Here is a 282336-nt window from a genome sequence, read left to right on the forward strand (position 1 = left end):
GTTAAATTTATTTATAGGTGGTTTATTTTCGCTTGTTCCGGGATTTCGGAGTAGGGTAAGAAGAGTAAGGCTATGACGTCATTTTACTCCGTTTCTGTGGTGGTCGGAGTAAAAACGTTTTTCCAAAATGGCTGCCTGTGACATTTTTAGCAGATAAATTCTGGCTAGCAGACAACAAAATCCGATTTACCCTTTTACACTTCCTTTCAGAAGGAGTAAAAAGAATAGCCCTAATACTCCGGAACAAGAGAATAGTTTATGGGCCGGGGTAATCCTCTTCCCCGGAACAGACGAATAAAACGTTTTAGGGTAAAAAGAGTACACTTTTAATCCGAGAACAGGTGAAAAGAAACCACATTATATAAATCATTTTTAACCACTCTGCCTTACTAACACGAGTCAACATTTTTTAAAAACCTAATTGGTAAACACGGCTTGCAAACCGAGTTGCTCCGTGTGAACCGAGTGGGGTGGATGTGTGGTTACCACTTTCGCCTCGCAGCAACAGTAGCCGGGTTCGATAAGAATTATTAACTTAGGCACTGGCGAAAACCTGGAACAACTCATTCCACGTTCAGTTTGCAAATTTTCTCCCCACTGGTTAAACAGGTTTCCTCGGTCTTGTGAGGTTAACGGAAATAGTAAGTGTACGGAGCTGTTGGCTCGCGTGGCATGAAGTGCTTTCCACCCCCCACCTACGAATTTTAACCCGGCCACCGGAATTAATGGCCTTAAAAGTCAGTCGATGACTTCTGCCTGAGGTGATACCTAGCTCAGCGGTTTCCAAATTTGTTTTTGCTATGAAACCCTAAATTATCCACCTAATTCTGACGGAACCCCAACTATTTTTTTTACTTATCTTAAAAGACTCTTGACACAAACAAAGATGGCCGCGCTGTGAATTCTTGGAACCCCTGTGACCCTTCCGCGGAACCCTGGGTGGAAGACCTTTTGGGAACCGCTGCCCTAGCTAATTATTATTAGAAATTTTTTCCACAATGTGTTGAACACAAACGCTTATGTTGGCCAACATTTATTACCGATGTTATTATTGTAAAAACTATTTGGCTGAAGAAGGACCGCGGTCTGAAAGCTACCGAGTTTTAAATAAACAAGTATTGCAAATCCATGCAGTAGCAGATCTTTTAATATTTTAAATTAATTATATTGATTACCGAGGTTTAGCTCCAAATATTTTTTTTTAAATAGAGCTAATACCCAAGGCACCACCTTCGACCACATAAGCAATGTTGCTTGTGCGTGATCAAGTAACAGGTGGCCGGGTTACAATGCGTAGGAGGGTGGTGGCAAGCCCTTCATGCCACGCGAGCCAACAGCTCCCTACACTAACTATTACCGTTAACCTCAGCAAGTTTTTATGGGAAGGGGAAACCGAAGGTCTCGGTGGAAAACCCCTTTAACCAGTGGGGAGAGAACTTACAAACTCTACGCAGAAGGAGTGGTTCCGGATTTTCACCCAGTGCCACTAGCTGGGATCGAACCCGGCTCCTCTTGCTGCGAGGCTAAAGTGCTGATAATTTTCGTTCACTTTTTTGATTGAACAAAACTAAATGATAATATGAATATAAAATATTTTTATTTATGTGAATTAGCACATTTTGTAGTAAACGTAGTTTTTTTTAATTACAAGTCGTCCCGCGAAATATCGGCAACTTTTCGTGGAATATGTGAACGAAAATGCAAACGGGTTTTTGGGAACTCAAGTCTAAAACTGTGCACACCAACAAAGTTGGCAAAAATGTTGGCTAGTGTGGATTTGACCTTTACCGTGACACTTTCAGATTTGGATCATATTCGCTCTGCTTCTGGGAGTTTACGCTGTGACTTTGTCAGTTCTCTACCTTCGTCCAAATTGGTTTTCTTGCTCTTTCAAATATTTCTCCCGTAAGAAAAATTATATTTATAATTTACAAGGGAGGGAAATAAGGGAATTTAAAAGTTGAGATTATGAAACAGCAGTCCATGGGTTGGTTCTTATGAACTATAAAACAGTAGTTCATGGGTGGTTCTTATGAACTATAAAACAGTAGTTCATGGGTGGTTCTTATGAACTATAAAACAGTAGTTCATGGGTGGTTCTTATTATCTATAAAACAGTAGTCAATGGGTGGTTCTTATGAACTATAAAATCGTAGTACATGGGTGTTTCTAATGAACTATAAAACAGTAGTCTATGGGTGGTTATTATGATGTATGAAACAGTAGTATATGGGTGGTTCTTATGAGCAATGAAACAGTAGACCATGGGTTGTTCTTATTAACTATAAAAGAGTAGTCCATGTGTGGTTCTTATGAGCTATAAGACAGTGGTTCATGGGTGGTTGGACTGAACTATAAAACAGTGGTTCATGGGTGTTTCTTATTAACTTTAAACCAGGGCCGCCGAAAGCGGGCCCGGTCCCCGGAAAGCCATTTTTAGCAGTTTTTTTTCCATTTGGGGGAAAAGCATGAGTGACGTCAAGTGACGTGAAGTGAGTAATTTAAAACAAGGAATTATTTTTTTATTATTAGTTTGAAACAATGGTGATGGTGTCGCTACAGGTGCTATTTCCTAGAATTAATACTTAAATGACTAGTACTATGCCTAGAATTATATTAGTGCTATATTATTTAGTGATATAACGCCTTTGGCCGGGATAGTTAGAAAGTTATTATCAAAACAAGAAACGATAATATCGATTAATGTGGCCATATTCGCTGAATAGCCCAAAAAGCCAACTACAATCCATAGCACGCGTCATAATGCATTTTTATAGTGGAAACCAAAGCTAATATTATTTTCGCGTCACGTCGATGAAAACAATCTCCATTAGGCCTAACGCCATTTTTTCGCGTCGACACCCTCACCATCGCGGCGTTTTTGCCAGTCCTTACAAGGACCATATAAAGAGTTGTTTTCACGAACACGATCTATGTATTAATACTTTCTAGCGAATCGTTGTAGGTTTTATTGAACCGTCTATAGAAGCTAGGAGCAACAAACACAAGGAGAACGCAGCTACCCTTTAAATACACTAACGCAGTGTTGTGTACAAATTTCATTGGACGAGCCTTTTCGCTGAACGTTTTACGGAAAGGGGGTAGACAACTTCCGAATTTTTCCCTTCCGACGGGAGAAGGCGCTAAAGCGTCTAGCCAATGAAAAATGTACGCAAGAAAATCCACGACTTTTGACGGTTGCGTTCTCCTTGTGTGGGGTGCCGTATTTGTTGTTCCTAGATAGAAGGGTAGAGTCATGTTATTTATCCCATAAGCTTTTAAATAATATTATTGGGGTTTGTTGAAAGTCAAAATTAAAACTTATAATGTTTGAATTGAATATTTTCAAGGATCGCCCTACGCTAGTAAAATGAGAAGGACTGACATCTTAATTCTGCTGTGTCTTTTGCCGACGCAAGGATATTTAGGGAAGGTGTACGGCGGTTTCATGACGAGCTCGGCCACTTGGAAGCCCAAGAGTCGCTTGATCGATACAGTCAGCGACATAGCTGACGCGGTTCTCAATAGAAAATATTCCATTGATTTTATCGCTGGGAGCTCCTCTCAAGAAGTACTTTTGGTGAGTATCTTTATATGATACATTGGGTCAGAAATTTATATTCAAACCTTTTATTTCACGTTTTTAATAAAGGTATAAAGTGTTTTTTAATTACTTACCGCTTGTTAAATCACCAATAGACTTGTTTTAAATACACGTGGAGATTCGGTGGTCACGTGACGTTTTGTTTGCCCCTGAAGTCGAAGCCAGCGCGCCCTTATGAGAGAATTGCGAATTAACCCATCTCTACGGAACGTAAGCGGGAAATGAAAAGCGGCCAGAGAAGTAATTCGTCCTTGATCAGATAATATCTAGTTTCGGGATCAGTGTTTCCACTCGGGCTACTTAATTTTCCCCCTTTTGGGTAACTAAAAAATTGATTTTACCCGTTTTTAAAAGCCATTTTCCCCGCTATTTTCCCCCTTTTCAAAAGCCGTTTTCTCCGCAATTTCACTCACAAGTCATTCGGGAAACTAAATTTAAACGCATTAATTACCCAATTAATTGATAACAAATATAATAAAATTATATAATTTTTCTAAAAGACTAGACTTATTTTTTAAACATTACAGAGTTAACACTTTTAACTCGCGTTTAATATCACATTATCATATCAATTAAAAAGTTATAATAGCACTTTAATTAATAAAATGTGTTAAGTACTTAAATTAACCAAAGCGGAAGCAGTGAAGTTCGCTTGCAATAATTTCAACTTACTACAATAACAAAATTGTTATAACGAAAAACTGCCACAACAAAATTCCAGTTACGTCATTAAGTTCGGACACGTCCTAGCCTTGTGTAACAAAATGTATCTAAAAATTATTTAGTCCATGGTCCATCTTTGCTTTCTAAAATGTATATGAGAGAATTGAATTAGTAGCAGACGAAAAAGCCACTGAAGAGGGCTCGAAGCGAAAGTTTAAAGTTTCTCCGGTTATAAATTAAAGGGGCTTCAAAGAAAATTGAGCATGCTTTTCATTCCCCCAAGCCCTCACTCGGCCTTGGCAGAGGCGGGCAGAGTCACCCTTAAATTTCGCACTTTGCTGATTTTACACACATTTTGCCAAAGAACTTTGGAGCCCCTTTAAGTTGCCGATATGCGAAATATTTACTACATTACATATTTTATAATTTCCCCTAAAAAATATCCCCGTTGAATCTATTTTCCCCCTTTTTCCCTTTATCCCTCCCTAAAAACATTTTGAGCTCTATCTGTCCATTTTCCCCCAAAAAGGGATTTGTTCCCTACATGTTCGGGATAGCCGGGACCGTGACAATATTCATAGCAAGAACTAATTTACACAAGGAACAACGACGCCCATTTCAGGTTCCATCTTGATTTTAGGTCTTGAGCGCCATCTCTGGAAAGGATTAGGAAACATTATTCACAAGTATTATTTTAACTAATTATTAAAATAAAAATATTATTTTTATATTATTTTGTTAAATTTAATTCATATTAGTTTGTTGTGTTATATTTTTATATATAACGTAATTTTCATAATTTTTAGTATAAATAAGCACTAATTTTAAATTTAACATTAACGTGTCAGTATTTTTGAAAACTATATCATGAAGTAGTTAGAAATTAGGAAAAAAATTATATTTGCGAAAATTGCCATTTAAAGTACTTTCGTTTTTGATCAAAAGATGGCGACATCTGAGTCTTACATAAATTTAAGTGACATAGTAACAATTAGTATGTCAATTCGGAAAAATTATCACCGAATTGATTTTCAGAGCTATTGCGCAATCAAGGTTTAGTTCTCAGTACAGAGCCCCCTAGTGTTTGAATAAGGCCAAGGTGAAATATACTACTAACAAAGAGTCAAAGACGATATCATGCTACTCACAATTAAGGAATAATAATAATAATAAATAATGACAACAAAAAATAGAAATTTTCCCATTGAAAATAACATGTGATTCTGAACGATTCCTAGGGGCCCCCCATGTGAAAATTTTGAACAAATTCCAAAATTTTAAAAATTTCAAAAATAGAAAAAAAGATAAAAAAAAGTGATCAAAATTGATCAAAAGTTGATCAATTTTAACTTTTGATCAATTTTGATTTTTTTCGTCACTTTTTTTTATCTTTTTTTTCTATTTTTGAAATTTTTAAAATTTTGGAATTTGTTCAAAATGATTGAAAATTAAGCCAAAAGGCTAAAATCGGTAATATGCGAGAGAAAATTTAAAGAAGTACAAACATAGAAAAAATATTTCGAAATTGTTTGAAATAAATTATTTTTTAAAAATTGAAAAAAATTAATCAATTTAAAAATAAATGATCAAAAGCAGTAAATTTGATCAAACACTATTGTAATTGTAAGGAATTGATTGAAATAGATTATTTATGAAACATCTGAATATTATATAGATAAATTGGTTTATTTGAAAAATAATTATTTTGGTCAATTTGGTCAAGAATGATCAAAATTCGAATTACTAGATCAATATAGGCAAAATTTTAAATTAAAAAAAATTTATAAAAAAATTCCTAAATCTCAAAATACTTTGAAATAAAATATTTTTTTTCAAAATTTATAAAATTGAACAAATTTGTACCAGTTTGATCAAAAGCAGTAGCTTCTATTATAATTGAAAAATCAATTGAATTTTATAAGTTGTGTAAAATTAGATTAATATACAGATAAATTGTGTTTTTTTGAAAAAATTGATTTATTTGGATCAATTTGGTCAAACTTCATCAAAATTGGAAAAAATAAATCAAAATTAGCAAAATTTTAAAAAATATTAAAATTTTGCCCATTTTGATCTATTAATCCGAATTTTGATCATTGTTAGTACAAAATTATTTTATTTTTCAAATACACCAATTTATCGATATATTATATATATATTATATTTCACAAATAATCTTGTTCAATCAATTATAATCGTTTTTGATCAACTTTAAAGCTTTTGATCAAATATTTTTGAAATTTTTATTTTTATTAAATTTAAAAAAAAAATAATTTAAACAATTTCGAAATATTTTTTCAATGTTTGTACTATTTTAAATTTTAAATATTGAACTTAATTTATATTAATAGGCTTAAACAAGTGGATTGATAAAGGGCCACGGCTCGAAAAGTCTCCAAATAATAAATTTATACCGTGTGATCTTCTCCAGTTTCATTGTTTTTTTAGTATTTTAAATTTTCTCTCACATTTTTCCAATATTGGCCATTTTGGTTCATTTTCACCCATTTTGTTCAAATTGATCAAAAGTTGATCAATTTTGATTTTTTTCGTCAATTTTTTTATATTTTCTCTATTTTTGGCATTTTTAAAGTTGTTAATTTTTTCACATGGGGGGGCCCTAGGAATCGGTTAGAATCCCATGTTATTTTCAATGGGAAAATTTCAATTTTTGGTTGGCAAAAAAAAATTTCGTTGCCATGGCAAAACGGTTGCCCATTGAATAAATTCCCTTTAGAATTTTTCGAGTTACATGAAGGTCTACCAATATCCCGAGTTTGAACACAATTGGTGGGTGTCGAAAAAGGTTTGTTCAGAAAATTAGCATTAAAAACATAATAAGTTTCATACTTATATTTATTATGTTGCTTATGCAAGGAAATGAAAACTCAGCCGGTTTCAATTTGTTGATAGCGATAAAATTAGTTTTCGTTCTTATAAATGATTGGGTTGATTTCAGAAATCGACCACGGCAGAAATAGACGTGCTGGTGCGGCACATGAAGAGCAACGGCTTCAAAGGCATCGATTCCTATCGCACTGGCCTCGAGAATGTGCTTCAGCAAGATTTCGCTCTGGTAGCGGGCAGACCCTATTTAATATCAAACATCTACAAGAACAGTTTCGACTTGCGCAAGTTCCACATCGCCAGCGAAGGCCTCTATCCGGACAACAGCGTCATCGCCTACACGAGGAATTTACCTTGCAGAGAAGCCTTCGATCTGGGGTAGGTATAGTTTCAACCCCGATTTCAACTCCTTTAAATAGAGAAGTTAAGCAGGAATTTCTTTAAAATCTGTTATGTGTGCTTTCACTTTGATTTCTAAAGAAAACATTTACAGGTACAATATAATTTTAACATATTCTATAAATATTTGCTTAACCCGGGTAAATGACAAAAATAAAAAAAAGTTTAAAAAACGCGTATTATGTATGGCTGTGAGCATTGTCTAAAGACAAACATTTGTTTTCGTGTACCCTGCTTTACTTTAAATGCGTCTTCGTAGTCCAATTTCGCCTATCATATACGAGGCTTAGGAACATTTCAATTTAAACCAGTATTAAGTATTTATTATTGCCATAGAGTAACGGAAAAAGGGAGAAATCGAAAGCTTTCAAACTTTTATGCGCTATGCCTCGCGAGAGGGGGAAAGACAAAAAGTGGGACAGAAACCGGCAGTATTTTCAGCACGATATTGCGCGCGGTACGAAAATGTTGTTGCTGGCGCCATCTCTCCACGGCTGTCAGAGGACCAAAAGTTTAATCTTTTTATCTTAAAAAGTATTATTCGCCTGTTCTCTGGGTAAGATTAACCCTGTCCCGAATTTTGTTCACTTGTTCCAGAGCTCTAAGGTTACACTTTTTACTCCTCCTCGAAAGGAGGTGTAGAGGGAGTAATCTAGCTTTGTCGTCTGCTTATATAGAAAATTCGTCCGCTTAAATTTTTTTTCACGAAAACATGGCGGGTTTTGAACCTCTTCACATGTGGCAAGCTTTTAAAAACGAAAATACAATTGTTAAATGTTATTTAATAGCTTTAAAAATTGCTTGATGACTTAGGCCTAAGGTGGTGCCTTGAGTATTAGCCTAGCTGAGTATTATAATTATTAAATAGATGAGAAAAATGAGCCACATATTGATGACCTCACCACCGGCCGCCATCTTAAAACCAATCTACGGCTTCTGCGGCTAATAAATAACCTTTAATCTTTAACTACTCCCTTCTTACTCCAACTCGTTTTTTTCGTCAAGACAGAATTGTAGTAAAATGACTTCATATGGCTACACTTTTCAACCTGCTCAAAAAACCCAGAACAGGCGGGGAAAAAACCACATAATAATTCGTATCTTTTAATAGGAAATCGATCTTTGTCCAAAAGACCAATATTGTTATTTGCAAATATAGAAAGGTAATCCAAACCTGCCGCAGTCAATGTTTGAATTTTTCTTTGTACAAATATAAATTAATTTCTTATTTCAGTTAATAAGCAATATTACAATGAAAGGAGTTATCCTTCCATTGTAAGTCTTTCACGTTATCCAAGAAGACGCATTTAATTGAATGGATTTTATGTTTTGGCTAAGAAACTCCTTATTCCTGAAAAAATATTGACATCGTAAAATCTAATTTGAAAGTTTCAATGTTCACAAACATGTTCCTGTATGCTGTATCAGTTTTCTTCCTTTGTGCCTTCGTTTGCTTTTTAGTATTGTTTGTTTTACAATAAAGGCTAGTTCCCACTTGGCGAATTTTCGAGACGAATAAAATTTTCGCACAACGAAAAAAGAAACGTTTTTTCGGTCGCTGGGGAAGCGGTTGTCACTTTAGCGCAAAAATTTAAAAACACCTTGTGCTGGTTTTTAGTAATGTTTTATGCCTAACATAAAACATCAGTTCAAAATGAACCAAATGGATGTTCCGGTTGATAATTTTAATAAATAAACGATTCTATTCGTGAGATAATTACCTTTACTTCAGTATCTTGGTCAAGTTGGCTGAGCTGCTTTTCTAAAGACCTAGGCTTAATAAGTGACGGACGGGAGCGGAATAGATCGAGGGAACGCGTTTTCTGATTGGTTGAAGCTTTTTATCGCCAAGGTGTGGACGTAAAAAAATAGAACATTCCCTAGATACCGCGGAGACGCGACTTTAGCGGCGAATTTGAAAAAAATCGTAAATTTTATTCGCGAGCGTCAATTTTCAGCGCGAAATTTTTTTTTTCGCTAAATGGGAACTTGGTTTAAGTGTGGTCTATCGTGTAACGCAAAAAAAACGACGCAAAACGCTTTTTGAATTACCTCGAAAAATATTGTGGTGATAATCCGAAAGATGGCGCCAAAAACAATATTTTCGTACCACACGCATGCTCGCGCTGAAAATACTCCCGGTTTCCGTCCCCCATTTCTGTCTTCCCCTCGCTTACGCGGCATAGCGCGTAAAAGTTTGAGGGCTTTCGTTTCCCACTCTTTTTCCGTTACTCTATGCAGGAATCCATAACTCTACTTGGAATGCTTATCCTGCCGTATCGCGTATGGTAAGATCACTCCGACGGCTTTGGCCACGCCTACTCATAGGTATTCGCTCGCGCTTGTAACCCGCCGCGTCTAGGATAATTTAAATGAATAGTTTATACATATCTATAGAAATTATTGGTTCACAACAGAAACCAATATTTAGACATTCAGTTTACGTAGAGCCACATAGCGACTAACACGAGAAGCTGATAAAATTACAATTTGCTATTTTTAAGAACAAATCGATAAGTTTGTCGTGCAGACCACTTTGTGGCTGGATTTAAACTGAAATGGCTAATTCCGTGTACAAAGCATGTGCCTATGCACAGTGTTCCAAAAGCCCGTTGATTTGGGCCAAAAATTCCAGAGAGTGCATATAATAAATATTTTGACATATTTCGTTTATTCAGAATACCTGAATTTGTCAAATCTAAATATATTTTCATGCGACCCCTAGCGGCCAAGTTAGCTTCCTATTGCGTTTTAGACAATTTTGACTTTTGCATTGTATAGATTAAGCTATTCATATCACGAAGTACTTTTTGGATGACGATGTCTCTGCCTAATGGTTAATACGCCCCTGGGCCTTATGCCCAATTCAAACTTAGGGGGCCTTGATTGATAGTCTAATGCTAATACCCAAGGCACCACCTTTGGCCCAAGTCATCTAGAGATGAGATCAGATGGTCGGATACACTCACTATTACCATTAACCTCAACACGTTTTTATGGAAATGGGAAAACCCCTTCAACCAGTGGAGAGAGCACTTGCAAACTCAATGCAATAGGCGCCTAAATAAATCATCCTCCCAGGAAATCGCCAAGAAATAACATTTAAGCCAGGAAAACTCGGAACAACTCCTTCTGCGTTGAGTTTGCAAGTTCTCTCCCTACTGGTTAAAGGGGTTTCCCCCCGAGTTCTTCGGTTTCCCCTTCCCCATAAAACTTGTCGAGGTTAACGGTAGTAGTTAGTGTAGGGAGCTGTTGGCTCGCGTGGCATGAAGGGCTTGTCACCACCATCCTACGCGTTGTAACCCAGCCACCTGTTTAAAGGCATAATAAGTCGCTAGATGACTTGGGCCTAAGGTGGTGCTTTGGGTATTAGCCTAGCTGATTATTATTTTTAGCCTAGCTGACCCCAGTGCCGTATTTCCGCCTAGGCATAAATCTATAATATCAATTGTAATTTATGTTGGAGAAATTCCTAGGTAGAAGATTTTGTTTTAAAATTACCAAAACTTCGGCATGGCCGTTTACGGACGCAGCCTTAAATCGCAATGTTGCATTATTATCGCATATTTAGTCGACGATTGTTAAGAGCTTTTATTTAGTAATATAACCGTAGAGCTCAGACTTCTAAGCTGAATCGGGGGAATTCAGGCACAGCCTAGTTCCAGGGATAAGAGTAAATGCAGCGCGTGAAAAGCAGTAGCGGCGCTAAGGGTGGGCTGAAGTGGGCTTTAGCCCCCCTACATTTCTGAGAGGGGCCACATATATATTAAAAGGGCCACATATTTATAATTAAGAGGCCACATATTTTAATTTATGAATTTTCTTTATCTCTAGAAATTTGTTTTATTGCCAAGAAACGTTTTTCTGGTAAAAAATCTTTCAAAATCAATTCGTTTACTGAAAAGGGTAGTAGACCATACAGATTCGGGAGGAAGGTAGCGGAAATTGAGAGAAAGTTGAAAAGAAAGGGGCTTATGGGAATTTAGGGAAATATCCCAGGCATGCACTTGTCCCCTCCAGGTCAGATACAATGTCAGTAGGGGTCCAGTAAACGCGACGAGAGCCGGAACAATAAAACGACCTTGCTCCTCTCGCTTCCTGGAAAAATTTCGGGTATTTTCGATTTCACCACTTAATGGTCAATCCAAGGTTCCCGCTAAGAGCCACAAAATAATTAGCCCACCTATGAAAATACCTTAGCGCCGCTACTGGTGAAAAGGGGGCCCAGACTCCTTATCTGCCTATGGGCACAGGATCTGTAAGTCCGGCCCTGGCTGACCCGCGAGGTATTGTTAATATAGGGCTTGTAGAAATAATGGAAACTTTTCACCTGTAAACAGAACGTCGTGTTTTTTCCAAGCCTTAATATGTCAAAAAAGCTACCTGTTTAAAAGGGAACGCCATGGGGAACGCTTGTTGCTGCCGTCTACGAGCAACGAACACAAGGAAAACGCAGCTACCCTTCAAACACGCTAACGCAGTGTTGTGTACCAATTTCATTGGACAAGCCTTTACGCTGAACGTTTTACGGAAAGGGGGAAGACAATTTCCGAATTTTCCCCTTCCGACGACAGCAGGCGCTAAAGCGTCTAACCAATGACTAATGTACACAAGAAAATACACGACTATTGACGGGTTGCGTTCTCCTTGTATGGGGTACTGTGTTTGTTGCTCCTAGCTGCCGTAAAGGTGAAAAAATTCCATTATTTCAACAAGCACTATATAAACAGTGACTTGCAGGTCCTGGCTCTCTGAAATATTACTTCTTGGCGGTTTCCTGGGAAGATGATTTATTGAAGAGAGTTACTCCGGCATGTTTCTCTATACGATTTATGTGCGTGCTTCATTTTTGATTTTCGGAAGAACTACGAATAAATTTTAGTGGGGATTTCGTGTCAAAGACGCGACAAAATAGCAAGTATCTTTATGGATTCCTGGAGTTACTTATCCGTAATCCACACCACACGCATTCCTGGATTAATAATTTACCTTCGTAATCAGTAAATGAAACACCTATTTGTTTCATCTCGAAAAGCTAAAGCTGAAGTGGTAACGCCCCATGTATCAAAAGTAATTTAAAACCAAATCAATAGTACAAGTACGGTAAGGACTAGTTGGCTGGCTGGTCCAATCGATTTCGATTTTTTTTCAGCGAAAGTAGCGAAGCTGAAAAGTTCTGAAGTTCTGAAGTTATTATTTTTGTTAGTCACTCTATTTAATTCAAAAAGAGCAACTTCATAATAAATTTATTTGTAAGTTATATATTACTTTTTGTCCTTAAAGTATTAATTTTCGTTACCAATAGAAGCTTCAATAAAACTTTCAGTCATTTACTAGGAAGAATTAATACAGAGCCTGGACATTCAAGTTACTCTTTATACTGTCCGCCTAATAGGCTGATTTTCAAAAGTGCAAAGATACCGCGATGGTGAGAGCGTTGACGCGAAAAAATTGTGTTAGCCTTGGTCTCCTATAGCACGCGTGACTGAGTGTCACTCAACCTTTGGACGTACAACCGTTTTGACGCGCGGAATGCATTATGACGCACGCCAGTGGAAACCAAGCATTAGGCATAAACAGTGGCGTAGACAAGGGGGGTTTCCGGTTCCAGACACCCCCTTGGGCATACATTTGACTGTACTAAATTTCCACCCCCTTCTCGACCCCCTTTCTTAACATTCACATAGTTCAAACCCCCCACCCCCCTTGACGAATTTCTGGCTACGGCACTGCATGAATGTCCATGGCCACTGGGCATAAAGGAGATTTTTGGCGTCGACAAGAAAAAATTTAAGTCTAGGGAGATTTTTTGCGGCCAACAAGAAAGAATGGTTTTTGGGCCTAACAAAGATTTTTGGCGGCTGACAAGAAAAGATTGTGTTACATGTAGCTAGGAAGCAGACGATATTTTAACAGGATTTCCAAGCACTTATCTTTCATTTACATGGAAAAATGCTCACAAAAACTGTACTTCAGTGATTGGAAAACAGGGTTGCCGAAAATATTTTGGTATTAAATAAATAAATTAGATCAAAAATGCACGGAAAACCTGTTAAAATACCGTCTTCTTCTCTAATTCTATTCATCATTGGAATGACGAGTCTGGTAACCGACCAACCGGATATACAGCGATCCCCTTTTCGACACTAGGGCGGAAATAAAAGAGAGGGTCTTACATATCGAAGCACCTACCAATGAGGTAGAATATGAACTAGAGATACAAACAAATCTGAGATTCGCGGGACACGTTTTATTTGAGTAGGAGAATTAGGCTTAAGTTTCAACTTATCCAATCGTGTTGGCGCCATCTGTTTCTACAAGCAGACACTTATACAAAGTAAATTAAGGTTTAGTTTTCCAATAACACGATAGATGGCGCCAACACAATTTGATTAAGTTCATTTACTAGGAATAGCTCTCCAACTCAGCAAATACTGTCCCGCGAAACGGTAGGTCCTGGAAGGCGGATTTGGATCTCTATTTATTCTACCTCATTGGCGCCTACTGAATATAAGCACGGACTGTCCATGATATAAGCATCCATTTTTCTGTTCATAGGTTATTACGAATACTAGCATCTGGAATATTTTTGAAATGGAAAATTAACGAAGACCGTGAACACGAAAAGGAAAACAGAATCGTCGGTGAGATTATGAAACCAGAAAAGACGAACGCCATGATAATTTTGGAGGACATCAAAAGTTTAGTCGTTATAGTGTTTATTATCAATTTCGTTTCGACCATCATCTGTCTGGGAGAAATTTTCGCCTTCTGGTACCAAACGGAAGACAAAAGAAAGCCAGGCACGCGAATAAGAATGCTTGGGGATGAAATTCCTCCAAAACACTTCTGGTTCAACTTAAAGTTATTTAAATTTGACAAATAAAACTAGAAGGATTGATGTACAAATTTGTTGCTTTGATTGGAAAAGATCTAGTCGCTACCTGAGAGCGAAAGTCGAGCAAGTGACTTTTGAAAGAAATTCGAAATCATAATCCCTGAAATAAGGCTAATTTCGTATTTCATTTATTTTTTAGTATATTTAAATTAATAGATTGCCAATGTTATAATCCTAGATTTAAAACAAAAACACTTTTTTTATAATAAGGGTTTTTAGACTTACTTTACGTTTGCTCTCAGGTATCGTAATATTGTGCTTATAGAAATTATGGGAACAAAAGTGCCATAACCAGTTAACCACCAAAAGTGGGTTAATGGTAGAATTTTTTTAACTCCCGAAGTAAAAGTCGGAAGGGGGACGTACATGGGGGAGGGAATTGAGTTCAAGAGAAGTGTCATCTGGTGAGAGCTTCGAGAACTAAGGAAGCTTGGGGATAAGGCTAGCGGGGTTAATCATTTTTTTGCCACTCGACGAAACGCTACCGCCATCTATCTTCGTTTTAAAGCAAGTGTCTGCTCTATCATTGCCACCTGAATTATGATTGTACAAAAACCAGTTCTGCGAACTGAAAAAACCGTGTTTATTCTTGTTAATGTTATTTCTAAAAAGGGTCAGATATTAAAATAAAATATTATTATATTATTAAATATTTGGGTCTTTACGAAACACCATGAAAGATAATCGTTGGCAAAATACACTAAGAAAAAGCTCTAATCGTGAAGCGATTGTGTGAAAACTGAAAAGGGAAACTTGATTTTCGACCCGGGAACTCATCTTGTCTACGTCACTCTCAGCCGAGGTCGACAACCGGTCATAAAGAATGGTCAGAAAATAAATTAAGGTAAGTCGTTTTTTCTAAGAATTGGATAGATTCATTGCCATCTCTAATAACAAGGGCCTTATCATAATGATAGAGCCGCCGACTGTTTTAAGAGAACTAATAGTCTCTATAATTTTTTGCCGTGATTTGAAGGGAAATTCGCTCCCAAAGGAAACTTCTGCTGTAACCTATTGTTCATATTTTATCCGTACTATCATAAGTAACAAAATACACCTAAGTATGACACTGAAGCCCTTGCTCGTGCATGATTTCTTACTAAATCCTTTCTTCAACAAAGATAAATCAGTAAAACGACTAGCAACTCTGTAACCCTGAAGTTTAACTATCTTTGTGATTTGAATTTTTCTATTGGTCATCCAAAAGGAGTCAGAGTTCAAATTGAGCCAATCATATAGAACCATAGTGCGGCTAAATACGCAATAAGCCTAAAAATGGTGGTATTCAAAATCGCGCCAAATTCCCGTAATACCACGTTAAAGGAAGGTGGGTTAGATTAGTTCATGGCGCCGCTACCGAGGATGTAGTAAAAAAAAGTCCTTATGTCCTACTTAGAGGTATTAGGTTACTTGTGGTACTATGCGTCGTCCACCCACGTTTTATTGTATGAGCTAAATCTCTCTATACCCAAAACTCGCTTAAATGGAGAGGTTAATGCACCCCTCGTAAAACGTGAACGGGGAAACTTGTTGGTGAGTGTAGGTAGAAGCACAATCTAGACTCTACAAGTTCCCCCATTCACGTTTTCGTGGGGTGGCTTATCTTCATGGCTACATCGACAGTCTAGGAGGACCCGGGTCTGATTTGGAAATATCTCCCAAGTTTATCTCCATAACCGTATATTTATCTGGAATAATAATAATTAAGGCCCTGAATTTGGCATATTAACTACCACCTGATCCCCAAGACTTGAGCATTATTAGGGACCCTTTGACCTCGCTCCCTTTAGCATAGTCTCCGGCTGCCATATCTTTTGGAAGGTTCCGGACCCCTAGGCTAAAAGCTACTTAATCCACCACGGGTACTCTTGAATTATTGTTTTACCAGGGCCCAGGCATCTACCGAGAGTCTCGGTGGCCCTTGGTGAGAGAGCGATTTCAATTATACGTTTACCCTTTTCCCAATGACAAAATGCGATTTTGTCCTTAACAATTTCCGAGACCTCGACGGTATTGAGATGAGGAAAGCAACGTTTACATTTCATCAAAGATAACGCAGGTGAGGCGCGATTGTAAGAGTTCGGGTAACATGTATTTCCCATTGATAAGATAGCGTTGTACGATAAAGTAACAAAATGCATAAGTCGTAGCGCAAGGTATTATTTAAACCAGTTAATTTGGAAAATGGAAGCTCCACCACCCTACTCGGAAATCGATCCCCAAACGGCCAGATCGTCGACCCACGAAAATGTGGGCTTCGTGTGGTCGGTGCCTGTCGTCAGACCCTCGACTATGACCCCGGTTTATGAGGTTCCCCACGAGGATCTGTTCAGAGTGGACGAAGATAAGAGTATTTTGCCTGGTGTTCCTACTTGCTCTTGCAGGACTTTTGTTGATTTCGTGCCTCTAGTGTCAAATACCGGGAACCACAGAGAGACATTTGCGTAAGTGCATTGTTCTAACAGTAATAATAATAATAACAATAATAATAATCAGCTAAACAAGGGTGGATTAACCCATTTTTGCTGTCCTAAGCACTTTAAACATTTTGATGAAAACCATGATAAACCATAAAATTATATTTTAATTTTGGAAATGACTAAATCACACTCGGAACTTTAGAAAACCGTAATACGCATTGATTGCAATGCAGCTATCTGAACAAAGGGAATGGATCCTGACTGAGATCCCAACTCAGTTGAAACCGCCATAAATAGAAGACAAAAATGAGAAAAACTGACGTTGAGGTGCGTGATTCACGCTGGCGCCGGCTCTAATGAGACTATGGTTCCAATCGTGAGCCCGGGGCACCCAGCGAAAACGAGCGACGGGATATGAAGGTAGAAAACATCAAAACACCGTGATTACTCTACTGCTCGAACTTCAACCTCGAAGACAGTGTTGCCAATGTTTGAGAGTAGAAATTCCGTTTATTTTCTTAAATTTAGACTATGTTAGTTTGTGAATTGTGTTCATTAGAAACTTTTGTTGCCCCCAATTCTCTTCTTGCCCTAAGCAATTGCTTATCTCGTTTAATGGTTAATCCAGCCCTGCAGCTAGACTAATACCCAAGGCAACACCTTAATCATCGAGCTACTCTTAATGCCTTTATCCCAAGTAGCCGGGCTACAATGAGTAAGAGGCTGGTGGCATGCCTTTTATGTCACGGGAGCCAACAGCTCTCTACACTCACTATTACCGTTAACCCCCTTTAAGCAGTGGGGAGATAACATGCAAACTCAACGCAAGAGTAAAGTTATCTTCTTATTATCAGTAGCGGCCAGTCACGGATTAACTACCATCTAGGCCTCTAGGCTTGACCTTAAGTATGCTCACCTTGACTTTGCTGCGTCCTGGTCTCTTCTCCTGGGTGAAGCCTACTCAGCCTATTGGGCAAACCACCACTCTACTAACGGCGCCAAGCAAGGGCGTATTTAAGGGGGGGTTGGGGGTTCAACCCCCCCCCCCCGAAATGCTGATGACTGGGGGAGGGGTGCTTAATAAAAATCAGTGAAACTTCCGTCAGCACCCCCCCCCCTTGAAATTTTCCCCAAACCCCCCCTGAAATAAAATCCTGGATACGCCCTTGGCGCCAAGCCTATTTCGTATTTGCCTGACCACAGATTTTACGAAATGGTCGACAATTTCTTCAAATTTACATAGACGCACCGATTGAAATTCAAAAAATAGCAAACCCTCAATGAAATAACATTGATAAAATTAACATATTAACGGTTATCTCCAGATCTTAATTTGAATCAAAATTAGTCTTGATGTATAAAAGATTATAAAGGTTTACAGGGATCACACTATTTTTAGCCTACTTTTAAGAAAACCTAGCTATATTTCTAGATTTATTATTTAATTAACTTTAATTTCATTTAATCTTATTACATTTTTTCAATTAATTTCATTTAATTTCTTTTAATTTCATTTCATTTAATTACATTTTTTTTCATTTAGTTTCATTTAATTTAATTTAATTTAATTTCATCTCATTACATTTTTTCAATTAATTTAATTTAATTTCAATTAATTTCTTTTAATTTCAATTAATTCCTTTTATTTTCAATTAATTTAATTTAATTTCAATTAATTTCTTTAATTTCAATTAATTTCTTTTAATTTCAATTAATTTCTTTTAATTTTAATTAATTTCAATTAATTTCAATTTCTTTTAATTTCAATTAATTTCATTTAATTACAATTAATTTCTTTTAATTTCAATTAATGTCTTAATTTCAATTAATTTCTTTTAGTTTCAATTAATGTCTTAATTTCAATTAATTTCTTTTAATTTCAATTAATGTCTTAATTTCAATTAATTTCTTTTAATTTCAATTATTGTCTTTTAATTTAAATTAATATCTTTTAATTTCAATTAATTTCTTTTAATTTCAATTATTGTCTTTTAATTTAAATTAATATCTTTTAATTTCAATTAATGTCTTTTAATTTCAATTAATTTCAATAAATTTCATATTTCATTTCATTTAAAGATGTCAATGAGGTTTGTAGAATTTACCGTAGTGCATAGAACAATTGTTTTGTTGTCATTTGAAGATTATAGTGTGCTATATCTCAACGCAGATTGGAGAAAAGTAGATGTAAGCCATAAGTAAGACTTGTGATTAAAGATAAGCTATTTTTGTTTCCATCTTGAAAGCTTTAAAAATGACAACGCAACATAAATCTAATATCAAACCTTTTGACGAAACCCGGAAGTTCCATGGACTCGTATGCATTTTATTGTGGCTTTGAAGATAATTACCAAGTTCTATGACGAGAAGTAAAACATTTCAGAGAGTCAGTTTTAAGAAAATTAAAACCGAGAATGTATTTATTTATAATTAGGGATAATTATTATGTAGAAGTTAACGGTAATAGTTAGTGTAGGGAACTGTTGGCTCGCGTGGCATGAAGGGCTTGCCACCACCCTCCTACGCATTGTAACCCGGCCACCTGTTTAACCGCATTGGGTCTTAGGTGGTGCCTTGGGTATTAGCCTAGTTGATTATTATTATTATTATTATCTACGGTCTCAAAACATTGTCAATCTACTTAAAGCAAGTGTCAGCTCGACGTGAAGTGGCTCTTTTATCTACAGATGTCGCTAGCGTTGAAATCCAAACAAGATGCTTCAGCTGCATTTTGCCCCAAAAGGCGGGGCATAAAAGTACACGTCGCTTGTAAATTTGACAATAACTTAAATTATAGTAATTTTTAATAATATATTTTATATGGGATATATAATTTAGGTTAAAGTACACTAACTTGTAAGTAGAGTATAAGTTGTCTAATTATAATACTCTACAATGGTTCTATGACGACGTGATTGTTTCGCTATTTTGTTATTAATAGATGGCACCACGCTCTCCAGTAAAGTCGTTTTTTCGAAGAATCTGATAGATTCATCTCTAATAAACAAGGGCCTTATCATAATACAGGTGGCAATGGTAGAGCCGACTGTTGCTTTAAAACTAAGCGGTGATGGGGATACCGTGGGGGCTAGCCCCGGAGCCCCCACTGGAAAAAACATACGGGGCTAGAGCCCCGACAGAAATACAATTGAGAATCAATAGACACCAGGGAAAGATTTCTCATCTCACTGTTCAAATTCATTTTTTTGCAGAAGTTATTTTAATATTGAAGATGCAAGTTACATTACGATGAAATAAACATCAAATTCGCTCAAACATAAAATCGCGTCGTCATGCACCCTGTTTTACCCAATAGGCCTTTCTATAAAGTAACATTGGCCTTCTTGTTAAGATGTATCGAGGGCGTCACTCGTGACGTAGAAGTGACGTTTCACTATGATAGCCAATTAAAATTCGACGAGTCGCCCTTTTTATAAAGATTTCGTGACGAAAGCGATACATATGAACAAAGTTCCTCAAGCGTAATGACTTTATAGAAAGGCTTATTATATGGACAGCCTTAAATACCTTCGTAATGCATGCGGCGAAGAAAGGCTTGATCCATGTACACTCTGTTAAATAAGTTGGGATTTTGGCACTTATTTGCGATTATCTCAAAAACTATGAATGATAGCAAGTTGAAACCAATTTTATTTTTAATATTTTACTAATATCTTTCATACCTATGTCTTGATTCACGTGTAGCATATCCATATCCGCCGGAAACGCCAAATATCGTTTTTGAAAACTTTTTAAATAATGAATTACGCCCCTGAAACCTGCATTTTTGGATTCAGAAGGGTCAATTCATGTTTAGAAAGTTCCATTGTTATCCGGCTACGTCGAACGGCTGCTAAGATATGGCCTAATGAAAATTCGGGTCTCATTCGGAAAATTCTAAAATGCCTAATTAATCAATATTATTAATCCGGCATATAACCACAGCGTTCCAACAACTCATTAAATCAAAATATATTTGCTTATTGTGTTACCCTCAATGAAACGATGAAAGTTGTTTTTTCCTCAACAATAAGATATTATTTCTCGCTTGTAAGAACCTTGGGTCGTATCGAGCATTTTAGAATTTTCGGAATGAGACCCGAATTTTCATTAGGCCATATCTTAGCAGCCGTTCGACGTAGCCGGATAACAATGGCACTTTCTAAACATGAATCGACCCTTCTGAATCCAAAAATGCAGGTTTCAGGGGCGTAACATCATTATTTAAAAAGTTTTCAAAAACGATATTTGGCGTTTCCGGCGGATATGGATATGCTACACGTGAATCAAGACATAGGTATGAAAGATATTAGTAAAATATTAAAAATAAAATTGGTTTCAACTTGCTATCATTCATAGTTTTTGAGATAATCGCAAATAAGTGCCAAAATCCCAACGGCTGAAGACTTATTTAACAGAGTGTACACAGAGATTTTTCTGAAATTTATTTATTAGTTAATTCATTGACGGATGAGGTATTATAAAGACCACTTTTTAAAATAAATATAGTAATAAAGATTTAGAGCTGTACATTTCATTAGTTAAGTTTTCGGTATATATAATTTTGAATAAAAAAAATGGCCGCCGCTGAAACTAAGGCCTAAATTCATCTACCATCCTAAAATTAATTTACTCCATAGAGCTTAGATAGAAACCATGTTTCCTTATAAGCTTCGAGCGTAGTTTAAATTTTGGTCACAAGTATCGCCGCCTACCGAGCGAGTTTTAAATTGATTCATTGAATATATGAAAGCTGTCTGCTCGTTAAAAATTGTCTCTACGCAACAGACTTGCAAATAGTACTATTTTCGTAGGGGATTGAAAATTAAATAAATATATACAGAAATTACAGTTAAAGCAAATAGTGTATGATATGTTGTGATTCACTTTCATTTAAATTGGGGGTCCTGGTGACTCTCGACCCCTCTTTGAATGATTTATCTCGAGGATCCCAGCATTTTGTTTTGAGAGCCAATGACCCTCAGATTGCCCGTAATAGACGCTTCAATAAAACATCTTCAAGCAAATTGACATGAAGTAATATTTCCGAGAGTCAGGACCTGCAATCCTGCATGTTACTGTTTATATTGCTTGTTGAAAAAATGGAAACTTTTAACCTCTACGGTATGTAACAAGTCTTTCCTTTTAATCACATAGATTTTTGTCGATATATTAAGGCTTAGGAAAAACATTACGTTCTATTTACAGGTGAAAAGTGTCCATTATTTGAACAAGCACTATATTAACAGTAACTTGCAGCTCCTGGCTCTCGGAAATATTACTTCTCGGTGATTTAGGAAATATGTTTTATTTAAGGGCCTATTGCAAGTCTGCTGCGCAACAGCTGAAAGTTCAACCGAAAAAAATAGAATTTCAAAAGTTGTCTGCTATTTCTTAACAGATTTAGTTGACGGATATTAAGCCAGATGGCGCTATATTTCCTAAGCTTGAAGAACATATATGAAAAATATGACAATTCATGCAATTTGTTTTGTTTAGCGATTTGCTCGAAAGAGCCAACCGTTGGTTACTGACGGCTCCGAACTGGCGGGTGGCATCCTGCGAAACCTTTAAGCAGTGGATTGACGTAAAAGCGCAAACGACCAGAAGAGATGCGGCCATTTACTACGAAGCATCCAAGAAAAAGAAAACATTCTACTACGGACTAAGGTATAGACAAAAGTGACGCAATTGACAAACGTGTGCCAGTTCCTTTACTTTCTGAATAATAATAATAATAATAATACTAATCAGCTAGGCTAATAGCCAAGGCACCACTTTAGGCCCAAGTCATCAAGCCCCACCTGCCCCCTCAATTTAATCCATTCCCCCTCAAAAAATATTCGCTGCCCCTTCATCTTTATTAGTTTTTTCCTTAGTTCTCGAAGCTCAGTCTCTCTCTACTTCTGAGTGTCATTCATGGGCGTGCAAACCACGGGGGCAGCGGTTGCAACTTGCATCCGCTTCAATTTCACGGCGATAGTGCTGCCCCCACTACTTTTTCCCAGGGCAGGGTTTCCGTAGAGTTATATTTCTCACAGTATACTTATTTGCCACGGACGGACTCTTACAAAACACAAGGGTGTCGCATGTTTAGTCAACCTGTTAAGTTGACTATACATGCGACACCCTTGTGGTTTGTTTTCTATCTCTCGTCATTTTTTCGGACGCAGCCTATTTAACAAGGTATATGCTTATAATATGGTTTTTGCCCCCACTCTCGTAAAAACGTTGGTACGCCCCTGGAAACTGTCATTCACTCCCCCAAATTTTACTTTGATACACTCTTGGTAATTATGGCACAGATAAGTGTTGATATGCAACTCGATATATTTCCTCAGGCTGTGGCTACTACCCGGGCAATCGCACAGTGATCCACAAACAATTGGATTCATCAACTTGAAGCCGCGACAGGTTCGAAGGCGCAAAAGAGGAAATGTCGAGCGAGTACGAATGCAAAACCTCAAAGAGATCCTCTTGGGCTTCAGAACAATGCAAGAAGAAGAACCTCTTCCAGGTGAAACTACGCGTTCAAATTGGAAATTAAATAGTAGACAGGTTAATTAATTCACCCCTCACAGGGGGTAGAGTTGTTTGCGAATGCCATTTTTAGCCATCGAATCGAATATCAAATATTTGTTTTATAACCACGTCAAATATCAAATCGAATATTTAAAATCTGATTAAACACCAAATAGTGTTTTGAGTACCAAATAGTATTTCGAATACCAAATAGTATTTCGAATACCAAATAGTATTTCGAATACCAAATAGTATTTCGAATTCCAAATATTATTTTGAATACCCCATAGTATTTCGAATACCAAATAGTATTTCGAGTACCATTTTTTTTCGAATACCCAATAGTATTCCGAATGCCAAATAGTATTTATAGTATAACAAGACCCCCGAAGTTAATCAATCAGTTTTGCAAACTATTGAAATATCAAATATTTTCCTTTGCCCTTTTGGAATAATATTCGAATATTTTATCAGGAAAATCAAATATTCGCGAATATTTTGAAGAACTATTCGATTTGTTATTTAATCGAAAAATTTGGTGTATACTAATGTTTTACACACTTGGTAGAGTCAACACAAGTTTATCCCACACTTTTTCCAGCGTTGGCTTTACCCGTCTATTAGTTCATTTTCATTTTTGATACAAAGTATTTGCGTTAGATTCCCGATAACATAACTTTTAATAAATTTTGAAATGTGAAATATCGGAGCTCTTTCGTAAGATTTAGATATTACCATAATATGCAACATCCTCATTGATAAGTATTCCATAAAGGTATTTCCGGTAATGACGCGTCATGAACGTTTCAGAGGAGTAACGGAAGCTACGAATGTGCACGCGAAATGTATCGTGCTGATGACTTTGACAAGAAAATTTATCTTGCGTCGAACTATCGCGTCATTCCGTTAACCTTTAACCTTTTTAATTTAAAGCAAGTGTCGGCTCTTTTTTCAACAGATGTCGTTACCGTCGAAATCAAAACAAGATGCCTAAGCTACATTTTGCCCCAAAAGGCGGGGCATAAAAGTACCCCTCGCGTTGATTAGGTCGTTTGTAAATTTGACAATAACTTAAATTATAGTAATTTTTAATAATATTTTTATATAGGATATATAATTTAGGTTAAAGTCCACTAACAAGGAGAGTAGGAGACGACCCGAGGTGATAATCACAGATTTTGTTCAAACTCGGGTATAGTGTACACCTCCATGTACCTTAAAAAACCTGCAAGGTAAAAATTGCGACGGGCTTTCGTTTTGCCATGGCAACCGAAAACGTTTTTGACAACATTATTTGGAATTATTTTAATTGAAAATAACATGGGAGTCTGAAGGATTTTAAGGGTCCCCAATTGACTAAATTGCATTTAAACTTGATTAAATTAAATTTTTAAAATCAATTTAAATGTATTTTTAAGGGTTTTGAAATTTTATTTTTTTTTTAATTTTTTAAAGGTTGAACAAAATCGGTGATTATCACCTCGGGTCGTCTCCTAGTAAGTAAGTTGTCTAGTTAATAATACTCTACAATGGTTCTGTGACGACGTAATTGTTTCGCTATTTTGAATTTTAGATTCCTTTTCCATTAATAGATGGCACCAGCTAGCCGTTTTTCCGAAGAATAAGATAGATTCATTCATTTCATTGCCATCTTTAATAACAATAGCGGCAAGAGCCTTATAATAATGTGGCAATGATACAGCCGACTGTTCCTTTAATTTTTGATTGGTTTAGAATACGAATATACCTTTGCAATAGCAACAGGAATTATTATTATAAAAGTGTTTTAAACCGTTGCCTTCGTTATCATGCAGTCCCGTGCACGGTAAATGTCTTCAATTAATTTCTGGTATTTTAGTTCGATAATTCCGGCCACTAGGTTCCCTCGTATCTGAACTCCGTTACCTAGGCAACGGCATGGTTTTAACTTTCAAGAGTCAAGACCCACAATAAATATGGTGTTTGAAAAGTGTTAACTCTGCTAATGTAACAAATTTTGGATGCGCAGTAAGACTAAAAAGCAGATGAAGATGGTCCTTTGACGTCATACCTCGCCGACCTATGACGTCAGTTGGCTTCACTGTTATGAAAAATTACTACTATAATAGTTACGTTTAACGCCAATAGATGGCGGTAGGGTTATTGAAACGCTCTCATCGTTTTTGAGAGTTTTGTCTCATTGGAAAAAGTTAAGCGTACGTTTTGAAAAACCCCTTATTAGTTTTATATCAGACACAAAGAAACAAGTCGTCACGTCATTAAAATTACTTGTCAGCAGGCGTGCAAGGATCTTTATTATAATGTAGCCAACGCTTAAACATATCAGTGCACTTATTTAACTTTTCAATGAAATGTTTCCCCGGTTTGAGTCTATTTGATCGATTCCCAAATGATCGAACGGGTCCCATTTGATCGAATGGAATTTGATCGAATGGCATTTGATCGAACGAAATTTGAAAGCTACTGTAGGGTAAAACTACTAGTTTTTGGGAGTAAATCGAAAAGGCAACATCTAGTCAGAATGAGATACAGTAGACTCTATGAATAATAATTATTATTTAAACTGTACTAAAGAAAAATAACCATAGTACTTCTCCATAATAAGAAACTAAAACAAACAACAGAAATATGCGAACGTGGTCAGACCCCTCGTATACAACGGTGCATACGCGCCTACGGCGCGCGTACATCAACCCAACCTAACCTAACCTAACCTAACCTGACCCTATTTATATATATCAAAAACAACGGGCCGTTATCGTCGATGTCATAAAAAATTCCATCATATAGTGTATAAAGTAAAAATCTCTTCATCTTTGTGGCTTAATACAGTTAAAGCAATGAATTATTCCATCATTATTCCTTCTGCACTTAAGCGATGAATTATTCCTTCTGCACTTAAGCAATGAATTATTCCATCATTATTCCTTCTGCACTTAAGCAATGAATTATTCCATCATTATTCCTTCTGCACTTCATATTGACATTCGGTAAAATAAAAACATACCAACTGGTACTATAAATACTTTTGAATTCGATCAAATAGTATTCGATCATTTGAAGGTTCGATCTTATGAAACAATTTATGACAAATGGGATTCGATCAAATGGAATTTCGATCAATTGCAACGTATAATGATCGACTGTCGATCACATATTTTTCGATCAAATGGACCAACACCGTTTCCCCCGTAGATTTTATACATATGTTTTTTCTTTTGTTTATTCCAGGAAAAATACTTTCTGTGGAAGCTTTAAAGATGAGCGTCTCGAACATAAATACCTTTGATTGCGACAGTCTCTTGTGGCAAGAAGAACCAGCCTACGACTACCAATTCATGAATGTTATCAGAATTTTCTATGAAAAAGGCGATCCAACACACGAAATAATCGGTAAACTCATATTTTTCGTATAAAATTTGCATAGAAGCGTATTTGGTATCATCAAATGGTTTGGTATCATTTATGATAAGAAATATTTAATTCTGAGTGGATTCTTGGTCAGGGCCAGATTCACACTATTGGGGGCCCTGTGCAAAGTAGACTTTGAGGCCCTAAAAAAATTCAGACGTTACTCTTTGACTCAATTAACGCCAATGGATAAAACATTTATTTCGAAGATGGGGACCTCCTAACCTCGGGGGCCTCGGTACCATGGCACATGCCTTAATACGGCCCTGTTTTTCGTTACGAAATGTTAATTTGGCGTGCGTCGTTAATAAATAAAATAGGGGAAAGCCCCCTATAGTGTTGTGTAGCGCCATCTTCTATTAGCCTATTAAATTGAATTTTTAACATAACTAAATCTACTGAGGTATTACCTCATGACGGAGCCCGAATTTCGAAATTCATTCTGTAACATATGATATGTCATACTTATTGGTCTTATTGTTAAATGTCATACTTGTTGTACTTTTTGTTAAATGTCGTAATTATTGTACTTTTTGTTAAATGTCGTAATTATTGTACTTATTGTTAAATGTCATACTTATTGTACTTATTGTTAAATGTCATACTTCTTGTACTTTTTGTTAAATGTTATACTTATTATTCTTACTGTTAAATGTCATACTTATTGGTCTTACTGTTAAATGTCATACTTATTGGTCTTACTGTTAAATGTCATACTTATTGGTCTTACTGTTAAATGTAATACTTATTGGTCTTACTGTTAAATTCCATACTTATTGGTCTTACTGTTAAATGTCATACTTATTGATCTTACTGTTAAATGCCATACTTATTGGTGTTATTGCTAAATGTCATACTTATTGTACTTATTGTTAAATGTCTAACTTATTGTACTTTTTGTTAAATATCATACTAATTGGTCTTACTGTTAAATGCCATACTTATTGGTCTCATGTTATAATATCTTTTCGCGCGTCAAAAACCAATTCAAAGCACCTGAAAATATGTTGAATTTCTCCTGTTTCAGGTGCGATGGACTTTCTTCCATTGCGGGATATTAAACTTTTGGGAAAAGACAAAGTCGAAACAGTGACGCAGTTAACAGCGAGAGCTTTTAAGACTTTGAAGGAAGAATCAGAAAAGGAAGAAAACATGCGTCTACTCAACATACAAACTCTTGAGGTTGAAATCATTAAAGGTAATCGTTATAGTTATACTATCGCTCAAAACGGGTTTATGAAGAGTTTCCAAACTGAATTAAACTGGCTTTTAAGTTCTAGTGTGAACAAGATATTGAAATAAATATTTTAATACAAGTATATTAGCACATCAAAACCAAATCCAGTACTAAATCAATAAAAACTAGTTGAGGTTAACGGTAATAGTTAGTGTAGGGAGCTGTTTTTTCGAGTGGCATGAAGGGCTTGCTACTAACCTCTTACGCAGTGTAACCCAGCCACCTGATTTAAAGGCCTTAAATGGTGGTGCCTTGGGTATTAGCCTAGCTGATTAGCTGATCTATAAAAGAAATGCAACATAAGTTAATGCTATCAAAACTGACGTAATATTGTTACTGTTGATATTATCTAAATTTACTATAATTTTACGCTTGTCATTTTGATAGGGAAGAAACTGGACACTTCAGTTCTAGCCAACAAAGAAAATCCGAAGAAACTAGAGCACTCACAGTTTTTGAGAGCGTTTTTCGTCAGAACAGAAACGAAAGGTCCACTATTCTCCCAGAGGTCTATTATTTCCTGCAAAACGTTTCTTCCGGTTGTGCTGCCAGATTCCGTCAGTTCTATCGCGTTAAAAGCAGAATCAAACGAAAAAACTAAAGAGCGCTTGGAAGCCTGGTTGAATGCCACTGGTGCGTATTCATGAGGGCATCCTTTTGAGCATCTGACCTTATAGGAACACAGAATCGGAAATAAAGCTTGAAAAATGCCACAATTTTATAATCTATTAGGAAACTACATATGTATACTTTAAATATCTAAGGAAGGCTATTGTGGTCCTAATAGACACTTCAATAAATCATCCTTCCAAGAAATCACCAAGAAGTAATATTTCCGAGAGCCAGGACCTGCAAGATAGGAGCAACAAACGCAAGGAGAACGCAGCTAGCCTTTAAACACGCTAACGTTGTGTTGTGTACAAATTTCATTGGACGAGCCTTTACGCTGAACGTTTTACGGGCGGGGAAAGACAATTTCCGAATTTTCCCCTTCCGACGGCAATAGGCGCTAAAGCCTCTAACCAATGAAAAATGTACACAAGAAAATCCACGACGTTTGACGGGTTGCGTTCTCCTTGTGTGGGGTGCTGTGTTTGTTGCTCCTAGCTGCAAGTCACTGTTTATGTAGTTCTTGTTAAAATAATAGAAATTTTTCAACTTTACGGCAGAAACAAGCGTTCCCTATGGCTTTCCCTTTTAACCAGGTAGCTTTTTTTGACATATAAGGCTTCGCAAAAACACGAAGTTCTGTTTAAATGTGAAAAGTTTCCATTATTTCCACAATCATTATATTAACAATACCTTGCGGGTCCTGGTCATCTGAAAAATTACTTCTTGGCGATTTCCTAGGAGGATGATTTATTTAAGCGCCTATTATTCTAATAGAAAAGGGCTTGGTTTACAACAGAGATTTATTTCGCGACGTGCTAAGTTACATTCGGCTCCTAGTCGACTTTAAGCCTAGTCTTGAATAGAGGTTCACTTACCTCCTTTGCTCTTTTATAACCAGCTAAAGATTTTCAGTGTGAGAATTAATCGAGGGTTTTTTTAAATTAATTTTCTGTTCAGTCCATTTTTTGAATGAGTGTTCTTCATTTTTTCTTAACAAGATATATTTATTATCAGGAATCCATACCTCTACTTGGAATGCTTATCGCGGCAGATTTTCGTCTCGATGTGGCTGACGGTTTTTTTTGAAGTCACTATGTTAACTTAACAAACAACTACCTGAGAGGGGAGCGTGTGCAGAGGGGATTTTTTATCTCGTAGGCGGGGCCAAAGCCGTCAGAGTGATCTTAGTTCTTACCATACGCGATATGGCAGGATAAGCATTCCAAGTGGAGGTTTGGATTCCTGTTGTTATATTTAGTTTTGGATAATACTATAGATCGCGCAAAATAGCAGAAAGATATTTTTTCCCTCCGTAAACTGACGAACAAAAATCCCAAAGTAGCGTAAGGACTTTTATGATGGATGAAAAAGAATTGATAAAAGGTGCATTTAATTATACTTTTTTTTATTTTCATCATGGTAACGCAGCATTTACGATGCCCAAATTTAGGCATTTTTCTCTAATTTTACAATGTCATAAGTGCTACCTTAGAAGAGCGTGGCTTCAAGTTCAAAGCACCATCTAAACCAGGGCTGGACATAAGGCACTAGTCACGGCATTTGACTACTAAAATAAATGCTCTGACCACTAAAATTAATCGAAACTTGGGGGCTTACTAGTCAATTTGAGTAGTGAAAAATTTACCAAAATATTCAGAAATAGTGGCGAATTTAATCATAAATTAATCATTCGTCAATCCCATTTTATTTTAAAAAAATAACATCATGTATCTCAAGTGATAATAAACTCCTATTTCAATTCTGACGGGCAAACCAAAATGTTGGCTGACCTTCTTGTTTTTTACCCCCTTTTGACCCCCAGTAGTCAGTAACTATTTAAATAAATTAAGGTAGGAGGCTCGCTAGTCAGGCTGAATACTAAAAAAAAATATCCTTATGTGCAACCCTGATCTAGACTCGTTTCATTCGCGAATGGTACATATTAATCTCAAGTGGATAAATCTAAGTGGTAGAATATGCTCAAATTGCACAGTGACACTGGCGAAAGAGGGAAAATATGGCATGATCTAGTTCAAAGAAAGTCCGCCTGTGGAGCTTCGGTACAACGGCAAAGGTAGATTTGGCTTCAGTGTCACGGTGTAGTTTGAGCAGTTTCTGCCGCGTAACTTTTGTTGCCCTTAATAATAAGATGATATTAATTACAGGATGTAAAGTAATATGTTCTGAAACGGTCAACATTCGAAGCAGTATTTATGACGGATATCTAACTCTCATTGAAAAGACTAAATGCCTGCCATGTGATGGATATCGATGGGTATCAGCCTTTAAATTGTACATTGATGGCGAGTACGAAGAACCACACGAAACCCTGCTTCCGGCACTACCGAAATATGAAAAATCTAAGTGCATTATATCGTGAGACTTTTAGTTCTTAGCCGTATCGTCAGTGGTGGCGCGCAACGGTGGACCATGAAATTAAAAAGCCCCCTTCAAGTTCTAATTTGGGGACCGAAAAAATCACTCATTGAATTTGCTTTTAACTTCCTGAAAATTATATTAAATGTTTTTAGACCTCGAATTGAATTAAAATTTTGAGGATGTATCATTACAATTCTTTAGGGTACTAAGATAGTTCTAAGGTGCCCAAAAATAAAATAAGTGGGTCCAACTTATTAAACCACAGTTTTTGGGTTTGTTATAGATGCATAGATATATTAAACAGATAATTTAACCTTAAGAATTTTCGTATGTTTAAATCATTTAAAATGGTACTATTTCTTTGAAAATAAAAATTTATTTGAAATAAAAAATGGTTGACTGAATGATCCTTTCCAAAAAAAAGTTCCAAGGGTTTTCAAAACTAGTTCTTTGGTGATTTTGATGGCTACGATCAAAAGCGACATTATGCCAAAAAGTGTATCAGCCCTAGTTGCACTTACCTTTGTGCCTTTCGAAGCCATAGAATTTTTATAAGGTAGAATGATTCCGTATAACTTAAAAATATGTAAAGGCCGATCGTCAAGTTTGAACCAATCAAGAGTCAACGAGTGGTTCCGGAAATAACAATTTGTTTTTATTTTTCATTTTTGTTCGCGTTTATAAAGATGGAAAAGATGAATTATGTGATAATGTAAAGTACGGGACAAACAAGAATTGATCTATGAACTTAATAAAGATAAAGACAAACACATTGCCCACTGATAAATTTATCGTATTTAAAGCGTTTTATTAAAAAAGGTAAATACATGTATATAAGATCGATTAGAAAAAAACCAAAAGATAGCTTAAATAATGAAAGGTAATAAATGAAACGAAAATATTTTAAAATTGATTTAGTTAGATTAAAAATATAGACTATATGGGTATCGTCAAGAATTCATTTAAGTTGTTAAAATATATTATCACGTTTTTGTTTTATAAGGTCTCAAATAAATACTGTAGACATTTTAAATAATTAAGCTTTACCTTTACTATAATACTAAACGTAAAATCAATTTAATATTATATGATATAAGAGTTAAGTAGACAAAGAACTTAAAAAGAATAAAGCCCTAAAAGATTATGATTATACATAATCAACATTCTGTAGATGGAAATAAGAACTTATTACAAACCGAGGCTTAGTGATTTTTAAGCACATCGTCAAATGAAACATGGATAGCTTCTTTCAAACCAATTCAAATTCTCTTTATAATTATAACATTAAAAAAAACTTAATTTTTTGATTATAATTAATTAAATAACTCAAAACGTTTGAAATCTCAAAATCGAAAAGTCCCAGCCAAACCGTACGGCAATTTCCCGAGCTAGGCTGTCGAAGGTTTAGTTTGCAATTTGCCTATTAGCTCTCCGCAAAATGACTAATTGAGTGAAGCGAAACCACTCTATTGTCTCTTATTGGCTGAAAGGTCCTACACAAACTTGCATCAGGCCCAGCCGTAGACGCAAGCTTTCTTTGATAGCGATACTGCAATGAGATTGGCTCAGGGCAATAATGACCTGATATTACGATGGCATATTAACAATATCGGCGAACCATATTGCAATGGAAACTATGTTCAGCAATCTAGAATCTCTAAAGTTCTAAAGTATTTTATTCCGGCAAAAGGCGATGCCCATCACGCCAGAGGGCTGTACAGTAGTTTGCAAGGTAAATTTATAAAACAATGAGATCAAAGAGTATATACAGGAAAATTTACACAGGATAATGAGATCAGGTTAAATAAGCGTTTAGTTCGCGGGCGAACTTTGAGCGGTCCACAATGCATTTGAGGTGGTCCGGAAGGGTATTCCATTCCTTCAGTGACGAAAGAACGAAAGAGTGCCGTCGAGTTTAAGTCCTCATGAAAGGGAGAACGTAGTGCGGTCCACGCCGACCGCCACGAGGGGATCGAGCCCAGCCCGAAATGGAGTGGGAGAGAGGAGATAGAGCGCCGTGAGTTTTATGGACGATAGTGTGGACCGTCACGAGGCACTTTACTCGCCGACGCGACCGGAGGGAGGGCCAGTGGACGTTCTGGAGGACCCGAGTTAGCCAATAGACATAGCGAAACGAACTGTCTTCCGCTGAACCATTTCAATCTTGTGGATTGATGCTGCCGTGTGAGGACACCACACGGACGAACAGTAGTCCAGGATTGGGGTCACATGAGTCTTGACGGCGGAGGCTTTCGTGGGGAAGGAGCAACCGTGCAGGTGACGCCGGAGATAACCAAGGGCACGATGCGCTTGGGAAACGATCCTCGAGATAGTCAACTACCCTAGAACAGAGAGTGATGGGGTTTGAGTCTAACCTTTTAAGGGAGCTATACTCGGAACTATGGCCCACGTTCAAGTTCCGCAACTTTGTGATAACATTAAACAGCTCCAAGAGGAACAAGAAGAGGCTACAAGTCCAAAATGTTCAAAACTCACTACAGAGTATTTCTTCATTATATAACCCGGAGGCTATACATTTACCCAGAATAGAGTTGGAGACGATCCGTGAATCTACACAGTTACTCTATGGAAAAGTAGTCACTCACCCTGGTCCCTGAAACTAATGGAACCAACAGAAACATTTGAAATATCAGAGACGACTCTTAACTCTATATGGAGAGTAATGCTGTACAGGCCGGCCCTCGATGCCCGAGGCCCATTAGCTAAAAAATACCAGACCTCGTTTGAGGGTACTCCCAGAACTCACGTTAGGGGTGCACTCAGCGGATAGTTAACCACTGGAACTCTCTCCCTACTTTGGTTAAAACGCATTCCTCCGTCGGTGCTTTCAAAACCAAATTAGACAAACATATGGGTTGGGTTTGAACTTAAACGGTGTACTTCTTTCATTGTACCTCATTGTAACCATTGCTTTAAATGTATTTCTTTGTCGCTGATGCTGTCCCAATAAGCGTCCACGCTTGTATATATTCCAGTTCAATAAATTCTATTCTATTCTACCTCGCTTCTGCACAAAAATAGCTAGAAGCCGCTCTGACCATTAGGGAAAAAAAAACTAAATTTTCTGTCTGTCAGAAACAAACTTGAGAGAGGATGATCTCTAGGGTCGTCTTTACCTTTCAGGCGCCCCTGGGCTAGTAATATCAGGTGCCCTTTTTCATATGGCTGAGTCTTTATTGAATACTTAACAATTAAATTTAAAAATATATAAAGGGCCAGACGGCACCAGTCTGGAGCGCGGCACCCTAGGGCTTAGATGGACCTGGTGATCCCCCACTTCAGGCCTTTCTTCGATTGGATTAAATCATACCGTAGCGCTAAGGTTAACAGAGGTGGGAGACTACGAGTGCTGTTCCGAACGGATGGCAATTCATCAAGAGATGCTTTGAGCATTTAGGGTTTTACCACGCTAGCTACCCATAGCTAGACATTACCTTAATGTATTGCACCACAGTAAGCTTTGGTATGGGAACATTGATGAATGTTTGGACAAGGATATTCAGGAGATGCGTGCTAATGGCTTTCATAGTATATGCATTGGTGGAGACATGAATGGCCATCTGTTGGAATTTGGCGACAAGGAATGTACATGGGAGACTATTAAAGGGACGTTCAAGGGAGAGAGTCCATTTAAAATACGTCATTCGGTCGCCGTTCGTCACATTTACAAAGTTACACTCTGATGACGTTTTATTGACGTTTTTTCAATCGACTTTCGTTCCCTCACACCTCCCATCTAGAACTGAAAATTAAGCGGCCAACCGAAAGAGCTTGTAGGAAATCCCACCAGGGTGTTTAGCATCGCGAAACACTATTTTACAAATTTCTGACCAATATATTCAAATACTTTAGAGGCCCTAAGGGTGGGAAACATTGGGGGTTTGCACCTTAGATTTCAAGGAAATTTTTGCTAGAACTAAAAGGAATCCTTAATATGACTTTCGACCCGGTCGGAGAATAGAAGATAACGTATCTGTATTAGCCCAACTTATTGAAGTGTACAAACTAAAGAAAAAATCATAGTGGGTTCTTGGACTTACAAAAGGCGTATTACAGTATCCGCCTCCATGGGAAGTCTTACGCAACATGGGCATCGGTTCGGAAATGACCACCAATCTGGAGGGACTTTATATCGACAGCATCTGTATTTATGGGATTACTACTCTGCCTATTAAGGTGTCAATTGGCTTTCGTCAGGGTTTCTCACTTTCTCCAGTACTCGTATACGTCAATGTAATGGCGGACGAATTGCAGACTTCTAGCCGCGGCGCATTTATCGACGGTTACTCTGGCCCTCACATCTCTCGCTTGCTTTTTCCAGACGATGTGTTCCTAATGGTGGACTCTGTATACCTCCTTCGCTGAAGACCATGGGCTTCGCTTTGGTAGTGCCAAATCCAACGTATTAATTTTTGGTCCTAATGAGTCAACGAGTGTTTTTAATAACAATTTACGTGGTCAACACAAAGAATTTCGGGCTGGTGACCGTTATATGTCTGTTCAAGAACAGACGCTAACTTCAAAGGCTACTAGTCTTAGGTGGGGTGTAAAGCATTTATCTGAGAACTCTTATAATATATACTCTGTCAGTCGTACTAATGAGCTCCTGTCCCTTTCGAAACAAACGATTACGGCTCTGGACTATGCCCAGAGGCAAGCTGGTCGTAATGTACGGCAAACGTTGCCATCAAAGGTGATCTTGGGTGGAGTACCGTGCAGGAGCATGAGGCGGCGAACAAATTGAAGTATTTGGGCCGTCTCCGGCTGATGCTAAATCACATGTTCCTCAACGTAATTTTCAGATCTATACGTCAGGCTGGAATCCAAACATTAACCTTCCTTAAACGCTAGATAAGATCTTTGTAAGAGGAACTAGAGGGGGACGTCAACAAATGAACATCAATCGTTTGATTACGGAACGTGGCAGAATGGTCTCCTATTCGATGCACTATCTGGAGTACTCTTGACTGGTCAACGCCTGGCTAAGCTGCTGGGGTACTCACCGGCTTGTAATTTTTGTGGCAATGCTCTAGAGGATATCCACCTGGTAAGTCCAGCACTTGCGTCTCGTTATAGAATTCATGAATGACGGGAGAAACACTTTGATATACCCACTGAAAAGTTGTTAGGTTTTAAAGGTCATGATGTTGAGTTAAAAATGGTAAAAGTTATTCTGGGGCTGTGGAAGAGTGCTGCTAAAGACTAATGGCGACGAGCCAATGCCTAGGAAGTTGGCTTTGAGAGCTACACCCCTTAACCACAATTTTTAATTGTTACGTATAAATTTTCGTAAAAAGTATTTTATATTATATTGTATATATTTTAAATTTTAAATGCAATATTTTGTTGCTTAATGTAATGTTTATTGCATATTATACCTTAGTTAAATTTTTTTGTTCTGTATATATTTGCTGTGTCTTTCAATGGTATTTTTTTCTTGTTTAATTTTTTTTATTTTATTATATTTTTTTACCTAGGAGTAAATTAATTTTTGTTTTGTTAGAGCAGTTTTAGTTTTTACCGTGCTCACCTGTGACAAAAGGGCTGTTACAGGTCATTAAATAAATCTTGAATCTTGCCGAAATAACTTTTCTAGTTAGTAGTTACCTTATTTATGCATGATATTTCTATGTTCGAAGCATCTACCATAGACTAGAAAGCTAACTAGACCCCAGTGTACTGTTAGAGTTTTCTTTGGTCTATGGGCCAAATGGGTTTGGGACAATATTCCTTCTACTCTTCACTCGCATGTAGAGATACTTTCTAAAACGTCGCACTTGGACTTGGTGACGCTGGTCTTATGGTGCATTTGCAGAAAACTCACCTTTTTAGAAGGCACCAGAATTATACCCTAATAAAAGGTCAAATTTAATAAATTTTGTTTTAATTTGACACCATTGCCAAAGGCAGAGCAGTTGTGTCGCTGTCCGTTCTAGGAATATAGAGCCCTCTATCAAAGTGTAATTTTAGGATTAAATGAAATTAACACTATTAACATTATTACTGTGTTTTTTTGTTTTACGGAGGTAGATGGCGGCACTCTCTTTCTTGTGTTAAGCGAACAGGTCGTAGGAACCTATTTATAAGACGACGATATGCGGTACATTATGAATGCATTCGTTTCAACCTTGAATATCAAACTGCATTAGGTAGTCTAGCCTCAGTCGCTAAGATGGGATCATGGGAGGGGCTTAGTTATGACGTTTGGTCATGCTCAAAAACTATTATGAAGCCTATCAACTTTCAAGAGCAATTTTTGAAACTTCACTATCTTTCAGTGCCAAGGCTTAATTGAAATTTAGTTTCTAAAATTTTAATACACATCATTTTGATTGAACGACAATAGTTAAGAATATTAATAAAAAAATTCCTTTATTTATGATTATCAAGTAATGTTGTTAAGGCACAGTTATTTTTCTAAGAGTCACGAGTCATTTCCTTCGCCGGTTAAATCACGCAATCCCGAAAATGTTTAGAGGATCGCCAGCACCGTAGCAACCAAGGGGACAAGGGAACAATGTCTCCTCCTAAATTTTATACTAGGGGACAACATCCTTGTTTGCCCCCCCCCCCCCCGGAAATATTGTGAATTTGTTTTTACAACCATTATGAAAACGATTTGTCATTTAAAACTTTTAACAACAAAGTAGGAGCGAATTCAAATTTAACTTTCGATTTTTGGTCAAATTGAAGTAAAATTTCCAAATATTTGTCCACTTTTATAATTTCATAAATATGTAATGCTCGCAATGTACCCCTCAAACTCAAAAACGTTCCTACGCCCCTGCGAGGAGCAATCGAATATTCAGTGCGAATTTTTCAATTGATTCTGTGACCCTAGAAGTGCTGGACTATATTTAATTACCCGAGAGCCAAATGTCTCGAAAGTCAAAAAGCATTTTGAGAAAAACAAGTTTTTAGTTTTATCTCGTTGTTTTATATCTATAATAATTGAAATTATAATCGAATATTTGAAATAGACTAAAAAGAAGACTAAAAATTAAGTAATTAATTTATCTAATGTAAAAACCCTCGACAATTCTTATTTCGATCTCCTTTCAAAAGTCAGGTATTTCAACTTGCTAGACCTTTGCAGCTTGTTATCTTTAGCAGCACACCGTTACACTAAATGATAAACTGTTATGATAAGTTTCTGAGCAGACTTTCTTGGGTATTATGGAAATACAATTCCGACCCCAAAACAATAGGCGATAGCATAAATTGTTTTAGTCTTAGCTAACTTGTTCCCGGAAATTCGTCATAGCACTGCTAACTTCTATAACGCACTTCCGCGATCGAGGTTGGCCGTGGTCAAAACCTAGGGGCTACTTCACTAAGCTTAGGTTAAAAATGTGTTCTAGTCTATAAGTCTTTCGTACAATTTTTCGTTAGATACTTAACATCACGGTCACAATAATAATACTAATGAGGTCGTTAAATTAAGTTTAATAATTTAATATTTTTTTCTATTAAAAAAGTATACAAATTTAATAATAATAATCAGCTAGGCTAATACCCAAGGCACCACCTTAGGCCCAAGTCATCTAGCGACTCATAATGCCTTTAAACAGGTGGCCGGGTTACAATGCGTAGGAGGGTGGTGGCAAGCCCTTCAATCCACGCGAGCCAACAGCTCCCTATACTAACTATTACCGTTAACCTCCACAAAGTTTTATGGGAAGGGGAAACTGAAGAACTCGTGGGAAAACCCCTTTAACCCATGGGGAGATAAATTGTAAACTCCACGCAGAAGGAGTAGTTCCAAGCTAGGATCGAACCCGGCTCCTCTTGCTGCAAGGCGAAAGCATTAACCACTCCGCCACCCCACCTTAAAAAGATAACTTAGGAGGGGTTTTTACCATCACAGTGTCTGTTTGTCTGTGTGTCTGTGTGCTGCGAACGCGTTACCGGGGCAAAGTCAACAAGTTGACAAGCCAAAATATCCCTCTCCTCGGAGGAGTTTTTAATTTTCAATGAAGCGTAACTGTATCCGTGTTTCTGCGGTAGAACTCTCACCTGTCGTACAGGAGGGCTCGGGCTCGAATCTCAGCCTAAGAAAATATTATACTACACCCAATGGCAAAAAGAGGGCGTTTTTTGGAAAAACCTTTTCCCTGATACTAAGAAACTGCGTACGCAGCGATTACACTTTGCTCCGAAAATGCGAACGCGTTCGCAGCTCAGACAGACAAACCCACAGACAGACCCACAGACAGACCCACAGACAGACAGACACGGTGGTTGTATAACCCCTCCTAGGGTACGAAGTCCCCTCGGAGAGGTAAAAATAATTAATTAATTTTAAATTTAATATAATTCACAAAAGCGTAAAATGTTGTAGGAAAAACAAGTTGGCAAGCCAAAATATACCTCTCCTCGGAAGCATTGTCCCTAGTGGTATTAATTTCTCGAGATGACCCTCTAAGTTATATCTCCCCAATTCAGAGTTATTTACTAATAACGTAATCCTGATTCGATCCCGCCCGCTATAAAATTTTAATTTGAATTATAATAATTGAAACGAAACAACCGAGATTAATTTGTTCAGAATATTATAAATTAAGTAGTTACAACAGTGAGTTAGACGAATTAGAACAACGCACAATTGAATTTAACCCTATTTACAGAAATTTTTTATCAGTTAAATGTAATACGAAGCAAACTTTAATAAAAGAAATATCTACAGAGGGTATTTGTATTTTTATCGCTTACGATATAACAACACAGAAAACCTTCTTTAAACCACTTCACACGAAAAAATGATAATTAAAGCCAACAATACCGCCCAAAAGCTCAACACAATCAAAATTAAAATACAACTAGCGGTATTAATTTCTCGAGATGACCCTCAAAGTTATATCTCCCCAATTCAGAGTTATTTACTAATAACGTAATCCCGGTTCAATCCCGCCCGGTATAAAATTTTAATTTGAATTTAAATAATTGAGACGAAACAACCGAGATTAATTTATTCAGAATATTATAAATTAAGTAGTTACAACAGTGAGTTAGACGTACTAAAACAATGCACAATTGACTTTAACCCTATTTACGGTACAAGTTTAGCAGTTAAATATAATACGAAGCCAATTTTAATGAAAGAAATATCTACAGAGGGTATTTGTATTTTTGTCGCTTACGAAATACTTGCCGCATAGTTAACGCTCATTTTATTTCAACGTTCGCCCGATCAAGATACCGTAGATATCTGGTAGTGGACGACTCGTAGACTGTCGGAACCATCCTGTTGACGTTGTGACACATACCGCATGAAAAAGACCAAAACCGACCAATTTCCAATATCATATAATGACTCGCACACCCAGGATATCAATGACTGCATTAGGAATCGTAGATATCCAAATATCCACACCACCAAAAAACTTATTAACAAGAAGCGAAAAACTTACCATTCACAAAGCACAGAAAGCCACTTGACTAAACGTATATCAATAAATGACCGTAGAGGGAATAGTTAGGGTTCTTTATAAATAACCACAAACGAACCCAATTGATGAACTGCATTAAACATCTTAATCAGCCGAGAAAACGTTTAAAATAAATTACGACCGAGATGAAAACCAGACCAACTAGATTAATAAATGAATTATTAAGCTTGAAAACCAATACGCTAAACCTAATAGATAAGAATATACGACTGAAAAAACTAAATAAATTACAAAAAACTAACGGGTTCTACCCTTTATCTTATCTGCTGACTGCGCTAAAACAAGATTTGACCATTAAATATTTTGAAAATGCGACGTATACACTTTGAAGGTTCCGTCAAAAATTATCCTTTCCCAAACGTAAAGGTTCTCAAAACATTAATACACAAAAAATAAGTAAAAAGGTTCCTCCAAAAAATGAACCATTTTGCGGAAGAAGTAAATAATTTTAAAAGAATAAAAGATAAAACAAATATACAACCGCAAAAATAAAACGTCAAATAATAGAAGAAAAAAATCTTTAACTCCATTCATTAAAAAAACCCTAAACAAAAGTACCAAATTGAAATAAAGCAACTTATTATATTAAACAAGATTAAGTCTTTATAATTTTTTCGTAAAAAAACCACATTAGGCCTTCACAATTTCATTCGTAAAAAAATTCAAGACTTTGTTAACTATTATGCTTAAAATGAGTGTCTTATTTGCAGTATAGCTTGAAGTTATCGTTGGTTCTGTGGTAGAGCGCTCGACTGCCTAACTGAACGGCCCGGGTTCGAAACCTGGGTGACGCATTTGTTTTTAATCAAATGAGAAATCGCTAAATTAGAATTTCTTCGATGCAATAATTTAAATCTTCCACGAAATCTTGCTCTATTTCAATTAAACCAAAATTTCGTACTCTATTAAATACGCTTTCGATAAAGCTGAAGGTCTAATTTTCAATGAAACGTAATAAGTGTCGGTGGTTCTGTGGTAGAACGTCCGCCTGTCAAACAGGCGGTCTCGGGTTCGAAACCCGCCCGATGCGATCGCGAATTGATACTAAGACGAATACCGTGAGCAATTGGTGGAAACCCTGCCATTGGATGTTGAGAGGTAGCATTACACTCAGCACTCGGTCCGGCCCAAAAGTCAATAAGAAAGAGTTGGAGAGATACCACCCGTACATACACACCACAAACTCAACACCCACAAACGGCATAACAATAACACAACATTACCACCCTACACATAAACATTACAATAGCGAAATATCCAAACCACTGAATTAAACCTGTCGTGACGGCGCGCGTTGACGAAAAAAAACCACCAAACCAACCCCGACTGCAAATTAATCCGTTAACGCTCACCGTCCCACGGTGGTTTTGCAAACACGGTTTTTCGACTTTGTTCCCTAATTACTAGCAACTGCGAACGCAGAGATCTCGAGAAACTGCGTACGCAGTGATTACACTTTGCACCGAAAATGCGAACGCGTTCGCAGGCCTGACAGACACACAGACCCACCCAGAGGTAAAAAGTTGGAGAGATAATGCACGTACACACAACCAACACTAACACAACCAACACTATCATAACACATTTAACACCCACAACCGTCATAACACAAACTAAACATTCACACCCTACACATAAACATTAAAATAACGTAATATCCAATCAAACTGCATCCACACTGTCGCGACGGTGAGCGTAAGACCATCAAAACCAAACCCAACCGCATTGTAATCCGTTAACGCTCACCGGCAAACGGTGGTTTTGCCATCCGTTAGACTTCGCTTCCTAATTCCTAGCAACTGCGAACGCAAAGAGCCCTAGCAACTGCGAACGCGGTGATTTCAACACAAAGCGTACGCAGTGATTATTACACTTTGCCCCGAAAATGCGTACGCGTTCGCAGAATACACACACCTACCCACAGACACGGTGATTGTATAACCTCTCCGAGGGTACAAAGTACCCTCGGAGAGGTAAAAACCGTGTTTGCAGTTTAAAGGGAGGCAAAACCACCGTGTGACGATGAGCGTTGATGATGATTTTGCGGTTGTTTTTTTTCGTTAACGTGACGGTTTCAACTCAGTTTTATTGGAAAGTTTGCTTTTTGTAATTTTTATGTGTAGTGTGGGAATGTTGAGTTTGTGTTATGGCGGTTGTGGGTGATGAGTTTGTTGTGTATGCGTTTAGTATGTATGGGTATTTCTCTCCAACTTCTCCTTATTGACTTTTGGGACGGACCGAGTGCCGAGGGTTACGATAAACGTCTCAACGTCCAAATGGCAGGGTTTACACCTATTGTTTACGGTATTCGTCTTAGTATCAATTTGCGATCGCATCGGGCGGGATTCGAACCCGCATGTTACGGTTCAAAGAAAATTATAAGTTCAGCTTAAGCGGAAGAGTATATTATTAGTTTTTAAAGTCAAAATCGTTTACGTATGAAAATTTAAAGGTCAAATATTGTTTTAGCGCAGTCAGCAGATAAGATGGTTAAAGGGTAGAACCCGTTAGTTTTTACCTCTGATCCGAGGAGACAAAGTGAATGTGACAAAGTCCCCTAGGAGGGGTTATATAATCACCGTGTCTGTGTGTCTGTCTGTCTGTGTGTCTGTCTGTCCTGCGAACGCGTTCGTATTTTCCGTGCAAAGCTTAATCATTGCGTACGCAGTTACTCGAAATCTCTGCGTTCGCAGTTGCTAGGACTGCCGAATGGTTGGCAAAACCACCTTGTGACGGTGAGCGTTAACGGATTTATTTGCGGTTGGGTTTGGTTTGATGGTTTTTTTCGTTCACGCTCACCGTTGCGACAGTTTTAACTCAGTTTGATTGGATATTTCGTTATTGTTATGTTTATGTGTAGGGTGTGAATGTTGAATTAGTGTTATGACAGTCGTGTGTGTTGAGTTTGTTGTGTTTGTGTTATGACGGTTGTGGGTGTTGAGTCTGTTGTGTTGTGTTTGTTGAGTCTGTTGTGTTTGTGTTTGTTGTGTTTGTACGGGTGTTTTCTCTCCAACTTCTCCTTATTGACTTTTGGGACGGACCGAGTGCTGAGTGTTATGGCAACCTCTCAACGTCCAATGGCAGGGTTTCCACCAATTGTTCACGGTATTCGTCTAAAGCCCGTCGCACACTGGACGGTTGCTGGCACCGCCAACGTTGCTCGTATCGGCGACAATACATCGCACATTACAATAGCCTAAACTCGCGCTGACGCTGGCGACCTGCTGTTCGGACGACCGTACGTTTCGTACCGACTTCAACTTGCCTGAACATTTTGACGCTTCTCTCAGCTTCGGTCTCTGACGTCACTACATTTCTACTCTTTTTATCCATTAAGCATACGGGGAAAGGGGTACACTAGATTTTCCCGCCAAAAAGATAGATTGCACCACGCCACGAAACACGTAGATATGTTTTCTTTTTTTTAATTTAATTATTATCAGCCGGCTTATATTGTGGCAGATGACAATTATTTTTGAAAATAATGAGGGGCGTGAAAATGCGATGAACGATGAAAATGAATGTGATAGTTTAAATTGGGATGAAAAAAGGCCAAAACATTTTCGTAAAATATATTTAACCCTTTAATAACCCGGGTTTTTTTTTCATATTTATAATATAATAAACTCACACCAACTTTAAAATTCTAAAATATCACAAAATTATTATAATATTTAAAGAGAATAATGACAAATGAAATCAAAATAGCTAAACGAGACGATATTTATGCCCGCGCGACAGACACGACGGATATCAAAACAAACGACTGCGCGCATCCGATGGTGTTCCTGTTTTCTTTAGCAGCGACCTGGGGGGCTATTCTGTAAACATTCGAACGGGAATTCGATTTCGATACCCTATACCATGTCGAGATCGACTTCGACAATTTGCATTGATTTATGCTTATTCGAAATCCTTACCGAATACCATTCGTCGAGATCTCGAAGTTCGAAATCTAGTTTTCGATCGAAAATTGGATTTCGAATATTTACTGAATAGGCCCCCTGCTAGTGTGTGATTCGCCGAAAATGAAGCCAACGTCAGCGCCGGCGTTCTTTTGCACTGACGACAAAAACGTGATTTGAAAAAAATTGATATCAGGCGTCAGCGTCAACTTGAAGAATTTTTTCCCAGTGTGCGGCGGGCTTTAGTATCAATTTGCGACTTACTGGTGCCGGCCGATAATCGAACGCGGCTCTAACCACTAAGCCACCGACGCTTGTTAAGTTATGGTGTTTTTTAAGCTATGGTGTTTTCTAAAACAGCTTTGGCGAAAGTGTTTTAAGCAGTTTTAAAGTTATTAACGTCGATTTTTCCTGTACCATTTCATTTTTTTTTATATGTATAAAATTTTCAAATGTGGAAATTGATCAACTTGTAGTTAAATACGAGCGTCGTCAGGAATCGAACCCGAGGCACATTGTTATGCCGCGGACGTTTTACCGATTAGCCACTGGGGTAAATCAGAGCTCAAAGAGTGGTTCTGCCAAGAATTTTATGTCACCAGAGAGAATGACGTCACTTATCTCCCGCGATAGTAGCGGAACCAAGGAGGATTATTATTATTCTATTTTCACAATCAACAGATGACATTCTCTTCCTATAGAGAGCCTGCAAGTGCAAAGAGAGCCGTGTGGCTTGCCCTGTGGCTTAGAAAAGATAAGTCATTATTTTTCTTCCAATAACAATAAATTCTAATTCTTGAAAGAAACATGGCGTTTTAATGTAACTCTTAAGTCTCTTTTTTTACTACCAGCACTTACTCGACTTGTGTGGAGCTTCAGATTTTCATTAGGCATGCCAAAACTGTATAAAGCTCCGTGTTGTTATGTGTAATTCTACCATGGATTAATGAGGTTAATTATTAGAGTAGTATCGCTCTGTAGCTTTGGGCTATGGCCACCATTTTGAGGACAGTTTTTTATCTATAGGAAAAAGCATGGGTGACGTCGACATACGTCACGCCGATATTAATCTACTCATGATTCTACTTTAAACGAAAAGTTTAAAAATGCAGACTATGATAGATAGAAATAAGTATATGACATATATAACATCAATTTAATTCATCAAGATAACTAGCTAACATAAAACGTTGCCAACTCCTTTAACCGTTTAATTTCTTTTATATTCATACAACATTTTTAATTTAACATAAAAAGTAAATTAATTAGGTTATAACTCATTACGAGTACTAATTTGCAAAATAAATCTGCACGAGCTAGTTACAACAACGTAGCAGACGTCTATCGGATTGAAAATTAACGCCAGAAGCAAAGAAATAAGCTTTTCATTTGAAAAATATGGTGCCGTATCAACTATCAAGCAATGTAGCCTACCTCGTATTTTTGTCTTTTTCTTTCTAGATTTTGGTCATACAGCCCTATTAATTTATCCATGGCTAAATGCGTGTGATTTTAAAATTGGTTTAAATATTTCGATTAGAATAGAAATTTTTTTCTCAGTTTACTGTTACAGTTTCAAGGCTCAAATTTAAGGGAAGGGTTTTAAAATATATAAAAGGTGAGGAAAATCGATGGAAATTATTTTAGAAATATATTTCGCTTTTGAAAATTCCAAAAACAAAACTCTTTAAACCTAAAACATTTTCAATATCTGCGCCTTCATAGATCTCAACTACTCCCCCTTAATTCAACCTTTCAACTGCTTTGATAAAAGCATTTTTTATTTAATTTATATTATTCTGAATAAATTAAACTCGGTTGTTTCGTCTCAATTATTTTAAATATAATGAAAATTTTATACCGGGCGGGATTGAACCGGGATTAAGTTTTTAGTAAATAACTCTGAATTGCGGAAATATCTTTAAGGGTCGTCTCGAGAAATTAATACCACTAGGGACAATTCTTCCGAGGAGAGGTATATTTTGGCTTGTCAACTTGTTAAAGGTTTATACCGTTTGATCTCACTCAAATGTTTCCCGAAATAAATTTTACCCAGTATACCTTGCAATTTATGCTATCGCCTATTGTTCTCAAAATGCCCCAAGTTCATTCTTCACCATAGCAATTAGGCTTTTGAGTTTACATAAGGACACGTAGCGACCAACGTAAGAAGTTGGTTAACTAAGCAGGTGATAAATCACAAAGCATCTGCTTAGCAGACGGAAATTCAACAGCTTATCAGCTTCTTACGTTGGCCGCTACGTGGCCCTGTGCAAACTGAAAAGGCATATTTTGGTCCCACAATTTCAACAATTTTTAAATGAATATTCAATTTCAAAATACCAAACGGAAACTGGGTTTCACATCCAGTTTTGTTAAGGACATTTTCAGCTTAGACCACAAAACATGCCATAACAAAATAGAGCAACTGAAAGCATAGAAATCGGAAAAATAACTAGAACGCTCATTTGAATGGCGGGATGCGCGCCGATTAGAAGCTGTAGATTTGGTCTGGTCCCGTTTCGCCGTTTTTCATTAAGCCGCCCAGAGAGTTGCAATTTGCCGCTGGAGCAATTCGCCGCCTTTCAATGTGAATTAAATATTTAATTTAGCAATAAAAAGTTTTATAAAAAAAATATATACATTTTACAATTTATTATTCTCAGTGTTTCGACCAGACGTTTATCTAGTTCGACGTAAGTTGAGTCCCGTCTACGGATTTTTCCTTCTTTTCGAAGGAGTTTTAAATCGTCCACTACTTTCACTTCTTCTTCCTTTAAAACTTGAATGTTAGGATGTGTGCGACCGACTTTATTATTAAGTGCATGGTGCCACCCTTCGATATTGTTGGTAGTTCTCCTACCTAGGATCGGAACTCATTTCTTAAACTGCGATGTCGCAAACATCTCATCAGTTCGTATATAACAATAATAAAAAATAGTTTTTTTTTAAATTATATTTTATTGAATTATAATTATTTATCGTCCGGAATTTCAAACCCACCCGAAAAAATGCGTTATTCATTTTTTACTCTTTTAAAAACTAATTAATATTACACGCGGCGAAATGGAAAGGCGGCGAAATAAAAAGCGGTGAATCGAACAAATTTTTTTCGGCGGATTGATGAGACCTTGGTAGATCATTGTTTTAAATGTTCAGGCCTTCTTTATATATAATGTAGGCTCTTGTATAAATAATTAGGCAAAAGCGTTATTGATTAGGGGTGTGCAAAATATTTGGTCAGACCAAATAATTCGATCGAATACCAAATCGAATAGCGCTTGGAAAAGTTCGCGAATAATCGAATTTTTTGATCAAACAGTCGAATATTCGAAAAGATAGGGAAAAAGTATTTGTTATTTTCAAATAGTTTGCGAACTGGTCGAATAACCGCGGGTCTTTTTCTAATTTGTTGAAGCTCAAGGCCATCCCAGGAGAGCGTATTGAAATTTCCGAACTAGTCCTTATTTCTGGCACCTCTCTTTAGGCCGCAGCGCCAAGGACCATATAAATAGTAGCTTGCACGTCCGTTATCCATACCGTTTGTATTAAAACTTCTTAGAAGCTGTGTATTCAAGCCTATTGGCTAGATTACTCGCGTGTTCTCTTTTGTTATGGAATTTTCTAGAATAGGGAATCGGCACTTGACTTTTGTGACGTCACGAAAAAAAGCGCGGATGTGTATTTTGAATTTTCCCCTTCCATAAAAACTTGTCGAGGTTAACGGTAATAGTTAGTGTAGGGAGCTGTTGGCTCGATCTCGTGGCATGCAGGGCTTGCCACCACCCTCCTACGCATTGTAACCCGGCCACCTGAATTAATGGCTTCAAAAGTCGCTTGATGACTTAGGCCTAAGGTGGTTCCTTGGGTATTAGCCTAGCTGATTATTATTATATTATTATTATTATTACAAAAATCATAGCAATACTTTGTCTGTATAGGTTTGTTTTCTTTAGATTGTTTTTCACTTTGTGAATTTGAAGGTTTTGGAATTATTGGTTTGACTGACATAGGTAAAGGGCTTAAACTTAAAGGCATATGATTGTGAGGACTTAATGGAATAAATTTTTGGGTCTTTTGAGGACTGGCTGACTGTGGAGTTTGCGGGTAATTGTAAATCAGTGTTGGTGGGATTAAAAGAACCATTTTTTGGGGACTAAGCACAATAGAATTTTGAGTATTTGTCTTTTCAGGAGTTAACTGCAACTTAGATTTGGCTTTCAAATTTGTTTTCACGGATTGAGTTGGTTTATTTTTTTGAGGAGCTGGTGGCAATAATATAGTCTTTTTAGGAGTAGGCAAGAAATTTGGAGAAGCAGAGTTAACATCTTGCAAACAATTAGTGGCTTTTTCCACCTTTTCATTGTTGTATTTGCGTTCGAAATGTTTCGCTACAAGCTCAGGAAGTACAACTGTTTGGAAAAAAGTAACGCTTTTTGGGATACCTCACTCCAAAATTCTTCATCAGGCAAGATTCTCTCCTGAAAAAAGTCTTCTTTGGTCCATAAACAAAAATCAGCGTATTTTCTCTTAGTCAAGAAAATTTGAGTCTGCGTTTGATAATAATAAGCATGTTTTTTCATTAGCTTACTAGTTCCATTCTTAAACTCAAGGCAAACATTACTACCAGTATAATCTTCATTAATTTTTCCATCTCTTATACAAAATGGGCATTTCACTTCGAGAACTCCTTCACCGCAGCAGTCACACTGAACCAAACCATCTGGAGTAGCACCTAGGTGAGGGTATTCCACGCTCAAAAATAGACCAGACTTGCTAAATTTGAAATTAGAGTGGATTTTTTCCATTCTTTTTCGATATAAATCTTGGGCGTCCTTTTCGTGAGTCCCCAATCTGTCGCGGCTGAAGTGAATTTAACCAAATTAGAATAACAAATCGCTTTGATTAGGGAAAGAGATGGGTAATGAGGATCTGTACGACAAGCTGATTTTAACTTTGACGCAGTAATTCTACCTGCACGCAGCCTGTTCCACAATTTAGATTCGAACTGATCTTTAGTTTCACTTTCTACTAGTTCAACTTGTTCTTTTGTGATGGTAATATTAATTTCTTGACAAAACTCCAGAAGCTCTTCAAACGTGAGTTCTTTCTTCGCTTCATCAAATAACTCTGTTAAAACTTCCGGATATATCTGTTTATTGACACAGGTTGGAATGAAACCATCATGATATTTCGAGAAAGTTGAAAAAACAATTGATTTGGGATAAGCTTGAAAAAGTCTTTCCAAATATTCCGCCTTTTGTTCAGCAGTTGGCTTAGGTATTGGTTTTTGATTTAAAATACTTGACGTTGGTTTCGTAGTTTCTACAGATGTATTCGCAGCACAGCTTTCAAGAGATTGATCCAAAGATTTTTTTATTCCTTTTGATGAAGTCCAGTCAATTTTCTTGATTGTAGAATAGGGTACTTTCTTTAAAGTTGGTACGGTCCACTCAGCAGGGATACTTGTGCAAGATTTCTTCTCACGGAAACGAACAGCATACTCTACATAGAAAAGTAGAGCTGATATATGCGTACAAGTCTCCCCCAATCCTGCCATACAATTGCAATGAGCAGAAATAATTTTTCCACTATCAAAGACAATAACCCAAGGTTCTAGGGGCTTCTCATTCAACCGTTGAGAATGAATAACCTAAAGTACAAGAAAATATATTAATTTCATAATTTATTATGTTTAAATGTCATTTCAACTTACTTTAGCTTTCAATAGGTGGTACTTTTCATTTTCCTGGGGTTGGTTTTGAGCAGAGTTTAAACCCAAGTCTACAGAGTTGCATTTTTGATTATAAATTCTAATCATAACATCTCTAACACATCCTTTTGCCATCAACTTTTGCGCGTCTAATCCTTTGTAGGCATTAAAATAATCCTCTGTATAGGAACTTTTGTTCAAAATCAAATAATTAACTACATCAAAGGCATCAACTGAAGGGAAAATATCAATGTTTTCTTAGCCTGGTAGCCAGACTGAGTTTGGAAGAGTGTACGGATCTTCATTGTTAATTAAAGTTATTTTGTTAAAGTACCTTTTTTTGGCTACTTTATCAAGAGCCTGAACATATTCGGATAAATTATCACTATTTTCCATTATTTAAATATGCTAAAATTAGAGAAACAAACGCTATTCACACATTTACCGTATAAACTCCCTGTACGTTCTCATACAACATGGCTGCCGCGATTTTTCCAGAAATAAACAAATAGCGTTGCCATGACGACCAATTCGCTATAGCAAAGTAAAACTAAAATTGAGTCTAAAGCGTAAACCAAGTGTCCAAGTCCAAAACAAAACTAAAAACCGGGAGGAAAGTTGAAGTAAGTAACTTTATGGATTTTTCTGTTTAGAATTTTTGATTTAACTAAATTAATAATTATTGATTTAAAATTAATTTAAATGAAATTTTTAATTTGTAACAAAAGATCTGCTCCCTCGCGTTTTACATATGTTTAAAAACTTGAAATTTTAATTAAGTGTTTACAAACTATGAAGTATGTAGCATGTCCTTTGATTTTAATTGTAGTTTGTAGTTACTAAAGGTTAAAAGTCGCTATAAGACTTGGTCCTGGAGTGGTACCTAAATTATTATTATTATTTTACCATGGTACCCAATTAAAATATGTATGATAATTGAAAAGTTTATATGCACTATATTTTTGTAGGTTACGATTAACTCATTTTGATCAAATCGAAAAAATTGTTCGGAGGAAGGTTGAAAATAATGACATTTGTACAACAATTAGAATTAATTTGAATGGTAAGTTAGAGTTTACCACAGTGGCGTAATATAAAATTCTGCAGCCTGAGACAATGGACCCCCTACAGTGTTTTTTATTAAGAGCCTTAGAGAAGGCTAAGTAAAATTAAAAATTTAAAAGACCATCTTTTAGGACGGGCCCATCATTATACCACTGATTTACCAAGTTCGCCCAGGGAACTTTGTTCTAGGCTATACTGTATTGGGTTTAATATTTTACTATTTTCAAGTAAAACGAACAGTGATTTCAATTACGTTTTTTGACAAATATGCAAACTATTTGGCTATTTGAAAACCAAATACGTCGAATAATTTGATATTCGAAATACTATTTGGTATTTGATCGGTTAACTGGTCTAAATTTTTGTCCTAAAAATATTCGACCAAATTATTTGACGTTATAAATATTCGATTTGGTATTTACCGTGCTTTGAAAAAAATATTTGATATTCGATTCGTTCCCCAAAAAATGGTATTTGCACACCTCTATTATTGATTCATCAGAGTCCAACGAATAGCTTGCATTACATAACACGTAACTACTTATTAGAGCAGGCTGTCAATTTAAAGATCGACGTTTCAAAAGGTATATAAACCATTTATTTATAACGTTCTTATTACTTAATAGGGTCTTGTCAACTGAGATAAGCTTACGTCACAGACAAAAAAAAACGGGACGAGTTCGCCATCTCTCTGGAAAATTTAAAAATAAAATTTTTCATAACAAACCGTCGGCCATCTTTGCTGGAGTATTTAGTCGAGCTTCCTGAGAAAATGGTTATTAATTGTTCAGTAAAATGTTGTAGAAGCGCTTTTACATCAAAGAGTAAGGAAAAGATAGGTTTTCATAGAATACCTCGAGTTATCAAACACCTGGGTGAGCAAACATAAACGCTTTCAAAGGAAAGAAATCGAAAATGGCTGAGTTGTTTAAAACTAGGTCTGGAATTAGACTGGGAACACAAGAGAATTTGTTCGAAACATTTCTTCTCTGGAGGTTAGTATGACAATGTTAACTAGCTAACTACATATTTATATTAATGCATAATCATTTATAGCACCATCGGCATTGTTCGATACAACAAATCCAGATTGGCTGCCCTCAAGGTATTTAAATGCAGATAATTCAGCTGAGATGCAAATTGACAAAGTTGGATATTCAAATGTACAACGGTACGAGAGAAAGCGAAAACGTTCATCTCTTCCTATAGACCACCCCCGAAGTATTAAACAGCGAAAGAAAGGAGATACGACTGAAAATGAGGCTTTGGAAATTGAAGTTTCGGTTTCAAGTAACAGCTTTGAAGATAGTGCACTTGGTTCTATCATTGAGAAATCAGTTGTGTTGGATGAAACCCCTTTGATTATGAATAACATTTGTAATGAAATTGAAAGCAATCATTTGTCACCTGTCAAACAAATTGCCAATTTAGTACAAAAGTCAGATTTTGGTACTCAAACAGAAACCAGCATTGTTCAAACCAAAACTAGCATCGTTCAAACATCAGAAATAGGGGTACAAACTTTTATTAGAAAGAAAGACTTCAGTATTCCAATATTGGTCAAAACTCACGTGCACGACTTAAGTTGTCAAACTGAAAGTTACTCAGAAGAAGCAAAAGTTACAACTCAAACTGAGATAATTGAAGTCGCTGAAGTACAGACGAAATCCGAAGAATTATTGAACGAGACGAAAAAGCTACAAGACATGCTTAAAAAGGCTGGCAATCAAATTAAAAAGCTTCAAAATGATGCTAGTCTCTTTAATTCGAAAATAGAAGTTCTTCAAAATGAACTTAATTTGAGAAGCTGTGTTCAGTCAACATTTGTAAATGATGACTGTCGAACAAAGTTCTTCTCGGGACTGGAAACTTACGTAACTCTGATGAATTTGTTCAAGGGAATTCAGACCTACATGTTTCTGCATTCAAAACTAAGCCCGTTTCAACAATTAATTTTGACAGTGATGAAGCTCCGGCTTGCATTGAGCAACAGAGACCTAGCTTACAGATTCAACATATCAGAAATCACGGTTTCTAGAATTTTTTACAACTGTCTCAACGCTTTATACCAACGACTACTAAAAATGATCTACTGGCCAGACAGGGATGAACTGCAAAAGACCATGCCCATGTGCTTTAGGGATAAGTTTGGCCAAAAAGTTGTTTCGAAGTCTTTATGGAAAAGCCATCGAATTTGTTAACAAAAGCCGAAACCTGGTCCAGTTATAAACACCAAACCACAGTTAAATTCCTCATTGGAATAACGCCACAAGGCACCGTGAGTTTCATTTCAAAAGGTTGGGTTGGTCGGGTTAGCGATACACGTTTGACAGAAGACTGTGGATTCTTAGATAAACTCTTACCTGGCGATGTTATTCTTGCGGACCGTGGTTTTAAAATAGAAGAATCTGTTGGACTGTACTATGCCTCTGTGAAAATTCCAGCATTTCGTGATAAGGGCAAAATGCAATTAGACCCCCATAAAGTAGAGGCGACAAGAAAAATAGCGAACGTTCACATTCATGTTGAACGTGTAATAGGTACGAATAGACAAAAATACACTATTTTATACTCTAAACTTCCAATAGAGATGTTGCATACTGCTGAGGGTGAAGAAGTAGCAACAGTTGACAAAATAGCGGTAGTAGTGTGTGCTTTGACTAACCTTTGTAGGTCTGTGGTACCGTTTGAATGAAACCAAACCATAATTTTGTAAGTAAATTTTTAATAAATGTAAAAGAATAAATTGCTTAATATTACAAATATATTACTATGTCTATTTCACTTATAGTTCATTTGCCCTTTCTCTCAACCCCCCTTTTCTTTTTATTTACACGGTTTGATTTGGCACAATCGGGACAAAACCATTTTCCTTTAGGAACCATGTTTTCATTAATTTTCAAGCAATCAAAGTGAAACCAATGAAACAAGCAATTCTCTCCGTCACAACCAATCATTGGGCCTTCGGAATTTTTCCCGCAGTAGCAATAACAGTGTTTTTCCTTTCTTTTCATCGTAATGTTATTGGTTGAGATAGGTGAAAGAGTGTTAAATTGCAACTGAGAGTTCATACTTGAGGTTTCCGCATTCGGCGTTGATGGAACTGCCAAAACATCGTTAATTGTATCAACATTAGAATTATCACCCGTTTCGCTTTGTTTGCTATTATCACCCATAGCATTTATCACTTGTTCTGGCGGATCAATTAGACTAGAGCTAAAAAACTTTACAAGAAGTTCATGCAAAATAACCCTGTAAAAGAATCTTTTTGCTTTATTTAAAGATTCGTCGAAGAAAGAATTATCTGGCAGTATTCTTTCTACATGAAAATCTTTAGTTTGTCCACACACAAAAATCTGAATAACTAGATTTGGTCACAAATATTTGAAACTGAACTTGATAAAAATAAGCGTGAGAATGGTCTAAAATATACCCATCTTTATTCTTTTTTAAACAAGAATTTTTGTGTTGTGAATATACCGAATCATTTCTATAAGAGAAAGGGCATTTTAATTCGAGGGTCCCTTTACCGCAACAAGAACAATTTATTAGTCCATCCGGTGAAGCACCAATAAACGGATAGTCCTTGTTGAGGTATAAACCTGCAGCGGTGATTGAAAAATCTGCGTGTTGTTCGGATTGACGATTACAATAAACATTCTTCGCAACATCTTCGTGATTTTGCCCCCATTTTGTCGCTTTTGTTTGAAAGTTGAAGGAATTTGGGTAGCAAATGGTGTTCAGTAAAGAGACAGATGGCATCGCAGGATCTGAACTGCAGCATATCTTCGCATTTGATGCGGTTATTCTTCCTGCTCTAAAACGGTTCCAAAGTTTGGATTCACTCTGTAGTCTGGTTTCTTTTTCGAGGGTTATCGCCTGTTCATCACTAAACCCTATATCCACAGTCTCGGAAAAATTAAGAAGTTCAGGGTAAGACAAAGTTTTAACGTTCTCATCAAGGAGGTCTGGTAATACGGGTGGGTACTTTATATCAAGGCACTTTGGAACAAATCCTTCTTGAAATTTTGAAAGGACGCTAAATATAGCCAGTTTATTGTCTCCGTTATAAAAATCTTCACACCATGTCATGAACTCATTATCGGTTATTTTTGGTACTTCTATTTGTTTCCTAACGTAACTTTTTGGTTTCGATGGTCTCTCTTCTTTAGGGTTAAATAAGCTATCAAGCTTAGCTTTCTTCTTTTGAGGAGTTGTAAGATCGGCTTTGAAGATGGGGTATGCTTCTACAGCTTTGATAGTTGGTACATTCAATTTATTTTTCTCTCCCGTACAGCTTTTGAGCTCACGATACCTCACTCCATACTCGATGTAAAATAAGAGTGATGCTACATGAGGGCATGTCTCTCCTAATCCTGCGACACAAGTGCAGTGTGCACCCAGGATGTGGCCCTTTTCATTAGCAATAATCCAGCATTGTAGTGGCTTGTCATTTAACGATTGTGAATGCAGGACCTATAATATTAACAGTAACATAAATACCAGACCTAATTTCTTATAATAATTTTTAAAGAGCTTACCGAACATTTTACAACGAAGTTTTTACCAATCTTTTTGGTAAGTACATTCCGAACATACCCATTCTGGAAATTCTTATACGCTGAAAGAGACTTATAATTGTTTTGTAGGTCATCAGTGTATGGACTGATGGCGATTATCAAATAAACATAAACGTGACCAAACTCTATAGGTGGCAAGCTTTCTAGTCCAGCTCCTACCCCCTTGTGTTCTTCGCCATGAACTTCTTCCATGTCATTTTTATCGAGCGTATATGGATCTACATTATTAATGTTTTCTATCTTTTCGAGGTATCTTTTTTTACATGACTAGATAATTGATTAAAATACTCATTTGGAAATTCTATCTTATATTTCTTAGTTTGACGCGAGGTATTCATGACTAGATACTAGCAAGGTGGAGAGGTCCAAGCTTCCAACCAAGATGGCCGACTCCCCTTATGACTTAGTAATAACAATAACATTGAGTAGATGGCGCCACCGTCGACCCAACAATTTAAAAAGAAGCACGTCATCGCTTTCCTCCAACCACCTCAGATGTTAACTCCCTATAGGGTGATATATTTTTTTATAAATACTTTTTATTGTTACTTTATTCGAGGGGCTGATCACTCCGCGTAATCGGTGTACAGAGCCGTACCTTTGACTGTACTAATGGGACTACCGACTACGCGTAATCTTTGAAGTCCCTGTCTTTGGCAGTGCTAATCTAAGTGTAATCCGGTGTACTGACTTTCTAAGAGTGGCTAGCCCCTCGACTTTATTGTTTAAATAAGCTAGTTTGTGGTATTTTTGGCTGTCAACCTGTCAGTATCAATAAAGTTAAGAAGATTTAGGCTTATATATCGGTTTCTAAAATTATTTTAGTGGCCTTTGGCTTACCCCCTTTGTAATCTCTGCCCTACGTTTCAGAAACGCATTATATCCAAAGATGGCATTTCGAGATATATCGATTTTTTCAAATTACAATGAAAAATAACAATACTACAGTATTTAGGTAACTGAAAACTAGTTGTTAGGGGTTTCTTTTAGTCCGCAATCTAAATACGACAACGAATATCGCCAATATTAAGTAAATCTCAGAATAATTTGACATAATGCGTTTTGTACGTTTATACTTGGCTAAAACTCTTACCTGAAATGCATCATGTGGTATAATAAAACTGAGTAACGGCCATTGTGACTTTTACCTTGAGAAAGCGGCTGAATAAATTAGAGCAGACGAAATTTTACGAAATGAAGACTCTTATTGGTTAATAACGACGTAATGCATTTCTGCAAATTTTCGACGGTCGTTAATGCGTTTCTGCGGAGTATTTTCGAAACTTTTCTATTTTAATTCGATTTTGCATTTTCACATCTCGTAAACGAGACCAGATAGAAAAAACGGACTTCAAATTTAGAATCAGTGTTCTAAAATTAGTATGAGGAGCATTCAAAATCAAAAAGTGAAAAATGGTCGATAATGCGTTTCTGAAACGTAGGGCAGATCTCTTATGTTATGCAAGTTACCTAGCTAGTGCATTTCATAAAATAAGTTGTTTATACCACGTAATATATGAAAATTGGAAAGACAAATTTTTCCAACATAAAAATGAAGAGGGGCTTAAACTATCTACCCATATTCTTAGGTACCCAAATGCATTCTTGAAGTCAAACAAATGTAGAATGCATCAAATGATTTGAAAGTTGTAGGAAGTAAACTAGCTAGAGTGGCATACGGCCACTCCGAACGTATTTTACCAAACCTTGAATAAGGAAAGTTATTTTTAGGCCCATGGAAATATTCTTTAGACACATTATCCCAACGTTTCAGCTTTCCAAGTCTTTCAAATTTTAAATGAACTCAATTTCGCCAAACGCTGTTGTTGGATTAACCATTAAACGAAATAAGCAATTACTTAGGGCATCAAAAAAGTTTTTATTAAACACAATTCCCAAAATTAAATAGTCAAAATTTAAAAAAATAGTGGGAATTTCTACTCTCAAACACTGGCAACACTGTCTTCGAGGTTGAAGTTCGAGTAGTAGAGACTAGAGAGTAATCACGGTGTTTTCTACCTTCGTATCCCGTCGTTCGATTGCAACCGTCTCCATAGAGCCGGCGCAAGCGTGTATCGCGGCAACCTCAGTTTTTCTCAGTTTGTTCTTCTATTTATGGCGGTTTCAGCTGAGTTGTGATCCATTCCCTTTGTTCGGACACGGCCAACTTTGATTTCTCCCGCATCTCTCGCGCTTCAGCGGCCATCTCATTCGTTGACGTTCCTGTGTTAACCTATGAGCAAAAGATGTGTATGACGTCAGCGCCCCTAGCGGATTATTATTTTTAGTATAGTTTTTACATTGGGGACAATATAACCACCGAGCGTGGCGCTGAACTCCTACACATTATAGTACAGTTTATAGGGGGAAAATCCTTGCTCGCGGAATTTCGACGAATGTGTTGGCCGTAGTAGCGCGAACAGCGCGTGATCAAAGTTGGCCGTGGTTCGGACGGCTGCATTCTCAATTTGTCATGAATGCGTATTACCCTGTTTCTTTTAGTCGTTATTTGTGGTTATAACATACTTTGCTAATTTGTAAGTACTTTTTATTTCCTTCGTTTAAATGAATTAGCTATCAACTTTTGTGAGTGACTGACAAAAATTCAATACAGGGACAGTATTTATTTATTCACATATATTGTAATTTAGACAATGAGGGACTATAATTTAGTAATTTTATCAACTTCATCATAGTCGAGGCCTGGCCGTTGTTGAGGCTATAACAGAAGTCATATATATCTTTTTTGTTTAGAAAATACTAAAGCAATGCACTTAAAAACATAGTTTTTGATAATTAAACCGGTACGGGGTATATCAAATGCAGGATTTCGATTTATTTTATTTATTTATTTTCTAAAGTTCCGAACTCGTGTGATTTAGTCATTATCAAAAAACAATTACTGTTTATTATGGTTTTCATTATTCCATAGGGGTCCAGGGGCATCAAAATGTTTATAGTGCTTAGGGCAGCAAAAGGGGTTAATCCGCCCCTGTGTGCACTGTAACCCCGTACAAATTAAGGTAACTCCAAACCCCTCTCTCTAACTCCGAACCAATGTTGCCACTCCTTGGCATTTCTCCCAAGATCTTGGCATCTGGGTATTTTCTTTCAACACCTTGGCATTTGACCTTGGGTGTTTTTCGGTTCTAGGATCTTTTATTCTCCCTAGGATTTTTTTTTGCGAAAACGTATTCTTTTTTTAAATTTGATACAAAATAAAAAAAATAAGGGGAGATACCTTATTTTCAAAACTACGTATCTTCTTAAGATTTGTGTACAAAGTTACGTGGTTTTGGAAATAAGGCCATAGATATATGATCTATGAATAAGGCAGCGTGATGTAGTTGTAAGGAACGTTTATAGGTGGCGTTGACCGCTGTCCAGTGGCGCAGCTAGCCTGGGTGACACCCGGGGCGGATATCATAGCATGGGGTGCTACTTCAAATCTCTAGTTTTTATTTTTTTCACGGTCGGGTGTAACCCCCAAATCCCACCGAAAACTAGGGCTAGGACGTCTTTCGACGAAATCCGTAAGACGTAGTGCATTAGCAGACAGTCATGTAGATAGCACCCCCACATAGCGGAAGAGCCCCAGGTCTTCCGGGGGCCCTAAATTCCCATCAATAGAGGTCGGGGATGGTTAACTTTTATTCAATTGATAAAGCTCTCAAAATTATTCGTAATTTATATTTCAGTATTATCCGATTAATGTTTGGATAAATTTGTAAAATTAATCGGAAAAACGACGTTTTTTTCGATAAAAAGCTCAAATTTTACGAATAATTCATGTTTTTTAATCATTTTCCGAAATATTAACCGGTAAATTTCGTTGTTTACATTTTTTCCCGAAAAAAATCAATTAAATCATGGATAATAATTAACCGTCCCCGACCTCTACCCATCAAATAGTATGCTAAATGCCGGCTAAAATCCCGAAAAGACTTTTTCGGGGGAACGGGGGTCTTAGCATCGCCACTGTTAGCAGACGTTACTGACAAATAAAGTTTTAAAACCGACGCATACATTTATGAAAAGGTATTTTTTTCCTTTGGATTACCCGCTTTATTATTTCAATGTACAACAGAACGGAAACGACTCCAAAATTAACCCATCTTTCGCACTGGTTGATGCTACTGTTTGCTACATTATACAATAAGTGGCTAAAAAATGGTCGGCACCGCAACGCCACCTAGAACCGTTTCGGTCGCGATTATAAATATATTTTTTTTAAAGATTTTTAGTCAATTTGAGCACACTCCTTTTTATTATAAAACACAGTGACCTGTATAAAACAGAATTTTCACGCTAAATTTTCGTTTCTGCTTTCAAATTTCGCGCTTGGCATTTCTTGGCATTTTTTCGAGCTCGATCTTGGCATTTCTTGGCATTTTTTCGAGCTCGATCTTGGCATTTTGTAAATCATAGAGTGGCAACACTGCTCCGAACACGCAAGAATGGGTATGTATCTTAGGTAAACATTTAACCTATCTTATAACCTATATGGCATACTATGTGAACAGTTAAAATGATTAAGAAGCCGGATTTTACGACGTCCATCGTAAATCCGCCCTCTCCAGCTGCAATGATCGCAAAAACTTTCCGTTAAGCCAAGGCCTGCCACACTAATACAGTTTTAGTTCATTTAGAATTTCTAACACTAACCTGTGAATAGATATATTTTGATTTGAGTAATTACTCTTACAAGATTTAGTAACACAATTTTTAATCATATTGCTCAACTTATAATAAAAAAAACCTCGCGTTTCAAAAAAAAAAACAAAAAAACACGCGTGCCCAGGTTTCAATAAAACGCGTCTAGCGACGAGCTTGAGACCGCCATTTTATTTTGGAATTTTGGTAGAGATAGTTTTTAGTTAGAGATGGCGTTACAGTCGTACGCCAGCCAACGAAAAGCACAAGCTAAAGGTACGTTTCTAATCGGCGCGCACCGAAATAGTATAAAAATCGTTCTAGTTATTTCTCCCATTTCTATGATTGAAAGTCCAAGTTTAGTAAATGCAGTGTACAGTGAAAACAGTGATGGGCATTTTGTCAAAATCCACATTCGACTCCAAGCAGCTCATTTTAAACTGATATATTTGTCTGTCAGGCTCTTCTCAAGAGGAGCTCATATCAAACGTTTTAACTAATTACTCACCTCTTATCTCGTTCAACATCGATCAGCTAAAGTTCACTAACGCTCTGCTCAATAAAATATATTAGATTTCGATTTGTCATAAAACAGCTCACTGAACATGGAAAACTACTTACCACTCTTTAAAAATACTGAAAACCAAAAAATAAATAAATTGTAGAACCACCAAAATAATATCTAATTCAGCAAACTCACTGAACAAGTGTAGAATTTTAGCCCCAGAAAACCACTTTTTAGCATAATTCTCATTTGCTCTTCTGAGTTAGTTTGAAGAGAGTTAAAACATGGAACCAACTAACGCTAGGGACGGGTCACAAATAAGAAAACCTGAAAATTGTATTTTGACAACGCGCCTAGCGAGAATTACGCGCAACTCCGGATAGGTGATTCATTTTGTGTTGAAAGGGAGGGACGACAATCGGAGGGGAAAAAAATCTTTTGCGGAAAATTGTGGTCTGCTACGCGGGTTATAAACAAGGCTTAAAATTTGTAGATTCCTAATGCGTTAAAGCTGTGATAATGACGAAGGTAGTTAATTAACGTTTAAGCTATGATAATTACGACGGTAGTTAATTAACCGTGTAATCTGTAATAACAAGGAGGATAGCAGGGTAATAATGTTTAGGTCAAATGCATATGAAATGATAGGAATTCCTATAAACGAGAAATCGAAAAAAAGGCCACCCTTTCAAGACAATAATAGTTTATCAGGTGCGTTTGTTTTGGAAATACACGCATATCTTAGGTCTTACCATATTTTCTCATTTAGTTAACGATAATTAGGTACAGGTAACTTCTACTAAAAAAGCGCATTAGCAGACGAACTTTTGGCGCGCATATTCACGAAAATCGGTATTTTAGTTTCTAAAACTACCGATGGGTGGCGTGAAGATCCTAATGGTTTCCGGATTGAATCACCAAATCTTGTTCGGGGGGGGGGGGGTAAAAAAGCGGGCGGGGTTGTTAAAGAACGCTCTTCACGAGCGCCGCCGTAAATGTATTTTTGTGAACCGTCCCTAGCGTTAGTTAGTTCCATGGTTAAAACGACCGCTCCGCTCTTCTCACGCAAAATTTATTATTAGGTGAAGCGCTCATCTGTAACTTGTAAGGTACGCTAACTTCCAGACCGAAGATGATGGGATTATCGATCATAATAATAATTAGCTTAGCTACTACCCAAGGCCCCTCCATGGAACTAAGTCATTAATAGATTAAAAATATTTAAATTTTCAGCTCATTTGGACTCCAAATTCTCCGATCTGCTCTAATTTGAGCGCAACGCACCCATCACTACAGGAAATTAAATTCGGGCATTTAAGGACCAATTTGTTTTGGTCGTTATTGACCATAGATATAGGAAACGTATATAAAGGTCTAGATAAAATACTTCAGAGGGAGTGAATACGGAGGTGACAGCTAGCAGAAACGCGTAATTTCTGCAGGCTATCCTTTTAAGGCACTATCTATCGGTAAGAAAGCTCGTGCTATCGTCGCGAGAGCCATTGTCTCCTGCTTAAAAATTATACTAAAAGTCACAAACAGTTGGTGTCTAAAGACTACGGCCTGCGGAAAGGTCAAGCACTTAGTACTAAAATGCTAAGAGAGCTCGCGCTCTTGGTCACGTGCCTTCCTCGGTGTCTGCTAGGTGTCAATTCCGTATTTTATGTTAGGCTTAGACGCCCCGAAATTTATCTAGACCTTTATATACATTTCTTATATCTATGTTATTGACCCACATAGTCTGTCAGAGGCTTATCATTAACGTATGGCGAAGTTTATAGAATTTAAAAATGCCGCCACATTCTTCGTTATTTTGTAACTAATTTCGTTAGATGGCGTAACTTGCTCGGCAACTTAAATATTCCTGATATTGGCGGGAAACAAACTGTTAGGGGCCTGTTGATCTGAAAATTTTGTTTACAACTTTACATTTAAAAATTTGTCATAAAGCAATGCTCGGAAATTAAGGTACGTGGTAATATTTTATGTATAAGTTATAGATTTTGCGATATTAATTTGTTTTCCTGATCTGTAATAATATTTAATTTTAAACTAATAAATAAGGTACTTTTCTGTTAATTAAAAATTTACAACAACAAAACGATGTAGTAATTTCTACTTTAGGCCTCGCCCTTTAAATTGAGTCACTTGAGTGAAACCAGAAGAAGGAGACTATTTAAATACATCTGTTTATACACACATTGAAGATTGATTACCTAGATGATTCACCGAGAACACCATTATTTTTATTGCCATAGAGCATGAGGTAGGTAACAGACCTTCGGTATTTCTATTACTCGTAAACATTTATTGGGAATTCAAAATTTCGTTCCATGACCTTTTTATAAAACTAAGGGTAAATGCAGAATACCCTACTTTTTTCATCTTCTGGATATTAAAGTATTTTAAGAACTAGGGCTAAGTAGCCTTGACAGCTGTGAAAATCACCTGTTGATGATCCTAGTCGAAATCAAGTTTTGATTTAAAAAACCAATGAGAATAACAGTGATATTAGCAGTAGTAGTATGCCTAAAAAAACAATTTTTATGATCCTAAATGTGTATTTACTTGGTATTTAAAGAAATATAAGGCTTAAAGGGAGACTAACCTCTCAGGAAGAGCATTCAAAAGTGGAATGACCTTTCTGAAAAAGGGTTAACCTGAAATATTCTTCTTGAATAGCTTTATAATTAACTAGTTACCACAGGCTTGCTTGTCTTTATCAGAGATTGAAAATAATATTAGTACGGGTTATATATATTGATATATTGTTGAATAAGCTCATCAAATCACAGAATGTGTGCCAAGTCAAAAGAGGGCCCAATTAATGAGTAAGATGATTAACTATGTCACCTTTGACATCAAGCATTTTAATATCTTGAGCATTACAAGGGTTCCAGATTTGACGAACAATTCCAAAAGAGGTCGATTGAAACATTCAAGGAGTTTTATGATCATAAGTGGGTTGATTACTGAAAAATTAGTTTAGATCGTGACTATTAGACCATTATCTCTACGCTCAATTAAATATTAGGAAATTCTGAATAGACAAAGTTTCGAGATCACTCTATGTAACATTTAATCGTTATTTTATGATTTCGTATAACCATAACATTTTAAGGTCATACGCAAAAAGTCTGGCTAGTAAGTGTTTCTAAAGTACTTCTTTATTTAACTTAATAATTCGTGATGGTAAACTAACACTATGTCCTCTTTTGGGTGCTAACTTCAATTGAAAGTTGGGGCTTCAGAGCCACATAAGTTCCTTTTGATCACTAAAATCGTATCTGTACATGTATATAAATTTTTTATTTCTTAATTTCTTCTAAGCATTGTATTTTTTAACCCAAAATTTTCATATATTTGAGAAATTTTAGTTCATTATTATACTATATTTTATAAATTTTAGTTCGATATTGACCTATATTTAAGAAATTTTAGTCCATTATTACCCTATATTTTATAAATTTTAGTTTGTTATTAACCTATATTGGAGAAATTTTAGTCCGATATCTTATATTTGAGAAATTTGTTTGACATTATCATATTTGGGAAATTTTTCTACTAAATAAGAAATTAGTACTATATTGTCCTATATATAAGAAATTTAGTACTTTATCCTATATATAAGAAATTTAGTACTTTATCTTATGTATAAGAAATTTAGTACTTTATTATTCTATATATAAGAAATTTAGTACTTCAATTATCCTTTTTATAAGAAATTTAGTACTTTACTATCCCATGTATAAGAAATTTTGTACTTTTTTATCCTATATATAAGAAATTTAGCACTATATCCTATATATAAGAAATTTAGCACTATATCCTATGTATAAGAAATTTAGTACTTTATCCTATATATTTATGTATGTTTATTTTAAATGAAGTGGTAATTATTTATAAGAAAACTGTGAAGAAGTGGTCCAATTCGCAGTTAATACAGGGAATTAGGAAATAAATTACAAGTAACTCTCAATGAGAAAGCAATTCATAACTCGTTAAGATTGGCAATCATAACATAGATGTTTAAGTTTTTAGTAAATGAAAATAAAGGGGGTGGTATACCAAATTTTTTGTAAACTCTCTATATTTACGTGACGGATCCAGAGCAAGAGTTACTCCCTTCAAAATTATTGGATGTTCCTAAACAAATTGATGAGTGAAAGATGTAAAAAATTACTTCAAGAAGAGATTAAGTGAAAATTTCCTTGATATTGACACTTCGCCTTTAGTTTAAACAAATATTGCTTTTCTATAAAAATTTACTGAAATCTGGTGTAAATTGACCCTTTAACTGAGTCTTGAAATATCTAACCATTAAAAAAATTAATTTCAATAAGAAAGGTGGGTTTGGATTACCTTTCCCCCTATAGCTTTTCTAATATTCGCAAATGGAAAAAATTCGGGTGGAAAATACCAGTCTAGACAGTCAGCCAATTCAGTAAATAGTGAACAATAAACTATTTTTACTCAATATCTGTTATAAAATATCATATTGGGTCAGCAAAAATACATTATTTCTTGTGTTGTACTTTTGCTAAATGTAGGCAAATTTTTATGTTAAAATTAATGGCTTAGGAAAACTAATTGAAATCTATTGATTAAATATATAAAATGCAATGTTCAATTAACCATTACTGTTCACTATTTTCCTTTATTTGCCATTGCCATTGGCTGGGAGTTTCCTCAAAAAGGTGGTCTTCAGGGAACGCTACAGAATATTTTAGGGATAGCTAAACTTGGACATACCTTTCCCAGAGTCAATTTAAGTACCACTAATTGGGGTGTCGGAGTGTTTGGCACTTTCACCTTGCAGCAAAAGGAGCTGGGTTTGATCTCAGCTTGTGCCACTTGGTGAAAACTGCGAACAATGCCTTCTGCGCTGAGTTAGCAAGTTCTCTCCTTGATTTTTTTAAGTTTCCCCTTGCCATAAAATTTTGTGGAGTTTACCACCACCCTCCCACGTAACTTAACCCAACCACTTATTTAAAGGCATTAAAATTCACTACATGACTTGGGCACAAGGTGGTAAATTGAGTATTAGCCTAGCTGATTATTGTTTATTATTATATTATAGGTAAAGCTTAATTGTTCATCTATAATATTTTGGAATGCCTTAAGGGCCAGGTTACATGTATATTAAATTACCCTCGGATTATTTAAGATTATTTTTGAGGAAAAAATATCTTAATGTACTTCGAATTTATTATTAATGTAAGTAGTTTTGAGACAAACAAGGAGCTAAATTTAATTTAATTGACATTAGTTTAAATCTGTTTATGCTATTGATACCAACAAAATATTAATGCATTTTACAATGCTATATCAAGTCTTCAATTTTTTATAAAAACATTTCCAAGAATGTATTTATTTATCAACTCTTCATTGAGCAGTGAATTTTTCGAGAATATTTACCTTAATAGCTGGTTAATGTTTGGGAAATTTAATTAGTTTATTTGATTTAATGTGAACCCAGATTTTCTCTTTCATTTTCCTGACTCATTATATATTTGGCTCTTACTTAGGTTGTAAATCATAGTATTGGTATATTATGAACTAAAATCTCATTATTTAATTACTACTTTCTTACAATTTGCTATTCGATTTGCTTCAAATTTAATGGGTTACTAAAACTATTTTGACCGTTTTCAGGAATATTACTATAATTAATATCATGTGTAAAATAAACTTATAAGTATGCCATAAAAGTACTTCTTCATCTATTTTTAGAACTAAAATGAAGTTACTCTGTTCAGACGTGGTTAATAAAACCGGGTGTAGTAAATTATAGTTTATTTTTCATACAATTCAGTATCAAAGCTAACTGTTGCTTACTAAACGCATAAAAATTTGGTTTAGACTCCATCTGAAATAGTATTAGGGAAGCATGAGAAATTTCTTGTGCCAGTAGCTCAGACAAAAGTTCATTTGAAAAACTAAATTGGCGGTCCTTTTTGACACTTTTTGTGAAAAAATCGGTGCTGCTCTCTTTTGACGAAATTAGCGCTCCACCCTTTTATCGCTCGTTTGAGATACGAAATTTACATTTCCCGGTTTTGACACTCATGTGACAAAAGAAAATGGAGTTTCCCCCATTTGGCGCTCATTTGAGAAACTCAATTGGCAAATCCCCCTTTTGACTCATTTGAGAAACGAAAACCGTGCTCCTCCCTTTTGATACTCATTTGAGATACGAAATTTTACGCTCCTCCCTGTTGACGCTCATTTGAGAAACTAAATTGGCGCTCCTCCCTGTTGACGCTCATTTGAGAAACTAATTTGGCGCTCCTCCTTATTGACGCTCATTTGAGAAACTAATTTGGCGCTCCTCCTTATTGACGCTCATTTGAGAAACTAAATTGACGCTCCTCCCTGTTGACCCTCATTTGAGAAACTCAATTGGCACTCCCCCCTGTTGACGCTCATTTGAGAAACTAAATTGGCGCTCCTTGGAAACTTTTCATTTGTAAACAGAACATTGTGTTTTTGCTGAGCCTTAATATGTCGACCAAAAAGCTACCTGTTTAAAAGGAAACACTTGTTGCATACCGTATACCGGTGAAAAGTTTCTTTTATTTCAACAAAACACTAAATAAATAGTAACTTGCAGGTCCTGGCTCTCGGAAATATTACTTGAAGAGGTTTTATTGAAGCGTCTATTAAGCTATGGAACTCTAAATTATCCACCTAATTCTGGCGGAACCACAACTAAGTTTTTATACTTAGCTTAAATTAAGTGTCGGCTCGAAGTGAAGTAGCTCTTTTTTCAACAGATGTCGCTAGCGCCGACATCAAAACAAGACAGTTAAGCTACATTGGGACCCAAAGGCGTATATTTATAGGTACCCCTCGCGTTGATTGGATCGTTTGTAAATTGGTCAATAACATAAATTAAAGTTATTTTAAACAATATTTTTACATGGGATGTGATATATAATTTGGTTAATGTCCACTAAATAGAGTATAAGTCGAAATATAGAACTCTACAACGGCTCTGACAACGTTACCATTTCGCTATTTTGAATTTTAGCTTCCTTTGCCATAAATAGATGGTACCACGCTCTCCAGTAAAGTCGCGTTTTTCTAAGAATTGGATAGTCATGGCCATCTCTAATAACCCGAGGGTTCCGTGAAACACCTTTTGGGAACCGCTGTATTAAGACTATGTATAAGTCTATCAAGCATGGGAGGATCAGTGAGGGGGCAAGCCATTGAATGGATTTCGAAAATAATGGTTTAATATCGTGCAAAGATCAGAATCGCGGAGCTTCGTACTTTGAATCTCAGCAATAAAATTAAAGAATAAAGACCATCTTTTTTACGGCGCTTTACAAGCAGGGCACAAGTACACCTACTAGTATCGCAAACCTAGTGATTTATGCGCCATCTATTATCAAGAAAGATAAATGTTTAGTATGTAATTAACCTCTTAACACGTTTCTAGTAACATTGAGGCGCCATCTACGGCAGTTTTAATAGATATTTTTACCGGAAAGGTGTCGTAGATGGCGCCTCATTCGGTTTTCCGCGAATATAGGGCTGCGTTCAGTAAGACTCAACAAAAAAGAAAGTTTTCTGAAAACCCATATGGTCGTTGAGACCGTTGCGTTGAAACTTGTTGAACATGTTTTTGGCCATTGCCAATTTTGTGAAATATCGCCTGCCTAGGCCTGCAAAGGCTTAACTAAAAGTGCCGTGTATAGATTCTTTTACGCGCGTATTTCATGGGTGTCGCCATTACCGTGCTACACGCCAGAGAACGGGTTTTAGGGGGAAATAACTTTCCACGGTAGAGCTACGTGCAGTACGACTATGGCAGCTGCCTGTGGAGCAAATCGTGGGAGGGTCCTTGATGGGGGGGGGGGAAACGCGCGTAAAAGAGTGTATACGAATAATTTAGATAAATATGAAAATTTTTCTTAATGAGGGAAATTTTTAAGAGCAGCCGCCTATTAGATGGCGCCACTAAGTACGGAGGGGGGGGGGGCTTAAACTATTTCGACCAATTGGAAAGCGGGTGAAAGATCACGGTTTTTCTTTGCCCAATAGAAAAGTAGGTGAAAGGGCCATCCGTTTTCTTATTGGTGGATAAAGCTTAACCCCCCTAGTACTTGGTGGCACCATCTAATCGATAGCTGCTCTTTAAAAATTCCCCCTCTTTTACTTGCAATTTTATAAAAGAAACAGCAGAATTGCTTTTAAAGAGTTAAATTAAAGTGTACGGAATTCGCTTGTGGTTAAAACCCTGCTCTTAGCCGCTGACTTCGTTGAGCAACAGATGACAGGGTTGCCAACCATCTGGTAAAAGTCGGGGAATTTAAAAATGGCCTAAAAAGTCAGGGAATTTTAAGAATTTTTAAATATTCAGGGACTTAAATTTTATCTTGACACTTTTTGAAGGTAATTTTACTAGAGGTATATGACAAATTCTATGATTAATTTATTTCCTTGAAAGTTGGCTAATTTTTTCAACATGGTAATAATAACCTTTTTACTGAAATATAAGTATATTTAAATTTATCAACTTCTGATTTAAGTAAAGTATGAAATAAAATTTTTGGCCTTAAAACGTCAGGGAATACAGGGAATAGTTTGACACTTCCGTCCATTAGGTTCTCTCGTATCTAGACCCCGTTGTCTAGACCGCGACAAAGTTTCAACCCACTAAAAAATATGGCATTGCTCAGTACAAATTGTAACTTGCATTATAACAAATTTGGGGTGTAATTTACTTTTCTTTAGCTTGTTTAACAAAGTTTAAGGTCCCGAATATAAGAAAAAGACAAATGGTTTTAATGTAAATTGTTGGTTTCTCCAGGGTCCACAGAGCTCCTATATTTCCAAAAAGTCCTATAAAATCCTATATTTCCAAAAAGTCCTACCAAATCCTATATTTCCAAAAAGTCCTACAAAATCCTATATTTCCAAAAAGTCCTACAAAATCCTATATTTCCAAAAAGTCCTACAAAATCCTATATTTCCAAAAAGTCCTACAAAATCCTATATTTCCAAAAAGTCCTATAAAATCCTATATTTCCAAAAAGTCCTATAAAATCTTATATTTCCAAAAAGTCCTATAAAATCTTATATTTCCAAAATGTTCTATAAAATCCTATATTCTCAAAAATTCTATATTCTCAAAAATTCTATATTCTCAAAATTCGATATTCTCAAAAATTTGATATTCTCAAAAATTCGATATTCTCAAAAATTCGATATTCTCAAAAATTCGATATTCTCAAAAATTCTATATTCTCAAAAATTCTATATTCTCAAAAATTCTATATTCTCAAAAATTCTATATTCTCAAAAATTCTATATTCTCAAAAATTCTATATTCTCAAAAATTCTATATTCTCAAAAATTCTATATTCTCAAAAATTCTATATTCTCAAAAATTCTATATTCTCAAAAATTCTATATTCTCAAAAATTCTATATTCTCAAAAATTCTATATTCTCAAAAATTCTATATTCTCAAAAATTCTATATTCTCAAAAATTCTATATTCTCAAAAATTCTATATTCTCAAAAATTCTATAAAATCCGATATTTTCAAAAATCCGATATTTTCAAAAATCCGATATTTTCAAAAATCCGATATTTTCAAAAATCCGATATAATCCTATATTTCAGTCTTAAAAATCCTATAATTTTGATATTTTAATAATTTTACCCATTTTAAATACCGCCACTAACAAGGAGACGATTTTCGCAGATTTGGTTTAAATTCGGTGGATAAGTAGGCCTATATGGAAAAGTTTCGAGGGGGCTTTAGTTTTTGCCATGGAAACCAAAAATGTTTTTAATTACTTAAAATCTTTTTTACCCTATCGAAATTAACATGGATAAATCGCATGTACATTTCGGTAAATATTAGTAAAATGTGTAAATTAGGTAAATGCAAATGTAAAATTGACTAAATTTTGGTTCTGGAAGTAAAATTGCTAAATGCCATGAAATTGGATAAATTTTAAATAATATAACCCAATTTTACTTGTATTTACTAGGGCTGTGTAAGTAGTGGTTTTAGGAAATCGAGTATCATTTTTTTTTCATCGAGTATTCGAGTCGAGTAATATTGAAGTCGAATCGAGTACTTGATTAAGGGGAAACTTTCTCTTATTCGAGTTGAGTAACTAAAAAAACTAGTAATATTTTTTAACGAGTATTTGATTAGGATCTGGTTTTATTCAAGAAATTTTGAAATTAAATTTAAAAGGAGTATAAAGTAACTTTCAATGCTGAAAAATATTTCTTTAATTTAAATGAACCACAGTTTCCACAACTTTAAGGTACCGTTTATTGCCCCCCAAAAAGTGGTAAAAACCCCTCTTTGAACTTCGAAGCAACAAGGATAGAAAAAAAAACAAATACTCAAACGAGTTTAGAGAGCAGTTTATTCGAGTAATCGGGTACCCGAATATGCAATTTTTAGGTACTCCATAATCGACGAGTATTCATTCCCCAATTACTTATTAGAGGGCGAGTTCGATTTTTTTTAATATTTTAAAATTTCTCCGTGTTATAAATTAGTTGACGTAAAATGCTACGGCACCGTCAACAACGGGTTAAATGTATCCCGTCAATAATGTGAACCAGATCGAGTCATTCTTAAAATTGATGTCCGATTCCAGTATATTCGTGGCCTCGGTAGTCCAATGGTAGTGGCGTTGGGACGGTAACCCAAAGGTCGTAGGTTCGATTCCTGCCTGAGGTGATATGATTTTTCTCAGTCTTTCTGGTATGGAACAATACTCGGAGGTATTCCTTGGTTTAAATGAAATTTTAATTTCTATAGTGAAAAGTAGATTTTAAGTTATCAAAAATATTTTTGGTTGCGATGACAAAACTAAAGCCCATCGAATCTAGTGCTCGGATTTCGATTAATTTTTATCCATGAATAAAATAAGCTCGGCGATATTTAAATAATATTTATTTAAATAACCAATAGTTGAATAAGCCTGTTATTTAAATAAAACAAACAATTATTTAAATAAATTTCACTTTTATTCAAATAAATGCTTGGTTGCGTAAAAAACATAATTAAATAAGTTAAAATGATATTCTTTTTACCAACGTTTTTTAAATAAATCGGAAAATTAGTGGATAATAAATAAACAATTCCGAGCACTAGTCGAATCTTTTCCTTTTGAGAAATTTCAAGTAACAAAGGTCTACTTATCCCCCGAATTATAATAACGTAAGCGTTACTGAACGCAGCCCCCGTGGAATATTATTCAATAGCAGGCCTAGCCGTCCATATTCTGTCGTTCAACTTGTTTCGTTCCTTTTGGCTTAATAACAGTTAGCATTACTAATGTTAGTCGCGAAACAAAGCCCGACGATAGTGTTAAGCCTTTTCTTAATTTCGTGAAGGCGGGGGTTTTTTGTGGGCCGTCGAAACGATCCGCGAGTGACTGAAATAGTATTTTAAGTGCGTTTGTCTGTTATTATTGAGCCATTACACCTCCGCCGTGGGTGGATCACGAGCTTTATGGCCAATTACTGTTCAAATCTACGAGTTATGCGAGGGAATTCATCAGTTTCCTCTCCTAAGCACCCCACCCGCCGGCGAACGAACCCGGGCGACGGGGCTGCCAACATTCCCAAACCGTTTCCCGCGAACAATAGATGGAAAACCCGCGGAATCAGTGCTTCCATAAAATACTCATCAAAGTCAAATAAAGAGTTTGCGTTACCGCGACTGGACTTACAACGTTTGTTTCGTTCTACTACCAAAGCTGTCATCAAATTTCTGGCAGCAATGTTCGGCAGGGGGCAAGACAATTGGAGATGATTTTATTTAAAGATCTATTCATTATGGATTTCAACTATTTCGTCATCCGAGATAGAGGTCGGCGTTTGGATAAAAATTAACCGTTTATATGGATAATATCCAGAAACAAAAGTTATCAAAAAAAAATCAGTTATTTTTGGCTTTTTCCCATAAATCGTTTCTATCCATGGATAAACGGCGAGGGGCTGATCACTCCGCGTAATCGGTGTACAGAGCCGTACCTTTGACTGTACTAATGGGATTACGCGTAATCTTTTAAGTCCCTGCCTTTGTCAGTGCTAATCTAAGCGTAATCCGGTGTACAGACTTTCTAAGAGTGGTTAGCCCCTCGATAAACGGTTAACCGTAATTTTTATGATTAATCGAAATTTTGCCAGTTAATTTATCTGCTCTGCCGTTCTCTAATCCAAGAGCAAAGTCACAGGGTTGCCAAGAACCAGTCAGACTGGTTAAACCGGTTTTAACCACCGGAAAAAAATTCATGGTTAAAAAAATGTTGGGAAATGAATTAGGAACATTGGAAATTTTGAAATACTATTTATTTCAAATAAAAAATGCAGAATATAATACTCTGTGCAATGTTAATTTCAAAACGAAACTAAAACTTAACCTTCACTTTTTGTCGTCTGATACGTCGTCTTACGAAGTAATTGGGGCTAGATATAAGCAATTGGGGGATCTTAAAATTCATTTTGCACGTGAAAATACGCCGCCATGTTAGGGTATAAAAGCAAGTATTAGTGTTTTTACAACCGGATTTTTAAATAAAAAAAAAACCGTCAAGCTAGTCCTATATTCGAAATAATGTAAAAGCATTGACTCATTGCCTGTGTTGCTTTAACCATTTTTTAGTATATTTAAATTATTAAATGACAATTATGATAGATATAACTAAACTGCTTTTTTTCTTGCTGGACTTTGGCTCTTAGGTAGCGAATTTCTGCTGGTCAACAGGGTGGTGTGATTTAAAAATAAACCTTAAATTCCCAATGTATTTGCACCCAAATTTAAATCAATAGAAATCGAATAATTCGAATTTTTCGATTACAATAATCAAAAAGGTTGCCACCGTATCTGGAAGGCTTTCCTGAAAAAAATCGGTTCTAAATGTCGGGAATTTTTAAAATTACCATAAAAATCAGGGAATTTAATTTTGGTTACAAATAAGCTAGCTTTACTAAATTGATGGCCAAATTTGGGCATAAAATATGTAAAGGAAAATATCTGGAAATATCATAATTTGAATATGAAAAAACTATGGCAACCCTGCTAGTTCAGAGGTCTAATTGTTATGGGCATGAAATTACGGTACTTAATAAAGAAGATAACCCGCGAATTAAAATAAATACCGCGATAACAGGGTTGCCATAATTCTTAAAATTTCCATTTTTTTGTATTAAAGGGAAATATTTTACGATTTGGGAAATTTAAATTTTCCTATTGCAGAATAAAAACCGTATAACGAGAAGAAAAATGACTTGAAGCTCTCCAGCAGATTAGATTTTCAATAATTGTCAAATTTTTACTTATAAGACGCAAATGTTTTAGGTTACCAAAATACAGACAATCCCTATTTTAATTTAAAAGTGAAACAATTCTGCGAAAAATAAACCCAAGCGCCATCTATTGAAATTGGTAGGTATTATAAATATGAATAAATAGGTAGCGCCTTGTCAGTTCAGCATTAAAGGGCCCCCAGAGGTCCTTTAAAATCCTATATTTTGGAAAATGTCCTATAACATCCTATATTTTAAGCAAAATCCCCCAAAAGTCCTATAAAATCCTATAATTTTCATATTTTGACCGGTTCATATCCAGCCGCTCAGTTAAATTGCTAGATTTAGCTATATGGTAAATTCCTATACAGAGTCATTCTAGTCTATACTTTTGTTATTGTTAACATGGTTAGCTACTAGTATATTTTTGTGATAAAATGGTTAAATAGTTTCTATTTTTTATATTTCTCTAAATATAGATTTTGTTTTTAAATGCATAAAGATAATACATTAAATAGCATATATAATCCTATAAAATCCTATAATTTTCTAAAAATAGTCCTATAAAGTCCTATATTTTTAGAAAAATAATCCTATTTTCCTATAAGAAAATTGAAGATTTGAGTGGGGGCCCTGGCATTATCCAGCGGTACAACTAGGAAATATCTAGCGGCAGCACTGTGCGATAAACCGCGGAGCTGGTAGCTCGGGCGGGCTCGTCGATTCTAAGTTGTGCGCCTTATATAGTCGTTTAGTTTCGCTTCTTTCCCCGCGTGAGTCAACTTTGATTTGGACGCTTTCAACCTAGATATTGGCGCGCTTCCCGGCGGGATGCCCGTTATTGAGGCCTGCGTGTTCCTCTCCCCCTAAAAGGGAACAAAAAGAGAACGTTTGACGACATTTTGCCTTTTTTGCACTCCACGCAGCGTTGCCAGGTACTCGAATTATAGTACCAAGGGCTGGAAACTATCGATTTAAGAAAATAAATTATCGTGCTCTTGAATATTGAGTGACAGTCCCAGCGTTGCCAGACGTACGATAATTATCGTACACGTCGATAATTTTGAGCTCATTTTTGGGAATTCTTTAGTACGCATTTTCGATAATTCAGCTTCCACGTACGATAATGTACTGTAATTTTTAAATTGACAGAAAAAATGAGGAACTTTTAAGTGTTATTAATAAAATTATTTCACAAGCTTAAAGTCAGTATTTCACAGAAAATTCAAATTTACCGCCAGTGTAGAGGCGTTCGATAATGTTTTTTTTTAAGTCGATAATTTTTTGACTGGTACGATAATTTGAGTTTCAGGAACTGGCAACGCTGATATTATTGACGATTATTTTTATTTTGGTCAGAATAGGATTCGCGCTTAGGAAAGATAGCGCCATCTACCTTATAATCCGTCAACTAAATATGTGAAGAAATAGCAGACGACTTTTGAATTTCTACAGTTTTCGGTTGAAACTTTCAGCTGCTGTGCAGAGAACTTTGACGAGCAGACAGCTTTCATATATTCAATTTAAAACTCAGTTGGTAGGCCACTTCAAATTTTAACTACGTACGAAGCCTTTAACATTTTAAAGCTAATAAATATCAGGGTGATCACACTTCCCTATAAATTCACCTGAGCGTTCCTATAATTTCCCGTAAATTCACCTGAACGTTCCTATAATTTCCTATAAATTCACCTGAACGTTCCTATAATTTCCTATAAATTCACCTGGACGTTCCTATAATTTCCTATAAATTCACCTGAACGTTCCTATAATTTCCTATAATTTCCTATAAATTCACCTGAACGTTCCTATAATTTCCTATAAATTCACCTGAACGTTCCTATAATTTCCTATAAATTCACCTGAACGTTCCTATAATTTCCTATAAATTCACCTGAACGTTCCTATAAATTCACCTGAACGTTCCTATAATTAATTTTCATATCAGGGTGACCCTGATATATGAAAATTTCAATTTTTTTATATAACGGCGAAACCTAATATTAATTTTTACAATTTTAAATTGTTTCCGTTAAACTTGAAAAAATTGTACTTTATTATCGATATTACGCTCCGGTCAAATTATCGATGTTAAATTAAAATATTTTATGTAGAAAGACTACATGACTGAATTTTTTTTTATATGTAACGTTTAAAATTGTCTTAACTGTTAAAATATCGTAAATTAGCTTGAAATTATCGACGTCTACCGTAGGACAGTTATCGTAAACGTCGTTAATTTTGAGCAATTTTTTGAACCGTAGGAATTAGCTCGAAATTATCGACGTGTACTATAATTATCGTAGGGCTCAAAAATTAATTCGTTCTGCGCAATAAATTTGCTCGATAAGTATCGTAGGGCCTAAAAAATTATCTACGTGTACGATAATTATAGTAGGGCCTAAACATTATCGCCGTGTACGATAATTATAGTAGGGCCTAAAAATTATGGGCGTGTACGATAATTATAGTAGGGCCTAAAAATTATGGGCGTGTACGATAATTATAGTAGGGCCTAAAAATTATCGGCGTGTACGATAATTACAGTAGGGCCTAAAAATTATGGGCGTGTACGATAATTATAGTAGGGCCTAAAAATTATGGGCGTGTACGATAATTATAGTAGGGCCTAAAAATGATCGCCGCGTACGATAATTATAGTAGGGCCTAAAAATGATCGCCGCGTACGATAATTATAGTAGGGCCTAAAAATGATCGCCGCGTACGATAATTATAGTAGGACCTAAAAATGATCGCAGTGTACGATAATGATAGTAGGGCCTAAAAATTATCGGCGCGTACGATAATGATAGTAGGGCCTAAAAATTATCGGCGCGTACGATAATGATAGTAGGGCCTAAAAATTATCGGCGCGTACGATAATGATAGTAGGGCCTAAAAATTATCGGCGCGTACGATAATTATAGTAGGGAATAAAAATTATCGCCGCGTACGATAATTATAGTAGGGCCTAAAAATGATCGCCGCGTACGATAATTATAGTAGGGCCTAAAAATGATCGCCGCGTACGATAATTATAGTAGGGCCTAAAAATGATCGCCGCGTACGATAATTATAGTAGGGCCTAAAAATGATCGCCGCGTACGATAATTATAGTAGGACCTAAAAATGATCGCCGCGTACGATAATTATAGTAGGGCCTAAAATTATCGGCGTGTACGATAATGATAGTAGGGCCTAAAATTATCGGCGTGTACGATAATGATAGTAGGGCCTAAAAATTATCGGCGTGTACGATAATGATAGTAGGGCCTAAAAATTATCGGCGCGTACGATAATGATAGTAGGGCCTAAAAATTATCGGCGCGTACGATAATGATAGTAGGGCCTAAAAATTATCGGCGCGTACGATAATGATAGTAGGGCCTAAAAATTATCGGCGTGTACGATAATGATAGTAGGGCCTAAAAATTATCGGCGTGTACGATAATGATAGTAGGGCCTAAAAATTATCGGCGCGTACGATAATTATAGTAGGGAATAAAAATTATCGCCGCGTACGATAATGATAGTAGGGCCTAAAAATTATCGCCGCGTACGATAATGATAGTAGGGCCTAAAAATTATCGCCGTGTACGATAATGATAGTAGGGCCTAAAAATTATCGCCGTGTACGATAATGATAGTATGGCCTAAAAATTATCGCCGTGTACGATAATTATCGTACGTCTGGCAACGCTGGATGCCCGTTATTAAGACCTACCCTCCCCCTCTTCTTAAAAGGGGGTGAAAAGGGAACGTTTGACGAAATATCGTTTCATTCTTCTCTCTTTTTTTGTTGTTTTTGGTTTGAGCGCGCGTCGGCTTTGAGTCGCATTTGAATAGCGTGGCTGCTTATTTACGAGCGCCGTTGACGCGCGCTTCTCGCGCCTCCGGTATTAAAATTAGGGCTGTTACAATTCGTCGCGGCTTTCCGGAGTTCGCGGTTTGGGTTGTTTTTGTTGTTATGAAAAATGGCTTTTCATTCGTGATTGCTGGGTAGTCGTTGACGTTCCATTCGGATACGCCGCTGATCGAACGTCACCGGCGTTTACCTACGAGTTGCCGGCTTTTCGGTAAACGGTTCAACCGTCTTTGGTTAATTATTAAAGAGTGAAAGAAGTTATTTATACTAGTCCTGACTCTTGGTGTAAGTATATTGAGTTCAATTTTTTGACTGGAAAGTGTCACAAATTCGAGTTACATTTTTTAGCTGGGGTATGTTTAAGTGGACTATCATTTTTATTCCAAAACCTTGTTCCATTTAAATCTTTAGACGTAAGATTCTCGTGACGTCATTCTCGCTATAGGGGAAGGTTATTGTTACCTCCCGCCTTTAAATGCCACGGTCGTCACTTTGTCTAAAATGCCGCCTTATTTTATCTGAATCAGGGATTTAAATTAGTTCTTTATTAAAATTTTTAAATCATTGATTTTTGAACATGTATAAACGTGGGCTTTCTAGCCATGACAATTCAGAGCAAACTCAATTACGTAAAATTTTTAATTAAAAATTAATTAACATTTTTAATTAAAAATAAATCTCATTTTTATTTAAAAAATAAATTATAATTTTAATTAAAAAATAAATTACATTTTTAATTTATTTTTTAATTAAAAATGTAATTTATTTTTTAATTAAAAATGTAATTTATTTTTTAATTAAAAATGTAATTTATTTTTTAATTAAAAATGTAATTTATTTTTTAATTAAAAATGTAATTTATTTTTTAATTAAAAATGTAATTTATTTTTTAATTAAAAATGTAATTTATTTTTTAATTAAAAATGTAATTTATTTTTTAATTACATTTTTAATTAAAAAATAAATTACATTTTTAATTAAAAAATAAATTACATTTTTAATTAAAAAATAAATTACATTTTTAATTAAAAAATAAATTACATTTTTAATTAAAAAATAAATTACATTTTTAATTAAAAAATAAATTACATTATTAATTAAAAAATAAATTACATTATTAATTAAAAAATAAATTACATTATTAATTAAAAAATAAATTACATTATTAATTAAAAAATAAATTACATTATTAATTAAAAAATAAATTACATTATTAATTAAAAAATAAATTACATTATTAATTAAAAAATAAATTACATTATTAATTAAAAAATAAATTACATTATTAATTAAAAAATAAATTACATTATTAATTAAAAAATAAATTACATTATTAATTAAAAAATAAATTACATTATTAATTAAAAAATAAATTACATTTTTAATTAAAAATTTTACGTAATTGAGTAAAATAATAATAATAATAATAATCAAGAAAAACAAGCAAAGTAAAATCGTTAAAAAATCTTTAAAGTTTTTTTATTATCAAGAAATCAGTGACCCTGATCTGAATTAAGCTTAGATTATTTAGTTTTACTCTATTGTACACCACAACACGTGTTGAAATTTGGAAAAGAAAATTGCAATATTTTATTGGTCAGTACCTGAAACTTAATGAAACGTGTTATAAAATAATCGCTTAATCATTCCATGAACTGAAGAGAATTTTAAACTTTTCGAGTATGAAAAAATACTTTTACGTAAAATAAAAAATGTTATAATGCCAAAGTATTTTAAATTAATAGGAACTTTAATTCATTATAATAATAGTTATATGGATTCTTATCAACAAGTTAAAGCACGCCTACAGCTACACATTGTTTCGTATACATGTAATTGTTGAAAACTTGATATCGTGTAACCTTTATTTTATTTTTCGAGTTTTTGTCTGAGAGCAAAACCCAGGTAACATAAATTACGTGGCTTTTTGCTTTATACAGTTTTTTAAAATTTGAGGAAGCCAAAACCACGTAATACGAATTGCGCGTTTTATGCTTTATAGTTATTTAATTTCTATGCGGCAAAAATCATTTAACATGAATTACGTGTTACGTGGGTTTTGCTTTACAAAGCAGTGATGGGCACTGTCCTCTCACCGTGAGATCAGTGAGAGCAATTGAGAGGTGAGATGCTTTAAGCTTCCAATGGAGAGGAGCGTGAGATGAGTTTCCAAGCTATGAATTTAAGTGAGAGGAGAGTGAGAGGAAATAATATTTTTCAAAGAATGTATTTGGAGTGTGAGCGAGGTCAATTTAATTAGTGAAATGCGATGAGAGGAGATCAGATAAAAAGTTAGTTTGCGGTGGTGAGGTGAGGTGAGTTTGAGTTTAGATGTAAGAAAACCAAAAAAAAGGAAAAATAAAAATATGACCTTCTTGGAAAGAATTATGTAACTTTGGCCAATAACAAAGCCCAAACGTACAATAACATAATATGTTGATGTTATAAGGTTATAAAGAAGTTAAAGACGGTAAATATAACGTGGCCACTGGCCAATGATAGTCGTTGTTCTACCCCTGTGAGAACAGTGTGAGAATCTGAGAGGAGGTGAGATGCGTAAAACTTCAAAAGGAGATGAGCGTGAGATGAGATTCACAAAGTACGCATTTCAGAGAGAGGATATTGAAAGGATATTGAAAGGATATTGAAAGGATATTGAAAGGATATTGAAAGGATATTGAAAGGATATTGAAAGGATATTGAAAGGATATTGAAAGGATATTGAAAGGATATATTATATTACTTCCATAAACGGAAAAGAGCGTGAGATGAGATCAGATTTTCAACAAAACTAGCGGGAGTGTGTGCGAGGTTAAATTAATTAGCGAAATTCGATGAGAGGAGATGAGAATAAAAGTTAGTTTACTGTGGTTAGAGGAGATGAGTTTGAGTTTAAAATTTTAGAAACGGGAATGAGGTGGAGTGAGAGTTATCTCAAAATTTTCAAAAATGCCCACCACTGTTACAAAGTCATTTCAATTCTATGCGGCAAAAACCATAACGTGGTGTTTGATTTATTCGCGACTGAAACGAGTCTAGAGCCACGTTCACACGTACCCTCTTAAACGTTTTGCCTCATTTCGATCTCGCTGCGGTTCGTAGCGTTTGGAAATCTGTTGGTTCACACGTTTGATTTCCAGTAAGTTTTGAAGAAAATTGGGCATGCGTAGTATAGAAATATAATTAGAAGTTCGTCTGCTCACGCATTTGAATGACGTTTTGAAACCATCTAATTAATAACGAATTTAAATATGCAAAAAGCTGGAAGATAATTTTCTTGTAAAATATTAATAAAAATTTTATTAGGTGCAAAAAATCAACGATTGTCGATTTTCTGAAAAATTAAAGAACATAGTTAACAGAAAACCGACTCGATGACGTCACGAATCGCTGGAAGCGATCTGAAACGCTGCAGGGTTGCCACACGTCAGGGAAATCAGGGAAAAGTCAGGGAATTTATAAATGGGCCTAAAAAGTCAGGGAAATGTCAGGGAATTTTAAGAATTGGTAAAAATTCAGGGAAAAGTCAGGGAATTATATTTTATCTGGGCACTTTTTGAAGGTAATTTAACTCTAGATGTATGACAAATTCCACGATTATCATTTATTTCCTTGAATGTTTGGCTAATTTGTTCAACATTGCAATAACATTTTTACTGAAATATAAGGCCATCTAAATTTATTAACTTCTGATAAAAGAATAATTTTGGCCTTAATAAGTCATGGAAAACAGGGAATAGTCAGGGAATTTGAATCTGAAAATTTTGTGGCAACCCTTCGCTGGAACGAGCAACGGTCACTGTTCACACGACGGCATCCAAACGTTGCGGAATGCGGGAGCGCTCGGCGCGTTTCAGAGGCTATAGTGGCGTAACGGCGCTGGGTTTTTCGAGGTGGCGCCTATGATCTAGCGTCTGCTAGATAAATTAAGAATTCGTAAGAACGTTTATTCGTAAATAAACTTATTAAAATATAACCAAACGATGCAAATATTATATTAAAATGCAAGTATCATTGTTTATTAAGTCAAATTTACGAATAACGATGAAGAAAAACTAATAGCGTCTGCTTTAGCCGCTAACTATCTAGGTTTCAATGGCGAACCAAAGAGGGCGTAGCGATAGTTATTTAAATACTATTTATATGCAGCAAAATATATTAGTCTTCATGGAAAGATTGTTTTAGTTTCCGACATGACCTCATAACAAATTAAGGTTTTATCTTATGTTTCAATGAATGTATTAATAATAATACACCTGGAAATCAGTATGTCAATTGTTGTATGCAGGGGCGTAGGAACCGGGAGGGGCATTGCCCCCCTGCCCCTCCCGGTTCCTACGCCCCTGCCGGGAGGGGCAGGGGGGCAATGCCCCTTCCTAGAATTTGGCTGGGAGGGGCAACTAATGTTATTGCCCCCTCCAACATTTTGATAAGTTGAAATCTTCAAAAGGCACAAATTATCATTTTTAAAGCATATACAGTTTATAGAATCTCAACTGTGTTTAAATTTCAGTCTTTTCCCGCCAATTGACATAGTACTAAAAAGTACACATGCATATTTGGAGAAGCTACACTCCATTAAAAATTCGAAACCAATCTCTAGACCCATTTTCGTTTCTCTTTGCCCCCTCCAACGTCCAGAACGTTCCTACGCCCCTTGTTGTATGAACCTTAATACTAAAATGTGAGCTTATGTAAATTCATTAACTTCTGATAAAAGTAAAATAGAAAACTAAATTGCCTAATTTTGGCTATAAAAAATTAGAGAATTTGAATCTGACCATATTGTGGCAACCTTGAAGTGTGTATAATCAGAAGGGATAATTATAATCGTACATAATATCAGAAGCATATAATATAATTTCCTGGTCTTTTGAAAATGAAAGAACTTCTTGGTACGTTTCATGAAACATCTAGTGTAATGTACGGGCTTTGTAAATCCGATAATAAAGGAGAGTACCCGAGGTGTTAATGGTCCGATTTTGTTCAAAGTCGGGCGTTATGTAGACCTATGGGTCATTCCATGACAAAACGACCTAGTTTTTTTTAATTTTAACACCCGACCCCTTTCGATTTCGCCAAAATTTTGTATACAAGGTTTTTTGGGCCTAGGAAAACGATTTTGGCAGTTTCATAACGATCGGTTCAGCCGTTTACGAGATACAGCATACGCGTTTTTTCAAAAGTTCGCCTTGACCCCCTAAATGTTTTCTAGTATATCTTATGACATAATTATCGCAAAATCACATGTAATACCTCATTTTAAAGACAATGCGCACCCTAATATGAATATTTAATCAGAGTTGTCATTTGACGTAAATGTCATTAAAATCTGGGCCTTTAAATAATTTGACCTTTGACCTTGCCCAGACACCTCAGTCGTAGGTCAACGATTTTAGCATTTTTAAAATTCCCACTATCGAATACATAATAATCACTCAAAATCTCAAAGTAATATTTGTAGTTTTCGAGATATTAATTTTTGAAATTTACCCCACCACACACAAAATGAAATACCAAAACCATTTATTTTTATAGTTTACACACCAATTAATTTTTTATTTACACAAAACAGCTTAAACTTCTTTATACATGGAAAAGGCTTTGGTAATTTTATTTTTATCGTGTTCTTTGATTTGATAGCCTTTCGAATTTGGTAAACCTACAAGAATTTCAATTGCACATAGAACATTTTCACTTGACACCCAACTGCTATCGATCCTTCTGGGCCATGTGTATTTGTCCGAAATACCAGGGGGACGCAAAAAGTTTACAAAGAAGTCTCCAAACTCTTCTGATACTTCCTCAATTAATCCAACGTAAAGTTGGCCTTTGTAGACGCTGGCTACCAAATTTCCCACTTTAAAGTTTTCAGCCTCTTGATTTCGAGTATCTGACAATTCTAAAGTCGAAACCTTAACTGTGGTTAGCGAATCGTCATTAGATAACGGAGAAACCATGATTTCATTTAACGATTTCGGAACGAATTTATGAAACCCTCGAGTTCCTTTTACTGTTATGGCTTTAGAAAACCTTTCTTTTAAAAGTTCCTTTTGTCGCTCAATTTCTTCGTTTTTAACATAGATGAACTTGATATTTTCGAAGTTTGATAGGCAGAAATTAAACATATCTGTTGGAGTCAAAATCTGTCCAGTCACTGGTCGCTGAAGACTGACTCTTGCTGTTTTACGCTTCACTGTTCCGCCAATTCCGTCACAAGGTCCCTTGCCATGAGATGTGGCAAAAAAATGCCATTCAGCGTCCAAACCAAAATCTTGTTTGTGGCAACAGAGATTAGAAAAGTTGTATTTGTTTTTATACTGTCCAGCACATCCATCCGTAAAATAAATTAGCTTTCTAACATTAGGAACATGTGTTTTTATATTTGGAATTAGATAAGTTAAAAAACTGTGAACAGTATTGGTTGTATGTGTTCTGGTATCACTGATAATACAAAAATTTAAGTGGTTAAGTTCTCCGTTTTCGACTACCCTGAAGTAGATTACGAAGGGATGCACTGTCGCTTGAGAATTGTCCCAATGGAACCCTTGTGCTTCGTCTTGAATTACGAAGGAATAGTTCTCCGCAAAATCACCGAGAACAATTACGTCACCAGGTTTTAGAGTTTTTTTGAGGTTTTTAAGATAATTAGATTGCGACTTAGATGTGTAATGATGACGCGTTAGTTCAAGTAGTTTAATGGCCAAAGAGTCGAAAAAGTTTTCAACACTCTCGCTCAAGGTCATGAGCTTTGTGCTGTCAGTTGTCACCCATTGCATGAACTTTATATTTTCAAAATCTTCTAAAAGGTTCGTTAAATATTCATTTTCAAGTAGACCATTTTTCCCAGGACAGTCCTTGCACACCCTCATCATACAATTCCTGTTTTGAGTGTCACACACGGTGAGCGCCATGAAATCGATATCACATTAGCTTGACATTTTGGTGATAGGTGCAGACACACACTGAATGTGTACCTGACGAACCTGCTAATACACACCAAGGTGGTCGTAGATAACAAAATGACGAAAATCCTAACGTCAAATCATGCTCTTCCTTGAATTTGTTATGGAGCTCTCTCAGGTTCAGCAGTACAAGCCTCTTTTGATGATGTTCTTTTTGACCTGTCTCGTGGTTTCTAACTGACACAAACTCCTTTTGTCCAGGTGTCATACGACTGTTATCGTCATTTTCGTAAAATTCAACGACCTTTGATTTAACGTCTTCGGTCAATATTAATCCCTTCGATTGTTTCTCTGGTAGCGAAAGAATTCCTTGACTAGATTTAAGATTCCTGCTTCGTTTGACCATGTATTCTGGTGCTCCAAATTCCTCCATTGTGCGTTGTATTCCAAATGGTGACAAGGTCAGGATCTGAAGCTTTTCGCCGTATGATGTCTTGGAGTTATTGAATTTCTCTCTCGGTTCGTTCAAAATATTCTCATATAATCGATGTTCTTCGAGCTTTCTAAAAACATCGTCCGTAACCATATTATCGTCTGTTTCATCAAGAGAAATTTCCATTGACTCTTCTAATTTGCGTTTCAATGAATTGTTCACAGCGTTTAACTTAGTCCTGCTTAGAATTGTTTTTTGGCGAGATGACAAACCTTCTGTACAAAAGTTAAAAAATATATGTATTTATATATGTATACATATATAAATTCTTTCAAATTGAATATATTTCTTACTTCTTTTAACAGGAGATTCTCCCAAGTTTATTAGAGTTTCGTTAACTGCCACTAAAGCTATAGCTTTGTCGTCTTGCGTCGCATCTCCCGATGAACAAGGTTGACTAAATGAAAAAGAATCGCTTTCTTGTGATTCTTGTGCAGTGTGAACTTCTGAAACGTCCAACTGTATTTGGAGTTCATCCTTTACTTTTTTTCCAGCAGACATAAAACACTGGATGCACAACTTATTTCCAGCGATAACTTCAATTCCTCGTAACTTTAATTTTTTGAACAAATCCAATGAAATAGTTTTTAGTCCACTCTTTCTTTCAGCGTCGTGAGTCCCAAAAGGATTCATACACTTCTTTTGACTCGTTGAATACCTTTTCATAAAAAGTTATTCATGGTGACGACATATGTTTCTTATTTTGGACATAGGTATAGCTGTTCGGCTGCTAAGAACTAATTTGTCATCCTCGGACAGATGGTTGTTGATACCAACTGTTTCGAAAGTGTTTGCAAATGACATTTACTACTGTCTCTCCAAAACGAACAATTTCGATCCATTTCAGGGCTTTGTTCGAGAATATACAGTTAAATAAATTCTATTTCGCTACTCAATTATCGCTGTTAATATATTTAACTACTCAATTATAACTATTATATATTAAAAAGATATTAAAACATTTTTACGTTATTAAAAACGTAATCGATATGACTAAGAGCATGGATTAAACACTAATGTTTAATCCATGCTAAGAGCAATATTGGGTTTTCTTGAGATATCTAGCACATTTCCATTTTAGGGTGTAGTAAGATACGCTACAATAATATTGAACGCCAGACTATACTAAGGACAAGCAATTTAGTGATGTCTTCTGTCTACAGATAACATGCAAAACTAAAAATAATATGTAAATAACTCAACTTAATTTAAGAATTAGTGTATTTGATATTCTAAACTCAAAATTACCAAAATAATAATATTTTTAATTTATTTAGTAGGTCAACTAGTTTCGTGTATAAAATAGCATTTTCATTAATTTGAGGGGTAAATTTCAAAAATTAATATCTCGAAAACTACAAATATTACTTTGAGATTTTGAGTGATTATTATGTATTCGATAGTGGGAATTTTAAAAATGCTAAAATCGTTGACCTACGACTGAGGTGTCTGGGCAAGGTCAAAGGTCAAATTATTTAAAGGCCCAGATTTTAATGACATTTACGTCAAATGACAACTCTGATTAAATATTCATATTAGGGTGCGCATTGTCTTTAAAATGAGGTATTACATGTGATTTTGCGATAATTATGTCTTAAGATATAATAGAAAACATTTAGGGGGTCAAGGCGTACTTTTGAAAAAACGCGTAAGCTGTATCTCGTAAACGGCTGAACCGATCGTTATGAAACTGTCAAAATCGTTTTCCTAGGCCCAAAAAACCCTGTATACAAAATTTGGGCAAAATCGAAAGGGGTCGGGTGTTCTGTGGCAGGCGTTTTGTCATGGAATGACCCCTATATGAGAAGAAATTTCGCAAAAGGAGACTACCCATTCGATTTGCCATGGCATCCGAAAATGTTTTTCACCATTTAATATAAAAAAACCTCCATTTAAAAAACCATGGGATTTTCTTGGTTTCGCAAAATTTTTAAAATTGAGAATCACGAAATGGGTAATTTGGACCACATTTAGGTAAATTTCATCAAGTTGGGGTAAATTGGATCATTTTTGGAGTAAAATTGTAACAATTTTTTGGTAAATTTAGGAAGAAATCTTGTTTTTGTTTGAAGTGGTCAAAAACATATAGGTCTACATTACCGCCGACTTTGAACAAAATCGGCAATAAGCACCTCGGAAATTCCCCTTGTAAGTGATCCAATAACGCAAGAAAGCAGTGTACAAAATATTATCGAGTCAAAGTATACCGATATGCAATAATTACCTCATTATTTTCCTATTTAGTGTCCTATATTTTCCTATGATTCGCCTATTTTATTTCCTATATTTTCCTACGATTCGCCTATTTTATTTCCTATATTTTCTTATGATTCGCCTATTTTATTTCCTATATTTTCCTTTAATTCGATTATTTTATTTCCTATATTTTCCTTTAATTCGCCTATTTAGTTTCCTATATCTTATTATTTGCCTATTTTGTTATATTTTCCTATAATTCGCCTATTTAGTTTCTTATATTTTCCTATTTAGTGTCCTATATTTTCCTATGAATCGCCTATTTTATTTCCTATATTTTCCTTCAATTCGCCTATTTAGTTTCTTATATTTTCCTATTTAGTTTCTTATATTTTCCTATTTAGTTTCTTATATTTTCCTATGATTCGCCTATTTAGTTTCCTATATTCTCTTATAATTCGCCTATTTAGTTATATTTTCCTATAATTCGCCTATTTAGTTACCTATGATTCGCCTATTTTATTTCCTATTTAGTTCCCTATGATTCGCCTATTTTATTTCCTATATTGTCTTATAATTCGCCTATTTTATTTATATTTTCCTACAATTCGCCTCTAAAATTCCTATTTTTATTATAAAATTTTCAAAGCCTTTCCCTGGCCACCCTGATATGGTTTATCAGTAAGTAAATATCCCTACGCGGTGTAATTTTTAGATTTCACTTCGGTAAGCGAAGTAATCGTAAATTTAGAGCCGTAGTGCGGTTTTGGCGCCTAAATTGTACGCGCCGTTAAACGCAACACACGTTCGCCAAAATAATTTCGAATTGAAACGAAGGTAAAACTTGGAAGCGTTTACGCGAAATTTCGTTCCCTTTGATCGAACTAGTTGCGCAGGCAGCCCTCGTCCCAGACTCGCTAATTGCCCACGGAATAATTAGTGGCTGATTTGAACAATTCATTGCCAGTTTGCCACACATTCAGCGCGTTGGGTGTAGGCCGCTCCGCGATGATTTATAAGTGTAAATCTCGACTTTCGCTCCTCATTTTCCAAAAGAATGAACGAAATTCCAAGGCCAGGGTTTCTTTTCTTCGTATTGTTGGAAAGTTGCCCAAAATCCGCAGTCATGTTATCGAAGCCGCGCTCGCGAAATCGACGACTGGGCATTTTCGCGAAAACCGAGCTCGACTCGCGAGTCGTTCTCACCAGCCAACTTAAATTAAACTAAGATCTTTTCACCGACTATGCTAAAGATGGCGCTATGCAATTTAAGGGGGGGGTGGAGCTTTCCCTCAAGCTTCTATTTTATAACGGCGCGCGACGCACGCTTGGTGTCCCGAATTATTTCGAACGTTTCACCGAGCGTATTTATCATTGACACTCTCGCTCTTTTCATAGCTGTTTAATTATTATTTTTTGCCTCGTGTCTGTACAGCAATATGATAGCCCATTTCTTATCGAAGTTCTCAGTTTAATTCGTAAAGTGTCATTAGCTCATTTTCGCCTTGTTACCAGGGTTGACCTTGTACCAAAACCTGGTAAAATCAGCGACTTTTAAGAAAAAGTTTAAAAGTCCGGACATCTAGGTTTTTTTTAGTTGTTTTATAGTTGGTATTAAACTTTTATTTAATTTTTTGAGGATTTCTGACTTTTCTCGCGTAAAATGGTATCGGTGCTATTATTAGAAATGCAACGGCTTAATCGTAGACTAATAATTATCCAGGACAGATATCCCGTATCTTTCCCCGTACTAAAATAGTCATCTCCTCAACATAACCATCCTCCGGGTCTTGGGGGCGACGAAGTGACGAACCGGAATTTGGCTGTTTTCTAAAAAGGCCTTAAAAGGACCATGACGTAAGCAGCACGTAAAGTGACGTCATTCTGCGTTTCCAACATTTTTCAAAAAGGGGCGCTAATAGTCGAGAGTTTCCTTGACAAGACGCGTTTTGGATACGATAGCTGTTCTGGAGAATCCTTTCTCTACTAACGGAGAGTTTTTGCGTCGACGACCAAAACCTATTAGGCCTAACGGAGAGTTTTTGCGTCGACGACCAAAACCTATTAGGCCTAACGGAGAGTTTTTGCGTCGACGACCAAAACCTATTAGGCCTAACGGAGAGTTTTTGCGTCGACGACCAAAACCTATTAGGCCTAACGGAGAGTTTTTGCGTCGACGACCAAAACCTATTAGGCCTAACGGAGAGTTTTTGCGTCGATGACTTCGTTATTGTATTGGAAGATGAACTTGAAATGGTCGAAGATGGTGTTAGAGATTACCTTTAGACAGGTTTGGAGCCGTTTGATGAGACGAGTGAAATTTATTATATTTTCTTTGAGCTGAGCGAGGGAGATGAGCTATCAGTAAACGCTCGAAATAAGGAAAAACACGTTTGATATGAGCGGTTATGAGAGAGATACATTATCTAAACCTCTCTTGAGAAGAGCGTGAGATACAAATATGTCAGATTAGCATGAGCGGCTTTTGAGCTGAGAATGAATATTCAGAAAATGCCCATCACTGGTTTTTTGAGGAGGCTATCTATAAAATTGTTTTAAAGCAACAGTCGACTCTATCGTTGCCACCTGTATTATGATAAGGCCCTTGTTATTAGAGATGGCAATTAATCTATCGGATTCTTCGAAAAAACGACTTAACTGGTGAGCGTGGTGCCATCTATTAATGGAAAATGAAGCTTCAAAAATTAAAAATAGCGAAACAATAACGTCGTCAGAGAACCATTGTAGAGTATTATAACTAGACAACTTATGCTTTACTTACAAGGAGATGACCCAAGGTGTTACACACCGATTTCGTTCAAACTCGAGGGATTGGTAGACCTTCATTTAACTTGAAAAATCATAAAGGGAATTTATTCAATTGGTAACAGTTTTGCCATGGCAACGAAAAATGTTTTTGACAACATTAAATGGAAATTTTTCCTATTTTAGCCATATCGGTTCATTTCAACCCATTTGGTTCAAATTGATCAAAATGTGATCAATTTTGATTTTCTTCGTCAATTTTTATCAATTTTTTATATTTTTAGTATTTTAATTTTATTTCAATTTTGTAAAATTTTTCACAGGGGGGCACACTTGGAATCGGTCCAAATCCCATGTTATTTTCAATGGGAAAATTTCCATTTTATGTTGTCAAAAACATTTTTCGTTGCCATGGCAAAACCGTTGCCCATTGAATAAATTCCCTTTAGGATTTTTCAAGTTACATGAAGGTCTACCAATCCCTCGAGTTTGAACAAAATCGTTGTGTAACACCTCGGGTCGTCTCCTTGTTAGTGGACTTAAACCTAAATTATATATATCATATAAATATATTGTTAAAAATGAAAAGTTAGGTAATGGGCATATTTACATTAAGCCAATCAACGCGAGGAATATTTTTATGTCCCGTCTTTTTAGTCAAAATGTAGCAAGTATCTTGTTTTGATTTTGACGCTAGCGACATCTGTCGAAAAAAGAGCTACTTCACGTCGAACCGACACTTGCTTTAAAAAAACCATAATCAGCTAAGCTAATACCCAATTAACTACACAGGCCTAAGTCAACAGGTGATTTGTGAAGCCAATTTTCGGTGGTGGCCAGCAAGCCTTTCAAGCCAACAGCTCCCTACTCTCTCTTTTACCATTAACCTCAGTAAATTTTTAAAAATCTCGTTAGAGGTTATTCGCGACTGAAACGAGTCTTCTCCGAAGAAGCGCCTATGATTTAGCGTCTGCTACAGACAAATAAACTTATCCAAATATTAGCAAACGATACAAAAATTATATTGAAATGCAAATATCATTATTTATAAATAGAAATTTACGAATAAGGATGAGGAAAAACCTTAGCGTCTGCTTTACAAATATGGGCACTTGTTTTTCCTATCTATCTTTTTATCTCTCAAAATCATTAAGATGGCGCCACTATCACTATTACGATCAATTTTTCTATCAATATCCCAAAAAGTGTAAATATCAAATGAAAATCAAAAATGAGTACTTTCTATCCAATGGATTTTTTCCTTTAAAATTTTTGAGTAAACACCACTATCGAATTCCTATAAATCTAATGGTTAAGTCTATATATCAAATCAAAATCAAATGAGTACTTTCTACCAGATCAATTATGTTCCTTTAAAAAATCTCTACAAGGTACCTCTATTAAATTCCAATCAATTTTTCACTAAAGTCACTTAAGTTTATATATCAAATCAAAATCAGATGGGCACTTTTTTCTCCGAATACCTTGAATAGAAATTTACAACCCTAATCCCTAATCCACCGGAATAATTTGAACTACGGTTTTGGTTTTAGTTTTAGTTTTACTTTGCCCACGGCCAACTTCGAACAGCGCATCATCAAAGTTGGCCGTGCTTTACCCATGTCGAAAATAATTCATTGCACGCGAAATCACGTGACTCTCGTCAAAAGACATGTTTTAGAGGAAGCATGGACGAACTGCCGTATAAAAAAAACAACGGTATAGTGCCGCTTGTAAGAACCTTGGGTTTACCCCTCCCCCCTTATGCGTAAGCAGGAAAATTAAAAAGACTGTTAGCAATCAACTTTTTGACCGAGAGCCGAAGATTATATTAAATTCAAATCAATATTTTAACTTAGTTTTTCGAAACTTTCAAAAATTAAGTTTCACCTAACCTACAAAAATCAATCTAGTTTCAATGTTTTTCGGTAGATGGCGACCGCTATCATTTTCAAATCAAATTTCACTTGACCTGTAAAAATAATATCATTTCAATTTTTTTTTTCAATAGATGTCAACTCGTGTCCTCATTAAAATTTTCGTAACGATAAGTATGCGAAATCACAAATCAATCAATTTTTTTACGGTATTCTGAAACCTTTTAAAATCAATTTTTCTTTGTATAGAATTTTTGTGTTAAAAATCATCATCAAAATTGATAGAATTTTAAAGAAAATTTCTTAAATTGATTAAAAAAGTATCAGATTAACCACCAAATAAAATCCATGGTTAAAACCACTTTTTTTTTTATAAAAAAAAATTGATAAATTAATTAGAAACATTGACAAAACTTAACCTTCACTTTTTGTCGCAAGTAATGAGAGCTAACATATAAGTAATTAGAGTATCTTAAAATTAATTTTGCACCTGAAAATACGCCGCCATGTTAGGGTATAAAAGCGTTTAAATAAGTCTGCTATACCTCACAATGTAAAGGTACTGTCACTCGCAAAAACGTAATTTTTAAATCGGGAAATTTGAGCAATGAGGGCTTGATATAAGGAATTTGATCATTTTTTATTAATAGCTTTAACCGGTTTAAACCACCGGTTACAGCCACGTTTAACCATACTGGATTTTTCAATTTTTTAAAAAGCCGGTTTTTTGCCAACCCTGAATAGGCGAAACTATAAAGTCTAGGGGGGCTGAAAAGATGGTAGTCACGTGACTTTGTGGAGAACTGCAGCGAACTGCAGCGCCATCTATCCTAAAAAATTCGAACTATTATTCATTTTATTTAGCTAATAATGGTTTAAATTTGGATCAATTCATCTAAATTAGATAATTATTATTATTATTTAAAACATTTTGTAATTGAAGGGTGTAAGTTAATTAGCTGTCTGCAGTATTTGGAAGGAAGAATTTTTTACTTTACCGTCGCACGGCCAACTATGAACACGAGTTACCAAATCAAAGTTGGCTGTGATATGGTGGTCACGTGATTTTGTTTTCCCATTTTAGCAAGTTGGTTAAGACCAAATTTACTTTATAGTTTCGCCTATTGATCTCACTCTAGCCCGCTCTAAAAAGAGTGTGTCGTGCCCATTCGCGAGTAAAATAGCGTCGGAGAGGGAGACCGGCAGTTGAGAGGGAGAGGAAGCGGTGTTTTCGGAGAGCGAAGTTCGCGTCTCGAGGGTCTGACGGAAGGGGGGGGGGGCACGGGGGGGAGGAGGAGTTATTACCGGTACTAATAGAAGAATTAGGAGAGTGGCTCAGTATCAGATGGAGAGCGAAACAATTCGGAAGGGCGAGATCGCGTTTGTCTGAAGCGAAAATATTCTCCGCAATGATCTGAGGAATTTTGCGCCGCGGTTTTCCTCTCATACTCTCACGAACTGTTTTTGTTGGCTCCTTTTTATTTGGAAATTCGAAAATAGTTATCAGAAGTGTAGCTACGTTCGCATCGAAATGGTAATTATTTGTTTACTTATTTAGTTTTGCTTACTATTTGGGTGCTTTTTACGCGGTTACCGTGTAGATATAATTCAGCCCGTGCAAAGGTATGCCACTTTTACTATTTATTTATTTACTCTTAGTAGGGTGGTTTTACTTTTAGTAATTACCTTGTAGACATAATTAAGCCATTAAAATGGTATGCCACTTTTACTATTTATTTACTCTTTAGTTATCACTAGGGTGGTTTTACTTTTAGTAATTACCGTGTAGATATTTTAAGCCCTGACAATGGTATGGCACTTTTACTATTTATTTATTTACTTTTGGATATAAATATGGTGCTTTTACTATTAGTAATTACCGTGTAGATATAATTAAGTCCTTACAATAGTATGGCACTTTTAGTAATTATTTACTTTTAGATATCAATAGGGTGCTTTTTACTATTAGTAATTACCGTGTAGATATTTTAAGTCCTTACAATGGTATGCCACTTTTACTATTTATTTATTTACTCTTGGTTATCACTATAGGGTGCTTTTACTTGAAAGGGTAATTATCGTGTATATATTTTAAGCCATTACAATGGTATGGCACTTTTACTGTTTATTTATTTACGTAATTTTGGTTACTACTTGGGCTATTTCACCTTTGGTAGTTACCGTGTAGATATTTTAAGCACTTAAAATGGTATGTCACTCAACTATTTGGTTTACCTTTTGGTTAACACTAGGGTTATTTTAAAGGCGGTTACCGTGTAGATATGGTAGGGCACTCTACAATTTATTTACCTTTGGTAACAATAAAACGTGTATAAAAAAACTACTTATTTCGAGTAATTTTAATTAGGTCACGATGATTATACTGAATAACTAAAATAATTATAATAAAATTCCTGTAATATTATGACATTTTTTTTACAATTCTATATTTGGTTATTTTATAATGTTTTTTTTCGAACTGTAAAGTAAATTTATTTCCAATGTTTCTTTGAAAGCTTTTTGAACGCGTTTGCATGGGCGTTTTTCCCCCGGTGTCATAAAGTATTCACACCAACGCTCGCACTATTAATAGACAAACAGCGACGTACGTTTCTAAATGGCGCTAAACTTGGGTTTTCTTTGGAATCCGTTCGAACGCGCCTCCAGTTGAATGAAGTGTATAAAAATGCGGAGTTATTCGCTGACTCGGATCCGATGGAATGCGCGATATGTCGCTCAGCGCGTGACTCGGCGCGAAAAATAACGAGTTGCCACTTAACACAGGTGGACCAAAATACGCGCTTGCCCTAATAGGGAGGACAAACTATTCACTCATCTCGTTTCCGCGTTAAAGGGAGTTGAAAGTTCGTGCTCCGTAAACGAAATTCGCGGTTTTCAGGGTTGCCACACGTCGGGGAAAAGTCGGGCAATTTAAAAAAGGGGATCTAGAAAGTCGGGGAATTTTAGGAATTTTTAAAAAAGTTGGAATTTAAAATTACCCTAAAAAGTCAGGGAATTTAAATTTAAAAAGGGGCCTAAAAGGTCAGGGAATTTAAATTTAAAAAGGGGCCTAAAAGGTCGGGGAATTTTAGGAATTTGTAAAAGTCAGGGAATTTTAAAAGGGGCCTAAAAAGTCGGAATTTAAAAAGGGGCGTATGAAGTCGGGGAATTTTAGGAATTTGTAATAAATCAGGTAATTTAAAAAAGGGCCTAAAAAGTCGAGGGAATTTTAAGAATTTGTGAAAAGTCAGGGAATTTAATTTTATCTTGACACTTTTTGAAGGTATTTTTACTCTAGATCTTTGACAGGTTCTATGATTATCATTTATTTCCTTAAAAGTTTGGCTAATTTTTTCAACATGGCAATAAATTTTAATTAAAATATAAGTCCATTTAAATTTATTAATTTCTGATAAAAGTAAAAAGTAAAATAAAACTTTTAGCCTTAAAAAGTCAGGAAAAATCTCTTCAAATGGTCAGGAAAACAGGGAATTTGAATCTGAAAATTGGCAACCCCGTTTTGGCCGTTAGGAACGCTGTTTTTGTTTTTTAACGGTGAACAACGGAGGTAGTCTGATTTAATTAAAATTTAAGGGAGTAGAAAGTAAGAATTAGTGTTTTTGTTGTTAGGATCGCTGTTTTTTTGAAGGTTGGACGTTCGATTTAAATTTTAAAGAGAGTTTAGAAAGTAAGAAATTTGTGTTTTTTTTTGTCGTTAGGGGCACTGTAGTTTTCTAAGGGTTGAACAACGCGGGTTGTTGAATATATTTATATTCAAAGGGAGTAGAAAGTGAAACTAGTTTGTGCCGTTTGGGGCGCTGTTGATTGTTGTTTTTTAAGGGTGAACAACGAATTTCCGACTTTCATGTAGTTACACTACTCTCCCAATGGAATTCAAAAAAAGTTATTTTAGCTTGCCCAACTTGTCACTTTTTCAAGTCGTATTTTGTCAGTGAAAAAGACGTCTATTTTTTCGCGCCAACGCTATTTGTACGTTTTCGGTGACGCTCTACAATTTTCTCATTGACAATTTTCTTATAGCACCTAGCGGTTAAAATTTAAATTTTCAAAAAAACTTGAAAATATTTTTCAATTTAGATGCAATTTTGGTAGAAAGTGTCGCCCGGCGCGTATAATGTACAGTACAAATTTCAACTTTCTAGAAAAAATAGTTTTTGAAAACAAAATCACTTTTTCGAGCAAAAAAAACACCCTGTACTGTGTAATATAGTACTTATTATTATTATTTATTTTTGGACTGATTCATTTTACATTTGTATTACATGGGCCAAGTCTTGGATGACTTACAGGCCCTCTCGAATAACACCATTTATATTAAATTTTTCATCAAAATTACAAAATTCAATCAACAAACTATCCCGAGTTAATAAAATTGCAATACTAGAAATATTAAAATAAAAGTTGATAATTAAAATTTAGTATACATGTATTCATTTCAAATCTCGCCACTCATAATTTTCAGTTAAATTGGTAAATTTAGCTATAGGATAAATTCCTATACGAAGTCATTCTTGTCTATACGTTTGTTATTGTTAACATGGTTAGCTACTAGTATATTTTTGTGATAAATCAGTTAAATAGTTACTATTTCTTAAGTGAAAATCCAAGATTTATTTCACTAAATATAGATTTGGTTTTTAAATACGTAAAGTTAGTAAATGAAATAGCAAATATAGTTCTATAAAATCGTCTAATTTTGAAAAATTTCTCCTATAAAGTCCTATATTTTTAGAAATATAATCCTATTTTTCCATAAAATAAAATTTAAGATTTGAGTGGGGACCCTGGTGTCACCAAATATTGATTTTTGATGTAGTCTTGAATTGCAATAGGGAACTTTAAGATTTTATCAATTGTTAAAATATTTCGTTCACGCTGATTTTTCCAAAACACGTTTGGTAAGAAAAAATAGTCATGTATTGATTTTCTAATACTTTAACATTTTTCTAATATCCCTACGCTGTGTAGTTTTTACGTTTTACATATTTACGCGCGAAGTAATATTTGAAAAATTTGAAACCGTGATTTGGTGTCCACATCCGCCTCTAAATAGCTCTCAACGAAATCCACGCCCAACCTGCGAAGGCGCACGCATGGATATAGTTATCTCGTATTTGCTGTAACTGCTTTACCCCGTTCTCCCTGTCACACACTGAAATCCTTCTAAGACAACTAATGACCTCTTGTAACTAATTAATTTTTAACCTTGAACGAATTAGATCAAGTTTTAACCAGATTTTATAATTTGACACAGATTTTGTTTTTAAATTAGAACAATTGATACTATCTCCTTTAAATAATTTAAATTACTTGGAAACCAAAACCGTCTTTAAGGTCTTGTTCAAAACCGAATCTTTTGCTCATCTTGAAGGGCAAGCTTCCACTTTTACTTACTGGTGGCGCGACAGTCTACAACGTAGTAAAATATTGCAGTAGTCGCTTCAATGTATTCTAGGAGTATAATACTGCGTACCTGGACCAGAAATTTGTATTCCCCCATCACGGACTCGCCGTTTTAGCTTCGGCAACGCGAGAGCTATACAATTTCAGACATACGAGCGTAGCGCCATCGTAAAAATAGGCGGATTTTTTTGTCTCTATAAATTTTGCCTACTTTTTATTCTATTCACAAGGATTTTTTGTAGTAAGTTAAAACACGAATATAGAGTAATGGCAATGCTACGTCACACGACGTCACCCATGTTTTTTCCTATTCATAAAAAATTCGCGCCCACAATGGCGGCCATGGCCAAAGCTACAGAGTGCTACTACTCTATTCTACCTGGATTCTACGAAACTATTTTCGTAGATGTTTATTTAATTTGAAGACAAAATTAATAAATCTTTAACACGATTTTAAAACCGGCACGCATTTCTAACCAAGTCCCAACGAACACGCGGACGAAATTTTGACTACGGTGTCCGCTAGGTGTCTCTAGTACCTTATGTCCGAATTCCCCATATTTCCAGGCCTATGAATCCCATATTTCCCCTCCAGACACGCCTGGCTAGCCAAAGAATCCGTACTCGAGTCAAAACAAATCAACTAGGTTCGACATAAACATTATAAAAACAATTTTTCGTTATAGCTGGTTCAAATTTTTGAAAACGAAAAAAAAATCGTATTGGTGAGCTTTGACGCAAAAAATCTCCGTTAGGCCTAACGCCAGTTTTTGAATGCGACGCAAAAAATCTCCGTTAGGCCTAACGCCAGTTTTTGAATGCGACGCAAAAAATCTCCGTTAGGCCAAAGATGATATAAACCTCGTACCCTAGATTCGAAATAACCGGCTTGCGTGCGCGTAGTCAATAGCTTTCACCATAAGTCTATAATATTGTTCGATACGTTTGTCACTTTAGGGAATATTATACTGAGAGCTAGTAACGAAGAACATCACCCCCTAGCGAAGCGCTGTCAAAGGCTACGTGTGACGCGGGAGCAAGTGGAAGCAAAACGCAAATAAGACCGTAATGCAATCTATCTTGTGAATAGCTCTCAGAAAAACTTTTGCATGTGAAGAATAGAAAGTGTCACAATTATGATACAATATTATACCCTTATGTGTTTACCCACTTCCTGACGGAACTCAGAAAAATGAGATGCATAGTTACCATGGTAACCAATTAAAGATAAGACCACGGCCAACGTTGATGGCGTGCTGTTCGCGCAATAGCGCGTCATCAAAGTTGGCCGTGATATGACAATACAGCGACCGATGGAGCCTGATTTTTCGGAGGTCACTTGTCAAAAGTGGGTAAACGCTTCGTTCTAAAACTGTCAATCAGTAAGCTTTAAAAATTCGAATCTAGGGTACGGAATTGTATATTATACTCGGTAAGCCTAAAGCAAGTTTTTTTGCCCGTTTGAAAACTAGCCCTTACAAAAGAGTAACTTGCACGTCCAGGCGCTATGTATTAATACTTTCTAGCGAATCTCTGAGTGCATTTTATTGAAGCTTCAATTTCCTATGGCGGGTGAATAGAAGTATCGTTGGGAAATTTCGCTCTACTACAGGTGCTTTCTTTTCGCCTGTTCTCGGACTAAAAGTGTACTCTTTTTACCCTAAAACGTGTTATTCGTTTGTTCCGGGGATGAGAATTACTCCGCCCCATAAACTATTCGCTTGTTCCGGAGTATTAGGGCTACTCTTTTTACTCCTTCTGAAAAGGAAGTGTAAAAGGGTAAATAAGATTTTGTTGTCTGCTAGCCAGAATTTATCTGCTAAAAAAACCACAGGCAGCCATTTTGGAAAAACGTTTTTACTTCGATTCAAACTATTCGCCACCACAGAATCTGAGTAAAACAGGGTTGCCACACGTCAGGGAGAAGTCGGGGATTTTAAAAATGGACCTGAAGGTCAGGAATTTTAAGAATTTGTCAAAAGTCGGGGAATTCCATTTTGTCTTGACACTTCAAAAGTAAATTTAGTTTAGTTATCTGACAAATTCTATGATTATGATTTAGTTCCTTTAACGTTTTGCTAATTTTTCTAACGTTGCAATAATTAATTTGTATTGAAATGTAGGTTGATTTCAATTTATAAACTTCTGATAAAAGCAAAATATAAAAACTAAAAATTATCTAATTTCGGTTTTATAAAGTCAGGTAAAACGGGGAATTAGAATATGAAAATATTGTGGCAACCCTGTAAAATGACGTCATATCCTTACTCTTCTTACCCTACTCCGAAATCCCGGAACAAGCGAAAAGAAATCACCTTACGTTGTAGACTGTTGCGCCACCAGTGAGTAATAACGAAAGCTTCACTTTCCCTGCTAGGACTATACTCTCTTTAAATCCCTTATTTTTAGCGGCCTAGTTCGTACAAACTGACACTTCTAGGCGCAGTTCCTACCGCGCCTAATTATGCTAATAAAATATCCCGCCTAGTGACGCTTTTAAAATATTTTCCGACTTTTCAACGTGACTAGTGACCTTGACAGTCCTTCAAACGATCTTTGCAAAGTGACTTGGACATTCCTCGCCAGAACCATTCTAAACAATTTTAATCGTTGGATATTTGTCACCCTGACAAAGTTTAATCAATGTATAAACGAGAACCATTTGTGTGACGTTATACGCTATTTTAGTACGGGAGGTGAAAGTAATTAGGTGTATATTCCAGCGCTTTTGTAATTAAGGCGAGCCCAGTTCCGTAATGAAAGCGGCGAGTAACTCTCCCGTCGTTTCGCTGAAGGTTAAAATCGCGCGGAGGTCTTCGCTAGATTTCCAGTTAATTATCTCGTTAGAGAAAAGAGCGAAATTTTGACCGCGCTCGTCTTAAAATTAGAACTTTCGGAAAAAGCACTTGTTGAAAAGAGGCCAACAGTTCCTGGAAGTCTCCAAGGTTTAGTTTTATTTTCCCTCAGTTTAGGCCTTTGTTGACAGACCCGCCAGTTGTTTCCGCACACGCTATTTACATAATCGGAACGAGGACAGTCAAAGGCGGGAGGTGGCGAGCTTGTCACCGGCTCTCTCCCGCCTTTGACCGAATTAGCTTTGAAAGGGGAAACAGTTTCGCGTCGTTACGGCATCCGACCCTCGCAAAAACGCGCCAATGTTTTTAAACCACTTGTTTTCGAAACCTTAATCGGGCGGTAATATTTGGAGGCGAAAGTAAATGTTGAAGTGGTTGCTCGTTGAGTAAAGCGACCGAAATACGCTCTTGGAGGTTGGAAGGACTCGGATGTTAATGACGCGCTCTTCGGGCGATCGCTCGTATCTGCGTTTTCATTTTGTTTAAAAGGAGCCAAAATGTGAGATTACGGGTTTGTTTAGCTTTTGATTCGGAGAGAGCTATTTCGGGAGCCCGAATATGACGGGATTGTTTCCAAAAATAAATCTATTTCTCGCTTGTTAAACATTCCATTCGCGGTTCCATTTTAAATATCGGAACAATTTATACAGGGTGCTACGGATAAGGATGTCTTAACTTTTAGGGCGTGTTATTTGGGTCCTAAAGGGTCGAAAAGGTCCTATTAACACGGGTCCTAAAGGGTCGAAAAGGTCCTATTAACACGGGTCCTAAAGGGTCGAAAAGGTCCTATTAACACGGGTCCTAAAGGGTCGAAAAGGTCCTATTAACACGGGTCCTAAAGGGTCGAAAAGGTCCTATTAACACGGGTCCTAAAGGGTCGAAAAGGTCCTATTAACACGGGTCCTAAAGGGTCGAAAAGGTCCTATTAACACGGGTCCTAAAGGGTCGAAAAGGTCCTATTAACACGGGTCCTAAAGGGTCGAAAAGGTCCTATTTCGTTGTTTTGGAGCCCGGTTTGTGTGGGCCTAAAACTCTGAAACAAAGCACCCATGTTCATTGGACATTTTTAACTCATTAGGAACCAAAGAACACGTCACAAAATGTATTTATTTATCCGTAACACCCGAATTGGTCCGATATTCAAAATGAAATAGCGAATGGAATGTTTGGCAAGCGAGCATTTAAAATTTAATAAACACCTGATCAATAGAAGGATTTAAGCATGGAACACACGTACGTGAAAATGTAACGGAAAAGTATTCAGAAACTGTAAAGCAAAAATAAAATTATTTTACTTCGTTGTTTACGTTTCTTGTTTTGACACTTCAAAACGTCAATGTGTTCTTCCTTTTGAAATACTACCGCAGCGCTATCTCAAAGTCAGACTTCAAACGAAGAAATATTCATAGAGAAAATTAAAAAAAGTGGCATCTAAAAACATTTGTGGAATGTCACTTTCAATGTGGACTGCCTATTGGCTGATGGTGAACGTAGGGTATTTTACCAGAGAAAGAATTAAACAAATTTTACTTTTCCGTCGTGTTTACGCTGTAGTTGTATGGAAACATTTTTACAGATGTTTTTAAAGGGGAATTTTAAGAATTTGTCAAAAGTGGGGGAATTTTAAGAATTTGTCAAAAGTGGGGGAATTTTAAGAATTTGTCAAAAGTGGGGGAATTTTAAGAATTTGTCAAAAGTGGGGGAATTTTAAGAATTTGTCAAAAGTGGGGGAATTTTAAGAATTGGTCAAAAGTGGGGGAATTTTAAGAATTTGTCAAAAGTGGGGGAATTTTAAGAATTTGTCAAAAGTGGGGGAATTTTAAGAATTTGTCAAAAGTGGGGGAATTTTAAGAATTTGTCAAAAGTGGGGGAATTTTAAGAATTTGTCAAAAGTGGGGGAATTTTAAGAATTTGTCAAAAGTGAGGGAATTTTAAGAATTTGTCAAAAGTGGGGGAATTTTAAGAATTTGTCAAAAGTGGGGGAATTTTAAGAATTTGTCAAAAGTGGGGGAATTTTAAGAATTTGTCAAAAGTGGGGGAATTTTAAGAATTTGTCAAAAGTGGGGGAATTTTAAGAATTTGTCAAAAGTGGGGGAATTTTAAGAATTTGTCAAAAGTGGGGGAATTTTAAGAATTTGTCAAAAGTGGGGGAATTTTAAGAATTTGTCAAAAGTGGGGGAATTTTAAGAATTTGTCAAAAGTGGGGGAATTTTAAGAATTTGTCAAAAGTGGGGGAATTTTAAGAATTTGTCAAAAGTGGGGGAATTTTAAGAATTTGTCAAAAGTGGGGGAATTTTAAGAATTTGTCAAAAGTGGGGGAATTTTAAGAATTTGTCAAAAGTGGGGGAATTTTAAGAATTTGTCAAAAGTGGGGGAATTTTAAGAATTTGTCAAAAGTGGGGGAATTTTAAGAATTTGTCAAAAGTGGGGGAATTTTAAGAATTTGTCAAAAGTGGGGGAATTTTAAGAATTTGTCAAAAGTGGGGGAATTTTAAGAATTTGTCAAAAGTGGGGGAATTTTAAGAATTTGTCAAAAGTGGGGGAATTTTAAGAATTTGTCAAAAGTGGGGGAATTTTAAGAATTTGTCAAAAGTGGGGGAATTTTAAGAATTTGTCAAAAGTGGGGGAATTTTAAGAATTTGTCAAAAGTGGGGGAATTTTAAGAATTTGTCAAAAGTGGGGGAATTTTAAGAATTTGTCAAAAGTGGGGGAATTTTAAGAATTTGTCAAAAGTGGGGGAATTTTAAGAATTTGTCAAAAGTGGGGGAATTTTAAGAATTTGTCAAAAGTGGGGGAATTTTAAGAATTTGTCAAAAGTGGGGGAATTTTAAGAATTTGTCAAAAGTGGGGGAATTTTAAGAATTTGTCAAAAGTGGGGGAATTTTAAGAATTTGTCAAAAGTGGGGGAATTTTAAGAATTTGTCAAAAGTGGGGGAATTTTAAGAATTTGTCAAAAGTGGGGGAATTTTAAGAATTTGTCAAAAGTGGGGGAATTTTAAGAATTTGTCAAAAGTGGGGGAATTTTAAGAATTTGTCAAAAGTGGGGGAATTTTAAGAATTTGTCAAAAGTGGGGGAATTTTAAGAATTTGTCAAAAGTGGGGGAATTTTAAGAATTTGTCAAAAGTGGGGGAATTTTAAGAATTTGTCAAAAGTGGGGGAATTTTAAGAATTTGTCAAAAGTGGGGGAATTTTAAGAATTTGTCAAAAGTGGGGGAATTTTAAGAATTTGTCAAAAGTGGGGGAATTTTAAGAATTTGTCAAAAGTGGGGGAATTTTAAGAATTTGTCAAAAGTGGGGGAATTTTAAGAATTTGTCAAAAGTGGGGGAATTTTAAGAATTTGTCAAAAGTGGGGGAATTTTAAGAATTTGTCAAAAGTGGGGGAATTTTAAGAATTTGTCAAAAGTGGGGGAATTTTAAGAATTTGTCAAAAGTGGGGGAATTTTAAGAATTTGTCAAAAGTGGGGGAATTTTAAGAATTTGTCAAAAGTGGGGGAATTTTAAGAATTTGTCAAAAGTGGGGGAATTTTAAGAATTTGTCAAAAGTGGGGGAATTTTAAGAATTTGTCAAAAGTGGGGGAATTTTAAGAATTTGTCAAAAGTGGGGGAATTTTAAGAATTTGTCAAAAGTGGGGGAATTTTAAGAATTTGTCAAAAGTGGGGGAATTTTAAGAATTTGTCAAAAGTGGGGGAATTTTAAGAATTTGTCAAAAGTGGGGGAATTTTAAGAATTTGTCAAAAGTGGGGGAATTTTAAGAATTTGTCAAAAGTGGGGGAATTTTAAGAATTTGTCAAAAGTGGGGGAATTTTAAGAATTTGTCAAAAGTGGGGGAATTTTAAGAATTTGTCAAAAGTGGGGGAATTTTAAGAATTTGTCAAAAGTGGGGGAATTTTAAGAATTTGTCAAAAGTGGGGGAATTTTAAGAATTTGTCAAAAGTGAGAGAATTTTAAGAATTTGTCAAAAGTCAGGGAAATCCATTTTATCTTAACACTTTTTGAAGGTAATTTTAGTTTAGTTATCTGCCAAATTCTATGATTATTTAGTTCCTTTAAAGTTTCGCTATTTTTTAACGTTGCAATAATACTTTTGTACTGAAATGTAGGTTGATTTCAATTTATAATCTTCTGATAAAAGCAAAATATAAAATTAAAAATTGTCTAATTTCGGTTTTATAAAGTCAGGGAAAGTCTCTGAAAATGGTCAGGGAAAACAGGGTATAATCAAGGAATTTGAATTTGAAAATATTGTGGCAACCCTGTAAGAGAACCGACAGATAAAAAATTATCACAATTAACGGACTTGGTACTCAAGCTCGCGGGGGAAAAGCTTTGCGTTAATTTACATAGAAAAATTATTAGTTTTCTATCCAGTCGTTAGTCCTTATTTGTAAAATCTTTTAAAACAGGGTTGCCATGATCCTTTTATTGTAGAGGCGGATGTTATTATGACGGTGGTTGAGGTACTGACGTCAGGGGTTACTTTAAAGCGACAGTCGGCTCTATCATTGCCACCTGTATTGGAGATGGCCATGAATCTGTCTCATTCTTCGAAGAAAGAGACTTTAGTGGAAAGCCTGCTGCCATCTATTTATAGCAAAGGAAGGTATAATGGAAAATAGCGAAACAATAACGTCGTACAGAAGCATTGTAGATAATTATAATTAGACAACTTATACTCTACTTACAAGGAGACGACCCGAGGTGATTATAACCGATTTTGTTCAAACTCCGGTATAGTGTAAACCTCCATGTACCTTAAAAAACCAGCAAGGGAAAAGTTGCGACGGGCTTTCGTTTTGCCATGGCAACCGAAAACATTTTTGACAACATGATTTCGAAATTTCCACATAGAAAATAACATGGGAATCTGAAGGATTTTAAGGGCCTGTGTGAAACCATTTGAAAATTTCAAAAACGTTTTTAATTGATTTTAAAAATTAAATTTAATCAAGTTTAAATGCAATTTGGTCAATTGGGGGACCCTTGAAATCCTTCAGATTCCCATGTTATTTTCAATGGAAATAATTCCCAAATCATGTTGTAATCTCAATTATATGCATATCCGATATAAAATATATTTTATTAAAAATTACTATAATTTTAATTATTGCCAAATTTACAAGTGAGCCAATCAATGCGAGAAGTACTTAATGTCCCGCCTTATCAGTCAAAATGTAGCTTAACCATCTTGTTTTGATTACGACGCTAGCGACATCTGTCGATGAAAGAGCCACTTCACGTCGAGCCGACACTTGCTTTAAATTCAATGTTTAAGTTGGAAAATATATTTATAAAAATAATACTAATTTTTTTACAAGCTTCATATTAGTGGCAGACAATTTATTTAACCTAACGCTATGCTTGCTAATAATATTTCACATAAATAACTTTATTTAGCGAACTATATTTCCGGCGGAGCCTTTAAAAATCCCCGCCTCTGGTAGTGGTCGAAGCTAACAGTGATTTCGAGTATGAAGGGTCGTTCAGACTTCACTTCTAAAAACCAATTGGTTTGGCCACCAAACTTGTCCAATTACTAATTGCCTGTTGCAGTGGCGTAGACAAGGGCGGGTTTCCGGGTCCACACTCCCCACCTTGGGCCTACCGTTGACTGTACTAAATTTCCACCCCTTCTCGACCCCCTCTTAACATGCAAATACTTCGACTCCCCCCCCCCCCCGTTGACGAATTCCTGGCTACGCCACTGGCCAGTTGGTACGCTTTTTGGTGGACCAACAAGCTACATTTTTTGGTTAGGTGACCGATTTTGGGTTGTACGATTTGTTGGACATATGTCAACCAAAGCTACCTGGTTAAAATTAAACACTTGTTGCATATCGTACAGGTGAAAAGTTTCCATAAACTTGCAGGTCCGGGCTCTCGGAAATATTTATAATTGGCAATTTCCTTGAAGATGTTTTATTGAAGCATCTATGGCGTCGCGCAAAAGTTGAATGTTAACGCATTGGTATACAGCGAGATTTTAGTGCGTTACCATTCTAAGAAGTATAAAATGATCATGGTAGCAGGGGATTAATGTGATCGTAAAATTATTTGTCCTTAGAGACATTGACTGCTATCTTGGGAAATAGTAAATTATAAATTAAAAAAAAAACACTTTATTAAATTCTAAAAATTATTTTTTAAGGGGAAACTTCGTGGGTGAAATCAAGGATGATAAAATTAGCGAATAAGTAGATTAGTCCATTATGAAAAGGGATACTAAAGCTAAACCCTGAACAAATTTGAAGAAATTTAAAAACTTACTAATAGCTCGTACCGATAGGTCTTCGAGCGAACTAAAAGACGCGAAACTCGGACCAAATAGATCTTCGAGTGAAAAATTAAATTAAATAAATTAGGCAGAAATTCCAACGGTAGACCGGTTTCGTCCTATTTGGGACTCGTCAGTACCGTGCGGGAAATCTGGCTGGTGACTATAACACCGAATAGAGAAACTAAGCCTAAATATTAAAAATTCCAAAACGAGTTGCGTAGCAACGGGGAAATCACGCAATCAAAATCACGAAATATTAAGGAATCATGGCCGAAACACGGAATCTGGCTAGAATCTAGAATCTTAGCAGAATCTTGATTCCAGATTCCTTGATTGGGAATCTCGTACACGATTCCTCGAAGTGACGGACCCCTCTGGAAACTTCTACTAGGAAACGAAAATGCGTGAAAAAGCGGTGTTACGAGGCAGAACGTGTACCTTGGCCAAGACCTTTGGGTGGCTGGTATTGGATTTCCACCACCCACTTCCTCCGTCGTTTGCTCCGGTTTCCCCCCGAGATTATTGTTCTCTGAATTCCGATCCTCGTGGCTCGCGCAATCCTGTCGCTGCTGCCTCCGCGCTGGAATTCCGACCGAGATAGCGCCTAAAGATTAATTTCAGAATTTTGCGCCTCGCCGAAACAATGAAGCCGGGAAAGAATAGCTCGCTTTTATCTCGTTGCTTGTTTCGAGCCCACCATCGTCTTGCCTCCGACGTTCTCGTTAGCGAATTCCTGCCGTTAATTAACTCGCGTTTCGCCAATTATCTACACTCAAAGGTTATTGTCACGGATAATTATTTTCACGGGAGAGTTTCAAACCGTTTTATTTGGCTGGCCACATTTCGCTCGAAATGGCAAAAGGCGCTTCAATAAAACCCATTCAGCGATTCGCTAGGAAGTGTTAATACATAAAACATGGATTTTCAAGCTACTCTTCATATTGCCCTTTGTGAGAATGTCGTAGGTAGGGTGTCGGCTGGAGTTGCTATAGCATCCACTCTTAATCCCACTGCCGTGTGCGAAGTGGGGATTGGTCCACCCATTGCTGCACCTTTTGTCGGGTTGAGTGGCTCGCGTCTAAGGAGCGACCATCAGTAGTTGGGTACTACTACCCATGCTGGTTTTGTCACCTGTCCTGGCTTGTGGACGCTGACGGTGGTATGGTTCTGTTACTAGGTACACCGGGCTAAAAATTCTGACACTGTGAAAATGTCGACGGGAAAAACTCATGTTTTATTTGGCTGGCGACATTCCGCTCAAAAAAGCAATTTTTAGGCGATGCTAGTGATGGCTTCGTTTTGTCAAAATATTATCCTCGAGTGTCCCACAAATGAAAATTTTAGAAGCTGAAAGGCGAAAATTTACCTCGTAACCCGGAACGAAGATACATTTTCTATTAAAAGGATTGGTCGTATCTGCGACCACGTGCTAACTTAGGGCCGAATTTTTCAAACGCCCTTTAAATCAAAAAGGCGGATTGGATCGTTTGTAAAATCTTCAATAACATAAATTACAACAACTATAAACAATATTTTTACATGGGATATATAATTTAAGTTAAAGCCCACTAAATAGAGTATAAGTTTTCTAACTATAATACTCTACAATGGCTCTCTGACGACGTTATCATTTGACTATTTTGAATTAATAGATGGCTTGTTAAGTCGCGTTGTTTGAAGAATCAGAAATATTCATGGCCATCTCTAATAACAGGGACCTTTTCATAATACAGGTGGCAATGATAGAACCGCCACTTGCTTTAAATCAAGTGTTTTTTAAAATTAAATAAAGCAATGTATTTCTATACAGGAATAGAAAATGGCAAAAAATAGCTTGTTAAAAAATCAAATACATAAAAAATCTGAGCAAACTAATATATTAAATAGTAATTAAATTTAATATTTTATTTAATTCAATATTAGCTAACTGAGAAATGTAAAATATCCGTGAATTATACAGGCCATTATTGGCTAGGTGCTGTGTTTGTTGCTCCTGGCTTCAATGTACATGATTGAGCTGATTTAATTAAGATTTTAAAGGATGTCTTAAAAGTCTCTATAATGACGTTCCAGAAGTGTGTCAGTAACTTAGAATTTACGCGAGTGCAAAAGAAATTAAAACGTCGAGGCAAAGGTCGTCTATTGGGCTTATGACTGAAGTCTCAAGTCCACCAAACATTTGGTTATTCTTGAAATTACTCTCAGTAAAAATCTAATCTGACACATTTACGTGAAACGTGATTAACATAATACCATAAGTCTATAAGATTGTTCCCTAGGTTTGTAACTTTGGGGAATATTTTACTGAGAGCTAGTAACGGAACGACGTCATCACAAGAAGAAAATCTCCCCCTAGCGAGGCGCTGTCAAAGGCTACGTGTGACGCGTTAACAAGCGGACGCAAAACTGCGACGAAGCCCGTAATGTAGTCTGTCTTGCGAATAGCTCTCAGTAAAACCTTTGCGTGTGAAGAATAAGAAGTGTTACACTTATGAGTATTATCAGAAGTTTATAATATTATTACATACGTGTGCCTCTGTGTAACATTTCCATAGAAAACAAATTCCAATGAGATCTTGTTTCATTTACGGAAAATTCGTATGCTACTTGTGCTATTGAGAAGGTTACCACGGAACAAAATCATTTGGATTTTTTCTTAATTTTTAAAAGGGAGATAAATCAGGGTTGGCTGGTTTTAACCATGGTTTAAATCGTTGTTTAAACCAAGTTATTAAAAAAAACAATGGTTTTTTTAATTATTTTTTTATTTAACTAAAAATTATTGCAATATTTTTGTACATTTTCTTACCGAAATGATTACATTTCTAAAACATTTACAAGGTGACCACATGTCTTATATTTTCCATACCTTCCTATAAATTCCGTACGTTTTCTCATGTAGTATAACCCGAAAACATTTCATCGTCGTGTACCCTTCCTCATTGTATTTCACTTTATTTTAACTGCTGTTTTTTTGATAAGAATCCTTATTTTTGTTTATGGTTTTTCCTATATTTTCCATTAATTCGCTTAAAAATTTCCTATTTGTTTTATAAAAAAACAAAAACAAAACTGAAACTAAAACTTTGTTCCGGTCACGTGAGACTTGTAATAATACTCTTTTACTAAAACTTTAAGTAAAATAAAGCATTGTTTAAATAAAACTGATTTTAAACAAAAACAAATGGTTTTCGACCATGATGTAAATAAATTCCGTATACGAAGCTTATGGAGAGGATGTTTAATTGCTCAGTTTTTCCCAAACGCAAGATTGTTTCCCTGTATGAAACAATGAAAATCGTAATGCATTTCGTGCCTTTGAAACTAAAAACGGGATAATGAATTGAGCTCAATACAGAGAGTTCAAGCGCCCCGAGCCGAAAAGATTTTCGAGTCGTTATTTAAATCCATTGTTTTGGCCGTAAACTACTCAACAAGAGGTGTTTTTAAAGGTGCGCAATAGCGTTTTCATTTTCTCTTCTCTCGATCAAAGATGAGCACTATCATATCTTTTTTGAATCTGATACTTTTTTGATCGATTTCAGAAATATACCTTATAGTTCTATCAATTTTGATTCAATTTTTAACCCAAAACATTTTGTACAAAAAAATTGAGTTTGAAATGTTTCAAAATACCGTAAAAAATTTGATTGTTTTGATTCCAACGGATTTTTATTGAATAGTGATAGTGGCGCCATATTCAAAAATTTGAGAGGAAAAGAAATGGATCGATAAAAGTTATTCATCTTTGATTTTAAAATGATATTTAAACGTTGCAGGGTGTTAAAAAAAATTGATCGTGATAGTGATATTGACGCCATCTTGATGGTTTTGAGAGGTAAAAAGATAGATAGGCAAAAAGTGCCCATCTCTGCTCTCGGGTCCTGAGAAAAAGTAGTCTAATTGTAGGACGTTGTACGAGGACGTTGTTGCGGTCACCCCGCATCCGGTATGTGCGTATCCAGACTATTCTTTGCTAGAGTCGGCGGACAATGTCTTTCCGGGGCTTCGTAGCGGACAATCAATCTTCCGTTGTACTCTGTAATCACGAAATTAAGTCCGTCGGATGCGTTGACAGTCCTTTTAGCCGCCCACCGACCGATAGAGGCCGCTCTCGTTTGTCATCGTGACGTTTCAATTAAACGCTTTTGTTAGGATCGCGTTCTTCGCCTGGCCCTCTTAGACCTGAAACCGATTAGTGGACGAACTCACAAAACGACTTGCACCATACACCAATGATTAGGTTATACCGTTATGGTTAATTTGTTGTTTAACAAATTAACCTTATAATAATAATAATAATAATAATCAGCTAGGATAATACCCAAGGCACCACCTTAGGCCTAAGTCATCAAGCGACTTTTGAAGCCATTAATTCAGGTGGCCGGGTCACGATGCGTAGGAGGGTGGTGTCAAGCCCTTCATGCCACGCGAGCCAACAGCTCCCTACACTAACTATTACCGTTAACCTCAACAGGGTTTTTTTTTATAAATGTATTATGTTCTATGGTTTTATTATGAATTATTTTGATAAGCTGCTAAAATAAATTGTAATTATGTTGTGGACACCACACAAACGAACAATTTTGGTTACGGCGACGGTTTGTGGTTGATACGCGATACAAATGATCATTTCAAAAAATATTTTTTTTATGGAACCGATTTAAAAATTATCAAAATTCGGTTTTATTAAGAAACACTCTCATCTCCAAAAATATCATAGACAAGTTTTGGAAAAAATGGTCAGGGAAAACGGGGAAATCACGGAATGGTATTCTGAAAATATGATCAGGGAAAATCACGAATTTCAATCTGAACATATGGCCAGGAGAAAGGTTAGGGAATTTCAATCTGAAAATATGGCCAGGAGAAAAGTTAGGCAATTTCAATCTGAAAATATGGCCAGGAGAAAAGTTAGGCAATTTCAATCTGAAAATATCGTGGCCATTAACCCTGTATAAATTGAAAAATCTAATTCATTTTAGTTCCTTGTAGGATTAATATAATGTTGCTCTTATCGGGGCGGTGTATGCGAAGCGCTACTCGAAACCCGTCAAATTGTATCGCGTTTTAATTGAACAAGCCGCGTCAAGTCGAGTAATTGAAGGAGTACACACCGGTACTCGCGGAAACGTGTAATTCGCGTGGTTGGGGTCCTATCTAAGCTGCGCCTCTTCAGCCTCGAAACGAAGATCCCTTATCGCGCGGAGACGAATTGCGAAAGTTACCAGCCATTCTCCTTCTGTCGCCGAGAATTTCTTCCGAGTTATTCTCAGTCTTACGACCGTAAGAGTGGCAATCTCAAAAGACGGCGATTGGAAGTTGTTTCTCTACCTTTGCACCTTTTCGTAATCATCTCTCGCAGCCGCGTCTTGATAAGCGCGGAACGTTTATTATTGTCTTCTGATCCTCGCGTTCAAAACGTTTGTCGCCACTGAACTTTCTACAGCGGAATCTTCCATATTTGGCTAGCGACGTAAATTGATTTGTCGCTTCGGATTTCTCGTGGGTGGTTTACGTCGTCTGGGGTACGTTCTGTGACGATCATCAGAAACATCGGTGAGTAATTGACGTCCTCATTGTCTGGTTTTGACGTCATCCTAATGTCCATCTGGGCTGTGTTCAGTAATCATCAAAGGATAGAATACGGTTTTCAAGAATAAATTAATGACGTATGAAGCTACTGTATGCAGAGGTTAACGGTAATAGTTACTAGTTAGTGTAAGGAGCTGTTGGCTCGCGTGGCATGAAGGGCTTGTAACCTGTTTAAAAGGTGCTAGATGACTTGGGCCTAGGCGGGTGCCTTGGGTGTTAGCCTAGCTGATTGGTTGCGAAGTTTGAAAGGCTTTCCACCACCCTCCTACGCATTGTAACCCGGCCACCTGTTTATAAAAGGCATTATAAGTCTCTAGATGACTTGGGCCTAGGGTGTTGCCTTGGGTATTAGCCTAGCTGATTTGTTGCGAAGTTTGTTTTCATAACGTAGTGTTGTTTGTTATACGTTGAGACTAAACACCCAGATAAGTGTTTGATTATTAATTACTGAACTAGCTCTTGGTAATTGCACGGTATTAATTGGAAAAAATCCTCCAAATAAAGTTAAAACGTTACTACGGATATAGTAATTAGTGCTATACGGTATACGTGTATGGGGAAATAATGCTAGGCTTAGGCCAGTCCATTCAAAAAAAGTTTTAATACGTCACTTTTCGCTAAAATGTCGATGAGTTCGATAAGCAGAGTGACGTCAAACCGGCAACACGAAAATCGTTCAGTAAGAAATCTGTGTCAGCAATCACTCATCGGTGTTACTGAACGCACCCATATTTTGGTTTTGATGGTGTCGTCAAACACGTTGTTGGTAGATATCACCGCCATGTTTCAAAACACCGGAGACTGAATTGTACCCTTAATACTGACAAGCTAGTAATTGTCCGCGGACCAGCTATAAAAATGAAACAAACCTTCCTAGGTTCAACGTGGATTACGTTTTTTGCGAATTTCCCGCCAAATCACGGCCAACAATTTATCTAGTCTGTTCAAAATGTAATTATCAATAACGGGTACATTTTTAAACACACTTTAACCAATCGAATTCTGCAATCCGTAAGCTAAAATTAATATATTTTGTAAATTGCACTAGAATTCGTGTTGTTTCTAAGTTCGTTATTGAGTATAGTTACTTTTTTTTCTAGTTTTTGATGTAGAATAGGCACTTAAATAAAACACCTTCGAGGAAATTGCCAAGAAGTAATATTTTCGATAGCCAGGATCTGCAAGTCACTGTTCATATGGTGCTTGGTAAAATAATGGAAGGTTTTCCCCTGTAAATAGAACGTCGTGCTTTTGCCAAGCCTTAATATGTCAACAAAAGCTACCTGGTTAAAAGGAAACACTTGTTGCATACCGTGAAAAGTTTCATTATTTCAACAAACACTACATAAACAGTAATATTCAGGTCCTGGCTCTCAGAAATATTACTTCTTGGCAATTTCCTTGGAGATGTTTTATTGAAGCGTTTATTCTTACCTTAAATTATGGATCATATTCATTCAGTTTCTCAGATTCGATGAACTACTTGGTCAGTCAAATCATAACTTAAATTACAATAGCTTAATAGCGTTTTGAGTGTGCTTCTTAAATCACTAGATCGAAAACGCCACGAAGGAGAACGCCGACGCAAAATATTTTATTAGGCCTAACGCTGATTTTTTGCGTCCTTGCTCACCGTCAAGGTGTTTTTGCTCTAGTGAAAGCCAGCGCGCGACACTACAGGTACTGGAACATGTCTTGGGCACACAGCCTTCTTTACGTGTTTTTTTACCATAACATGTAGAGGTATTTTCACGCGCAAAATGAATTTTAAAGCCGTCAATTATCGTACGACCTAAAAAATAACTCTTGAAATTATCAGTGTACGATAATTATCTTACGTCTGGCAACTTTGCGTTGTGGCCTTTTCGCTCTAGATGATGAAAACAAAACCTTTTATTCCTTTAGGCATAACTGATATTTTGGTGACTAGTGTGTTCTTATTTATTTATTTATTTGTGGCGTTGTTTTGATTTGCAGGAAGAGGAGGACTTATGGTGACTTGGGCGTGTGTGAAAAATGACTTTCCAGTCGTGGGCTGCATCCTTCGGGAAACTGGTTCGAACGGACAATGGCGGCGCGGTGACTCTCGTTTACCTGTTCTTCGTCTTTTGCTCGCTGAACTCGCAGTCGGTCGAGTGTTTCGGCTGCACCCGCCCACAATGTGATCCGGCCGCCTGCAAAGAGCGCGCGGCCCTCCGCTGCGCCGCCGAGAGCCAGTTGCTCGACTCGTGCGGCTGCTGCCTCGTCTGCCAGCGGGACGTCAACGAGACGTGCGGCGGCATCAACGACTCCCTGGGGATCTGCGCCGATGGACTCCGCTGTCTGCCCAAGGAAGAGGGAAATCTCACCTTCCAAGCTAACATCAGCGGAATCTGTAAAGGTAAGCGTACTTGTTATTACATTCGGGCGATGGGCAAGGTGATGAGCCCCTACGTACTGGGCCCTAAAAAGCATGCTTATAGGCCCTGGTTATTACCCAGCGTTGCCAGTTCCTGAAACTATAATAATCGTACCAGAGCCAAAAAATTATCGATTTCTAAGAAACATCATCGTACGCCTAAAAACTGGTGGTAAATTTGAATTTTGTGTGAAATATTGACGTTAAACTTGTGAAATCAAAATTACACTTGAAGTTCGACCGATTGAAAACTTATGTTTAAAAATGTGTTTTAACTGGCTTTCAGTCAATTTCAAAAATTATCGTACATTAAAGTACGCGCCATAAGCTCGAAATTATCGACATGTACAATAATTATCGTACGCTGTGGCGAAGTAAAAGTTTGTAGGGGAGGAGGGATGGTATCATGTCCATGATGGTATACATTGGGAAAGGGAATGAACTTCGAAACTAAACATTGTCTCCTGGTGAAAGCTTCGAGAACTAAGGAAGCGCTGGAGAAGGCGGGTTTCAAGTTCATTAATTCAGGATTCGTACATTACCTGGAAAACCTGAAAAAGTAAGGGAATTTGAAAAGGTCAGGGAAAAGTCAGTGAATTTGAAAATGATTCGAAAAGTAGGGGAATTTTAAAATGACGCCAAAAAAAGGCAAATAAATTTTTTTCAACATTTTGACCTCAATCCATTCATTTATTCTATAAAAATGGTCAGGGAAAACCTGGAAATGTCAGGGAATTTAATTCCTGTAATTTGTTTGCCACTCGACGGAAACGCTACCGCCATCTATCTAAGTTTTAATATACAAAACACGAACGAACTAACCAGAAAGTGGGTTATAGTAGCAGTGCGACGTCGCAATACGTCATTCATATTTTTCATGTGTAGGGAAATATTTGAGATCAGGGTTAAAGGGTTGTGGCTTTACAAGATTGCGCGCGGAAATAAAGAATCTAAGTTTCAGAAAATCTATTAATGTGTTGTAATAGCAAAAACTTCTTGTTATTTTCAAGGCGTATAATTGGAAATAGTAGTATACGGTAATCTTTAAAGAACGCTCAAGTGGTTTTTATCTTCAAACGCTTTTTTCCATTTAAGTCGCTGGCATTCTCGAATTCTGACTCATAGCTATTACTACAACAAGGAATTTCTCCTTTCATTGAATCATATTCCCGGCTCTTAAAAACAATCTCAGAAAATCGGCTCCATTATTATGAATGCTTTCATTTCAACTATGACTATCGAACTACATTTAGGTAATTTGGCCGCAGTCGCGAGGATGGGAGGAACTTCGTTATTATGACGTTGAATTCGCGACGACACTCATAAATGATGGGCAACGTTTTTAAACTTTGTTAGTTTCATTACCAAGGCTTAAAAAAGTTACAGAAATTTAATTTGTATAATTTTAATACATCTTTTTGATTGAATGAAAATAGATAAAAATATTATTAGAAAATACATTTATTTATGATTATCAACTAATTTTTAGTAGTAGAGATATTTTTTTGTAAAAATTACAAATAATTTTCTTAGTTGGTTCATGGGCCAATAAAAGATTTCATCTAGGACATGACTCTCCTAAGCTTGTGCCTACAAAATATTCATCTACCTAGAAAAACGATCTTCCTATGTGAGAGGGGTAGGAAATGGGGCGTGAACAGGAATTTAGATCAAGTTTCCGGCAATCTTTTCCGGTTAACTGTAGCGCCATCTGTGGATGGTTGTTTGAAATGTTTTTTCCAGTAATGGCGCTAACTTGACCGTTGAAAGTGTTCATTGTTTAGGTGATTTTCACTAGTATTTAAAATGGTTACTTGTAAGCATTGCGCATTTCCAAATTGCAATAGCGATAGTAGGTATTCTCATAAACCCCATATGAAAGGTGTCACGTTCATAGCGTTCCCAAAGTTTAAATCTAAGCCTACGTTATGTAAACAATGGGCGGAGTGGCTATCCAAATTTAAGCCTGGTTTTATGTGACATTGTGGCTATAATAATATTCAAGTAGCTTTCATTTGATTTAATGCTTTCTGTAACAGCAACGTATTTTTCTTCAGGTGTCTTTGTTAAAGCTTCTTTTAAGATATTTTTTAAACATGCAATAGTTTTGTTATTGTTTAATAGCAATGCCCAATTCATCACCATTGCATTAGATTCGGGGAGATCCATTTCATTTAAAGCTGTTGTTATTGCACCAATAGCGAAATTAAAAACGCAAGAAAACATTCTATCATAGTTCTCTACATCCACAATTTTATCTCGTTTAGCTTTTTTTCCTATCCGTTCTTTCTTTGTCTTTTTCTTGGGTGGAGTATTTTCACTAAGAAAAGTGAAATATTAAGAAACGTGGATCACCAGATTAATAGTCCATGTTAACATACGTACCACTTTACAATTGGCTCACGTGCATCCAAAATATGATCAGAATCTGAATCTAAAACAAAATAAATTTGTTTGTTTAGCAAGTCAATTGGAATAAAAGGAACAATTTTATTAGTACTCACCAGATAAAATAACAAGAGGGGGAGGTTCAATTCCTAGAGTCATATAAGTGTTGAGTCTAAACATTTTGATTTCCCACAGCTACATTCCACCAAAGGCTAAGGCTTGGGATTCCACGTGTTTTCAAATATCAAAAAATCCTCCCCCCCCTTTCCGAAAGTAGTCACGTGATTTGATCTAAAAGGAGACGTACTTCCGTTTTGGTTTAATGGAACCGATAGATGACGCCACGAGTCCTCGTTTTTCTAATTGAACGCTTCTTCGCGAGAAGTCATGTCCTAGATGAAATCTTTTATTGGCCCATGGTTGGTTCATAGCTGGTTGCAGGGCTGCTACAATACCGGTAAAAGTCAGGGAATATCATGGGTCTAAAAGTCGGGGAATTTTTAAAATGAATCTAAAAATCAGGGAAATGTCAGGGAATTTGATTTTGGTTGCCAATATAGGAAACCTTTACTAGAATAAAGGTTAAAAATTCAAATAAGTCAGAGAAAAAAAGGGTCAGTGAGAAGCCTTAAAATCCAGGCAATTTAATTTTTGAAAAAACTGGCAACCCTGGGCTGTCTCTTGATTGGCTTTAATGATTTACGCGCATCCTAGCCCCAGATGGCAGAAAGGGTAATGATATGATCATTCGATATTCGTGGTTGAAAAATGGAAATTAGTAAATTCATGGTTTTATGTTTAAAAAAATTGAGACTTTTTGGACACCGCGACCCACATTTTTATATTTCGAAGACGAAGAGCGTTTTTAGGGCATTGTGGCGGTAGAATCGTTCCGGGTCAAGATCAGGTTCCCATTAAACAGCGAAAAGACTAATTACTAGGTTTGAACGTCGTCGCGACAGTCTGGTGTCTCGGCACCAAAATACGAGAGACACTTTTAAGTGTCCACTTACGGCTCTAATAAAACACAAAGCGGCCTTTTCAGCAGCCTGATATTCGCGTCGTTAATTGCCGTGAAGATCTGGGACACTGAGAAGACTGAGCGACTAACCCGTTCCCCAATAGCGGACACGATTGTTTCGAGTTTAATTGTTAAACGGGCGCGCGTTGAGCCGCTGTCGATTAGTACTCCGTATAATTTTCCAGCTCTCAGTTTTGTTTATCACGCCAAATGACGGAATTTCAATGATCTTGAATGTACTAAACACTCGCGAGCTCTCTCGATTTCGTCCTTGACCCGCGCTCCTCATCGCCGACGACTGTTTGTGTAAAGTCCATTAGGCCAATTCTGGTACTCACCAAATTCTTACCAGATACCGCCAACAATCTGAAATTATTGGCCAAGTTCCAAGGTGCTGTGGAAAATGCCGCAACTGTCTTAGATCAATCTGAAATAATTTTTGTAATCTGAGGACCGAACTGGTCATATTGACAAGTTTCTTTTTCATTTAAAAGTTAATATTCAATAGATTAAATTAAACTTTACAATGCTAACAGCAATCGACTCTCCTGGCATGTAAATTGAGTGGTCATAACTACTTTATTTTAGCAAAGATAATAGAATTCCGTACCATAGATTAGAGTTCACTTTCTGTGAGCTTTCCAATCGACGGTTTTGTAACGAAGCTATCTATTGTTGGTTACTATGGTCAGTGGTGTAGTCGGGCCAGGGCGTCACCCCGGTGCTTTTTTCAAAGGCAGGGCGCCGCCCCGCCTTGGTTTTTCCATTTTGCCAGGGCGCGCCCTGCCTCTTTTTTTCCACTTTCCAGGGCGCGCCTTGCTTCATTTTTCTCGAATAAAGGGTGTGTGAATTTATTATAAATTTTGTTTTAAGATTTAAGATTTATTGGTAAACCCATACAAAGTACAACCCCTTGAAGTCGGGGCGGCGTCACCAAATTTAAGGCGGCACTGTTTACAAACCATTATCTTGATACGGCCAGCTTCGATCACGCTAAAAATCGAAGTTGACCGTACATTTATAGCGGCCGGTACAGCCAACTTCGATTACGCGTGAAATCGAAGTTGGACCTACTTTTACAGCGACCGGTACAGCCAACTTCGATTACGCGTGAAATGGAAGTTCGACGTACATTTATAGCGGCCGGTACAGCCAGATTCGATTACGCGCGAAATCGAATTCATAAGGAAAACGCCTCCAACATGGGGAGTGTAGCAGTCTGATAACTTTGGTTAATATGTTAAAAAGGCGGGCGGTCGCCCAGGGCCTCTAAAATTTTACCATAGGGATGTATATACCGGAGGGCCGCTACACTCAGTTTCGCCCATGCATTTCGCCCGGGGCCGCGAGACCTCTAAGCACGGCCTTGGGGGTACGTTGACTAGAGGCTTTTTCGCTCTTGGAGAAAGACACGCCCTCAGGTCAAAAGCCGCGTCAAGCTGGTCGGTACCGACATCGAAGAAGCACGTCTGGAAGGTTTCCCGGTTGAGGGTACGAAGACGTAACCCGAAAGGAGTAATGCCTTGGCTCTCAAGGACCGCAGGGGGACAGCTCCGAGTGTAGCCTGGATACGTAGATGCCGGTGGTAGCTTCACCAGCCTGGAGACCCGGACCCTTGTATAGAAACGAAACCACCGGGCATCAATTACTCACCGATGTTTTTGATGAGCGTTATTGAACGTACCCATTATCTGCGTTTTTTAGTGTCTGCAGTGAAATAAGATCTGAAATTTAGTTAATTTTTCTCATTTGTTTCATAATTTTCCCAATTTTAAAGTTCTTAATAAAAACAATTATTGGTCACTTCAAAAAACTCAAAAATCAAGTTATAATAAAATCTGTGCTTGGATAAATATAGCTACTATTTTAATTTTAATGGAATTATTTCAAACAAATTAATATTGTAGCTAATTTAAAATTAAGGAATTAATAATAATTGTTACTTTGATAATTAAGTAATTTATAAATAGTTAACTTACTAATATTTCATAAAAACCATTTAAAATTAGGCATATTAATAAAATTCGTATTTTAGAAATTAAGAATTTACTAATTAATCAAATTGTTATTTTAAAATTATATGATTTTCTAAATAATAAAATTATGAAAATGACTTTTGATAAAGTACTAACAATGTTCTCTGCTGGTGGGTAGCTTAAAATATTCGTTGTCAGCTGAAAGTCCTAGCTACTGGACACTTGCAATTTTTTGGTTGTCTACAGTTAACTTATTATAAAATTAATCTTGAAATTCTTTCGTCCATTTCAGAATCAAAGGATGGTAAATGCCAAAATGTTACCTGCAGTTCAAAGCCAAAAAGTTGTCCATTTGACAGCTATTTACTAACCAACTTTTCTGACTCTGAAAGTTGTTGTCCGGAATATCAGTGAGTAATTAAATTTTGTATATTACTGCATGAAATTAAATGAAATGATACAATCAATTACCAAAAATTTCATGCTAAAATAGTTTTATTTTAGTTTTGTAAGTTTATTTCAGTGTGTTGGTTTTTCATTTATCTCTGGTGATGTAGCAGCACTTTATAGCTGGAAGCATCTGCCTAAATTGTCTTTATTTTACACAATAAAACATTATCATTTTAAAATTTTTGTATTGGATGTGTTTTTCAACCAAATAACAGCTTTATCACGTTAATATTGTAAAATATAAAATTTTCAATTTCAGGTGCATGTGTCTTCCTTCAGCTTGTCGAAATATGAAGTGTATTAATAATCCTCATCCGAAAGTTGTGCAAATTGGAACGGGGATTCCTGGGTCTTGTTGTGATACTTTTGAATGTAGTGATGGTATATATATTTACATAATTCTTCCAACTCTTAATTCTATAGGAATGTAAAAATAATTCACAATGGTTACTGAAACCATTGAAAGTTATTTTATTCTTATAACGTTTGTTTTGAATAATCATTTTCTTTACACCATAACCACATTAAATGTAATATTGTGAAGAAACCTCAAATTATTATATTTTTGTGATTACAACTACGGTTTAATTCTGTTACCTTTAGAGACTTTGTCAAGCTGCAAGTACAAAGATAAAATTTATGAATCGGGTACCAAATGGATGGCAGACAATTGTTCAGTTTGTTACTGTGAAAATGGAATGGTGCATTGCAAAGCGAAAACCTGTGATGAAACAAATGTGTGTGCCTATATGTACTACCCTGAAGGAGAATGCTGCCCAGTGTGTTTTGGTATGTAGTTATTCTGTTAAAATTATACCAAGGAGGTTCAAACACTCATGTTATCATGGGTCAATTAATCATAATAAAATTTTACATGTATTAGAGCCAAATTTTAGAACACAAATTCTGAAGTTTACCATGCAGTGAATAATACAATATGTATAGCTATAATTCATTACCCTTAAAGCAAGTGTCGTCTCGACATGAAGTGGCTCTTTTTTTCAACAGATGTTGCTAGCGTTGAAATCAAAATTATAGTAATTTTTAATAATATATTTTATATCAGATATATAATTTAGGTTCAAGTCCACTAAGTAGAGTATAAGTTGTCTTAATTATAATATTGTATAATGGTTCTATGACGACGTAACTCTCCAGTAAAGTCGTGGCAATGATAGAGCCGACTGTTGCCTTAAATTTCACAAAGTGCCAAACCCTTTACTAATCTTAGCATAACAGCAACTTACACATGCATGAAAGTTCAATGAAAGGGTCACAAAGAGCAACCATGTATAAAAACAAATCACTATTGCTCCTTGTAGATGTACAACAGTGTTTCTTTTGGCTTAAACCAGGTTTTTTTAAAACTAATAATCAGCTAAGGCTAATACCCAAGGCACCACCCTAGGCCTAAGTCATCATGCGACTTTAAAGCCATTAATTCAGGTGGCCGGGTTATATTACTTTTAAACTGTTTTTCGCTCGTGTTAATTCTTTTTAACTGTACATACTGTTCTTAATTTACCAAAATTATATGCACAGATAAAAAAAATTATTTCCTGGGACTATACTTAAAGCGATTACACTTCTTTGACTCTCTTTAACATCTTTGTTAAAGACTTAAAACAATCATACAAGTTTAGATACTCTTTCTTTGCGCCTAGTCGATTATTATTATCCAATAATCAATTATTGAGCAGCAGTACGTATCACTTTAAAATCTGTTGTTGTAGATTTAGTTTCTGATTTCAATATTTAAGTTTTGCCAGAAATGACGTTTTAGCTTTAGTTTTGTAGTATTTTGATAAGAAAATGTTTGGGAATAATTAAGAGTTAATAGTAGCAAATTTAAAAAAAACCGCTTGGATTAAACCATGGGTTAAATTTTGGTTTAATGCAGCCAACCCTAATGTACAAAGATTGAGTCCTTGAGATTAGATCTAGCAATAATTAGAGATGGTAAGGGTAACATTTTATCCAGGGATAGTTTGAAATATATGATAAATATGATGTAAAACTGGGTGGTATGGCACCTTTTCATAATCTAGAATGTTAAAGTTAATGATTCATTCAAAGAAAAAAGCTCCATGAAGATAAAAACTAACCCAAAAATTGATTACCTGATCCACTTGATATATGAGATGAAAACTTGGGAATCTCCAAATTATTTGAGGTCAAAGTCCTGTAATGTGCTGATCAGTTCAAAAGCCCCCATATTTGTCCTTCGATAACTTTGCCCAATGTTCCATTACAGTAATATGCTTAGCTTTCTTACATAATATAAGAAGAGATTCAGATGCAACATCTTTAGTTACACAACTGATGTTGAAGTTATTAATTTGTGGTAAACTTCAGTGTTTTATAAACTTTCATACTTTATTATGTAGTTTATTTTAATATGATTCATCAGTATAAATTGAACAGGTTGTGTTTCTCCATCCGGAAATGTTTATAACAACAGTGCTGTGTGGTTAGAAGATGACTGTACAACTTGCCATTGCATAGATGGTAAAATGAACTGTCATTCAGAGATGTGCCAACCAAAATGCAAGACTCCAAGAGTAGTTCCTGGAGTGTGTTGTCCAATTTGTGATGGTTAGTGCCTCATTCGTAAATTTTATTAAGACTTATAAAGGTCCATTTTTAAAAAACTCAGCCCAAATTTTATTTAACTTTCCACCTTAATACTTAATGATAATATACCCAACTAATAATAATTTTGCATTTTTACAACCATATTTCCGGTGACTAGTGAGTGGAAACTAGTAACATTTGAACGATTCTGTAGCCTTTATCATCATTGTGTTACCATATTTAGAGACACTCCATTATTTAAGTGTCTGCTAGTCCTATACAGTTTTATCATAATAGTACTTAAGCGTATGACGCTTGTAGTCTAAAATCTTTCTATGCCACTGATAAATTAGTAGTAAGATTAGCAAATTTTCTGGTTGTCATTTCAGATGGTTTATACAACACCTTAAACCAACACACTAAGAAACAACTTACTTTAAAGCATAGCACATTAAATCAAGAAAAGTGTCGTGTTGATAGTAACAAGGAGTACAATCCCGAAGATATGTGGAATGATGGGTGTCGTCAATGTTACTGTCATAATGGAAGAGAAATGTGCGCTGTTTTAACATGTCCAATATTAAGCTGTGATCATCCTCAAATCCTTCCAAATCAATGCTGTCCTGTATGTGCAAGTGAGTTTAATCCAATTTAAATTTGTGGAGGATTTATATTCTAGGATACATAAACTGTTTTTCCTTGATCTAGAATACCCTCTTATATATATTTTACATATTAATTATTTAGTAAAATCAGAAACCAGTATCGTATGATTTTTAAAAACTTCACTTAACATTCGTGGTGTAGTTCAAATATTCGTCTCTACGCAGAATGGAGTATGGGTTAAAAATAAACAAATTTGTGGTAAATGTCAAATAAAATCTGTCAGTTTTGAAGTTGCAAAGCAAATACCACTTTGGATTAAGCAGACAGATTAGTACTGCAGTTAAATTAAATGGTGAAAGTAGTGCAAGAAGACTTTTCCGCCAACCAAAAGAGAATCAATGGTCAGGAGCACCCCTATTTTTTAATATTGTATGTATTGATCCTGGGTAGCTTAGGTCATTATCTAGACTGAGTGTCCCAAGGTCAGGGACTGGCCATAGGGCAGATCGGGCAAATGTCCGATGGGCTGGTGTGGTCAAAGGGCCATGAGGCCGTCTAGCCAGCATGACAATGTAGTGTTTTTGTGGGATGTAGGGGCCGACGTTTCTAAAATGCCCGGGCCGGTTTTAGGTCCCAGTCTAGACCTGAGTGTCCCAGACTAGTTTTTTCCCTACCTCCAAGTTTTAGCTTCAAGATGTGGTGAGTAATAAACATGTTTTCATATGAACTATCGTATTTCTCTTACTCGTTTGTTACAGAAGTTTTATTTACAGCCTAATTAACCAAGTATTTTGAATTATTTCAGAGGATCACACATCCCGACTGATGTATAAGCCAACAGTATGCCAAGCAGTGGATGGCCGCTATCATGTAGAGAGAGAAACATGGTCTCTTGATCCATGCACTTGGTGCATTTGTATAAAAGGTGAAGTTTTGTGCCAAGCAACGCAATGTCCACCAACTGCATGCTCTCATCCCGTCCATCATATAGGAAGTTGCTGCAACACATGCCCTGGTATTTGTAACAACTAGTTTTTTATTAACGAAATTACATAATTGTATTATATTTTCGTAGGCGAAAAGAATGCAGTCAGTGTTCCTATGTCCTACTGCTATTCAGATGATGACTATTCTGTGTATGTAGAAGGACAGCACTGGTTTGAATCACCATGCAAAAGCTGCATTTGTCAACAAGGGAAAATTCATTGTTATCAAGAAACATGCCCAGCTGTAGATTGTCTCCACCCATTAATGGTGAAACATCGTTGTTGCCCAGTTTGCCTAGGTATATTTATCATTTGCAACTACTTTAATAATGTTCTTGAAATGCGTTTAGATAAAAGGGAGCGCTACACACATTAAGGGACCAAATCTGCCTTTGGGTTTGTGTAAGCCGCACGAGACATTGTGTGCCAATTTTTTAATTTATTACATGCTCTGTCTCGTGCGTGCGAGTAGTGTTTAGAAGCCAAAGCTGAGTTAGTCCCCTAATGTTGTGCAGCAATTCAAGAACCTCATTAAGCACTGATATACTTAAAAGGCCGGTGCGAGGCTTTTATGAAAATGTGTTGTATATAGAAATGTCTAAAAACAAATTTTATTAAAACTAATATTTAAATATCTATATTTTATAATAAACTATATAAATACTAATTGATTAATGAATTGTTTTACTACCAAAAATTGAAATGGAATTTACAAACAGCATTATAAAATTGCAAAACAATGCTATTATGAAACTAATGATATCTACTGAGTGAGGTTTTTTTTTTAATGTTCCTAAATCAGTAATCTTGGTAATCAAATATTATTTATATATTTTTCGAAATAAATTTTAAAACTAAAAACGTTAAAAAGGGAAACTTGGTTTTAACTCAGTTTTTTAAAATACTTATTTTTTTGCCTTGACATTTCCAAGCATCTGTTATAAAAAAAATTGACTTGCTGCCAATTGAAACCAACTTGAGCAAAATAAACCAAATGCAAACAAAATAATCTATCTCATTGTGACACAAGACTTCCAATTTCAAAATCAGAATTTAGAAAGCAAACTCCCCAACTTTAGTTTGTAGAAAGCTAAAATGCCCGAAAAAAGTATGCACCAGCATTTATGAAAGTTCGGTGGCACCACTTTTTTATTCATTGAAATTTTCAATAGATAAATGAAATAATTCAATATTTTTTAACATTTTATTTTAGGTGTTAAGAATTCTCGCACCTTGGTTTGCTTACAAAATGGCAGAAACTACAGAGACGGTGAACACTGGTCTGCCAATCCATGCACAACGTGCACTTGTGTCAAAGGAATGCAAATGTGTACTGAAAAAGTGTGCCCTTTATGGTGTTCAAGACCAGTACATGTTCCTGGACAGTGCTGCCCAATTTGTGAAGGTAAATTACCAAATCAAATGGTTTTCTTTTGCTTAAATAAAGGCTAATCCATTTTCATTCGTATTAGGTGAAACATCTGGATATAATCCGACTCAACTTCCTCTGGCTAGTGTCGTTATTTGTGCCACAATTATCGTTCTGTTGGTACTTGCTATAGTTTTTCTTGTGATGGCAATTCTCCGACAACGTAAATATCCAGAGGCAACTACTTCATGTCAGAGTGGTTTAGGGCAAAGTTTTTGCCGAGGTCAGCGGCCAAAATCAACGAATCTTGAATTGCAAGGAATGTCTCCATGTTCAAAGCCATTGCTTGATTCAAACGAATTGAAAAAGTTACATGACCAAGGCAATGCTGTGATGAAAAACATGATGTGAAGTTTCTTGTAACCTGAATAGAATGGACGAGAAACTTCATGAACATTAAAGTGATTTTAAAGTTTTAAATTTTATTTAAACAAGAATGAGAGGTATTTGTTACCATGGTTTTATATAGTTAAAATACCTCCAAGTTCTGTTATTTTAAGTAACATACACAGACTTATTTAAAAAATGTGTATTGTTCACAGGGTACTGATGCATCGAATGAACTACTTCTTAATAGAGAAAAGTTACTAGCTCAGGTCACAAAGGTCGCGGTTTCTTCAACTTTTCCCTACTTGCGTATTTTTACCAATATTTGCTATGTTGCATTAGGGACTTGTTTCCTTCCTGTGCTAGTAGTTAGTGAGATGTCTTAGCACAAAATTGACAAATTCCAGATTTATTTTGTAAACCATATGACTGTGATTACATGTATTCTTTGAAAATTTCCTATTACTTGAATGGAAGATTGTACAATATTTATACTATCTTGTTATACAGTAAGCTACTTTTGTACCTAAAGTCTGCTGCTTTGTTGTTGTTTCCCCTTTTTTAATGAATAAGCATGGTATTCTTCTTACCCTGGAAACTCTTGTTCTAATATTATATTGTTAAAAGTATATTTGTCTACTGCTTTGTAGTTTTTGTATGTAAATTTGTATTTCAATAAATGTAGTTTGCAGCAGACCTGGGCAGAAGGAAATTCATTGTTGTTGTGTTCTTTCCATTTACATAGTCGCTAGATATAAAGTAAGCAAAGCATTTTATTCAAATAGTTTAATGGCAACTTAAAATTGTTTTCAGCTAATATTTGGATAAAATAAGAAACACGGTAATAGACAAAGAAATAACGAATGTACTAATTTAAGTCTGTAGATATGTTTTGCCTTTAATTTTATTGAAACCTGTTATCGTCAATGAAATTGTATGAAGCAGAATTTTTCAGAATTGTGATGTGTCAATAAACTACAACGTAAAAATCTAGAACCACATTTCTAGTATAAGTTTGTTTGAGACCGGGATCTGACACATCCCATCAAACTTGAAATGGAAAGGCCTGTACCGATAACAAAGTATATATCATTCATATGAAAATTAACATAAAAAGTATGTAAATCAACTATGAACACATAGCTCACCTCCTCTTATTTAGAATTTCCATACTGATGCATAAATCATGGAGCACCTAACATCATCAAATGTTATGAAAATAAATTTTTATGGTAGTTGTGGTGGAGTGGTTTGCACTTTCGCCTCGCAGCACGAGGAGCTGGGTTCGATGTAATAAATGTTGAGTTAGCAAGTTCTCTCCCCATTGGTTAAAGGAGTTTTCCCCCAAGCTCTTCGGTTTCGCCTTCCATAAAAACTTGTCGAGGTTAACGGTAATAGTTAGTGTAGGGAGCTGTTGGCTCGCGTGGTATGAAGGGCTTGCTACCACCCTCCTACGCATTATTACCCGGCCACCTGAATTAATGACTTTAAAAGTCACTTGATGACTTAGGCCTAAGGTGGTGCCTTGGGTATTAGCCTAGCTGATTATTATTTATTTATTTATTTATCTATCATCACAAGTTGTGCCCACAAAGCCGTAAAAGGCTTATATGCAGGCTTCCAATCTTTTACAGGTGAAATGGTACAAAACACAATGTAATACAATACAAAATGGGGCAAGGACAGTAACAATTACAAAATCAGAACAAGACGTAAAATAAGATAAGGGAGATAAAGATTTAATATCCGAATTAAAAAAAAATTCTACTAGAGTCTTAAACTTAGAATAGTGTTTTTCAGTAACGATTTGCGTTGGGAGAGAGTTCCAATGATTAATTACACTGTGGGAAAAATAATTATGTCTAAATGCAGTTTTTGCTCTTGGTTTAATTAATTTAAGGGGATTACCACGCGTCGTGGACCCCACATTTAAGGAAAAGAAATCATTAAAGGTACTATTGAGGCCGTTATAGAAAAATTTGTGGAGTAGACCTAAATTATTAATTTTGTTGCGAATATGGATGGGCTGATTATTATTATTATTATTAACCCAATTATATACGAACCTTGCATCATAAGAGAAGAATCTTACGCCGTGGCAAGTCAAAAGCTTACATGATTAGTAGGCCTTTCTATAAGTAACATTGTCCTTCTTGTTTAGATGAATCAGGCGCTTTCATTGTGATAGCCATAATAAAATTTGACGAGTCGCCCTTTTTATGAAGATCTAACCTTCAAAACTGAACTGAACTCCTACGTATCTCGTGACGAAAGCGATATATTTAAACAAGTTCGGCAAGCGTAATGACTTTATAGAAAGGCCTATTATTATGAATCTAAATATGTTAATGAATAATCAACTAGATGAGAAGACAAATTTGGGATTTCTTGAAGACATTTATTGGTGTTTATTTTAGAAGCATTTTTTTCGCAGTTAGAGGAAATCGATGTTCTTTTAACAGCCAATCAAAAATTAGAGATGATCACTCCAAGTAGTGCTCTTGTATCTAGTCCCTCGAGAATTTAGACTTTTTGTACATGCTAAAAATTCCAAATCGCCCAGATACATCCAAATCGTTATAGCAGACTTTTTGGGTTGTAGATTTTGCCACTGGCAAGCAATGAAATTATACAACTTGTTTGAGATAACATAAGTTTGGAATAGTTTCAGAATATAGTCCTAGCATTTGTCACTGCCCCCAAAAATAGCAACCAGATTTTTGCCGGTGTTTAACACTTTCCATTGGTTTACAGAATCAAGTACCAGTAAAGCTATTTTTGATTATACTGCACATTATAATAAACAAAGTCAAGGTCCCATGAAAGTTAAAACCTACTAATTAATTGGTTCCTAACAGAATTCCATAACATATTTTGAGTTAGATGTTTTGATTAAATATAGTACCCCTACAAGAATTTTTTCAACAACTGAGATTCTGTAACTGCAATGAAAAAAAGTTGCAAACTTTCTGTATCATATTGTTAGCCTATATAAGGGGCATCTTGGGAACGAAAGGGCCGACGCCTTGGCCAAGGAAGGTGCGAGGGCTGGGTTCATTGGTCCAGAACCTGCTCTCCCCATCTCCCGAGGACTTGTACGCGGCTTAATCTCCAAGTTTATGTCGGATCGTCAACTCAGACAATGGTCTGAAATTGAGGGTCAAAGGCAGGCCAAAGAGTTCACTCTTGGCCCTTCTAGGGAGAGAGCTAGAGAATTACTCTTGCTCTCTAGGTCCAGTATTAGGATTGTTACTGGCCTACTAACAGGTCACTGCCATCTTAACAGACATTAACGCTTATTGGGGTCAGTGATGACCCGATTTGCAGATCTTGTCTAGCTGAGGAGGAAACTGCCTCACATGTACTCTGTAGCTGCGATTACTATGCAGCCCAGAGGTTTGAGCATTTGGGTATGCATCGGTTGGAGACGTATGACGTCTCTAATATCACGGCCGGGCAGATTTTAAGCTTTATGTTGGCAATAGGACTTATTTAAGTCAACCAGTTTGGGGATGCACAATGGACCTTAGGTCGAAGTGTTTGGCTTGCCACCCCACTCAATAATAATAATAATAATAGCCTATATTATATAATTGACCAATTTACTTTGTATTCACATACAATGGCGGATACAGAAAAAACTCAAGGGGGCGCTAAAAGACATTTATTTATTTATTCAAGAAAAAACACTTGGAAAGCCTCAAGGGCTTATGTCCAAGCTTTAGAATACAGGGAGTAGGAACATACAGGGCCAGCATTGGGGGGGGGGGGGGGGGTAAGCGGGGCAAAAGTACCCTGGGCCCAGGCCTCCGAAAGGCGCCCGCCGGCCGGGTGCCTAACTTAAACTTTCTGACTATTTCCAAAAAACCAAGTTTTGGGGGGGGGAGGGGGGCAGAGGCCTGAGAACATAACCAAAAATAATATTAGTACACTACAAAAGAGAGATACAGCTAGGTAGGTCAGTAACATATTTTTAAAAACTGTATTATTTTTGTGTGACCATATCATCCGGCAGGCTATTCCACTCATTAATGATTCTGTGGGAAAAATGGTTTTGCCGGGTTGTTACACAGGCCCTAGGTTAGGACAGCTTTAGGGTATAGTGGATTCAGAATTGAGGGTGAAAAAGTCAGAGAAATTTAGATCGAGGCCGTTATAGAAAAACTTATGGAGTAGGCACAAATTCAATAATTTGGGCCTTGTGGAGATGGGCTCAAATCCTAGGGTTTTCAACCTGGAAGGGGCAGGTTTTTTTTTCTAAACAAGTGACTAACTTTGAAAATGTATTTTGAGCTTTTTGCAAAGAAGAGAGATCAGTAACTAGGTGTGGAGTCCAAATTGGGGATCAAATCATCAAGTCACATGCAAAGCTTAAGCGTCAAGGGGGGTGGGCCCCCCATATGTATCTGCCCCCACCCCCCATATATATCTGCCACTGTTCACAGAGAAAATAAGGTGTTACGAAAGTAAGCTTCACGAAAGTAAGCTTCATGGAGTATGATTTTCTGGGGTGCAATAAATTTGGTTTTAAAAAAATCAACTGCTTTATGTTTGAGAAATTACTTTATATTCAGTAGGTGCCAATTTCCAACAAAATTCACTGACCCATGGTTAACCGGTAATGCCATTTTCTTCATGGAATTAACATGTTGTCTAACCCAGCCTTTTTGACTAAAAACCTTAAAGCTCATGTCAGCTAAATGACAATTAATTTTTTTGAGCTACAGATAATATTTAAATTATGTGTCTAAGGCAGAAAATTTTAAGTCAAAGCATAGTAATAACAAAATAGTAGCTGAAAATTTTAACACAAATATACAAATTCAGGATTTACACGTAATGATGGGTGGTCGTTACCAAATTTTATCTGAGAAAAAAAGGTGCACAAAGTATATTTACATCTACAAGAAAAACATTCTTACAATTGAAACTATAGTAATCACAACCATGAGCTTTTGGTAATGAATCTTTAACAGAATCACAAGGCTACATTTGAATAAATACAATACTTCAATGGTTGTTGGAAAATTATACAGTTTTTCAAGTTTTTGGTCCCTTGTCTCAATCAATTAAAACTTTTTTACAAAAGATATCCAAAATTTAAGCAGTTTATCTTAACAGGCAGTGCTAGTATATTATTAACAATAAGGCACATGATTGCTTTAAGGAAAACACGATTCACAAAATGGAATGAGGAATTTAGAACATTATTTCTTCTTGAGGCCTAAGCGTATTAGAATATTTCAAACCCAGGAGATCACCAACTTCACTGATAACATCTAAAGCCTAAAAATATTTTGAAAATCAGCAAAACCTTTATTAACAATCATTTGTCCCGGAATCAAAGTTGATTTAAATTATTTCAAATTTTAATATCAAAGGGAAACCTAAAATTTGTAAAGTATCACATAGCTTTATATTACTTTTAAGAACAATCTATCTGAAAGAGCAACAAGTGTCGTGATTAAAACAACATGGCAGAATCTAATCAAACTGAACTTTTACACTGGAGAAAGTTAAAAACTGTGGCATATGATCTACTTCAAAGAAAGTCAGCCACTAAGGTACTAGCTTCAGTGTCGAGTTGCAGTTTGGGTATGCTCTGTCACATAATTTCCCCCCACACGTAGTAGTTTTTGGGCTTTTTATTAACTAATACTACAAACCAAATGGAGAGAGCTAGATGGTTTATAGACCATTAGGTGCTTTATCTACCATTGTTGCACAAAGCCACAGTATATTAAATAGATTAAACTACAAATTAAAATATAAAATTTTTATTTTCCTTAATTATTTGTTAACTCTTATTCTTTCCTTTGCACTAGTAATTTTTATTTACATTACCTTATCTAACATTTCTTTAGTGTGGGCAGCTGAAACACAGAAACGGCTTCTTGATTCTTTTAAGGTTGTTGCAGGGAACCCTACCACAACAGTTGCCACTCCTCTTTTTAAAAGTTCTCTAGAAAATGCCCTGCAAGTTTGCAATACATTATGCTAAGATAATAACTTTCAATAAAGGGAAAATAATTAAAACAAAATACCCAATTTTGGCTGGCATAAACAATAGCAGAGGTACAACCGGGGAATTGTTATTGCCATAAATTATGAACCCCATTTGTTTCAGCCTCTGACGGAAATAACGCGTATTTCTTTCCAGCATCTGAATTCGTGATTTACCTAAAAATTTGGTATAGTTTTTATAGTGAATGCTTCTGTATGTTCAAAGTACATTTCAAAATTGCTGCTTTTTAAAGTAACTCTTAGTTGTGGGTGTCTTGGAGATTGTTTTAATGATCTAAAATTTAAATTCAATTTTCATCGTAATTGCCATTTAGCCATTCGTGAATTATAATTTTTTTTTACAACCTATTATATTTATCATGTGTTGGTTAAAGCACCATGAAATAAGCAGTATTTGGTTTAAAGGGAATATAACCTCTTGTATTTTTGTCAAAGAATTCCAATATTGACCACTTCCTCCTATGGTTTTTGACATTTTTGGCACAGCTTAGTGGTTTATTGTTGATGTAATACCAAAAATGGTTTCAGTCTTCCATAACAAACTTACAAAAAATAATAAAATTTCATTGAAAGAATTATAAATATAATAGAAATGCTGTGAATTTTAATCTGAAGAAGAGGCACTGAATATTTATTTCAACATTACTCTCAGTATTTCTTTAGTACCACAATGGAGGTGTCAAAGAAATATCTTGAGTCTAATAAAGGGTGACATTAGCATCTGGGTAAAAAGGGTGATAATTGAGTAGCTCGTCACTTTCTGCCACTCATTAAAGTAGTTGAACAAATCATATACTATAATTTTTCCAGCCCTAATTTCAAAGACATGAAACATCATTGTGCAGTAGCCTCTTGAATCCAGCCCCCCCCCCCTCCCCTTCCCCCACTGCATTGCCTGTGGTGTAGGGAGCATTATTTATGCTCGTGTATCCTTTTAATTTAAACATAATGTCTAGGGCAGTTTTATGTTTACTTTTATGCATTTTTACTATCATGACAGTGCTTAGCTCGGAAATGTCAGAATGGGTTCAAAACTGGTATTGACCAAAACGTAGAGAACCATCTATGATCAATGGCTTGAGAATGTTAAAAGACAAGTTTTTTAAAAAACATTTTCAGTTTTCTCCAATAAATGCCATTTTAAGTTACTTTTTGCCAATTTTAACGTCTTGTTATTGGCCAACATAGGAAATATTTCAAATTATAATAATTTCATACATACAAAATCAAAGAATATTTAAAAATGATGTTGACACTTCTAGGCTAATGACATGTAAAGAATTTAATTAATACTGAAACACGTTGGTAAATAATACAATACCTTCTGATGTTCCATCCTCTCCCATAATAATATGTAGAGATGATATAATTTGTTGAGCTATAGATGGTGAAAGACCAAAAGAGTAACTGAAGCTATAGGAATGCCTTTTTACGTGGCTTATCATTGTCTGTAAAGTTAAATTTAATATTTGTTTAGCATAAATACTGATACTATGAAAATGAGGTCCTAATGATTTCTGAAATAGTAAATTGAACATATGTGGAATGCGGCAATGGTTAGAGTTTACTACTCAGTTATAGTGGTGTGCAAAACAATTTGGTAAACTAAATAACTGGATTGAATACCAAATTAAACATAGTTTTTTTCTGATCCAACAGTCGAACATTTCAAATAGTTTGCAAAACTGCTAAAAAAATAACGGGTTTTCTTGATTGTTAACTTTCAAGGCCATAAAATGCAATGGAATTTCCAAAAACGTTTCTTTTAAAAAATATCTACTTCGCTATAGTCATGCATGGTATGGCACTGCAATTGCCAAAATACTTGTAGGAGCCTGTAGGTCAGCTGTTGAATCTCTCACTGGCTAGATTATTGATTATTTTAACAGCCAACTAAAACTGAAATAATTCTAAAAAAAATGTCAAATTATTTAGTATTTGAAGTACTGTTTATTCACACCATAATATTTATCCAAACTATATATGATGTTTAAAAATTCGATTTGGTATTTGATGTGGCTAGGAAACAAATATTTGATATTCAATGTGATACCCAAAAAATTGTATTTATTTGCACACCTCTACTCAGTTATCACTTTGACCTACTTTTACAGCGTATGATCTATTAGGAAGAACAACTCTCACTTTGCTTCCAGCCATATATCCACCTGCAGCACCAAAACTTTTAGTAAACGTTCCCATTGTGACATCAACATCCTTGGGATTGCATCCAAAATATTCAACTACTCCTCTTCCCCCAGCACCCATAGCACCAACACTATGAGCTTCGTCTAAATACAAATATGCTCCATACTTGTTTTTCAATTTTATCAGTTCAGGCAAGTTTGCCACCGAACCTTCCATACTAAATTAACATAAAGAAAAATAATTGTAAATTTATAATAGCAGTAGAAAATTATATGTATACATTTCGAATTAGTTATTAATTATTTTTTAAGTTATATGGATAATATTATATAACAGAGTATGAACTTCCATGATTATGGTAGATCAACGAATTTCATACTTCTGCGTTATCAGATGATTTTTGGATTTAGTTCATACTCCCTAAAAGAAGCAAACTTAATTTAAAAATATATACAGAGCCACCAAAAAAGCTTCATAATCAGCTACATCACTCCTTGTTCTATCCTTCAACTAAATAAGTAGAAATTATTTGAATCTAAACATAATATAATTTTATTATGATTGTATTACTCAGACTAGTGTAAAATTTACGTTAAATAATTAAAACTTTCAACGATTTACTGTACACTATAGGTTTATACTTATAAACCTATAGTGTACAGTAAATCGTTGAAAGTTTTAATTATTTAATGATTATATAATTTTTGTCAAAAAAATAGCTTTTTGAAACACCATTGTGTTTATCTCAACAACTGCCCTGAACGCGTTTGCTATTTTGGACGTTATTATTCAATAGAGAGCGCCACCAACGTAAGACACACTCCTATTTACTGGAAAGTTAATTTGGTAATTATATTCCATGATAATTCTAATTATTTATAATATTAAATTAGATGTAGCCAATTGCTAGCATAGTCTCGTCTTAAGACAAGCCACAATAGGCCAGATATATGTGCAGCTCTCTGTTCAGTGGTGAAAACAAGAAAACCTATTCCAGGCCTGATGTAAATTTATGGGTTGATGGTAATATAAGGTCCTGGCTTTTGACTGTATTGTGTTCAATGGGAACATAACATCAGGTGATAAAACAAATTACTGGATTTTGTTAATAAACCAAGAACTAACAGAGAATGCAAGCGTTTCTCAAATATTGGTTATTTGAAATTTCATTTAGTAGATTGGGTAATTGTTCGGAAAATAAGCTTAAAGGGAGTGTTAACTTCCATATTTATGATGGAACAACGAATTTCACATTTCTGCCACCAGGTTTAACAGACGCTATGGATTATTGGTGTTATAGTTAAGTTAAAACAAGTCATAGTGCATGTTAGCAGACATTTTTCCATTTAGTTGATGCTCCCTTTAACATTTTTCAATAATTCATTTGAGCCTATTTTTGCCAGCCATCTCAAATTTTTATTTATTTTTTTAAATATGGATGTTTTTTTTGACCAGTCTAAGCTTCATAGTAATCTGTGGTATCCATTATAGAGTGTTGTCGTCTGAAACCCTGCGACGTCACCATTGTAATTTGCCTATTGATAAAAAATGGTAACTGTCATGGCGGCCACTATTAACACTACAGCTGTGACGTTACAAGTTTTCAAAATCGTATCAAACGACAACACTGTATACAGAAATTAACTCTTAGGATGGTAAGAAATCTTCATAGAAAAAGATGTTACATCTTTTCTCATGATTTCTAATACTTTCTAAGAGTACAATTTGAACACTACGTATTTAATATATACCTATAAACACCTTCAACAGCAATGATAATCTTTTTCCAAGGTCTCCGTGTTCTAGGATGACCATAAATAATGGCTTCACGCAAGCATTGTTCAAGGCTTTCCATATCTATAAGAAAATATGTTAACTATAGGGAATAACAAGTATCCAAAGAATCAGTTTTTATGTATTATAACGAATAATAACAAGTTATTAAATGTTTACGGTAACAAATCCCAAACTGCGTCTTTCGAAGTTCCCGCCGAAAACTTTTAGAAAGGAATGCGACCACCCTAAGCAGCGCCACCTAGAAGTATTTCGAACCTGGTCTAAGCCCCAAAATTGGCGTCACCCAGAACCCAATTACTGTCCCCTTAAAAACCCCTCTATAGAACGTCAAGAGCCGGGAGTAGTGGCTCACTCCTGTAATCCCAGGCGTCCGGGAGGCAGAGTTTGTGGAAGGCCGTGTGAGGACGACTACCAATCCCCCAACGGGTGGTCGGGATGCTTCCGCCACGGGTGTCCCCACCCCTGTCCCCAAGTATCCCCCCGTTGGCGTGGCCGTTACACATATCTCACCCTGATTAATCAGTTCTTGTGTGTGTGCTGGTGTCTAAGGCCTCGGGTCGACACCGATGTTTGTGTATCTCAAAAAAAAAAAAAAAAAAAATAGAACGTCAAGATACTGCTACTTTATATTATTTTTGTGTGTTCATTATTTAAGTAGAATCTAAATAAATTACGATCATTTTTTGCATTAAGTCATGTTTTCCTACCTTGGTAAATCCGAATTAAAATAAATGTGCTCTACACGGCGCAAAAGAAAGCATCACTTTTATGAGACCAAGTCTGATTTAAAGTGTTTATTCAATTCACGCTCTACCTTGTGTACGCATGTGGCATATAGTATCAAATGCATATTATAAGTCTCCATTATCTTGATTTTTGAATTTACGTGACATTCATAAAGCATTCTAATCGAAATTAAAGATAAATTATACTACTGTAAAAGGGTAAAAAATGGGCGTTGGTCTTACATAAGTACCATACGGATTGAAACGTTCAACACAGTTTCAGCAACTCATGAAAATGACGTTAAAGGGATCCCTCACTCACAACAGGGGAAGGCATAGGGGTCACAAAAAAACTGGTTTTGAAGCACACTGCAAGTCTGGATTTTAAGTTACCCCTATGCCTCCCCCTGTTGTGAGTGATGGATCCCATTAACAAGAACCAAAAATACATGAACATGAATTAATGTATTTCTGACGAACACCTATGAATTTACAAACGAGCCAATCAACGCGAGGGGTACTTTTAGCTATGGACTAATTAACATTAATAAATGTTAATTAATAAATAACATTAATTAGACCATGGCTCATGCATCTTGTTTTGATCTGTTGAAAAACAGAGCCATTTCGCGTCGAGCCGACACTTGCTTTAAATTATAGTAATTTTTAATAATATATTTTACGCGCGAGGAATTCTCACTAACTTCCGTTTCCCATCAGTAAAGTTGATGACGCGTATTTCGTCACGGAATTGTAAGTGACGTAATTTACGTCATATCCCGTGAACAAGGTTTCATTAACTAAAATGCTTTTATGGCATACTTATGAGTGATTATGTTACATATGATAATAGTAATAGAATACTTCATCTTTATTTAAAAGTAGCAAAAACCGTTTTTAACGTTTGTTAACCTTAGGACAATTTATACTAAAATTACGTGACTATCTGAAGCTTTAAATTGAAGTTGTTGTTAATAATGGGGAATTATTTAACTCGTGACCCTTCGCCCATTTAAAAAAAGGACAAAGAAATAAAGTATAATTTTACAGTGAAACCATCATTTCATTAGGCCTTGTATCGAAAATTAAATTTGGTAATGGTCCGTTAGATGGCGTAAGATACTCCACGTTTTACAAAGCTCTAAATCAGTATGGATATCCTAATCGGTAGAATAAATTATAATCAGGTATGATTATCACGGACGATTACCGTTTGGGTTTTTTTGTTTTTTAAACTCGTTATGAGCGATTGTGAGGGGTGGGACAATTCTGTCCGCTCGTCCATCTGATTAATACGGTGTGAGATGTGTTACGGCCACGCCAACGGGGGGATACTTGGGGATAGGGACGGGACACCCGTGGCGGAAGTATGACAACCACCCGTTGGGGGATTAGTGATTATCCTCACACGGCCATCCATAAACGCTTGGGATTACAGGAGTACGCCACTACTCCCGGCTACCGATTGGGTTAGAAAGGAAAATGATCCATCATGAATGGCTCTATTGAATTTTTTGAAATCGGATTAAAAAACGTTGGTCATGTGCATATTTATTTACTTAAGTTCGATTTGGTTGGAAATTATATTTATAGTTAGCCCTTGTCAATTCCGCTTTACGATTATGTTTGCACAAATAAATTTTAATTTAAAGCCAGATTTTTAGCCACATAACTCGCGTACACACCATAGAGTAATTTCACTTCGTATCGAGATGGCTATGGCCCTCATGTTATGCGGGGTCTTTTTATCTATTTCACGTGGGACTGAAATCACTGAATAGGTGATATTCACGTAAAATTTAGACAATGGTGGCCATGGCTCTAAGATAGGGCGTTATGGGGGGAAAGGGGTACACTCGCGTTCCACTACGATGATGACGTCACGGGAACACTCCCTACGGTGATATTTGAATTAAGTACCAACAGACGATTAAGAAACAAGCGCCATCTATCTACAAATATTTGACCCTCGACCTTAAAATAGTCAACTAAAAAAAGGGCACTAAGCAATAAAAACCCAAGAGAAGATCTATACCTCTATCACCCTATCCTAAAAAAAGAGCACTAAGCAATAAAAACCCAAGAGAAGATCTATATCTCTATCACCCTGTCCTAAAAAAGGGCACTAAGCAATAAAAACCCAAGAGAAGATCTATACCTCTATCACCCTGTCCTAAAAAATAGCGCCCTAACTTAAAGAAAATATAACCTGCAAAGCAATCTTTATGGAAGACCCCTTCAATTTTTCCAACTACCCTGCACAGTGGCGCCAAAATTTTTTAAAGCCAAAGGCAAGAGCGGCCGGAGCTGCAACCGTTGGTGTTCCACACTGAGGTTATATTCCCTTTAAGAATAGTTTTACCATAACGAGAAACGTATTACAGCACTTTATCAAACACCTTGTCCATTAATTAGGAACCATATTTCAATTACCCTTTACATTTAATATAAGTAAGCTGTTCTCACTGTTAATCCTTTAAATGGTTATTGTTGGTGTTTTATTATATTTAAAATAATAATAATAATAATTAAGAGGCTATTTAAGGCCGATAAATTCTTTTATGCAACCGCGGCGACGATTACTTAAAGTAATAAAGATTTTAAACTTTATTTTTATATCGCAAACAGCTTACTTATATCATAGACGAAGAACGGGTAATATTTTTTTTGTAATTTAGACTGTGATGGCTTTAGGCATTGACCGCATTGTAAAGATGTTAGGTGACAAAGGCCTATTAAAGCAATTGTCGGCTCGACGTGAAGTGGCTCTTTTTCAACAGATGTCGCTAGCATCGAAATCAAAACAAGATGCTTAAGCTACATTTTGCCCCAAAAGGTGGGATATAAAAGTACCCTTCATGCTGATTGGCTCGTTTGTAAATTTCACAATAACTTAAATTATAGTAATTTTTAATAATATAATTTATATGGGATATATAATTGAGGTTAAAGTCCACTAATTAGAGTATAAGTTGTTTAATTATAATATTCTACAATGGTTCTATGACGACGTGATTGTTTCGCTATTTTACATTTTAGCTTCCTTTTTCATTAATAGATGGCACCACGCACTCCAGTAAAGTCGTTTTTTCGAAGAATCGGATAGATTCATTGCCATCTCTAATAAACAAAGGCCTTATCATAATACAGGTAGTGCTGACTGTTAGAAAATCATGCGATTACACTTTCTACAATCTACACAACGGCGCGACCCCGAGACCGGAAATTAGAGATAAACAAAAGTTAACGCTTGCGCAGTAGCCGTTATTGACGCCCGCTAGAGGCGCTAGCGTCGCGCACCAGTAAATTCCTATCAATTTTCAAAACATTTTTTTATTGTGGAACGCGTTTACCTGTTCTTCGTCTATGCTTATATGAATTCTACATTTACCGTGACATTATAGTATATGAATTTATTTATCCTGTACATCCATTGATAAGCGCAAAATAACAACCTCAGATGAATTTTTACTAGAATGAGCGATTCCATTTCTTTAAGAACAATATCCCATTCAACGTGTTATTAAAGTTCTGGGGTTCCGGTCCTAAAAATTAATATTGGGCTACTGAGAATTTGCTACTGCCTATCGATTGACGTATCATTTACCATTTTACAACAAACCTGTCGAGAGTTATGCCCCAAACGACGGGGGATATGTACCAAGTGAAATAAGTACACACAAATCCCTTACGGATTGTGTGTAAAAATTACATACCACTTGATATTGCGATATCGTGCTGTCGCTGAATCAGTTTAGGTGCTCGTTGGCCTCAGAAATTGGGCATTGACTGTCCGTCGTACCGATTAGAATATAAAAGAAAATGGTCCATCAATCTAAAAGTGATATTGCGCCCTCAATGTGACTATTTCAATTTTGGGCACTTGGGGCCCCAGCCAAGAAGTAATAATTTCCGAAAGAGGGTTAAATCCCGTTGAACTACACTAGAAAAACAGTATGTCGACTACACTTTCCGTTACACTGAATAGCACGAGTGTAGAAAATATTATGTTATTGTAGTGTTTTCTCAACTACTAAAATTAAATTTAATGACGGGTTTAACACGATAAAATATAATAATAAAACCTTTCAAATGATAACGAGTTAACATTGTAAAGATATAAAAAAGCTTAGTCAGGCTGTATAAGAAATTATTTCTTAAGTGATAATAATTAAAAGTTTAAATATTCACTTTAATTTAGTCATTTTAAATACCATTCCAAAGTGCCAGTCATTTAGGTGTGCACCAAATGTTTCACTAATATTTATGTTCCATTGATTTTACGACTTACGACCATTTCAAAGTTAAAATAACAGTCAATTATCAAACTTTGTGCTCATAGACGTTATACCTAAAGTTTAATTTATCAAAACTGCAAATACTGCGCGATGCCGAGCATTGACGCAAAAAACATCGATTAGGCCTAACATTTTTTTTCGCGTCGACACAACAAAAAACTCCATTAGGCGTGTCTATACGTGCTTTTGAAAACTAGCCCTTACAAGGACCATATAAAGAGTAGCTTGCACGTCCATGCTTTATGTATTAAAAGTTTTAAAACTTTCCAGTGAATCGCTGAATGGGTTTTATCATGAATATATCTAGCTATAAATATACAATAGCAATAGCCTCTCTAACCTCCCGCTAAAATTTGGGTTGAGCTTATCTAGTCACGTGATCAATCACATCTGCTCCGACTGAGTGAGGAGCATGCCGTCATTTCCTTCAGTCTCCTGATTGGCTGAAAACGCTTCACTGGTCTCGAAAGTTTCCACCCAAATCAAATCGACATGATAGAAGGGCTATATCGTAGGGCTGGATATTCATAGCTAGATATATTCATGGTTTTATTGAAGCGTGTAATTAGAAACATAATCAACTCCCTAGGTTCGCTTGCTTTAAAGGAGTTCATGTTCCGAACACTAATAGCACAAAGGTCGACATTTGGGGCTGGAAACAGATTGCAGGAGACTATTATACTACCGTAATTTTCAACATTTACTTCTACCAAAAGTGACAAAATAACAATAAGTATGACAGTTCCTATAGAGTAGTAGCACTCCGTAGCTTTGGCCATGGCCGCCATTGTGGGCGCGAATTTTTTATGAATAGGAAAAAGCATGGGTGACGTCGTGTGACGTAGAACTGCCATTACTCTATTGTTTTAATGTTAATTTCACGACCGAACTTTTTTCCAGTCAAACTCCTTCTTGGACTTACCAACTTTTGATTCAATACAAAAATTATGCTCAGATGAAATTTTTCTGATGTAACAGGATCTTTATGGAAGCAGGAAACTACACACTTTAAATGTCAAATCACGTATTTTCTTTGGAAGGTAGGTGAACTTCTATTCAAGAGTTAATGTTGACTAGGAGCCGAGTTCACGACTGTAAGCGTTCCTTAGACATTCCAAGTGTATACATACGCATAAATAAATACATCTTTGAATGTATTAAAATCGTTGTATATGCGAAAGTTATTTCATAATGCTATTTGTACTTAACGGTTTGGACATTTTCCGAAGACATGATCATTCCATTCAAATAAAATTATGGAATATAAAATAAATAAGAATGCCAACTTACTGTTATGTTTGAATGTTCTGATAGATGCTCCAGAAAGTCTGCAACCTAAAACTATCGAGGCATGATTGAGTTCATCACTAAGTATAAGGCTTCCTTTTCCGGCCAATGACGGGATGTTCGTCGAATTCGTGGCGAATCCCATTCCAAACAACGCGCAATCTTCGACGCCCAAGAACCTCGCCACTAGTTGCTCTAAATCGTTATGAATCTTCAACTGCCCTATTAAAACATTGTCATGTACACTTAGATTCTTCTTAATCCTTAATCGCCAATTTTACGAAAACCAACCAAACATTTAAATTAAGATAAATAAAATCATTGTGAGTTTCACGTCAAATAGCGGATGTGTACTTACAAGGAGACTACCCGAGGTGGTTATCACGAATTTGTTGAAACTCGGGGGTTAGGTAGACGTTATGGTAGTATGAAAATTCCCAAAGAGAAAAATTGCAAGGGGCTTTAGTTTTCCCATGGCAACCGAAAATGGTTTTGATCTCTGCATTTAAAAATCATGGGATTTTCTCGGTTACACAAACTTACCCAAAATCCTTGATCAATTTTAACCAAATTCCTTGATCAATTTTACCCAAACTCCTTGATCAATTTTACCCAAAATAAGTCAAATTCATCTTTTTGGGTAAGTTTTAAAAATTTAATTTTTTCAAATTTTTTAAGTAAGTGAAACCGAGAAAATCCCATGCTTTTTTAAATGGAGATTTTTGTTTTGAGAGATCAAAAACATTTTCGGTTGCCATGGGAAGACTAAATCCCATTGCAACTTTTCCCTTTGGCAATTTACCTAACCCCCGAGTTTTAACAAAATCGGTGATAACCACCTCCGGTAGTCTCCTTGTGAGTATATTACTTCTCTTAAAATGTAAATTGTAAAAATTAACACTGCATAAGGATATTTAGCTATTGATAAACGAAGCTTTTTAATTACGGCATTCGTAACAACAATGCGCTGAATTGCTTCGTACCTTAAAGACCGTAGTGGGATTCCTCCGGGTAGCGTGCTACCTAGTGGGGTTCAGCAGGGTAGAGCGCTGCTCAGGGGCGGATTAACCCTTTCGGCGCCTTTAGGCACAGAAAATTTTGGCGCCCCTTGGCATTGGTCAGCTAGGAGGGGCGTATCGGTTTTTAATAACTAAATAAATATATTTTAGTTTCCCCAAACCTTTTCGGCGTTATTTTGAGTAGGGGCAAGCCAAGTACATGGACCGTGGGGCTTTTTCAGCCGGGTAGCATGCTGCCTAGTGCCTAGTGGGGTTCCTCGGGGTAGATCGCTGCCTAGTGGGGTTCCTCGGGGTAGCGTGTTGGCTAGTGGGGTTCAGCCGGGTAGCATGCTGCCTAGTGGGGCTCCTCGGTGTAGATCGCTGCCTAATGGGGTTCCTCAGGATAGCGTGCTGGCTAGTGGGGTTCAGCCGGGTAGCATGCTGCCTAGTGCCTAGTGGGGTTCCTCGGGGTAGATCGCTGCCTAGTGGGGTTCCTCGGGATAGCGTGCTGGCTAGTGGGGTTCAGCCGGGTAGCATGCTGCCTAGTGCCTAGTGGGGTTCCTCGGGGTAGATCGCTGCCTAGTGGGGTTCCTCAGGATAGCGTGCTGGCTAGTGGGGTTCAGCCGGGTAGCATGCTGCCTAGTGCCTAGTGGGGTTCCTCGGGGTAGATCGCTGCCTAGTGGGGTTCCTCAGGATAGCGTGCTGGCTAGTGGGGTTCAGCCGAGTAGCATGCTGCCTAGTGCCTAGTGGGGTTCCTCGGGGTAGATCGCTGCCTAGTGGGGTTCCTCAGGATAGCGTGCTGGCTAGTGGGGTTCAGCCGGGTAGCATGCTGCCTAGTGCCTAGTGGGGTTCCTCGGGGTAGATCGCTGCCTAGTGGGGTTCCTCGGGATAGCGTGCTGGCTAGTGGGGTTCAGCCGGGTAGCATGCTGCCTAGTGCCTAGTGGGGTTCCTCGGGGTAGATCGCTGCCTAATGGGGTTCCTGGGGGTAGATCGCTGCCTAGTGGGGTTCCTCAGGGCAGAGTGCTAGCTAATGGGGTTCCTCGGTTTAGAGTACTGGCTAGTGGGATTCCTCTGGGTAGCGTGCTGCCTAGTGCTTAGTGGGGTTCCTCAGGGTAGAGTGCTGGCTAGTGGGATTTCTCTGGGTAGCGTGCTGCCTAGTGCTTAGTGGGGTTCCTCAGGGTAGCGTGCTGGATAGTGGGGTTCCTCAGGGTAGCGTGCTGAACAGTGTGGTTCCCCAGGGTAGCGTGCTGAACAGTGTGGTTCCCCAGGGTAGCGTGCTGAACAGTGTGGTTCCCCAGGGTAGCGTGCTGAACAGTGTGGTTCCCCAGGGTAGCGTGCTGGCTAGTAGGGTTCCTCAGGGTAGCATGCTGGGCCTCCTTTTATTTCTGATAACCATGAATGATATTCTCACCAACGTACACACTGACCTCCGTCTTTACGCGGACAACCTTAAGCTCTCCCGCGTCATGAATCATATAATATATGAATGCAAATATAGGAAAAAATATATGAATGTATTAAAAATATAGGAATGAATTGAAAATATTGTACAAAAATTTAAATATAGGAAATGTGGTCACCCTTTGCAAACGTCCTTGCTTACAAGATAAAGTTACTAAATGTCAATCGATTTGGAAAATTTTTCGAACATAGAAACAACTGCTAGATTGAAGGCTAAATTGTAAAATTTGAATCAAATTAATCGCGTTAAGAATATTTTAACTTTTCAACCGTCCAATATTATGGTACAGAATGTATTTATTTATACTTAGGGAGAATGACTATGTTGAAGCAAGTGTCAACTCGATGTGAAGTGGCTCTTTTTCAACAGATGTCGCTAGCGTCGAAATCCAAACAAGATGCTTAAGCTACATTTTGCCCAAAAGGCGGGACTTAAAAGTATCCCTCGCGTTGATTGACTCGTTTGTAAATTTTACAATAACTTAAATTATAGTAATTTTTAATAATATATTTTAAAAGGGATATATAATTTAGGTTCAATTCCATTAAGTAGAGTATAAGTTGTTTAAATTTTAATACTCTACTATGGTTCCATGACGACCTAATGGTTTCGCTATTTTGAATAGTTGATTTTATAAATTAAAAAGTGGCCCAACTCGTTAAAATGTTGCTCTTCACGTCACAAGACCCAGCTTTATTGTGTTTTCGAAGAATCGGATAGATTCATTGGCATCTCTAATAACAAGGGCCTTATCATAATACAGGTGACAACGATAGAGCCGACTGTTGCTTTAACACGATCTGCTACCATTACTGTCGGATTATCCGCAGGCACGAGAGAGGGGGAAGGAAAAATGCCACTGGTATGCGTTTCATTCGCGTCTTAAGACGTAAGTCTTAGGGAACAATTAGATGCCGAGTTAATTGGTTTTTCATTTACATTGAAGGCTTTAAAAGGCATGACTAAAATTGTTAAATATAAGGTTTTTCAGGCTAATTCACAATTCACGACCGAAACAATCTCGTGTATAATCTAGCGTCTGCTACAGGCAAATTTAAAAGTCACAAGGGCGTTTTGAATAATCAGCTAGGCTAACACCCAACGCACCACCTTAGGCCTAATTCATCGAGCGGCTTTTTAAACCTTTAATTCAGGTGGCCGGGTTACAATGCGTAGGAGGGTGGTGGCAAGCCCTGCAAGCCACGCGAGCCAACAGCTCCCTACACTAACTATTACCGTTAATCCTATCAAAATATAAGCAAACGACGCAAAAATTGTATTAAAATGCAAGTATCATTATTTATAAAGTCAAATTTAAGAATAACGATGACGAAAAAATAATAGCGTCTGCTTTAGCCGCTAACTATCTAGGTTTCAATGGCGAACAAAAGGGGGCGTAGCGATAGTTTTTGGATCGAAAGCTCGCAAAAATTTTAAATTACCCAATTATAAGATTTAATTAAACAATTTTAGTCGATGAAGTATCTTGTCTCTTGCAAAGAATTATATATATAATAATTGGTAGTTATTCTTCCTAAGTTGAAATAAATATTCTTGTAGGTACCATTTCATGATAGCTAGTTTTTCATTCTAGAAAATGAACGTTCGTGCATATTTATTGTCAATTAAATTTTTTTCCAGGTCACCAAATGTTTTCAAGTTTTTGGCGCTAGGCATTTCTTGGGCCATAAAAAGAAATTCAAATCTTACCCACCAAGTTCGTGACGAGTGCTTGAAATTCCAATTCCGAAATTTTTTATAGAATTTTCAACACTGTCGACGCACTGGCCTTCGTTCTCGGCGAAGCCCAAGTAGTTGTACGAACCCAAATTCAAAGCTTCAAATCGATCGTTGCTCAATCTGTATACATGTATAAACAACAAATAAATAATAAATATAAAATATAATGAATAGTATGGACATTCTATTATAAATAGAACATGGAATTGTTAACCGTCGCTGCTACTTCAAAACTGGACGTTAGTTAGGGAGGGAGCACCGGATTGGCTGATATTTGAGCATGCGCTGATTCCTTTTTTGACTGTGTTAATCGTAAATCTCGATACTTCACGGAGCACGTGGCGCCATCTAAGTACGCTAACTGTTACATTTCGCAAATAAAAGCTTGGCAAAATGTTCGTTTAATTATAAGTTAAGCTCTAACTTTGAGTTCGTTGAATTAAAATGCAAATTATTAATTGAATAATTATCATAGACGCAGTGACGTAACTTGGAACTCCGGGGCCCCCCGCGAAAAACAACTCGGGGCCCTTTTAAATAGCACCGATTTTAATCATAAACGTTTGGGGGCCCCTAGATATTCGGGGGCCCCCCCGCGCCGTGGGGTCTGCGGGGCGCTATTTACGCCACTGCATAGACGCGAAAACGACAGAAATGACCTCAGTAACTATTCGTGATCGAAATTACAGCACGTGGCTAGAAAACCAACTTACGACTTGTAGAAGAAAACATAGTTCCAAACCAAGCGCCCCTCTACATGGCCACTTGCGTTGCCCTTTAAGCCAGCCTCTTAAAACGTGAACGGTGAACTTGTAGGAGATTAGATTGTTCCGAATAAAGCTACATCTACCCAAGTTTTTCCTTAACGTTTTTGAGGGGTTGATTAATCTGTATATTAGCAAAAGTGTGCCAGTTCGTTTGTTTCAGAATTAAGATTTCCGGAATGATGCTATCGAGATAGACCACGTAGAAGCGTATGTACAGTACTTTTAAGTGGGGTGGCGGAGTGTTTAGCACTTTCGCCTCGCAGAAAGAGGAGCTGGGTTCGATCCCATCTTGTGGCACTGGGTGAACACTCGTAACAACTCCTTTTGCGTTGAGTTTGCAAGTTCTCTCCCCACTGTTTTAAGGGGGTTCCCCGAGCTCTTCAGTTTAACCTTCCATAAAAACTAGTTGAGGTTAACGGTAAAAATTAGTGTAGGGCGCTGTTAGCTCGCGTGGTCTTGGGTATTAGCCTAGCTGGTGATAATTATTATTATGCAACTAGCTCCATTTCTTCACTAACGGTTTGTTTCACAGATATTGTGTCATCCGTACCCAACGTCATATTTGAGGTTATCGAATCTCAAATACCGATTATGCCGTCGCACCATTAGCTCTACGTCTGATAAACCGTCGGACATTATTTTAGTAAACAAACCGGTTTGAACAACCAAGGCTTAGGAGTTAAAATGAACTGCAATATACTGTCAAGTGTTGTTAATGCAATTAATATGCAAATTAATAAAGTTTTCGGAGACTCAGGTTCTAAAATAAATTTGCATTGTCAAAAAAGCAGGTTTATTGTGAAAAATAGTTGAAATTCAGGTTGAGCTTTTCTGGGGCATCTACAAGGTTGGAGTCTTTGCAGATTCTTTTGAGCCTAGGCCTAATTCTTCTAAGCTTGGTATGGGTTTTAATAACGCTGATAGAATATCCCACTTCGACGACTTGTTCCGTTTTCGGAAAGCGATCACTGAACCCAACCGCATAGAGTAGTGTCATTGAATTGGGAATAATACTGCTAGAATTACAATTACGATTTCGGTTGCCATGGTTACGCGGGACCTGTTCTGATAAGACTGTACGAAATTCATCTTTATAATTAGGCGGTAGCGCCATCTATATTTTGTAAAGTTACATGGCTAAAAATAAATAATTATTAGCTAACTCATCGTAACTTGAGTTAAAAAGGATCGTGTTGACAGAATAAAATTATTTTGAAACAACTTCAAAGGTTTGTTTGTTACGAGAAATCATACATTTCAATTTCGCATCAGATTCGCGAAATAATTCAATTGCAATATAGTTGCCACCACTAGAGACAGATGCCGCCACGGTAGAACGATAAAGTTGAATAAGTCTCCTTATTGAACGAAATTGGTCCCGCGCCAGCCAGATTTAGTTGTACCTCTATTCATTCCCAACTCAATGACGTCACCCATGCTTTTTCCTATAGAGAAAAAAACGCGCCTAAAATGGCGACCCAGGGCCAAAGCTACGAGGTGATACTACTCTATTGGTCATTTTCCCCAACCTTTTATTTTTCTAAACTACTCATTATTTAACTTCATCCGCACAAACCGAGCGAGTTTATAAATTTCAATAAAGCTACATTGGGCTGACTAAAACTCCGACACCAAAAATTCCTTCTCAATTTAGAGGTTTTCCATTGGCTTAAATACTTATGTTAGTAGCCAATAGTGTGACTCCCAAAATTACTAGCATGAATAAAAAGGTTAAAATCTAACGTAATCCACCTTACTGGTTCGTGGTGAAACAAACCATTAGTGAAGATTTTGGAATGGAATAAAGGTACAGTGGCATACTTATGAGTAATGTTACATATATGGTATAAGGCTAGGTCCTGCTTTCTGGTTTTGTCTTTCGCGTTTCGTATTAAAACGCAGATATAGATGGCAATAGCGTCTCCGTCGAGTGGCTAAAAATCTATAAGCCCGCTAGACTGTTCTCCCCGCGCTTCAATAGTTCTCAAAGCTGTCACAAGGTGACGCCATTTTACTGTTGAGCTTCATTCCGTCGCAAGACTCCCAACTTTTACTTCGAAACTGATGAGGTCAAAGGCGGAAGTCTTACAGTAGAAAATTATGACACCGTTTACTCATCGTTGTTTCTGACGCGTGCTACGGAACGTATCCCTAGACTGCCGCGCCGCGTGTGAGTAAATACGGAAGCTTAACCCTGTTCAGGGGCGTAGGAACGTTCTAGAAGTTGGAGGGGGCAAAGAGAAACGAAAAGGGTTCTGGAGAATGGTTGGGAATTTTAGCTTCTCCGAATGCATGTGCACTTTTGACTACTATGTCAATTGGCGGGAAAAGACTGAAATTTAAACACAGTTGAGGTTCTATATCATAGAGTAAACCACTCACATAGAGTGGAAGGCTATCAGCGAAACTTGTTAACAATTTCCGTACGCAACGTCTTGTTTTCGAGGCGTGATATAAACAAGCTGGCCTAAAAGTCATGTACAATATCTGGATAAAAAAGTAAGTTTATATATTTAAAATATGTAAAAACAACACCATCGCTCTTCGGACTATATTTATACTCTAAAATATGTAAAAACAACACCATCGCTCTTCGGACTATATTTATTCACGCCTCAAAAACAAGTTGGCCCGTTAGGATTAATGTTTCATGCACTTCCATAAGGCCTTCCACTCTATGTGAGTAGGTTACTCTATGTTCTATGTGCTTTTAAAATGGTAATTTCAGCCTTTTGAAGATTTCAACTGACCAAAAAGGGGGAAAGGGCAATAAAATTAGTTGCCCCCCCCCGGTTCCTACACCCCTGACCCTGGTAGGGTTATACTCCTTTAAGAAGTCTCTGTTTTTGATTCTGTTAGTTCTCGTGCAGGCAAACACAACATCGAGTGAGAGTGTGTTAATATTGGCTGTCAGCCGGGGGAGGGGATGACACGGGGGTAAAGACAGAAGGCTATGACGTCGCAAGGTCGGAAGCCGTTATCTCCCGATTGGAGAGATCGGCCAACCCGGGGAAGGCAAAAAAACAGAAACAGTCACGTACCTGATATTCCATTTATAGTCCGTGAATGTCCTATTCAAGATGCGGATGGTGGCACCAGGCACGCCACACACGGGCCTATTCCAGCAGTCGCAAACCCGCTTGTACAGATTGCGGGTGTAGAAGCTCTCGAAGCTCTGGTACAACGGAACGTAACCCTGCGAAGACGAAAGAATCGAGTCACGCAATGTCGACAAAAAATCAAACCGATCCGACTATTAGCATTCGAACACGCGACTATAAATACGTGACAATTTTACCGGAGCGTGACAACAAAAAAAAACGTTCGTAACGATCACCGATATGCCCCGAAACCCCCCCCCCCCTCTGCCCCCCCCATCGATAAATGACATTTCATTCTATCAACCTATTTAATTTACATACATTTTTCCCTCTAATTATTTATCATCCAAGTAGACCATTTCGTTTTGCGAATAAACTGCCAGAAGGATTTTGGCACAATCTAATTACGTACCTATTAGAAATTTTTACTTAAAAATAACAGTTGCCTACGTTACTATAAAGGCACGGAAAAATTTCTTAAATTAATTTCTGGCATTTTAGTTGGGAAACTCTAGATTATCTCGTATCCGGACTCCGTTGCCTAGGTAACGACAAGGTTTTAACTTTCAAGAGTTAAAGCGAGTGTCGGCTCGACGTGAAGTGGCTCTTTCATCGACAGATGTCGCTAGCGTCGAAATCAAAACAAGATGCTTAAGCTACATTTTGCCCCAAAAGGCGGGACATAAAAGTACCCCTCGCGTTGATTGGCTCGTTTGTAAATTTGACAATTACTTAAATTATAGTAATTTTCAACAATATATTTCATATGGGATATATAATTTAGGTTTAAAGTAAAGTACAATAATTATAAATGGTTCTCTGACGACGAAATTATTTCACTATTTTCAATTTTAGCTTCCTTTGCCATTAATAGATGGCACCACGCTCTCCAGTAAAGTCGACTAGTGCTTTAAAACCCACAAAAAAATATCGCGTTGCAAATTGTAAACTGTTGCATTGTAACAAATTTGAGCAGTAATTTACAATTTTAAGCATCTCTCGCGAAGTTTAATGAACGTTATTCCTATTTCCCTCAAGCGGCGGTTTTTGGAAGCTTGCGTGTGGTACATGGTGAAGCAGACTCTATTTTAACAGGGTTGCCATGTATTTTTTAATCTTTATTATTTTTTTCACATCGAAAATTTATGGCAACCCTGTTAATCAGTCGCTGGAAAACAGGGCTCCAAACATTTGGTAAATAAATAATTTAGAACGAAAACATGTATGGAAACCCTGTTAAAATATTAGACCCGTATTCAAATTCCCTGACTTTTAGACCCATATTCAAATTCCCCGATTTTTAGACCCGAATTCAAATTCCCTGACTTTAGACCCGTATTCAAATTCTCTGACTTTTAGACCCATATTCAAATTCTCCAATTTTTAGACCCGTATTAAAATTCCCTAACTTTAGACCCGTATTCAAATTCCCTGACTTTTAGATCCATATTCAAATTCCCCAATTTTTAGACCCGTATTCTAATCCCCTGTATTTTAGACCCATATGCAAATTCGCTGACTTTTAGACCCGTATTCAAATTCCCTGACTTTTAGACCCATATTCAAATTCCCCGATTTTTAGACCCGAATTCAAATTCCCTGACTTTAGACCCACATTCAAATTCCCTGACTTTTAGACCCATATTCAAATTCCCCAATTTTTAGACCCGTATTCTAATTCCCTGTATTTTAGACCCATATTCAAATTCCCTGACTTTTAGACCCGTATTCAAATTCCCTGACTTTTAGATCCATATTCAAATTCCCCAATTTTTAGGCCCGTATTCTAATCCCCTGTATTTTAGACCCATATTCAAATTCGCTGACTTTTAGACCCGTATTCAAATTCCCTGACTTTTAGACCCATATTCAAATTCCCCGATTTTTAGACCCGAATTCAAATTCCCTGACTTTAGACCCACATTCAAATTCCCTGACTTTTAGACCCATATTCAAATTCCCCAATTTTTAGACCCGTATTCTAATTCCCTGTATTTTAGACCCATATTCAAATTCCCTGACTTTTAGACCCGTATTCAAATTCCCTGACTTTTAGACCCATATTCAAATTCCCCGATTTTTAGACCCAAATTCAAATTCCCTGACTTTAGACCCATATTCAAATTCCCCGATTTTTAGACCCAAATTCAAATTCCCTGACTTTAGACCCATATTCAAATTCCCCGATTTTTAGACCCAAATTCAAATTCCCTGACTTTAGACCCATATTCAAATTCCCTGACTTTTAGACCCATATTCAAATTCCCCAATTTCGGCTTTGCCCTGTTTACTGGTTAAATTATGTTACGTTCCAAATTCCTAGCTAGAATTATTGAATTGTACCATAATTAAGGTACGTCTGGCAACGCTGATACTGGCAGCTAGGAGCAACAAACACAGCACCCCACACAACGATAACTCAAATCGTCAAAAGTCGTGCATTTCCTTGTGTACAGTTTTCATTGGTTAGACGCTTTAGCGACTGCTGCCGTCGGAAGGGGGAAATTCGGAAATTGTCTTCCCCCCGCCCGTAAAACGTTCAGCGCAAAGGCTCGTCCAATGAAATTTGTACACAACACCGCGTTAGTGTTTAAAGTCTAACCGCGTTTTCCTCGTGTGGGTTGATCGTGGCTAGCAGGCGCCATTCAATTGGCTGGGTTTAAGAAGCGTAACTTCATGGTGACAGCATTTCATATTTTCATAGTTCTTAGATAGTTACTTCTTGCAATAGAAGTACATACATTTTATTTTCAGCTTCCAAGGATTTCGTAAGTTTTATCATTACTTTAAATTTGTTAGGGTTTAATTTTTTGCCCCCTTTTTATTATGGACGTTTCTACCTTTATACAAATTGTAGTCCAAAGGTGGTTTTTATTTACTTTGCTATTTTGATTTGGGTACATTTGTTCGAATTTCATTCGTCCGAACGGTGGTACAAATGTCCGAATGATCATTTGTCCGAATGCCGGAAAACAGGATCGTATGTCCGAAAACGTATTTCATTTGCCAGAAAAATTTATCACAACTTTTGTTGGTGATTTAGTCGTTCAATTATAACTTTACTGGCGAATTTCATTTGTTCGAATAATCGTTTGTCCGTTTTTTCGAACATTAGGAATTGGTTGTTTTTTTAAATATTGTTAATATAAGAAAATAGTAACATTAGCGTGAACCTAACCTAACCTAAAATATCCACAACATTCAACGCAAAGGAAAAATGGACATAATAGGATAAAATAATTCGACATTATAAAAAATAGCAATAAGAAATACTAATTTAGCGACAGAATTCGGACAAGTGACGCTACCGATTCGGACGAATGAAACAAACAAGTTGTCCAATTCGAACAATTGAAACATTTGTTATTTCGGCGGTTCGGACGAATAAAATTCGAACATTTGTTCCACCGTTCGGACGATTGAAATTCGAACAAATGTACCTACCCCGATATTTTATGTCAATTGATTTATATCAATTTCTATTTTACTATGTACCAGCTGAAAATAGTACGAGTGTAAAAACATATTTTTTCAAGCGATATACGCGTCGAAAAATATTTATCACTATTTTCATAGGCAACATTTTATAAAACATTATTAAAGGGAATATAACCTCGGGTATTTGGTGTGGAACACCAACGTTTGCAGCTCTTGCTTTTGGCTCATAAATATTCCCTAAAGTTAATAAATATTGCGTTGTTGAGTATTTGGGCCCTGTTTTGAATTTTTAATCAAGATAATCGTGTGATTTGGTTTCACGTACAGTGTAGCCGATGCCGCAGTGTCGTACATATCTCTTTACAACAGGAATCCATACCTCTACTTGGAATGCTTATCGCGTATCGTAAGATCATTTTGACGACTTTGGCCCCGCCCAATGCAATAGAGAAAAAATCCCCCCTCTCACGTAGTTGTTTGTTAAGTTAACACAGTTACGTCAAAAAATCGTCAGCAACATCGAGACCAAAATCTGCCGCGATAAGCATTTCAAGTAGAGATATGGATTCCTGATCTCAACTATATCTAGTTGGACACTACATTTACCGGCCTTATAATTAAGAGCGACTTGATTAAATATTATATGGTAAGTTAGTACTGATTTTTCTGAACTACTTTCGGTTGTATTAAGAAATTTAATTTTAAGTGAGATTTCTGGCCAATACTGATACAGGCGCCATCTTACTCGTTATTATTTCTAAAACCAGGTAACTCGAAAACTTCGGTTTGCCTAAAAATTAATTTAATTTTAAGTGTTCGCGTTTCGCTACCATATTTCCAAAACTAGGTAACTCTAAAATAAGTTTAAAGTACAAGATAATTGGAAATTTATTTAAATTTAATATTTAAAATAAAGTTAATAGATCGAGGGAATTGTGTGTACTTAAATGTCCGTGACATATTGTTAACTAGTCTTAAATTTACTTTTACAGGATTTTAACCTTAGTCATTTTTGCAGCTAATTTCACAGTCTTTACATTTTTATAGGAGCGACATATGTATAAAATTATAAATTAACGGGCATTTAAAAACCAGTTAAACATTTAATGAATATTATTCATAAGATTTTAAAACCATATTCTTGAATATAAATAACCCGTCAAATAATTTATCACATGTCATTTTCGATCTGTTAATTAGGTCAAGGTTTAACTTCTCTAGTAATTCAATTGAGTTAATGCCATTATTAAAGGGGAACGGCCAAGCTTTCCCAAATATGGCCTTATTTCCGTATCAAAAGATTAACAAGACGTTCAATATACTAACACGTACCTTTTTTGTCTTGAAAAAATAGCTATTGGCCCAAAAAGTTGTAACGAAAAATAACGCCAGGTGTTTGGGTTTTAATTTTTGCCTCCATCTTAGGGGCTGCCGCCAGCGCCCCTAACCCCGTATGAGCGATTTGCGAACTATCCTAACTTTTAAAATCGTGCAATTTAGGCTTAGGTCTCTTATAACTGGAACGCGCCGCGCGTGAAAAACAATTTTTTTGCGTTTTCAGCAGCGCGCGCTTTTACGTTGTTTTTATGTCTCACTGACTTCTCACCAGGTGTCGCGGCGGACGCGCGCTTTTCGATTTCCCGAAATTTCTTTATTTAACCACTCAATATTTTTTGATGCGGTTTTGGCCATAAATTTTAGTTTTTAATGGGCTATAGGGCTATCTAACTGGTTAAACCTTGACCGTTCCCCTTTAAATAATTCATATGCAAACATTATTTCGTGGTACTTTTATCTATTGTTTATGGAACCTAATTTACCAAATTCAAGAACTGTGTTATATCTGTAATTTGTTACAGGGAAGAAATTTTGAGAGTATAACTTTGCAAATTTATTTATTAACATCCATACCACTCTATTCAAGGGTATTCTAACTTTTAAATGGTGCACATCATAAGATACTTTAAAAACGACAACGCGTAATATTTACTTAATTAAGGGAAGAATATCTAATTAGAGGTTAAACGTATTTACAGCCGCCGACTGCCATCAAATATAATAACACTGGAGTCTTAATTATTCTGTTTCTCCTAATTGTAATGATGTTACGTAATTATTCCGCGAAATGTCTGCGAAGCCCAAATATTGGGACATTCCACAGAAAATACGGGGAAAAAAACTAAATTTCTGTCTAGTTTAGTTTTTAGTGAGTTCCATTTTCAGAGATTTGAGGACTTATTAACGGTTTTAAATGCGAAAATTTAATTTAAGCTTATACTCAAAGCAATCCCTTTTTTTAAACGTTTATACATCAAATAATGTTTAATAAATACTAACAGAAGGATATAAAATTTATATTAGAAATAAGTATTCATCTCCGTATAACGCTTTTTCACTTGAACCACGCACATTTTACGAAGAAAAAGCGGTGTACGGTGAAATATAGTTAATGTCTAAATATATACTTCTATATACTTCTGATACCAGTAATTATAGTTTTTAACTTATCTCTTAAAAGTGATGCAATGTACTTCTGATACTAGTATTTTAAATAAATTTTAACTTATATTTATTACAACGTACAACAAATTGAAATATATTGAAGTCATTGTGACCCTAAATAATTTACGCCCTGACAATTTCAATCAATTTATTGTCATATCCAGAATTGATTTATTTATACCAGGAGTAAATGAACCGAAGTCATCAGACTGCTATACTCCCCATGTTGGAGGCGTTTTCCTTATGGAGTTACATTTTTACTTCGAATTTGAAATTTTGCGCGCTCCTAGACCTAAAAAAACGTTTAGGTTTTTATGAAACAATTTTTTATGCATAGAAATAGCAATACCCACAATTCCCAAGTGCAATTTATCGCGTCAAAAGACGGGGATGGAAATATGCTTTTATTTGAATCTATTTTCTCATCATTTTCAATATTATATTATATTTATATTTAATTACTTATTTATGTGTATTTATATTTATTTATATTTAATTACTTATTTATGTGTATTTATATTTATTTATATTTAATTACTTATTTATATTTATATTTATTTATATTTCATTACTTATTTATATTTATATTTATTTATATTTAATTACTTATTTATATTTATATTTATTTATATTTAATTACTTATTTATATTTATATTTATTTATATTTAATTACTTATTTATATTTAATTACTTATTTATATTTATTTATATTTAATTACTTATTTATATTTATTTATATTTAATAAATTATTTATATTTATTTATATTTCATAAATTATTTATATTGTTTTAGATTTAATAAATTATTTATATTTATATATATTAAATTACTTATTTATATTTATATTTATATTTATATTTATCATTAAATTTAAATTTATTTTATTAATTTATATATATTTGTTTATATTATATTATTATGTTATTATAATTATATATAATACTTATTTAGTTCCATTGAAGTAATTTTTCAGATTAATGAAAAAATTCTGATTTCCATGACATGTACTTGTAATATTTGATATTTTTCCTGCATTTTAGCCGAACTATTGACCTAAATTCGAGTTGAATTCAATATCGTAGAAGATTGTCTTTTGTCAAACGGTGCAGTTTTCGAGAGCGTAATATAGTTTCTGTTTACTTTTAATTTATCGCGAATGTTTCCCGCATACCAAAAAAATAAAAACGTCAACTGCAGAAATGTCAAAGTGGAAAATAATATTATTTCAATTGTCATTGGGCGCTGCGAATAAGTAGGTGATATCAATCGAAAGCACTTGCTCGAAGGCAGTGATGGGCACTCTCCTCTCAACGTGAGATCAGTGAGAGCGATTGAGAGGAGCGTGAGATGAGTTTCCAAGCTATGAATTTAAGGGAGAGGAGAGTGAGAGAAAATAAGATTTTTCAAAGAATGTATTTGGAGTGTGAGCCAAATTTATGGCATTTTCCATTGGAGTCCTCTGAGCGCTCCTAAATATAAAACGTGTTCCATTGGGACAAAAAGGGCAACTCCAAAAAGGAGGCACGTCTTCCATTGGCACTGTTGCTCCCTCGTGGATTGATCCGAGCTGCCCCAACTCGAGGGACGGGGCAACCAAAAAAGAGCAATTTTTAAGCAAAATTCGTATTCCATTGGGAGGGCTGGAAGTCTAGTCCTCCGAGCACCTAGCGGAGTTCTCCGAGGTAGAGCGATGACGTAGAAGGCAAATCCGGATCACGCTCGGAGCAGTCCCAATGGAAAACGCCATTACCCGCCAAGCGATCTGCTCTGTTCCCTGCGCGCGCTTGCTCCGCGTGCGGTCTGCGGAGGGAAGACGAAAGAAAATGGCAGCTCGCTTGGCGGGTAACTTTCGCTCGTTTAAAAATTAATTTCTCGTCATTAAAAAAAGATACAATTTTACGACTGATATTTTTGAGTATATTTAAACATGATCTTTCAAATAGACCCAAGTTTTACGAAAAACCTGGACTTTTCCTTTAATTAGTGAAATGCGATGAGAGGAGATGAGATAAAAAGATAGTTTATGGTGGTTAGAGGAGATGAGTTTGAGTTTAACATTTTAGGGACGGGAATGAGGTGCAGTGAGAGTTATCAAAAAATTTAGAAAAATGACCATCACTGCTCGAAGGACGTCGTTGAAATATCGGGAACGCTGTTATTTTTAGACACTATTTGAAAAATTTTTTTTAGCAGTTGCCCGGGTTTGCCCCTGGGGCTTCGCGGATCTCTATCTTGGACGAATAATTACAGGGCTCGAAACCTAAGCAAAATACCCGGATCCACAATTTGCATCGCCCGTCAGCGCTCCTACCGAGATAATCGCCAAATATTTCTATTTAGTGTTGTTAATTTCCGTTCCGCAATTCGGAAAAATTAACAAGTTGGCAAGCCAAAATATACCTCCCCCCGGAAGAGTTTTTAATTTTCAGTGAAGCGTAACTGTATCCGTGGTTCTGCGGTAGAACGCTCACCTGTCGTGCAAGAGGGCTCGGGTTTCTAATCCCGGCCGATTAAAAAATTATACTACACCCAATGACAAAAAGAGGGCGCTTTTGGAAAAACCTTTTCCCTGATTCTAAGAAACTGGGTACGCAGTGATTACGCTTTGCCCTGAAAATGAGAACGCGTTCGCAGGCCAGACAGACCCACCCACAGACAGACAGACACGATGGTTGTTTAACCCCTCCTAGGGTAAAAAGTCCCCTCGGAGAGGTAAAAATTGAAACACCAATTACTTTTTAAAGCTTTTTGATGTTTTTAACTTTTTATCGATATGAAATGTCCAATATCAGTAAACATATACTACAAAACATTAATAGTGTTACATTGTTAATCAGTTTAAACTAGTCTAGAGGTTTAGTTTTACTTTATTATTCGAAAAAATAAAGCGAAAATACCGCTTTATTTAAATTTGTAAACAATATATTACAATAATCATGGAATGAAAACTTTTTTTTTTCGGAAAAATACGGAAAATTTTACGACTTAAGCCCCATTTTCATGCTCGCTGGTAGCGGAAAAAAATAGTGAAAATTCGCTTCCGCCACTCGCAAGCGTGAAAATAATGCTAAAATATCTGTTTGAAACAGATCGACGCGGAAAGTGAAAAAGTGTATAGCTGAAGCGGATTTTGTCGATTTTTACCCGCTACCAGCGAGCATGAAAATGGGGCTTTAAAACACTATTTCTATCCCAATCATTGAATTGGGAATAATACTGCTAGAATTACAATTACCATTTCGGTTGCCATGGTTACGCGGGACCTGTTCCGAGAAGACTGTACGATATTCATCTTTATAATTGGGCGGTAGCGCCATCTATATTTTGTAAAGTTATATGATTCGCGCAAAAATTCAATTGCAATATAGTTGCCACCACTAGAGACAGATGCCGCCACGGTTGAACGATATAGTTTAAAAAGTCTCCATATTGAACGAAATTGGTCCCGCGCTAGCCAGATTTATTTGTACCTCTATTTATTCCCAACTCAATGATCCCAATACAGAAAACGCGCGTAAAAAACTAAAAACGTCAGATGACCCGCATTCCGTCGTCTGCTCCACTGTTTTTAATAGAAGTTAGGCTTTTGGGATTTAAATAAGGTTTAGATTATTTGCCGGGAGTAGTGGCGTACTCCTGTAATCCCAAGCGTCTGGGAGGCAGAGTTTGTGGGTGGCCGTGTGAGGACGACCACCAATCCCCCATCGGGTGGTCGGAATACTTCCGCCACGGCCACGTATCCCCCCGTTTGCGTGGCCGTTACACTTATCTCACCCTGATTAATCAGGTGGACGAGCGGACTGAATTGTCTCACACGTTACAATCCCTAATTAAAAAAAGGTTTAGATTATTCAGTAATAATTGTATTGGAATAAAAATGAAAAGGTAATTATCTAATTGATTTAAATATGAAGTTCACCTTAATGTTTTTGTATATATAGTTTGAGTTAAGGTTTAAAGAGTTTATAAATTTAAAAATAACTAGTCAAAATGGAAATAAAGGTGTAAGTTTTGACGACGGTGACGAGGTAAGAACGCTAGTCCTAACGCTAATATTGAGCACGTGTTTAGTATTTGGATAGAAATATTTCCAATACTTGACACCATGGCGCTACAAACCCGGGTTTGGCAAAAGTTAACTACCGCAACATCATCTTGTTTTATATATTTTTTAGGCGGATACGATAGAGTTTGTCACGTAGATAGCGTGGGTATTTTTTTGGTGCAAATGATTATTTAATTTTTTAATTTAATTTAAAAATTTTAACTTTTTATGTTATTTTTACGTTTTTTGTTGTTATTATTTTGTCGTGTGATAGACCTTGTCACGTAGATAGCGTGGGTATTTTTTATTTTGTCCGCAAATGGTTATTTTATTTATTAATTTAATTTAATTAATTGAACTTCTTTGTGCATTTTAAAATTTTGTTTTGGTTATTATTTTTGTCGTGTGTTCGCCGACACCCGGCTGTTTTAAAAAATTGATGAAGAACAGTTTTTCGTGATAGTATAAGTATTGGCGCCTAACGGCGCCGCACGTTTGCTACGCTCTCATGCTGGGGGCGCGCGGCGCCGCCCCAGCCCCATACTAAAAAACGCGATGGACCTTCTATAACGCAACCTAGAGGACAGTACCGAGGCATACCCTTCCAAGTATTGTCGGGTGTGTGAAAAATTTGACCGTATATCGCACGGCCAAGGGCCAAGTGGGGTACGCGACTGGAATAATTATAGTAATTGTTTGATTAAACTGAACTCAAATATTTAAAAAAGCCTTTAATATGCCAAAAAATGAACAAAAGTTTCATTAAATAATCAAGAAATTATTCGTAGCGAACAACACGGCTAGTGGCCTGCGCCGATCTGATATGGGTCGGCGGCGGCGTTTGACCCAAAATATACCGGCGGTGGCGGCGTCTTCGGCGTGGCCAAAATGACCGGCGGCGGCGGCGTACGCCGGCGTTTGTTTAAATTTTAGAGCTATTTCTTGTAGCGACAGTTTAAAAAACACGTGACCAGAAGGGCAAGGGCAAATACCAACTCGTACTAGTCCTTCCATGGACAAATTAATGTACTTCGCACAGGGACACCCCGTTCCCGAATATTTGCTTCGGGCGATTGTTAAATGTGTGCTCTGGCGGCGGAGTTAGGAACTATCTAACTAATGATAACCGGGGAAGAAGGAAAAGGGGTGAGGGGAGGGAAAATACAAATGTAGCTCAGCAGCTGGAAAACACGTGGGACTGGCTCAATTTGTAAAACGTTTGTTTTAATGTTTTAACGTGCGAAGTACATTAATTATTCCATGGTCCTTCCGAGGTAGGCCACTGGCCTGACGTCAAACGACATTCAAAATTATTCGCAGTTATGCCGGTTAAAATTCTGTTGAAGGCTCGATATTGGCTTTATATTTTTTTGGTCGTGCTCCTCGATAACGCTCTGCAGTTGCGTAGACAAGGAGGGTTCAATGTCAACCCCCTGGGCCTACCTTAACTATACTAAATTGACACCCCCTTCTCGACACCCCTCTTAATATTAACATTCTTGAACCCCCTTTGACGAAATTCTGGCTACGCCACTGACGCTCTGAGCCTTCCAATCAGAAATAAATCTGAGTTACGAATAATATCAATTTTGCTGCCGAAGGTTATCATCGCACGGTGAACATACATATTGCTATTTTGATATGTTATTTTCCATTTAAGTATAATTAAAGGTATTATGATGTGATTTTACAAACGTATTGGATGTCTAAAATGCAGTATATCAAATGCTTCATTTATTGAATTTCAAGTAAAAAATTATTATCAGTCTCGGATTGGCCATATAGGTAATCTGCCCGATGGCCTGGATTCCGTGGGCCTCCGTAAACATGGTAGCGTTATAGTCGTTAAAGCTGGGACCCTCAAGCCGGGTTTTCATGGACGCCTGTAGCTTGAAAAAGAAAAGATTGAGATTTTTCCATTTTGTGGGAAGCGTATACTTTATTTTATATTTCGCGCTCAAGCTGCAAGGAAAGCGCTTCGCGTTTTCACGATGCAAGATATTTCTAGCGTGCCGTTTGAGCTGGCGGCTGCCGCGTTAAATAAATATGGCGGCTCCGAATCGCGGACGTCTTTTGATTAAGAAAAAAATGTTATTACTTAAACTTTTAGTAAATATTAAGGCCAAAAACAATAAAAGAAGGTGTAAAACAAAACGATGGTAGGTGCACCCTATTTACATAATTTTGCTCAACTCTATAAATGCAACATTCACTGCATCTCTGTCTCGGTGTTCTTTTAATTTTCGGTTCCAAATTATTGGGTTATCCTTTACATGGCTTAGAAAATTGTTCTTCACTTCTATTTCCCTTTGTTGTTTTCTCTTCTTTTTCTATTTATTTTTGTTGCTTTTTGGTTAATTTGGTTGTGGTTGAACTCATTGTTATTTGTTTCGAACAGCGTACAATAGTGTGATAAGCCTCGGTACCAACACTAGCACATACTACATAACCATTGGCTGGCTGAAGTCACATGGACCGACGTCACGCGCGAAATTTTCGCTTGGGCGTAAAAATATCTAGTTGGTTTTGATCGGCGCTAGAAGCGTGTTCCAATCTATTTTCACACGCGCACGCTCCAAGTGCAAAACACAAGCGTTCTTGAAAACAGAAGCGATTGCAGCGTGAGCGCGAACTTTAAACTATTTCTTGCTCAAGCCAAACTTTTTCAAGCTAAAAGCGTCCATGAAAACCCGGCTTTAGTCTCCTAGCAACCAAAAAATATTAGACCCAGTCCGCCACTTATTATTATAATGCAATTTTAGAAAACATATCGATAAACCAAGCAACATTTAAATTTAAAGATTATTAAAATGTGGATAAGCCTTGGTTATATTAGTGACTCTCTCTATAGCCAAGATAGCAATGCTCGAATCTATTGACGCTAAGTGAAAATGCTATTACTCTGCGTCGACCGAAATCCGAAAACCCAAATTTGACGTTATTTTCGCGTCAATGAAAACCAAGCTTAATATACCAAAAAAAAAGGTGTATAAAGAAAAAAAGAAACGGCGGCGCGCCGTTCCTTGTATCAGCGGCGGCGGCGGCTTGCGCCGATTTTCGAAACATCGGCGGCGGCGTGATCGGCGCGTTCAAAATTATCGGCGGCGGCGGCGTTTAGCGGCGGCGCAGGCCTCTAAACACGGCTACCGAAACTGCAAGTGTCGGCGAACACATGACGAAAATAATAACAAAAATCGTGAAAAGGCCCAAATAAGGGAAAATAATAAAATAAAATAAAATAATAAAATAAGCGGTTGCGGCCAAAAAAAAAGGCAGCACAGCTAGATAATTCCTAAAATTTAGAAAACTTGTAATTTATGTAACCGGAATACCACGTGGTAAGTATTTTTTTACAAACTACCGGAATACCACGTGGAAATTATTATAGCTGAAAAACACGTGGTGTCGGCGAACACACGACGAAAATAATAACAAAAAACCTGAAAAAAACAAAAACAAAATTAAAATTTTTAAATTTAAATTAAAAATTAAATAATCATTTTCGCCAAAAAATTACCTACGCTATCTACGTAGCGCTGTCAAAATTTTCAGCAGTGACAATGCCCTTGAGAACCGCGAAGTCCGAATAACGAGGTGACCGTCGATATCAATATAAGTACATAACTTATTCGAAGCGCGCGCATGCGCAAAGGTAAAATAAGCCTGCGCGTTTCGAAACGAGCGAGAAGGTATTTTCGGACGCTCTCCGCCGGGTCATTGCCTTTCCCTCTGTTAAGTGTTCCCTGGTCCTTGTAAGTGCCTGTTTTGAAAAGGACGTAGACGCGAAAAACTTGTATTAGGCCTAGCGGAGTTTTTTTTGTGTCGTCGCGAAAAAAATGTTAGGCCTAACCGATGTTTTTTGCGTCAATGCTCGGCACATAGAAATAGAAATTAGACTAGAAGCACTACCCTTTCCGCCAATCCCAAGGGAAACAGGCGAGCTAGAAGGCTGACATTAGGGTGGAATCGCGATGTACGCGCCATCTGACAAACGCATTAAACATTGTCGCCATGGCTACGACGCGAATTTCGAAGAGGAAAAAAAAGGCCATCCACTGCGCATCACGTCGTGCGCAGCGGCTGTCTTTTCGTGTTTAAATTTTTGCGTCTAAAAGCATATCCACAAATATGGTTAAAAACTGCGCTTTTTCACATTGTAAAGAGAGATTTCATAAGTATGTAATATTATAGTAAATATTTTATAATAATCTCGGAATAAGAGATTTCTTTACACTAAGATTTCCTCTGAGAAATGCTGAATTACTAGGAAAATAGGTTTTAGCGGTAAATTGCGAAAATTAGACTCCATCTTCAATTACTTCATATGACTTTGTGTGTAGTAAACATTTTCTGCCGGATGAAATTTACTTTCATAATAAAAGGCACCAATTGAAAGCAGATGCTGTACCTACACAAGTAAAAATTACCCTATACATTCTGAAATAAAAAACTAACTGAAATATGAATAATTTCTTTATTGAAACAAGAATTTGAAAGAGCTCCCAAAAATATCTATTCCAGAACAAAGCATATTTACATCTTCTAGAGTATGTCAATTTATTGATTTTAGTAATTGTTATTTAGTTTCCCTATTTATCAGAGGTTATTTCAGAAAACTTACGGAAAAAGTGAACTACCGGAAACCACTCAATTTAACTTGACTAATACCAAAGATAATTTAAACTCGTACCCTAGATTCGAATACTGAGAGCTTTCCCATTCACGGTTTTGTTACGAAGCGTTTACCCTTTTCCGGCACGTGACCTCAGAAAAATCGGGCTCCATCGGTTGTGGCACAGCCAACTTCGATCACGCGCTGCCGCGTTATAGCGCGGCAGCGCGTGATCGAAGTTGGCCGTGGTTGCGGTAAGGCGCAAACCATGGAGCGAATTTTTTCTGAGTTCCGGCGGGAAGTGGGTAAACGCTATCGGCAACGCGCGAGAGAGTGATTTCGAATCTAGGGTACGAGTTTAAATTATCTTTGCTAATACCGAAGATTTTGGAATCTCATGTAGGCATATTTTAAACCACACTGAAATAATTAAAATTTAGTTAAACTGTGATGATTTGTGGTATTTCAGACTTACAATGATTGCGCAAAGTTAACGTGTGACTTTAATGGTGACACGGTAGATATAGTAGATTCTTGAAATTTTTATGATTTTCCTAAAGCTGTTAAAATAACTTAATATAATGTCAGATAAATAAAAAAGAGTTTTTAATACGTTGCCTATGATCTGTTTTATGTTATTCCACGTGACCATATTTACTTATTTAGTATAAATTGTTTCTATGAGATGGCGCGACTATCACGATTCCACTCTGATGGCAGCCTTCTAGCTGGTACGTCCCCGCCCAATCCAATCGTGCTTCTAGTCTAATTTCTATTTCTATGGCTCGGCATCGCGCAGTATTTGCAGTTTTGATAAATTAAACTTTAGGTATAACGTCTATGAGCACAAAGTACTTCGATAATTGACTGGTATTTTAATTTTGAAATGGTCGTAAGTCGTAAAATCAATTGAGCGTCGACGCCAAAAAATGGACCAAACCGAGCTTTTGCGTCAACGCCAAAAAATGGACTTAACCGAGCTTTTGCGTCGACGCCAAAAAATGGACCAAACCGAGCTTTTGCGTCGACGAGCAAAAAAATGGACTTAACCGAGCTTTTGCGTCGACGCCAAAAAATGGACCAAACCGAGCTTTTGCGTCGACGCCAAAAAATGGACCAAACCGAGCTTTTGCGTCGACGCCAAAAAATGGACCAAACCGAGCTTTTGCGTCGACGCCAAAAAATGGACTTAACCGAGCTTTTGCGTCGACGCCAAAAAATTGACTTAACCGAGCTTTTGCGTCGACGCCAAAAAATGGACCAAACCGAGCTTTTGCGTCGACGCCAAAAAATGGACTTAACCGAGCTTTTGCGTCGACGCCAAAAAATGGACCTAACCGAGCTTTTGCGTCGACGAGCAAAAAATTGGACCTAACCGAGCTTTTGCGTCGACGCCAAAAAATGGACCAAACCGAGCTTTTGCGTCAACGCCAAAAAATGGACTTAACCGAGCTTTTGCGTCGACGCCAAAAAATGGACCAAACCGAGCTTTTGCGTCGACGAGCAAAAAAATGGACTTAACCGAGCTTTTGCGTCGACGCCAAAAAATGGACCTAACCGAGCTTTTGCGTCGACGCCAAAAAATGGACCTGACCGAGCTTTTGCATCGACGCCAAAAAATGGACTTAACCGAGCTTTTGCGTCGACGCCAAAAAATTTATCTTGGTTTTCACTAGGGCGCGTCCAAATGAATTTTTCTAGGGGAAACCAAGGCTTAACCAAAACGAAATTTTCAAGTGAAAAGATAAGGTCTTTTATTAACACGCCTCTTGCGTAACTCGCCGCGCAGTCAGGGCTTCAAAATAGCCTTTCAATCACGGAACTGGGCGTCATTTCTTTAGACTTATAAGCCTCGGTTACCTCGTCGACACCTAAAACAATTATCGACCTGATTAGGTAGTTCACGCATACGCCGCGAGTGGCTTGGCGCTGTAAGGAACTTCCAGGTGACGATGGTGAAGAATCTTCACCGGCTAACGTTTGGCCAAGGCTTATTGGAAATGAAAACGCTATCACCATGAAATCTGACACTTGGGCGAAATAATGATATATTATTAAATGGGACTATTATAAACCTTCTGAAGGTAATTATTTTGAAATTTGAGATCAAAAACGCTTTTTCACTGGATTTTATAGCCTTCAACGTAACCAGGTCAAGGGCATATTTAGGGTAGTTTGGGGTTCAATGTCTCTAAAATGGATAAACGTAACATTTGCTAAGTCTCAAGGTGGAGCCTCGTGGAGGTGGTGCTATAAGGCCAAAAAGGTGATTTCACGGTTTGAACTCCCAACAAACAGATAAAAACTAATAGCTTGTCCTAAGTAGCTAAAGTATAGTGTTTGGTCTATGTAACCGTGTAAAAATTTACAGTTATTTCCAATAGTTAGGGCTCTAAAATTAATATTTTTCGGGGCCCGGGGCCCACTCTCGGTGGCCCTGTTGGTGATCCAGGGTTGACTGAAGTTGATATAAATCAATTTTTATATAGTATTTTTGAAAAAGAAAAACTATAATATATAATATATAAAAATATAATCTTTCTTGTACTCTCCCCCCCCAAATGTTGCATTGGATTCTACCTGTGGGTGGAGATTCTACCGAATTGTTTTTGTAAAGTACCAAAAAAGGTTTGTAGTTGGACCGAAAGCGAATAGGAAAGGTTACATTGTTGATTAGATGGAAAAATCTTGTACTTATGAGTAGTTTATTTCCTCTACCATTCATTCATAGTTAATTAACAGCGATAAATCCAGCGAACGCACGCCCGTGCATCAGGCTTTCCTTCATGACCCGGAAATTTTCGCGTCTCAAATAACATTAGTACCGAGAGGAATCCATACCTCTACTTGGAATGCTTATCTGCCGTATCGCGTATGGTAAGATCATTCTGACGGCTTTGACGGCGCTCCCCTCTCACGTTGTTGTTTGTTATGTTAACCTAAGCTACGTTCACACTTACCCCTAAATTCGCTTCGTTTAGATAACTGGTTTTTAAAACCAACGTGAGAAATCGCTTCGTGTTGGTTCGGGAAGAAACTCGTCCAAGTCAGTTCGCTTAGAATCGCTTTCAAAACGACAAGGCGGGGAAGTAAAATTGCTCGTATTTTCCAAAATAATGGGGATAAAATTCTAAATAATGTCAAATAATATTACTATATGTATAGTAAACATGATTAACTAATTGTTTTGGGGTACATTTTAGTATTTTCAAAATTCTAGTCATAATTTGAAATGACGTTAAGCCTTGGCTATAAGCGAATCGGGGTGAAGCGATTTCGCCAGTGTGAACCAAGAATTATCGTAGGCGGTCAAAACTGGCATACAAACCGACCTAACCTTGGTTTTAGGCTCTAGTGTGAACGTGGCTAAAGTGACGTCAAAAAAAACCGTCAGCCGCGATAAGCATTCCAAGTAGAGATATGGATTCCTGGTATTCATTATCAATTTTCTTAAAAATACTTTTTCATCTGGTGTTTTAATACAAACTAAATACTTCGATTCAAAATTATTCGAAAAACCGTTGTCATTTAAATGAAATGAAATTAATTAACCTTAAATTAGTCAAATTAGGTGGTGATTTCGAACGAAATCTCTAAGCCCAGCGGTCCTAGAGATATTTTTTTGAATGACCTTGAAGTTATGATTCAAGGCCCTTAAAATTTATATTCATTAAAATAAAGGCTATCTTTACACACAGAAAATAAGTTTGATGGAGCCAATTCTCTTATTTTTAATACGTTACTTAGTTATGGTAAATATTTAAAATGAGGGTTATTTTGGCTCAATGTAAATAACTTAGATGGAGCCAATTGTCGTACTTATTGGTATTATGTTACTTCTGGTAAATATTTATTTTAAAATTAAGTTTACCTTATCAGTATTATGTTATTTATGGTAAATATTTATTTAAAATGTAACTTATGGTAAATATTTATGGGAATTGTAACTTATGGTAAATATTTATTCCAAATGTTACTTTTAGTAAATATTTATTTAAAATAATACTTATGGTAAATATTTATTTAAAATAATACTTATGGTAAATATTTATTTCAAATGTTACTTTTAGTAAATATTTATTTAAAATAATACTTATGGTAAATATTTATTCCAAATGTTACATTTAGTAAATATTTATTTAAAATAATACTTATGGTAAATATTTATTCCAAATGTTACTTTTAGTAAATATTTATTTAAAATAATACTTATGGTAAATATTTATTTAAAATAATACTTATCGTAAATATTTATTCCAAATGTTACTTTTAATAAATATTTATTTCATTATTACTTTTAGTAAATTATTTAAAATAATACTTATGGTAAATATTTATTTCAAATGTTACTTTTAGTAAATATTTATTTCAAATGTTACTTTTAGTAAATATTTATTTAAAATAATACTTATGGTAAATATTTGTTCCAAATGTTACTTTTAGTAAATATTTATTTCAAATGTTACTCATGGTAAATATTTATTTCAAATGTTACTTATGGCAGGCTATCTTTACTCAATGTAATTAACTTAAATTTGCTCTAATTAATGGTCGTACTTATCGGTGTTACGTTACTTACGCTACAAGTGTAAGTAATATTTGAAATATTTGTCTGGTCACGGGTTGTGACCATTATCGTCCTTAATAAGCAAATGGAAGTAGAAAGCGGCGGCTAAAAATAGCAGCGCATTACACCGAGATCAGCTGACCGGGAGCTCTCGTGTCACCGGAATTGGGGCCCGCCGCTCCAGCCGCGGAATAAATGACGTACAACTACCTCGGCCCGACCCCGGCCTCAACGCGAAAGGCCACCGGGGTCGGCGAGATCATTTGGAGTTGGGCAACGGGGCTCGGAATTACATTGCGAAAGAGCACCGAAAAGGGAATGCTTTATTGATCGAATTTTATTTTTTCGGAATGTCCCTCAAAAGGGCAGTTAGGGACAATCTGTCGCTGATCAAATGTTTTTATCCAAATTTCCCGTTCCTTATTCGGGCCCGCCGAGTGCGGCGGGCCCTCGGGTGAAATAATCATTCGGGGAGAGAGGGCCCAAGCTGTGTTGTTCCAAGCGGTACATTTTTAATACGCTTTAAAATTTTTAGTACGAATATTATTTTTTTTTATTATTTTTTTATTTATTTACCAATAATTCTAATACAATTTCAAATCAATTTACAAAATAAAGTAGAACCCCACATAAGCAAAAGCTTGTAGGTAGGGATCAACAATTTTTTTTATACATAATTCACGACTTCACGCACAAATTGTTCGAATTAAAGGCCGACTACATAAATCTTTACGTAATAATTTTCGATTTAAAAATAAAGTTATATCTTGGGTAACAGCGAATGATATAATTATAAAAAATTACTTGATGTAGATCTTTGTTTGTATTTTCTTTTTTCGTTCCTTTTTGTTCTTAAAGGCCGACTACATAAATATTCGATTTACTCTGTCTTTCACTGGAAGTCGGCTGACTGCAATACACATGTGCCATGCAGTCAGCCTAGTTCCGCGGAAGGATCACAGGGGTTCCGAGAATTCGCAGCGCGGCCATCTTTTTTTTGTGTCAAGAGTCTTTTAAGATAAGTAAAAAAATTAGTTGGGGTTCCACCAGAATTAGGTGGATAATTTAGGGTTCCATAGAAAAATAAAATTGGGAACCGCTGCTCTATTGGAAGCGAAATTCAAGCTGTTTTCTTGGGCATTGTAATTGTTGATAGTAGCATAGGTAACATAATAACAATACGTATGACAATTAACGAAGATTTACAACCAAACTGATTTTCATAGTTATTGCGTAATCGAGATGTTTTCTCAGCACAGAGGCCTCTAGTGTCTAAAATATGCGAGACTTCCGCTAAGCCGAAATATCTGGTTTCCGATAGATAAGCGGAATATTAGGCTAAAATGATAAAAATTAAAAATGTTTCTATCACGCGCGATTCGCACGCTGGCTTCAAAACAAAGCCAAAGCCCCTCGCGACTCCAGAACGTGCTCTCCGATATTAGGCTTAAATTTTTATCAAAACGTAGTCATCCAAAACGGTAAGTCGCGAGTCCAAGTCACAGCTTGAAGAGAGTATCAGTGCCGAAAAAAGGTTCGGTTAGAAAATTAGCAATAAAGCAATAGGAAATGTCATACTTGTTGTTGTTATGTTACTTATGATAGTAGTTACAATGTCGGATTCAAATTTAAAAAAGGAAGAAAATTTGTTTCATAGATGGCGCACTAAGCGGAAAGTACGTTTTCCCCCAAAAAATGCTTTGAAAATACGTTCTGTGATTGGAGTAACTACGTTCCTGAAATCGCTCGGAACAACACTGGGCCGCCCAAGCCCTGATCAAATAATAATTCCAGCGGGCCCTTGCCCTGGCTAAAGGAAAAATTCGTCTTCTACTTGAGCTTTATTAAAGTCATCCTGACCCAGACCAAGAATGTATTTATTTATACTCAGACCTTGAGCTAGATCCGTCTCGGGGCCCCCTTTACCTTGGTCCAAGTTCCGGGACCCTTGGCTTAGCCTTTGGGATTGTCTAATTTGCTGAATTTCTGGACCGAAAAAATTTAGTTTTTTTCGAATAGTTTCTTTAAGTCGAAAATAAAGTAAAATATTTCAGTCCAGAAATTCAGCACTTCAGCAAATTAGTCAATTTGGTCCAGACGGTTTGAAAATTAAAGAAACTATTCGAAAATAAAGTAAAATTTTCCGGTCCAGAAATTCAGCACTTCAGCAAATTAGTCAATTTGGTCCAGACGGTTTGAAAATTAAAGAAACTATTGAAAAATAAAGTAACATTTTCCGGTCCAGACATTCAGCACTTCAGCAAATTAGTCAATTTGGTCCAGACGGTTTGAAAATTAAAGAAACTATTCGAAAATAAAGTAAAATGTTTCAGTCCAGAAATTCAGCACTTCAGCAAATTCGTCAATTTGGTCCAGACGGTTTGAAAATTAAAGAAACTATTGAAAAATAAAGTAACATTTTCCGGTCCAGAAATTCAGCACTTCAGCAAATTCGTCAATTTGGTCCAGACGGTTTGAAAATTAAAGAAACTATTGAAAAATAAAGTAACATTTTCCGGTCCAGAAATTCAGCACTTCAGCAAATTAGTCAATTTGGTCCAGACGGTTTGAAAATTAAAGAAACTATTCGAAAATAAAGTAAAATTTTCCCGTCCAGAAATTCAGCACTTCAGCAAATTAGTCAATTTGGTCCAGACGGTTTGAAAATTAAAGAAACTATTGAAAAATAAAGTAACATTTTCCGGTCCAGAAATTCAGCACTTCAGCAAATTAGTCAATTTGGTCCAGACGGTTTGAAAATTAAAGAAACTATTGAAAAATAAAGTAACATTTTCCGGTCCAGAAATTCAGCACTTCAGCAAATTAGTCAATTTGGTCCAGACGGTTTGAAAATTAAAGAAACTATTGAAAAATAAAGTAACATTTTCCGGTCCAGAAATTCAGCACTTCAGCAAATTAGTCAATTTGGTCCAGACGGTTTGAAAATTAAAGAAACTATTGAAAAATAAAGTAACATTTTCCGGTCCAGAAATTCAGCACTTCAGCAAATTAGTCAATTTGGTCCAGACGGTTTGAAAATTAAAGAAACTATTGAAAAATAAAGTAACATTTTCCGGTCCAGAAATTCAGCACTTCAGCAAATTAGTCAATTTGGTCCAGACGGTTTGAAAATTAAAGAAACTATTGAAAAATAAAGTAACATTTTTCAGTCCAGAAATTCAGCACTTCAGCAAGTTAGTCAATTTTGTCCAGACGGTGTATCAGGTAGTAGCTTCTATGTAGGAGGAATTCTTCAAAATTCAGCGGTCCAGACGTCCAGAAATTCAGCAAATTAGACAATCCCTTAGCCTTTCAGCCTAGTCGTGAATCCAGCATTAGAGCCGTGCTTGAACCATAATCCCCTCCCCCTAAGCTTTCTTCAACCGGAACCAAACAATTGCTTGTCTTAATTGGCCTTCTTTGACCTTGTCATTCGGTATAAAATCCTGAACACTCCTGACCAACTCTTTTACCAGATAAAGTTACCCGTGATAGTTCAAAGATTGATCTTGGCCATTGTCTAAAACTGATGTTAAAAGGTTAATCTTTCTCTAGCGTCACCCAGTTCAAACGCCTTTTGACTAAACATCTTTCAATTTTCAAATAAGAGCGCCCACAGATCAAAAATTACTTCACAACTTATGGACTTTGAACTCAAGCTCGCGCTGAAAAATCATCATTTTAATGATGTTATTACGAATGACGGTGTTTAAGGTACTTAAAGGATGAAAAAATTGGCGAATAAGTAGATTAGTCCATTATGAAAAGGGATAAAAAAGCTGAACCCTAAACAAATTTGAAGAAATTTAAAAACTTACTAATAGCTCGTACCGATAGGTCTTCGAGCAAACAAAAAGACGCGAAACTCGGACCAAATAGATCTTCGAGTTAAAAACCAAATTAAATTAAATAAATTAGCCAGAAACTCAACGGTAGACCGGTTTCGTCCTATTTGGGACTCGTCAGTATCTATTTGGTCCGAGTATATTTGCAGCGAACCTTGTGCTTTTTTCAAAAATGGAACACGGATGTTTCAATTGTCAGAATGATGCTAATTAGCATAAAGTATATTTGCCTTTAGTAACACAAATATTTAAGTAAAACGGTGGCATTTGTTTAAAAAAAAAGGGCTACAGACAGCGAGCAGTTTAAGAATATTAAACAGGGAAGGAATTTTTGTGTTCGTACGAAATTTTCGGAAATAATTTACTTGACGTTTTCCAGGTTTTCCATTGTTGTACAATTAATGAAAGGTTTGAGGCAAACTCTTGCAAAATGTTTCAAAAAATTATTTGACAGATTTTTGGGTCAATTTAGAATTTCTTGACTTTCCTCTGACTTTTTGAAACCATTTTCAAATTCCCTGGCATTTCTCTGACTTTTTGAAACCATTTTCAAATTCCCTGGCATTTCTCTGACTTTTTGAAACCATTTTCAAATTCCCTGGCATTTCTCTGACTTTTTGAAACCATTTTCAAATTCCCTGGCATTTCTCTGACTTTTTGAAACCATTTTCAAATTCCCTGGCATTTCTCTGACTTTTTGAAACCATTTTCAAATTCCCTGGCATTTCTCTGACTTTTTGAAACCATTTTCAAATTCCCTGGCATTTCTCTGACTTTTTGAAACCATTTTCAAATTCCCTGGCATTTCTCTGACTTTTTGAAACCATTTTCAAATTCCCTGAATTTTTGGGGCCATTTTCAAATTTCCTGACTTTTTGGGGCCATTTTAAAATTCCCTGACTTTCACATGACTTTTTGGATTCATTTTCAATCCCCTGACATTTTGGAACCATTTTCAAATCAACGGACTTAAATTTCCCCTGAACTCTTTCATTCGCCCAAGTTATCACGAAACAATAATTTAGTGTTAAAATACTTTATGCTTTTCATAGCCGAATTAACCAACTAGAATTTAACTAGACTTATTTCATATATTGTTTCGTTTATTTATTTATTTATTTTTATTTTATTTTAAAGGGCAACAGAATCATTTGATAACTCTTTTAACAGGTAAAATTCAAGAGTTTTCATGATTTCAAAACTAACTTCCGCCATTTATGGCTTTTCGATTTATATACGAGCCCAGGAATCCATACCTCTACTTGGAATGCTTATCGCGGCAGATTTTCGTCTCGATGTGGCTGACGGTTTTTTGACGTCACTATGTTAACTTAACAAACCACAACGTGAGAGGGGAGCGCGTGCAGAGGGGATTTTTTATCTCGTAGGCGGGGCCAAAGCCGTCAGAATGATCTTACCATTCGCGATACGGCAGGATAAGCATTCGAAGTAGAGCCACAGTTCATCAGGTGCTTTCCTTTAATTAGCAGACGATTTTCTATTATTTAGCGTTAGCGTCTGCTTAGCAGACCACAATACAACAGTTTCTCGGGTTGAAACTGAAAAGGCTAATTTTATCAATACAAACAGCTTTCTTAATTAAAAAATACGTTTTATCTCAATATCTTGAACTTATATACGAAGGGTGTGGTCAATATTGGAATCATTGGAAGGTTGCGAAAATACCAAAGGTTGTATTTACTTTGAACCTTTAATTCCCATTAGCAGATTGCTTAAGCCCGTTTTAGAGGACCCGTACGGGGAACGTGATGAAGGATTACAAACTGTTTGCACTACACTTTCGTCTAACCGGTCATTACCGGTCTGTTATTGCCGTTTGCAAATTGCCTAGCGTAAAAAGGACATTTCCTTCAACACCCAGTTCTTGTAACAAAGAGTTGAAAATATAACAGCACTATAAACTTTCCAAATGTTAAATAAAACTGAAAAATTCAAATACTAAATTTGGACTTTTGACTTTAAATTAATTATTTAGGTTCCAATATAAAAGATGCTTTCTTTTCGCCTGTTCTCGGACTAAAAGCGTACTCTATTTACCCTAAAACGTTTTATTCGCCTGTTCCGGGGATGAAAATTACTCTGCCCCATAAACTATTCGCTTGTTCCAGAGTATTAGGCTACTCTTTTTACTCCTTCTGAAAAGGAGGTGTAAAGGAGGAAATCGGATTTTGTCATCTGCTAGCCAGAATTTATCTGTTAAAAAACGCCACAGGCAGCCATTTTCGAAAAACGAATTTACTTCGACTCAAACTATTCGCCACCACAGAATCGGAGCAAAATGACTTCAAAGCCTTACTCTTCTTACAATACTCCCAAATCCCGGAACAAGCGAAAAGAATCCACCTTTTATAAAGTTGTTATTTGCTACCAAGTATTTATTTATTGATACTTGGTAATCATCATTACCGTCACAGATCAGGAAGCAAATAACCACGTGACCACCATGGACGTCTTGATGTCATGGCCGACGCAAACTTGTTACCACGACAACGAAAATAGGCCACACCTTTACGAGCAAAATAAAACGAGTGTACTCACTTCTCTGTTAATCTCGACGGCTGATCTCGTCTGTTCGACGGCGATTCTGCGCAAGAAGTCTCGCAGGTATCCGAAGGTGATGAGCACCCCGTAGCCCAGGTACGTGAGGAAGGCCACCCACAACGGGATCTCTTCGAACTCTTCTTGCACTTTGGAGAAATCGGCGACGCATTCCGACACGCCGTTCGCGATCGAGTGTTTGTCTTCGACATGAATACGCTGAAAATAAAATGGATCTGTATTTCACTATCTAAGAACTATGAAAATATAAAATGCTGTCACCATGAAGTTACACTTCTTAAACTCAGTCAATTGAATGGCGCTTGCTAGCCACGATCAACACACACGTGGAAAACGTGGTTAGACTTTAAACACTCTATCGCGGTGTTGTGTACAAATTTCATTCGACGGGGGGGGGGGGAGACAATTTCCGAATTTTGCCCTTCCGACGGCAGTATTCGTGTTCCTAGTTGGTAAAGAAAAAAATATTCCTTCCAAATACTGCAGACAGCTAATTTACTTCCACTTTTCTATTACAAAATGTTCTAAACAATAATAATAATTAGATAATTTAGATGAATCGATCAAAATTTAAACCGCTATTAGCAAAATAAAATAAATAATAGTTCGTAATTCTTAGGATAGATGGCGTTGCCGTTCTCCACAAAGTCACGTGCCTACCATCTTTTCAGCCCCCCTAGACTTTATAGTTTCGCCTATTGTAGACCAGAAAATGGACGACTTTTGACGGGTTGCGTTCTCCTTGTGTGGGGTGCTGTGTTTGTTGCTCCTAGCTGTTTGGCTCTATATTTTAATATAATCCTGAATAATTTGAGTCTTTAAATTATAATTTATTATTTTTAATATCTATTGTTCTTATCAGTATTTTTAGAATTATAATACTTCAGTCAGCGAATTAAAATTTAAGAAAATTATTTTCCCATTTTTGAATCTTTAATAGACCTTACTATAAAGTAAGATTCGCCTTATCCTTTTGATCTTGCCGCCGCGTCATGGGTAACGTATCGATGACGTTTTACTACTAAAAGCCCTGGACATACGAATAAATTCGTAGAGGCACCCGGTTTTTAAGCATAACCTGAACTGAACTGAATGTATAGGCATTTAAGGGGCCCCAAAGTTCGGTGGAAAAATGTGTGTAAAGTCAGTAAAGTGCGAAATTTACGGTTGACTCTGCCCGCCTCTTCCAAGGCCGAGTGAGGGCTTGGGGGGAAGGAAAAGCATGCTCAATTTTCTTTTTTTTTTTGCCACCGAACTTTGGAGCCCCTTTAAGTTACAAGTTCAGCAAGCATAGCCTTATTTTATGGCAAGGCCTATTAGTGCTTGGGAAAAAGTAGCGATTTTGCATTTTTCCGGTGGCAGACAGACTTTTAAGGCGTTTTCAATCTGATAAAAGTCACATCAAAGTACAATGTTCTTACAAGTAGAGTACCCGAGGTGTTAATGGGCCGATTTTGTTCAAAGTCGGGCGTAATGTAGACCTATATGAAATATGAAATTTCCCAAAAGGAGACGTTGCACTACCCATTCGATTTGCTATGGCAACCGAAAATGTTTTTGATCACTTAAAACAATAAAATCTCCATTTAAAAAAGCATGGGATTTTCTCGGTTTCACAGGATTCTAGCTACGAAAATTTTGAAATTTTTTTAAAATCACGGGACCACATTTAGGTAAATTTCATCAAGTTTGGGTAAATTGAAACATTTTTAGGGTAAATTTGTAACAAATTTTGGGTAAAATAAAGAAAAAATCTTATTTTGGTTGTAAGTGGTCAAAAACAGTTTCAAAAACATGACAAATCGAATGGGTAGTGCAACGTCTCCTTTTGGGAAATTTCATATCTCATATAGGTCTACATTAAGCCCGACTTTGAACTAAATCGGCAATAAACATCTCGGGGACTCTCCTTGTTAGTTACTTCTATGTGATTCGAAAAAAAAACATTCTGAATAAATATGTTACAGACTTCTGATATCAAGAATGTATTTATTTATAGTAAGGGATAATGAGTATATTGAGAGGACTTTTGCTTCCAATTAACTTCATCTGGTCTGCCATTACATTCCCTTTAAGAGCCAATCATATCTAGCTGGTTCGCGTAACCAATACGGTATTTATTAAGGTTTGATTATTTTTATTAACTATATACATTTTTTAATAATAATAAATTTTATTATATTATTTACGTTATATATACAATGATAATATTTATTTATAAATTTTTGAATAAATTCCACGAAATATAATGTGGAAATATTTTAACATATTATGGTTCAGCACACTGTACGATTTACTAAAATTTAAGAACGGGAACACTGCGAGCCTGGCGGCGGAACTAGCTTCCGTTAAGGAATATAAAAAAAAACTACTGACGGCAATCAGATTAGTCAATTTGAACATTTTCAGCTTCTCAGCCTCTCAGGTGTATTCAAACTACCTGCACAGACGAAATAAAAGTGACAAAAATCGTTTTCAGACACGTTCAGAAGGGTATTTCTCAAAAACGCGCTAGTGTTATCTGAAAATTTTATCAAACATTTCAAGAACTCTGCCCCTAATTTTAATTCCATTTACTAAAATTGGTTGATTTACGCGCAAATACTCAAAAAGGTGATTTTAAAATTTCAAATGAATTAGTGAAAAAAAGCCCAAAGTCGCACTATTTTGGCTAGAAAAGGTAGAAGAAATCTAAAACCAAAGAAAAGTAAATTTGAGTTATACTAAATGGCAGAACTCTAGTATTTTAAACATCATTCTTATAGAATTAAATTTTAATTTCACATACTGTTACAAAAGTATATTTGGTGATAATATTATTATTTTTGTTCCGAACGAACATCTAATCTTAGATTATTCGTGGGGTACTATGGTGTTAAAATAATTAAAAAATATTTTGGGAATTTAAATCCATTGGGGATTCGTTTTTACGTAACAACACAAAATTTGAAAAATGTCTACCTATATCTTGGAAGGTTTCTTACTAAATGAGGGTTTTTCACACTGTGATAGTTTTTTAATAATTGCCAACTAGTATAACCAAAATAAGGTCGTATAATTATACTTTTTCTAGCCAAAATTTAACGTTTTGCGGGAATATTTTACAATTATTTTAGTTTTCTTTAAATACGTTTATTTTGAATTTGCGTGTAGATTAACAAATTTTAGTAAATTTAATTAAAATTAGGGGCAGTGTTCTTGAAATGTTTGATAAAATTTCCAGATGATACTCTCGTTTTTGAGAAATACCCTGATCTGAACATGGCCGAAAATTAGTTTTTACAATCTTATTTCGTCTGTGCAGAGAGTTTGAATACACCGAAGGCGCTGAAAATGTCCAAATTGACTAATCTGATGGTGTACTATCCATTGCTGTCGGTAGTTTTTTGATATTCCTTAACGGAAGCTAGTTCCGCTGCCAGAGGTCGCAGCCAGGGGTCGTTCTTATATTTTAGTAAATCGTACAGTGTACTGAACCATAATGTGTAAAATTATTTCCACATTATATTTCGTAGAATTTATTCCATAATTTGTGGTTTCTGGAACCTAGGAGCAACAAACAAAAGGAGAACGCAGCTAGCCTTTAAACACGCTAACGCGGTGTTGTGTACAAATTTCATTGGACGAGCCTTTACGCTGAACGTTTTACGGACGGGGGGGAGACAATTTTTTAAATTTTCCCCTTCCGACGGCAGCAGGTGCTATAAAGCGTCTAACCAATGAAAAATGTACGCGAGAAAATACACGACGTTTAACGGGTTGCGTTCTCCTTGTGTGGGGTGCTGTGTTTGTTGCTCCTAGATGGTACACGGTGTGGCGCTCGTAGCGTTAAAGTGAGTTTTAAAGAAAATTGGGCAAATTTATTAAACCATGTCATGGTTTACCAAAAACGACTCGATGACGTCACGAATCGTTGCCAACGTTTCAGAGCGTAGAGTAATCCACTCGCATTGAGTGGAAGGCCCTATGGAAGCGCATGAAACATTAATCCTAACGGGCCAACTTGTTTCCGAGGCGTGAATAAATAGGCCTATAGTCCGAAGAGCGATGGTGTTGTTTTTACATCTTTTAGAAAATAAACTTGCTTTATCCAGATATTGTACATTACCTTTAGGCCAACTTGTTTGAAAACAAGACGTTGCGTACGAAAAGTGTTCACAAGTTTCGCTGATAGCCTTCCACTCTTTGTGAGTGGCTTACTCTATAGTTTCAGAGGGTATATGTGAACGAGGCTTATAGTTAGTCATTATCCCTAACTATAAATAAATATATTATTGGTTGTAATTAAAAGGGCAGACTTTACTAATTTAAATCCTCAAACAACGAACACTTAAATCCTCAAACAACGAATACTTAAATCCTCAAACAACGAACACTTAAATCCTCAAACAACCAACACTTAAATCCTCAAACAACGAACACTTAAATCCTCAAACAACGAACACTTAAATACTCAAACAACGAACACTTAAATACTCAAACAACGAACACTTAAATCCTCAAACAACGAACACTTAAATACTCAAACAACGAACACTTAAATCCTCAAACCACGAACACTTAAATCCTCAAACAACGAACACTTAAATACTCAAACAACGAACACTTAAATACTCAAACAACGAACACTTAAATACTCAAACAACGAACACTTAAATCCTCAAACAACGAACACTTAAATACTCAAACAACGAACACTTAAATCCTCAAACCACGAACACTTAAATCCTCAAACAACGAACACTTAAATACTCAAACAACGAACACTTAAATACTCAAACAACGAACACTTAAATACTCAAACAACGAACACTTAAATCCTCAAACAACGAACACTTAAATACTCAAACAACGAACACTTAAATCCTCAAACAACGAACACTTAAATACTCAAACAACGAACACTTAAATCCTCAAACAACGAACACTTAAATACTCAAACAACGAACACTTAAATCCTCAAACAACGAACACTTAAATGCTCAAACAACGAACACTTAAGTACTCAAACAACGAACACTTAAATCCTCAAACAACGAACACTTAAATACTCAAACAACGAACACTTAAATCCTCAAACAACGAACACTTAAATACTCAAACAACGAACACTTAAATCCTCAAACAACGAACACTTCGGACCTTTCAATTTCTTACGAGTCTTTCCTGTTCTACCTAATAAATAAATTCAATCTACTTACGCGGCAATGAAAAAGCACAAGCCTAAGATAATTCATAACGAGAAAACAGACGAAGCAGCGGCAGTTTTAAGCTAGAAAGACGCGTTTATGATGGGAAACAATGAACCACTAATTTCTCAGATAATGGGCGATATTCGAACCCAAACACTACGTAGTGCGTACAATTCTACGGGTAGAAATATTGAACAAATTGCCTTGATGTCTTGCATAAAACATCTAATTAGGGTCTGACAATAATATTTATTCATTAGGGGTTCCGTAGAATCCTTAATGAATACTAATACCACAAGTATCCATTAAATTATAATAAATAACACCAATATATTAATTTTTGTGTAAAAACTGATTTTAATAATTTAAAACTATTTTAAAATGGTCGAAAATACATGAATTTAAAGAAACACTATCCTGCTTATATCGATATTCGCTGATTTTTCAAAACACGTTTGGGAAGAAAACATATCAATGGCTAATTATCTCTACATAGCCTAATTTACGAAGTTAATGTTTATAGCAGTCAATTTTACATTTAAACTCAATAATTTATCATAATTTCGAAGAAGTAAGTATCAGTTTTCATGACTAATATGCGAACTTCATAATCCGGTAGATAATGTTTTATTTGCCAACGAGGTTGGCCGATCACTCAAATTATCACGTTTCTTTTATGGGAAACATCATTGAACCGTTGCCTACGTTATTATAAGGGCCCGTTTACGGGAAATTTCTTCAAATCACTTCCGGCATTTTAGTTCGATAATTTCGTCCACTAGGTTCTCTAGTATCTGGAGGACCCCGTTGCCTAGGCAACGACAAGGTTTTAACTTTTAAAAGTCAAGACCCATAAAAGCATATGGCGTGAAAACTGCTGAATTATAAAAAAATTTAGCTTTTAAAAATAATTTAGTTCCCAGAATTTAAGAAAAGGACACACTTCATTAATTTAAATGGTTTTAATATAAATTGCTGTTCTGTCTAACATTTCGAAACCCGCTTAATAGTTTCAGATCAGAGAGTCATTTTTCGTGAATCAGAGTCGGAGTAACAATTCATCGCGTGGTTAAAATGTACCTTTTTTGGTCAGCACCTATGTGAACTTCTCGCGTTGGCCGCTAGGTGGTTCTACGCTATCTGAAAACAATAACTAGCCTTTGCCGTTTGCATAGAGCTCTTAAACTGATGGATTTTCGTCTGCTAAGCGGAATGTATCTGAAAAATCCAGAAGTTTATGAACTGAAAGGACTCATTGGTTCGAAAACAGCGAGGTATTTTCTTTATTGATAAATAACTAAATTAATGGAAACTGCTTTTATTCAAGGACCGGTAAAAGGTAAACCCATCAGTGTCTATGGATAATCAGACTTCGCCCGCAACCTGAGGCGTCTCTTAGTGGTCTATCCACGTACCTCATTCGTTGGAGGATCCGAAATTTCGCCCTCCCTTTCAAGGTTTTCGTTGTTGTTTGTTCGGTCAACTTGGAGTTTGACGCGTCCCTTTAAGCCTTGGTCCTTCAAATCGATTCGCGGAACGTATGAATTTTCGTACAACGACGGCGTTTCATCTCTGAAAACATCAGCCGCGGATTTCGATCCGGATCGACGTTCGTTATCTTTGCAATCCACGCAAGAGTTGAAGTTCCTCGGAAGTAGAAAGGTGTCTAAGCCGACCCATTTTTTCAGACTATCTCTAATCTCCATAATGTTATTCGAATATCCGTTCCTTCTAGTTTGAGGCGAACTTTTCATGGCGTATTCGTTCACTGTCGAACTCATACGAAGATCGGAAATGTGATTTTCTAAAACCATAGCTGGTTTTTTTTAAACTTTCCTCCGTTAGCGTTCACTTTCGTCGGCGATTTGAAATCTTCTAGGCCTAATAATAAGCCTATTCCGTCAGAGACGCGCTCGAAGCGAACGGGGTAACGATGATTCTGCCGCAATAGGTTCCTCCGGTGACGGGAGTGGCCGTTGTACGTATGCGCCGTGGACTCTCCGGATTCTCGAGCTTAATTGAAGCGACGCGTGGTCTGTAAACAACATGAAAAGGAACGATGAATGCCGGTGAAGCGTTGCAATTTCTCGTTCAATAATCGAAAAATCCACAACGACCGTTTTTTAGGCGAGATGTGGAACGAACTCGCTAAATCTCTCGAGTATATATATATCCCCCTCCCCCGCACGCCGCCACTCTCCACCCACCTGACTCGCCTTATCTTGGGGAAGGTCGACCCAGAGAGGAAGAAATTTCGATGAGCGCGCGAGATTAGCGACGTACGCCCGCTGCGGTTTCCGAAGGAACTATTTATTAAACAAGACGCGGCGACCAAAGAGACGGGTTAAGCCACCCCTCGGAAACGCGCAGGGGGAAACTCGTATTAGTTGTACTCTGTACAATTGACACTCCTACACAATTATGAAGGATGGATTAGCTTGTCTATTAACTAGATGGTCAAACATGTTGTGGAAGTCTATTTATCGATCTTTTTCGCGTGTTACATTTAAATGACCATACCTCTACTTGGAATGCTTATCGCGGCAGATTTTCGAATTGTTGTGGCTGACGGTTTTTTTGACGTCACTACATTAACTTAACGTGAGATGGAAGCAGGCGCAAAGGAGATTTTTTCTCTCTTAGGCGGGGCCAAAGCCGTCAGAGTGATTTTACCATACGCGATACGGCAGGATAAGCATTCCTAGTAAAGGTATGAATTCCTGAAATTATCGATAAGTTAATGGTCGGTAAAAAACATGTAAATGTGCCTTTAAAGGGCACTCGAGCGTTTGAAAAATTTTGTTGAAAATTTAGCATCTCATTCTCTTATGTATCACGTGATTCACGTCCTAAACGAGTGTAGGTGGCGCTGCGGCACTAAGTTCTTCCAAAGTAGAGCCTATGATCTAGCGTCTGCTATTGTCAAATTAGAGAAAAAAGCCTAAATCTGAAGTAAAATTAGAATAAAATGCAGATTTATTGTCAATGGCGCTTACCCACTTCCTGCCGGGCTCCGAAATAATTGGCTCTGTTTGTTACTATGGTAACCAACTATAACTAGGGTACGAAATTTTATGTTATCTTGTGATTGCAATTTCTACCGGTCATCTATCTAAGATGGCTATGGAGACTATAAAAACCATTTTCAAATAACTGTGCCTAAAGCAAATGGCGGCTCCTATCTAGTTACATTCTCTTGCACTAGATGTCGTTAGCGTATTATCAAAACAAGTTGAGTTAGCATCAAAATCTAGCCTAAAAGGTGTGGCAATTGGAAATTTCTCGCGTTGATTGGCTTTTCGGAATCACGTGATTAACTTATTAAACACGTGGTTTCGGGAAGCCAATAGAACGCGGACAACTCGCCTTTGCTTTAAGTCCCCGGAAGGTGCTGCCACCTAGAAGCGATTTTAGAAGCATTTTTGTAAACATTGTTTTTACTTTTTTTGATAGAGCCGCTACTTGCGTTAAGTAAAAACGACAAAATTATTTATTTATTATTACAACCGTAAATTATACATCACTTGTCAATCCAAGACTGGGGTGTGGTTGGAATTTGTTGCAGTTTGGTCAGGTTTTCCATGCAAGTTTCGTTGCACTTTAGGCCTTATGCTTAATTTATCATTGAGTTCGCTCGGCCCTATAATTAAAACAACTTCATTAATTTTATTCATTCAAATCAAAGTGATTGAGAGACAAGAATGATCACAAGCATATCTATCATAAACTCCCCATAAGCAAAGGCCTAGGCCAAATTTTGGACGATCACATACCCGTTATTAAGAGGTAGGTATTCAAAATTTGCACCTCCTAGTGGCATACGTCCTCAACTATGCATTTCTGAAATAAAGTTCGCGAAATGCATTATGAATGCGCACCAGCCGTGCGCGAACGTTTTTAAACTCAGAACCACGTGGGATAAATCTCCGCCGCAAGCCCTTAGCACCGTAGCCAAGGCTTATTCACAATTTTATCGCTTAAAAACAAAAATTAACACTAATCTTTGCAAAATGATTCATAAGAACCTAAAACTGGCTATTAGAAATAAGAGTTGTGTTTCTGAAGGTATTTATTTTTCAAATGTGAGATTTAGACGCGTAAGAGAATATTTTAGATGTAGAAATTTTTAAACTACTACTAACTTATCGTCGAACGTTAATTTTCTTCTCTCCAGGGTTACCTAGGCCCCTATGGTAGAGCTTTACTTATGGGGACCTTATGATAGGCTTATGGAATCAAGGATCCTATATGTTAGAAGGTTAGGTAGCCCTCCGGCCAGCCCGTGTTTTCAAAACGCCGTCAGCGCCGTCGATATTAAGAGAGCATCTAAACGTTTGACGTCTTGTTTCTATTCCCTGAAGCACAAATTTTGGCGGTGCTTCCTCCATGTTTTGTCCTTGAAGGAATCTAAAGACGGATTCTCTATCGCGCATGACCCACCGACGGTGCTGCCATTTTTGTCCCTCGCCTCATATCCTTCTAACATATAGGATCCTTGATAGAATTATCTTATGTTGCGTATTTCGAGAATGACTTTCACAGGTTAGATTTGCGCCCTTTACAATATTTACTGAGAGCTAGTATCACAATAGACTACATAACCACTAGTTGGAATAGTACTAGCAAAGATATATTTAGTCTATGGTCTTCCGCGGTTTTCCCTCTTCGATTTACTCGCCCATCGACATACGTTTTAAAACGCCTCACTCGGCGGCGCTTGGGTGGAGAAAATTTCAAATTTCAATGATGTTTTTTAACCCTTCTCCCATTCAGTGTTGGAAATAAGGCGGTGGCGTCGGTCAAAGACCAGTTTATTTTGGGCTATGACCAGTAAATTAAATAGAATCTGGGGGGTTCACTGGTCATAATGGCCAGTTTATTTTTAATTAAAAGTATAATTCTATATCGAAAATAGAAAGTGTTAAAGGCGTTGCGCTCTCAGTTTCTCACAGCTAATGAAATTGCGGATTTTGACTCCTAAACTGAGCGTATTTCGTGGCATCTGGCAGTAATGCAATTTGACTTGAACTAAAAGTGAAAAATCTAGATCAATCATTAAGAATATGTTTAAGAAAATAAGCATAGAAGACATTGCAATTTCTTTATGACTTTTAGAGACAAAAAGGAGTAAAACTGTTTTTATTCGAAGAACAAGAAGATGATGAAATATTTTTTAAAGTTCCTTAAGAAATGTGATAAATATCAAAGCTCTTGGGTTTGTGATAAATAAAACTCATTACAGTTCCTAATCGCTATTAACAATTCACTTTCAATTTTCAAAGGTAAAATAAAAGTTGGGAGATAGGTGGGGCAGAAAAGGGTGGTCATGACCAATTAATTTATTTTTAAGTAGGGGGTATAGTGGTCACATTGACCAGTACTTTTAAAAAGCTTATTTCCAACACTGCTCCCATTCCATCTTTTTACTTCGCGACTAGCCCTCATTAAACACAAACAGCTCCTTCTATTGCGGATAAATAGAAGCTCGTGAAAAATAAGAAAACAACAACGGGAACTTCTAACTATAAAATTAATTTACTGTTATTACTTAGAAAATAAATGAAGATATTCTATAAATATTTATTTGAAAATAAGGCTATATTTACTCAATGTAAATAGCCTAGATGGCGCTTCCGTGCAATAATATTAAAAGAAGGGATCTGGGAAAAGCCAATCTGACTTATGAGAGCCATTCGAAAGCTTCCGTAATCCAGCCAGCTGGGTCAACTAAAAGACCATTATTTATTTATTAATGGTAATATATTCTAGAAGCATCCGAGATTGCATGACCGAAATAGACTAAGCTATGCATTTAAATCAAGAACGGCTAGAAGTAACTAAGAACTATGAAAATATGAAACGCTGGTTCCATGAAGTGATACTTCTCAATCTGAGGGAATTGACTGCCGCCCTCTAGTGTCAAACCTTTCTAGTTTTCGACGGCAACCAAAAGAGAGCGTAGCGATAGCTTTCGGTCCTGAATTGTTTATCCCGGTTTACTCTCTTGTCTGTTGAAGGTGTACCTCTCTATGAGTTCGGAAGAAACAGGGTTGAAATGCTTGATAAGTACGACGAATAATTCTTCAAAGAAAGTCTCCTGGGATCAGAGGTGAGCGCGCTCTGAGCTCCAAAGAGTGCGAGAATATTAAGCGCGAGCTACACTCTCGGGCTAAAAAGAGAAGAGCGCAAGCTCCACTCTCGGGCAAAAAAAGAGAAGAGCGTGAGCTCCACTATCGAGCTAAAAAGAGAGGAGCATGAGCTTCACTCTCGGGCTAAATAGAGAAGAGCGGGAGCTCCACTTTCGGGCAAAAAAAAAGAGAAGAGCGTGAGCTCCACTTTCGGGCAAAGAAAGATAGGAGCGTGAGCTCCACTTTCGGGCAAAGAAAGAGAGGAGCGTGAGCTCCACTTTCGGGCAAAGAAAGAGAGGAGCGTGAGCTCCACTTTCGGGCAAAGAAAGAGAGGAGCGTGAGCTCCACTTTCGGGCGAAGAAAGAGAGGAGCGTGAGCTCCACTTTCGGGCGAAGAAAGATAGGAGCGTGAGCTCCACTTTCGGGCGAAGAAAGATAGGAGCGTGAGCTCCACTTTCGGGCAAAGAAAGAGAGGAGCGTGAGCTCCACTTTCGGGCAAAGAAAGAGAGGAGCGTGAGCTCCACTTTCGGGCAAAGAAAGAGAGGAGCGTGAGCTCCACTTTCGGGCAAAGAAAGAGAGGAGCGTGAGCTCCACTTTCGGGCAAAGAAAGAGAGGAGCGTGAGCTCCACTTTCGGGCGAAGAAAGAGAGGAGCGTGAGCTCCACTTTCGGGCGAAGAAAGATAGGAGCGTGAGCTCCACTTTCGGGCAAAGAAAGAGAGGAGCGTGAGCTCCACTTTCGGGCAAAGAAAGAGAGGAGCGTGAGCTCCACTTTCGGGCAAAGAAAGAGAGGAGCGTGAGCTCCACTTTCGGGCGAAGAAAGAGAGGAGCGTGAGCTCCACTTTCGGGCGAAGAAAGATAGGAGCGTGAGCTCCACTTTCGGGCGAAGAAAGATAGGAGCGTGAGCTCCACTTTCGGGCAAAGAAAGAGAGGAGCGTGAGCTCCACTTTCGGGCAAAGAAAGAGAGGAGCGTGAGCTCCACTTTCGGGCAAAGAAAGAGAGGAGCGTGAGCTCCACTTTCGGGCAAAGAAAGAGAGGAGCGTGAGCTCCACTTTCGGGCAAAGAAAGAGAGGAGCGTGAGCTCCACTTTCGGGCAAAGAAAGAGAGGAGCGTGAGCTCCACTTTCGGGCAAAGAAAGAGAGGAGCGTGAGCTCCACTTTCGGGCAAAGAAAGAGAGGAGCGTGAGCTCCACTTTCGGGCAAAGAAAGAGAGGAGCGTGAGCTCCACTTTCGGGCAAAGAAAGAGAGGAGCGTGAGCTCCACTTTCGGGCAAAGAAAGAGAGGAGCGTGAGCTCCACTTTCGGGCGAAGAAAGAGAGGAGCGTGAGCTCCACTTTCGGGCGAAGAAAGAGAGGAGCGTGAGCTCCACTTTCGGGCAAAGAAAGAGAGGAGCGTGAGCTCCACTTTCGGGCAAAGAAAGAGAGGAGCGTGAGCTCCACTTTCGGGCAAAGAAAGAGAGGAGCGTGAGCTCCACTTTCGGGCAAAGAAAGAGAGGAGCGTGAGCTCCACTTTCGGGCAAAGAAAGAGAGGAGCGTGAGCTCCACTTTCGGGCGAAGAAAGAGAGGAGCGTGAGCTCCACTTTCGGGCGAAGAAAGAGAGGAGCGTGAGCTCCACTTTCGGGCAAAGAAAGAGAGGAGCGTGAGCTCCACTTTCGGGCAAAGAAAGAGAGGAGCGTGAGCTCCACTTTCGGGCAAAGAAAGAGAGGAGCGTGAGCTCCACTTTCGGGCAAAGAAAGAGAGGAGCGTGAGCTCCACTTTCGGGCAAAGAAAGAGAGGAGCGTGAGCTCCACTTTCGGGCAAAGAAAGAGAGGAGCGTGAGCTCCACTTTCGGGCGAAGAAAGAGAGGAGCGTGAGCTCCACTTTCGGGCGAAGAAAGAGAGGAGCGTGAGCTCCACTTTCGGGCGAAGAAAGAGAGGAGCGTGAGCTCCACTTTCGGGCGAAGAAAGATAGGAGCGTGAGCTCCACTTTCGGGCGAAGAAAGATAGGAGCGTGAGCTCCACTTTCGGGCAAAGAAAGAGAGGAGCGTGAGCTCCACTTTCGGGCAAAGAAAGAGAGGAGCGTGAGCTCCACTTTCGGGCAAAGAAAGAGAGGAGCGTGAGCTCCACTTTCGGGCAAAGAAAGAGAGGAGCGTGAGCTCCACTTTCGGGCAAAGAAAGATAGGAGCGTGAGCTCCACTTTCGGGCAAAGAAAGATAGGAGCGTGAGCTCCACTTTCGGGCAAAGAAAGAGAGGAGCGTGAGCTCCACTTTCGGGCGAAGAAAGAGAAGAGCGCGAGCTCCACTCTCGGGCAAAGAAAGAGAAGAGCGCGAGCTCCACTCTCGGGCAAAGAAAGAGAAGAGCACGAGCTCCACTTGCGTTCAAAGAAAGAGAAGAGCACGAGCTCCACTTGCGTTCAAAGAAAGAGAACAGCGTGAACTCCACTCTCGGGCAAAAAAAGAGAAGAGCGCGAGCTCCACTTGCGTTCAAAGAAAGAGAACAGCGTGAACTCCACTCTCGGGCAAAAAAAGAGAAGAGCGCGAGCTCCACTTTCGTCCAAAAAAGAGAAGAGCGCGAGCTCCACTCTCGGGCAAAGAAAGAGCGAGAGTGCGAGCTCCACTTTCAGGCAAAGAAAGAGAAGAGCGTGAGCTCCACTCTAGGGCTAAAAAGAGAAGAGCGTGAGCTCCCCTTTCGGGCAAAGAAAGAGCGAGAGCGCGAGCTCCACTCTCGGGCAAAGAAAGAGAGGAGCGTGAGCTCCACTTTCGGGCAAAGAAAGAGAGGAGCGTGAGCTCCACTTTCGGGCAAAGAAAGATAGGAGCGTGAGCTCCACTTTCGGGCAAAGAAAGATAGGAGCGTGAGCTCCACTTTCGGGCAAAGAAAGAGAGGAGCGTGAGCTCCACTTTCGGGCAAAGAAAGAGAGGAGCGTGAGCTCCACTTTCGGGCAAAGAAAGAGAGGAGCGTGAGCTCCACTTTCGGGCAAAGAAAGAGAGGAGCGTGAGCTCCACTTTCGGGCAAAGAAAGAGAGGAGCGTGAGCTCCACTTTCGGGCAAAGAAAGAGAGGAGCGTGAGCTCCACTTTCGGGCAAAGAAAGAGAGGAGCGTGAGCTCCACTTTCGGGCAAAGAAAGAGAGGAGCGTGAGCTCCACTTTCGGGCAAAGAAAGAGAGGAGCGTGAGCTCCACTTTCGGGCAAAGAAAGAGAGGAGCGTGAGCTCCACTTTCGGGCAAAGAAAGAGAGGAGCGTGAGCTCCACTTTCGGGCAAAGAAAGAGAGGAGCGTGAGCTCCACTTTCGGGCAAAGAAAGAGAGGAGCGTGAGCTCCACTTTCGGGCAAAGAAAGAGAGGAGCGTGAGCTCCACTTTCGGGCGAAGAAAGAGAGGAGCGTGAGCTCCACTTTCGGGCGAAGAAAGAGAGGAGCGTGAGCTCCACTTTCGGGCGAAGAAAGAGAGGAGCGTGAGCTCCACTTTCGGGCGAAGAAAGATAGGAGCGTGAGCTCCACTTTCGGGCGAAGAAAGATAGGAGCGTGAGCTCCACTTTCGGGCAAAGAAAGAGAGGAGCGTGAGCTCCACTTTCGGGCAAAGAAAGAGAGGAGCGTGAGCTCCACTTTCGGGCAAAGAAAGAGAGGAGCGTGAGCTCCACTTTCGGGCAAAGAAAGATAGGAGCGTGAGCTCCACTTTCGGGCAAAGAAAGATAGGAGCGTGAGCTCCACTTTCGGGCAAAGAAAGAGAGGAGCGTGAGCTCCACTTTCGGGCGAAGAAAGAGAAGAGCGCGAGCTCCACTCTCGGGCAAAGAAAGAGAAGAGCGCGAGCTCCACTCTCGGGCAAAGAAAGAGAAGAGCGCGAGCTCCACTCTCGGGCAAAGAAAGAGAAGAGCACGAGCTCCACTTGCGTTCAAAGAAAGAGAACAGCGTGAACTCCACTCTCGGGCAAAAAAAGAGAAGAGCGTGAACTCCACTCTCGGGCAAAAAAAGAGAAGAGCGCGAGCTCCACTTTCGTCCAAAAAAGAGAAGAGCGCGAGCTCCACTCTCGGGCAAAGAAAGAGCGAGAGTGCGAGCTCCACTTTCAGGCAAAGAAAGAGAAGAGCGTGAGCTCCACTCTAGGGCTAAAAAGAGAAGAGCGTGAGCTCCCCTTTCGGGCAAAGAAAGAGCGAGAGCGCGAGCTCCACTTTCGGGCAAAGAAAGAGAGGAGCGTGAGCTCCACTTTCGGGCGAAGAAAGAGAAGAGCGCGAGCTCCACTCTCGGGCAAAGAAAGAGAAGAGCGCGAGCTCCACTCTCGGGCAAAGAAAGAGAAGAGCGCGAGCTCCACTCTCGGGCAAAGAAAGAGAAGAGCACGAGCTCCACTTGCGTTCAAAGAAAGAGAACAGCGTGAACTCCACTCTCGGGCAAAAAAAGAGAAGAGCGTGAACTCCACTCTCGGGCAAAAAAAGAGAAGAGCGCGAGCTCCACTTTCGTCCAAAAAAGAGAAGAGCGCGAGCTCCACTCTCGGGCAAAGAAAGAGCGAGAGTGCGAGCTCCACTTTCAGGCAAAGAAAGAGAAGAGCGTGAGCTCCACTCTAGGGCTAAAAAGAGAAGAGCGTGAGCTCCCCTTTCGGGCAAAGAAAGAGCGAGAGCGCGAGCTCCACTCTCGGGCAAAGAAAGAGAGGAGCGTGAGCTCCACTTTCGGGCAAAGAAAGAGAGGAGCGTGAGCTCCACTTTCGGGCAAAGAAAGATAGGAGCGTGAGCTCCACTTTCGGGCAAAGAAAGATAGGAGCGTGAGCTCCACTTTCGGGCAAAGAAAGAGAGGAGCGTGAGCTCCACTTTCGGGCAAAGAAAGAGAGGAGCGTGAGCTCCACTTTCGGGCAAAGAAAGAGAGGAGCGTGAGCTCCACTTTCGGGCGAAGAAAGAGAAGAGCGCGAGCTCCACTCTCGGGCAAAGAAAGAGAAGAGCACGAGCTCCACTTGCGTTCAAAGAAAGAGAAGAGCACGAGCTCCACTCTCGGGCAAAGAAAGAGCGAGAGTGCGAGCTCCACTTTCAGGCAAAGAAAGAGAAGAGCGTGAGCTCCACTCTAGGGCAAAGAAAGAGAGGAGCGTGAGCTCCACTTTCGGGCAAAGAAAGAGAGGAGCGTGAGCTCCACTTTCGGGCAAAGAAAGAGAGGAGCGTGAGCTCCACTTTCGGGCAAAGAAAGAGAGGAGCGTGAGCTCCACTTTCGGGCAAAGAAAGAGAGGAGCGTGAGCTCCACTTTCGGGCAAAGAAAGAGAGGAGCGTGAGCTCCACTTTCGGGCAAAGAAAGAGAGGAGCGTGAGCTCCACTTTCGGGCAAAGAAAGAGAGGAGCGTGAGCTCCACTTTCGGGCAAAGAAAGATAGGAGCGTGAGCTCCACTTTCGGGCAAAGAAAGAGAGGAGCGTGAGCTCCACTTTCGGGCAAAGAAAGAGAGGAGCGTGAGCTCCACTTTCGGGCGAAGAAAGAGAAGAGCGCGAGCTCCACTCTCGGGCAAAGAAAGAGAAGAGCACGAGCTCCACTTGCGTTCAAAGAAAGAGAAGAGCACGAGCTCCACTTGCGTTCAAAGAAAGAGAACAGCGTGAACTCCACTCTCGGGCAAAAAAAGAGAAGAGCGCGAGCTCCACTTTCGTCCAAAAAAGAGAAGAGCGCGAGCTCCACTCTCGGGCAAAGAAAGAGCGAGAGTGCGAGCTCCACTTTCAGGCAAAGAAAGAGAAGAGCGTGAGCTCCACTCTAGGGCTAAAAAGAGAAGAGCGTGAGCTCCCCTTTCGGGCAAAGAAAGAGCGAGAGCGCGAGCTCCACTTTCGGGCAAAGAAAGAGAAGAGCGTGAGCTCCACTTTCGTCCAAAAAAGAGAAGAGCGCGAGCTCCACTCTCGGGCAAAGAAAGAGCGAGAGTGCGAGCTCCACTTTCAGGCAAAGAAAGAGAGGAGCGTGAGCTCCACTTTCGGGCAAAGAAAGAGAGGAGCGTGAGCTCCACTTTCGGGCGAAGAAAGAGAAGAGCGCGAGCTCCACTTGCGTCCAAAAAAGAGAAGAGCGCGAGCTCCACTCTCGGGCAAAGAAAGAGCGAGAGTGCGAGCTCCACTTTCAGGCAAAGAAAGAGAGGAGCGTGAGCTCCACTTTCAGGCAAAGAAAGAGAGGAGCGTGAGCTCCACTTTCAGGCAAAGAAACAGCGAGAGCGCGAGCTCCACTTTCGGGCAAAGAAAGAGCGAGAGCGCGAGCTCCACTTTCAGGCAAAGAAAGAGTGAGAGTGCGAGCTCCACTTTCAGGCAAAGAAAGAGTGAGAGTGCGAGCTCCACTTTCAGGCAAAGAAAGAGTGAGAGCGCGAGCTCCACTTTCAGGCAAAGAAAGAGTGAGAGTGCGAGCTCCACTTTCAGGCAAAGAAACAGCGAGAGCGCGAGCTCCACTTTCGGGCAAAGAAAGAGCGAGAGCGCGAGCTCCACTTTCAGGCAAAGAAAGAGTGAGAGTGCGAGCTCCACTTTCAGGCAAAGAAAGAGAAGAGCGTGAGCTCCACTCTAGGGCTAAAAAGAGAAGAGCGTGAGCTCCACTTTCGGGCAAAAAAGAGAAGAGCGTGAGCTCCACTTTCGGGCAAAGAAACAGCGAGAGCGTGAGCTCCACTTTCGGGCAAAGAAACAGCGAGAGCGCGAGCTCCACTTTCGGGCAAAGAAAGAGAAGAGCGCGAACTCCATTCTCGGGCAAAGAAAGAGCGAGAGCGCGAGCTCCACTTTCGGGCAAAGAAAGAGCGAGAGCGCGAGCTCCACTTTCGGGCAAAGAAAGAGCGAGAGCGCGAGCTCCACTTTCAGGCAAAGAAAGAGTGAGAGTGCGAGCTCCACTTTCGGGCAAAGAAAGAGCGAGAGCGCGAGCTCCACTTTCAGGCAAAGAAAGAGTGAGAGCGCGAGCTCCACTTTCAGGCAAAGAAAGAGTGAGAGTGCGAGCTCCACTTTCAGGCAAAGAAAGAGAAGAGCGTGAGCTCCACTCTAGGGCTAAAAAGAGAAGAGCGTGAGCTCCACTTTCGGGCAAAAAAGAGAAGAGCGTGAGCTCCACTTTCGGGCAAAGAAACAGCGAGAGCGTGAGCTCCACTTTCGGGCAAAGAAACAGCGAGAGCGCGAGCTCCACTTTCGGGCAAAGAAAGAGAAGAGCGCGAACTCCATTCTCGGGCAAAGAAAGAGCGAGAGCGCGAGCTCCACTTTCAGGCAAAGAAAGAGTGAGAGTGCGAGCTCCACTTTCGGGCAAAGAAAGAGCGAGAGCGCGAGCTCCACTTTCAGGCAAAGAAAGAGCGAGAGCGCGAGCTCCACTTTCAGGCAAAGAAAGAGTGAGAGTGCGAGCTCCACTTTCAGGCAAAGAAAGAGTGAGAGTGCGAGCTCCACTTTCGGGCAAAGAAAGAGCGAGAGCGCGAGCTCCACTTTCAGGCAAAGAAAGAGCGAGAGCGCGAGCTCCACTTTCAGGCAAAGAAAGAGTGAGAGCGCGAGCTCCACTTTCAGGCAAAGAAAGAGTGAGAGTGCGAGCTCCACTTTCAGGCAAAGAAACAGCGAGAGCGCGAGCTCCACTTTCGGGCAAAGAAAGAGAAGAGCGCGAACTCCATTCTCGGGCAAAGAAAGAGCGAGAGCGCGAGCTCCACTCTCGGGCAAATAAAGAGCGAGAGCGCGAGCTCCACTTTCGGGCAAAGAAAGAGCGAGAGCGCGAGCTCCACTTTCAGGCAAAGAAAGAGTGAGAGTGCGAGCTCCACTTTCAGGCAAAGAAAGAGAAGAGCGTGAGCTCCACTCTAGGGCTAAAAAGAGAAGAGCGTGAGCTCCACTTTCGGGCAAAAAAGAGAAGAGCGTGAGCTCCACTTTCGGGCAAAGAAACAGCGAGAGCGTGAGCTCCACTTTCGGGCAAAGAAACAGCGAGAGCGCGAGCTCCACTTTCGGGCAAAGAAAGAGAAGAGCGCGAACTCCATTCTCGGGCAAAGAAAGAGCGAGAGCGCGAGCTCCACTTTCAGGCAAAGAAAGAGCGAGAGTGCGAGCTCCACTTTCGGGCCAAGAAAGAGCGAGAGCGCGAGCTCCACTTTCAGGCAAAGAAAGAGCGAGAGCGCGAGCTCCACTTTCAGGCAAAGAAACAGCGAGAGCGCGAGCTCCACTTTCGGGCAAAGAAAGAGCGAGAGCGCGAGCTCCACTTTCAGGCAAAGAAAGAGTGAGAGTGCGAGCTCCACTTTCGGGCAAAGAAACAGCGAGAGCGCGAGCTCCACTTTCGGGCAAAGAAAGAGAAGAGCGCGAACTCCATTCTCGGGCAAAGAAAGAGCGAGAGCGCGAGCTCCACTTTCAGGCAAAGAAAGAGCGAGAGTGCGAGCTCCACTTTCAGGCAAAGAAAGAGCGAGAGCGCGAGCTCCACTTTCAGGCAAAGAAAGATTGAGAGTGCGAGCTCCACTTTCAGGCAAAGAAACAGCGAGAGCGCGAGCTCCACTTTCGGGCAAAGAAAGAGCGAGAGCGCGAGCTCCACTTTCAGGCAAAGAAAGAGTGAGAGTGCGAGCTCCACTTTCAGGCAAAGAAAGAGAAGAGCGTGAGCTCCACTCTAGGGCTAAAAAGAGAAGAGCGTGAGCTCCACTTTCGGGCAAAAAAGAGAAGAGCGTGAGCTCCACTTTCGGGCAAAGAAACAGCGAGAGCGTGAGCTCCACTTTCGGGCAAAGAAACAGCGAGAGCGCGAGCTCCACTTTCGGGCAAAGAAAGAGAAGAGCGCGAACTCCATTCTCGGGCAAAGAAAGAGCGAGAGCGCGAGCTCCACTTTCGGGCAAAGAAAGAGCGAGAGCGCGAGCTCCACTTTCGGGCAAAGAAAGAGCGAGAGCGCGAGCTCCACTTTCAGGCAAAGAAAGAGTGAGAGTGCGAGCTCCACTTTCGGGCAAAGAAAGAGCGAGAGCGCGAGCTCCACTTTCAGGCAAAGAAAGAGTGAGAGCGCGAGCTCCACTTTCAGGCAAAGAAAGAGTGAGAGTGCGAGCTCCACTTTCAGGCAAAGAAAGAGAAGAGCGTGAGCTCCACTCTAGGGCTAAAAAGAGAAGAGCGTGAGCTCCACTTTCGGGCAAAAAAGAGAAGAGCGTGAGCTCCACTTTCGGGCAAAGAAACAGCGAGAGCGTGAGCTCCACTTTCGGGCAAAGAAACAGCGAGAGCGCGAGCTCCACTTTCGGGCAAAGAAAGAGAAGAGCGCGAACTCCATTCTCGGGCAAAGAAAGAGCGAGAGCGCGAGCTCCACTTTCAGGCAAAGAAAGAGTGAGAGTGCGAGCTCCACTTTCGGGCAAAGAAAGAGCGAGAGCGCGAGCTCCACTTTCAGGCAAAGAAAGAGCGAGAGCGCGAGCTCCACTTTCAGGCAAAGAAAGAGTGAGAGTGCGAGCTCCACTTTCAGGCAAAGAAAGAGTGAGAGTGCGAGCTCCACTTTCGGGCAAAGAAAGAGCGAGAGCGCGAGCTCCACTTTCAGGCAAAGAAAGAGCGAGAGCGCGAGCTCCACTTTCAGGCAAAGAAAGAGTGAGAGCGCGAGCTCCACTTTCAGGCAAAGAAAGAGTGAGAGTGCGAGCTCCACTTTCAGGCAAAGAAACAGCGAGAGCGCGAGCTCCACTTTCGGGCAAAGAAAGAGAAGAGCGCGAACTCCATTCTCGGGCAAAGAAAGAGCGAGAGCGCGAGCTCCACTCTCGGGCAAATAAAGAGCGAGAGCGCGAGCTCCACTTTCGGGCAAAGAAAGAGCGAGAGCGCGAGCTCCACTTTCAGGCAAAGAAAGAGTGAGAGTGCGAGCTCCACTTTCAGGCAAAGAAAGAGAAGAGCGTGAGCTCCACTCTAGGGCTAAAAAGAGAAGAGCGTGAGCTCCACTTTCGGGGCTAAAAAAGAGAAGAGCGCTTTTGATTGATTTAATTAATATTTGAAATATCTCGTTGTTATTAACAATGATGGAAAAAATGGCAGCTACTTCAATTAGTAATAATCAGGCTAATACCCAAGGCACCACCTTAGGGAAGAACCGTTTGCACCCAAAGTCATCCGCTTCCAATTTAGGAGCAAACCCGATCACGATGATTTTGCGTCAACCGGATACGACGTATAGCCTCTATGTCGGTGGCAGATGGCTCTATAAGCGTGTTTCGAATAACATCAACCGAAGCTATGAGCACCTACCTCATCCCATTTACCATTCAAGAGTTCAATGATCTAAACATGTGAACAAGCAAATTTCGATGTTCGGTACTTCGATTCGCTTACTTCTGAAATTTCGTAAATAACAAAACCGTTAAAAATTATGATTAACCTTCCTTTTTTGGGCACTTGAAGACATTGCAGGCGTGACGCGAGGCCATTAGAAGATAGGGCAGTATTATCTAGCCGCTCAAAATCAGGATATGTAACAAATTTATATACATAGCATTCCTTTATGAATGTCCCTTCGTATTTGGCCCCCGCTCTGGTATTGCCCAAACGTCGCCAATCGTTCTGCTATGAGTGATGTGATGGAAAGTTCCTAAGATCGGTGTACCCAACCCCACCTTTTTTCTTTACCGTGATCGTCATAAGCCACGCTGGGCCACTGAGCTTCACGGAAAAACTTCGAGGGTCCCGTAGCACCTTTGTTCCTCGGGGATGAAACAATATGTATTGATTTCTTAGATCTCTTTCGAATTAAATTTAATTCTAATTCATCATCGTCAAATAGTTCATTTAATAGAAAAAAAACAGATTTCTTTTACGTATGTTAGTATTGGAGTTTTTTAAATACCAATGATAACAGCAAAGCCTACACTACACTAAACTGACAAACTAGTAAGAAGTCATAATGTATTAATTAAAATAACAAACGTTTATTAATTAAAACATATTTATAATGAATACTGTACAAGATGGAATGACAGAATATAATGACACAATAAACGCTGTTGAGCGGATATATATATATTAGGTTAAAAATAGTAAACAAGATTAGCAATAAGTAAAAAAGAATATCTTATTTACATTTAACATTTTAACCTGTTAAAAAAACGAAACGGAAAAAGCCGATATCGTTTCTTATCTTCAACAGTTAAGATCAATAATTTCCGGAGCAGCAGCAACCACAGACGACATTTTCTTTAAACTCTCAACACACCAAAAAAAAGCGTTCAACAACTGGGACGCCGGGAGTAGTGGCTCACTCCTGTAATCCCAGGCGTCCGGGAGGCAGAGTTTGTGGATGGCCGTGTGAGGACGACCACCAATCCCCCAACGGGTGGTCGGAATACTTCCGCCACGGGTGTCCCCACCCCTGTCCCCACGTATCCCCCCGTTGGCGTGGCCGTTACACATATCTCGCCCTGAATAATCAGATGGTGTCTTCGCCGGGCTCGCGGTCTTCTCAGACTCAAATCAGCCCTTTCTTCTTTGAATAATAAAAAAAAAACTGGGACGTCACGTTGATCAACGGGCTCAATGAAAAAAATCAGCGCTGAGTCCGCTGAACGTAGCCAACATGACGCGTACCCGTCACTCCCGGGCAATAAACGTCATCAAATTGACGAAATAATAAACCAAATGCTCGAAGACGATTTAATCGAATCCTTGTGTCCTTGTGTACTTGTCGGTAAGAAAGATGCTAGTGCGCGTCTTTGCATTTATTATACCAATTAAAATAATTTTACGATAAAAGATGCCTACTCCTTACCTCGAATCGACGACATCCTCGATTCCTTAAAGGGAGTAGAACCTTTCTTGAAATTAAGGAGGAAAAGTCCTTCCCCGCCGCGTAAAAGACGAACAAATTTAGGAGTATCTTTGGGATGATGTTAATGTTTTTCTACAGAGCATTTTCTACTATTTATGGTTGGAAAAATCCCAACATGAGCAGGATGCGAAGTTCAGATCGTTGTCTTAAGCGCGTGCTTCTACTATTCTAGTGTTGATATTGGTATTACGGCTTTTCAGTGGCGGATACATATGGGGGGACCTCCGATGGTGTGCACTCTGTTTGCGGTACGCCGGGCTACAAATCGGATACACATAGCTCAAGATGTCTTTTAGTGCCCCCTCCCCTGAGTTTTTTCTGTATCCACCACTGCGGCAATTATGGAAACCGAATTAATAAATAAAGAAGGTTGTTTTGGGATAAATATAAAACATCCGTGCAAACGAGATAATTGTAACGATTATTGTAGGTGTGGGAAAGTGTGCAAAAATGTAAGGAAATTTGAGTATGTATTGATTTTGGACATAAATTGAGCGTTGAATTATCTATGCTACCTATTTTTATAAGAAACTGCAAAGCCATTAAGTACCAATGTCGGCGCAACTGCTAAACGTCCTCGTAAGAGGGCCAAAGCTTGTGTGGTTTTTAGAAAAATTAGACGATTTAAACTAAAGCAAGGAAAAAGTTGATGGGTGTTTAAGTTTCAATGATATTAATAAAATGATATCTGAAACTGTTAAGCTCGATGTCCAAAACCTAGGCTTGAATATCAACCAGTTAGTAGAAAATAGATTGTTTACCATTGTAACGATAGTATAATAAATACTTGTGAACTGGAGGTAATTTGCACTGTATTTCTCTATCAAAAAGGATGGTCGCTGGAGCGAGGCCAGTAGATGAGTGTGGTGTAGACCGATAATTCAATAGGAATTGATGAATCGAGTCGCGCCAGTTGGTTTGTTCGATGGAAGCTGTTTGCAAAGACTTCTTTAAAGTGCGATTGAGGCGTTCCACGAGGCCATTAGCCTGAGGCCACAGCGGTGTTACGCGGCGGTGGTGAAATCCAAGTTCTTTCGAAAAATTCGCAAATTCGAAGCCATTAAAAGGTGGCCCATTATCACTTCGAATAGTGGTCGGGATGCCAAATGTGCAAAACAATCGTTTTAGTACGGGTATAACTCTATCACCGGAAGTTGATCGTACGATTTCGACGATAGGAAATCTGGAGAAGTCGTCGACCAGAGCAAGCAGATATTCGCCGCTTGGAAGGAGACCGACGAAATCGATAGATACACATTGTCATGGTCCATTGGGCAATGGAGATGGAGTAATTGGGTCTCGTTCATTTGGTTGACTGGTGGCTTGGCAAGCGAGACAGTTGTTCACTTTTGACTCTACTAATCTATCCATTCTCGGAAACCAAAATTTGCTTCGCAAAAGTTGTTTAGTTTTTGTTGCACCTTGGTGTCCTTCGTGGGCCAGATCTACAGCGGTTTGGCGAAGTGATGATGGTAGGACGATTTTTGTACCACGCATGAGTACGTCGTTTACTACTGAGAATTCCTGTTTGAGATTTTCCATAGTTTCAACATCTGTGCGACAGATTAGAGGGTAAAAAAAAACATTAAAGAAAAATCTCCGTCGCCATAATGTAATGCCTTCAGGTATGATAATTAAAAGACATTAGGTTAATAATACAAACATCATTTATTATTCCCGATGATAACACACGCGCTACATAAGTACCGTCTCGATCCTTTACTACCGGTACTGTGTTAACTTATCACATGCTAGATGGCGGTTGTAGACTAGGCGCGGTTTTCAAATATGACAATATTACAGGTTGTATAACTGAAAATCCCAGATTCCAACCACTTCTTCTTGAAAGGGATGTCTTAGAAAACTTAATACTAGCAAGACATGATCAAGTACAAGTTGATGAAGACTATTGCTGATTCCGTAAATAAAAATCCTAAAACCTTCTGGTCAGTTGTAAATAGTAAAAGAAAGGCGCGCAGTGTTTCTTTCAGAAAATTTAATTCGGGGGGGTTTCCCAGACATTCGGGGGTGCCGGTATCCAGTGGCGAGCGTAGCGCTCCCTGCACGCCTGGCAGTGGCGTCGGAAAAAGGGGAAGCTCCGGGGGGGGATGCCTGAAAGAAACACTGAAGGCGCGCCAGCAGTCTATTACACTTATCAATGACGACCAACCAATAACAGACAGCAAGTTGATATCTAAGGAGTTCTCTAATTTATTTTCATCAACTGCCACTGATAAATGTTCACAGTGGACGATCAATTATTGTTAAACAATACCATTACACCAAGAAAATTATACTCTGTGTAAGCAATGACGACGTAGTCGAAGCTATAAATAAGCTGAAATGTACCATCTCCAGCTGGTCCGATGGTATTCCTAACTTCATCTTAAAAGGTTGTCGCGATTCATTAATCACACCATTAAAATATATATAATTTGTCTCTTGCCTCCGGCAAGTTTCCAACTTCCTGGAAAACTGCCATTATATCTCCTATTTATAAAAAAGGCTTTAAAGGGGACCCTTCCAATTACAGACCAGTCACTGTACTAAATGGTTTGAGCTTGGTGTTTGACTTTATTATGCAAAGCATCTGAAGTATTCATACCAGATACACAACATGGATTTATCAAGAGACCAACCTACTCTCTTTTTACAATTACGTTCACACTGAGATCTCAAGATCTGGTCAAGTAGATACTGTCTACCTCTATCTCTTTCAAAGCGTTTGATCGCGTCTCTCACCCTCTCACTTCATGGTCTTTCCGGCTCACTTTTGGTATGGTGTGAAAGTTATTTATATAATCGCGCTAATTTTTTAAAGTGCAATGCAATGGTGAAATCTCAAACATACCATATACAGTCACTCGTGGTGTACCACAAGGTTCTTCCCTTGGGCCGTTGTTATTCAATATTTATATTTACGACATACCGAAATGCGTAAAGCACTCCAAACTACCTGCAGACGATCATAACTTTCAGCGTCGATTAATGAAATTTCAGATTATCACAAGTTACAAGAAGATCTAATACATGTCAATAATTGGTGTTTGGATAACAATATTCCAACAAATACTGATAAAACTGTTTTAATGTCATATACACGTAAGAGAAACCCAATTATTTTCAACTATACTTTAAATGGTAATAATATTGTAATTAATTTTAATATAAAAGACCTTGGTGTTTACTTTGATAGTCGATTGAATTTTACAACTCACGTAAATCATATTTTGGCAAAATCTAACAAACAACTCAACAACAGAACAGGAACCAAGTAGGTTGACCATGGGTTGCCCGCAATGTTCAGTTGGTTTGGTGCTTGTTGCAGCCTACTTTCAGGGGGTCAGCCACATAGAGACGAAAATAGTTAGTGTAGGGAGCTGTTGGCTCGAACGCGTGGCATGCAGGGCCTGCCACCACCCTCCTACGCATTGTAACCCGGCCACCTGAATTAAAGGCTTTAAAAGTCGCTCGATGACTTAGGCCTAAGGTGGTGCCTTGGGTATTAGCCTAGCTGATTATTATTATTATTATTATAATCTGCCGCGATAACCATTCCAAGTAGAGGTATGGATTCCTGTCTGAGGTAACATTGATTTCTAGCATAGAAAACATTACACAAATGTATTCCTTTTCAAAGAATACTTCAATATGAGACTGTGGAAATTTTCTAAAGCACCAGTGTGTCTGCAATTTCAAATCTATTACTAAATTGATATTGAAATTGAAATATATTTTTACCTAAAATTGGAGTAATAATTGAAACTGTTTAGAAAATCTTTATCTAATATAACAGCTCTCAATGCTTCAAACGGAGGTAGATTCCCCTTCATTTAGTGAAGGGGTAAATTCAACTTCATTTAGGGAAGGGGTCGATTTAACTTCATCTAGGGAAGGGGTAGATTCAACTTCATTTAGTGAAGGGGTAGATTCAACTTCATTTAGGGAAGGGGTAGATTCAACTTCATTTAGTGAAGGGGTAGATTCAACTTCGTTTAGTGAAGGGGTAGATTCAACTTCGTTTAGTGAAGGGGTAGATTCAACTTCATTTAATGAAGGGGTCGATTCAACTTCGTTTAGTGAAGGGGTAGATTCAACTTCGTTTAGTGAAGGGGTAGATTCAACTTCATTTGGTGAAGGGGTAGATTCAACTTCGTTTAGTGAAGGGGTAGATTCAACTTCATTTGGTGAAGGGGTAGATTCAACTTCATTTAGTGAAGGGGTAGATTCAACTTCATTTGGTGAAGGGGTAGATTCAACTTCATTTAGTGAAGGGGTAGATTCAACTTTATTTGGTGAAGGGTTAGATTCCACTTTATTTAGCGAAGGGGTATCTTCAATTTCGATTTCTTGCACAACATTTGAAAATTCATTATCACTCTTTCGTACCTGTTTTGGCTAGAAGCTCAACTGGAGGGTTTGTAGAGATGGAAATTGAATCTTTTATTTTGGAAGATTCTAGATTCTATGAAAAGAAAATTATGACTCACACTACATAAAGAATATTAAATAAATAGTATTTCTCACCATTAAAGGAGTTAAGTTCACATTTTCTGTGGAATCGTTTGAACCATGCCTACTATAGCTGACATTGCACGATTTATTAACTTGAAGATCAAAAAGGGCACCTCGCACTTGAATATTCACTAATGGATAAGGATATGAGGGTTTTCTTTAGACGGCCCTTTGCCATCAACAAAGCGAAGGTTACAAACGTAATGATGTTTTTTAAAGTAGAAGTTATGTTTCCACGATTAATGCTTGCAACACATTTGTTACAGAGCTGCAAATAAAATATTCTGTCTTTATGGTACCTTGCATCGCTCTTACATTCCAAATAACAACAATATTTTCCAATAATTGTTCTGTTTCTAATTCAAATTCATTTTATAAACCTTGGATGTCCAATAAACGTTAAACCTCGGCTCAAAAACCTCTTTCGGTAGCAGACACGACCTACAATAATTATCACGTGAACGGAGAAATTACTAACACCAGATGGCAGATAAAGCTGACGTCCGACCAAAAACCGGGGCAGTCTGGGTAATTCTATCAGCAAAAGGCGGCAGGGACGTACCTTGGGGGGGGGGGGATGTACCCCCACCCCAAAGCTTTGTAGAGTTGGCAAATCGAGGTGGACTTGGCAAAATGAAAATTATGAAACATGTTTGTTAATTAAAAAACTACTAAATCGATTGTAAACGATGTTGCAACAAATCATTAAGAATTTCCCAGCAATTTACTTCCCTAAAGTCATTAACTATGTTTGATGTAGTTGCTTCTCCTTATGTATAACTTACAAGACCTGATTTCTATTTAGGGCTCGGATTTTTCTGATCGTTTCAACCGGTAAATTCAGTTAACCATGATTAATCGGAAAACTTCCAGATAATTTAACGGTAAAATCTCGAGTTTGTTTATCAACTAATTATATAGTTTGAAAAAAAAACATTATCTTGATCGCAATAAATTCACCGCCGCCTTACTTTCCCCGAATGTATTTTTTTTATCATGAAGCCGATATGAACTTTTATTTAAATAAATTTGTACACACTTGTTTTTTTAAGAGAAATAAGATCAAATTATAACTCTTCGAAATATTTACGAATTAAATATTTACCGAAAAAAAGCAAATTGTTTTTTTCTGGAAATATAGACCATATTTCTTCGTTAATCAATCATATTTGTTGTTCCAGTTGTGATGTACCCCGACTAAAATGTAATAAAACACTAATGGAAAACTCGTATTAGTCTACCCATGGATAATAGTGAACTACTTTAACTATTTTTTATAATAAAAACCATGGTTTAGCAAATAATATAACTATGTTTTCATCTGGTGCTGCTAGTATCTTACACTTAATTCCGAAAAGGATGGATAGATAAATCACGAAATAAACTGAAGTGTCAATGCTGACTAATGAAACGGTGAAATACATTTTATTTTAACAAAATGGATAAAGTTGGTCATAAAATTCCCTTTCTAATCTGGGCCGCGGAAGTCTACAGACATCTGGCCAGAGCGCAATATAACCTGTGTCGTTTGCGCAGTTTACTGAAATACGGGGCGACGTTTCAGTGAGATGGGCATTTTTGGTCCTCAATGCCCCCACAACGCGATTGAGTGACCAGTCCTTACAAGCACCCGGGTACAAGTATCGCACTTTCAATTATCAGCCTTTTCAGTTTACATAGAGCCACGTAGTGGCAAATGCAAGAAGCTCATAAACTGCTGGATTTTCGTCTGCTAAGCAGACGCTTTATGGAAAAATCGCCTGCTTAGCAGACGAAAATCCAGCATTTCATGAGCTTCTCGCATTTGCCACTATGTGGCTCTATGTAAACTGAAAAGGCTAATTACGTTTCTTTCTCCACTTCTGAAATAATATCCTTTTAGTAAGCTTTGGAAATTTTACTTCCTTAATAGACAACATAAGTAAGGACTAGTAAACGTGTAGGGTGAATAAATATAGGAGTTATAGTCTTACAAGTTTACTCATTTTCTCCCAAGTTAATTTTTTCTACGCTTAACTTCCATAGTGTGCGTATAGATAATGTCAACAGTAGCAGACGTTGTCGTAGACAAATAAGTTACACGTAGAAAGGAGTTCTTCATAGTCCTTCAAAGAAAACAGGTGTCGGTTGCACACAGCAAAGCTATCCCAGCAAACACAAATTCGTCCCACGGATATCCACTAGATATCCAGTTTGGACATTTTGGATATCCGTATAATATCCAAAAACCTGCAGATTACGCCAAAGGGACGTACTAAAACCATCCAAATGTCCCAGGTTTCTACGTCCGTGAGACGTCCACCTAACCTGGTAAAAGACGTCCAGTGGATATCAAATGGATGAAAACTGTACATTCTAAAGATATATTTAAGGACGTCCAATGGATATGCCTGAGACGTCCACTGGACCTGGAAAAGGACGTCCAATGGATATCAAATGGATGAAAACTGTACATATTAAAGATATGCTTAAGGACGTCCAATGGATATGCCTGAGACGTCCACTAGACCTGGAAAAGGACGTCCGATGGATATCAAATGGATGAAAACTGTACCCAAATATGTACTTGAGGACGTCCAATGGATATGCCTGAGACGTCCACTGGACCTGGAAAAGGACGTCCGATGGATATCAAATGGATGAAAACTTGTACCTAAATATGTACTTAAGGACGTCCAATGGATATGCCTGAGACGTCCACTGGACCTGGAAAAGGACGTCCGATGGATATCAAATGGATGAAAACTGTACCCAAATATATGCTTAATGACGTCAAATATGGATGTGTAACGGATATCCATAAACAAGTTTATACGACGTCTATACGATGTATCGATAACACCGAAAGGAGGTAATAAAAATGTCTAGTGGACAATTAAGTTTAGATATATAAAGCTGCGTTGGAAACGTGCACGTTTGCAGCACTTGCGTATACGTTTGAGTCGACCCTAATCAACACATCTGCATTAATTTTCTAAAAGCATAATACGACAGTAACTTATCTCAAATATTGAATTTAATGATTATGAAATATTTACAAATGACGTAATTATTTATCCAACTCTTTACGAGCAGATAAATATTTTCCTTGAGACTTGAGTCGTCCAGGGGCATGGCGAAAATAGTCTATAATCATTTTTTCAATTTGGGCACAAGTTACATGGGTCATTTGAGTCATCTCTTGTACCGCTTCTAGAAACATTAAAATTTTAAGAATTAGAGTACGGAACCGTCAGCACAGCATGTGCAAATACAAATAAATTACCGATCATTACTGTAACAACTTTCAGGTTATTTAATTGCAATTTTCCCTTCGTTCCTTCCCAGCTGAACTTTTGAGCCACTTCGCAATCGTTGACACTCACACCTCCTTTTCTTCGAAGGAACTCCCTCTAAACAAATAAAAAACGCTTGTTGTTTTCTTCAAAAACCATATTTGAAAAATCTTATACCAGTTTTATAGCTTTTTCCTTATCAATTAAAACCTCCACCAACTCCATCAATTTGTCTTCCGATTTTAAAGGAAATTTAAAATCAGTTTTAATACTTTCTAGGTCCATAGTTGGTTTCGATTTTGCTCCAGAATTATTGAGTTATGATGATATTTTCATGAGAAAAATATAACTGTCAAGTTCTTGAGGTATTTAAAAAGGTAATATAAACCTTCAAAGTATGAAAAAAAGCCATTTAACATTTTTCTACTCTATAATGTACCCCCCTTGAAATTGGAAAGGGGCGCCAAATTGTTTTAAAAGGGGTGCTAAAAACCTGTCGATGAAAGGGGCGCCCAATTCAACATTAAATTTGTACCCCCCTTAATCCAAAACGTTCCTACGCGCCAGGTAATTACTTCCAAATATCTATTCGGCAGTTAGATATGGCATCAAAGTTTTTTATAGGTTTCAATTATCTTTTTAAATATCTCAAGCACAAGACAATTATTTTTCTCTGAAAAATAGCACAATGACTTGAAAATACGCAACATAAAACCAGTTTCACGACTTTCCTGAGTTATAGCAGACGACAGATGCGTTTTTTCCCGTTACTCCTAAGCCTAATTTCCGCCGATAGGGAATAAACTGGAATAACAGCGCGAAATCTACAATGCGGTTGGAAGTATCAAAATAATAATTAATTAATTTACCTTATTTGGATTTACGTAATATGTCGTGAAGAACACGTCATTCTACCGCAGATCCGCACTTTATAAATGTTTATAATTATTACCAATATGCTTTCAAATAACAGAAATTCCCGCAAAAAGAAATGAGGTAGAACCACGAGGCACGATGTCACTTAACCGTTGGCTCCTTCTAGCAGACAACGTATCGGCTTTGTTACTATTACCAAGAGGGCTGTACAAAGGGAATCGTTTTCTTCTTTAATTTTCGGGAGAGGACGTAAGGGCTAGTAGCAATAATCTGCCCTGCTTGATTTATTGTAACATAATATTTTTAATAATATTTATTTTAAAAGTCATCTAAACCAAAATTAAATAGCCGGTGCACATTAATTTAATATTAATTATTAATTTGCAAATGTAAATCCTGACATTTCAAAACTTACATCTCCTGGACATCCTACACACGTCCTTCACATTTCGATGTAATCCGGCATTTTGGACATAAAAGGATGTTGTCCTAACGTCCATCAAATTCACCGATATTTATATCTAAAATGGACATCCAGGAGATGTCCTAATTTGTTAGCGATATGCATGAATATAACTTAAAATGTATTATTTTTGTCACGTCCCGAATCGAGTTTTTTCGTGAGTGGTTCATGAGTTAGCTCGCTATTTAATAGCTCAAAATTTTTTGTAAGGTTAAAGGAACGTATATTGGAACAACTTTATAAAAATGGAACTTAGGTTGATATCATTTGGTATTATATCTTCGGAATCAGGGGCGTTGTTTTGGGGGTGTACCAAAGGGCTGCTCAGCGATAATCATGAATGGTGATGAATGTGTGACACATTTTTACAGCTAGCCTTAATTTTGAACCCAAGACAATAAACAGTTTTAAAAAATGTGGCTTCCTGGAGGACTAAATTAAATTTATACATTTCATTAGTTTAGCTAAGGCTGGACTGGTTACGTAAAGGCGCGGTGTAAAGTTGCCTTAGTCGGACGTAGGGTTCCTAGTTCTGAACTAGGTCGGCAAACTGTTTCTTGAGAAAAGGCGCGAGGAGCCATCGCCTTCTTGCCCTAAACGTCAGTCTGGCCCTGAGTTAAGCGGCCTTATTTGCCGAATCTGAAGAGAATAAAGAACTCCAACCACCGTTTATCCTAAATCGATTTATATAGCAATTCTTGGTTGCCTGAAGCTTGTTAAAATATTTTAAAATATTATTAAAATGTTCTTATTGAACTAGTTTCGATTTTGAACCAAAAAAAACACTAGTTCATTGTAAAAATTATATTTAGGCATCGACAATTCTTCCTGATTTTACTTTAAAAATGGCAACTTAATGTCTAACTTCTTTCTATTTTTAATTTTCGGTGGATTTTTACCTGGCCTTATTTCATTTAACTGTCTTTTTACTCGGACTGCATTTGCACTGATTTGAGGTTCAAAATAATAGTACTTTATTTGTAATTAACTACATGCTGAAATAGCGTAAGCGCTTTAATCAGGGCCATCACCATTCTGAAACATTCGGTTGGCTCTGATAAACAGCGCGAACAAGAAAAACCACGCAATAACCGAAGAAACAACTACGTTAGGTAATAATACGCGGTGTACCGGTCGATAGGACTTCAAGGTCACGAGATTGCCGATACATATATACCGCGTATTATTCCATAATAAAACTTTTAGTTTTCCCCCAGTTAGTGACTCTCTTTTTTATTTATTCGCGTTTTTACAAACGAAGAGCCAGTAACGTCTCACTACTCTGTACTCAGTTTTATTTTAAAGTATTTTTGAATTCGGCTGACAAAAATTAGCAGTATAATAATTAGTTTACCTTACATTTAGGTGTTTAAGCGTTTATTTATTTTCACGAACTCGCTCGGTTCAATGAGCGATGCCCGAATCGAACCGAGCAATTTTACTCGGAAACCGTTTCGAGCGAGTTATGTTTTGAGCGAGCCTTAGACGAGACGAGTCTTAAACGAATCAAGCTATACATGAGTCGAGCGCAACTCAAATAAGGCTCGGCGAGCTAAAACGTCACCCGAGCCGAACTCGAGCCGAGTCAGTTTTAATCGAGCCTATGTCGAAGCGAGCCATAAATGAGCTGAGCGCATATCGAGTCGGGACATAACCGAGCCGAGCCATTTTCGAGCCAAGCTAGAAAACTCGACTCAGCTCGCTCATTGACACCTCTACATTGTTTATTTACACAGCTGCGATTATCAATTTTATTTTATTCATAAAATACATTTCTCCTAACAGTTCGTCCTGAACGAGTATGCTTTAGATTTGATAAAATTGAAATACTAGCATTGTTTAATGGGGTAGTGTCTTTTGAGGGGCTGGAGTATGGAATGTTTGATAATGGGCTGCGTGGGCTGGATTTTGAGGAATAGAAACTGCATGAAGGTATAGGTTCCTCTACTGACTTCTTTCCTTTCCTTTTGTTAAATGATTTGTTCTTTGCATTGGGTTTCTTAGGTGATTTGTTCTTTGCGTTGCTCTTCTGTTGTTTTGTCGTTTTTGATGAACTTTTCACATTGTACAAAAAGCAACGGAGATTTTGACCACCTCGACTCCTTTTTCCTATTCGTTCATTCCTCCTCCTAACCTGGCCTCGAACTAAATCACCTAACTTCGCATGGCCAATTTTTCTTTGCCACTCGAGTGTCATACATTCTAACATTTCAAATGAGTGATTTCTGTCTTTAACTTCCTTGATGGTCACCACCGCTTCGTGAAACATGGTTTTTAGAACTGTGGTTTCAGAAATGCATTGCATTGATTTCTCTTAAAGAAAAAAAATATTATTTAAGTTGATTGTGAATGCATGTATACTAAAATAGAAATTCTAACTTAGAGTTTTCCCTGGACCACTGCTCATATAGCACTTGCAAAATATATCAACTACCATATCGTTGATTGTTTTTAAATACGGCATTAGTGACACATGGGGTAACAGCATACCTCCCTTATTTAACATGTTGATAACCGCAGGAATGTCATCTGGGAACTGGTCCATATTTCGTAGAGACAATGAAATCTTATACAACGAATGGGCACGATCGCGCTGTTTTTGAGATAAGTATTTCTTTCCTTTCAGTATGTTTTATGTACTGCCATGTTCCTTTTGCTTACCGAACAAATTTCACCTAGGCATCCTCCACCAAGTCTATTAAGGGTATATAATTTATCTGTTTCTACATTCCTAATTTTTGAAGATTTTCTAAATTGCATATAAGCCTTTATAAGCGTAGATTTTCCTTTTTCTTCAGTGGCACCAATTTCAGCATCTCTTTTCTTTTGAGCGCACTGTTCCCTCAAACGTTTACCGATCCAATGGAGGACATTTCCTCCCTGAATCTTTCCAAATTCTTCCATGATGGTGGTACCATATCCGTTAAAAATGTAAGTATGCAGAAAATTGCTGTAGGCATACTGGAATGCTGAATATCCACCACGAACATTTCGAAATTTTCCAACAAATTGGAGTACTCTTGATGCGTATCTTTCACAATTGTCTCCAATCTTCCATCATCAAAAAGTTCCTCCAATATTGCTCTTCTCTCCCCAGTTTTATCATTTGTGGGATGTAGAGATTCACATTTTAATTCACCAATAATTTCTTCAGCTGATATTGATGCACCCAGCGGTGGATTTAAAAGCTCGAAATCCTAGTTATCTTCATCACAATTATCAAACATTTTATTAATTTTAACTTTAATTTATAGATAGGATTAGTGAAGAAAAACTGTAATATTGTAGTTTCGGTTTTGTTACCCATGTGCTTTATCCATGTGCTCCTACTAAAACGTGGGAGATCACGTGTTATAAAAGAACCAATCAAAAGTCTTCTTTATTATAAATATAAAAACAATCAATAATATTAAATAACAAATAATAAAAAATATAATAATAAAGGTTCAATCTGATAAACAGTTGTTTGTACTAATCCCAGTAACGTCAGGGAAGTCGATTTATATATTAGATTAATAATTTCTCTGGACTATTTTCAATGCGCAGTGAGTCTACTTCTTATAAAGTAAGGAAATTTGGCCGACAGAGCACCGTGATATTTGCCTTCGCCGACTTTTTGTCTAGCTTCGAAAATAACGCGTAGCAGCCCGTGCATCGACTTCGACACTTTTTGTATGTAATATTATTTACTTTTGCTTCATGGTGACAGAATTTCATATTTTCATAGTTCTAATCGAATTTTCCATTTGACTGCTCTCGAGTGCTCTAGATCGCTCTAATCAACATTTTATGTTCCATTTGTGTGCTCGGATCTGCTCCGATCAAGTTTCGCGTGTTCCATTTCCCGCTCTCGGGTGCTCCGAGATCGCCCAAAACCGATCGGCCGATTTCGACAGATGATCAGATCAACCAAAGATAATTTAAACTCGTACCCTAGATTCGAATACTGCGAGCTTTCCCATTGACGGTTTTGTTACGAAGCGTTTACCCATTTCCGGCATGTGACCTCAGAAAAATCGGGCTCCATCGGTTGCGGTAAGGCGCGAACCATGGAGCGAATTTTTTCTGAGTTCCAGAGGAAAGTGGGTGATTTCGAATATAGGGTACGAGTTTAAATTATCTTTGGATCAACGGATCGAGATAGAGATCTGAGCAAAGTTTGCGTGTTCCTTTTAGATTTTTGACAGAACAAGACGTGAAAATTCAAATTACTAGCAGACGAAAAACAACAAAGTGCGGGAAAATGTTTATGGAATGTTCCATCTGCGGTTTTACTCTAGTCGATTGGGGCGAGATCTATGGCATCAGGACCGATTCGGAGCGAATCTCGAGCAATCAAATGGAAAACGCTATTACTTACTTCTATGCGTTTTTGGTTCCAAATATAATACTGCCTTTCCGACTTCAAGTAGATTAGGCCTACTCTCTTCCGGCTAAAGTTTGTGACGTAACACGGTCATTTCTTCTATTGTCTGCTACAACGTCGCATAGATCTAACTCAGTTAATAAAATTCTAAAGCCCAACAATAGGGACGTGGCACTGCTACGTCACAGTTTTTTTTCAATAGTTTTTATCGTGGGGAGAAAAATATTACCAAAATGGCGGCCATGGCCAAAGCTACGGAATGCCAAGTCTCAATTTAATTTTTATTGGAAATTATCGATTAATATTATACTTTTAATTTGTTCCAATCGACAATAAATGATTTATCGTTGATTGGAACTAATTAAGATTTGATAAATGTGTTTTCGGTTTAGATTCCTACAACCATGAATATCGAACTGCATTAGGTAGTCTAGCCTCAGTCGCCAGGATGGGAGGAGCTTAGTTATTATGACGTTGGGAACGCGCCACCGCTCAAAAATTGTGTCGAAGGGCAACGATTTGAAACTTGACTAGTTTTCAGTGCCAAGGCTTAGCGAGAAATTTAGTTTAAAAAATTTGAATACACATCGTTTTGATTGAACGAAAATAGGTAAGAATATTAATAATAAATTCCTTTATTTTTGATTATCAAGTAATTTGGTTAGAGTACAGGTATTTTTCTAAGAATCACGAGTCATTTTCAAATTTATGATAATAAAAAAAACATTGTGGAAAGCAGTGACGACGAATGTAATGCTAGTTTTACTTTTTTTGACTCTGGGACATGGAGTGGAACAATTAAAAGGTTAGTATAAAATCATGATTTGATTATACAATAATAATAATGTAATACAAATACTAATTGCAGTACCATGAAAGCGAGCTCTCAAGAGGAAGGGAAATCTCCACCCAAAAAGAAAGGGAAAAAACTAGACTACTTCTTATTAGATGAAAATTCCAATACAAGTAACGAAACTCTCAGTGAAAGTAGTGACGACGATGATTATTATTCAGAAGTAGAAATAGAGCAAATGCTATCTACTTTAGATGATGGGACATGGAAAGGAGACTTACTAACAACACCAAATCCTTTAAGCACAATTACTTAGTAAGTGTATCTGAATTAATTAATTCATCTGAAGTAATTAATTCTTCTGAATTAAGATTAATTAATTAATTCAGATTAATAAATTAATTTAATGTGATATTTATTTAATCAACAGCACTCCAAAGAAGGACAAAAAGAATGTCAAATCTAGGAAAAGAGTTAAAAAACAATTTCGGAGTTGCATGATTGATGGTATTAATCATCACCAAAAATTCTTAAAGCTTCATGTAATTATATTTTTGTTTTAATTAGGTAATAATTACCATGACACGTTTAGAGGTATTTAGGTAGAAGTCCAACAAACTCTTAAAGAGTCTAAGCTAAATGCAACTCAAGCAGCCAAAAGGAGTAATGATTGGATACTAAGTTTGAAGTTCCGAGATTTAATCGAACTAGAAGGAATGCTACGCCCAATTTTAACAGCCACTGCAGAAGATAACGTGTTTGTCAATATGGACAAATTGATACTGGATAAACCCAATAAAAATGCTTATAAACTCGCTTAAACATACCACAATAAGTTGTGAATTTTGAATAACTGCATGCAATAAGTTTAAATATATCTCTTTTTAGTTTGAAATCTTCAAAGACTTGACAGAAACTGCCAAATTAAGAGCAATGAGTATTCTCATTAGAAACTGGTTCTAAAAAAATTCGGATAATTCCTATTGATGTGACGACGCCTGTGGAAGAAGCTGGAGAAATTCTAACGTTTGTTATTGGAGCTGCCATTAGATCACTGAGTAGAAAATCTGATATGGGTAGAAAAGTAGCTGCCAAGATGCACACTGATAAGGAAAATGTTGCAACAAAGTTGCGATCTTGGATTGAAGACCAAGATCGAGGAGGTCTTTACTACCCAACTTCTGGTGCTTACCAGTTCTTTGGACTTCTGTATAAACACGTTAGCAAATATTATGGTGGGGTTTTGGTGGAAAATAGACTCACCAAAGTGAAGGCAGAGATTTTTCTTGATAACGAAAGTAATAGAGACTTGGAATAACTTATGTGACAATGTAGCTTCCGAGGCAGAGAATACATTGTTGTTGTAACACTGCGTAAGGGCACCTGAAAAAATTGAGAGAAAATTTCAAAGCCAAAATGAGGTACAAAACTTGGACGAGTAAAGCCAATGCCAAAGATAGACAACGAAACAATTGCAACAGATGTCATCTGGGTTTGCTAAATGACTATTGTAAGATTTGTAAAAATTATTTTAAATGGGAAATAAACAAATTGTCTTAACTTTAATTGATTAAATTTATTATAATCCAAAAACCTTTTCAATTGTAGTATTTCCCTTTGTTTCATGAGTTGGCACTCTATATTTCTTCAAAATAAGTAGAGCTTCTCTATTGTTACCTACATCATTGACAGTTGGATTATCATTTCTTCCATTCATGGCTCGGTGGGGAGAAAATTCCAACTCCAAGGGATCCTGATTAAAATTTGCTGTGTGTTGCGAAAGCGTATTACAAATAAAGCGCTTTCCTTTAAAATCTATTTAAACTTAATTATAAATTTAAGCTTCTTGTAATTTTCATTTGGCCCTTAAATAATGTATAGCTTAACTCTAAAAAATATAACTACCTGTTTTCGCGCCAAAAATAACCAGTGTACTTTCTATTTCATTGTATTATTGTATTCCAAGCTTTTAAAGGTATTTTCTCTCAACTTTCCTCCTGAAATAAAATGTCAAACTTTGGGAGCCGTTACCGATGATCCATTGCCAATAAAGTGTAGGGCAGGGGGAACAGTCGAATTTCCAAGAAACTCGCCAATTTGCAAAAAGGGATAGTTTCTCTGATTGTCCGCCGTACCATCGCCGCCATCCCCGAGAGTCATAAAAAGCACTTCTCAAGCAATTTGACTTCTTTGGGATGCCGCGTGCCAAAGGATGGCTGTAAGGGGGATCTACCTGGGGGCGTAAGAAGGGGGAGAACAAAGCTTTCGACGGTTCCCAGGGTCCTACACTGAACAGATCTCTTAAGCCCGCTAACCAGAGAAGGTCTCCTTCCAAAATTTAAACTTTGATTTTTTCGTGTAAATAAATGCAGTTTTTATATTTTCTAATTCCAACTCATTATTTAACCTACTGACACGTTACCAATCAGAAATTACCATCACCTAACTTCAAGACCGTTTCCTCAACTTCAAGACCGCAACACCTACCTATATATATACCCACTGTTTCAGTCCGGTGGATATATATATATTTTCTCAAAGACAATTAGCTCTCCCAAACCGCAACACTGTGAGCACAAATGCTGCTGATTTTCCTAACCGGAAGGGCACAATTTCAATCAAGGCTTTAGCTAAAAAAAGTTAAAAGTATGTTTTCATTTTTTAGTAGGCGATAATTTAATGGCAAACTTACTACTTTGCTTCAATCCCGAGAGAGTTTCAGAAGAAAATAGCATTTTTTTACGGTCTTCAGGTTGGAATTCTCCCGGTCTATTAAGAACATCTTGTACCCATTCGGCTAGGTAACCGAGGAAATCATTTTCCAGCCACTATGAACATAAAATCAATAATTAATTTAAGGAAATAACAATTTTTTTAAGACTGTACCTTAAGTCGTTTATCATTTGCTGATTTAAATGGTCTTTTATTTGGTTTGCGTTTATGGTACGCTTCATCGAAATTAGATGTATTAAAAAAGTCAAACCATTTGTCAAATATTCTTATAAAATTAACTAATTCAGAATACTGATTTCTAAATTCAGCTTCAATTCCATTAGCGACTGATGAACTTAAAACTTGGGTGGCATAGCGAACTTTCATCTTACTGTAGTTGTTTAAGTAGATGTGGTCTTGAGTAAGTTTATGCGCTTAGCGCAAATTTCCAGGGTTTAAAAGCTCCTTCTCATACAACAATTTGATGGGCTCCCAGACTATGTGTTGCTGATTTTTAAACATTAGCCGGACTTTACAAGTACCCTCACTCGAATGTATTCAGTTTCTGGTAGTTTTTAACAAATGTGGTGGATCAAACAAAAAGTATATTGCGCGTTCTTCATCCAAACTATATGGATTTACACAGCGGTGAGGGGTTTCTGCTGTGGTGTTCATTAGGAAGAACTTCAGATTCGTGGGTGCACCATCGCCGATTATTGATAATTTTTTGAAACCAAGTGTTTCAAGTCTCTCTACAGCTTCCCAAACTATGAAGTTCAAGTCCTCCGCCGTAAGTCCACTTGTGACAAATTGTGCAAAGGGGTACTTTATGCGCGTGGTTGCCCCTCTCAACATTAACAACAAAACATGGGTGGGTGGCCACTTTTTTATCTTCATATTTTTGAGAACTAATTGCATTAATCTGGTTCCTTGCATCATTTAAATGGGTGTATCCCACAATATCTCCAGTGGTGTTTTTGTATATCAATTCCTCTCTGATTTTTATCTCATCCAGCAAAATATTGAAGTATTGCTGATAGGGCTGCAATGTTTCAGGTTTAATTTCCTCTCGCATGCTATTGAGGACAGCATCGTTGAACCCCAGTGTTCGTTTGTCGTGGTTCGAGTGTTGTAGTAGAGTATTGTAGGATGGTAGTTGAAGAATTTTTGAGGCGGCTAAACTCTTGAAGGCTTGAAGATTTTCTTCGCGAAAGGTTTTTCATAACTCTATCAGTTAATCTGGTGCAATAAGCACAAGTTGTTTTAGTTATCAAACGCAAGCAACACTTATCCCGCATGGTTAAAGTATATTGTTACGCAGCCACTGACCGACGGACGGACAGACTTCTCTCTCGCCTCTGACCGGAGAGAACCGGTTTCGCGCCTCTCTCTGCCGCTAGAGGATCGCGGCGCTAGGGTTGCCCTTGACCCATATTAAAGGGGTCGCCAGCCCTCGGAACAGGGTCTTCGACACTTTCTCGCCAGTAGGGGACTTAAGCTGAAAAAGCTCAGCCCTTCGGGTCGGAACGTTAAGGTGGATAGGTCGCCGGCTGAAAAAGCCAGCCCTGACACTTTAACCCACTAATCGGAGACCAGTCCCCCGCGTACAACTTTTGTATAATATTGATTAAAGAGATAATAAACGTATTTGGATTTCAAACTGTTATTATTATTCTGCCTACACCTACACGTATTCTATACGTAACAATATAGACAATAATTCCCTTCAGAGTGGTTTTTCAAGTACTCAATAATTTGTTGGTTCTTAATGCCATCACAGATTTACAAGGCGTTGATTTCTTTCAAAACAGTACTTAAAGCATCCAAATCAGAAACTGAATCTGGTAAGCTAAGGAAGATGTTGTTTTCTATAGACCTCCCAAAGGCAGTCACTTTGATAGTGAAATCAGAATAAATGCTGACTGAAATTAGTGCAAAAGCTCTCTCAGCTTTGGTCTTAAGAAGTTGAAGTTTTCTTTCACCAATATTGAAGAACCAAGACTCCTCCTGTAATTCTTGCCATTGTTGACATTTTAGGAATGGACTAAAACATTCTACCAATGATTTACTGGGAGCTGTCAAATTCTCCGAAGCTTCAATGGCATCCTTAGATGTTTCACTTGCTTCTTCAACCACCTCAGACTGGTCTATTAAAGTTGAATCCATACTCTAATAAGGGAAAAAATAAATAGTTCAATTATCTAAACACAAAGCACAATTAACAAACATACCACTATTGAAAGAGGCTCCATGAATGTTTTGGGGACATCTTCGTTAATTTCAGTATCTTCAACTATTGAAGTCGAATCCATACTCTAATGATAGAATTTAATTAATTTGATTATCTAAACACAAAGCACAACTTAAAAAAGTACCGCTATCAAAAGAGGCTCCAGAAGTGGTTCTCGGGAATTATTAGAAAAATTGCCTGAAGTTCCAGGGAAATCTTGGTAAATTTCTGTATCCTCAATTACTTCAGACTGGAAAGACATTGCTTTTAGGCTTCAAACTATATTAGAGCCACAAAATTCAATTTTACCTCTTTGGAAAAAACCCATTAAAACTTTCTCTACATTGATTATGCTGTATAGAAGGTTCCACAGGATGATTTGATATGGGTTTTAAAATTTAAATCAATCCCTACGGATTGAAAAATATTAAAGTAATTTCTAGTTTTTTACTATTTAGGTATAAAATATTGCCAAGTCAGTGCTTACCGTGTTATGAATAGGATCAGGATAATTATCTCTGGGTCCTTTTTGTCCAACAATGTGTTTAGAACACAAATATGTATTGCAAGTAACATGTTTTTGTTCAAAGTTTTTCCTCACCTCTCGCAACCATTTTAACCACTTACTGCATTTTTCAGGAGTTTTAATGGGTTAAGGGAACGGAATTAAAGTTACTTCTTTCATGTAAGGTTTTCCCTCATGTCTAGTATTACTCTCGCAGCCAGGATACACGGCAATCTTTTTCCTTGGAACCGCCATCAATTAATTTTAATTCATACTACAAAACACGCAAGCTAACTTTCTGAAAACTTCGTAGAGAACGTTGACGTGTGTTGTGTGCCTAACGGAAAGAGGTTTGAATTTTCGGTCATGCGCAGAAAATCTAAATAAACGTATTTCCGGCCTACCTGGGAAGAGAGGGGTAGAAAATGGGGGAGCTGCATCGGGTATCTTTCCGCAAACGGTGAGCTAGCACGAATGCCTTGTGAATACTACGAGTTTGGAATCCATAATACGTAGTATTAATACATATCCATGCTTCTAGCAAGGATCCTATATGTTAGAAGGTTAGGTAGCACTCCGGCCAGCCCGTGTTTTCGGCGGCGTTTAGAGGCGGCGCAAGCCTCTAGTTCTAGTCTCCTTTCTATTTCTATGGAGGTGACGTAGGTAATTTTTATTTTTACACGAGCCTAGTATATAGGCTAGAGTAAAACTCCCGTAGAAGGCGGCAGGGCTGCCAGAAATTCTTTCTAGCCCAACTATAAATCAGCGAGTTTCAAACTAGCCCAAAATTCAGCCCAAATAATTTTGGAAAGTAGCCCAATTTACCGCCTAAAAAGAAAAAGCCAAAAGTTTAAAATTTTCGTTTAAAATTTAAGGAATATTTAGGTTTAATAGAAAATATTATAAAACATTCATTGAGTAACTGCAAATCCAGTGGTTAATTAGGCTTATAAAATTATACCCAAGTAGAGAAAGAAAAGCGAGAGAAATTATTTAGTTTACCAAAGATTACCGTTTATTTGGTAAAGATAAAATACACAGCTAATGCTTATCTTATTTGAAACTTGGCCTATGTGATAATACCGCAAAGGATCTTAAGCCTTTCAAGTTCTGTTTTTTCGCAGATAATCCACTCTTATTGTTAATTTTTAAAAGGCGCGCAATATTTAAACCCGGGTCAAAATATTATACCATCCAATGATTTAACTCGCGACACGGCAACATACGTCATTAGAAGGGCAAGCTCCCCTTTTCCCCCAACTCCTTTGGCTTCCGACGGACAGCAATCTTTTCTCTAGAGTTGCTTTCCGAAGCTCCCCTTTTCCCCCAACTCCTTTGGCTTCCGACGGACAGCAATCTTTTCTCTAGAGTCGCTTTCCGAAGCTCCCCTTTTCCCCCAACTCCTTTGGCTTCCGACGGACAGCAATCTTTTCTCTAGAGTCGCTTTCCGAAGCTCCCCTTTTCCCCCAACTCCTTTGGCTTCCGACGGACAGCAATCTTTTCTCTAGAGTCGCTTTCCGAAGCTCCCCTTTTCCCCCAACTCCTTTGGCTTCCGACGGACAGCAATCTTTTTTCTAGAGTCGCTTTCCGAAGCTCCCCTTTTCACCCAACTCCTTTGGCTTCCGACGGACAGCAATCTTTTCTCTAGAGTCGCTTTCCGAAGCTCCCCTTTTCCCCCAACTCCTTTGGCTTCCGACGGACAGCAATCTTTTTTCTAGAGTCGCTTTCCGAAGCTCCCCTTTTCCCCCAACTCCTTTGGCTTCCGACGGACAGCAATCTTTTCTCTAGAGTCGCTTTCCGAAGCTCCCCTTTTCCCCCAACTCCTTTGGCTTCCGACGGACAGCAATCTTTTTTCTAGAGTCGCTTTCCGAAGCTCCCCTTTCCCCCAACTCCTTTGGCTTCCGACGGACAGCAATCTTTTTGCTAGAGTCGCTTTCCGAAGCTCCCCTTTTCCCCCAACTCCTTTGGCTTCCGACGGACAGCAATCTTTTCTCTAGAGTCGCTTTCCGAAGCTCCCCTTTCCCCCCAACTCCTTTGGCTTCCGACGGACAGCAATCTTTTCTCTAGAGTCGCTTTCCGAAGCTCCCCTTTCCCCCAACTCCTTTGGCTTCCGACGGACAGCAATCTTTTCTCTAGAGTCGCTTTCCGAAGCTCCCCTTTTCCCCCAACTCCTTTGGCTTCCGACGGACAGCAATCTTTTTTCTAGAGTCGCTTTCCGAAGCTCCCCTTTTCCCCCAACTCCTTTGGCTTCCGACGGACAGCAATCTTTTCTCTAGAGTCGCTTTCCGAAGCTCCCCTTTCCCCCCAACTCCTTTGGCTTCCGACGGACAGCAATCTTTTCTCTAGAGTCGCTTTCCGAAGCTCCCCTTTTCCCCCAACTCCTTTGGCTTCCGACGGACAGCAATCTTTTCTCTAGAGTCGCTTTCCGAAGCTCCCCTTTCCCCCCAACTCCTTTGGCTTCCGACGGACAGCAATCTTTTCTCTAGAGTCGCTTTCCGAAGCTCCCCTTTTCCCCCAACTCCTTTGGCTTCCGACGGGCAGCAATCTTTCCTCTAGAATCGCTTACCGAAGCTCCCCTTTTCCCCCAACTCCTTTGGCTTCCGACGGACAGCAATCTTTTCTCTAGAGTCGCTTTCCGAAGCTCCCCTTTTCCCCCAACTCCTTTGGCTTCCGACGGACAGCAATCTTTTCTCTAGAGTCGCTTTCCGAAGCTCCCCTTTCCCCCAACTCCTTTGGCTTCCGACGGACAGCAATCTTTTTTCTAGAGTCGCTTTCCGAAGCTCCCCCTTTCCCCCAACTCCTTTGGCTTCCGACGGACAGCAATCTTTTCTCTAGAGGTGCTTTCCGAAACTCCCCTTTTCCTTTTCCCTAATGCGCGACGGACAGCCAACTTTCCTGGCAAGTTTCCACAGTGAGAGCTTCGCTCAATTACGAAGTCACTATTTTAAGGAAGTTTTTGTTTATTTAAGGAATATTTAGGTTTAATAGAAAATATTATAAAACATTCATTGAGTAACTGCAAATCCAGTGGTTAATTAGGCTTATAAAATTATATCCAAGTAGAGAAAGAAAAGCGAGAGAAATTATTTAGTTTACCAAAGATTACCGTTTATTTGGTAAAGATAAAATACACAGCTAATGCTTATCTTATTTGAAACTTGGCCTATGTGATAATACCGCAAAGGATCTTAAGCCTTTCAAGTTCTGTTTTTTTCGCAGATAATCCACTCTTATTGTTAATTTTTAAAAGGCGCGCAATATTTAAACCCGGGTCAAAATATTATACCATCCAATGATTTAACTCGCGACACGGCAACATACGTCATTAGAAGGGCAAGCTCCCCTTTTCCCCCAACTCCTTTGGCTTCCGACGGACAGCAATCTTTTCTCTAGAGTTGCTTTCCGAAGCTCCCCTTTTCCCCCAACTCCTTTGGCTTCCGACGGACAGCAATCTTTTCTCTAGAGTCGCTTTCCGAAGCTCCCCTTTTCCCCCAACTCCTTTGGCTTCCGACGGACAGCAATCTTTTCTCTAGAGTCGCTTTCCGAAGCTCCCCTTTTCCCCCAACTCCTTTGGCTTCCGACGGACAGCAATCTTTTCTCTAGAGTCGCTTTCCGAAGCTCCCCTTTCCCCCAACTCCTTTGGCTTCCGACGGACAGCAATCTTTTTTCTAGAGTCGCTTTCCGAAGCTCCCCCTTTCCCCCAACTCCTTTGGCTTCCGACGGACAGCAATCTTTTCTCTAGAGGTGCTTTCCGAAACTCCCCTTTTCCTTTTCCCTAATGCGCGACGGACAGCCAACTTTCCTGGCAAGTTTCCACAGTGAGAGCTTCGCTCAATTACGAAGTCACTATTTTAAGGAAGTTTTTGTTTATTTAAGGAATATTTAGGTTTAATAGAAAATATTATAAAACATTCATTGAGTAACTGCAAATCCAGTGGTTAATTAGGCTTATAAAATTATATCCAAGTAGAGAAAGAAAAGCGAGAGAAATTATTTAGTTTACCAAAGATTACCGTTTATTTGGTAAAGATAAAATACACAGCTAATGCTTATCTTATTTGAAACTTGGCCTATGTGATAATACCGCAAAGGATCTTAAGCCTTTCAAGTTCTGTTTTTTTCGCAGATAATCCACTCTTATTGTTAATTTTTAAAAGGCGCGCAATATTTAAACCCGGGTCAAAATATTATACCATCCAATGATTTAACTCGCGACACGGCAACATACGTCATTAGAAGGGCAAGCTCCCCTTTTCCCCCAACTCCTTTGGCTTCCGACGGACAGCAATCTTTTCTCTAGAGTTGCTTTCCGAAGCTCCCCTTTTCCCCCAACTCCTTTGGCTTCCGACGGACAGCAATCTTTTCTCTAGAGTCGCTTTCCGAAGCTCCCCTTTTCCCCCAACTCCTTTGGCTTCCGACGGACAGCAATCTTTTCTCTAGAGTCGCTTTCCGAAGCTCCCCTTTTCCCCCAACTCCTTTGGCTTCCGACGGACAGCAATCTTTTCTCTAGAGTCGCTTTCCGAAGCTCCCCTTTTCCCCCAACTCCTTTGGCTTCCGACGGACAGCAATCTTTTTTCTAGAGTCGCTTTCCGAAGCTCCCCTTTTCCCCCAACTCCTTTGGCTTCCGACGGACAGCAATCTTTTCTCTAGAGTCGCTTTCCGAAGCTCCCCTTTCCCCCCAACTCCTTTGGCTTCCGACGGACAGCAATCTTTTCTCTAGAGTCGCTTTCCGAAGCTCCCCTTTTCCCCCAACTCCTTTGGCTTCCGACGGACAGCAATCTTTTTTCTAGAGTCGCTTTCCGAAGCTCCCCTTTTCCCCCAACTCCTTTGGCTTCCGACGGACAGCAATCTTTTCTCTAGAGTCGCTTTCCGAAGCTCCCCTTTCCCCCCAACTCCTTTGGCTTCCGACGGACAGCAATCTTTTCTCTAGAGTCGCTTTCCGAAGCTCCCCTTTTCCCCCAACTCCTTTGGCTTCCGACGGACAGCAATCTTTTTTCTAGAGTCGCTTTCCGAAGCTCCCCTTTCCCCCAACTCCTTTGGCTTCCAACGGACAGCAATCTTTCCTCTGGAGTCGCTTTCCGAAGCTCCCCTTTTCCCCCAACTCCTTTGGCTTCCGACGGACAGCAATCTTTTTTCTAGAGTCGCTTTCCGAAGCTCCCCTTTTCCCCCAACTCCTTTGGCTTCCGACGGACAGCAATCTTTTCTCTAGAGTCGCTTTCCGAAGCTCCCCTTTTCCCCCAACTCCTTTGGCTTCCGACGGACAGCAATCTTTTCTCTAGAGTCGCTTTCCGAAGCTCCCCTTTCCCCCAACTCCTTTGGCTTCCGACGGACAGCAATCTTTCCTCTGGAGTCGCTTTCCGAAGCTCCCCTTTTCCCCCAACTCCTTTGGCTTCCGACGGACAGCAATCTTTTTTCTAGAGTCGCTTTCCGAAGCTCCCCTTTTCCCCCAACTCCTTTGGCTTCCGACGGACAGCAATCTTTTCTCTAGAGTCGCTTTCCGAAGCTCCCCTTTCCCCCAACTCCTTTGGCTTCCGACGGACAGCAATCTTTTTTCTAGAGTCGCTTTCCGAAGCTCCCCCTTTCCCCCAACTCCTTTGGCTTCCGACGGACAGCAATCTTTTCTCTAGAGGTGCTTTCCGAAACTCCCCTTTTCCTTTTCCCTAATGCGCGACGGACAGCCAACTTTCCTGGCAAGTTTCCACAGTGAGAGCTTCGCTCAATTACGAAGTCACTATTTTAAGGAAGTTTTTGTTTATTCAGGTTTGCCACACGTTAGAGAAATCAGAGAAAAGTCAGGGAATTTAAAAATGGGCTTAAAACCTCAGGGAATTTTAAGAATTTATAAAAATTCAGGGAAAAATCAGGGAATTAAATTTTATCTTGGCATTTTTTTAAGGTAATTTTACTCTAGATCTATGACAAATTTTATGATTATCATTTATTTTCTTGAAAGTTTGGCTAATTTTTTAAACATTGCAATAACCTTTTTACTGAAAACATTTGGCCTTAAAAAGTCAGGAAAAATCTCTTAAAATGGTCAGGGAATACGAATCTAAACATTTTGTGGCAACCCTGTTATTAATGGATGAAAATACGAAGATTCATCATTCTTAAATGGAACTATTAAATTTTAATAGACTTGGTGGAGGGATAAATTGCGAAATTTTTATCCCAAGTCTTGATAATCCAAACCTGACGTATAAAATGCTTTCTAACAAGTCAAATCCCATGCAATTCCTAAACTAAAAATAGAAACGACGTAAATCGAATACCGAAGAGATGATGACTCTTAAAGGCCGACTACATAAATCTTAGTTTTACTGGAAGTAGGCTTACTGCAATACACGTGTGCCATGCAGTCAGCCGACTTCCAGTGAAAGACAGAGTAAACCGAAGATTTATGTAGTCGGCCTTTAACTGCCTTTCTTATTGCTTATTTCTACGTACAAAGACCCTAATATAGTAATATCTCTTGGTCTAAGCAGTGGCGTAACTAGGAACTCCCGGAGCCCCCCGCGAAAAACGACTCGGGGCCCTTTCAAATAGCACAGATTTTAATCATAAATGTTTGGGCCCCCCTAGTTCTCGGGGGCTCCCCGCGCCGCGGGGTCTGCGGGGGTGCTATTTACGCCACTGGGTCTAAGGTAATATAGCCTAGGGTCGGAGGTCGGGGGTAAATAGGGGAAGGGGCAAAGAAAGACTCGAATACGTTTTAAGGTCATTTTCATATTTGCGATTGGAACAGTACTTAAGGGGAAAACTAAACATGCATCTGCACAGAAAAATCCCACTCTAAAAAAATGTATTATATGTATAGACCCCATGGAGAGCTGACTAGCTAACGGGTGTAAAAACAAAATTGCAGACGATAGTTTTTCAGTAAGAAATAATAAAGAAGAATAAGTTCCATCAATTGCTAAAAATAAATTTTATCCCGAAGTTCAAAGCGAGGAGTCTATCGACTAGCCCAAAAAATCGCCCAACAGCCAAACGATAAATTTCTCGTGAATGACTGTCGAAAGTAGCTCAATTGGGCTGGAAAACCGCCCAACTGGCAGCCCTTGTAGCCGCTACACCCCCCCCCCCCCCCCGCCGTTCGCAAACACTCCGTTTTCTAACGCCACAGTAGGATTCCCACCGTATGCAATAACGTCGTTCTCTTACGCCACGGTAGAATCTTCCTACGCTCGCGTTTTAAACCAGAGAGGGAAAGGCCGTATAAAGCTAGCCATATTCTCCTATAGTTTTACCAGATTTTCGTCCCTAAAATTCACGCGCGTTCGACCTAGCAAGCCGGGCAATCGGGATTCGGCGATCTTCTGGCGTTTCCGCAGGGCCGTCTTTACATGCTGTTGGGCCCCTGGCACTTTTTAATTAGGGGGCCCCCTCGAGTGGCGTAAAAACGGCGGGGTGGGTATAATGTACCCCCTTAATTTTTAGAAATAGCACCAGCCCACCCCGTTGAATAGCAAAAAGTGGTGGGGGGCCGCCAAATTAACCTTCTAAACTGCACCCCTTAAATCTAAAACTTTCCAACGCGCCCCTCTAAAAATGTTTTTGCTCGACGAATGGCAGCTGAACTATATTCCCCCAACAATAATAATCAAAAAATAAAATTAAATAGGCTAGACAAGTTACATATGTGAAAAGAATGACTAGAAACGTTTAATTAGACCGCTTATGGCTATACAATAAAATCAAATTTTTACCAAAGGCGTTTTTCGAGATTTTTCATGGGCAAAATCTTCAATTATTTCATCAAAGTTCAACTGCATTAGAATATCGCTTTCAATACTCATCAAAGCTAGAAAATTCATTCTGTCTTGTTTCATTGTGCTTCTGCTCGCGTTTTTTATTCTACTGAGTTTTGAAAAGGAGCGTTGACCACTACAGTTGGATACCATTAACGATAGAAATATTCTAAGTGATATTTCAACATTAGGAAAAGTGTCTTCAATTTTATTAGATCGCAGAGTGTTATATAGTTTTTTGAAAGAGAGATTTCGTCATTTTCGCTAGTTCGATTCTTATCTCTGTTAATATATTGGGCCAAATGAAGGCATTCCAACTCCAGTTCTTCCCCGTTCACATCTCTATGGTAAAATTCAGAAAAATGTGGATTAATGCTGTTCAAATGAGAACAAAATCCAAATCGTGCGTGAATTTTTTCGTACGATTCAGATCGTTTCTGCAATTGAGATATTAATGTGTCAATTATCGGTAGATACGTCTCCACCCTAAATTTTTCATTTCCCGTAAGTTGCACATTTTGCGCCGGTCCATCGAAGAACGTAATACGAGAAGATCTAGTTCTAGTTCTAGCTCCATGTGAAACATCTTTATAGTCAGAGTCCGGAAATTTATCTTTGGCAATGGATTCGTACTTGCCATATTCATTCCTAATGTTAGCGAGAAAATCAGCTAGTGAACGCAATCCTTCAATGCAACGTCCACGGTTAGTTTCTTTCTGAAGGGCAATACTGGTCTTGTTCATGTTCATTCTTTGCATTATATCGCTCCACACTTCTGTTAAGATTATTATTTCTAGTTTCTCCATTTTCTTTACCAAGCTAATAGCTTCATTTCTAGTTTCGGTGGACTGGTTAGTATCACGAGCAATCAAAGTCAAAGCGTTCAAAATCTTTTTGTAACCGTTCTGTAGAGCACTAACTGCGTCAGCACGAGCGGACCACCGGGTATCAGAAAGGCATTTTAGAACACTATTCGAACCCAAACATGTTTTCATAATATTCCAGCGATGGGTAGAAAGCCCAAAAAAATTGTACAACTTTTGAATACACTGGAAAAAGTATGTAGCTTGGAGAACACACCCAGCTGCATGAACACCCACTAAGTTTAAAGAATGTCCTGCACATGGTACGAAAATTGCAAATTCACATTTATTATTAATTCTTGCCTGTAGGCCCGAATATTGCCCGGACATATTTGAGGCATTATCATAACTTTGCCCGCGACAGTCGTTTATAGAAATGTTGTGTTTATCTAAAAAATCCAGAACGGTTTCTGACAAATATTCCGATTTATGTTCTGTAATCGGTACGAATTCTAAAAATCTTTCAAATGGAACGCCTTCATATACGTACCGAATTATGAATGTCAGCTGATCAACATGCGAGAGGTCGGGGGTAGAATCTACACTTATTGAGTAATATTTAGCCTTTTCACTTCACATACAATTTTTGTTAAAACTCGTTTTCCCATAACAGTTATGAATACATTACAAATGTTAGCCGATAAGTATGAAATATTTCCTTTTCCAGGATTCCCGTATCGTTTTAAATGATCCCCAAGAAACGGATCAAATTTGCTCAATAGTTCTAAACATCCCAATATTTTGTTTGTTGGGATCCAATGGTCTCATTGTCGCCTCTTGAAGGCAAAAATTTTACGACACTTACAATTCTTTTCAATAAGTCTTTCCAATATTCAACCTCTGAATTATATTGAGAAAGCAAGGCAGTGTCCACCCTGCCGATATCTTTACTCCGTGCGAAGTAAGTCAACATAGCTTCCCTGTGCGACAAGCTGTTCTCATGGTCCAAAATTAGGCTTTTTATATGCTTCCAGTCATTACACCCATTAGGTGAACTGAAATTTGTGCTGCCAGGGCTGAAAAGACGGCATGAATAACAGAATACAGATTTTTTTTAAAGGAGAATACAGGAGCCATTTTCTGTTAACAGTTTCACCATTCTGTAGTGTTCGAATAAATGCGGTCTTATTTCAATTTCTAATTTTAATTTTCCCATTTACTTCTTGATAACTTCTGGAAGCATCAGTAAAGTCACAGTCTCTATTTTGGAAAAACTCTGATCCTTTTCGAATCCACACTAAACGAATATCTTCTGTAAATATATCTGCCCAATCAACAGGATCGTTTAAAATAGTTTCAGGTAAAAGTTGCGCTTCTTAATTCTGATGTCGACTCGTTTTCAAGTTGTGATTCGGAAAATTTACATGAACCTTCTATATCAGATGAAATCACTGGCTGTGTGCTAGAAACATCATCCAATATTTGAATACCAATAGAACCGCGTATCGATGTTGATAACTCGTGTTGTTTGTGTACATTTTCAGATGAAATAAAATCGGTTAGTTTTGGTAACTTTCCGATGATATTTTTTTGATGGGCAACTTTTTTTCTCTTCTCTGCACCACTGGGATATGAGCATTTTGACATGATTCCATAAAAATGCCCACTAAGAAACTAACAACGTTAAATTCGAAAAAAACTAATTCGGTACTATATATAGCATTAAGAATATAGATAGCTTTTAATATCGGAAGCCGGTAAGATTGGTGTAGGAAATTTCGGCGTAAAATATTCGCGTCTAGGAAAGTTCGGTGTATAAAATAAAACAACATCTTCTAAAAACAATTATCTAGTATACTTTATATAATAAATATATGTTTAGTAATATTTATCTCAGTCACTTTATCTAATTTTACTTCTTTAAAGATGTAACAGAGGTTTTCAAATTAATCAGCCTAAGCTCCAGAGAAGGGGCAATGTGTTTAAGATATTCCCAATGTCTCTTCTAACTTGGTGCCGAATTTTCGTTACAGAAAATTTTCTGTACTCCGAATTTTCCCAGCGGCTATCGGCTAATAATTTACACCAAGTTTTCCAACATCGAGCTTACCTATAGCACGGCCCACTGCGCATGCGCTCGCGTTCTCTCGCCCCATAGCGGCCCGCTCAAAGAATTTCAAATCCATGTATTGGCGCGAATCAAAAGTTTAGCGATTAGTGTCATCGTCGTCCGCCGGGAGCGCTTCGTCCCAACCCTAAAAACGCGTCTTTTTACAACCGATTTAACATCATACTCTATGGTGGGAAACTCAACAACTGATGAGTACGTGATGCTAAAAAGTACCTAAATATTCTTAAAGCTAATTTTTTTCATTTTTATTTTGTAATTGAAAGTTATATTTCCATTTATAACTTAAAAAATTAGGTTATAATTTAGTTTTTTTCAAATTGTTTAGCAAGAAAGTTAACCCTAGTTAGTTTTATTTACAACTTTTACCTTGTCTTGTAGCCATTTTTCCATACATATAACCAGAAATACATGAATTTCTGATATAACTATATAATTTTCATTATCTTCTAAAGAAAATAAAATGTTGGCAAAATTGCACTACAGCGGCCTCATGTAATTTCGTGTTTTTTTTTTGGTGGAGAATGAAGCACTTGACGCGTAGATTACGAAACTAATTTTTTTTGGGGCCGCAAATGATAATTAAATTAATTAACTTAATGTTAAAAATGTACTAATTTTAGGGAATTACCGAGTTTTTGTATTTTTGGGTGGCGGAGAATGTAGCACTTGACGCGTAGATTACGAAACTAATTTTTTTTGGGCCGCAAATGATTATTAACTTAATGTAAAAAATGTACTAATTTTAGGGAATTACCGTGGTTTTGTATTTTTGGGTGGCGGAGAATGTAGCACTTGACGCGTAGATTACGAAACTAATTTTTTTAGGGCCGCAAATGATAATTAAATTAATTAACTTAATGTTAAAAATGTACTAATTTTAGGGAATTACCGTGTTTTTGTATTTTTGGGTGGCGGAGAATGTAGCACTTGACGCGTAGATTACGAAACTAATTTTTTTGGGCCGCAAATGATAATTAAATTAATTAACTTAATGTTAAAAATGTACTAATTTTAGGGAATTTCCGTGGTTTTGTATTTTTGGGTGGCGGAGAATGTAGCACTTGACGCGTAGATTACGAAACTAATTTTTTTAGGGCCGCAAATTATAATTAAATTAATTAACTTTATGTTAAAAATGTACTAATTTTAGGGAATTACCGTGTTTTTGTATTTTTGGGTGGCGGAGAATGTAGCACTTGACGCGTAGATTACGAAACTATTTTTTGGGCCGCAAATGATAATTAAATTAATTAACTTAATGTTAAAAATGTACTAATTGTAGGAAATTACCGTGTTTTTGTATTTTTGGGTGGCGGAGAATGTAACACTTGACGCGTAGATTACGAAACTTTTGTTTTTGGGCCGCAAATGATAATTAACTTAATGTTAAAAATTTAGTAGAGTGGAAACCTAAACAAACAGTAACAAGCCGTGGTGTAGGCGACAACCCGACGAAGATAATTACTTCCAAAACACGTAAAAGACGTTACTTAACTCCCCGTATTGGCGCCTGAAGCACTTTGAGATTCCCCGTATTGGCGCCTGAGGGCGCCGCGCACTCGCTTCGCTCAAGCGCTGGGGGCGCGCAGCGCCTCCCCAACCCCATACTAAAAAAAGCGATGGGCCATCTATAACGCGACCTAGAGGACAGTACCAAGCCTTACGCATCAAGTATATACTTTTAATCTCAACCAGAAACAAAGTGGCCCAAAAATAGAAAACACCGAGAAAATGAACAAAAACTGTAAAAGATTTGATAGAGTACGGGAATATCACTTTGTGGCCCAAAAATACAAAACACCGAGAAAATGAACAAAAACTGTAACTGATTTTATACAAAAAGGGAATATCACGTGGAATTCATTAGGACACCGAAACTGTGGTGCCGGCGAACACACGACGGAAATAAGTACAACAAAACACGTGCAAATGCCCAAAAATTACATTAAAAAATTAAATAATCATTTGCGGCCAAAATAAAAATTACCCTCGGCATCTACGTGACAAGGTCTATCAGGCGCAACCAAAATTAATATAAAATTCAATGAAAATGAGAAATTTTTTAAATTAAAAAAATTAAATTAAACAATTAAATACTCATTTGCGGCCAAAATAAAAAAATACCCTTGGCATTTACGTGACAAGGTCTATCAGGCGCAACCAAAATTAATATAAAATTCAATGAAAATGAGAAATTTTTAAAATTAAATTAAGTTAAACAATTAAATAATCATTTGCGGCCAAAATAAAAATTACCCTCGACATCTACGTGACAAGGTCTATCAGGCGCAACCAAAATTAACATAAAATTCAATGAAAATGAGAAATATTTAAAATTAAAAAAATTAAGTTAAACAATTAAATACTCATTTGCGGCCAAAATAAAAATTACCCTCGACATCTACGTGACAAGGTCTATCAGTCGCAACCAAAATTAACATAAAATTCAATGAAAATGAGAAATTTTTAAAATTATAAAAATTAAATTAAACAATTAAATACTCATTTGCGGCCAAAATAAAAAATACCCTCGGCATCTACGTGACAAGGTCTATCAGGCGCAACCAAAATTTATATCAAATTCGATGAGGCCGCTGTACTACACTTCACCCAAAATGTTTATTTAGGTGGAATTTGTTCATTTTTATTATAAACATGTTCTAAGATTTACATTGTTTGAAACCCTTTTAAGAATAAGTTCCAACATATATTTATATGGTTTCGAATTTCATTGATCAATAAGTCAATGGATTCACTAGATTATACAAACTATTGAAACGTAATAATACAGTTTACAGGTAATTAGAAATTAAATAATTTTTATTCAACAATTTAATTACCCTTAATTAACTAGATTAAAATGCTTTTGCGTTCCTTATTGCAAATCTAAAAAAGTGATGAAATTCTGTGAGAAAGATGGCTGAAAATCATATCACATCACGTGATAATTTCAAAATAAATGACACATCAGCATCAAGTGTAGTATGCAGTTTACACTTTAGTGACACAGATAAAGGTACAGAATTCATCTTTAACAGACAATTGTGGGGCTTGACATTTTCAAAGAACCTGTAAACAATTTGGTTATAAATGCACTGGCGTCTCTAGACCCTTGGGGGTGGGATATACTGACCTGAAATTAAAAATTAGTAGTCCCTCAAAAATGTAAATAATGTTTAGTCATTTTCTTGCCTCTTAAAATCAAGTAACCAAATTCAAACAAATATTAGATTTATTGATTAAACGAATCAAATTTCGAATTGGGATTTACTACTCTCCGCTCCTTGATTTAATTTAACTATCAGACAGAGGTGGTTTAAAATATCCAAAGCAGAAGTTTGTTTGATTATCTCAATTGTTTTGACCTTCATAGAGGGAGCGATTCCATATTTACGAGAAACTCCTGGAATTTGTAACAATTTGCCGAAGCTTTCTAAATGTCCTCTTTTACAGTGTGATTGCAATGACACTCATGCTTCAACTTCTGCAAAATTTATCTGTGACAAAATAATTCCACCTTTAGTTGATAATATAACACGGTTAAATTTCAGCTTGTTACGAGAAACTTAAAGAACTTAGTTTTAAGCCTCAAACGATAAAGTTTCTCCAAATGTGAAACGTCCAATACAACATTTACGGCAGTCATTCCTGGAAACAGATAAATAATAACTTTGTTTAAACTTCTCCATATTATGGATTGTAAATATTTAAATAATAACTTACTTTCCATTTCCCAGTTATTAAAATATTTGCTATTGGCTTAGCTACAAGCGTTAATTGTGATTATCCAAGCAGTCTTTTTCATCGACGTGTTGTCAACTGTAAGTCTGTAACAGCTGACTCACGAGAGCATCTGACATCTGGTGATTTTAAAATATTATTTTCGGCGGGAAAAACAAACGTAAAAATTTTGAAAAAGTGATTAAAACGTATAAAAAGAGTTGATTTACCTTTCATTTCCTTGAAAATGCCTATTAATTCTTAATCTTTTTCATAATAAATCAACAAACAACATATCTCCGTAGGATTCAATGTTAAAGAGGGGTCAGATTATAGCGCTCCAGCCTACGTAGCGGCCACAAATGGCATTCTCTATTTTGGGCTGATTGAGCGGGCCGCTATGGGGCGAGAGAACGCGAGCGCATGCGCAGTGGGCCGTGCCTATAGCCTAGACCCCATTATATGAAATACAGTTTAATTAAACGCGCAGGCGGCAGACAGTGAGACTGAACCGACGGCATAGGCCTAACAATCCACAAAGTCTGCCTAGTACCTAGGAATTGATATAAATAACTGTAGATAAGTTAAGAACAAAAAATAATTGTTATAAACTTTTATATTTAAAAATTAATTACCTTTCATGAAAGGCATCGGGCAATTATCCCATACTGCTCAAACCGTATAAAAATATTTCTGTATGATAGCAGATGTCATCGACTTCGTTTATAAAAACGAACTAATGCAATCCCACCGTCCCACGACCACACAAATCGGTTCAGTAATGCTATTAAAATTACTTAGAGAAACGTTACAGTTGAACAGCTAATTCAAAGCATTATAGCCTACCATAGACAGTATATATCCCTAAGGGGACGAGAATACGCTCTGATTTTTTGACCCCATCACAGTCGCTTTGCGGCCAGCTGGAAGAGTTCATGTCGATGCTAGAGCCCCAACTGAATAAAGACGGCCGTACTTTAAAAACGGGAACTTTCAAGGTCATTTGAAGCGCTTAGAAGCTTACGTGTTTCCCCCCTCTTTCAATAACAGAGCGTCAGTGAGAGAAACAGCGACGTTAATGCAGTGGAAGGTAGGCGATTTCTCGTCCCCTTAGGGATATATACTGTCTATGAGCCTACTAATATATCAAAATAGGCTGTGTCCGAAAAACCGTTGGTGATGAATACAAATTATCGAGGGTAGACTATGCGGCGACGTGGTCCGCCCGTCGTAATAAAACGTCCGAGTGAAATACAAAAATAGGGCGAAGATATACCTTCGTTTAGTCATTATTTCAAAGATATTTTTTTAATATTGAATGGTTTTGTATTAGGCCTGAGGGGGCCCCTCTTGAACTCGGGGCCCTGGGCCACGGCCCAACGGGAAAGACGGCACTGCGTTTCCGCGTCTGGCGTTTTGGCGTTTTAGTTAGCACACGGTTTCCGCAACAGCGCTTTCCTCTCGCTTCCATGGCGGCTCTCCCACCGAGCGCTCCTTTCTATTGTTGGCTCTTAGGAGCCCAGCCATTCTGTGGAATTTGGGAACTATCACCTCCCCAGAGCCCCCAGGTGAGAAGGGAGGGGAGTGGGCGGCATGGGTTTTCGTAAGTGCATCTCTAAACGTGGTGAAATAACTTCTGTTTGTTTTGTATCCCTTTAGCCCAACCACTCATGGTAATTTTTTAAACTGTCACCCCCATATTTCCCACAAAAATATTTCGAGCAGTTCAAATATTTCCCACAAAAATATTTCGAGCAGTTCAAATATTTCCGACAAAAATATTTCGAACGGTTTTTCTCGACCGTTTATTTGATTTGTTCATGTTTCCGTTACCGGTTAAGAAGGATTATGCCTACGGGGGACACCTCCTTCGCTAAAAAAGGCCTAGATTCCTACCTCACGGAGGTGGTATGGAAACGGAATTATCCTACATACTTTAATCAGTTAATACTACTTTTCGTTGTGTTCGTAAAGCTTGGCTCGTGTGAAACTATTATTTGGGACTGCCGGTCCCACTTGTTAGTTTTACACGAGCCTAGTATAGGCTAGAGTAAAACTCCCGTAGCAGCCTTGGAAATAACGGTGGTCAGGTGGTCAAAGACCAGTTAATTAATTGCTCAGACCAGTTTTTTTATTCAAAATTTGGGGGGTCACTGGTCACCGTGTCCAGTTTATTAATTCGAAATAATAACCAAAAAACAGAAGGTGACCAGTTTAAAAATTCCAAATAATAGGAGATGACCTATTAATTTAAAGTTTATATCAATTTTGATTTCCCTATTCCCTGGATTTATATGTACAGCGACTCCGCTTACTACCGCCGCGGCCGCACGTCGAGGTTTTATCTGGAAGTACGTATACTAACGTCCTTCCAGGTTTTATGTAGAGTCCCTTCGCTCGCATCTCTCGAACGAGTCGAACTGTCTAACCCCCTCTGGCCTCAAACCCTCAATCCTCTAGTCTCACTTTCCCTGAAGTACGGTAGGCTACCTGGCTACGCGGTAACGGACCGGAGACTCTGGAGTTACGGGGCCTATTGTACTACTCTTGTGGTACTCATAAAATAAAGTTAACTATTTTGAATACGTGTAAAGCTAATGTAGTATAGGTTTTTTAGGCTTATAAATGACATTAGAACATTTTATATAAGACCAGTTTAATAATTCATAAGCTAGAGGGTCACTGGTCATAAGGACCAGTTTAATAATTCATATGCTAGGGGGTCACTGGTCTTAAGGACCAGTTTAAAATAAAACCTTATTTCCAAGGCTGTCCCGTAGCCGCTACACTCCCCGCCGCCGCCGTTCGCAAACACTCCGTTTTCTAACGCCACGGTACGATTCTCACCATCCGCAATAACGTCGTTCTCTTACGCCACGGTAGAATCCTCCTACGCTCGCGTTTTAAACCAGAGAGGGAAAGGCCGTAGAAAGCTAGCCATCTTCTACATAATAAAACTCTAAAGCCCCATTTTCATGCTCGCTGGTAGCGGATAAAAATCGACAAAATCCGCTTCCGCTACACACTTTTTCACTTTCCGCGTCGATCTGTTTCAAACAGATATGTTAGCTTTATTTTCACGCTTGCGAGTGGCGGATGTGAATTTTGATGATTTTTATCCCCTACCAGCGAGCATGAAAATGGGCCTTAAGCCCCTTTCGTCGCATCTTTTTCTGACTTTCATTCGCGACTCTAACGTGGCATCGCCCCAGGTACACGGAGGTACACACCGAAGGTATGCCTAGCGCTTCGCCTTAATACTAGGTCATTGAGTATATTTCAGAAATCGGGTGTAACGTGACATCGCCGAAGGTAATTTCTCTGTGTATAACCCGTGGTCGTTGCGCTTCGCCTTAATACTTGGTCATTGAGTATATTTTTGTCATTGAGTTTGTTTTTGGAATTTCGGATCGGATTTCGCACTGGCTCGAGTTTCGCACTGTAAATCGGGACTTAAGGACGAGCGTATTTTTATTTGTTCGTCATAAGAGTAAATCAGCCATTGGATACAGTAGTCTAGAGGATAACGGAGGTTTTTTTCTCAAATCGTGCACTTTTTGATTAAAGCATGCAAATTTGTGGAAAAATACTTTGGAGTATGTAAAACCAAAAAAAGATTAAAGGCATTCTCTATCTATGCTGTGACAGGTGTGACAAGCTGTCAAAGTTGATGAAAAAGTGTAAACTTACCTTTTTGAACAACCCTCTCGAAAGGCAGCTGGGTGCGCGCGCCACTCACCGCTTTGCGCTATAGAGAAGAGACGGGGGTCGGTCTATAACGGTAAACACAAGCCGAATACGCGTAGATTCGCAGTGTATTGATACAATTTTTATAGATATAGATATTTAAGAACACCGTGTATATTTTCAAGTTCCCCTTCGACTTTAAATGTATTAAATATTTTTATCCTCTAAATATACATATAATATTGTTTAAGGAACTTAATAAGAGCAGCCATATTCTTATATAAATTATAAAAATTTTCATTAAAATAATAAAAAAAGCTTATTCTTACCCTCTTAAAGGGATAATGAAATGTTAAAATAACTTATTTTCAGTTTATTCCGCTCCAAAATTAAGTATAATCCTGATTTTCTTTCATTGAAATTATTTATGTTTTTAAAAATTGAAATTAAATAATTCCAACGAAAGTAAATCGGAATTATACTTAATTTTGGGAGCGGAATAAACTGAAAGTAGGTTATTTTACTTTATTTTTAATGGTAAATTTGTAGTAAATCTACAGGTGCATACTTTAACTTGGTAATATATCATAGCTAGTCATTTAAAGGTACGGTATTGCGAAACTGGCACGTGGCTGTCAGCTGGAAAAAACCTTTCACACACAATAGAACTCTGATGGAAAAGCTTACATCTCTATTGCGATGGATGGTAGCGGGACCTGAGATTTGTCGAGTGGTTCAACAATTTACAGATATTATTGGATTGAAAAGTTCTAAAAATCAGACATTTCATCAAGACGCCAACTTCTCAAAACAAATTTTTAGAAGACGTGCAGTCACTCATATCAGTCATGAATGACATGGGAAATCCGTTTGCCGATGCAAGCGAAGATTTGCTTATTTTGGATACACGGCAAATTTTGGACAAAAGAATAGCGAATTCTCTAAAAAATATAAAAACCATTGGGAAACTCCAATCAAATGAGCTATTTTGCAAGCGTCTTGTCGATTGTACCGTGGAAATTACGGATGTTCTGAAGAAAAACAAATTTCCTCTTTTCAGCAGACCGCCACAAAAAGAGAAATGCTAAAGCTAGCTTCAAATTTCGAGTATTAAAAGCGACATAAATTTATTTTCGAGACTTTATAAAGCGTCTCAAGTACGAAGAGGAGACCTTGATGTTTTTTTAATCATGAAAATCAAGCTTTTCCGCCATCATTGACGAATAATGGAAACATGAGGTTTTGCAACAAATGCGATTTACTTTCGTGTTTAGAAGATCTGTTGACAGACTAGGAGGATATTCTAAAATCAGGTCTCGAATCCGACATGGTCATCATCGACGGCGCTGCAATCATCAATATGATAAAGCGTGGAAACGCTAAAACATTTTTAGATTACGCTGCGAAATTTCCTAAATACCTAGTTGGTCAGTTTACCGGTTGCGTTCGTCGTGTTGACGTTGTCTTTGACGTGTACATAACGGGTACCCTTAAAGAGAACGCGAGGAAGAAGCGCGGTAAAGGTGCAAGAATAAGAGTGGATGGTCGCGAGGATTTACCAAAAAACTGGCCAGAGTTTTTAAGAGAAAACGAAAACAAGAAAGATTCTTGAGTGTCTACGCCGTTACAGCTAAAAATCCTGGAGCTATATACATTACGAACAGAGAAAATGTTCTTAGTTCCATCAAAGGTAATCTTAAAATCCTTTCTCCGTGCTCCCACGAAGAAGCTGATACCAGGATGTTCCTACACGCTCTAGACGAAGCGAAGCAGGGAATGAAATCCATCCTGCTTAGAACTGTGGACACTGAGGTCTTGACTCTAGGTATCAGCCTCGTGAACAAGATTCCTCGCGAACCTATGGTTATAGCCTTTGAATCTGGTAAAGATTTCCGTTACATAGACGCCACATGGTTATCAAGACAATTGGGTAGAGACAAAGCGAAAGCCTTGCCAGTTTTTCACGCGTTAACAGGATGCGACACAACTTACTGTTTTAATGGAAAAGGTAAAAAACCGCGTGGTCAACATGGAAGTGTTTCCAAGACGTAACTCCGGCTCTTAAACAACTATCGTTGTGTCCTACTAAATCGGACCTTAAAGAGGTTTGTCCGTTGATTGAGAAGTTCTTAGGCTTAATGTACGATCGTTGCAGTACCGATGAAGAAGTTAATAAAGCGAGACCAAGTCTTTTCACCCAGAAAAACCGCGAAATGAACTAATTCCACCAACACAAGACGCATTATTGCAACACTTATTACGTGTAGCTTTCCAGGCGGGTCACGTGTGGGGTCAAGCTCTAATAAGAGAACCCATTTTACCAGAACCGTCGAGTTTTGGGTGGACTAATTTTAAAAGTGAAACTGGTCATAAATGGCAACCTCTTTGGATGACTCTGCCACCAGCAGGTGATGTCTGTAGAGAGATGGTAAAATGTGGTTGTGTCAAAGGTTGTCGGGGTAATTGTAAATGCCACAAAACTAATTCACCATGTACTGAACTTTGTAAATGTGGAGGATGCGAAAACGATTTTGAATAGTTTATAAAAAAAAATTGAAATGGATAATTGAAAAAGTTTGAAAAATGTAAGACTAATGGAAAATAAACACGCTAATTAATATTATAAGTTATGTTAAAAAACGTTTTATCATCTAACGCAATAAGGCAGTTGAATTTAAAAATATTACATATACATATTATATCAACACACTGCGAATCTACGCGTATTCGGCTGGTGTTTACCTTTATAGACTGACCCCCGTTTCTTCTCTATAGCGCAAAGCGGCGAGCGGCGCGCGCACCCAGCTGCCTTTCGAAAGGATTGTTCAAAAAGGTAAGTTTACACTTTTTCATCAACTTTGACAGCTTGTCACACCTGTCACAGCAGAGGTATAGAGAGTGCCTCTAATCTTTTTTCGATTTTACATACTTCAAAGTATTTTTCCACTAATTTGCATGCTTTAATCCAAAAGTGCACGATTATTTCCTGTAGCCTCTAGACTACAGGGGGTTTAAAGGAGTACAGAGGGAATTGGGACGCCTGCGAGTTTTTGAGTTATTTTTGCGGGGAAAAGGGTACCACGGAAATTCTCGCGTGGGAAAAGGGGAGGGTAGTACCACGGTAACTATCACATTTGAAAAGGGGGGAGGGGGTACCATGGTAATTATCGTATGGGACAAAGGGGGAGGGGGTCCCGCGGTTATTATCACATGGGAAAAGGGTGGAGGGGGTAGTGGCGTAAATAGCACCCCCGCAGACCCCGCGGCGCGGGGGGCCCCCAAACGTTTATGATTAAAATCGGTGCTATTTAAAAGGGCCCCGAGTCGTTTTTCGCAGCGGGGCCTCGGAGTTCTTAGTTACGCCACGGTAATTATAACATGGGGAAAAGAGTGGAGAGGATACCACGGTAGTTATCACATGGGAAAAGGGGGGGTACCACGGTAATGATCACATGGGAAAAGGGGGAAGGGGGTACCACGGTAGTTATCACATGGGTAAAGGGGGAGGGGGTACCACGGTAATTAACACATGCGGAAAAGGAGGAGGAACTATCACCTCCCCAGAGCCCAAAGGTGAGAAGGGAGGGGAGGGGGTGGCATGGGTTTTCGTAAGTGCATCTCTAAACGTGGTGAAATCACTTCTGTTCGTTTTATATCCCTTTAGCCCAACCACTCTTGGTAAATTTTGAAATTGTCACCCCATATTTCCGACAAAAATATTTCGAGCGGTTTTTCTCGACCGTTAATTATATTTGTTCATAAGATATAGGTCACTAAAGTCACTAAAAAGCATGGCGTCTCTCAGAAAAGAGCGCTATTGGGCGCAATATTTAAAGTACGTCGGAGGTAATATCAAGACGTGGCTTTAGTATTTTATTTTTTAGAAAGTCGTTAGAGACACGCACGCAATTTCTAGATATAACCGCTTTTTCTTATTTAAATCATAAAGTTCCGGTCGACATTATATACAATGCGTTAAAATATACGGGAGGCAATGAATCCTACTGGGACTGCCGTGGCGCTCTAAAAGTGGCTTATGAAAGCTGGGATTGGAACACACAACACTATACAGGTGTGAAACAAAATATTTTGCAGTTTCATTCAACCAAACTAGACATGTCTGTTCCCGGCCAACGGCTTTTTAAATTGGAGCGGGTCACTAACTCCATTTCATGTTTCCGTTACCGGTTAAGGAGGATTATGCCTACGGGGGACACTTCCTTCGCTAAATATTAATCAGTCTTCGTAAAACTTGGCTCTTGTGAAACTATTATTTGGGACTGCCGGACCCCCTTGTTAAAAGTTATTTCTACGACCCTAGAGAGCAAGCGCTCGATTCGATAAAGATTTTGAAATTTGAAAGCCACGTGCGAAACGCGCGTGCCAATAAAGTACTAAAGAGCTTTAGCCCGTGACGCTTAGAAAAAGATTTTATACTTTTATTTTTTTATTTTATGAAAACACCTAATCCACTACGCGCGGTCTATCGCGAGTGTTGGAAATCAAATGGTTAGGGAGGTACATTAGAGAGTTTCAGCAAAACCATTTCTAGGCGTTCACGCGAACGTCTACCAATCTCTTGAACCTTGGGGGGCGTGCCAACCACGGGGGCAGCGTGGGTGACTTGCCCCCGCTTCTATTTCACAGCGGGGCGCTGCCCCCGTCACTTTTTCCCAGGGCAGACTTTGTACAGAGGTGTAGTTTATTTCGGATATTTATTTGTAAATCTGACAGGCCGACTAAACACGCGACACCCTAGTGTTTAATTTTTATCTCTCGTAATTTTTTTGGACGCAGCCTATTTAACAAGGCTGTGCTTATAATATTGTTTTTGCCCCCGCTCTCGTAAAAACGTTGGCACGCCCCTGATGTTACCTTGCAGACCATAGAAATCTCATAGGTAACTAGAATGCTGCCGTGTAACTGGCAAATGGACCAAACGCCGTGGCAGACGATAGTCAGATCTCAGCCAATCAGAGCTCAAAGAGTGGTTCTGCCAAGAATTTAATGTCACCAGAGAGAATGACGTCACCTAGCTACCGCGATAGTAGCGGAACCAAGGAGGAATATTATCCTCCTTGGCGGAACCACTCTACGGCCTCTCATTGGCTGAAGTTTCAAAACGAACTGGCGACAAGCTCGGCCGTAGGCGGCAGCATTCTAGTTACCTACGAGATTTCTATGTTGCAGACCAGTACTTCCACATGCTGGGAATTTTTCCCTTTTCCGGGAATTTCCAACCTTCCTAAACGCTAAAAGCGAGTAATGTAATTTTGTATTAAAAAAAACGTTATATTTGGAATTTTTTTCAGAATTAAACTGAATATCTATATAAATTAGTGTTAAAAGCTCCATAATATAGCGAGGGGAAAAAAATTGTTATTTCGAAGTCAAAAACGGGAAAAAAGGGATTTTTCATTTGATGGAAATATTGCAAGAGGGAAATTTTAGATATAAAATGTGGAAGCCCTGTTGCAGACGTTCGCGTAAACACCTAGAAATGTGTTTGCTGAAACTGTACATCAAGAGCGTAATATTGACAATTTTGACATCCATTTTTCTAGCTTGAATAAGACGGCGCGGAGTATTTTAGGGCTTGTCGAACCGTTTGGAAAGGGGCGGGAAACAGACACACAGTCATCTCTGACGGCTATTGAACGGCGACCGGGTTTTTCAGCTGGCCGTTGACGCGCTGGCGGCGAAATCTCGATACTCAGGCGAGGTCGATGGAAGCCTTGGACGATTAACGCGTTCTCGAGAATAATTCTCTTCCCGCTAGTCGATTGTTTAAATTTAAATTTTGTTCCGCTTACGTAATAGGCTGTTAAGAAGGTAACTCATCCCCTTAATCTATAGTCGGTTAGTTATATAACTTAACGTGATTAACAACTACGTTTTCTGCAAAGTGACGGCTAGGCCAGGAAAATTAAGCCTTGTTTAGACAGTTATAGGCGGAATCTTCCTTCCGAACGGTATATATGAAATTAAAACTGAAAATTCGAACAGTTATTTCGTTACTTTGGAACGAGCAACAATCATTTCGATATTTTTTTAATTCAATATTTATTATAATTTTTTATTCTCGTTCGTGATCGTCGTACGGGAGCCTTCGCGGATTTTTTTTTTGTTTTTTTCGGGTTTAAATTAATTAAAATAATTTACGCGAGTGAGATGTTAAGCGGCGGTAATATGTGGATGATGTGGCTGATCCCCTTGATCGTCATTAAATTATTGATTAACGCTAAATTCATTCTACGAGTTTGTGGAAAGTTTCTAATGGTAAGACCATTTTTACTTCTAATTGTGGTTAGTCGATAAATTACTAATTTACGGAAAATATTTCGACACTTAACTTATTTCCAAGTATCAGTCGATGCCCCAATTATAAAATTCACACCCTCGACGTCAAATTCAGCCCTATGTCTTGTAATACATAAACTTAACAGTTCTAGTCCATTGATCTTGTACATTATGTAATATTAGTATAATTATAATTACGATAGTGTCTTGCCAAGATTAAATTATAGTATCTAGGCTGCGTAAACCAGGGAAACTTTATATATTAAACAGTTTTTTTTGCATTATCAGCTTCTTCCTTAATTAAATTTCAACTATTTAACGTAATTGTGCAAGCATGAAACGTAAGCTTTTAAAAAAATTGAACGATATATTTTTTAGGTAACGGTATTTTTCTCGATATAAAGTAGTAGCTTTGATCTATGGTCGCCATTTTGAGAGCAGTTCTTTTATTTATCGGGAAAAATATGGGTACAAAAGTCCTATTAATATTTCAGTGCAAATGAACCCGCGAAAGTGCTATTAATATCTAAATGTAAAATTGTAAATGAACCCGCGAAAGTGCTATTAATATTTAAATGCAAATGAACCCGCGAAAGTGCTATTAATATTTCGGTGCAAATGAACCCGCGAAAGGGCTACTAATATTTCGGTGTAAGTTAACCCGCGAAAGGGCTACTAATATTTCGGTGTAAGTTAACCCGCGAAAGGGCTATTAATATTTAGGTGCAAATGAACCCGCGAAAGTGATATTAATATTTAAATGCAAATGAACCCGCGAAAGTGCTATTAATATTTAAATGCAAATGAACCCGCGAAAGTGCTATTAATATTTCGGTGCAAATGAACCCGCGAAAGTGCTATTAATATTTAAATGCAAATGCACCCGCGAAAGTCCTATTAATATTTAAATGCAAATGAACCCGCGAAAGTGCTATTAATATTTAAATGCAAATGCACCCGCGAAAGTGCTATTAATATTTCGGTGCAAATGAACCCGCGAAAGTGCTATTAATATTTCGGTGCAAATGAACCCGCGAAAGTGCTATTAATATTTCGGTGCAAATGAACCCGTGAAAGTGCTATTAATATTTCGGTGCAAATGAACCCGCCAGGTTTTTCACGCGCTCAATAGTCACATAAGTATATAATATTTTTACATAAGTGTGACACTTCTTATTCTTCACATGCCAAAGTTTTACTGAGAGCTAATCACAGACGGCATTACGGGCTTCGTCGCCGTTTTGCGTCCGCTTGTTAACGCGTCACACATAGCCTTTGACAGCGCCTCGCTAGGGGGAGATTTTCTTCTTGTGATGACGTCACTCCGTGACTAGCTCTCAGTAAATTATTTCCCAAAGTGGCAAACTTATGGAACAATATTATAGACTTATGATAGTAATTTAATACAATTTATTTTCCGAGGAATGTTTAAAGGGCCACACCGGATTTAAAAATAATTCGACCCGGATTTTACACGTGGTAGCAGATACGACCAATCATATTCTTGGAAAAAGCGCGTGAAACTGTTTTAATTCAAACGCCGGTGTTGTGTCCCTTTAAGCGTGTGACAAAAATTACAATTAAATTGTAAAATAGTCACTGGTAAATATTGCGTAACAATTTGTTAAGTTCGTCCGCAAACAGTGGGAAAATGTTAAAACCAAAGACGATAACTTTAATTTAAATTTAGTAAATAATTGATGTAAGTTTATCTATCTCATTCTACCGTATGTACGATTTTTTGTATTTTATACTTTAACGTTATACAATATTTTTAGAAACGATTACTGGGCGCCGCCATTATCGTACAGACAACCAACGAGTGAGGCTCAGTGAGCCTCTACCGCAGAAATTTCATCCCCCAAAATCCATTATTTACCGCCTGTTGATAACGCTAAATTTCAGCGCAAATCCCAGAATGTGATGGGCCGAATTTGATATGACGAGATACAGAAATTTTTCAAATTACAATTTCCAGCCCAGATGCGAGGTGTATGCAATGTTGGTGTTGACTTTTCACAGCTGCGTTGCTGGATTACCAAAGTAAAATTATCGTTCCAAGGACTAAATATTTATAGCTTTTCAGTCCCAATTCTTTTACCCAACACCTTCGGTGGATAATAGGCGAAACCAAGGACAGTATAGATACAGGGACGAGAAAGCAGGAAAAATTTTCGATTTTAAACGTCTTCATATTCACGGGGAGTTAGATCCTAACAAACCGCGGCCATTGTTAAGACGTGGTTCACCATGGACAGTATTAGTGTAGTTAGTTTTTACCATTTTGATGTTAAATTAAAAATAAAACTACGAGCGTAAATAAAAAAATTTTTGTTTACAACTAACTCTCCTCGCGCTTAGGTCGTTTTAGGTGATATATTCCAACAGAGGCCGCCAATACACTTTCTCGTCCCTGTATCTACTGTCCTTGGCGAAACTATAAAGTAAATTAGGATTTAACCAACTTGTTAAAATGGGAAAACAAAATCACGTGACTACTATATTACAGCCAACTTCGATTCGGTAACTCGTGTTCATAGTTGGCCGTGCCACGGTAAATAAAAAATTATTCCATCCAGATACTTCAGACAACTAATTAACTTCCACCTTTATATTACCAGATGTTTTAAATAATAATAATAATTAAATAATTTAGATGAATCGATCAAAATTTAAACCAACATTAGCAAAAGAAAATGAATAATAAGATGGCTACGCAGTTTTCCTCAAAGTCACGTGACTACCATAGTTTCGCCCATTCCTGGAATTCCTAGAAAAATCAAGGAATTTGAAAAATTAGTCAATAATTTAACCAAATGTCAGGGAATTTAATTTTGGTTGCAAATAGGTAAACCGATAAAGTTAGGGAATTTAAGTCTAAAAATATTGCGGAAATCATGAGGGATAGCATAGGTAACATAATAACAATAAGTATGATAATTATCGAAATTTACAACCAAACTGATTTTCATAGTTATTGCGTAATCAAGATGTTTTCTCAGCGCAGAGCCCTCTAGTGTACAAAATATGCGAGACTTCCGCTAAGCCGAAATATCTGGTTTCCGATAGATAGGCGGAATATTAGGCTAAAATGATAAAAATTAAAAACGTTTTTCTCGGCGCCACGAGCTCATGTTTTTTTATTCGCACGCGCGCTTCAACACAAAACCAACTAGTTCAAACTAGTCTATAGGTTTAGTTTTACTTTTAGATTAGAAAAAATGAGTTGAAAATGCCGCTTTATTTAAATTTGCAAACAATATATTAGACAAATCATGGAATGAAAACGTTTTAAATATTTTTCGGAAAAATACGGAAAATTTTCCGGAAAAAAGGCCTCGGTAATTTTCCGGAAAATTTTCCGAGCGGGAAATTTTCCGACTTACAACACTAAAATTTACAAACAATATTAGACTAATCTATTGATACACTTTCTTTTTTGTATTTCGATTCCTCGTGACTTATTTAGCGGAGCGTGTAATTGAAAGGATGTATACATCCTGCCGATTTTGAAAGTCACCCCGCAACTACATTATACCTATCATTGTAATCGACAGACGAAATAGTACCCCGTCACTAAAAGTCCTTTTTCAAATTTGGTCACTACCAGCATGCTACCAGGGTGACCACTGAAAAACTCCAAAAAATTTATATAGGAATATAGGGAAATTCAACAGTCGATTTATAGGAAAATATAGGAGTATTATCTTTGATAATATAGGAACATATAGGAAAATTTGCATCAATAAAATTTAAATTTGTTTTAATATAGTGAAGTCAGATCAGTTTTCTCTTAAAAATATTTTTAGAGTAAAATTTCATAGGGAACGTTACTAATAATAATCTAGCCAAAATTGTTAATTTAACTGAGATATATCATAACTCCAATTTTAAATAGGAAATATTATCCCTTCAAGGTCGATTATCTTATTTCTACCCCTATCATTTAATTAATACGTTTAAGAAAATATAAGAAAACACTACTTTTAAGAAATATAACGTTACTATTAGAAACGCGGTCATATTTACTTTAATAAACTGTTTATTTTTAGTGACCTTTTGATCACTTTTTGTTCACTATTTTCAAAGTGGATAATCACTATTTACACTAAAATTTAGGCTAACTCTGAGCATGGGCCAAATAATGATAAATGCATGCTATGAGTATCAGCACTGCTACAATAAGACCGCCCTGTATTTATTTCCCCCCCATCGTGACGTAGGTAAAAACTAGAATATGGCGCCCGCGGGTCGTCTCAATGTATTCATTCTCTGTAAGTATAAATAAATATATTATCGCGTATCATAACGTTGAAAATTACGAATGGAAAAATATCACCTTTCGATGGGCTATTAATATGAGTGTATGTATTATGTTACTGATCTCTCTTAAAGTATTATAAAGTATTTATGGCGGGTTATCTAAAATTATGCTGCCGCCACCTAGGAGCACCCCACACAAGGATAACGCAACCCGTTAAAAGTCGTGCATTTTCTTGTGTACAATTTTCATTCGTTAGACGCTTTAGCGCCTGCTGCCGTCGGAAGGGAAAAATTCGGAAATTGTCTCCCCCCCCCCCCCCGCCCTTAATACGTTCAGCGTAAAGGCTCGTCCAACGAAATTTGTACACAACATTGCGTTAGCGTGTTTATAGGCTAGCTGCGTTATCCGTGTGTTTGTTGCTCCTAGCTACCACCTGATTTAGACTTTTCAGTAGCGGCTAACGCGTCAAGCTAATAAACGCCTAGATTTTTGTTTTCATAGCAAACGATTGGCAGATTATAAAAACAAAATGCGTCTGCTTAGCAAACGAAAGCGCAGCAGTTTGAGCTTCTAGCGTTGGTCACTACGTGGCGCTCTCGCTTACGTCCAAGTCTTCAAATGTTTTTTTAATTCAATTTTAGGTAGATCCAACAAAATTCTAATCAAACGGGTATTGCTTTGGTTCTCTAAAACTGAACGTCATGGGGTATAAAAGAAGCTAAATAAGCCTATACTATACCTCACAGTCTAAAGGTCGAGGGGCAGGTCATTTCCTTGATTAACGACGCACCCCTCAAAAGATTAAATCAGATTTAATCGTGATTATTTTGATTAAATTCAATTTAATCACGATTAAGTTGATTAAATCACGTTTAATCATGATTAGAATGTTTAAATCTGATTTAATCATGATTAAATGATTAAAATGATTAAGTCTGATTAAAAAATTATATCGTGATTAGTATGATTAAATCGTAATTTAGTTTTGATTTTAATGATAAATTCTCGATTCGACCAATTATATTGATTAAATCGTGATTAAAATGATTAAATCTAATTAAAAAGATTAGATCATGATTATAATGATTAAATCTCGTTTAAATCGTGATTAGATTTTCTAATCTTGATTAGATTTTTTAATCTTGAATAGATTTTTTAATCTTGATTACCCTGATTTAATCACGATTACCCTGATTTAATCATTTTACTATGATTAAGACGCACCCAAAATGGAAGTGACCTGCCCCTCGGTAAAGGTACTGCATTTTTTTATTAGTGGTTTTAATCGGTTACAACCATACTGGATTTTTTAATTTTTGAAAAAGCCGGTTTGGTATCCAACCCGTAAGCGCTTAAATAAACCCCTCTCTGACTGTCTTGCCCCCTGTTGAAAAATGCTGCCAGATCTATGCGTAGAAAATTTCCAGCTTTGGCAGTATGAAGAGCAACCATAGACAAACCCGGTTATTTGTCCAGTCGCAGCAGCACAAACTCTATAATCGGCTATGAATTATATTTTATGTAAAGGACTACGCAGCACAAGCTGGTGACGTTTTTCTCTAAAATTGTTTCAAAGCCATTCTCAACTGTTTAATTGGTTTTTGCTTCTTAAGTAAAATAAATGTTTTTTTTTATAATCGGCTTAAGATTATATCAATTTTGTATTATTTAAAAGTGCCTTTTAGGGGCGTTAGCATTGGGATAATGAATAATTTTTTATCAAAGATGACGTTACGGATAATTGAAAGGTTTTATCGCTTTCTTTAAAGTATAAAACATTTGACAGCGTTATCGAATTTAGTTGAGATAACGGCGCGGTTTCGCGTCGCGTGATGCAACTCCGATGACGTCACCACTTTGAAAAGATATTTCCGTTCATTTTTACAACCTTGATATTCTCCTTAAAAGAAAACATAAAAGAGGAATTGAAACTGTAGATTCTGGAATGTGTTAGAATTGTCCCAATGTTTCAAGGCTATTGCTTTTACCATGTCTCCTGCTTTTATGTAATGTGTAATTATAACGCCATAGACCAAATTTACGCCAGAATGTGATCTTAACTTCCGGAAGTTATCTTAAGCTTTTTAGTACTTTATCGGCACGCGCATTTGGCACGTGAACTTCAAAATCCAAAATATTTATCGACTCGAGCGCGCGCGCTCTATCTCCACTAACTATAGATAGTGACGTAGAAAAAACATTTACACGTGACCTCCAGTGTTGTTGCTTTTTTTTATTAAAATCGGATTTAATTTTAATCGATTTTTTTATTTTTTATTAATTTTTAGGTTTTTGTCACTTTTTAAAAGCAATATATAAGCTAGTGTTGTAAGTCGGAAAATTTTCCGTATTTTTCCGAAAAATATTAAAAACGTTTTCATTCCATGATTTGTCTAATATATTGTTTGCAAATTTAAATAAAGCGGCATTTTCACCTCATTTTTTCTAATCTAAAAGTAAAACTAAACCTATAGACTAGCTTAAACTGGTTGAAATGTAACACTATTAATGTTTTGTAGCATGTTTACTGATATTAGTCATTTTAAATCGATAAAAAGTTTAAAACATTAAAAACCCTTGAAAAGTAATTTATGTTTAAATTTTTTATTTTTCCGATTTGCGGAAAATTTTCTGGAAATTTTTCCGCATTTTATTTTTCCGGAAAATTAACAACCCTAATATAAGCTTATTGATATAATTATTATTTTTGTATAAATAATATTCAATAGTAGACAGTTTTATCATATATAAAAATATTTATTCCAAGAAATAAGTATATTTGTATCACAGGAGAAGTAAAACTTTCCCGGTTGGGAGAGTCCATTATTTTCAAAAAACCACAACTGAGGTGGGGAAGGGATCGTGGTAGAAGAGTATTATCGGTGTGATAGGTAATCGTGTAATATAATGACAAAATTGGTCTAAAATATAATAATTCGATAGTAAATCTCTCATTTATGGGAATTTAATACCTTTTAAACAATCTTTTATAGGAACAGATTTAAATTATTAATATACTGGGTAAAATTTATTTGAGCGCCATCAAACGATAGAAACCTTTAAAAAATAGTCACGACAAATATGTTTTTAAATATTTATACTTTTTTAATAGAAAAAAAAGATACATTTATTAAAACATTAATATTATTATTGTGATAGTGATGTTAAATCTCTGACTAGAAAGTTGTAAAACAATTAAAGACTAGAAAACCTGGAATTCCTGGGAAAGTCAGGGAATTTGAATATGGATATAAAAATCAGGGAAAAGTCGGGGAATTTTAAAAATTAGTATAAAAATCAAGGAATTTTAAAAATTAGTATAAAAATCAAGGAATTTTAAAAATTAGTATAAAAATCAAGGAATTTTAAAAATTAGTATAAAAATCAAGGAATTTTAAAAATTAGTATAAAAATCAAGGAATTTTAAAAATTAGTATAAAAATCAAGGAATTTTAAAAATTAGTATAAAAATCAAGGAATTTTAAAAATTAGTATAAAAATCAAGGAATTTTAAAAATTAGTATAAAAATCAAGGAATTTTAAAAATTAGTATAAAAATCAAGGAATTTTAAAAATTAGTATAAAAATCAAGGAATTTTAAAAATTAGTATAAAAATCAAGGAATTTTAAAAATTAGTATAAAAATCAAGGAATTTTAAAAATTAGTATAAAAATCAAGGAATTTTAAAAATTAGTATAAAAATCAAGGAATTTTAAAAATTAGTATAAAAATCAAGGAATTTTAAAAATTAGTATAAAAATCAAGGAATTTTAAAAATTAGTATAAAAATCAAGGAATTTTAAAAATTAGTATAAAAATCAAGGAATTTTAAAAATTAGTATAAAAATCAAGGAATTTTAAAAATTAGTATAAAAATCAAGGAATTTTAAAAATTAGTATAAAAATCAAGGAATTTTAAAAATTAGTATAAAAATCAAGGAATTTTAAAAATTAGTATAAAAATCAAGGAATTTTAAAAATTAGTATAAAAATCAAGGAATTTTAAAAATTAGTATAAAAATCAAGGAATTTTAAAAATTAGTATAAAAATCAAGGAATTTTAAAAATTAGTATAAAAATCAAGGAATTTTAAAAATTAGTATAAAAATCGGGGAAAGTCGGTATTTTAAAAACTAGTCTGAAAAGCAGGGAAAAGTCAGGGAACATAATTTCGGTGGCAAATAGAAAACTATTACTAAAATCAAGAATGTATTTATTTACACTCAGGGAGAATGAATATGTCGAGATTATTTTTAGCGTTTCTCCAATTCCACCCGTTGGGCCCCCCGGTATGCTCCTCCGCTTTAATAAAATCAAAGAATACTGCAATCTCATTGGTTACGTTTTTCGACGAGATTAACGCTGCTGCGAGGACGCAAAAAATAAGACCGCCTCCTTTTTTCCTCTCCCCCCCTAGCTTGACAGAGTTAGGGCCTCAAGGTGTCCGTCGATAGTCTCGACATCTTCATTCTCCCTGAGTATAAATAAATACATTCTTGCTAAATTTTGACGGTCAGGGAAAACCTGGAAAAGTCCGGGAATTTGATTGTTGAAAAACTGTGGCAACCCTGAGAACACGTTTTTAAACTAGGCTTAGTGAAGCAGCACCTACGTTTTGACCACGGCCAACCCCGATCGCGGAAGCGCGTTACAGAAGTTGGTAGTGCTATGACGAATTTCTGGGAACATTTTAACAAGTTAGCTAAGACCAAATCAATTTATGCTATCGCCTAATATTATTTTTAATTAATTTATTATTTTTGTTTATTGTTATTATTTATAAATTAGAATACTAATAATGTAAATTAAAAAAATAACTTTCCAATTACCTGGCATTTAACAAGCTCTAGCCGCGACTTAATAAGACGCTAGCGACATCTGTTGAAAAAAGAGCTAATTCACGTCGAGCCGACACTTGCTTTAAGTTACTGTACGATTATTTACAGGCTTCGAGACAGTGGCGTAGACAAGGGGTTGGGGTTTCCGGGTCCAGACCCCCCTTGGGCCTACCTTGGACTGTACTAAATTTCCACCCCCTTCTCGACCCCCCTCTTAACACTCACATATTTCGACCCCCCCTTGAGGTATTTCCGGTTACGTCACTAAGTTCGAGCTTAGGAAATATAGCGCCATCTGCCTTAATATCCGTCCACTAAATATGCGAAGAAATAGCAGACGACTTTTGAATTACAATGTTGTGCAAAGGGAATTTTGAGCTAGCAGACAGCTTTCATATATTAAATTTAAACTCGGTCGGTAGGCGGCGATACTTGTGAACAAAATTTAAAAAAAGTGTCGGCCAGGGCTGGACATAAGATAGGACGCTCACTAAAAACATATCCTTAATTTATTTTAGTAGTCACTGACTAGTGGGGGTAAAAAGAGGGTATAAAAACGAGAAGGACAGCCAACCTTTTGCTTTACCCTTCAGAATTAAAATTGGAGTTTCTTATCACAAAATTATATCAAAAGTGACATAATTACCAAAAGTGTGATAATCCCTGTACTTTCGTATGCTAAAGGTTTAATGAATGCTCGACTCGAGATCGACCACATAAAAGACTATTTATTGTCGCCTCTCTGGATCTTTTTTTAGTCTATGGTATTATATCGTAAGTAGATGGCGATAGCATCTCCACAGAACGACGAAAAATCCAAAAATACACAACTTTGACCAGCGCTACTTACAAGGAGACGACCCGAGGTGTAACACACCGATTTGGTTCAAACTCTGGGGTTTGGTAGACCTTCATGTAACTTGAAAAACTCTAAAGGGAAATTTCTCCATAGGCAACCGTTTTGCCATGGCAACCAAAAATGTTTTTGACAACACAAAATGGAAATTTTCCTATTGAAAATGACATGTGAATTTGACCAATTTTGAGGATACCCCCTGTCACAATTTTGATAAATTTCGAACTTTTCATTATTTTTTATTTTTTAGCATTTTCAATTTTTTTTTTTCAAAATTGGTCAGATTCCCATCTTATTTTCATTAATTAAGAAATAGGTCCGATTGACACACTTTTGGTTACATGTGATTTTTTTTTAAAAATAAAATGGGATTCATGAATTTTTAGAAACGCCATATTCGCCATTATTTATGAATATTTAGGTAAATTTTTCACTAGCTAAATATTAATAAATAATAATACATTCATGTATAGGAGGCTCACTAGTCAGGCTGACCACTAAAAACAATATCCTTCTGTCCAACCCTGGTGTCGACTCGACGTGTAGTAACTCTTTTTTTAAATAGATGTCGCAAGCGTCGAAATCAAAAGGCGGGTACTTATAGGTACCCCTCGCGTTCATTGGATCGTTTGTAAATTGGTCAATAACATAAATTACGGTAATTTTAAACATTAGTTTTTACACGGGATATATAATTTAGGTGAAAGTCCACTAAATAGTCTTTTAAGCTGCAGTGAGATGTTGATGCTCTTGACTCTTGGGTGTCTTCTAAAAGCCTTGAAAATTTTGTATAATCTGTACGTTCGTCCCCACCTGGATTACTGTCTCCCCAACTCGTGACGGACATGGACCATTTTGAAAGAGTTCGGACGAGAACCACGAAACTTGTCACGGGTCTTCGCAATCTAAAACGATAGGTGGTTTATTTTCGCTTGTTCCGGGATTTCGGAGTAGGGTAAGAAGAGTAAGGCTATGACGTCATTTTACTCCGATTCTGTGGTGGCGAATAGTTCGAGCATGGAACCAACTAACGCTAGGGACGGGTCACAAATAAGAAAACCTGAAAATTGTATTTTGACAACGCGCCTAGCGAGAATTACGCGCAACTCCGGATAGGTGATTCATTTTGTGTTGAAAGGGAGGGACGACAATCGGAGGGGGAAAAAATCTTTTGCGGAAAATTGCGGTCTGCTACGCGGGTTATAAACAAGGCTTAAAATTTGTAGATTCCTAATGCGTTAAAGCTGTGATAATGACGAAGGTAGTTAATTAACCGTTTAAGCTATGATAATTACGACGGTAGTTAATTAACCGTGTAATCTGTAATAACAAGGACGATAGCAGGGTAATAATGTTTATGTCAAATGCATATGAAATGATAGGAATTCCTATAAACGAGAAATCGAAAAAAAGGCCACCCTTTCAAGACAATAATAGTTTATCAGGTGCGTTTGTTTTGGAAATACACGCATATCTTAGGTCTTACCATATTTTCTCATTTAGTTAACGATAATTAGGTACAGGTAACTTCTACTAAAAAAGCGCATTAGCAGACGAACTTTTGGCGCGCATATTCACGAAAATCGGCATTTTAGTTTCTAAAACTACCGATGGGTGGCGTGAAGATCCTAATGGTTTCCGGATTGAATCACCAAATCTTGTTCGGGGGGGGGGGGGTAAAAAAGCGGGCGGGGTTGTTAAAGAACGCTCGTTAGTTAGTTCCATGGTTCGAGTCGGAGTAAAAAAATGGCTGCCTGTGGCCTTTTTAGCAGATAAAGTCTGGCTAGCAGACAACAAAATCCAATAGGCGAAACTAAAAAGATGGTAGTCACGTGATTTTGTGGAGAACTGCAACGCCATCTATCCTAAGAAATACGAATTATTATTCTTTTTCTTTTGCTAATGGCTGTTTAAATTTTGATCGGTTCATCTAAATTATTTATTATTATTATTATTTAAACCATCTTGTAATAGAAAGGTTAAAGTTAATTAGCTGTCTGCAGTATCTGGATGGAATAATTTTTTTCTTTACCGTGGCACGGCCAACTATGAACACGAGTTACCGAATTGAAGTTGGCTGTAATATCGTAGTCACGTGATTTTGTTTCCCCATTTTAACAAGTTGGTTAAAACCAAATTTACTTTATAGTTTCGCCTATTACTCCTATACACCTCCTTTTCAGAAGGAGTAAAAATAGTAGCCCTAATACTCCGGAACAAGCGAATAGTTTGTGGGGCGGAGTAATTCTCATCACTGGAACAGGTGAAAAAAACGTTTTAGAGTAAAAAGAGTACACTTTTAGTCAGTGGCGTAGCTGAGAACTCAGAGGGCCCCCCGCAAAAAAATCTCTTGAGGCCCCCCTTTTTTAATTTATTTATGGTTAGCGCCCCCCCCCCCCGAAGCTCGAGACCCCCCCCGCACCGCGGGCCCTGCGGACCATCAGCTACGCCACTGCTTTTAGTCCGAGAACAGGCGAAAAGAAACCACCTAAGCTTATATTTAAAAACAGATGTAGTGGCTCAGTGTTGGCACAATTTTGTCAAGGGTACAAATAAACCCCGGTTTTTTTCTAGGAAAAAACTAGATTTTTCCGCGGTTTTTTCCACCTATTGTTTTCCTGTTAAAAACCGTGTAGAAAATCGTACTTCCATGGTTTTTCCACCTCTAGTGGCAAAATTCAATAAAAAAATAAATAATAAAAGCGGTATATTCTTCTATTCTATTCACTCTTCTTCTGGCCTTTTCTGATCTCTCCTATTTGCAATGACCAAATTAGTCACTTATTAGATATATCAATGATTAATTTAGCATTAAGAGTTTTTTCCACTTTTTTCGGGTTTTTACCAGTTTTTCCCACATGTCCCGGCAAAAACCTGTTTTTGGCAACCCTGTAATGGCTTGACTTGTCAAGTGTTTTTTTTACTAAAAGGGTACCCTTGGAATGAACTCCCAAGTTAAGTTAAAGCAAAGTCCTCCGTTTCAGCCTTTAATGCCGGCCTAGACAAGTTTCGTGGTTGGCGATAGTTTGTTTTTTCTCTTATCACTATCAATCATCATAAGTTATAATATAGTTCCCTAAGTTTGTCACTTTGGGGAATATTTTACTGAGAGCTAGTAACGGAATGACGTCATCACAAGAAGAAAATCTCCCCCTAGCGAGGCGCTGTCAAAGGCTATGTGTGACGCGTTAGCAAGTGGACGCAAAATGGCGACGAAGCCCGTAATGCAGTCTGTCTCGCGAATAGCTCTCAGTAAAACTTTTGCGTGTGAAGAATAGGAAGTGTCACACATATGTAATTATATTATATACTTATGCTATCATTCATGTTTTTTTTTATTATGGTATCGGGACATCTGGGCATAAATATCAGGGTTGGACATAAGGCACTAGTCACCGCTTTTGACTACTAAAATTAATCGAAACCTGGGGGCTCAATAATCAATAAGACTAGTGATAAATTTACCTCAATATTCATATATAATGGCGAATATGGCGTATTATAAATTGATCAATCCCATTTTATTTTGAAAAAAATAACATCATATAACTCAAGTGATAATAAATTCCTATTTTAATTCTGACGGGTAAAGCAAAATGTTGGCTGTCCTTCTCGTTTTTATACCCTCTTTTTACCCCCACTAGTCAGTGACTACTAAAATAAATTAAGGTAGGAGGCTCACTAGTCAGGCTGACTACTAAATACATATCCTTAAGTCCAAACCTGGGCACAATAAGTGAAACTAGCTTTTTTTTACAGATAATAAAATATTATTATAAGAAAATTGATTTTATTTTTATTTTATTTTATAAAAACGTTTTTTTTTAAATAATGGAAGGCCTAGGTCAGTGGCAGCAGATACGCGACGTTAAACAGTAATTTTAATTGGGATCCTGGTGTTGTTTCAGGTATTAAGAATGAACAAACAGACGTCTAAAGCCGTGAAACAAAGTGTCCGGGTCGAAGGTCCGGAAGAGACGCCGCTGCACTTGGCCATGCTGACGTACCTCAGCTACCTGGTCCTCACCATTTTCGGCCACCTGAGGGATTTTATGCGCAGAACTGGCATCGAGAAAACATTCGGCGCGGTCGAAAAAGACAGAGAGGTAACTTTGCGTCTCAGCGCAACAGATGGGGAACGAGAAAGAACCGATTTAGGCCATGGGGAACTTCCACGAGAAAGAACCGATTTAGGCCATGGGGAACTTCCACGAGAAAGAACCGATTTAGGCCATGGGGAACTTCCACGAGAAAGAACCGATTTAGGCCATGGGGAACTTCCACGAGAAAGAACCGATTTAGGCCATGGGGAACTTCCACGAGAAAGAACCGATTTAGGCCATGGGGAACTTCCACGAGAAAGAACCGATTTAGGCCATGGGGAACTTCCACGAGAAAGAACCGATTTAGGCCATGGGGAACTTCCACGAGAAAGAACCGATTTAGGCCATGGGGAACTTCCACGAGAAAGAACCGATTTAGGCCATGGGGAACTTCCACGAGAAAGAACCGATTTAGGCCATGGGGAACTTCCACGAGAAAGAACCGATTTAGGCCATGGGGAACTTCCACGAGAAAGAACCGATTTAGGCCATGGGGAACTTCCACGAGAAAGAACCGATTTAGGCCATGGGGAACTTCCACGAGAAAGAACCGATTTAGGCCATGGGGAACTTCCACGAGAAAGAACCGATTTAGGCCATGGGGAACTTCCACGAGAAAGAACCGATTTAGGCCATGGGGAACTTCCACGAGAAAGAACCGATTTAGGCCATGGGGAACTTCCACGAGAAAGAACCGATTTAGGCCATGGGGAACTTCCACGAGAAAGAACCGATTTAGGCCATGGGGAACTTCCACGAGAAAGAACCGATTTAGGCCATGGGGAACTTCCACGAGAAAGAACCGATTTAGGCCATGGGGAACTTCCACGAGAAAGGACCGATTTAGGCCATGAGGAACTTCCACGAGAAAGGACCGATTTAGGCCATGAGGAACTTCCACGAGAAAGGACCGATTTAGGCTATGAGGAACTTCCACGAGAAAGGACCGATTTAGGCTATGAGGAACTTCCACGAGAAAGGACCGATTTAGGCTATGAGGAACTTCCACGAGAAAGAACCGATTTAGGCCATGGGGAACTTCCACGAGAAAGAACCGATTTAGGCCATGGGGAACTTCCACGAGAAAGAACCGATTTAGGCCATGGGGAACTTCCACGAGAAAGAACCGATTTAGGCCATGGGGAACTTCCACGAGAAAGAACCGATTTAGGCCATGGGGAACTTCCACGAGAAAGAACCGATTTAGGCCATGGGGAACTTCCACGAGAAAGAACCGATTTAGGCTATGAGGAACTTCCACGAGAAAGAACCGATTTAGGCCATGGGGAACTTCCACGAGAAAGGACCGATTTAGGCCATGGGGAACTTCCACGAGAAAGGACCGATTTAGGCCATGAGGAACTTCCACGAGAAAGGACCGATTTAGGCCATGGGGAACTTCCACGAGAAAGGACCGATTTAGGCCATGAGGAACTTCCACGAGAAAGGACCGATTTAGGCTATGAGGAACTTCCACGAGAAAGAACCGATTTAGGCCATGGGGAACTTCCACGAGAAAGAACCGATTTAGGCCATGGGGAACTTCCACGAGAAAGAACCGATTTAGGCCATGGGGAACTTCCACGAGAAAGAACCGATTTAGGCCATGGGGAACTTCCACGAGAAAGAACCGATTTAGGCCATGAGGAACTTCCACGAGAAAGGACCGATTTAGGCCATGGGGAACTTCCACGAGAAAGGACCGATTTAGGCCATGGGGAACTTCCACGAGAAAGAACCGATTTAGGCCATGGGGAACTTCCACGAGAAAGAACCGATTTAGGCCATGGGGAACTTCCACGAGAAAGAACCGATTTAGGCCATGGGGAACTTCCACGAGAAAGAACCGATTTAGGCCATGGGGAACTTCCACGAGAAAGAACCGATTTAGGCAATGGGGAACTTCCACGAGAAAGAACCGATTTAGGCTATGAGGAACTTCCACGAGAAAGAACCGATTTAGGCTATGAGGAACTTCCACGAGAAAGAACCGATTTAGGCCATGGGGAACTTCCACGAGAAAGGACCGATTTAGGCCATGAGGAACTTCCACGAGAAAGGACCGATTTAGGCCATGGGGAACTTCCACGAGAAAGGACCGATTTAGGCCATGGGGAACTTCCACGAGAAAGGACCGATTTAGGCCATGAGGAACTTCCACGAGAAAGGACCGATTTAGGCTATGAGGAACTTCCACGAGAAAGAACCGATTTAGGCCATGGGGAACTTCCACGAGAAAGGACCGATTTAGGCCATGAGGAACTTCCACGAGAAAGAACCGATTTAGGCTATGAGGAACTTCCACGAGAAAGAACCGATTTAGGCCATGGGGAACTTCCACGAGAAAGAACCGATTTAGGCCATGGGGAACTTCCACGAGAAAGAACCGATTTAGGCCATGGGGAACTTCCACGAGAAAGAACCGATTTAGGCCATGAGGAACTTCCACGAGAAAGAACCGATTTAGGCCATGGGGAACTTCCACGAGAAAGAACCGATTTAGGCCATGGGGAACTTCCACGAGAAAGAACCGATTTAGGCTATGAGGAACTTCCACGAGAAAGAACCGATTTAGGCAATGGGGAACTTCCACGAGAAAGGACCGATTTAGGCCATGAGGAACTTCCACGAGAAAGGACCGATTTAGGCTATGAGGAACTTCCACGAGAAAGAACCGATTTAGGCCATGGGGAACTTCCACGAGAAAGGACCGATTTAGGCCATGAGGAACTTCCACGAGAAAGAACCGATTTAGGCTATGAGGAACTTCCACGAGAAAGAACCGATTTAGGCCATGGGGAACTTCCACGAGAAAGAACCGATTTAGGCCATGGGGAACTTCCACGAGAAAGAACCGATTTAGGCCATGAGGAACTTCCACGAGAAAGAACCGATTTAGGCCATGAGGAACTTCCACGAGAAAGTACCGATTTAGGCCATGGGGAACTTCCACGAGAAAGAACCGATTTAGGCCATGGGGAACTTCCACGAGAAAGAACCGATTTAGGCCATGGGGAACTTCCACGAGAAAGAACCGATTTAGGCCATGAGGAACTTCCACGAGAAAGAACCGATTTAGGCCATGGGGAACTTCCACGAGAAAGAACCGATTTAGGCCATGGGGAACTTCCACGAGAAAGAACCGATTTAGGCCATGAGGAACTTCCACGAGAAAGAACCGATTTAGGCCATGGGGAACTTCCACGAGAAAGAACCGATTTAGGCCATGGGGAACTTCCACGAGAAAGAACCGATTTAGGCCATGGGGAACTTCCACGAGAAAGAACCGATTTAGGCCATGGGGAACTTCCACGAGAAAGAACCGATTTAGGCCATGGGGAACTTCCACGAGAAAGAACCGATTTAGGCCATGGGGAACTTCCACGAGAAAGAACCGATTTAGGCCATGAGGAACTTCCACGAGAAAGAACCGATTTAGGCCATGGGGAACTTCCACGAGAAAGAACCGATTTAGGCCATGGGGAACTTCCACGAGAAAGAACCGATTTAGGCCATGGGGAACTTCCACGAGAAAGAACCGATTTAGGCCATGGGGAACTTCCACGAGAAAGAACCGATTTAGGCCATGGGGAACTTCCACGAGAAAGAACCGATTTAGGCCATGAGGAACTTCCACGAGAAAGAACCGATTTAGGCCATGGGGAACTTCCACGAGAAAGAACCGATTTAGGCCATGAGGAACTTCCACGAGAAAGAACCGATTTAGGCCATGGGGAACTTCCACGAGAAAGAACCGATTTAGGCCATGGGGAACTTCCACGAGAAAGAACCGATTTAGGCCATGGGGAACTTCCACGAGAAAGAACCGATTTAGGCCATGGGGAACTTCCACGAGAAAGAACCGATTTAGGCCATGGGGAACTTCCACGAGAAAGAACCGATTTAGGCCATGGGGAACTTCCACGAGAAAGAACCGATTTAGGCCATGGGGAACTTCCACGAGAAAGAACCGATTTAGGCCATGGGGAACTTCCACGAGAAAGAACCGATTTAGGCTATGAGGAACTTCCACGAGAAAGAACCGATTTAGGCTATGGGGAACTTCCACGAGAAAGAACCGATTTAGGCTATGAGGAACTTCCACGAGAAAGAACCGATTTAGGCTATGAGGAACTTCCACGAGAAAGAACCGATTTAGGCAATGGGGAACTTCCACGAGAAAGAACCGATTTAGGCCATGGGGAACTTCCACGAGAAAGAACCGATTTAGGCCATGGGGAACTTCCACGAGAAAGAACCGATTTAGGCCATGGGGAACTTCCACGAGAAAGAACCGATTTAGGCCATGGGGAACTTCCACGAGAAAGAACCGATTTAGGCCATGGGGAACTTCCACGAGAAAGAACCGATTTAGGCTATGAGGAACTTCCACGAGAAAGAACCGATTTAGGCCATGGGGAACTTCCACGAGAAAGAACCGATTTAGGCCATGAGGAACTTCCACGAGAAAGAACCGATTTAGGCCATGGGGAACTTCCACGAGAAAGAACCGATTTAGGCCATGAGGAACTTCCACGAGAAAGAACCGATTTAGGCCATGGGGAACTTCCACGAGAAAGAACCGATTTAGGCCATGGGGAACTTCCACGAGAAAGAACCGATTTAGGCCATGGGGAACTTCCACGAGAAAGAACCGATTTAGGCCATGGGGAACTTCCACGAGAAAGAACCGATTTAGGCCATGGGGAACTTCCACGAGAAAGAACCGATTTAGGCCATGGGGAACTTCCACGAGAAAGAACCGATTTAGGCCATGGGGAACTTCCACGAGAAAGAACCGATTTAGGCCATGGGGAACTTCCACGAGAAAGAACCGATTTAGGCTATGAGGAACTTCCACGAGAAAGAACCGATTTAGGCTATGGGGAACTTCCACGAGAAAGAACCGATTTAGGCTATGAGGAACTTCCACGAGAAAGAACCGATTTAGGCTATGAGGAACTTCCACGAGAAAGAACCGATTTAGGCAATGGGGAACTTCCAATGTCACGTGTTAATTGGAACTTACGCAATAGAAATGGGAAAGCCCCCTTGTGTTTTGTAGCGCCATCTGCAGCATGGTCGGAGTTAAAAACCTTCTTCATTCCACGTTGTTCTACAAATGTTCTATTTTTGTAAGTTAAATGTTAAATATCAAATGATTACCTTTTTGTACTATTAATTACTAATGATTATAATTACATTATGTATAAAACGAAAATAATATGAATTAAATTTATTTAATACGCTATATCACTTATTACTAATTGTTTTTAATTAATTTAATACTTATGAATAATGTTTCGTATTCTTTTCAAAAGATGGTGCTCTAAACCTAAAATAAAGATGGGGCTTAAAAAGGGGCGGGGCATTGTAATAAAAGCATAATACCAGAGCTATAAGTTGCAGTCCCAGGTTCGTGCTTGCGTAAATTAGTTCTTGATATTACTGATACATATTCGCGACTGAAACCTATAGCTACGCCCTCTTTTGGCTGCCGTGAAAACTAGCGTATTAGCAGACCTTATTAGCGTTTGGTAGACAGTAGCTTGAATTTAAGCTAGGCTAATACCCAAGGCCCCAATCAAAATGGAACTTGTAAAGTATTTTAATTTGGAATTGATTGGTTTATTTTCGCGATAAAACACGGTACACTAATATAGCAGACGCCGGCGCCAACTAGACTCGTTTCGGTGACGAATCTAGTCATTAGCATATGCAACCATGAATATCGAGTCGTAGTAAATAAAAAGCAGGATGACCAGACTTCCTATATTTTCAATGCCTTTCTATAAATTCTTTTAATTTTACCTGATTTCCTATATTTTACTTCATTTGGCCAATTTCTTATATTTTCTTTTATCTTGCCTATGGCAGGATTGGAAAAAAGCCGGCTTTTATGGAAAAAATCCAGACCAGTGGTTTTACTTGGCTATAACCGGTTTTTCTTTTCGGTTATAACCGGCTAAAATATAAACAGTGCCTTTTAATTATATAAGTAGAAATTGTCTGCAGTTATTGTCGTAAATAAGGAACTAAACAAATAAAGCGAAATAACTATATAAAATAACTGAATTCTTTTGATTTCCTCTGGAAATTCCCCCTAGTTTTTGTGTATGACGCACCGACAGAAGCGAGGCAGCGGACTTTGGAACTTTAAACCTACCGAAAAACTGGTAAAAGTAAACCGGTTTCTAAATATGAAACAAAAAATAAACTAAATTTCTAAATAAAAACTAATAATTTACTAAAATATTCATATTGTAATTTGTTTTGAAAAAAAGCCAAAACATTCTGGATTTTTTCAAGTGGCTATAACCGGTTTTAACCAGGTGGCTATAACTGGTATGGCTGGTTCTATGCCAACTCTGGCCAATGGTGTTTCCTATATTTTCTTTTATTTTGTATCCTATTTTTTATTATAATTCGCGTTAATATTTCCTATAAATTTTCCGATTAATTTCCCTGGTTACCCTGACTAAGCAGCGTTAATAATATTAATAATAATAATAAATAAATAAATAAAAACAATCAGCTAGGCTAATACCCATCATCCAGCGACTTTTAATGCCATTAATTCAGGTGGCCGGGTTACAATGCGTAGGAGGGTTGTGGCAAGCCACGCGAGCCAACAGCTCCCTACACTCAGTATTACCGTTAACCCCGACAAGGTTTTTATGGAAGGGGAAACCGAAGAGCTCGGGAGAAAACCCCTGAATACAGTGGGGAGAGAACTTGCAAACTCAACGCGGAAGATGTAGTTCCGAGTTTGCAACCAGTGCCACAAGCTGGGATCGAACCCGGCTCCTCTTGCTGCGAGGCGAAAGTGCTTACCACTCCGCCACCCCACCTGCAAGAACCAGCCAGACTGGTATAATTCACCCTGGTTTAAACCACCAAAAACCATGGTTAAAACCACTTTTTTTATTAAAAAAATATTGAGAAATGAATTAGAAATATTGAAAAAACTAAAACTTAACTTTCACTTTTTGTAATGAGAGCTAGATATAAGCAATTTTGGGATCTTAAAATTAATTTTGCGGCCATTTTAGGGTATAAAAGCGGGTAAATAAGTCCGCTATACCTCACAATGTAAAGGTACTGTCAAAAACTTAATTTTTAAATCGGGCAATTTGAGCGTTTTCGAAGTAATGAGGCTAGATATAAGCAATTTGAGCATTTTTATTATTAGATTTCGGAAATTAGTGGAGCGCTTTCTCCCCGTGTACAAGTGCCACCGTCTTAGCTTAGCCCGCCTTGAAACTGCCGCCATGACATCATTTCACGTCACACCATTTGACCACGCTTCCCTACGTTTCGGAAACGCATTATCTCCAAAAATGGCATTTAGAGATAAATCGATTTTTTTTTATTCTTATGAAAATAACAATGCTACCGTATTTAGGTAACTTAAAATTTAGGGGTTTCTTTGGCCACGTTCACACTAGAGCCTAAAGCCCAGTTTAGGTCGGTTTGTATGCCAGTTTTGACCACCGACGATAAATCCTGTTTCACACTTGCGAAACCGCTTCACCCCGGTTCGCTTATAGCTAAGGCTTAACGCCATTTCAAATTATGACTAGAATTTTGAAAATACTAAAATGTATCCCAAAACAATTAGTTAATCATGTTTACTATACATATAGTAATATTATTTGACATTATTTAGAATTTTATCCCCATTATTTCTGAAAATACGAGCAATTTTACTTCCCCGCCTTGTCGTTTTGAAAGCGATTCTAAGCGAACCGACTTTGGACGAGTTGCTTCCCGAACCAACACGAAGCGATTTCTCACGTTGGTTTTAAAAACCAGTTATCTAAACGAAGCGAATTTAGGGGTAAGTGTGAACGTAGCTTTTTAGTCTGCAATATAAATATAACAATGACTATCGCCAAAATTAAGTAAGTCTCAGAATAATTTGACATAATGCGTTTTGTACGTTTATATTTGGCAAAAATCTTGGAAGAAACGCATTATGGGGTATAATAATACTGAGTAACTGTTACCCTCTTATTGGTTAATAACGGCATAATGCGTTTCTGTCGAGGTTTCTGCAAATTTCCGACGGTCGTTAATGCATTTCTGCGGAGTACTTTCGTAATTTTCGATTTAAATGCGTTTTTGCATTTTCACATCTCGGAAACTAGACCAAATAGAAAAAAATGGACTTCAAATTTAGAATCAGCGCCCTAAAATTAGTAGTAGGAGCGTTAAAACTCAAAAAGTTAAAAATGGTCGATAATGCGTTTCTTACTCGTTACGTTGGCGACGAAAACAGGCTACAGGCGCTACACCTACGAGCAAGGTACGAATAGGTAGTTCCAGCGCTGTCAGATTTTAAAACGGAAATTATGGTATCGATGATAAAAAATTATTGAATTCTTCTCAAAATTATTGCACCTCCCATTTATGACGTGTTTAGCTAGTTTGGCGGGAATTTCAAATCTTAAAGTAATGCTGTAGTCGTTTTAAGCGTTTTCCTCAAAGATTTACATGTTCTTGAAATACTTGACCTGTCATTCGACCATAGTAAATCACTTTTATAAATAACTGCCGACAACAGTGACAGACCACGCGACGCTACGGACCCTTGAACGCTAGGTTCATATAATAGTTCTTTTTATAAAATAACCTTGGCCATATTGTTGAAATGTTGCCTCCCCGCTTCAGCTGTGGATCCGTTTTCTCTCCCACTAAAGAGCTTATGAACTCATTCTTAGGCATTGGCTGAACTATTCCAGGGCAACATTTCAACAAGTTGGGCAAGCGTAAAGACCTTTTATAAAATCAACTATTGGCTTGAACGCTCCTCTGTTCTGGTTGCCAGATCAGTGTTTTATTCTACGACCAAGTCTGAGACTGCCCATGGACTGCCGTAGCTTGAAAGAGAAGACTCAAGAGAGGACTAAGTTGCAAACCTGCCTAGCGCAGTGCTACCGCAGCCGTTACGAGAAAGCGGGGCTGAAGTAACTGAACACGGTGTTCATAACACCAGAAAGTGAAATCGTGCAATGACTTTGTTATTGAAATCGGATTTTTTTTGAGAATATGATACTATTTAAAAAAATATGGAAATTATAGTACAGCCTATCAAAATTATTGTAAATAAGCGTACCATATGGTACATCGCTAAAATTATGGTACAACCCAAATTTCTACCTAAAATTATAGATTTGTACCATAATTATGGTACGTCTAACAGCGCTGGGTAGTTCCACCTATTAGGATTAAAGTGTACCTGGAGAAGAAATTTGTATTCCCCCGACCAATGCCTCGCGGCTCGGCTACAGCTGTTGCCTGGTGTGTCAAATACTTGGACATAACGTTTTTAGCGCCACCTACAAAGCTTCAATGTAACCTCTAGAGGAGTTACCAAAACATTCGTCTGCTAGACAGTATTTCGAACTTTAACGGTTTTTAGCTTAGGCCATGTCGAAGAAATTAGCCCGAAAACTATATAATTTCAGAGAAAGATGCGATGAATGTTAAGTTTTAAATTTAATTCTGGGGAAATATTGTTGCTTTGACAACTGTCGTAGCGATTCTAGGTGCCATAAAAATATAATTTTTTATCCAGTTCCTAAACCAAACACGTGGTCATAGTTCACATTTTCCCCACTAGATGGCTCCGTTGTAGTTTTATGTCCAAGGGTTTGAGGCTTTGAGCTGCCTCTCCCGTAGGTTCCACATCCTTATATAGCCAGCCGTGTAAAACGAAAATAAACTTTTTATACTAAGGGACAGTTCTTTAGTTCTTTTATTAACAAGAGGTCTAAGACCCATCACGTTAAGACAGTGGACAATACAAATTATACGTATACAGAGGATATATTATCAGGCCCCCAGAGGTCCTATAATTCCGATAAAATCCTATATTTTCAAAAATGTCCTTTAAAATCCTATATTTTCAAAAATATCCTATAACATGCTATATTTTTAGCAAAATCCCTAAAAAGTCCTATAACATCCTATATTTTTAGCAAAATCCCTAAAAAGTCCTATAACATCCTATATTTTTAGCAAAATCCCTAAAAAGTCCTATAATTTTGATATTTTGCCCGTTTCAAATCCCGCCACTCTCTTAAAATGCTAGATTTAGCTATAGGATAAATTCCTATACAAAGTCACTCTAGTCTATACTTTTGTTATTCTTAACATGGTTAGCTACTAGCAAGGAGGATTAAGGGAATCCTCCTTAATCCTCCTTGCTACTAGTATATTTTTGTGATTAAATGGTTCAATAGTTTCTATTTTTCAAGTAAAAATCAAAGATTTATTTCACTAAATATAGATTTTGTTTTTAAATGCATAAAGTTAGTAAATGAAATAGCATATTTAGTCCTATAAAATCCTAAAATTTGAAAAAAAATCCTATTAAGTCCTATATTTTTAGAAATATAATCCAATTTTTCCTATAAAAAATTTGAAGATTTGAGTGGGGGCCATGTATTATATGCAGTTTGTATGTGCATGAAAACAATACAATGTGAGGGAGATACAAGGGAAATACAACAAAATAAAGGAGATATGTATTCCATTATTACATGTAAATAAATTAAATATAAAGTCCTAGGAACACAGTTAGCTCCGTGACTCTTGACCTCGATAGAAACTAGATGTCACTAAAAAGAAATCCTGTTTTTTTTTCTGTGGCTCACTCCTGTAATCCCAGGCGTCCGGGAGGCAGAGTTTGTGGATGGCCGTGTGAGGACCACCACTAATCCCCCAACGGGTGGTTGTCATACTTCCGCCACGGGTGTCCCAACCGTATCCCCCCGTTGGCGTGGCCGTAACACATATCTCGCACCTGATTAATCAAATGGACGAGCGGACTGAATTGTCCCACCCGTCACAATCGCTCATAACGAGCTTCTAAAAAAAAAAAAAAAAATTATTTAGAGGACGTCCGAAAATGGTTATACAAAAAATTTAATGTTCATATTTCGAGTATTTGATTTATTATAAGCAACCAAATTTCGTGTTTTATCCCCCCCCCCCCGACTCGAGAATCTCGGAACCGCTTGGCTGAACCTACCTTCAGCGCCATCTCGTAAACGAAATATTTTTCCCCCGTTTTTTTCGTTTTTCGGTCGGAACTGTCGTCTGCTACGACATAATCCTTGGCTTTTTAACCTAGATTGTAGTTTATACGTCTTACACGCCGCCCTTTCTCAAATTTTTGCCGCTTCATTATTTTGGCGCTGCACGTAGGTTCAACCGCGATTTCTGAAATTTTTTAAGCCGTTTGATGTAGGTTGCGGAAAAAGTAGCGTAACTTTTTAAATACTTTTCCAATAACTATAACATTTCAGGGACATAATCAATTAATCATTAATATATTTTCCATCGTTCTATTAAAAAACCTCGTAAATTTTGGTTTTGGTGACAGTTCTCCTTTAAACGATTTATACGTATTACATAATTATATTTGTAAAAGGGAAATCTAATCGTCTCAATTTCACTCGATGTCAGCCTGTCACTCGGTTTATCATCTTGTGATAAGAACTTTTGATCGGCAGAAAATGATACTGAAAATGAAATAGGTCTTGCATGGATTCCCCTAAATCCCATCAATAAATGCGCGTTTTCAGGGAAATTACGACACCGTTGCTGATATGATAAAATGTTTCTAATTCAGTCAATGGGCCTTTATTGGGTTAAATATCCTGACAGATAAGATTATTTACTACAGTCTTGTGTGCTAGTTATGTCGAGAATTTTTGTAATTTTTTAAATACACAAAATACTAGCAATTAAGAACAAACAAAAGCGGTATTGGAGGTGTTATTTATTATTCAGGCCTCTCCTACTAAACATTTCATGGCGCCCTCTGTTCACGGAAAGGGACTGCTAAAGTTTTTTTTACAATTTTAAATATTAATATTTATTAAAAGTCAAAATGTTTAAAATTAAATAATTATTGATAATTATATTCTAAATATTAAGATCGTCATTCTAATAACGTACTAAATATTAAAATAATTAAAGGGAGTATGAACGTCCATGTTTCTAGTGGATTAAGAGATTTGACATTTCTGCCACCAGGTTTTACAGAAGGTGATTTTGTTCGCCTGTCCGAGGACAAAAAGTGTAAACTTTTGTTTTTACCCTAAAACGTTTTATTCACCTGTTCTCGGGGTAAGATTTACCCTGTCCCGAATTTTGTTCGCTTGTTCCAGAGCTCGAAGGTTACACTTTATACTCCTCCTCGAAAGGAGGTGTAGAGGGCCTGGGAGTAATCTAGCTTTGTCGTCTGCTTATATAGAAAATTCGTCCGCTTAAATTTCGTTTCACGAAAACATGACGGGTTTTGAAACTCTTCTCATGTGGCAAGCTTTTAATAACGAAAATCCAATTGTTAGGCCTAAATGCTATTTAATAGCTTGAAAAGTTGCTTTGTGACTTAGGCCTAAGGTGCTGCCTTGGGTAGTAGCCTAGCTGAATCAGATTATTATTATTAAATAAATGAGCACATATAGAATAGTGCTACATCACGCAACGTCACCCATGCTTTTTCCTATAGAGAAAAAAACGTGCCTAAAATGGCGGCCATGGCTAAGAGGTAATATTACTCTATTTATGACCTTACCACCGGCCGCCATCTTAAAACAAAACTACGGCTGTTACGGCTAATAAATATTCGTAGCAAGCATGATATATTTTAGAAGGATATGAGGCAAGGGACGAAAAATGGCAGCGCCGTCGGTGGGTCATGCGTGAAAGAGAATCCGTCTTTAGATTCCGTCAAGGACAAAACATGGGGGAAGCACCGCCAAAATTTGTCCTTGAGGGAATAGAAACAAGACGTCCCACGTTTAGAGGCTCTCTTAATATCGACGGCGCTGCCGGCGTTTTGAAAACACGGGCTGGCCGGAGGGCTACCTATCCTTCTAACATATAGGATCCTTGCTTTAACCACTCCCTTCTTACTCCAACTCGTTTTTTTCGTCACGACAAAATTGGAGTAAAATGACGTCATAGGGCTACACTTTTTAAGCTGCTGAAAAACCCAGACCTGGCGAAAAAAACAACCTAGAACCATGCTAGAAGCTAGTTAAAAACAAGTCGTAGCGAGTGTTAGCAAGCGATTTTTTGATTTAATTCATACTATATAGTGTAATATTTAAATAATTATTAATTTAAAAAAAAATTATTATTATAAAATTATTGTAATTTTTAGTATAATAAATTTAATTATTGACTGGCAGATGGTGATTATGACACATTTTCTGTTTGCACACTTTTTAAAAATTTAGTAATATCTTGCCTTTAAATGTAATTCGTCATCAGTCCTACCTCATCAACACGTACTAAAAATCTCGAAATATGTTGCATTTAAATCTTTAAATAATAAATTGCGGTTAAAACTTTTTGTATTACTGTAACCTTTGACAAATATCTCGCATATCGTAGACACTAGAGGGCTCTGTGCTGAGAAAACATCTTGATTACGCAATAACTATGAAAATCAGTTTGGTTGTAAATCTCGTTAATTGTCATACTTATTGTGATTATGTTACTTATGATAGTAGTCATCTTCACCCGATTATAATTTTTGTTCCCAACTATAATTAACCTTTTCAGTTTACATAAAGCCACATAGGGCCATGTGAAACTAATAAACTATTGGATTTTGTATGCCCAGCAGGGGGATTTTTTAACAAAAGGTACTTTTGTTTTTTTTTGTGTTTTGTTTTGTTTTTTTTGGTTTGTTATTTGTCAAGGATTACAGTAATGCAAAAAGTTTTAACCGCAAGTTATTATTTAAAAAGATATGATCAATGTAAAATTGCTACTTGCTAACAATTTTTACAACGGAAAATACGACATATTTCGATATTTCTGTACGTGTTGGATAAAGTAGGACTGATGACTAAAAATAAAAAGGTTCAATTGCAAAACAGTACTAACTTTTAAGGGTTGGGAATTTTTCCCGTATATCAACGCATTTTAGCCTTTTTTTAACCATTCTATGTCATATTATATGTCTTCTGTGTGATGTTGACTTATACAACGTCGAATTTATTCTTAAGTATTGGCGCCTAACGGCGCCGCGCACTGGCTTCGCTCGAGCGCTGGGGGCGCGCGGCGCCTCCCCAACCCCATACTAAAAAAAGCTATGGGCCATCTATAACGCAACCTAGAGGACAGTACCAAGCCTGACGCATCAAGTATCGTCAACCCGATATTAATCCAACTAACCTAATAATATAAATAACCTAACCTATTATCCGCGCCAAAACCCCTAAAATGCATTGAAATACGGCGAAAATACCGAAAATAAAAAAGTAAGTTAGTATGTTTTGCATTTCCACATTTTATTTTTCGTCATCAGCCCCACGTTATCCACAACGCATTAAAATCTAGGAATTTAAAGAATCGTCCTAGGGAAAATTCACTGTAAAAGGCCAATGTTTAAAAATTCATATCTTTGTTAATATTCATTTCCGCCAAAAAAAAAAATTAAATTAAAATAATCCCCATCTTGCCCTCTATCCAAAAAAAATATATAAAAAAATCAGGTGGGGGGCAGCTATTCTACACGTAACCCAAAATTGCTTTCAAGTAACAATTTTAAATTTATCATATCTTTCTAAATAATAAATTGCGGTTAAAACTTTTCGCATTACTGTAATCCTTGACCATTAATAAACAAAACCAAAAAAAGCCGTATTAAAGTAGAAAACACATTTTCGGTTTGCACACGTTTTAAAAATTTAGTAATATCTTGTCGTTAAATCTAATTCGTCCTCAGTCCTACCTCATCCAACACGTACAAAAATCTCGAAATATGTCATATTATCCGAGGTAAAAATTGATGGCAAGTAACAATTTTAAATTTATCATATCTTTCTAAATAATAAATTGCGGTTAAAACCTTTTGCATTATTGTAATCCTTGACAAATAATACATCTAAAAAAATAAACAAAACCCAAAAAAAAACAAAAGTACCTATTGTTAAAAATAGCCCAAGCGGGTCTCTAATTGGAAAATAATTTTTTCATCTTTTGTAAAGCCTATTTTTATTTTTGTATGAGTATTCCTATTTATGTTGTTTAATTTGCGTTTCTTGTTGTAGGGTTATGTTCCTTTATACCAAAGTTTTCAAAGTTTCTATACACGAAATGTATACCGAAGAATATGCGACAGTTGGAGCCTTCCAATTGCTAGTGTCCCGGGACCAGTTATAACTCTCAAGAAAAGAGAATTCTACGATTACAAATGGAAGACGAAGTAGGTGAAATATTAAAACATTTACATGGTCCACGAATTATATATGAGCATCAATGATAACTTTCCTCAAAAGTTTCCTTGCCGATATTATTTAGAAACCATTGGGGGGTCATTATTAAACTTCTGCTTAGGTTTACTACGGCTATGCCAAAAGTGAGATATGTGGTGGTAGCGTTACCATCGAGTAGCTAAAAAAATATAACCACTAGCCTTCCTAAGTTCTCGAAGCGCTCATTTCACGTTTGGTAATTGTCATTTTCGCTGATGTTTATTTATTTTTTTTAAATCCTTTACTTCATATTGCAGGCTGACCAATGAGGAATCACAGGCTATTAATTTTGGATCATACAATTACTTGGGCTTTGCAAAAAACAATGGACCCTGTGCATCTGCTGCAGAAGAAAAGATTCGCAACTGTGGTGTTGGGGTGGCCAGTACTAGGCATGAACTTGGTACTGTAAGCCAAGTTACTCTTTTATTTTTATTTTAAGTAAAAGCTATATTAGTAGTATAAAAATGATTCATATAAAATCATGAATATAAAACGTAAATTCTAGGGATGCACCGATATCGGCTGGCTGATATATATCTGCTATTCATGGCCAATAATATCGGCGGTAATATTGGACAATATATGGACCGATATTAAGAAAGTTATCTATCATAACAGTAGTGTATATCTCAAAATCAATGTAAAAGACTGTTAGGTACACGGTCATACCATTTTATTATAATTTTTCATGAAAAGAGGTTTGCAAGAACATATCCGAATATAATTCTTTTCATTTTACGTGATACATAATTTCTATCAGAAATCGAATATCACTGATTTTTATTTGTTTACACTCGTAACTCCTGTCTAAAAAAAGTTATAATCTAGCTTCTGAAGTCTGGCGTTCGTGTCGCGGCCAATCAAATAAAATATTACCAGAAGTTAGTTAATCGAGAATTTCCTTATTTTTTAATGTTTTTCTAAAAATATTTTTCTAATATCGGCCGATATTGATATTAGGAAAATAGGCCGATATATATCGGTGCATCCCTAGTAATTTCCAAAGAGGCAAGATTAATTTGTGTGTAAGCCAATAGACACTTAAATAAAACCTGTTCAGCTAGAAATAGTAATACAGAGAGCCAGGACCAGTGGGGTAGCCAGGGGGGGATGGTCATACATAAAAATATTTTTACTTTTTTTTCAATGGCGTGCCCCCCCCCCGAAACAAAATCCTGGCCAGGACATGCTTGTAAAATTGTTCTATTTTAAAGTGATTAATATTTCGATATAGAAGGGCTTGTGAAATTTTGCACGCGCCTTGTAAATGAAAAAAAAATTAAAATGTGTGCATGTGCGGGATCAACTTATCCTTACAAGTAAAATTAACATAAACCTGTGAAAAAGAGAATAGCATTTTTTGAAGCGCTTATTGGCCTAAAAATAGTAAAGTGTCAGTTTGAAAATAAAGAATTTCCATACAGATAAACAAAAGAAAATGTTGATGATAATATTGATTTGCCTTAACATACGTTTATTTCCTTCAATCTAAAGGATAAAGTGGGCATGTTTCATATTGTCTGCCTCTCCTGAAGACTGATGTCTTGAGTATTTGTCAGTTGAATATTCATGGCTATATATGAAAAAATATATACGCTAATACTTCATTATATGGGCTGAAGCTCATTGTATTGGCAAACAAGATCATATTTTTGTAAAACAATTTTAACATGTTAATGTGATACTAGTGGAATGTCCCAAAAAAGTATTTTCTTACACCTGTTGTTGCAAAATTAAGGGGAAAGCCATTAATTATCCAGCTAGCCCCCCTCATTCTCTGGCAGTTACGTGTTAAAATTGTTTTAAAGCACCACTCCTGACCATTTCACTATCGGGAAATGTATCAGAGAAATACTTTAACAGTTCTGATTGAAATTGGTTTACAATGTTAAAAGTTCTTAATCAAATAGATTAACAGTCAAATATATTTTTCTTTTAGTGATTATCTAATGTATCATTTCAGGAAATCATAAATGTCATACTGAACTTGAATCTTTGGTTTCTCGCTTTCTTGGTGTTGAAGACAGTGTCGTATTTGGCATGGGTTTTGCTACTAATTCCACTAACATTCCAACTTTGGCTGGAAAAGGAACGCTGATAGTTAGTGATGAATTGAATCACGCTTCATTAGTATTAGGCTGTCGTCTTTCTGGCGCTTCTATTAGAGTCTTTAAGCACAATGGTAATTTATCATTTATAGTTATGTTGGAGAAATTGTGAGCACAACACAGTTGCTAACTAAAATTCAATATTTTTATTTATGCAGATATGAAAAACTTGGAAAAGGTTTTAAGAGATGCCATTGCCTTCGGTAGACCTCGAACTCACCGGTCATGGGTGAAAATTATCATTGTTGTTGAAGGTTTATACAGGTGAGATTAGTTTTGAAGTAATAATTCTTATAAGACTACCTTAATTTCGGGTAGATAGACCGCAGCTGCATTGGAAGATAATCCCTAAATACTACTTGTAAAAACAGCACTTTAAGACTGGCCATAAGTGGAAATTAATTTTTTTAGCATGGAAGGAGATATTGTTGATCTTCCCAAGTTAATAGCCTTGAAGAAGAAATACAAAGCATATCTTTACGTTGATGAGGCACATAGTGTTGGAGCACTGGGAAAGAGAGGTCGTGGTGTAATTGATTTTCATAATTGCGACCCAAAAGATGTTGATTTACTAATGGGAACATTCACAAAAAGTTTCGGAGCTGCAGGTGGTTACATCGCCGGAAGCAAAGTGAGAATTGTTCTTCCTAAATGAAAATAGGTTACGTAAGTGGGTAAAAATGATAACTGAGTAGTAATCATCTAAAAATTTTTCGAATTTCCAGTTTACTATGTCAGAAATCATTAGTACCTCATTTTCATTCTTGTTTATAGAATTAATATTATTTCTCAATTTTAGTTGTTAATTGATCACATCAGGAAAAATTCACATAGCTTTGCTTATGCAACCAGCATGTCTTCTCCAATCGCACAACAAATCGTATCTACCATGCGAATTATCATGGGTGAAGATGGAACTAATGAAGGTAATTGATTCATGTACAATGATTGAAACTAGGAATGATTATCATGCCATATCCCCTATGTTAAAAACTCTGGTTTCATTACTTATGCTTAACAGTCATTATGGTTTAAAATTTTAGTCGAAGAATTTATGGTCTCAAAAGCCCTATTGGTTTGGAAATTATTATAAATATGTTATAAATTGATGGAAAAAAATAAACTGAACATGTATTTCAAATGAAGTCAAACTCTAATTAAGCCACAGCTTTCTCCTTGCCACAGCTAACCGTACAATTTCCTCTGTAGCCTGCTTTGTAAGTAACAGCACGAAGGATGGCAGATTACAGTTCGATACCTTTGTAGTCAAGGTTTGGCGGTTAAAACAACAGAATAAAAATTTCTTTGTTCATTTAGCGTAGATTGCGTTCTGCACCTTCCATTTTATTTCTGAAGTTTCATGCACTCTCTCCCTTTCTCATTGTGGCTTAGAAGTTTTGTTAGACAGTGAAATGGTAACAAATTCAACATGATCAATGCCAGAATGACAAATAATAACGTTATGTGATATTGAAACTAAAATTGAATGTGATAATCATTTCTAGGTTGAGTTATGGATGGATTCCTTTTGAAACTTAAACGAAATTAAATAGATTAAAAATCTTTTGTAGCTCTTGCTACTGACTAGGCAATAGTTTTTTTGGTGTCTGTGAACATGACTAACATTATATTTTTGGTTTAGGTCAAAGACTCATTGAAAACTTGTCGAGAAACTCTAGGTATTTTCGAAAGAGGCTTGAACAACTAGGCTTCATACTTTATGGGAATGACGCTTCACCGGTAGTTCCTTTACTCCTATATATGCCAGCCAAACTAGCGTAAGAATTATTTGCTTTTCTTCTCTCAAAAAAGCTTCGTTTTCACACTCTTTGATATTAATACTTGTTTAGTTTTATGTTAAAGAAACCTCTGCCTAGCACAGACTGGACCTTAAAGGGTTCTGCTAGCCAAAATAGTTAAATAAAGTGCGTCCCTGCTCAGTTAATCTACATGTTACTTTGGGTATTTCACGCCAATGGAGAATGGCTCTATAGACCAGATTAATTTATCGAGTATTCCGTCTTTCTCCGTCGTCAGACAGATTTGGCTGGTTGAACCCTCTGAAAAATTATATTTCCTACCAATTCCTTTTATTGCTCTGCTGGTAATAGAAAAACAGAACTCCGCAGATCATTTTTAGTTTCTCTTGTTAAATTGAATGTATTTGGTTTGGGAAGAAACAAAATTCTTGACTATGCATAGCATTCCAAAGTAAGGTGCTTGTATCAAGTAACAAATAGCACAATGAAGTTTGGCATCAGCGTTGCCAGGTCCTGAAAATAAAACTATCGTACTAGGATGATTGATTTGCCATAAAAATTATCGCACATTCGCAACACAACAAGAATTTGAATTTTTTACTGATTATTAGCGCGTAGTCAGGTTGAGTGCTTTTTTTTTATACGAGATAGCTTAATTTTTCATAGTGAGGGAGCAGATCAAAGTTGGAAATTACAGAAGTCACAAAACTAAAAAGAACTTTAAGAGCATAGCGAGGGCTGCCGCGGCTGAGGCAAAGTTTGTTTCTCTCTCCCAGTGTCTTGGCGGGATTGGATACCCGTTTTACTGCTAAATTTTTAAAATTATAGTATATCTTGTTGGAATTATCAAAAATAGCATACAATATAGTACGCAGTTAAAATTATAGTAAGCCCCTAAAATTAGCTTGAAATTATCAACATGTACAATAAGTACGTCTGGCAATGCTGTTTGGCATATGCCACCCAGAACCTGACAGTCTTATAACTACAGCTCAGCATGCCTCAAGATTTTAAATTTAATTAAAAACTCTTAAGTTAGGCATAGGAATCAGAGATTGCTACAGGGTATTTTAAACTGTCTTATTCTTTGGTAATTTTTATTGGAACTCAGAATTACCATAGGTAGTTAAATACCTAGCATCAAATCTTGGTATATTAATAAAAAATCATTTCTACGTTGCCATTTAATTTATGATAAATCTTTCATATTAATGCCAAAAAACCATCAGTAAAATCATAAATGTTTAAACTTTATTATTTGATGTTTCTATTTTGCATTGTTTTCATTTAGAGCGTTCCTTCAGTTACTTCTGCAACGGGGTGTAGCCACAGTTGTTGTTGGATTTCCTGGAACTTCACTCATTGAAGGCAGGAGCCGATTCTGTTTATCAGCAGCCCATACTAAGGAAATGTTAGATCAGGTAAGTTCTTACAACATATTAGTTTTATTATTTCATATATTAAAGCAGTGGTGTAGTTGGGGGCAGTCTGCCCAGGGTTCCACTTACAGGGGAGATTTTAATAATTCAAAAGCATTGAGAGGGGCCATAAACAGGGAAAAAATTCAGCTACACTGCTGAATAAAGGTTAAAAGCATACAAACTTTGTTATGAAATTATCTTATCAGGAAGCCCAGCGGTTCTATATTCCCCCCAAAATCATATAAATTAGTGTAAAAAAGTGTTGTGGAAAAAGAACAAAATATAATAAAGTGTTGGCGGCTCGCATGCTGGGGGCGCGCAGCGTCACCCCAACCTCATTCTTGCTAATCACGGTGGGCCGTCTAGCATTGCGACCTAGAGGACATATTACCAAGAAAAAATAGAAAATACTTCGTCCCTGCCCAATATTGCACAAAATTGAAAATTTAGTGTATCCTGCTATACCTTTAACGAAAAAGTAACGCTCTAAAACATTAATTTTGGTTAATTTAAAAAAACTATTATCTAAGCTTATTTTCATTTCTGCAAAATAATTTTGACGCAGAAATGTTCAGTATCGTCTTAAGTATCCAAAAAAAATTATATTCACCCAAAATTACCTATAAGTTGGAGTTAGTGTATGTTTTTGAAATGCTTATTTGGTGTGGTAATTTATGAGTGAAAACCATCGCTTAATATTCTTTGGTCACATCCGTAATAAAAGTGTGCGCTTCATTTTTTGGAATGGTTCTGTTTTGAAATGCTTATTTAGTGTGGTAATTTATGAGTGAAAACCATCGCTTAATATTCTTTGGTCACATCCGTAATAAAAGTGTGCGCTTCATTTTTTGGAATGGTTCTGTTTTATAAGCTGAAAATTTGCCTTACCATATCTGGTAATACATAAATTTTAATCCTATGCTATATCCTATATCATAAAATGTTGTCCTGTATAATCCTATAATGACAAACTATTTTAGACTAAAAAATATTGGAATAATGTTTGGCCTTTGAATATTGTAACTTTGTTATATTGTTTTAATTGAATGTTTCTTGTAGGCAATTGAAGTCATCAGTGAAGTGGGTGAAATGATCCATGCCAAATCCTCTAGGAGAATTCCTCCCAATAAAGAAATACAATACTAAAGTTCACCAGATAATATTTTTTATAATATGAATGTCCAAATTGGTCATTTTTTAGTGTTTCATCGTGGCTAATATTCCACTCTGTATTCCATGTACACGCTAATTTATTTTGTGGTATTAAAACTAACTGTTTTGAAAATGATACGTTTTTTATTTGTAGCTGTTATAAAGAACTAACTTAGTGTATATTGACACTAGCGAAGAAATTATTAAACCATGGAAATCGATTGATTGATAAGTTTGACCTAGTTAATCGTGAGATTAGGTTTAGAGTGATTTTCAATACAAAGAGGACGCCTATATCTTATCTTAATTTTTTTGCCCTTATCTAGGTCTACTTCATAAAACATATATAAGGTCTAATTTCTACCATAATGGATTCTTGACCATTATACAATATATAAATTAATTGGGCTATCATTCATTGAATTTTGAAGTCCACCATAGATTCAACATCGTTAACTTTTGCCATAGACTTTATTGGGTAATTATAACTTCAAAAATTTCCGATCTAAGGGATAATGTTATCTTTGGAAATATAAACAAAACATGATATTAAATTTAGAGTGCATACTTAAAACTTCTTTAGAAATATTTTACCATAGACCAAAAACTAGACAAACTAACACAACGGGACATGCATTCGTGTAGTTGTAACATTATGAACTTTGACCTCAAATACCTCAGTCTTAATTTGAAAACCCAAAATTAGTCCTTTGATATTAAACAGATAGGTTTGAGGCTAATTAAGGCACCATAATCCTAAAAAAAATCTAATTCTGAACATTGTTAAACAAATAAGTTTTGCTTGCATTACTCTTTTACTTACCAATGTGGGCAGACAAGAATTTTATTAGATAAAACCAAATCACATGATCTTGAGCAATGAGAGATGTTTTCATCAGTTATCAAGGATAATTTTTTTTTAATTTATGCGTAATCATTTCTACATTTAAGATACTGTACCTTTTGCGTTAAGTTACAGATTGAACTTTCACACTTAGGTAACTAATTAACTTGAAAATGGTATGTATAAACCTAAAATAACTGTATGATGGATAGTAACAGATATCGTGGACAGTATAAATATTTGCTAGCTGTCTGGTTAACTGAGTTTTCTTCTCAAAGGCGCAAAGTTACTAGGGTGAGGGCATATTTAAGGGGGAAATGGATTGAGCGGTGTAAAACTAACTTTTAAACCTTATATTAAATTCTAGACAAGCATTTTAGTTAAGGCCTTGCTGATATTGATACTGATAGTGCTCTTGTATGGTATAGATATTTAAGTTTTGAAAATATATGCATAAATAAACAAATGTATAAGAAAGGCATTTTCGTTTGCCTTATTTTAATAATAAATTTAACAAGATCTGTTATAGAAATGTAAAAAAATAATGTTTCTATAGAGGTTCTAATAATATTTCTTTCAAAAAACCTTTCATAAATATATAATTTGGGATGGGTGATCCTAAGGCTATTGCATTTTGCTGTAATGTGTGTAGTTTTTTACCAGCCAATAAGAAGTATGAAAACTTTATCAATTACTCCTTCCCCACAAAATATCCAGTTCGTCATCTTATTGGTTCCCTAAAGCTGACTTTTTCCAAAGCGATTGATGCGCATGTTGGTTTAAGTTTTTCCTTCACCACGTCTCGTATTAGGGAGATAATGATGCCCACAGATCATCTCAACATAGTCATTGTGGTCTATGTTTAGACTAATCACCCTCTCATCAAATTGTGTATGAATTCATATACACTCTTTAATAGACCAACACACCCCCAGCCAATAGACACAGAATAACAAGATAGGTAAGAAAGAAAAGTTATTTTATTTATCTATGAAACACTATTGAAGTTATAATCAAAACACTGTTTTTCAGATTTTAAAACATCTACTGAAAAACTTTGGGGTATATATTAAAATGACATTACATACATAATTGCACGTTGATTACAATGTAACTGCTATTTTGGCAACAAAATTTTAAATAAGAGCCCTTGAAATCACCTGTTGACGAACTGCTTCATACTGATATTTGAATTCTCAAGTTCAAAATTTAGTTAATATTTTAAAATATTGCAAAAGGGGCAACCAAATTTATAGATTAACTAAAATGTGGTAGTAGGTGCAGTTATGTTCAAAATATTACCTGTGAAACACAAACCTAGTCGAAAATATTTTTTCGAGATTTAGCTAAGAGTAAAAAAACAATCATATAGGCCTACAGGAAAGAAATGGCAATATTTTTGGTTAATTGAAATAGAGACATGCACTAAAGCTAATGTTGAAGGTATATGAAGTGCATATTAGATCATGTTAAATTTGAAAACTTAAATGAAGTTTATGGAATTTCAAATTTGAAAAGAATTTAAAAAATAAATATTTTTTGGTCTGTTTAACTTTCCTGATTTTAATGTGTTGTGGAAAAACATCTATTTTAATTTTTTTTTAAGTTACAGCCAAATTAGTGCATTCCACTACCATCAAGAAAATATTTTTTCCATAACCAATTTACTTCAGGGAAATCTACAAAGCTTTTGAAAAAGTTTGGTAACAACCAATAAAATTTTTTAAATTTGAAATTTCCGGAAGAATATTCAAGCAGGCACTCTAAATAGTGGCATTTGTTATGGTGTATGCACTAATTTGCTACCAATTTAACATACTTGCATTCTTTTTTTGGTTTTACCAGGAGACTATTTACATTTCGACTGTCTAAGGTTCCATTGGCACCAAAGCGCCTTAAGAAACAGGCCAGGTTTTAATGTTGAATGTTTTTCAAATTAATTGAGTATCTATCGTTGCTTAAAAAGAGACACTCACTGGGAAAATTTACTGAAATAAATTGGAGAAACCCGAATTAGAGAAAATCTTAGAGAATTTGTCATCTTCTTCATGAAACTGGTCTAGTTCCACGTAAAATCATGTATTTAAA

The 282336-nt window shown here is 37.4% G+C and overlaps 5 protein-coding genes, 1 long non-coding RNA gene and 1 other non-coding gene across 14 annotated transcripts; 5 read left to right on the forward strand and 2 right to left on the reverse strand.

Annotated features, from left to right (window-relative positions):
- The first annotated feature begins 3370 nt into the window (after window positions 1–3370).
- On the forward strand, window positions 3371–7496 carry LOC149943265 (uncharacterized). Its single transcript, XM_090179603.1, has 2 exons — window positions 3371–3580; window positions 7227–7496. Exons 1-2 carry the CDS (start codon window positions 3371–3373, stop codon window positions 7494–7496), a joined length of 480 nt encoding a protein of 159 aa, XP_090035729.1.
- Window positions 7497–16516: 9020 nt separating this feature from the next.
- Window positions 16517–31361, forward strand: LOC149943266 (uncharacterized). The gene is made up of 7 exons (XM_090177957.1): window positions 16517–16855; window positions 22331–22501; window positions 23173–23348; window positions 26585–26746; window positions 27792–27962; window positions 28389–28634; window positions 30779–31361. Exons 1-7 carry the CDS (start codon window positions 16596–16598, stop codon window positions 30991–30993), a joined length of 1401 nt encoding a protein of 466 aa, XP_090034083.1. The 5' UTR covers window positions 16517–16595; the 3' UTR covers window positions 30994–31361.
- Window positions 31362–62717: 31356 nt separating this feature from the next.
- LOC149943267 (cysteine-rich motor neuron 1 protein-like) lies at window positions 62718–127301 on the forward strand. 6 transcript variants are annotated; one of them, XR_016481113.1, is made up of 13 exons: window positions 62718–62851; window positions 63008–63149; window positions 114412–114814; window positions 120510–120627; window positions 120927–121048; window positions 121271–121456; window positions 123092–123262; window positions 123631–123876; window positions 124653–124862; window positions 124923–125132; window positions 126047–126238; window positions 126306–126705; window positions 126805–127301. XR_016481113.1 is itself a non-coding variant. In XM_090177041.1 (12 exons), exons 3-12 carry the CDS (start codon window positions 114451–114453, stop codon window positions 126611–126613), a joined length of 2127 nt encoding a protein of 708 aa, XP_090033167.1. In that variant the 5' UTR covers window positions 62718–62851; window positions 63008–63149; window positions 114412–114450; the 3' UTR covers window positions 126614–127301. The 6 variants fall into 6 exon arrangements, 4 of the variants coding, with proteins under 4 accessions (XP_090033167.1, XP_090033170.1, XP_090033168.1 ...); XR_016481114.1 differs by having other exon boundaries at window positions 126306–126663; XM_090177041.1 differs by having other exon boundaries at window positions 126306–127301.
- TRNAT-GGU (transfer RNA threonine (anticodon GGU)) lies at window positions 71533–71605 on the forward strand. Its single transcript has one exon. It is a non-coding gene; the product is annotated as a tRNA-Thr (tRNA).
- A 3846-nt stretch (window positions 127302–131147) lies between the features above and the next one.
- On the reverse strand, window positions 131148–183864 carry LOC149943269 (serine palmitoyltransferase 2-like). Its single transcript, XM_090178589.1, has 11 exons — window positions 183135–183864; window positions 176507–176725; window positions 150877–151031; window positions 147043–147188; window positions 142872–143090; window positions 136513–136618; window positions 134759–134978; window positions 133935–134061; window positions 132634–132769; window positions 132434–132563; window positions 131148–131875 (listed from the first exon to the last, which is right to left on the reverse strand). The coding sequence occupies exons 1-11, from the start codon at window positions 183531–183533 to the stop codon at window positions 131789–131791; spliced, it is 1944 nt and encodes a 647-aa protein (XP_090034715.1). The 5' UTR covers window positions 183534–183864; the 3' UTR covers window positions 131148–131788.
- A 48887-nt stretch (window positions 183865–232751) lies between these two features.
- Window positions 232752–233748, reverse strand: LOC149943270 (uncharacterized). 2 transcript variants are annotated; one of them, XR_016481316.1, is made up of 3 exons: window positions 233628–233748; window positions 233097–233552; window positions 232752–233032 (listed from the first exon to the last, which is right to left on the reverse strand). It is a non-coding gene; the product is annotated as an uncharacterized LOC149943270 (long non-coding RNA). The 2 variants fall into 2 exon arrangements; XR_016481315.1 differs by having other exon boundaries at window positions 232752–232973; window positions 233038–233552.
- Window positions 233749–242881: 9133 nt separating this feature from the next.
- lace (serine palmitoyltransferase long chain base subunit) lies at window positions 242882–279537 on the forward strand. Of its 2 annotated transcripts, none has more exons than XM_090177460.1 (11): window positions 242882–243143; window positions 257479–257676; window positions 272757–272911; window positions 273218–273363; window positions 274927–275145; window positions 275230–275335; window positions 275483–275702; window positions 275871–275997; window positions 276714–276849; window positions 278123–278252; window positions 279312–279537. In XM_090177460.1, the coding sequence occupies exons 2-11, from the start codon at window positions 257488–257490 to the stop codon at window positions 279396–279398; spliced, it is 1515 nt and encodes a 504-aa protein (XP_090033586.1). In that variant the 5' UTR covers window positions 242882–243143; window positions 257479–257487; the 3' UTR covers window positions 279399–279537. The 2 variants fall into 2 exon arrangements, with proteins under 2 accessions (XP_090033586.1, XP_090033585.1); XM_090177459.1 differs by having other exon boundaries at window positions 242883–243590.
- Window positions 279538–282336: the final 2799 nt, after the last annotated feature.

This window comes from Leiobunum rupestre, chromosome 6 (genome assembly GCF_980474605.1).
Source record: "Leiobunum rupestre chromosome 6, qqLeiRupe1.1.hap1, whole genome shotgun sequence".
Lineage (NCBI taxonomy): Eukaryota > Metazoa > Arthropoda > Arachnida > Opiliones > Sclerosomatidae > Leiobunum > Leiobunum rupestre.

Coding starts and splice junctions, on each gene's coding strand:
- lace (XM_090177459.1), top strand. CDS start 243,483: ATGTTAAGCGGCGGTAATATGTGGATGATGTGGCTGATCCCCTTGATC. Junction 275,703..275,870: donor GTTACATCGCCGGAAGCAAA/GTGAGAATTGTT, acceptor TCTCAATTTTAG/TTGTTAATTGATCACATCAG. Junction 278,253..279,311: donor CTAAGGAAATGTTAGATCAG/GTAAGTTCTTAC, acceptor TGTTTCTTGTAG/GCAATTGAAGTCATCAGTGA.
- LOC149943269 (XM_090178589.1), bottom strand. CDS start 183,533: ATGGTTTTAGAAAATCACATTTCCGATCTTCGTATGAGTTCGACAGTG. Junction 176,726..183,134: donor CGGATCCTCCAACGAATGAG/GTACGTGGATAG, acceptor TTTTATTTTCAG/CGTATTCATGTCGAAGACAA. Junction 134,062..134,758: donor GATATATGGCTGGAAGCAAA/GTGAGAGTTGTT, acceptor TTAACTTTACAG/ACAATGATAAGCCACGTAAA.
- LOC149943267 (XM_090177041.1), top strand. CDS start 114,451: ATGACTTTCCAGTCGTGGGCTGCATCCTTCGGGAAACTGGTTCGAACG. Junction 123,877..124,652: donor ATGCTGTCCTGTATGTGCAA/GTGAGTTTAATC, acceptor GAATTATTTCAG/AGGATCACACATCCCGACTG. Junction 126,239..126,305: donor GTGCTGCCCAATTTGTGAAG/GTAAATTACCAA, acceptor CATTCGTATTAG/GTGAAACATCTGGATATAAT.
- LOC149943265 (XM_090179603.1), top strand. CDS start 3,371: ATGAGAAGGACTGACATCTTAATTCTGCTGTGTCTTTTGCCGACGCAA. Junction 3,581..7,226: donor CCTCTCAAGAAGTACTTTTG/GTGAGTATCTTT, acceptor GGTTGATTTCAG/AAATCGACCACGGCAGAAAT.
- LOC149943266 (XM_090177957.1), top strand. CDS start 16,596: ATGGAAGCTCCACCACCCTACTCGGAAATCGATCCCCAAACGGCCAGA. Junction 16,856..22,330: donor AACCACAGAGAGACATTTGC/GTAAGTGCATTG, acceptor TGTTTTGTTTAG/CGATTTGCTCGAAAGAGCCA. Junction 28,635..30,778: donor AGCCTGGTTGAATGCCACTG/GTGCGTATTCAT, acceptor TATTAATTACAG/GATGTAAAGTAATATGTTCT.